This window comes from Lutjanus erythropterus, chromosome 3, assembly GCF_056507025.1.
Source record: "Lutjanus erythropterus isolate fLutEry1 chromosome 3, fLutEry1.hap2, whole genome shotgun sequence".
Lineage (NCBI taxonomy): Eukaryota > Metazoa > Chordata > Actinopteri > Lutjaniformes > Lutjanidae > Lutjanus > Lutjanus erythropterus.
In genome coordinates this window covers 46,024,383-46,312,740 of record NC_139319.1, presented here as the reverse complement: position 1 = coordinate 46,312,740, position 288,358 = coordinate 46,024,383, and the positions used below count along the sequence as shown (strand labels likewise).

At 39.0% G+C, this 288,358-nt stretch overlaps 10 protein-coding genes, 1 long non-coding RNA gene and 1 pseudogene across 13 annotated transcripts; 6 read left to right on the top strand and 6 right to left on the bottom strand.

Moving 5' to 3' along the window:
- Positions 1-10,522: 10,522 nt before the first annotated feature.
- LOC146330923 (uncharacterized) lies at positions 10,523-14,457 on the top strand. The gene is made up of 3 exons (XR_014769780.1): positions 10,523-10,993; positions 11,090-13,116; positions 13,213-14,457. It is a non-coding gene; the product is annotated as an uncharacterized LOC146330923 (long non-coding RNA).
- A 7,632-nt stretch (positions 14,458-22,089) lies between these two features.
- Positions 22,090-23,008, bottom strand: LOC146330922 (NAD(P)(+)--arginine ADP-ribosyltransferase 2-like). Of its 2 annotated transcripts, none has more exons than XM_084714383.1 (2): positions 22,922-23,008; positions 22,090-22,800 (listed from the first exon to the last, which is right to left on the bottom strand). In XM_084714383.1, the coding sequence occupies exons 1-2, from the start codon at positions 22,985-22,987 to the stop codon at positions 22,090-22,092; spliced, it is 777 nt and encodes a 258-aa protein (XP_084570509.1). In that variant the 5' UTR covers positions 22,988-23,008. The 2 variants fall into 2 exon arrangements, with proteins under 2 accessions (XP_084570509.1, XP_084570508.1); XM_084714382.1 differs by having other exon boundaries at positions 22,090-22,796; positions 22,915-22,987.
- Positions 23,009-26,839: 3,831 nt separating this feature from the next.
- On the bottom strand, positions 26,840-27,819 carry LOC146330921 (NAD(P)(+)--arginine ADP-ribosyltransferase 1-like). The gene is made up of 2 exons (XM_084714381.1): positions 27,727-27,819; positions 26,840-27,604 (listed from the first exon to the last, which is right to left on the bottom strand). The coding sequence occupies exons 1-2, from the start codon at positions 27,790-27,792 to the stop codon at positions 26,840-26,842; spliced, it is 831 nt and encodes a 276-aa protein (XP_084570507.1). The 5' UTR covers positions 27,793-27,819.
- A 7,516-nt stretch (positions 27,820-35,335) lies between these two features.
- On the bottom strand, positions 35,336-37,128 carry LOC146330920 (NAD(P)(+)--arginine ADP-ribosyltransferase 1-like). Its single transcript, XM_084714379.1, has one exon. The coding sequence runs from the start codon at positions 36,802-36,804 to the stop codon at positions 36,058-36,060; it is 747 nt and encodes a 248-aa protein (XP_084570505.1). The 5' UTR covers positions 36,805-37,128; the 3' UTR covers positions 35,336-36,057.
- Positions 37,129-41,150: 4,022 nt separating this feature from the next.
- Positions 41,151-43,666, bottom strand: LOC146330919 (ecto-ADP-ribosyltransferase 4-like). 2 transcript variants are annotated; one of them, XM_084714377.1, is made up of 3 exons: positions 43,584-43,666; positions 42,024-42,099; positions 41,151-41,936 (listed from the first exon to the last, which is right to left on the bottom strand). In XM_084714377.1, the coding sequence occupies exons 2-3, from the start codon at positions 42,078-42,080 to the stop codon at positions 41,178-41,180; spliced, it is 816 nt and encodes a 271-aa protein (XP_084570503.1). In that variant the 5' UTR covers positions 42,081-42,099; positions 43,584-43,666; the 3' UTR covers positions 41,151-41,177. The 2 variants fall into 2 exon arrangements, with proteins under 2 accessions (XP_084570503.1, XP_084570504.1); XM_084714378.1 differs by lacking the exon at positions 43,584-43,666 and adding an exon at positions 43,387-43,529.
- Positions 43,667-46,975: 3,309 nt separating this feature from the next.
- On the bottom strand, positions 46,976-50,689 carry LOC146330918 (T-cell ecto-ADP-ribosyltransferase 2-like). Its single transcript, XM_084711014.1, has 3 exons — positions 50,429-50,689; positions 50,007-50,146; positions 46,976-48,144 (listed from the first exon to the last, which is right to left on the bottom strand). The coding sequence occupies exons 2-3, from the start codon at positions 50,142-50,144 to the stop codon at positions 47,239-47,241; spliced, it is 1,044 nt and encodes a 347-aa protein (XP_084567140.1). The 5' UTR covers positions 50,145-50,146; positions 50,429-50,689; the 3' UTR covers positions 46,976-47,238.
- Positions 50,690-53,017: 2,328 nt separating this feature from the next.
- On the top strand, positions 53,018-56,528 carry LOC146330917 (T-cell ecto-ADP-ribosyltransferase 2-like). The gene is made up of 2 exons (XM_084711025.1): positions 53,018-53,184; positions 53,390-56,528. Exons 1-2 carry the CDS (start codon positions 53,047-53,049, stop codon positions 54,236-54,238), a joined length of 987 nt encoding a protein of 328 aa, XP_084567151.1. The 5' UTR covers positions 53,018-53,046; the 3' UTR covers positions 54,239-56,528.
- A 1,009-nt stretch (positions 56,529-57,537) lies between these two features.
- Positions 57,538-79,905, top strand: LOC146330916 (von Willebrand factor A domain-containing protein 7-like). The gene is made up of 18 exons (XM_084710978.1): positions 57,538-58,760; positions 59,697-60,203; positions 61,273-61,480; positions 63,161-63,246; positions 63,363-63,456; positions 64,625-64,753; positions 65,617-65,803; positions 67,193-67,362; positions 67,563-67,675; positions 69,353-69,469; positions 69,626-69,829; positions 69,914-70,049; positions 70,221-70,373; positions 70,948-71,040; positions 72,235-72,344; positions 72,611-72,775; positions 78,303-78,626; positions 79,232-79,905. The coding sequence occupies exons 2-18, from the start codon at positions 59,997-59,999 to the stop codon at positions 79,661-79,663; spliced, it is 2,928 nt and encodes a 975-aa protein (XP_084567104.1). The 5' UTR covers positions 57,538-58,760; positions 59,697-59,996; the 3' UTR covers positions 79,664-79,905.
- Positions 79,906-87,140: 7,235 nt separating this feature from the next.
- Positions 87,141-107,365, top strand: LOC146330915 (von Willebrand factor A domain-containing protein 7-like). The gene is made up of 18 exons (XM_084710992.1): positions 87,141-87,297; positions 90,816-91,030; positions 92,134-92,341; positions 92,892-92,977; positions 93,107-93,200; positions 93,650-93,778; positions 94,422-94,608; positions 95,660-95,835; positions 95,957-96,069; positions 96,284-96,400; positions 97,321-97,506; positions 97,666-97,801; positions 98,585-98,737; positions 98,837-98,929; positions 99,145-99,254; positions 101,443-101,598; positions 103,144-103,443; positions 105,568-107,365. The coding sequence occupies exons 2-18, from the start codon at positions 90,830-90,832 to the stop codon at positions 105,994-105,996; spliced, it is 2,874 nt and encodes a 957-aa protein (XP_084567118.1). The 5' UTR covers positions 87,141-87,297; positions 90,816-90,829; the 3' UTR covers positions 105,997-107,365.
- A 4,989-nt stretch (positions 107,366-112,354) lies between these two features.
- On the bottom strand, positions 112,355-251,432 carry LOC146330913 (cytoplasmic phosphatidylinositol transfer protein 1-like). Its single transcript, XM_084711003.1, has 9 exons — positions 251,122-251,432; positions 146,887-147,035; positions 134,571-134,659; positions 131,561-131,568; positions 128,850-128,921; positions 119,897-119,992; positions 117,744-117,899; positions 116,234-116,297; positions 112,355-113,051 (listed from the first exon to the last, which is right to left on the bottom strand). The coding sequence occupies exons 1-9, from the start codon at positions 251,167-251,169 to the stop codon at positions 112,696-112,698; spliced, it is 1,038 nt and encodes a 345-aa protein (XP_084567129.1). The 5' UTR covers positions 251,170-251,432; the 3' UTR covers positions 112,355-112,695.
- Positions 140,331-141,224, top strand: LOC146330914 (general transcription factor II-I repeat domain-containing protein 2B-like; annotated as a pseudogene).
- A 23,026-nt stretch (positions 251,433-274,458) lies between the features above and the next one.
- On the top strand, positions 274,459-286,122 carry psmd12 (proteasome 26S subunit, non-ATPase 12). Its single transcript, XM_084710965.1, has 11 exons — positions 274,459-274,666; positions 275,045-275,104; positions 276,685-276,813; positions 277,279-277,386; positions 277,650-277,754; positions 277,900-278,049; positions 278,208-278,342; positions 280,327-280,439; positions 280,892-281,066; positions 283,240-283,317; positions 285,525-286,122. The coding sequence occupies exons 1-11, from the start codon at positions 274,559-274,561 to the stop codon at positions 285,732-285,734; spliced, it is 1,371 nt and encodes a 456-aa protein (XP_084567091.1). The 5' UTR covers positions 274,459-274,558; the 3' UTR covers positions 285,735-286,122.
- The last annotated feature ends 2,236 nt before the right edge of the window (positions 286,123-288,358 follow it).

The following is a 288,358-nucleotide window of genomic DNA, read 5'->3' as shown; positions in this document are numbered from 1 at the left end:
TTCCCGAATTACAAATAAACAATAAAGCAGTGAATTACTGGCCGGAGAAGAGGTAGACGTAAGTTATTAGCTTGAGATAACTCGACATAGATTTTACAAGTTAAACAGACGTTCACAATATGTTGATGACCAGCTAACGTTACGTAACTTATTGGTAGTTTAAGTTAATTTGGCCCAGTGCCAACTCAGTGTCGCTAACGTGAGTAAACTAATTGATAGTATTAGGCTAACGTTAATATCTACACGCCATTATGTAACAACTGACTGCATTTTTCAGATGAGTTTATTGAAATATCTCTCTAAGAAGAGAAACGGAACGCCTGCCCCCGCTGCTGAAAAAAATCCTAGAGGAAACACTGTGTGTGTTTCTGTACAATGTGCAGGAACACATCACATGGTTTGACAGGAGATTGAAAGATGGAGGAAAAAAATTAATAAAACTTAGGTTTAAAAAAAAACCTGGCAAGTATGGAAGACTGGTTCGCCTATGACGGGCATGATTCCCCTGCAAAAACCTGGGACAACCTAAGGCACAGCCACGATTACTTGGCCAGTTTGTCACTGTGAGCAGGCACAGTGTGCAACACTGTCTCATGTTCTTGCTCAAGAGCATGAGACTTCAGAAGTAAGAGATAAAATTTAACAGAGAAGAATGGTACAGTTTTAAGGAGAACTGATCACCTCTCACTGATCTCTAACACACTTTCCTCAGGGTCTGATGCCGCCATGAAAATAGAATGATTATCAGCAAAAAACACTGCCAATGAGTAGACCTGAGACTGAGCAGCAAGACGCAGTAGATGAAAAACTATACAAAAAGGCTAAGTTAAGTTAAGTAAGAGGTTAGGGAAAGGTCTTAATTAAGGTTAGGTTATGGTTATGGTTAAAAGAAAGCAGATCTGACTGAATAAATAAAAATATCCAAGAATATATACTATACTATAGTTAAGGTTAGGATTAAAATAAGACAATGCTGGCTTGAGATGAATAGCAACTGCAATCACTCTGGCGTCAAAGTCAGACGCTTAGTTTGCGCAACCACCGTCCACAACTCCCCCCTGAAGAGGCTTTGTGTTGCTATGTCAACAGCATACTACAGGTTGCTTGTCAGGAAAACATACAAATAGGTTGTTTTAGACAGTTGGATGAATTGCTGTAGTGACTCAGGTGAGGACAGTCTGTGCTAACCACACTGTGCCTCCATGCTGACTATATTCTGACTGCACAGAAAATTCATGCTTTTAAAACTACACAACTGTTGTGGCAGAATGTACAGGCTGACAAAGCAAAAGCAGCCTCTTCATCGTTTGGCTATGCTAGGGGGTTTTAAGTGGCATTGCTAGGTGGTTGCTACATACACAGAATGAATATACCTCATGTTAACCTGGGAAATGTTTCTTGCGCGGGTTTGCTTAAGTATTTGGAGTGGTTTCTAAGGCCTGTGGTTGCTACTGTAAGGCACTCAAGATGCCTAGACACTGTGGCCTCAGGACAAAGTCTGAACTAAGTCCTCCAGTACTCCCTCCTCCACAGAGGGTAAAATATCACCTCAACCCTCAAGAAGTCCCTCCTGTACAGAGGGCAAAGCCTCCAATTTAGTCCTCCAATCTTTCTGCTTTGACCAAAACTGGACTGTGGTCATAATGTGCCTTAAAAATGGCCAATTTAACCTCTCTGAACCTCCATGAGACCTCTGTCAGCATCCAAAACCAAAGATATCACCTATGCTACTGCAGAAGCTGCCTCAACAGAGGCCAAACTCTCCTCTCAGCTCTCCATCACTCCCTCCTCCATGGTGGACAAAGCCTCCTCTGACTGAATCCTTTCTGACCTCCAAGACACCTCCTTCGGCATCAGAAAGTAAGTCCCATCTTCAAAATATGATGATGATTTAAGATTTCTCATGAATTGACAGGACAATGCAGTATATTTATTCTGGTGAACAGGATGAAACCTGGAAATGTCTTTGCTTTTCTTCAGGTGGGCAAAACCTCTCTCAAATCCTCCAACAGTCCCTCCTCCACAGAGGGCGAATCCTCCTCTAAGTCCTCCTGACCATGGCCTCACTGCACCTTAAAAATGTCCTCCATGAGACCTCCTTCATCATCAGAAAGTAAGTCCCACTTTTAAAATACTATGATGACACAAGACGTTTAATGAATTGGCCTGACAACACAGTAAGTTTTTCTGGTGAACAGATGATTAAACTATGTCTTCTTTTTTCTTTACATGAGCTCAGTCCTCAAAAAGTCCCTCCTCCACAGAGGGCAAAGCCTCTCCTCAGTCCTCCAACAGCCTCCTACCTGACAACTCCTGCCTTCCTAGTAATCTGGGATCAGTAAAGAAAGTAAGTCTCATCTTTAAAATAGTATGATGAACAAAGATTTTTCATTCATTGCCCTGACAATACAGTAAGTTTTTCTTGTGAACAGAGATTGAAACCTGGAAATGTATTTGCTTTTCTTCAGGTGGACAAAACCTCTTTCAAGTCCTCCGTCAGTCCCTCCTCTGCCACAGAGGGCGAATCCTCCTCTCAGCCCTCCATCAGTCCCTCCGCCACAGAGGGCGAATCCTCCTCTCAGCCCTCGTCTCAGCCCTCCGTCAGTCCCTCCGCCAAAGAGGGTGAATCCTCCTCTCAGCCCTCCTCTCAGCCCTCCTCTCAGCCCTCCGTCAGTCCCTCCGCCACAGAGGGCGAATCCTCGTCTCAGCCCTCCGTCAGTCACTCCTCCGCCACAGAGGGCGAATCCTCCTCTCAGCCCTCCATCAGTCCCTCCTCCACAGAGGGCGAATCCTCCTCTCAGCCCTCCGTCAGTCCCTCCGCCACAGAGGGTGAATCCTCGTCTCAGCCCTCCGTCAGTCACTCCTCCACAGAGGGCGAATCCTCCTCTCAGCCCTCCGTCAGTCCCTCCTCCACAGAGGGCGAATCCTCGTCTCAGCCCTCCGTCAGTCACTCCTCCACCACAGAGGGTGAATCCTCCTCTCAACCCTTCGTCAGTCCCTCCTCTGCCACAGAGGGTGAATCCTCCTCTCAGCCCTCCTGACTGTGGTCTTACTGCACATTAAAACTGGCCTCCATGAGACCTCCTTCAGCATCACAAAGTAAGTCCCACTTTAAAAATACTATGATAATTTAATTTTTTTCATTCATTGGCAGGACAACACAGGAAGTTCACTCAGACCTGCAGCTGCTATATTTGATTTATATCACTTGATGAAAATAAATAACAACAAAACCAACATTAGTTTCATTTCATTTATTCACATTTATGAATGTAGATTTTATTGATATTTTATCATGTAAGAAATTAGTGATGTTGAAAACTGCTTTATATGGTCGCATACAGCCAGGTGAGAGATGAAACTAAAAAACACTAAAGTAGATGCACGAGGGGACCCTATGGTTTGATGAATATGAAAAAGATATGAATCATATGTTAAGTCACAAGAACTAAACCCAACCAAACAGCCATGTGAGCTTTTGGTATTTGACAGCATCTCCACCACCAGAACACTAAAGAAGAGAGTGTATTTTGGGTGTTTGTCACTGTTGACAGGTTTGTACAAATTTCTAACAAGCAGCACTGAAGCTGCTCTGGAGGCTCGTAGTGGCCAAACACCAAACAATGACACTTTTCCTTTGAATTTGTCACCCATCTTTATTTCTCAGATATGATATGAGAAACACTTCTCTGATCTGCAAGAAAAACATGAACAATAACAACAGGCATCAGTGTCCAGGGCAGATCATTTATATTTTGACCTGGATCTACATTAAGAACCAGGATGGAAGATTATTGAAATGTTTTGGTTTTTTTTGAAGTTGCTACATCACAAGGTAGAAACTCTGCTTTACAAGTAACAGTCAAAATTCAGTCTCTAAAATGAAAGTACTTGTTATCCATAATGTCCTCTTTTAGAGAGTTAAAATGTTTAACATTTAAATATTGAATTATCGTGTAGGCAGCATTCTGATATTGTAGCTGGTGACGGTGGAGCTCATCTGACCTACTTCATACACTGATGAGTAGTTTAACCTATAACAATGCATCATATTTTATAATGTTATAATGTGTTCTGTATGAAAAATCTTAATCTTAGTCACACGGTCCAATGTAAGCACCTTCCTTGTCTGTGTTGGAACACTTTTCATTCCATTTAACTGCAAAGTTACTTCTAATTCAAGTCAGTTTAAATTTAAATTTTAGTGAGTTGATTTTGCAGCAGGTTGCTACACATTTCAGGTATGAGAGACTTAGCAGCTTGGTGCTAATCTAAATTAGACAGCAGGCAGAGGAGAGAGGAAGCGTCCATAACAACAGAGCCGATAACGCAAACCCAGCAGCATGAAGTCACACAAAAACTGACATGAAAAACAGTCACCAGCATCCAACTTACTATTCTGTTTAGTTAACTGGCTTCATATGAGGCTTAACGTTCAGATTATCTTGACTTTTCCTCAATATTATACTCCAGCGTGTCAGCACACAGTAGATGCTACACATATTAGCCGCGATGCTAACGGCAGGATGAGCGGCTAAATACACAGTAAAGCAGCATAAAGATGATAAAACTTACCGCTGCCATGTCTACAGTTATGTCACAGTCGGTACTGATCCATCCTGGAGCTTCAGTTTTGAAGTAAATCCTGTTTTGTACTGACCGTGGATGAAGAAGCAGTCTGAAGTAAAATGGTTAGCACACACACACACAACACACTTTACCGGCGTTGTGAGGACATTTTACTTAAAATTAATAATAAAAATTAATCCACTGGGTCTTCTGTGGGTCAGATGATGGGAGTAAATGCAGACATTTGTGCAGAGCACTTGTTGTGGTTTCCTTGTGCCTTCGACATCTCTCTTTGCCTGTGTAGCGTTCCCGGAGAAAATAATGGTGACCAGGAGGCGGAGTCGTAGGTTTTCAGTTGGCGGCACAGACACGCAGCACAGGGAGCGTCTCCGGCTCAGATCTAAACGGGGCGTTTTGGCCGACATTCACTGAAAGGTGGAGCAAGCAAGAGAGGGAGAGAGCGGACTGTTCTCATATCAGGGGAGTCTGAAGGCAGGCCAGGGACACAAATTTTCACTGGAAAACCTTGAAAAAGTGCATTTTGCATAATATGTCCCTTTTAAATTTGGTTCTTCTCAACCCCAGTGCTGATAAATACCAGTACTAGAGCAAAAAACAAAGGTTCTGGTTCTCAAATAGGGGAACTTCTATGTGTCTGTTCACAATTTTAAATCAGAAGAATTCCGAGTCCCACAAGGATCAATCCTTGGCCCACTACTTTTTAAACAATACAAGCATTCATACACAGATGACACACAGCTTTGTATCTTTCTGTCTACCAATGACCTTAGCCTTAGACATCCTGATAATTTGCATTACGGACATAGATTACTTGATGGCAAAAAAAAATGTTTCACAGCTAAAAATGAATAATAATTAAATTCTTTTTGGCGACTCCAAAAAAAAAACAAAAAACATCTCAACCCCCCAAAAAAGGTCAGGGACCTGGGTGTCAAACCCTACTCCCTGCTGACCCTAATTTCAAAAATTGCATATCACATATTACAGGATATTCATTCTAGCATCTGAGAAATATATATAATGTAAAAGGTTCACGTCACAAAATGATTGTTAGAAACTGGTTCATTCTTTCAGTTTCAGCAGACTGGATCACTGCGATACTGTCTTCACTGGATTGTCAAAACATTCAGCAGGAAGACTTCAACTCATACAGAATTCAGCTGCCAAAGTTCTGGTCCACGAAAACATCATCACATTATATTAATGCTTAAATCAGTTCACTGACTTCCCATTCAACAGATTATTCATTTTAAACTCCTATTGGTTTTTTAGGAACAACATAGTTCAGGCACCTAGTGTATTTCTGACCTGTTTACTGACTGTATCCCCATCAGGCAGCTTCAGTGGCTTTTTGGTTGTACCAAGAACAAGATAAGGAGCTGGTAAAGGTGCTTTTGATTCCTGTGAATGTGATCTCTTGCTCTTATGAGCTGCCATCTATGCAAACCGCGTCTCCAACCTTCCTGTTTTCTCAGGCCTATGAACAGCGCTAGGGTACGTGTGTTTCTTTTTAAATTATTTTCATAATGATGTCACTGCATTGCTTAATGTTCGTCTGTCTTTTATTAATGTAAAACACTTTGGTTTTCTCTGTATTTAACTGTGCTCTACAAATAAAGCTACCTTGTCATGCCTAAACAGAGTAGGATAAAAAGAAAACACAAGAGTTTAAATATTTAGCTCACAAGTTAAGCATGGGGTCGTGATAACAAGGCACAAATGAAGATCAAAAACTGTAATGATAACAAGTGTAGTGCCAAAAGAACAAATATAGAGCGAGCAGAGATAAACAGATGTGCTACTAATATACCATCCACAGGATAAGTAGTTAGCAGCAGTTTTTTGTAGTGTTCTATACAAAGTGGCTAATATGGAGAAAAAAAGTTCTTATGGTTGTTGTTTGGCTGTGTGGGATGAGTTACAAGTCCATACTTTCTGGAGACAGAGGGCAGAGAGGTCAGCATCCTGATGTACAAGTTAGTTATTCACAGATTTTTGTCAGGGTGCCATCCTTTAGTTCATCTTTTGTCTGTTTGCAAAGATTAGACAGGTACGCAGACATGAGGGAGTGGTGTAAACTGGAAGCATGTGGTCAGGCTGGTTTTTAAAAAAAAGATGACACAACAGAAAGAACCTGTTCTGCCACTGGTTAGAATGACTGGCTTCCTCTCTCGCACACACACACTCACACACAGACTGGATCCACTAATGATTATAGAGGCAGGGTTATTTATTGTCAGGGTTTTTCCTCATGTGTTTGCTTTGACATGACGTGTGTTTGAGAAGTCTGTGTAATGCAAACACCAACACCAGCAGCCCCAACCGTTTTCCTGTCCACACACAAAACTTTAAGTAAAAGTTTGACATTTTGACTGCTTACTTATGTCTCTTTCCTGTGGCCTATCTGTCTTCCTTCCCATCAGGCACCACTTTCACGCTCCTGCAGTTGTCTCTGAAGTTTGCCGGTCTGGCGTACATCAGAGGACCCTGAACTGGTTCCCAGGCTTCGTCTTCATGCTCTCCAGCATCCTTACAGTACTGGGAATGATACCCATCAGGTAGAGTGTGCCCGAATAATGTTGATAACAGCTGATCTATTCCAAGCTAGTATTTATTTTTCAACAAAACCATGCAAAAATCTATTTGGTGTTTTTGTTTTCTGTATATTTTAAAAATGTATGAAAATGAGATTCTAAAAAGGTGGGAATCAACATTCAGAGAAATCCACGATTCATTCAAGGTAACAATGCATTTCCTACTGGTGGCTAGTTGCTTCTATGGAAACATTGGATGCACTGGAGAGTGAGGAAGGAAGTCGGTGAATGTAACTCAACATAACTGAACATATGAACACATGAATTGTGTTAAAGTCACATTCACCAACTTCCTTCCTCAATCTCTGACATATCTGACATGCCCTGTATTTTCCTGGAAGCTATAGGAACCAGCGCCACCGTTAATCTGAATAAATTACATTTACAAAATAAATTTAATTTACAAAAATAAATTACATTACATTACATTTCTCTATATGTGAACATTGTTAGAAACGTTTGGGATGAGGCAAGTACACAGCTCAACAAAATATAAAACATATTTAGTTGTTTGACATTTTGATATGGAAATGTTGCATATTATAGCTTTAAATTATTTTTTGTTTTTACTTCTTAGAGAGACTCAGAGCAGCTCATTTGTCATTTTCTTTGACCACAAGTTGAGTTGTGACAGTGATCAGTGTCATCTTGGAACACAAGTTTTCAATGCATGTGTACATAAAGTCTGGGTGAAAATCACTTTAGACCAATACTTTTGAACAATCTGGGTATTTTTAAAAAAAACGTTATCTATACCCTGTTAAGATAAAATATATATAGGTTTTGGCCATTACAAGAGGAACAGCAGGTTTTATTTTACATACACATTTTACATTAAATACCACGTCTGGTATATTTTACTGAGGCCTATGCAGACTCATACATGCAGATAATTGCATGAAAATAAGACAGCCTGGTTTGACCAAGTTTAAAACTTGAACCATTGATATTAGTCAGTGAAATTTGTCCAAACTGTTTCAAAATAACTGAGGTAATGTCCTCAAGAACACACCCAATGTGATTTCAACATAATGTAGATGCGTCATTGAATGTGTAAGATATAAAAAACCCCTTGTAAGCACCAGTAAAGGAAAAAAGACTTTTTAAAAAAAGACTAGTTCCCTGCTGTCACCCAGCTCAGACTGGATCAAATTGGGGTTTCAGCCTTAACTATCGAAGACATTGGATACATCAAGAACAGATTTCTTGATGTTTATTGGGATTTTGTCTTTATATTTGAAGTGTTTTGCTTCCTCACACTTTGTTGCGGAATCTGTAGATTCATTTTCTGGCTAGTAGTGAGACCATACCTTACATACCAGCTGTTGTCTTATAAATAAGAATTGCTTATCATTTCTTAATACTAGAATCAAAATAGCAGTTTACAGTATTTTGGAGTGAAAATAGTCATGCTGACATTTGAACCTGCAGGTCAGGAAAGGCTGACTGAGTAAAGGAGAGTTTTATTTTTTACACTAGAGCTGCCAGGAGTCACTGTTTACCTAAAAAAGCCAGTGGGTAAAACTTACCCACTACTAGAATACATTTATTTTAAGGTTCATGCACTTGGTGATTTAGTTAGTGCAGGTTAATTTCCTCAGTCCTCACTCAGAATAAAGGTGTTGCCAATAGCAACATAGAAAATTGATCAAAATGTGCAAAATTAATAATGCTTAAATAATTGTGTTTTCTGTAGGAGAAACTTTTACCCACCGGCACTTAACGGTATAAATGCCCATTTTGGATTTATCGTGACAATTTTTACCAACAGACTGGTAACACAGCAGACACTTTTACTTATCAGAACAGGAAAAAGCACTGGTGCACTTAACAGTAACTAGAAAAATTGCATTTCCTGGCGAAAATGCAGTGGGAATGTTTAATGCTGAAAAGAATTTGAAAAAAGCTGCTGAAAACACTAATACTGTAGCACAAAGTATGCAGAAGCAGTACAAGTTCAAAGTTGAGTAGGTTTGAAGATTATAGAATTCTGTTGTCAGAATTGTTGAAAAAAAGTTGAAGAGTGTAAAAAGAATAAAAGTTACAAAAGTTGAAGACTAATGGGCTAAAAGTGCTGAAAGAGCTGAGCAGAGTGATGGTTGAATGGTTTCTGTAGCACAACGTATGCAGACGTAGTGCAAGTTCAAAGTTGAGTAGGTAGTATTTCAGTTTAAGTAGTAGTTTTTTAGTAGCGGTAGTAATAATAGTTTTACAGTGTAATAGTAGTAGAAGTAGTAGAAGTGGTAGAAGTAGTAGAAGTAGTGTTACAAATGGTAGTAGTAGTAGAAGTTGTAGTTGTAAAAGTAGTAGTAGTGGTAGTAGTAGACGTAGTACTAGAAGTGATAGAAGTAGTAGAAGCAGTAGTAGTAGTAGTAGAAGTAATAGTAGTAGTACTAGTAGAAGTAGTAGTACTAGTACTAGTAGAAGTAGTAGAAGTATAATAATAATAATAAAGAATAGAAAAACAATAGTGGGAATGCCTTTAAGCATTCCCACTGAATAATATAATGAGATTTAGGTCACTTTTTAAATGTATATGGTGTTATTATGGTATTATTTTATACTCTCAGCTGTATGTGCTACAGTGTAACATCTTATACATAATAAAAATTAAATGTGATACTATTGTATTATTAGGGTAAAACTGTGGAGTTTCCTCGTAAACAAAAACTACATCAAGCAACAGTCATAGAATAACGAGGAACTAAGAATATCCATGTTTTTAGAAGAATATCCTGATACAGATATGGATGGGAATTCTAGAAGACTATTTTAAATAATTAAAACCAAAACTAGCATTTAGACAAAAAGAAGAATTACAGGAAATATCTGAGTATCATTTTAATTGAATTCAGCGTAGATTTTAAAATGCTACTGTTACTGAAACTGAAAAAATACCAGACATCTCTCGGGATCAACAGTTGTAGATTATGTATTTATGTAATAGTTGACTAGCTGACTCTTCCCAAACTGGGTGTTCCCAGAGAACACGGCGAGACTAGGACTGAACGCCACCTCTGAGGTTGATGGAGGTGAGACGAAAGGGAATGTGGCACAAAAATGGTTCGCTTGCAGAGTTTGGCTCCTGCCACCCCTGCTAACTGAGCTAACAGCAGATAGCGGTTAGCTACTTTAGCAACAAGTAAAACTATCAGGATTCTTCAGAAAGCATCAGGATACTCTGTTAATCACCTTTGTACTGTATTCTGAGCCGAGTTCAATTGGCAGCTAAGTTAGCAGAAACTCTGAAAGCTGAGTGACCTGAGGACAATGGAGGGAAAACCAGGAAGCATTTTCTACATGAAACATAAACCGGTACAGCCATCAAGTTGTGTTTATTTATTAAATATCAATGTTTCAGTGAACCAGACCTTCATCAGGTATGCATACGTCATGCATGAGACCCAGTGTTCCACTTGGGGGTTCAGTGACCGTACTGAACTACTACTGCAAGTAGCTGAAAACATAAATACTCAAGTGCAAGTACCTTAAAACTGTATTTAAGTGCAGTACTTGAGTAAATGTCCTTAGTTACTTGTCATTACTGAGAAAAACATGATTTTGTGTAAGTGAAGTGAACCGACCTTTGCATGCTGGAGGTAAGAGTCGGGGATAGTCCTATTTTGAGATCTATTTGGTTTTGAATAAAATTTACATTTTGGAGCCTCTTCACTGATTGTTGTTCTAGTAGTCTATTTGATTATGTCAACACTAAAAACCAATTAATAACAACCTGCAAGACTATTTGTGTATCATTTCAGATCTTCACTTCACTGCTGCCTGACCAGAACTCTTCAACTCTTTACCAGGTTTGTTGAATTATGGACAGTATGTGACTGCTGTAACCTGCCTCTTAAGTTATTGTAAAAAGTTTGTTGTTTACTTCTTCTTCTTCTTCTTTACAGTCACAGAATGAACACCACCGTTGATGACGATGATTTGCCTCTGGAGCTTTTAGCCGTAGCTGCAGCTTCAGTCAACCCCATCCTGGGTATTCCTTTGAACTGTTATGTCATGTGGCTGATAGTAGCCAGAGATACTTTGGCCTCAGACTTCTTTTCTCTCAACCTGGCTATGTCTGAGATCCTCTTCTCTTTGTCCGGCATTTGGTTCTTTATTTATGTACCGCTGAGATCGTCCCTCTGTCTTGAAGCCTTCATGTTCTCACGTAGCCTGTTTTTTACAGCCCGTCCTCTCTTCCAGTGTTGCATCTGTATCGAGTACTACGTCGGGGTTGTCCACCCGGTGTTATTCCTTCACTTTAAACCCCTGAGGTACAGGGTGGCCTGTTGCTGTGTTGCCTGGCTGATTGTCTTGGCATCCTGTCTCTACTCTATCTTCACCTTTACAGACCCTCTGTATCTTTATGGGATTTTCATCCAGAATGTGCTCTTCATCACCATAATGCTTTTCTGCTGCCTCTCAGTTCTCTGGGCTCTGAAACGCCCCGGGCCAGGAGAAAACGCCACAGAGAAGCAGAAGAGCAATAAGATGAAGAGAAGGGCCTTTAAAATCATTTTACTTATCATGATTTCCATAACCATTGCTTTCTTTTTGTATATAGCTGTTATTCCACTTCAATGTTGCATAGATGACTTTTACAAAGTCCTCACCATTTGCCTGAGCTTTGCTTTAGCAATAGGGTTCACACAGCCTCTCCTCTACCTCCACAGGAGTGGAAAACTTCCATTCTTCAAGGAGCTCTAATTTTCACTGTTAATATACCAATGTATATCACTCATTATCTCATTCTTGAGAACTGGGACAAGTATAACTGTTAGAATGGTTCCTGGTGATTTTTGATTTATATTTACATTTACATTACAAAGCACTGATTTGCAACAATATATGATTGCACTCTTGCCTTTTTAAATGCAAATAATCAAAAATACTGTGTGGAAAAACTGCTTAATCAATAATGTAAACAAAAGTCTGACTGCATTGTACTCTACTTGATTGTCATTGTAGCACATTTGTTCATTGTTTGCATAAGAGAACCTGTGACACATTCAGGTGTGCAGAGATTTTTTTTCAACCTTTTTAGGAATGGCAAGAGATGTGGAGATGGCACCTTGATGTGCAGATGTGTGCAGTGGATTTATCTGGTCTGCTGAGCGGCTGTGTGTAAATCGAACGGACTGTGGTGTTACTTGGAGAATGCACGGCACTTTCGTGGTGTCCACAGTTGTCGATGTGCAGGTCTGTTTGGGAGAAACCCAGCCTGAATATCGGTTAAAGAGTGTGTCAGATTGATCAGCAAACTCTGTCTGAAGGGCCAGCAAGCTAACAGCTTTGAGTACTTGCAGAAGAGATGGATCAGATTTTAAAGAATCTGTCTCAGCATCCTAATCGTTTTTAAGTGTAATCATTTAAATATTTAAATGAATAAATTGTTATCATGACAAAAATTACTTCCTCTTCATCATTGTTAATATGTCACAGCATTGATTAAGACCACAAAAGTTCTTAAATTGTGTGCATGAAAGATTTATGCATGAGACTCAGTGTTCCACTTGTGGGTTCAGTGAGCCTCCTGAACCAGTGCAAACTGTGCCAAGTATAAAGTTGCAGAAAATGTAAATACTCAAGTGCAAGTACCTCGAAACTGTATTTAAGGGCAGTACTTGAGTAAATGTGCATGTTACATTCCATTACTGCTCATGATACGTGAAGAAAATATGATTTCATGTAAGTGAAGTGAACCGACCTTTGCATGCTGGAGGTAAGAGTCGGGGATAGTCCTATTTTGAGATCTATTTGGTTTTGAATAAAATTTACATTTTGGAGCCTCTTCACTGATTGTTGTTCTAGTAGTCTATTTGATTATGTCAACACTAAAAACCAATTAATAACAACCTGCAAGACTATTTGTGTATCATTTCAGATCTTCACTTCACTGCTGCCTGACCAGAACTCTTCAACTCTTTACCAGGTTTGTTGAATTATGGACAGTATGTGACTGCTGTAACCTGCCTCTTAAGTTATTGTAAAAAGTTTGTTGTTTACTTCTTCTTCTTCTTCTTTACAGTCACAGAATGAACACCACCGTTGATGACGATGATTTGCCTCTGGATCTTTTAGCCGTAGCTGCAGCTTCAGTCAACCCCATCCTGGGTATTCCTTTGAACAGTTATGTCATGTGGCTGATAGTAGCCAGAGATACTTTGGCCTCAGACTTCTTTTCTCTCAACCTGGCTATGTCTGAGATCCTCTTCTCTTTGTCCGGCATTTGGTTCTTTATTTATGTACCGCTGAGATCGTCCCTCTGTCTTGAAGCCTTTATGTTCTCACGTAGCCTGTTTTTTACAGCCCGTCCTCTCTTCCAGTGTTGCATCTGTATCGAGTACTACGTCGGGGTTGTCCACCCGGTGTTATTCCTTCACTTTAAACCCCTGAGGTACAGGGTGGCCTGTTGCTGTGTTGCCTGGCTGATTGTCTTGGCATCCTGTCTCTACTCTATCTTCACCTTTACAGACCCTCTGTATCTTTATGGGATTTTCATCCAGAATGTGCTCTTCATCACCATAATGCTTTTCTGCTGCCTCTCAGTTCTCTGGGCTCTGAAACGCCCCGGGCCAGGAGAAAACGCCACAGAGAAGCAGAAGAGCAATAAGATGAAGAGAAGGGCCTTTAAAATCATTTTACTTATCATGATTTCCATAACCATTGCTTTCTTTTTGTATATAGCTGTTATTCCACTTCAATGTTGCATAGATGACTTTTCCAAAGTCCTCACCATTTGCCTGAGCTTTGCTTTAGCAATAGGGTTCACACAGCCTCTCCTCTACCTCCACAGGAGTGGAAAACTTCCATTCTTCAAGGAGCTCTAATTTTCACTGTTAATATACCAATGTATATCACTCATTATCTCATTCTTGAGAACTGGGACAAAACTGTATTTTGAAGGGATTTTGCAGACCATATTACATATATTTCAATCCTTTAAGAAAGGATTTTCAACAAAAAATGGAATTTAAGTGTTGATATTAATATTTTCTCATGTTGGTATAAATAATTAAAGTTTTTTTTTGATGGGAACTCATTTCTCACAATTGTCAAGAATGGGTGACATGTATGTGAATGTATATGTACTGTATGTTGTGGTATGATACAACTATAAGTAGTAGAATGGTTGCTGGTGATTTTTGATTTATATTTACATACTTGTCTTTTTTAAATGCAAATAATTAAAAACACTGTGTAGAAAACCTGCTTGATCAATAATGCAGAAGAACAGAAGTCTGATTGTATTGTACTCTACTTGATTGTCACTGTAGCACATCTGTTCATTGTTTGTGACAGAGAAACAGTACAATAAATCTTGTACATTTATTTAATAACAGTGTTTCGTTTATTTTCATGTTTGGTGAATACTGTGATGATGATGAAAAAGACAGGTGGTCTAAGGTGGTCTTCCAGTGGAGAAAACACAGACGCAAGAAAAAGAATTGCCCTTTAAATGGTTACTTAATAGTTTTATAATAGTTCCCTGTGATTTTATTACGTGTATGTAGTACTTACTGTACCGTACATCACATAATAAAACAATTTTAATCTAAACCAGGGACTGGACCTGTTTCGCCACAAATGCATCAGCACTTTTGACACGCTGATTAGGTTTAGGCACCAAAACTGCTTGGTCAGGTTCAGGAAAAGATCATGTTTGACTTTTGGTTTCACGTGGGTCATTAACCATGGCCCTCTAGATGTTATCTGTGCGAGGTGTAAGACAGGAGGAGATCATGTAATCGCTTCCATGAGTATATGTCTGTGCATTGATGCCTGGAACTACAGCATGTCCACAGCTAATCTTGAATACAGCCTCTCTTTTTCAAAACTTTTATGATTGTATGCTGAAGGACATCGATGATTCAGAATTCTTCAAAATACCTTTTTTTTCTTACATTTATGCCTTTATGTATTTATGGCCAGAGACTTTATGTTTTCAGGTCATACCATTCTTGTGAACAAGATATCTCAAGAATGCCTTGAGGGAAAAACTGTTCACATGGACTCAAAGATGGTCAAGGTAACAGTGACCTCACTACATACACTTTTGGCTATATCTCAAATTTCATGCGTACAACTTCACTTCAACTTCTGTGACATCATAATGTTCAGCTCTCCATCAGTCCTCTGTCCTCCTCTGTAAAAAGAGTCTCTACGTGAAGACAGCATGTTTCTCACTGGAAATCATTCATTGGAATCACATGTGTAGAGCAACAACTTACATTTTGCCAAATAATACACTTAATAACTTTTATTAAATTGCCTCAAAGTTACAGGTCAATATAGTGGTAACTTTCATGTTTAAATCCTTCAAAGTCTTCACTACAGGTGCTTGAGATCTTGTTTCAACTCAGAGAGTGTATATTCAAAGTTCATGTTAATGTTGGTGGAAATTTGCAAATCTCTGCTGGTTGAATCTGGCAGTTGTGGTTACATTGTAGTAGGTGCTTCACCATCTCTTGCCTGGTTGGGATCTGCACTCTACTGAATGACCTCTTCTGGTTTGACCCACCTCCTCCATAGGCAGACTTTCTCACTCTTCGTGCTACATCACCTGATGTGGAGGTTTTCATTGAAGTTACTAGAAAGGATGGTCCGTCGCATACAGATGCAGAGAGATGTGACAAATTTAATGACCTGGGAAAGAGAACAGGCTGGCCTGCATGTATTCGAGCATCATTTGCATGTTTAGAGCTGAGGTTGAGCAAGTGATGCATTACAGACTTTGAATCTGGTGTGATCATTTGTACACTACTAACCCTATCCCTAACAATGGCATCACCCAGACAGGATAAAAAAAAACTGTGGTTTCTGATCATTTCTGTTTATGATCATAATTTTATATATTACATTATTAACAGTATTGACTAAGTTTATGGTTATATTCAGCTAAACTGTATCATGTCTTTTTTTTCTTTTTCCTCTTTCAGTCTGTTTCTGATTGGAAGACTTGACTCCACGCCAGAGTAGGTCCATCTTCAGCACAGCTCAGCATAATAACAGTGGTAATGGAAAGCCAACACGGCGTGGACAAAAAGTGGAAAAGCCCCATGTGTGTTTGTGTGTCAGTCTTGTCTAACATTCACCACAGAAGTCAATTCTTTCCTTTACATCTCTCCTCTCTTTACTGTCATGAAGTGACTTTCAAAAACATTTCTCACCCCCAGCAGCAGTAAACAGCAGAGTTGGCAGATGTGATTTCTTCGTGGATTGCTGCTGCAGAGGGGTTGATGAGTGAAAATAATCCCTCCACTCCTGCCAGTAAAAGAGTCGGCATCAGAGTGACTCCAGTGTTTCTTCCTCCAGAACCTCCAGTCTCATACGGAACCTCTCATTCAGAGCTCCCGTGCTCTGAGCAGCTGTCTGTTGGCTTTGTGTGTGATAGACTGGCATGAATGTAACTGAAGGTGAAGTCAAAAGTAACTCAGTGAGCTGACAAACTCCTGGACTGAGCACGTTGCTTATTAGCTGGACTCTTTTTAAGATTTTCTTTCTGACAATTCAGTTTTATAGCAACTTTTCCTGCAGGAGTTTCCACCGTTGATTCAGGGTCTCACCGATTGAGCATGCACATGCAGCTGCGCTAGTAGAACAGCCAGGAGGAACGCCTGGTTTCTAGATGACCTGTGATTGGTTTAAGTCTACCGTCATGGGCCAGATTTCCTAAAGCCTGAAAACAGAGCCAAGAGGAGGTGCAGAAGTCTAGTTCTGTGATCTCTTGATTTACAGTATGCTGATAGGTTATTATGAAATTATCTCTCAGTGATGCCAAAACAATGTTGCCTACCCCAGCTTTAATATAAACTAATGCAAAACGCTGTTGAATTAACTCACTGAGACTTTTGCTTTTACACTGGAGGACTCCAGCTCATAACAACAGCTGTTGTGGCTTGCAGATCTTTCTTTTTTGTTCTGTGTCTGACTGTTTCTCTGACTGGCTGTCCTTTCACTTTCCTCTCTTTTTCCTTCTGTCTGTTGATTGTTAAAATGGAATTAAGGCAGAAAGTTTGCCTTTCAACCACAAAAGGTAAATAGGAAACCACCCGAGCATTGTGTTTACTAGTGCGGGCAGATGATCAATAATTTCATTGTAATGAGTAAATAAACAATACTGACATATTTTTACTACTATTATTTATTCAGGAGTCTGATGTTTTTGAGTCCTAAATGTCTCAGAATGTCTGGCTTTGAGGGGGGCCGATGTTCTTTTCGGAGGAGCTGATCTCCCCTTAGCTCCCCCATAGTCCAAATTCACGCTTGTATATCTGTTTGAGACACCAAGGTGCATGACAAAATATCACTATTTGACAACCTGGGGTTTGGAACAGGCTGGGATGCATCATGTATTTGGGCATCATTTGCATGTTTATTCATCACAGAACTGAGGTTGAGCAGGTGACGCATTACACATGCAGTACACTGTATATCAGCATCGCCGAGACAGGACAGAAAACTGTAATTTCTTTTTTCTATCTTTTTCTCCTCTCAGTCTCAAATTCTGATTGGAAGACTTGACCGTGAAAGGCTGGGAAAATGAACTCATGTAATCAGTCTACATTCTCTGACATCAAGACAATAACAGTCGCCTCTGTTGCAGTCAATCTTATCTTGAGTCTGCCGACCAACAGCTATGTCGCGTGTCTGATAGCGACCGGAGCAGGAGACGTCATGGTGAGGGAGTTCTTCCCACTTAACTTGGCTGTTTTTGAGATCCTCTACTGCTTGCTTTCTGTTAGCAACTTTGTTGGGAGCCTCACCAGTGCAGTGAAACATCTAGGAAGACTTTCAAATAGTTTTCTATGGAGTGGACGTCCCATACTGCAGTGTTGTATCTGTATTGAGCAGTTCCTGGCTGTGGCTCACCCTGTGCTGTTCCTCAAGTATAAACCACTGAGGTACAAAGCAGCCTTCTCTGGGGTGGCCTGGACAGTTATCATTGGACTTTATGTATTTTACATCACACTGTCTACCAAGACAAGGAATCTTGTTTTTGTGACTGAATGCATGGTGCTGATATCAGTAATGCTATTCTGCTACTTTTCAGTCCTTGTCGCTCTAAAAAGACCTCGGCCAGGGGAGGGGAAAACAGAAAGAGACAACAACATGAAGAGAAGAGCTATTCTTATTATCCTGGTGGTTGTTGTGTCGTTTGTGGGAACATACTTATTGTGGTGTGTTGCTATACTTTCCCAACTAAGCTCTTGGTCTTCATATGGCAGGCGAATATTCACAAAAATGTGCACTTTTATTACTTTTGCCAGCGGGTTTGTACAACCACTCCTTTACCTGCTAAAGAATGGAATACTTTCTTGCAAAAAAGCTGTGTGAGGGTGACCTTTACCAGGAAAACATGATAGTCTATGAATGGATGGATGGATACTGACCATTGGGAAGAATAAATAATGGTAAAGTGAGTGTGTCACGATAGAATTTATTAATTGTTTGGCCTATAAATCTTAATGTGAATAATATTCCTGACTTATATTTTGCATCTTTTTTACTTACACTGTATAGTCATTTTTTGCATCACAGTCATGTGAGAATATATATCCAAAGTATACATGTTGATTTGTATAAATAGCTGTTATTTTACAATAAAATAATATCCTTTTTTCTTCAGTTGTATTTGTTGTTGTTGTTTTTTTACCCTGTTATGGACAACTGATGATAGCTCTTTTATTTTCTTTGTTTCCTAGATGAGAAGGGTCAGATTCAGTGGTGGAAAGAGTACTGAAAATCTGTACTCAAGTTCAAGTACTGTTACAGTCTAAAATATTACTCAGGTTCAAGTAAAATGTGCTAGAAAACTAAGTAAAAGAACACAGTATTCTTCTCAAAAATTAGTCAGTGTGTTAGTTTTCTTTATAATTGACATTTAATGAATTATCAGTAGCAGGTATGCAACCAAAAAGGTTTCTGTTCCTCCAACTCTTCAGTCTAAATTGCTTCCAGCTCCTGGGCTGTTCTGGGCCCTGTTTCCCAGAGGGGGGGTGCACAGATAAACAGTCCACAAACACAAACAAAGGTATCCAAAGGCAGTAGGCTTAAGTAAGGTCAAAACTGCAAAACTCTGGTCAAATCCAAAGAGAACAAGAGGGAAACACACAGTCAAACAACTGTGAACGAACTGGCAACAGACAAAGTGCATCACAAGGACTACATACACAAGGGAGGAGGGGTGATGCGGGACAGGTGAAACCTATCAGGGTGGGGCAGATAATCACACAGGAGGGAAACACACGGGCAGGAAGTAAAGCACCTGAAATGAGAGACAAAGGTGAGTATCAAAATAAAACAGGAAATACTGACAAAAATTGAAAACAAAAAACCTTAATGGGAACCTCAAGGTGTAACACTCTAATATAATTTTTAAAGTAATTATGTTAATAATGTAATTCATAATAAAGTACAGCCTGAGTATAAGTACAGACTTGAAAATCTACCCATGATGCATATACTAGATTTTAATTGGCTAGTTTTAGTTTTAATCAAAGAGACCATCTGACTTTTGAAACACATGTATAAATCTGAAGTTAGTTGACATTAAGTATCGTGAAAGGTGCCATTAAATAAAAATGATGATGATGATCATTTTCATTTCTTCTAATCAGAAAAAGGAATGATTTCTGGAGGTGAATGCAGTGCATGCTGGGAAGTATATGTAAATCAGCTAACAATGTTTCAAAATAATTCAATTTAATGAGTTAAGTAAATGATCAGTGTGACATTTAGTCAACTGGACTGATAATGAAGTGATAATTAAACAATTTTAAAATTCAGAGTGACAAACCTAATTAAACTGAGATAATAATATAATATAATTTTTGTAATGAATAACAGATGAAGTAAACAAGACTCAGTCACTTTTATTGAAGTGAGAGGAGAACTTGGTTTCTTGGCAGTTTCAGTTGCTGATGATTTAGTTTTGACAAAACTGATGGTGTAAATCAATAAATTCATAAAATGTTGATTAAACGTGCAATTTTATTTAAAAATGTAAATAAATATTTTTCTTAGTCTTACCATTCCACTACACCACAGCTATCTTGAACTATATATTTCAGTTGTAATAATAAAAAAAAAACAAATTTAACAACATTTAATGTTGTTACCATCATAGGTAACACCAATGACAAAAAAAGACGCATAAATAATTTAATTAACGTATAAAAGTAATGAAAATACATAAAGCTCTACTTTTTGTGGATTCATCAAGTTTAGGAGTTCATTATTAGTAGAAATTGCTGTAATAGGTTTTAGGTCTATAAGAAGAAATAAATTTAATTAAATCTGTGTCACCCAGATTCCTGTAGAATGACCCGAACTTGACACACCATACAGTTTAGTTCACAGAACCAGCTGCAAAACACATCCCGACATAACATAAGATTTTTTTGTGAATTGACGTGACGTATTTTGGAGATCTGTGTGATGTTGGTGGGTCAACTGTCTCTGACTGTCCGAGACACAGTTTGCTGTTCAGCTTCATTACATGTTATTTCCCACTAGATGGCACTGTCTCCCTCTTCATTTGAACAGAAGGTCTCACTAAAGTGTGCATCTCAGTATGACAGAGAGAGAAACATGATCAACGTTTTAGTCCAAACGTATTGTTGGTACTACTGAGTGAAAATGACCATCAACACTCATCACACATATAGTATAAATCCTAAGAAAAGCCTATGAACAAGTAAATACCTACGTACTTGTTTCAATACTGCTGTCTTTATATCCCATATATATACTTTTATTCAAATAGTTTTGCTAATTGATGTCGCTGTGTATTTTCATGACCTTTTCAATTTGCTAATCTTGTTGATGGAATGTTTTTGAGAATAGAATTTGATTGACTGATAGTTGAATCAAACTGTAACTGTAGAAACATTTGACAAACATACACAACTGATGAAACAGGTGGTTGTTTAATGATTTGTTTGGACAGAGTTTTGATGCAATGACATTATAATATATACATATAAGAGCTTATACATCCAATTTAAACATAGATAACACTGACAATAAAATTTCTATTCAATGTATTACTGTGATTGTGTGCAGTCACCAATTTAAAAATTTTTGATATTCATTTAAACATTTTGTGCAAGTAGAAGAGCAAGCAACAAGTTTTGCAGATACTTCATTAAGTTCTTAAAGGCCCTGGCCTGCACTGCTGTTTATCCACCTGAAATGTTCAAAGTGAGTTGCAGAGTTTTGGAGATATCAGCAGTGGAGAGGTCTGCCTTCTCTCCAATATAATGGGACTAAATGACACTTGGCTTGTGGTGCTCAGTGCACCTAAATCATCAAAGCCAGTGTCTCCTTCAAAGAAATCATGACTTAGTTACTCAAGATAATCCACAGACCTTAATATGAGCAGTGTAATGTCAGAACTACTTTCTTTGTATTCTAAAGAGAGTAGTTCTGGTAGATTTTCCTGCAGAAAGACAGCACTTCCTACATGAAACTGCTCACCGAGCTCCATTATATTTGAGAGGAGGCAGACATCTCTATGGCAAATATGTTCAAGAACTCACACCAAAACAGTATAGATGGATAAACAGCAGTATAGGCCAGAGGAAAAAAAATTATTTTTGGTATTTAAAACTATTTACTTTTACAAATTATGTTATTTGCAGCAACCCACAGCTGATCATCTTCAATTATAACATGTTTATCTTATGCAATATCCCAAAGAATGCAGATAGATTTTGATTCACTTTTTGAGTCCTTTACAACTTCAACATCTCTGGCTTTGAAACTTTTAAATTTAATTTGATAAAGTTATTCAGTTGCTTCTGTCAGTGTTTCCTGAGTGTATAACAAAGAAATTCAAATTCAAATCATTGTTGATTAAAGATAGATTAGATACACAAGATGGTAAAACACATGAGACTACTCATTTTGGAAAAAGAGCACAATTCAATTTAGAAAAAGTGCCTGCGCTCCTCAGTTTGTAGACCATCTCACATGGAAGATTGTTCTGCACAGATTTCTTGATTATTTCTGTGACTTTAAAGACCTCATAAGGAGGAATCAGCACTTCTGCTTCTTTCTTAAATTTTGAGTATGATGAGATGTCTGCTCCAAAGCATGTGTGTACCTGAAAGCAAGACTTGCGTCCAAATTGTGTTGCAACTTTGTACCCAGCCGTTGTGCTTGAGGTAAAAGAGCCAAAGCGAATGTCTTTGTTGAAAACATCTTGGCTAAAATATTTATCGACTCCACGGTATCCAGTGACACATCCTTTACTATTGTGAGCTTTGAGGGTTTTAAGGGCCTCAGTCAGGAGAAAGTGAAGTGAGTGATACTTGAATTTTTTCTGGTACGAGAATTTCTGGCTTCGAACTGCATTATTGAAATCTTGATATATATTTGGTTGAGCGAGGGAATAAACATAAATAGCCATAGCTAGTTCTTTTCTGAGTTTAGTGGGATGGTGGGATTTCTGAGCTTCATGCCATGCCAGTTTGAAGTTCTGGTCTGTGTTTCTCTCAATCGACAGGTATTTCTGCACCTGGGACTTCATTTTGTCTTCGCAGCCTTGGTACATGTCATCGACTGAGTTTGGAGCCATGTCCAGTGGAAGGACAGCATTTAGTTCAGGTCCCTTTAAAGAAAAAATAATCATTCAGTACAGGACAAAAAATCTTTTATGGTCATCTTACTTACATAGTTGTCAGTGCACAGCAGTTACAATTAAGCAAACTATCATCCAGCATATATATTACCTTTGCAGTTCCTATAGAGACTCCATAGATTATTAGAACTGCTGCCCAAACTGCCGTCACTGCCATCCTGCACCGAAGTCGAAACCTGGAGACTCAGTTGAATAATGAAAAAAATAATCTCTGACAACTTGTAGAGCCGAGCAGAAACTCACTTGAGACAGCGTAGTCTTTGTTGTCTTCACTGACTGAGGGAGTACGATACACTAATAGAGTAAGCAGTAAGGTAGTTAAAAAGTGGGAGTCAAATATAATAAAATACTGATGCATATGAAAGGCAAGAGAAAGCAAACAAAACATAAAAAGATAAACCATAAAAGGAATGTTTTTATTATCTCAATTCTGCCCAGTTACAGTATCTGTATTTCTAAGCAAATCTGCCAAAGTGAGGTTGAGGGTTGGAGAGCCAAAAAGTCTCCTCCTCTTGAGAACAGCTTGACCGAAGTATCTGTGCAGTTTGATGTGTGCAAGCAACATAATTCATACTGTACTTAGGTTTATCTGTCTTCTGTCTTGCACTAATAAAAAACTATTTTGTTGTTCAAAGCAAAGTGTGTGATGACTGAATTTGATCTTGTCAAATTCTGGGTTCAAAAAAAAAAAAAAAAAATAACCATAAAGTTACAAGTTACTTAATGCTGACTTCAGACACAAAATGATAATTGCTCTACTTCTTTGTGTCTCTTGATATTTACTCTATATGAAGTTGCTCATAATTATTCAAATTTTTGAATATCCACGATTGAAAGGGGTCATCAAGGGCTTAAATAATTGGCCAATTTAAGATGGTCCTGTCACAGCTCGCTTTTGGTCACCAATACCAGTGGTTCCCAAACTGGAGGGTGGGTCCATGATGTTTTACTTCACTAAAATTTAACTTGAATCCTTTTTTATAAGTTGCTTCTTCAGTTATAGTTAATGGATTGAATGAATGCTTCTGAGGAATGCTTTACCTTGTCAGCCATTAAGTGTTAAGGAAAACCTACAAGGTGCCTAGTAGGACACACTAGAGGAGCATAGAGTGACATATTATCTTTCATACTACATTTGAATTTTTACTGTAGGTCTTTTCCATGTGATTGGTACGATCACTTTAACTTATCTGGAACTTTCACAGTGACTCGTAGGAGCAACAACAGCTACTCTTCTCTTTGCTCACATGATCTGAAAGAGACGTGGTCCAAATTTACAACACTGCTTTGCATGTTTGTCACGTAACAGACTCGAAGCACAGCCAGGGCCCTGTATGCAAACTTCGAGCTGTTGGAGGCAGTCATTCAGCAAACTACTACACAGATGTTGGCAGCTGCTGCATTGTTCCCATTGAGTGCAACAACAGTGTTAGTGGATATGACAGTGTGTAAATATACAATGAAATCAAGAGCACATTTGACATATTTTCAGATTGTCCCTGTCCTGTAAAAATTACTTATATCCAAAGTTGGTGATTTTGAATCTTTTGCAAAACCTAAAGGAGTGAATGCTAATTTTTAAGTTGAGACACTTCTCATATTTCTCAATCCAAACAAACTGGATCATCTGAGAAATGTTTTGCCACAAATTGGCATTTTGGACACATGTTTTTCATTGTTGATGGCCCCTAGGCTTCTGACCTGTTTTCTGTTTGGTTGCCTGGGATCTGGGGAGTGGCTCAGTGGGAGGGACAGCTGACACCTCAGTTGGAGTGAATGCTCATTTATGTCTATGGGTGCCTGAGCAGTCAGTCTCTCACTTCTCTCTGAGCTGCTTGGGTTGTTTGATCTTGGGTTATTTTGTTTGTGTTTGTTGTCTTACAACACATTGACTCACCCACACAGTATAAATATTACTTTAGTTTATCTGAATACTTTTCACTGAGGATAGTGTGCTCTCCATATTGTGGCCCCACTTTTGAGCCAGATCATGACAAAATGGAGGGTTGTCAGCCTCAGATTTTGGTAGTATTTTGCTACTTTTGGGTGGAGTATCACACATGACTCTAAAGTTAGTTTGGGGAGCAATCTAATCCATCTTTGGGCTCATTGTTTTGAGATAAACAGTTATTGATCAAATGTTTGGTGTGGCATTTGGAAAGAACAATTCCAGAGAAAGCAGCAGTTTGAAATGTTGCAACCCAAGTCTTTGAAATCATTACTGATGAAACATGAACTGTGGACTCTCCATGTAGCAGCTTTATTAGACATGCCCAGACAGGTCGGTTGGCACTGTCATCTGCATCTCTGGATAACAGGAAGAGATTATAACAAGAAAACTCAAACTCACTCATTTTCTGTAACCGCTTATTAAGGGTTGCAGGGGGCTGGAGTCTACCCCAGTTGACATTGGGTGAGAGGCGGGGTTCACCCTGGACAAGTCGCCAGTTCATCACAGGACTGACACATAGAGACAGACAACCACTCACACTCACATTCACACCTACGGGCAATTTAGAGTCACCAGTTAACCTAGCATGCATGTCTTTGGACTGTAGGAGGAAGCCAGAGAACCTGGAGAGAACCCACGCAGACATGGGGAGAAAAACTCCACACAGAAAGGTCCTGCCCCAACCAGCTGGGGGATCAAACTCAGGACCTTCTTGCTGTGAGGCAGCAGTGTTAACCACTGCACCACCGTGCCGCCCATACCAAGAAACTTTTCCATGTGTTCTTCATACAACAAAGTATAGAAATGCTATTTCTTTTCAAAATACAGAGGTGAAGGAGGAAACTGTCTGCAGTCTCCCTCAGAGGCAGCATACATTCCAAACAGTTTCCATCAAAAGCATATTGCAGTATGTGTTGTAATGGGAATTCATATTTACTCACAATAATACATTTAAACTTATTGTTCTATGCTTACATGAGTTGGATGAGACCTCATGTGTCTCTTATGTGTCACAGTCCTTATATGCAGGTGTAAGATCTAGTCTAAGGTCCCCATAAACCTTAATTCCATGTTTATTGTGTTCTTGTCTACTCGTGTTAGAGGAAACCTGCTGTGAAGTGCTGATGAGACTGAGGGATAGTTGAATTAAACTGAAAACTGTAAAAACATTTGACAAACATGTACAACTAGTGAAACAGGGCTGTTTAATGATTTCATGATTTGTTTAGACAGTTTTGATCCAATGACATTATAATAGATCTTATACATCCCATTTAAACTTCATTCAATGTATTACTGTAACTGTGTGCAGTGACCAACTTAAATATTCTCAATGTTCATTTAAACATTTTGTACAAGTAGAAAAGAGCAAGTGGCAAGTTTTGTAGATGCTTCATCGGGTTCTTAAAGGGACAGTTCACACAAAAAAAATACATATTTTTCTCCTGGCCTTTGGTGCTGTTTGTCCACCTTAATTTTTTTGGTGTGAGTTCTGTAGATATCAGCTGCAGAGATGTCAGAACTCTCTCCACTATAATGGCACTAAATGACACTTGTCTTGTGGAGCTTAAAGCAGCAGAAAATAACTTTGGAAAAGTCCAAATCCACTAGACAGTAGTGCTACCATGAATCTGGTTACAACAAGGTGGAGTTATTTCAAGCAACAGTGTATTTTTGATTTGGGGATGAATTGTCCCTTTAAAAGTCATTTTAAGTGTTTACAGTGTTTTTGAAAAGCACCCACAGCTAATAATCTTCAATTAACATGTTTAGCTTATTTGAAAATACAGGGTCTCTATGTTGAGCTGAAAAGTGGTGTAATGTCCTGAACAAAACAGATACATTATGACAATTCACACAGTTTTTCATTTTCATTAATTTAGTGAGAACTTTACAACTTCTACACCTCTTGTAAGTACATTTTTAAATCTAATTTGATTTTGTCAAGTTATACTAATGTTTATGTCAGTGTGTGTATATAACAAAGAAATCCATATTCAAATGATTGTTGATTAAAGATAGATTAGATACATAATGTTGTAAAACACGTGAGGTTGATCATTTTGGAAAAAGAGCACAATTCATATCGGTAAGAGTACGTGTGCTCTTCACTGTGTAGACCACCTCACACGGAAGATTCTTGTCTTTAGATTTCTTCATTATGTGTGTGACTTTAAAGACCTCATAAGGAGGAATCAGCACTTCTGCTTCGCCCTCTCCAAATCTAGAGTGCATTGAGATGTCTGCTCCGTAGCACGTTTCGATCTCAAAACATGACTTGTCTCCAAATTTTAGAGCAACTTCATACCCACGCATTGTGGTTGAGGTAAAAGAGCCAAAGCGGATCTCCTTGTTGAGAACATCTTGACTAAAAGGTATGTCAACTGCACGGTAGGTGGTGACACATCTTTCTACCTCAGGTTTGCGAGTGTTGAGGGTTTGAATGGCGTCAGTCAGGTAAAAGTGAAGTGTGTGATATCCAAATGTGGTTCCATACATGGATCTCTGGGTTCGAACTGCATTATTGATAACACTATATATATGCCCTGGACCAAAGCTATAAATATAAATAGCCATAACCTGCTCTCTTCCTAGTGACCTAGATCCTAGTTTCTTATTTTTAAGTGCCTTTGTCTTTCTAAATTTCTCGTCATACTTTTTCCCTGCCCAGTCCCAGGCTTGTTTGAATTGTCCGTTGGTGTTTTTCTCATTCGGCAGGAATTCAGATTCCACCTTGGACTTCATTTTGTCTTTGCAGCCATCATACATGTCATCAACAGATTTTGGAGCCATGTCCAGTTGAACGACAGCACTAGCAGAGTCCTTTAAAGAAAACATAGACATAACAACAAATGATCAGATTTTTCAGTCATTTTATTTACTTACTTAGTTGTCAGTTCACAGCAGTTATAATTAATAAAGCTATCATCCAGAATATACATTACCATTGCAGTTCCTGCAAAGACTCCATAAATTATTAGCGCTGATGCCCAAACTGTCATCACTGCCATCCTGCACCAAAGGTGAAACCTGGAGACACAGCTCAATAATCAATAAAATAATCTCTGACAAGTTATCGAGTTAAAGAGAAACTCCTGTCAGTGAGACAGCACAGTCTGCCTCTGCTGTCTTCACGGACTGTCTTATATAGTAAGCAGTACAGTAGCTCAACAGTGAGTGTAAGGTATAATAAAGCACTGATGCATTCAATAAGGAAAAGACAGCTTTGCAAAGTAAATATGATAAAAACCCATAAAATGTATGCATTTATCCTCACAACTCTCCCCAGTGACAGTATCTGCATTTCTAAGCAAATCTCCTGAGGTAAGGTTGAGGGTAAGAGAGCCAAAAAGTCACCTCTTCTTGAGAACACCTTGAGCTATAAACATAAATAGCCATAACCAGTTCTCTTTCTAGTCTCTTAGTTCCTTTATTCCTAATTTAATATTGTCGCATTTTGTTAAATTTCAGGAATTCAGATTCCACCATGTGCTTCATTTTGTCTGCCATAGTACATGTCATCAACAGAGTTTGGAGCCATGTCCAGTTGAACGACAGCACTAGCAGAGTCCTTTAAAGAAAATATAGACATAACAACAAATGATCAGATTTTTCAGTCATCTTGTTTACTGACTGGAGATGCAGCTGAATGATCAATAAAATAATCTCTGACAACTTGTAGAGTCAAGCAGAAACTCCCTTCAATGAGACAACATAGTCTGTCTCTGCTGTCTTCACTGACTAAAAGGACACAATAAACTTAAATAGTAAGCAATGAGGTTGTTAAACAGTGGTTGTCAGACATGATGACATATGCATACAATAAGGAAGGGATAGCAAACTAAACGAAAAAAAAAATAAAAGGTATGTGTTCATCTTCAAAACTCTGCAGTATCTGTACTTCTAAGCAAATCTGCCAAGGAAAGGTTGAGGGTAAGAGAGGGGGGGCATTCCAGAAAAAGTTTGGGAAACACTGTTCTATCCGAACACAGATACATACACAAATAATAACGTGTCTGTGCACCTCTACTGGTGCGTCATCAAACACTTCTGTGAGCCCATACTTTCTCTCCACGTTTTAATGTTTTTATTTTTTTCATGAATCAGTTCTGTTAGTCAGCCTTTATTTCTGTCTGTGGGTTTTGCAAACATTTAACCACTGAAAATTTTACAAAGAGCAGGGTTTTTTTTTTTTTAGATATTTCCTGAAAAGTAACAGTTTTGGACATACAAGGCTTTCACCCAGCAGCAATAATATACATCTAGAACAGACCCTCTAAATAAAGATTTGCACAGTTGCTCAACCAGCGGCACCAACTATTTAAAAAGAAATTTAACAGAAATCACTTCCTCATATTTACTTTTAACTCATTCATCATATCAGGAAAACCCAAACTCAGACTGGTTTGTTCAAACTGAATGTGTGTGCTGGGAGCTCTGGGAGCTCCGGGAGTTCTGGGAGTTCTTGGAGCTATTCCTTCCACATTTTACCTTGTCAGCCATTAAGTGTTAGGGAAAACCTAGACCGCTTCTAGTAGGACACACTAGAGGAGCATAGAGTGACATATTATCTTTCATACTACATTTGAATGTTTACTGTAGGTCATTTCCATGTGATTGGTACGATCACTTTAACTTATCTGTAACTTTCACAGTGACTCGTAGGAGCAACAACAGCTACTCTTCTCTTTGCTCACATGATCTGAAAGAGACGTGGTCCAAATTTACAACACTGCTTTGCATGTTTGTCACGTAACAGACTCGAAGCACAGCCAGGGCCCTGTATGCAAACTTCGAGCTGTTGGAGGCAGTCATTCAGCAAACTACTACACAGATGTTGGCAGCTGCTGCATTGTTCACATTGAGTGCAACAACAGTGTTAGTGGATATGACAGTGTGTAAATATACAATGAAATCAAGAGCACATTTGACATATTTTCAGATTGTCCCTGTTTCTTAAAAACTACTTATATCCAAATCTGGTGATTTTGAATCTTTTGCAAAACCTAAAGGAGTGAATGCTAATTTTTAAGTTGAGACACTGTTTCTATTTCTTAAGCCAAACAAACCATTTAGCCACTGGATCATCTGAAAAATGCACTGCCACAAAGCTGAAAACATGGCACCTGAAAATTTCACATTTTGGAGGTAAGTGTTCTTCGTTTGTGACGACCCCTTTGCCCCTTTTTGGGTGAAAACAAATACCTAAATTTGACAGGCGATCAATACAAATTCCGAGGTTTTTGACAGTTTAGACGTATAAAACAAGAAAAGACCAGTCAGTGAACAATCATGTTATGTCTTTGCTGATCAACAATCCACCTCAGTACATAGAAAAAATTACAGAAATAGGAGTTGATGAGCATCTGCCTCTATTACAGTGGAAGACTCCACCTAGTGGCCGGACGTGATACATCCTGACATATGCAAGTACATTATTGAATCCCCAGGTAATGTATGTCCACTTAGCTGTCTCAGTGTCAAACACCACTATGACCTGAAACATGGACGCTCTGTCCAGCAGCTTTATTGGTCATGTCCAGACCTGACTGAGCCGCCAGAGCCAGAGGACTGTGACAGGATTTGTTTGTTTTTTGTTTTTTGTTTTTTTCATGTTGTTGGAACTGAAGTGAACTGAAGTAAACTGCTGGGCTAATTGTGACTGAGAGAATCGCTGATGGTACGTCTGTACCTGGAGAGTGTGAGGCAGTGTCTTTCGTTTGTTGGCCTGTGGGGCTTACAGTGTTGGGTGACCATGGCTCCAGCACGTTCCCGAGTCATGTTTCAGGTCCACCCAAATAAATCCTGAAGACAGAAATCATGAACAACAGTTTAACAGTCAAACTACACAATACAGTAAGACTTAGTTCTCAGTCTTTTCATGTTTTCAGAAACTATTTTGTAGCATGTATAATGTCTTTAAAAGATAAATTTCACCTTTTCCTTTGCAAGGACTTTAATCAATTACTTAAAGCACTGGGTGTGTCCATACACATAACAGCAACAAAACACACAATGCTTCATCATTTAAATTAAATATTAAGAATAATATTGTATGCTGTGACTTTATTTATAGTCCTTTCAAATGGAAATGACATGTATTTGTCTATGGCAATTTTACAACCCCATCTTTAATTTTGGGGGCACATAAAACCCTGCTGTAGATGCCACCTGTGGAGAAGTATGATTTAGACCTGCTATAGCACCAAAAGAGGGTATCCTATGATTAAAAATGTGCTATATGTAAATATGGTGTTTAATGACACTTCTAATAGTTAAATATAGCACCTTTAAGTGCTTTAAGTGCTGTATAGCACCAACAGTGATTCCCCTTATGATTACAAGGCAAAGAACCACGTTTAGTGCTATTAAGTACCATTTTTAGTGTATATGAAGTGTTCAAAATGACATACCAAAGAGATAAGGTGGGGAAAAAGTGTGATGTAGGCGGGTCAACATTCTTTGACTGGAAACCCATTCACTGTCTGAGACACAGTTCAGCTTCATTACATGTTATTCCCCACTAGATGGCAGTGTTTCCTGTCTATGCTGGTTTGTTAGTTGATTAAACAGGAAGTCTCACTGACATCTGCTTCTCTGTGTAACACCAACAAAAACATTTTAACAAGAAAACGTGTTTGATCAAATGTGTTGTCAGTTTTGTGTGTGCTGAATACAAATTACTGTCAGCTCTGATTACGCATATAATATGTTTTACAGTTCAGGTCTCTGAAACTTCAAACAAAGGAATTAAACTCACCTAACAATACTTCCAAGCTGCAAGAAAAATGAGAGAAAATAACAAAATAAAACTACTACAAATAAACCTATATATAATATACCTAAATATATAAAACAAAACAGAAGAATTATAATATAAATTAAATTAACTTTAAGAGGACTGAACAACTCAGAAAGTCATGAGGCACTACTCTTTTCCTTTTCTTCAGTTTGTGAATGTAGCCTACACAACACAAGACATATTTTCATTGAGATTTAGTTCCCCACTTACGGCAATGTGCTTTTCATGCCTGTAATAAGGCTAAATTTGGTCTGAAACAGATGTCCAAATTGGGCTAAATTTGAACAGAATCAGACAAAATAAACATAGCCCAAATTCAAGACACACCAAACATGGCCTAAATTTCAGCATCTATTTTTGGGCTGAAAGTGGACCAGATCAGATGGACTAAACACAGCCCTAATTCAAACATCTGGTTTTGGGGCTAGTTTTAGAAAAAAAAAAAAAAACAACCTTCATTTCATTACTACAAACTGTTTATTTGTTTAAATAATTGTCATGAAATTAAATAAATGTTAAGTGTGTTCAAGAGAGCCTCACATGGAGTCTCAGGGTTAAAATGATGACTGTCACATAGTATATAGTAAATATAACATACTATATTTACTTTCACGGATGCTATTTCAATTCATTTTAGACTCACTTAAAATCCATTCTTATTCCCCACTTCACTAAGGATGATCAGGTCAGTCCTTTTTAACCTTTATGCTGCAAAATGCTAAACTTTGAAATTATATAAATGAAGTGAGTGAGAGGGCACTTAGTTTTACTGTGAGCAGTTGTTACAATTAAAGGAAGTCACACATGAGGTGTTAGATTAGTCAGAATAGCAGACTCAGACAACAAGGAAGACATTTTAACATGATCATAAAAGGAAAAGAGGACACAACACTGTCTGAACTGTCAGACACATACAGTACAATGCAAGTTACACTTTCCTAATTGAGGGGTGTTAGTGATTTCATCTCTTTGGCCATCTCAAAATCAGAAGGTAAGCTGTTTTTTTCCAGAATTAATACAATGTGACGATACATTTTTTCTAAAAGCTGTAAAACCATGAAACATGCTGACACATCAAACACCAGTGTGTAAAACCTAAAATCAAGACATTACTTTTGTGAATAAGTGTTTTCTTCTATGAAATGCCCATGTGCTTAAAAAATTAAGTAACTTAAGCTTTTAGTTTAGTGTTCAAAAATTTTGCTTTTAATTCAAAGGGTTAAGAGTAACTATTTTTATCATTTATTTTACAGATGAACCCCCACTGAGGTGACCATCCAACCGCATCTGATCAAAGATGCCGTCTTGGACAAAGCCAGAAATGAATACACATTACATAAAAGAGGGTTATGCACCAAAACCTGCTCAATTTTGATGTGCTGCTTTCTTGAGAATATTTGTAAGGTATAAATAACTACATTGTGAAGTCAAATTAATCATCTATTTTAAGAGACCATAATGCATCATAAAATATTGAAAATTATTATCAAAGAATATACGTAATTTAAATTCTGTATTTATCATATAATACAACTGTGTAATTGAAGAGAACGCAATAACCCATTATTTTGCATTACCATGTCTGCACAAAAGATCAAATCCCACATAAGGAAACATTGGTGAATGTTTGTGAGCAGCAGCTTCCTCTAATCAGATTCCTCTGATGCATCCTTGCAAATGATTTTAGGTAAGCATATTTGGAAGTAGAAAGGAGATCAGAAAGGCTCCTTGATCTTGATTCATTTTATTCTCTCATTTAAATTGTCAAGTCAAAAAAGCTGTATTTGACCAGGTTTGGATACTGATCAAATAAATAAAGACTTTGAATTACTTTTCACAATTTACATAATACACACAGCAGTAATACTTTGATAACCTCTGTGATTTCTCAGCAAATAAAGCTAATTTCTGCAGGCAAAGCTTCTCAAGCTTCAAAGTTACAAAATGTAATTTCTCCCCAAAATAAGGAGGAGGTGAGGGGACTTTATTATCTGCAGTCTTCCTCACAGGCAGCATACAGCCACAGCAGCTTCCACCAAAATGCATATTGCAGTGTAAATGTCACAAATCCCTTGTTATCACTCTGAAACTTTATTGCTGTGAGCACGTGTTGATAACTGAAGGTGATTCAGATAACTCAGTTAATTTTATGATCAACTCAGAATTTTACTCCTTTGGATTCTGGCTGTCTGACAGTGAGAAGACACTAAGGCATATTAGTAAATGAAGCAGTAGCACTTTATATTGTAATTGTTTCTTTAAGTGTTAAATATGGCAGAATAAACATGTTTCTTAGACTATAAAACATCTATAAGCAGTCTTATAATAAACTTGTTAATAGTCTGTAGAGTTCTTAAGAACATTTATAAAAGCCTAAAGAGTTTCCTATTGTCTCTAACAGCATTATAAACACTTTTATTGAGTTTAGCCTATTATGGCATTGTTATGCTTTTGCAATATGGATTTTTGGGGTCCCGAATCTAAACTGTGAACAATGCTTATTATTAAGGTTAATTAGTCCTTTACCATATACTTATTAACTGTTAAAGGAGAAGTGTGTGATTTCCAGTGGCATCTAGCGTTCAAACCTTAGATTGCAACTAAGAGGATTTACCCAAACACCGCCCCTCTCTCACCAAGAGTACGGTGGCCGTCAGCGGACAAAATGGCGAGCGAAAGCTATCTCACAACAATCTACAATTATGTGTGTAGGATGAATTACCTGTCCAGCAGAAAACAGGCAACCTCAGCGTCACTGTGAAAACGTTTGTCCTCCATCAGCGATTTCCATCGTGTAAACGCTATGCCGATGTTAATTCGTGTTGTCATGCTTGCATTTACTTTCTTTGCGTCTCTGCTTCTTGGATGACGGGGATTCACTGTCCGCTGCTTTTTGTTCTGGTACAGTGTATGTATGATCCTCCATTTGTCCAAACTGTGCCAGTCAAGGTTCACAAGGCTAAATGGTCTGCCAGCAATCACCCGCGTCTACCCTCCCCGTCTACTTCTGTGTTTACGCTGCGGCGTCTATGTAAGGTCGCCATGGGCTTCCCAAGACTCACTGTTAGTGCAGTTTGTCCGCTCTGCGCTGCCGTAGACGGCGCAGGATGATGATCTCTGTAAGTTGACCTGACAGTATGTAACTATAAATGGCTATTTCTAAAGTAACGGGAACATATAGATTATGAGTTTACGTTGATTGATAATAATAACATACTTATATATAATATATCTCATTTATGTACATAAATTCCTGTAATTATTACACACTGGTCCTTTAAGTATGGATTTTGAAAGTACCAGATCTAAAGTGTGAGTAATGCTAATGAAGGTTAATTAATACTTTATTATGCATTAATTAACAGTTACACATTTTGGATGTACAAGAGCTCAAGTGTAAACTGTGCTTATTAAGGTTTGTTAATTATTATTATGCACTTATTAACAGTTTCCATTAACAGTTACAGGCTTTTTCCCTCTGCAAGGAACTGCCAATAAATGCATAATGAAGTATGTATAAATCTTAATAAAGTAACAATATATAGCTTAGTAAAGCTTTAACAAGGACTTAATAGGTAAGTTAGTTAAATGCAATAAATATATTTATTATAAAAAATATATAATAATCTCATAAGGCTTTTTTACCATTCATATGCAGTCTATAAAGGATAAACATGTTTCTTATAAGTGCTTATCAATGTGTTATAATAATAAATATGTTTATTATGCTATTATTACTTCTATAGATTCTTAACACACATTACTGTAATAAGCAGGGCTTTATTACCTATTAATGAATGCTTATTACAAGAAATTTAAGTGTTACCAATGAATCAAACTGAAACTGTAAAAACATTTGACAAACATGAGGGCTGTTTAATGATTTGCTTGGATACAGTTTTGATACAATAACAATGTAGGAGAGATTTAAACAGATACAATACAATACAGCTTAATACAATGCATGACTATAATTGTATACAGTGAGCAACTTAAAATCATTTTATACTCTTTATATTTAAACATTAAATGTAAGTCAAGGAGTAAGCAACATGTTTTGCAGATGAATCATCAGGTTCTTTAAACCATTACAACTTCTGACATTTTTAAGTCAACTGTGATATTTTTGTGTATATTAATGAAATCCATACTCCTGGTGCATCAGACCCCCTGAAAATCTCAACAGCAAAACTTTGGGGATGTTTGGAAAAAAAAAAAAAAAAAAGCAAAACATTTTTAAAAGAATTATATTTCATCTACAGCTGACATTTTGTTTACATTTTCCATTCATTTAGTGAGTCCTTTGATACTTCTACACCTCTGGTTACTACACTTTTGAATTTAATTTGATATGGTCAAGTTCTCCTGATGTTTCTGTTGGTGTTTCCTGTGTGTATAGCAAAGAAACCATATTCAAATGATTGTTGATTAAAGATAGATTAGATACATAATGTTGTAAAACACGTGAGGTTGATCATTTTGGAAAAAGAGCACAATTCAAATTGGAAAGAGTGCGTGTGCTATTCACTGTGTAGACCACCTCACACGGAAGATTCTTGTCTTCAGACTTCTTCCTTATCTTTGTGACTTTAAAGACCTCATAAGGTGGAATCAGCACTTCTAATTCAAGCTCATGTTTAGAGTACAGTGAGATGTCTGCTCCGTAGCATGTTTCGATCTCAAAACATGACTTGTCTCCAAATTTTTTTGCAACCTTGTTCTTGGCCAATGTGCTTGAGGTAAACGAGCCAAAACGAATCTCCTTGTTGAGAACATCTTGGCTAAAATACTCAGAGACTCCACGGATTGAAGTGTAACATTCTTTTTTGCGAGCGTTGAGGGCTTGAATGGCGCCAGTCAGGTAAAAGTGAAGTGCGTGATACCCAAAGCTGGTGTTGTACTCAAATCTCTGGTTCCGAACTGCATTGTTCAAATCATGATATATATGCTTTTCAAAGGTATAAACATGAAGAGCCACAATCTGTTCTCTTTCTAGTGTCTTTTTCTTAGATTTCTTAATTCTGTTCTCTGCCGCCTCCCAGGCTTCTTTGAACTGTTTGTTTGCGTTTTTCTCATTCAGCAGGTAATAAGTTTTCACCCTGCACTTCATTTTGTCTTTGCAGACATTGTACATGTCATCAACAGAGTTTGGAGCCATGTTCAGTTGAATGACGTCATTTAACCCAGGATTAGCAGAGTGCTGTAACGAAATGATAGACATTATAAGAATTAATTATCTTTTTTTTTTTGGTCATCTTATGGCCACACTTTATGTTATAGTGTACAAATAAGACATAACAAGCTGTACCTTGCATCAAATTAGACACAACCTAGAAATAATATGCTCTTTATTATTGGACAGCATTAGACCCTTTATTAGCCCCTTAAGCTTTCCCCTCCACATAAATAAAATCATTTTTAAATCACTAAAATAATTTTTAATTCATATTTTGTGTCTTTTTTTTTTTTTTTTGTAAGTAGTTAGTGTGTAGTGTAGTGTTGTAGTGTGTAATTTGTGGAATAATGTGCAGTAAGCAGATCATTATTGCAAAATAAACCCTCCCATCACCATGTCGGGGTTTATTTTGTAATAATGAACTGCTCACTGTACATTATCCCATATTAGCAGTGTCGTGCAAGTTCACACTTAAAAAGAGCCGGTTCAAAGTTCAGTTCTACATAGAGTCTACATAATGATGCATACTAAGTGCTACTTAATATTTATGTTTGTATTTGTTTTATTTATAAATGTAAAATTACTTTTAAGTCAATTCAAATAATTGAAATCTTAAAATAGCTGCCTTGTCAGATTTTTGCTTTGAATGCAGATGATGTCTGATATGTAACAGAATTTGAACCACATACAAAAAAACATTAATTACCTTTAACAGATACTACAGCAGTAATGTGCTTAGTTTGAATTATTCTTTTATTTGAAAAATAAAAAAATAAAAAAATGAAAAATAAAACTGTCCCCAACCACTGTAACAGTTGCTCCCTCCCAAGGGGAAATTGTAGCACTCTGGCTTCTTGCATGAATTTTAATATCACAGTCTTGTTCTTATTAGTGAAAGTATTTCAATTGTATTATTAATTAGTGCACATATAAATATGTTTGTCGCATCAAAAGATGACTAATATATTTCAAATAGTCTGTTAGGTATGAAGGAAATTAAATTTTGCAAAAAGTTACAATTGTCCCCAGTCTTCCCTCTCTTAAAATACTGAGTTATTATCTGAAACTATGGAAACACTTTGTGAAAATAATTACTTAGTATCTGAAAAGAATGATTTAATAATAATGATTGGTAAAAATGACTGAATATCTTAAAATAATGACTTAGCATCAGTACTGTAACGCCGTTATTTTTTGCAGTAACTAGTAATCTAATGCATTATTTTTTAAATTCAGTAACTCAGTTAAAGTTACTACATGATGCGTTACTTTGTTATTTTACGGGGTTTTTTGTGTAGTCTCGGCTAGAGACTGAGCTGCAGCCAAAGCCATGTAGTCCTGTCTGTTTACAAGACTGGTATCATCATGGCGTTGGCGGCGGGGCCCAAGTCAAGTTTCTTTACATGGAGATATTCTCACTACTTGACCTTTGTCGAGAACAAAGACAAGAACGTTTTAGTTAAATGTAAGTTGTGTCTTGGATCAAAGATCTTATCTACGGCCCAAAATAGCAATTCAAACCTGTTGAAACACCTACAGAAACAACATGCTGCGACGAAGCTAGTAGCTAAGAGTACAGACACAGACTCTGATGCCACTTCACCTCCACCACCTCAGCAACAGCGGCTGGATTTGAACCGAGGGACTGACTGCTCCTGCTAACCAGGAAAAAGATGATAAAGCCACTGCAGGGTATGTTGTACAAGACATGCAGCCAATTTCTATTGTGGAGTCGCCCGCTTTCAGGAAGCTAGTTAGCATCATACCGGGCGTCACACGGCAAATGGGATGAAACACTTTTTCTAAGTACCTGGAGAGCGAATACGCAAAAATGGAAACCGAGCTAAAGAAAACTTAACTCAAAACTTAATGGGAGACCTTTTTTTTCATACTAACTAAAAGTTACTTTTCACAGTACTGCGTTACCTTTTGGTGTAAGTAATCAGTAAAGTAACTGAGTTACTTTTGAAATAAAGTAACTAGTAACAGTAACTAGTTACTGGTTTTCAGTGACTAGCACAACACTGCTTAGTATTTGATCACTGTGAGAAAGTTTCTCATTATTTTGAGATTCCAAGACATTATTTTATTAGTTTCTCATTATGACTTACAGGACTTATTTTTCCATCAGATTTACAGAAGAAGGCTTCCAGTGGAGATGAGTGTATCTATCTGTGTGTTTCGCTGACAAACCCCAGAATTATAAAGAAACACAAGGCTTTGTGATCAAAGAAAGTTTTTATGTCACGTGGACACCTCTGTCCATATTCACACATTCTCTCTCTCTACGCTGCAATCACATATTTTTTCTAATCAGCTGAGGATGTGAGCGCCGTTCTCTCTCTCTCTCAGGAGTGAACGATGCTCATTAATTGTAAACTGATTCATGCACGTTCAATGAATGCTGCTCTTTCAGCACATTTAATGTGTCTACCACTGAGTGTGTCTAATTAAAATATAATGCTGTCTAATGAAGAACATATTATTTCTACTTTTTTGTATAATTTGACACAAAGTGCAGCTTGTTATGTCTTATTAGTGTACTGTAAAATAAAGTACAACCCATTTTGCTTACAGATATCAGTGCACAGTAGTTATAATTCGATAAGCTATCATGCAGTGTTTACATTACCATTGCAGTTCCTGTAGAGACTCCATAAGTTATCAGCACTGCTGCCCAAAGCGCTGTCACTGCCATCCTGCACTGAAGTGGAAACCTGGAGACGCAGTTGTTCAATAAAATAATCTCTGACAGCTTGTTCTGAAGATTCAGAGATTCAAAGAAAAACAACCGGGGCAGGGGTAGCTACACATTAAGCTGGAGGTAAAAGGCCCAAAAAGTCACTTTCAGTTGGAAACAGTGAAGTATTTGTGCACTTAAACATCTTTCTGTTTTATGTTGAATTTTATGCTGTACACATTGCACCAAACTTTGTATAATAAAAGTCTGCTTTTTGTCTTGTTTTATCTAGGACAAAAGAAAAAATGCGAAGCATGTAATAACTGGTCCTGTGGAATTCTAGGTTTCACAAAAGTCTGACAATCATATAGAAATAGAACAAAAAAACAACAAAAAAAAGATAAATTAACTGATGCTGACTTTGCTTTCAGACATTTGGGAATTATATAGAAAGAGTTACAGTATAGTTAAAGTCTGGTTAAATAGGGCTACGGATTTATTCCACAAAGCCTCCCCTTCAGCAAACAAAATTCTTCTTATCTTCTGTGTCACTTTGATTTTAAGCAAACATGTCTGACTCTGTTCACTTCCTCTAACACTGCTTGATAATGCAAATATAAGGGAGGGATGAGATCACTGGTTTCTTTTAGACTTGTTAATGTTCTTTTGCTTCCTTTGACATCTTCTGTTATGTTTCTCACTGAATCAGAAAGCAGGTTTACGACCTCTCACACTTTGACTTTATCAAACGAACACAGAGTGTTCAGTGAAGAAACAGACATGGTGTATGTATTTCACAGTTTACATTTCACACAGTACAAATGGTTGCATATTTGCATGAACTCCAACCATGGGGGTTGTCTCATGTCTAGTCTGTCATCAGTTTCAGGTCTGTCCAATCACAGGTGGGAGCTCTACACATTTAAAAAGACAGCTCACCCCAATATCAAAAATACATATTTTCACCCTGGTCTGTCGGGCTATTTATCCATCTAGATCCTAGATTCTCAAACTGTAAGCTTGTGTGCCACTGGTGGTACATGTCCTCCCTCTAGTGGCACATGGAGGGATGTGAAATATATTCTAAAAATCAAATAAATCAACTAAAACCATATAATATCATGTAAGTTTAATCTTTCCTCTGTTTTTGTTCCAATATCAGTCTGTTCTGTACAATTACTCAAATCAAATAGACATCCTACAAAAAAAAAAAAGAAATACTCATGTCTTCTGACTCATGAAATAAGTAGGCTTATATATCTTATCAAATTAAATCTCATGCGACTCTGTCCCAACTCAGTCTTTGGGAATGACTGATCCAGAGGAATAAATAGTGCTGCAGATAAGAAAAATATGCATTTTTGATTTTAGGGTGAACTGTCCCTCTAAGTCATTCTACTTTATCATTAATAAATGATACAAGTTTGCATGCCTGTGAACTATGCACACAGATCAACTGTAAAATCTTACAACAAACTTGCACAATTTGTGTTTAAGGGTATTTTATTACTTTTTTTTTAAGGAGGATTTTAGGACAGTTTTTATTTATTGCCCAATTAACTGTCACAACTGACAGATAACACAACAACACAGCTGCATTATAATTGCAGATGTTTAAGTTTTCTTAACTTCCTCATTTATGATCTGGATTTTACAGAATTTGTCATTCAGATATTAAAATGCTGGCAAAACATCCACAGCAGAATGAAAATAATGTTTTCAGGCAGTTTTATTTTTTTCAGAAAAGAGCACAATTCACAGTGGACAGAGTTGTTCCTGTGCTTTTCACTTTGTAGACCACCTCACACGGCAGATTCTTCTGCTCAGACCTCCTTTCTATCTTCCTGACTTTGAAGACCTCGTAAGGAGGAATCAGGGCTTCTCTCTCTGCGTCCCCTTGCTTAGAGTACAGCGAGATGTCCGCTCCTGAGCACGTGATGATCTCAAAGCACGACTTGTCTCCAAACCTCTCGGCGCTGGGGTACCACCCCATCGAGCTTGAGGTAAAAGAGCCGAAGCGGACGGCCTTGTTGAGAACGTCTTGGCTGAAGTATGCGTTGACTCTGCGGTAGCCGGTGAGGCATCTTTCGGCTTCAGGTTTGCGAGCGTTGAGGGTCTGAAGCGCGTCGGTGAGGAAAAAGTGAAGCGAGTGGAAACTGAATGTAGTCTTGTACTTTGATTTCTGTGTCTGAACTGCATTATTGAAATCAAGGTAGATTTTTGGTTTGTCGAGGGTGTAAACATAAATAGCCATGATCTGTTCTTTTCCCAGGGAGGTGGCGGGTCGCTTTCCCTTACGTCTCCATTTTTTGTTGTAGTATTTCTCCGCCTCACCCCAGGCCAGAGTGAAATTTTTGTCTTTGTTTTTCTCATTAGCCAGGTAGTCCTCCTTCACTCTGTACTCCATCTTATCTTTGCAGCCAGTGTACATGTCATCAACAGCATTTGGAGCCAAATCCAGAGGAATTTGACCTTTCAGCCCCGGTTCTGCAGAATTCTGAGGAGTAATAGAAACAATGAGAAAAGATAAAAATCTTACTTTATGATAATTGTCAGTATACAGCAAGTAATTAGTCAGCACTACCTTTGCAGTTACTATAAAGGCTCCATATGTCATTAGCACGGCTGCCCACACTGCCATCCTCCACCAGCATAGAAACCTGCACACAAACACATCTTAAAGTAAGATTTTTGGTATTTTTTTGCAAATCACTCACAGCATGACTTTTCAGTTATGTTATGTGAATCTGCTGGCTCACATGTCAAACTCAAAGGTTCCCTGCAAGGAACCTTTATCATTATTTTGACATTATTACTCATACTGTTCTATAAGGCTGCAACTTTTCAATGTCATTTAATCTGTCAATTATTTTCTTGCTTAATACATTAATTGATTTGTTCTTAAAAAGTGAAATATTTTGATTTGTGTTTCCCAAAGCCTAAGACGATGTCCTCAAATGTCTTATTTTGTCCACAAGCCAAACATATTCAGTTTACTGTTACAGAAGAGTAAAGAAAACAGAAAATATTCAAATTTAACAAGCTGAAATCAGAATAGATTACTGTAATAGCTGACACCTATTGGATTAATTTGTGCAGCTCTACTACTTTGTATATTTTTTAATGAAATTGTTTAACACTGCTTGCCAGCATATTTCTTAGACTTTGTTAACAGAGCTAGTTAATTTCTAAAAGAAAAACAGGCAATTATGTAATATGATAACAAGTAGAAACATTTATATAATATTACACTTTTGACCAACCCTTTGAGGAAATAAAAGGTTGACAACCCAGTGTTAGCATCCTCTAACCTTGCTGAGTAATGTCAGTTTCTTAAATTAAAACTTGTTTGGACAGATTGAAGAGGACTTGTTTTGAATATATTCATACTACAGTGTTTGTGCTCAAATGTGACAGAAATCTTTTTCATGACACTGAACAGCACAGGTCACATGGAATCGGATCTTTTCCACTCTAATGTGGGCCACTTTGAAAAATTATGTCAACAGCCAAACAAAAAAAAAGTCAGTGTAGCCAGAGTCCCGGGTCCTGTACTGTGAAGGAGGCTCAACATTGCCGGCCTTTTTTAGCAAGAGCTGACTCGACAAAATCTTAATCCCTCCTCAGAATTAACGGAAATCACAACGGTGGTTATTAACTTTATTTGTTAACCCAGGCTCTTCTTCAGGCTCTGTGGGCGGCGTTCGCGAAGTGAAGAAATTGTGAGCCACACATTTCAGTCAAGATGAGCCATCGTTATAATGGAGAACTATAAATATTTAAAATATATTAGGGTGGAAGGCAACTATGTAGCTGCAGATGACACTAAAGAGATGCTGCTCTGAATGCTGCTGTTTATTTCTAATGTAACAATTGCACATTAACACTTGATAAAGCAGATTTAAGTATATATTGAGCAAAGTTTAATTTACACATAATTTCTGCACCTTAATCAAATGCCCAGCGTAGCCACATCATTCCTCTCTTGCACATGCAGGTAAGTTCAGGACCAGTTAACAGCAAAATTTGCCACTGGCCACATTTAAAGAATAACGCCAAACGGATAAAAATCAGATCTGAGCAATAAATCAGAATTTATGAACATAGCTTTACAGGTGCAATATAAAGAGTTTCATTCTCTTACCACGGTTCAGGTCTCACATGCTGCAGCACTACTTTAGTGTCTTGCAGGTTTAACTGAGCTCCTGCTTGTCTTTCACCAGCTGCAGGTCATTTTCAATCAGGGGCATGGACCTCATGAGGACGACACGCTCAAGTCATTTAGAATCCAAACCAGAAATACTTGATTGAGCCCAGAGTGAAAGTGGTCAGGTTACAGATACTCCCATTCAAGAACAGAAAAAAATATAAGGATAGAAAAATTATATGAACTAGAAACAGAAGTAAAAATATGTATAGTCTATTTAACAAAAAATAACTTAACAAAATATAACTCATAACAAAATATATGCACATAATAAGTATGTAAAAATATGTGCTTTGTTCCTTAGTGTGTAGCAGCAATATACATATAAAATACCAAAGTGTATCAGGGTACAATATATAAGAGTGTAAATAATAAGGCTTCCTCTTTGATAATATTGAATTAAATTGGTATGTGTATCAGAGAAACATGCAGTTCTATATTCAGTTTGCATTTAAAGAACAAATGTTTTTAGACTTATTCACATTCAATTTAGTCTCTTATAAATAATCAGAATACACACAGTCATTTCTTTAGATACACAGCAACCTTAGACAAATCAGTGTCCTTTATCTTTTTAGCTGTTGAAAATGTTTTTAACACAAATTTTGGTATTGAGACAAGCCTACATATGTTTTTTTTTATGACCTCACATGCTGTACATTACAGAGGTAGTGACACAGGATCAACAAAAAAGTCTACTTTTCAGTTACATGCAGAAAGAATCAATGCACTCTATCACTCTCTCATCAAAACTGCTCTTATGGTCCTTAATTTAAAAGAAAAGTCTACAGTGGGGTAGTTTGTGTAAACGTGTTGTAAAAGTGGGATACTTTTTAAATCATAAAATCCATGTGCCTGAGTGGTGCATTCAGTTCTCTTATCTAGCCAGGCTCTGGCTATGAGCAGAATGATCGTATGTGGTCTGGCTCCACACTTTATCATTCTGCTATAGTGGAGAAAAAAAACACCCTGGCTTGTTTGTATTTTTTTTTAAACCAATCACAGTAATCTAAGGCAGTGCTAAACCCAGGATGCAGCATCGATGCAGATTGCAGATGTCATGATGCCGCCTGAAACAAGCATCCGATAGAAGCCTTATACCTGCAGAGTACATCCTGTGAGTCAGAAACTATGTGGAAGAATTCAATTAAATTACCTTTTTTATAAAAAAAAAATACATCTTCTAGGTTTTATTCTACTTTGACCTCTTTTTAGGTACTTTACATTATTAAAGAGGTAGCATGTTGGAAGTAGCTCTCTAGTCCTGATAGTAAATGTACCAATAATACTTATAGTTCTGGGGTTTGAAATTTTTGTTTGATTTTAAACAATTAAGCAAAAATTCCTTTAAAAAATCTCTTGGTTAGCATTTTATGCACTACAACCATAAAGTAACCACTAAATATTAATTGCTGTCATAGAATTTAGATGTCAATAATCAACAAAATATAATAATATGTGAGGGTTTTTTGTGCACAGTATGGCCTCTGAAAACTGAGCAAACCCCAATTCCAGAAAAGCTGCGACATTGTGAAAAATGTTAATACAAATAGAATACAATGATTTGCACAGTGTTTTGACTTTATCAGACTGATGAACTTTATTGTTTTTGTTTGTTTGTTTGTTTGTTTTGGAAATATACACTCATTCTGAATTAGGTGCGTGTAACATGTTTCAAAAGAAGTTGGGACAGGGGCAACAGAAAATAGGGAAAGTTGTGGAATGCTCAAAAAACACCATTTTATAACATTCTACAAGTATATTAGAATAAATGCTATGAGATGACAGTGTCATGAATGGATATTAAAGGGGCACCCTTGACAAAAACTCAGTCATTGACAGTGTTGGGCGTAACACGTTACAAAGTAACTTGTTACAAAGTAACGCGTTACTGTAATAACATTACTTTTTTCAGTAACTAGTAGTGTAAGGCATTACTCATCTGAAAATGGTAAAATTAGTACTTTTGTTTTTTTCCCGAGCTAGTTACTTGTGTTACATTTGCCAGTAGCACCTTCATCACACATAACGCACACAACACAGAGAACAGAAGGGAAGGGGAGGGGGGCGTGAATGGAACAGTGATTGGTCTGGGTTTGGCACGAGGTATCATTTACCATCACAGATTGGTCGACACCCGGCAGCCGGCAGCAGAGCGACACCCGCAAAGACAGATGAGAAAAAATGGAAGCGTCAACAACGGCAAGCTCTTTTTCAGAGGAAGGTTCCCAGCAGCAGAAAGCTAGTTTCGACGGGTGGAGATTCAGTCATTATTTTGAATATGTTCAACGGAAGGAAAATAACTTGATGGTGAAGTGCACACTCTGCCCGGGGAGAAAGCTGCTCTCCTCCGCTTGTAACTCTACCTCCAACTTGTAGAAGCACCTGGAGTGACAGCACAGACACATGAAGCTCGTTGCGAAGCGACGGAGTGACATGAACGAGCAGCTCCGCAAGCAGCAAAAATTTTCATTTGAACATAAAGTACTACCAACATCAAAATCCGAGATAAATAAACTTGTTGCCTCGTACGTAGTAGAAGAAATGTTACCTCTTTCTACCGTGGAATCGCTGTCTTTTCGAAAGATAACTCCTTTGTCTGTTCTCCCTCCATCTGATGCATCTCAGGCAATTATAGAGTAATTAAGGAAAAAAAATGTAGCTAGTAATATAACTAGTTACTTTCTCCAGGGAGTAATAAAGTAAAGTAAGGCATTACTATTTTTGAGAGTAATATGTAATATGTAATATATTACTTTTTTGAGTAACTAGCCCCAACACTGGTCATTGACAATCAAGGGTTGGTGTGAGGTTCCCCACATTGTAAAAAACTGTGTGGGCAAACATCGTTTCTCAACACACAACTGCAGGAATTTAGGGATTTCACCATCTACAAGAGAAGGGAAATCTCTGCACATGAGGGACGAGGCCAAAAACCAACATTGAGTGTCTGAGACCTTTGACCCCTCAGGGAGCATTGCATTAAAAACTGAATGAAAAACCCACATAACTGCATACTGCACTGGTACACTACTGTTGTCAGTAAACACGGTTTGTCACTGTATCTATAAATGCAAATTAAGACTCACATGCAAAGCAACAATTTCCTGAAAGGTGGCAGACTTCTCTGGGCCCGAGCTCATCTGAGATGGACTGACACAAAGTGGAAAAGAGTGCTGTGGTCTGACGAGTCCACATTTCAGTTTTGTGAAATGTGTTTCATGGCTTCGTAGTAAAAGAGTTCAGGTACTAGACTGACCTGCCTGCAGTCCAGACCTGTCTACCATTGAAAATGTATGGTGCATAAAATATACACAACAGAGACCCTGAACTGTTGGGCATTTAATGGCATATACCAAGCAAAAATGAGGAAGAATTTTGCTTTTAAGACTTCAATAATTCATTTCCTTAGTTCCAAAAAGCTTACTGAGCTCTGTTAAAAGAAAAAGTGATGTACCACCAAACCAAACCTTTTTAGATCAATCGAATATTCTAGAAACTTAACTTTTTTAGAATTGGTGTTATATTTCCTCATAACTTTAATCATGATTTCTGAATTATCTCAACAACAGACACCCAATAACATACTCACTCACATCTCTAACTGGTTAACTCCCCAAATCACCAGTATAATCATCAGCACCAGCAGAGCCCCCAGCACTGCAGCCACAAAACATTTTTGCCTGCGCTTTACAAGAATCAAAGAAATTGTAATCAACAGAATTATGCACGCTGACATCCTCCCTACACTGCTTGCTTGCCACTGTGTTGAAACAGGTCTAAAATATGACTGTATTTGCTTTTGATCCAATCTACAATTTACATCCGTCCTTGGTGTTTTGGTGCTCTGCAGCTTGTAGACCACGCTGCACCAAGGGTCATCCGTCAGGACATCAGTGATCTTGAAGACCTCGTAGGGAGGAATCAGCACCTGTCCCTGTTGCTGTGCAGCAGAGTAATATGTTATGTCAGCACCAAAGCACGAGTGGATCTCAAAACAGGACACATTGCCACTGAAATCGAAGGACTGCTTGCTTGAAGCTGCCCAGGTGAAAGCGCCAAAACGCATGTTTGTGTTGATGACACTGCGGTCAAAGTGCGTCCATGTCCTGTGATAGGCGGTTCTGCACAATGTCTGATTGTGACGCAGAGCCTGAATGGCATCAGTCAGGTAGAAGTAGAAATAGTGGAACTTAAATTCCGATGTCCTGTACTTGTGTTTCCCCGTTTTCACTGCCTTGTTGAAATCCTGTGCGATATTTGCCAGTTTTGTGTACATGTACAGAGCTATAGAATGGTCGTCTTTCAGGTGCTGGTGCACAGGTGTCTTTGCGTTCTTTTCGACTGTAGCCCAGGCAAAACTGAAGTTTTGATTGAAGTGCCACTCGAACACACCAAACAGGTCGATCATAGAGGCGGTGTCAGATCGGCAGCCGTCATACATGTCGTCGATGGAATCCGTCGCCATATCCAGAGGTAAACCGCCAGTCTTTGGTTTCTGCAGTGACAGATAAGAAATAGCTACAGTGAGCGAAAGCAACAATTGCAGATGGCTCGGAATATGAAGTGTCCACTGGTGGAAAAACAGCTCTAATTGTGATGACTGATTAAATTACTTTTCTGCTCTTCCCTATACTCATTACAGACAAACTGTGAATGCTTTTAGTGTACGTTGTTGAAATAGTAAAAGTGGTTTTGTGTACAACCCGTCTTTACAAAAGAAACAAGTGTAAAAGCAGCGTATTATGACTCTTTTTGTGTTGGACAGGAGATAAATAAAGAAAGAGAAATGGTGGAGGTGGGGTGGATGGATGGATCAAATAAACATACTTTCCCCCAGGAGACGGAGGTTCATGTCCTATGTGAAACCATCCATCCATTCATCTTCAACCCCTTATCTGAAGTTGGGACGCTGAGGGAGCAGTCTCAGCAGGGGACCCCCAGACTTGCTGTTCCATGACCAGCTCTGAAGGGGAGGATCCTGAGGAGTTCGCAGACCAGGTGGAGATGTGATCCCTCCACCTGCTCCTTTGGTCTGCCCCAGCTAGATGTGCCTGGAACACCTCCCTAGGGAGGCAACCAGGTGGCATCTTTTCGAGATGCCCGAACAACCTCAACTGGCTCCTTTCTACAGGTGCTTTTCATTTGGGAAATTGGTCTTCTCATCCCTCCCCTTGCTTCCTTTCCTTGTGTCTTAGCTACACCCAGCGGGGAAATGACAGAGGGATGCAAGGAAAAGACGCAAGGATGGAGGAGATGAAACTCTGAAATGAAAAATCCTCATTCCACAGCATCCGTCCGAAGTGACGTCTATTACTAGTGACGTGTTGCACAGCTGTATTTGCTGTCAAAGGGACTGCAGGCGGATGCCCATAGAAGCCTTTATGAACCGTTTCTAAAAACTCAGAGTAGTCTTTAATTTTGTAATTTGTTTTAAATATGTGGATCATTTAAACTTTCTTTTAAATCATCTAATATATGCATGGGTTTGTGTTGTTTGACGATCAGTCGAAAAAAGTCACCTTTATATCCTAAAGTGTCAGACACATCACGCATCAGACTGATGGTGCATGAGATTGCATTTCATCATGTAACTGTGAGAATAAACTTCATAATTAAAATGATTTCATTGTGTTCAGGATAACATGGAGTGCGTCATTTATACGGCACGCCCCTTAATGGATAAAAGACTTCCACGTAGGATACACTAGTGTATCCTCGCTTGGAGCTACTCCAGAAGCCTCCTCGTCTCCTCCAGTTGCATTTACGCAACTGGAAAATCCTTCATCATGGCGGAGGGGAAACGACTTCCGGGTCGACAAAGGAGAGAGGAGATGAGGAGACAAAATTCAAAGTTATGAAAAGCACCTTATGCAAAGGAGTCCCTCACAGATGATCTTCTCTTTTGTGAAACCAAAACATTATTAAAAATTGTGAGGTAAATAATGTTGCATACATTACGTGACTTTTGTCTTGTGAGTCACTTTAGTGCCACATAACTTTTGTCAGGAGACTTTTCTAGTCATGGTAACCTCAAACATAGTTTTATCACAAACCTAACCAAACTGTGACCCTTTCACAGCATTAATCACATGTTAAAAGGCTGCTTCACTGCAGTGTTTCCCCTGCATGTTTTAGAATCTAAAAGGACCAGAACTGCACTGCATTAATAATGTGTTAAATAGGGCTTTCTGGCTGCATCAGATACACTTGTAGAGTATTCCACAGTTTGAAGATGACCTGACCTGTAATGAGTGACCCCATGTCTGTGATCAGGCATGTAGTCTGCAAAGCACAACTTCAAGATGCATGATTACAAGGCTGAGAGTTGTATGTGTGTGAAGAGAGAAATCATCCCACCTCAGCAGGTTCCTGAGGCCACCAGAGCAGTAGAAATGGGTCATGATACAACAGGAGAGCCACAGCAGACAGCACACACAGGGCTGCCCAGTTTCTCACTGACTTCAGCTCACGCACTGCTCCTTTGCCAAACTTCATATCTGAATAAAGAAAAGAAATATACCTATTTTAAATAAAAATGGCTTTTAAACTCAGTGTACAACATGAATATGCATTTTGTATTATTTCTTTATTTCATGCACTTTGAATCTTCTTTTGTATCTATTTCTGCAAGTAAAAGTATGAGCCCAGTGGTTGGAATGTAAGAGATGAACGATAAACCACAGGCAGGATCCAAACAATATTTCCTTGCAGTCTGATTCATCAGCTAACATCTTCATATTCGCCACCAACAACAAATCAAATCTGATGGTTTTGCTTACCTTCCCCCTGGTAAGTGCTTCCCACAGCAGCATGATATTCCTTTGAGGGGAAGAGTGCAGATGCAGTGTTGTTTGCCAGCAAGGAACTTCCAACTCACAGGATTTTCAGGTACAACCACAAGCATTCCACTACACCTGCCTAAAGGCACCACAGCTTATCTTGCATTGCTTAAAAAGAGAAATACTTAAGAGAAACATTTTTTACATCTTAATTTTACTGTATTTTCTTTCCTAGTTTGCAGCAGATTCCCGTGCCGTGTGTGTGTATGAATGTATAAATCAAGTGTAAATGAAAATGAAACCTTTGTTCCACACTGGCTCTGTTGTCTCTCTGTTTACATTGGAGGGAGGCTCCACATGCGATAAAACTGGCAAATCCTGTTTGGTGGCTTGCTCAGGCAGAGACAAACAGAGGTAAGTCATTGAGTTGCAAAGCGCACAAAGCACAGACTAAAACAGACGACATTTTCACTCTGGGAAAGGTTGTATAATGACGAAACACAAAACTTCACCATAGTGCTGCTCACAACATGGTAAGTTATACAAACATTTTCAACACTGCTTGTTTGTTCAAATGTATTCTTACCACTGCACATCGGCTCACATCTTTAAATTCTGAACTTATTGCAGTGAAGAGACGATATCTAAGCACCACATAAACTAACATGCAGAGCCACATCTTATTTGTGTTTAGATCAGCTGGATTCTTAGTAGAGCTTGATATGTTATTAGTGTGGTCATGATACTGGAAGTTCTAATTTCAATACGATCCTTGAAAAATATTGCTAATCAATGTTATATGTGATAACATGGGAGAAAACTGATTCAACACTTAAGGCATAAGAAGTTTAGAATTTTATTAAAAGATAAATATATGAGATGAGTGATGAGAAGCAGACACCACTGTGAGACAGTGAGAGGAGGAGGGACAATGTGGACACTGCAGCGCTGTCAACACGCTGTCTGAGAGACAAGATACAGTGACACAGTGCAGCTGGTACCAGAGTATCAATACTGTGAAAAGAAGAGTATTTTCAAATATTCGTTACTGATATTCATCCATAAATTGATATATCTCTGTGCTATTTTACAGTGTCAGCCATGATCTATTTAAAGCAGGGGTGGATCTAGAGGGGCGGCATCGGGCGGCAGCCATCACCCAGAAAAGATGCCTCACAACCGTAGGCGCCACCCCAGTTTTGCATAGTTGTGGTTCAAAATATTTTTATGAAAAGTTGTTGCTCATATCATTTAATGATCTGTTCTGGCCATATTTTAGGCAAAGTGATGTTCCGTAATAAAGAGGCATGTATCTTGAAATATGTAATATAATATATTGACAATTTAATAAAATAGTTTGTTGTTTGTTGTTTCCTCCTGTAGATATTTCTATATATATTATATATATAGTATATATATATATACATATGTTAGACATATACTATATATATATATATATATGTTAGACATAAACTCAGACATATACTTAGTAAAAGTACAAAGTATTCATCTAAAAAAGTATTAGTTACTCTTAAACATTGATGTCACAGTCACCTCTCCAAACATGCAAATTTTGTGTCTTTTCCTGAACCAGTAGTTGAAAATGCTAACACTTCAATCAATCATTAATAATTCATAAGATACAAAAATAATTCTGCAAAATCATTATGGAGGACCTTCCTGAAATACAAATGAAATACATCAAATGGTAATATTTATCTTTAATATTGTACATATTGTGTGTGTGTGTGTGTGTGTGTGTGTGTGTGTGTGTGTGTGTGTGTGTGTGTGTGTGTGTGTGTGTGTGTGTCTGCATTAGAGGTGCACAGAGATGTTATTTGTTTTCATCAACCAACGAAATGATCTGTGTCTGTATCTGTATTCAAGTAGAAGACTAAAAGTGGGCATGCTATATTATATAGTTATATTAAATTGGGCAAATGTTTTTTTTTTCTAACCTAATATTCATTGCAATATAACTGCTATGCCTACAAAGCATCACAATGACTTAATATTGGAATACAATTAATCCTGAAACATTTCAACATCCACATCATACTGTACTTTTCATCTATCTCTCGCTCTCTCTTTATTTTAACTAAAATTTATGAACCATCTGAAGCTCATCCCATCCCCTTTAAGTGGGGTATTTTGAGAAATCAGATATATAAGTATATATGTATCGTATCCCTCATTTGAAGGGTATAATCTTCATACATTAAATCAGTAGATGTGACCTTTTTTAAGTCTGCCAAGTTGCTTCAGATAGAAGAAATATCTGTTTCCACTGCATTATTTAGATATCTGTTTTTGTATATGTCATTTGTGAGCCTGTTAATGATGAAATGTGGAGCACAATGTAAAACTTTAAATGAATAATGATGGTATACAAACTTACATCACTGTCATTTACATTTTAAGTTTAACTTTAAGTCAGTTTACAGTGCAGGTATCCTTGCTGTCACACATCCAACCTTGTCAGACTCACATTATGGTTGTATTATCACCCTCATCCAGGCACTAGAGGGATTTCCCCTTTGATTTCAGGAAAGATAATATGAAAAGCACTTCATGTGGAAGGAAATTAAATTACAAATATCTTCTGTTTCAGATGTACCATGCCTTCCTGTGAGAAGCAAGCATGTCAGAGAAGAATTTTATCTTCTTGTGCCATTACTTCTCTTGTTCTTTTTGTGGGACTGCTGATGTGTGTTGTCATTTATCTGCCACTCAGCTGGCAGGATATAGTTGGAGAGGTATTTAACACTCATTGTTTAATTTTTTTTTTAAGTATGCACTTTTTTAGCCCGCAACCCTTATGGAATAAGCGGTTACAGAAAATGGATGGATGGATGGATGCACTTTTTACGTAATTCTAAAAGCCACAGTCTGTATTAGTACCTGCTTAGTACTGCTTCCATCTACTGGACAAATACTGAACAACATCTCTCCTTATTTCAGCACTCTATCCAGGATCTGAGCTTCGACCTGAATGACGACACGTACGACGACTGCAGAACCAAAGCTGTGGTCGTGTCTGATGAACCTATAATGCAGAGATGGGACACAAACTTCAGTGAAGCCTGGAGCAACGCAGAGCAGAAATCTACAGAACCTGCACATGACTACATGGAGAATCATCACTCGATCGCCATTTACATGTACACAAACTTTATGCTGCAACCTGTCAGACCAGACCTCGACACTGCAGAGAGAACTGGAAAACAACTAAGGCAGACATCTGAGTCCCGCTCCCTTTATTCTTCCCTGAGTGAAGCCGTTCAGATTCTGAGGCACAGTCAGGTGACATGTCTTAGCACAAATTTTAGAACAGAGACACATTTAAATCTGAGCATCTCTAACAGACTGATTCGCTTCAGCTCCTTCATATTAGGTTCTAAAGAGTGGAACCTCACAAGGAACGCCTCATGTTTTGAAGTCTATACATGCTTTGGTGCTGATGTAACACATTATTCGGCCTTGAAATTGCACAGCCAGGTGCTGATTCCTCCATATGAGCTGTTCAAAGTCACTGAGGTGGAGACAAACACTCAGAGGTGTGAAGTTGTCTACAGACTGAAGAGCAACCTGAACTGTGTTTATGATAGAGAGAGCAATATGTTGCATCCGATATCTGCACCACCAATGAATGGATTCTGGCTCATTTTTATCATCACTTGTATGATGATTATGTCTCTTTTACTACCATTTGTCATCATGAAGGTGTTAGAAAAACATAAGAAAAATGCTGTTTACAGTTCATCATCTTTACATAACAGCACATACTCTCCTGCTAGAGTTGACATTTAAAGGGCAAGGTTTAATTTGAAATAAAGATGATAAGTCCCACCCCTTTTGGAGCCTTGGTCAACTTTCTCCTTTTCTGTTTCCTGTACTTATGCTATGTGCAAAGCTTGTCCATGTTGAAAAGAAACCCACATTTTGAGGATGGTGAAAAGATGTTTTCATTCATTTATTTAGTCTTTATTTTATTTAGGACCCCCATTGCACATTCCCATTGTTCTTCCAGGGTTCTTACCAAAGACAAGACATTCAAACATCACTTTAGAGGCAGTCCACTAAATGTAATAAAAATAAGAGAAAATAGTAGTTCTCTCATATTCATAGTGTAACCTCAACAATAAATGGTTACGTTCACATTTACATGCACACTGTCTGTACTGGGTGTGTGTGGTGTGACAGTGTGTGCGCACAAGTGAACTACATGTCAGGGCTTTAGGAGAGTTGGATCACACCACACGAGCAGCAAGGAGGTATTTTGTGTTTATTTTTTTCCAATTGTTTTTTTCCATTTGAAAACTGGTCACAGTTCACCTACATCATTTAGGAGATTCTGCAGTGCCGTTTTCCTGCCGTGAGTGGGTACAGACTAAATTTTCATTTTTGGGTGAACTATTCCATCAACTTTAAATTTAAAAATTTGTGTGGAAACCTATTCTAATATATACTGCATGGCCAAAAAAAGAAGTCACATACTCTTAATATTTAGTTGATTACGGCACACATTCGCCATGGCATCATTTTGATAAGCTTATGCAATGTCACAACATTTATTTCTGTCCAAAGCCGCATTCATTTTGTAATGTCTTCTCCAGCACAGGGTAAATCTGGACTCATCAGACCACATGACCTATTTCCATTGCTCCAGAGTCAAATTTTTATGCTTCCTCGCAAATTGAAGCCTTTTTTCCCCAATTATCCTCACTTATAAGTGATTTTCTTGAGGCTACACAGCTGTTTAGTCTATGCGTGTAGAAATGCTCTTACTTTCACTATTTAACAGTCCTACTGTTGATTTTTTACAATTTGATTTCACTAAACGTTTAAGTGATCTCTGAGCGTGATCATTCAAGACTTTTTTCCGACCACATTTCTTCCAGGTTTTAATAATATGTTGGACAGTTCTTAACTCAATTTAGTAGTTTCATCAATCTCTTTAGTTGTTTTCTTTGTTTGATGCAGGACAATAGTTTGACTCTTCTGAAACAGAGTAACATCTTTTCCTCGACCACAGGATATGTCTTCTGACATGGTTGTTTAAGAAGTGAGAAGCTGCTCACTGCATCAGTTAGAGTTCAATAAATTGTTACCAGCTGAAACATATTAATCACTGCAGTCATTACCCAATGGGAGGCTCTGAACTATTTGCTTAGTTAAATCCAGGTGGTGACTTTTTTTAGGCCAGGCAGTGTATCTAGCAACTACTTTTAAGGCTGGTTGAGGTAGATAAACAGTGATGATTGCTGAACTATGGAGCAGCCCATGAATTAAACAAGCCAATAGGGCTAGCCACTGAAGGTTAGCCCAAGCAAATTAGATATAAGATGTGAATTGAGAGTAGGATTTAAAAGCAGCCTAAAGGTGCATTAGGTCAGGGCTACAGAATGATGTCACCTGTTAGAGGGCTCTGTAGATTTATGATGACACAGCCTGATACTCACTGCAAAGCCTCATGATGAGTCAAAACATCGTAACATACTGTCCTTCCATAGGAACCTCCACCCAAGTTTTAGCACATTTTACTGTGCATTGATAAGGGAGGAATGTTTTACAAGTATATCTTTGTCACAATCATACACACACATTCTTCTCTGAAGTTTCACAATCACTTGTTGACGTAGTAGGACACGGCTGAAAAATTCAGCTCCTTTACAATGTCAACGACTGCACTGAGGGAGTGAAGAGGTGAAAGTATGTCGGCTACTTCAGCGCCCCAGCTTTAAATGGAGTGAAGTTTATCTTCTTGACTGTGTTGTTTTAGGTGGTGCACAATGACTCACACACACTGAATGCATCAAACAAAGACACAAAACATGCTGTTGAGCAGGATTTCAGAGGGTGACAATGTGGCATAATGCAGATGACATGCTTACCAATCTCGCAGAGGTGCTACTGTGCATATGTACAGGTAAAAGCTGGGGCTCCTTATGATGTGTAGGATTTTTATTGGGGTTTCATCTCTGATTTAAAATATACCAATCCAATGAACATTTGGACATTTCAGTACCATCATGAGACAGAATGAAAGAGAAAAAAATGATATTGTACATCCTAAAATCAAATGCTTTATCTCATAGCAAAGGGTTAATTACCATGATTATAAAGCAAAGTTTTGAAGTTGACAACCTTTTAGAAAAGTAGGTTGCTCCAGATTTTGTTCAATATCTTTTTATATTTTCGTTCATGAAATTTGCCACGATACAAAATCGAGTTGATGTTGGTTTAACTTGGTCTGATGGAGGCAGCGTGGTTGCTCATTGATGAGCACTGTCACAGTCACAGCAGGACAGAGGTCCTGGATTTGGCTGTTGGGCCTTTCTGTGTGGAATTTGCACAATTTTTCCTGACTGGTTGGGTTACCTCCAGGTTCTCTGGTTTTCTCCACATCAAATCCATGGAGTACATAACTCAACATTATAGGAAATACGCTTTTTTGTTTGTTTGTTTTCTGTATAAGAGAGAGATGACAAGATTTATATCTCTTCATGTATATCCAAAATGAAGAAGTGGTTAGCCTAGTCAGTACACTCTCATCACAGGTCAACAAATACCGACACTGCTTTGTCACGCCCCTCTGTCTCATACAGATGCATAAGTTACTCTTTAGCTTCTGTAAGATACAAAACCCGATGTCTACGAAGGGCCACAACCATCATCAAAGACTCATCTCACAGGCATTCACGGGCAGTTTCTGCCAGGAAGAATTTCTGGTTAACATTGTGAATCAGTAGCAGTTTGGTTAAGATTAGGCAACTAACTACTTGGTTAGGATTTGGAAAAAAGATCATGATTTGGGTTGAAATAAGATACATTATGAAGTCACGTAAATGGAGTGAGTCACATGACGTAATGTTATGTAACTTATATTTAAAAAAATAAAATGCTTTTAGAAATGGGAGGTTTGACTCCTTTTTCTGACTCAAGTTTAAATGACTTACTAAAGAGAGTCACATTTCTGAGTAATCTGAATCACAGAGTTACCCAGAACTTGGTGACTCGCCCACTGGCCCCAGCACCCACAGAGCGTACACACCCAGCAAGTTCTGTTTTTTTTTTTTTTTGTTTGTTTGTTTGTTTGTTTGTTTTTAGGTTTTTTTTCCATTTCTTTCATCAGTTTGGTTTTAATTAGTTATTTGGTGATATAAAAAGGGGGTTTCATGCCAAGACTGACCACTGAGATCTGATTGAGCCAGCCAGTTGTATGGATGGGAACTCAAAACGGCGGCTCCGACCCCGGTGACTACTGCCAGACTCTGGCTCCAAATGACATCACCAGCTCAAGATGGCAGCGCTCATATCTGGAAGATTTTGGCTTCAGTTTTGTAGAGTGGGGGCAAGTTGATTCGCAGCATCCGTCTTTATTTATGTAAATTTTTGGGAGTAAAGGACTGTTTTTGTGGTAGAAAGCCAAGCTATCTGTGTCCCCCTGCTTCCAGTTTTTTATGCTAAGCTAGGCTAAACATGCCCTGACTCAAGCTCCTTACCTGACACAGACATATCAAATTTATCGTTTAACTGGATGACATTACGTATAGATCTGATGTGACGATAACAATTAATTGATGATCCATTAATCTGCCATTAAGAGTTTGGTTTATCAAGTCAAATTTAATTGATCTTCTACAAAAAACCTGAAATATAACAGATTATTTTTTATTATTTTTATGAGGATTCAAGTATATGTGCTTAATATCTACTACTGTACATCTTTATGTTGTATCTTTATGTTTAATAGGTTATGTAATGCTGTCAGAGAATATGCAATATGTTGTTGTTGCTTTGATCATATTGTTTGGCATAGGCAAATATCTTTTTTAATAAAGATTAATCAATTAATTGATTCATAACGTTACCATTGATCAATTAAGGAAAGTGCTTCCAGTATATTTAAGCCATGGGATAGAGAGATCCATCCACCTGACTGGAAAAGCTGGATGAATGTTTTTAAATGACACTGATATTAAAAATCCCCTTTGTGAGGATGTACATTACAAACAATGAAAAGCACACTCAGGCTCATGTCCTCACTCAAACATGTACAAGCAAAGAAAAAAAAAAGAGGGTGGGGGAGTACTTTGGAATTCTATTCATCAGTTCAATGAGTGGTAACTATATAAGAAGGAGGGGGAACGAGGGCCCTCACTGTCTCTCAGCACACACACTCACACACACTCCTAAGGTTTCCAGATAACGCAGGAAAACACACAATATAATCTACCTGAGTATAAACATCGAATGCTGCAAAAGTTATCCTGAAGCGGTGCCAACATCTGAATAGAGGCTGGACTGCTAAAGAGCAGAGTGCACACAGGTAAGAGTGTATCAAATGTTTTTACACCTTCTGTATATTTCTAAATGTAGTACTGGCAAACTTATACATATCATAATTAGCAAAAGTTTTAATTCCTTTAAAAATCATTATTGCCATAATACATTTTTAGAGGTAATACAGGGTTTTAGTATTTTTCATTTTCTTTGAAATATTTAAATAATTTATCTTGTTTTGTTAGGGATTATGTTTAAACCTTTTAAATAGAGATTAATTGACTAAACAATATTTAGCCTATACCAACCTTGAAACTTCTCAATTCAAAAGACTTCAATTTTAAAGAGACAGTTCACCCCAAAATCAAAAGTAGATATTTTTCCCCTGCCGCAGAGATGTCTGACTTCTCTCCAGTATAATGGGACTAAACGGCACCAAAGACATACATTTGAAAAATTGAGAACCAATTCACAGACCTTGTTGTAAGCGGTTTCATGTAGGAACTTTCTGTCTATCTATCATCATTTCTTTCTATGATCTTTCTATCAGAAAGAAAGTAGTTCTGGTAGGTTTTGCTGCAGAAAGAAAGGCATTTTGGTAGATTCTACTGTAAAAAGAACATAGTTCCTACATGAAACTGCTCACAACAAGTTCTGTGGATTATTTTGAGTAATCAGGTCACGATTTCTGGAAACAGACATTGCTGCTGAGTTTTTCAAACGTATTTTTTGGCACTTTGAGCCTCAAGCTATTCAGTCTTATAATATTGTAGAGAAGGCAGACATCTCTGTGAATATCTCCAAAACTCTGCAACTCACACACCAACAGTATAGATGGATAAATAGCACTACTGACCAGAAGAAAAATATGTAGTTGAACTGAACTGTCCCTTTAATGTTATTAATGTATTATGTTTTTAATCTTTCTAAACAGTTTCCCTCCTTGCTTTCTGTTCTGATTCTCTCTGTCTTCCTTCCTCAGGTGTTTTCACTTGCCACTTGTTGCCTCGTTACACTGGTTGCTTGATCACTGTCTGTGGCAACCCACTGTGGATTTACTGCACAGTGCGCACAGTGGGGCAGATACTACAGGTTGCCCAAATTCCCTTGCTTCTGTTTAGTTAATAGGTAATTTATTTAGTTAGTATTTAAGTTTTGGTGTGGACAGTAGCAACACAAAGTGTGCAACACAAAGTGAGCAAACTGAGTGGCAATCAGGAGACAGCAGAGAAACGTTTATCCATCCAAACTTCTTCTTCTACCACCTTCATTGCCCTGCATCATGACCACCAGTCGGACGGTTATGATGCTGATCATGGCGGCAGTGGTCCTCTCACTGCCAGGCCTCATTCACAGCTTCCAGCCGCTCTTCTCATTGAATCAGAACTCCACCACTCACCGTGACATCACCATTAGGGCAGTCCTCAGAAAGACAGCTGAGGTGTGCCGGGACATTGCTGCCTCTGAGGGACACGACTTCAGCCTGACAGTGAGTTGGAAAGCCACGCTGCAACTGTGACACATTCAAATATCTAGAGAAGCCTATTGTTTTCATTTTTTATTATAGTCAATTTGGATCAACTCTGTGGACATGATTAGGGCAAATTATAAATAAATAACCCAAACCCATTTTTGAGAACTGGAACAAACTATGTCAAACTAAAAATGGAAATAAAATTTAAATATTATTATACCAAAACTCTAATTCCAATTTTCTGGTGCAAATTTATTCTTTAAGGATTTACACATATGAAATATATGTAATTTCTGAAATATTTTGGTTTGCTTTTATTTGAGAAAAAAAAAAATCTTGCCCCAGGCAAGAATTCACAACTTCAAACAATTTAAAGAAAAATAAAATAATAAATAAACAAATAAATAAATAAATAGCATTCTTGTCAGACATCATTCCTGTTTAAAAAAATCAATCATTATGAAATTTGATCTTTTAAAATATACATTTTTTTAAATCAAACCCCCAACACATGGTTTTGTGTCAGTTCTCAAGAATCAGTGATAAATATATTATAACTGAAGTCTGAAAACAAACAATTGACAAATAAACTGACATTATCTCAAATAATTTGCACTTGCAGTAGTTTTATGATAGGAGGTATTCCCTATGACCTCTGTTCCCAGATCTACCCCAAAAACAGGTAGATGGAGATATGAGTCTCTAGGAGTAATGGAGCTCTTAAAGGGACAGTTCACCCCAAATCCATCCATCCAACTCAATCATTATGGTGTCAGTGCTGGAGCTCTGGCTGTACAGACAAGATGGCTTGTGGTGCTGAAAGAAAAATATATTTGAAAACCTCAGCATGACTGTTCCTTTCCAGAGATCATGACCAGGTTACTTAAAATGATCTTTTTATGGTAGACAGAAAGTAGGTCCTACATGAAACTTTGAATTTGAATTCTGGGGCGAACTGTCCCTTTAACATCTATTTGGTCCAACAAAATCAAGCAAAACTGCATGAGGCAGGAACATAAGGGCAGTGTTTGTGTTTTAAACAGATTTTTATGCAGTCAGTTATTTGTCATGTGTGTGTTTCCAGATTGATGACAGCCTGTCACCTGGCCAGGTGCAAAGGGCCTGCTCCTTCACAGGGACCTCCACGTCTCTGCTCTCCACCGTCATGTTTCAAACTTCCATTTCCAACATGTACTTCAGCAACGCAAAAGTGGACGTGGTTTTTGCACTGAGCGAGGAGCACCATTTTGATGATGAGACCTTCGAGGGAGGGCGGGACGTCATCACAGCGGGTACACATCCAACTTTGCTTTCCTGCACAAGAAATCCATGAAAAACACATTATATTTCTGTTTTCATAGTTTTTTTTTTTGTTTTTTTTTACATTTGATGTCATTCTATTCCTTCATTTGCTCTGAGGAAATCATATATTTTAGGAATGGAAAATCCAGCTCAGAGGTGAATTACAAAATCTACACTAAATAAAACTGCATGACACCATTTAGCCAGTTGGTGGTGCCAAATAACAAAATGATGTATTGTGATGTTTTTCCACATAGATAGATAGAATGGTGGAGGTTTTCAAAGTGGGAGGCGGGCCCCCTAGGAGGCCTCCAAACAGTATCAGGGGAAAGTCATTGAATTAATTATCAAAAGGAGATCACATAGAGTAATATAAATGTGTGTAATTTGGTTGAAGAGATTCAGTGACAGTTTCCCATACAAACACAATTAAGCAATGTAAGCACCCTGTTTTGCTGGGTTGTCATACTTTTCTCTTAGAAAATGAAAATATTTCACTAAATCTTAATGTAAACTTACTTTTAACTCATTTCAAATAATAACTAAATACTTGTCCTTATTGGTATAATAAAATACACCAATTGTCTTATTAACACATATTGAACATATATATGTTTCTAACATCAAAAGATAACTAGAGAATTTCAAGTAGTTTGTGATTTATGAAGGATTATTAAGCAAAGTAAGCACCCAGCTTGTGTTGTAATACCTTTCAGTTAGAAAATGAAAATGCTTCATTAAATTTAATGTAGACTTACTTTCAACTCAAATCAAATAATTAAAATCTAGTTACCACTAGACTACACACACACACACATACAAAAACCACCACCAACCACTGTTACATCTGTCCCCACCAAGGGGCAATGATAACACTCTGACTGCTTGGATTAAATTTAATATTATACTCCTGTCCTTATTAGTACACTAAAATATATCCAATAAATAATTAATTAGTGAGCATATATGTTTCTGATGGGTGGTTCAGTGGTTAGCACTGCCACCTCACAGCAAGAAGGTCCTGAGTTCGATCCCCCAGCTTACTGGGTCAGGGCCTTTCTGTGTGGAGTTTGCATGTTCTCCCCATGTCTGTGTGGGTTCTCTCCAGGTTCTTCGGCTTCCTCCCACAGTCCAAAGACATGCATGCTAGGTTAATTGGTGACTCTAAATTGCCCATAGGTGTGAGTGGTTATCTGTCTCTATGTGTCAGTCCTGTGATGAACTGGCGACTTGTCCAGGGTGAACCCCGCCTCTCACCCAATGTCAGATGGGATAGGCTCCAGCAGCCCGCGACCTTTACGGAATAAGCAGTTACACAAAATGAATGAATGAATGAATTTGTTTCTGATATCAAAAGATGGCTAGTGTAATTCAAGTTGTCTGTAAGTTATGATAAATAAACAGTTGAATCTGTTGAAAAATGTATGTAGGAGATGCTCATTGCTGTTCAGGAGACAGTTTGTATTCATCTCTTCCACTGATAAAAGATTAGATTTAAAACATCAGACTCCACAATAAATTTAGTCAATGAAGGACATTTACTGCTTCTCAATAAGACATAATGTGACAGTTTTTCACGTCAGCTGCATGTTGTGCTGGATGATTTTCACATCTTGGAAACTGCAGCTTCAGTTTGTACCTAACTCTCTGTTCTTTATCCTGTTGTTAAGGTGTGTCTGCTGTGAAGGCCAGTGTGAAGCTGGAGAACTTTGTTGCAGGGAGGTGGACTCTTGGACGAATCTGTCATACTCTACAGGTGATATGAGTCATGATTATTCTTACTGATTGTTGTGGAGACGGTGAAGACGGGCATGATCAAAACAATAAGAAAGGGTGGTGTGGAAAATATTGTTTCTCTTTCTGCATATTCAGGACTTCTACAGCCACAGTAACTGGGTGGAGCTGGGGAACAAAGCTCCTTACAGCACTCTGATCAGACCTGACCAACCTCTTGAGAACCTGGCAGGTAAGATTGTCCTGATCTCCTGTCCACAAAACTGCTGCTTGGTCACACTGACTGCATACGCTTGAGCGAGAAATCACACAGGGCACATTGTCAGCTTATCTGTCACCTGTCAGTTAACAAATTCCCTCCCCGCCACGGCATGTTAAGCTTTACAGAACATGCATATACACAAAGCAACACATGAAAATGGGTACATTGTTACTCAATATTTTTGCATACACTCAACACACATGCCTACAGCTTAGTACTCATACAGTGCAACTTAACTGTGTCAAACTACACATAACTCATTATTTAAATGCACAAAAAGTTCACCATTGTTCTGCCCATTTTAAAACATTTTAAACATAGTCTATCACTGATGAAATCAGCAGTGGCCACAATTTATCCAGTTATAGAAACGTTCAAATGATTATTTTTACTCATTCTTGAGAATTAGGACAACACTGTATGTGGAGAAGGTTTTGATTTTTACTCTTCAATTGTGCAGGAAAATATATTTGAAAATATCAAACTCTTGACTAAAAAAAACACCCTTGTAACAGGGCAACATCCTTGTGGTTAATTTTTTTAATCAATGTAGACAATGTAGAGCTCCATCAGATGAAGAATCTGACAGAGCTGATGACTTACAGAGTTGACAGGGTATAGCTAACACTTTTTACGCCTGATTAACTCATGTTTTTGTAAAAATCTGACGGAGTTGATGGAGATTTGAGACATAACTTTCAAGGGCCAACATTTAAAAAAAAATTATTTTAGAACAAAGATGATTAAAACAAATTTTTACACCTATGTTATCAGTATGCATTGTTAGCTTTAGACTTTGAAGGCTTTTAACACATTTTTAAATTGTTTGAAGTTATGAATTATTGTCTGGAACAAGGCTGTTTACTGGTACAGAACAAGTTTAGAAATTAAAGCAAATTATTTTTTAATGTTTCCTTTAGTGACATGATTTGTCTCAGTTCTCAAGAATTATTCATACCAGTTTAGAGACTCTTGTTCAAATACAATTATTAATATATACAGAGATATTTCTCTGTGGTTTGAAGTAAACTAATGTGTAAGAGTGTTTGTAAAACTGGCTTATTTAAAATATGTTATCCCATATTTTCAGATAAATTAACTATGCCAAGTGTGATTTCTGTTGTTGAAATTGCTGCAGGCCCGACTGTTCCAACCTGTAGAAACTGCACAGACGGGAACTGTGACAACAACCTCCTTCCTGACCTGCTGCAGCAGGGGCTCCTCACTTCAGGATACTTCAACATCTTCTCCTCTGCAAAACCTGCAGGTAACTGTCAGGAATCATCTACCAGAGGGGGGAACAAGTCATTATTTAGAAATCAAAATTACATCTCAAGACAGGCCAAGACAGGCAAGTCCAGAGTCAAGAACCAAGTCCTGAAATTTGAATTTCAAGTCCTAAACAAGTTTTAATACAACAATTTAATGTACAATGTAGCTTTTAAGCTAGCATTAAGGGCTAAGCTTTAGCTGGCTATGATGATATTAGTTTCAACTTGCCATTCTTTGTGGAACTTGAATTGGTGAATGAAGTTGGAAGTTGTTGCGCCTCCATCTGTAATTTTGTGCGGGTGCATTTTGCATACTGCAATGGGCTTTTTGTTCACTTAATAGCTTTTCTACCCCCAAAAGATTAGCCTATCTTTGGTATTATTCTTTCCAACTGGAGCTCAGTAACTTAACATTGGTTCTTCATGGTTCTCTCCTGCAATTTGATTTGGATGCTGTTGGGTCACTTCAACCTGGATCTGGGGAATTAAGTGTCGACATGCTGCGAATAAATAGCATTAATGTTAGCTGATTCAAGAAATGAAAGGAAATGAATTGACTTGTGGATTCACGCTTTTAAAATAACATACATTTCAATCTTTGGGCTTGGGCGAAGGTGTCAAATATTTTCAAGTCAAAAGGTTCAAGTCCACGTGAAGTCACAAGTCATTGGTGTTAAGTCAAGTCTTTTTTTTTATTTTGTCAAATCGGGTCATCAAATTTATGATTTGAGTTTGACTTTAATCCATGTCATGTGACTCAAGTCCACAGCTCTGTCATCTATATATTTGTTGAGTACCACCTCTGGTATTTTTGTAACTGATGTAGGAAATATAATAAACATTTTCTCTCTGCTACAAGGTAAATGCAGCCATGGTGGGTCATTTGACCAGACAAGCAAACAGGACCCAGTGGGGGGCATCAGTAAAGATGACATTGGGTCCAGTCATGGCTCACTTCACCACAAAGCAGCTGACTTGGCTGTGAATGCCACTATGGAGCTACTGGAGGACATCAGACTAGCTGTCGGAGACAGGAACTTCTTGCGGTATGGGCCACCTTCACCTGAGCCATTTTGTGTCCCGACACAAGAGAAATAAAAACATAACCATCATAAGATGTAGGTTGGACCAAATTATAACAAAGATGGAGACCATGGCAATCCATGCCTTATGGTTCACTTTGAAATAAAGTCAATGAGATTATGTTAAAACAGCAAATATGCAGGGTTCAACACTAACCTGATTGTCCATGGCCATAAAGAGTTACTCTAATGTCAGCCTTGGCCAAGAAAATGTTACAGTTGAACAAACATCTGGTTCTTTCATGCCTTTAAGTTCGGCATTCTACAAAAATGGTGCACAGTACTTATAGAAGTACAGATACTAAAAAAAAAGACTAAAAAAGTAGAAGTACTGAATCAACTTCTTTACTCACAGAAAAAATGAAAATGTACAGGCTCTGAAATGTACTCAAAGTATAAAAGTAAAAAGCCGTCCTCTGAAGAACATTTCTACTGACTGTTTCTGTGGTCAAGTCTCCCTCTCCTGTCTGTTTTGTCTTGTTATGTCTTGTTACATTGTGTACCTCTTGTTACGTCTTTTTCATCTTGTTAAATCTTGTATTGTCTTATGTCCTTTTCATCCTGTTATGTTGTTCATGGCTTTTTTATCTCGTTATGTTGTTGTTTTGTTGTTGTGTCTTTAACATAATTTTCATCTTATTGCGTCTCGCATGATATGCACTGATGAATAAACAAGGAATTGTCTTTTCTGTGTTCAGTCTTGATGTTGGGAAGGCTGTACACAATGACGCAAGATAAAAAATAATGAATAATTCCCACTTAAATGCCTTAAAATTATAGTGACAAGACTGTTTTTAAAATGTAGTAACAAAGTAACAGTAACAAAGTTTGTTCTTCTCAAATGGCAGAATATGAAAAAATGAAACTGAAAACAGGGGGAATTAAAGTTTGCAGAATAGCCAGACATATTAAAGGACGATGTACTGAGGCGTGTGCCATCAGTTGAGCTTGTTTTTAATTTGGTTCACAACAAGTGTCACAGTTAAGAAAGGCTGTGTTAAGTTGCATTAAATTTCCCTTTTTGTACAAAAATGTAGTTTGGCGGCGCATGGGGCCAGTGCTTAACAATTTAGTGTCTATCTTTGTTATGTATGTGAAACATTTAAAAAGCTTGGACTGTTTACTTAGACATCCAGACCTTGTTTCTGTGCTAAGCAATAATCTGATCCTATTAAACATTGTCTGTTGCCTGAACATGCAGTTAAGAGATGCACGTTTGCTGCAAGACCCATATTTTAATGACTTAATCAGGTTTGCACAGTGTTGAATGTTAATCACTGACAGATAAGTTCTGATTCATGATCAGATTCAGCAGTACAAGGTAATTGTGTTTTGTCTCTCATGTTCCTGCAGATTGATGGGCCTCTCCCAGTCCTCAGTGCTGTGTTTTGTCATTGACACCACAGGCAGTATGAGCGATGACATCGCAGAGGCTAAGAGAGTTTCGTTTGACATCATTGACAGTAAGAGGGGAACCCAGCAGGAACCCTCTGCCTACATATTGGTACCTTTCAATGACCCAGGTACAGACATATTTGTAGCTCTTGACTTATTGTTTGAATATATTTTACTGGTATCTACTATATTCTGCTCCCAACATTAAGAAAAATTAAGGTTGTCTACCTTTGTAAAGAATATTAGTACTTTAGCCCCAGTGGTCAATATAAAATTTGTAATCAACTGAGTGACAGGAAGTGGTGACAGTTATCTATTTGATATGCAGGTTTTGGGCCTTTGCTTCTGACGACTGATGCGGACATCTTCAAAGACAGCATCAACAAGTTGTCTGCAAGTGGAGGAGGAGACATCCCAGAGTTGTGCTTGTCTGGACTGCAGGTGTTTCCACTTTTATTTTCTTAGAATCATTAATGTAGACAAAAAAGTTTTACAAAGCAACAAAATGATATTGTCTTATGAGACAGTTTCACTCCAAGTCAGCCATTGCGATAGGAGGATATGCAGGGCAACAGGGACAGGACCAAGACGCAGGAAAAGGAGGCAACAGGATGACTTCAGTGAGGGATAATGCCCAGGAATTAATGGATACCATGGAGACCAGAACATGCCTCTGCAGCAATACTGTTACGCAATATATTTTCCCAGGAACGCAAGCCATGCCCTAATGCGCCTTTGATTGGCTTGAACGTGAAATGTCATTCATCTACACACTGAACAAACACCACACAAGTAGGGTCTAAAATTCACTTTAGCTGCTGTTTTTCTGACATTGCAGCAGCCAGTGTCTTCTAAACACCATGCTTCCACTTGAGATGAAGTCACTACTGGTTTTAGAAGGGGATACACCTTTTTATTAGACTTGCACCGATTAATCGGCAATGCTCGGAATCGGGACGGTTTTCACATGATCGGTCATGACCTGTGACCGGCCGGTCAACGTCATGTATTCAATTCTGTGCCCGTCACTGTCACACACGTGTTCTGCATGATGGTCACGTCATGTGCGCAGCAGACAAACTGACCATGACATCACCACAGCGCTGATAACAGCTACACACTCAGACACATGCTTGCTTGAAGATGGTGTCAGAGACAGATTCAAAGAACAGGATAAAAAGAAGACAGACAGTCTACAACAAGACAGAGCAGCTGACAATGTCGCAGAACAGCCATAAACTATGTAGCTCTTCAGGCTAATGTTAGCCAGCAGCAGACTGCTGTTCACAGAGGGACAGTTAAAATCTCACCTCCTGTTCTGGCTGAAGAATAAACAACCTGTGTTGATGTGTCTCCTTAAACATTTTCTCATCCAGACTCCTTTAACTTCTGCGTCTGTTTTTCTCACGGCAAAGTTTTACTGCAGCAAACTGTTGCACCACGTTAGTCTCCGGTTTGTTTAAATCTGTTTGTTGAAATCCCACAAGATCTCCATGTTCACCCCATTCATAATTTTAATATAAAACTATAATAAAGCCTTGCTGTAACCTGGAGGACTTTGGAGAAAATTTAAATAGTATTTTATGAATATTCTTATTACAAACATCCAATTTAATTTTTGCAAGAAAATGTTTGTCAATGCTGTCAATTATATTTCTTAGAAAGACTGAAAATCAGAATCAGCCTAAATTGGAATCGAGAGGTCAGACCCTTCAAAAAATCAGACATCAGAATTGGCCAAGAAAATTGAAGTCAGTGCATCTCTACTTTTAATATTATTCAGAAAAAATCCTAAATCCTAACTGGACATTACACAAAGAGCTGTCTGACTACTACTAGTCTCACACAATAAACAAATTGCAGTTTTGGTATGAATGCATCATGATTATAAATTAACGACTAAAAGCCTCGCTGAGTTTGAATTTTAGGGTGTTTTCACACCTGTAATTCAGTCCATTTTGTTAAGCAAATTGCTGCATACTATAAATAATGACTAACAGACAGGATGAAAACGAGGCATCTGGATCATGGATTAGTATGTATGGAATGTCCACACAGAAAGGTTTTTTGTAGTCTAGCCCCTGGAATACTTATTCCTGTCTCATAAACATTTGACAGCTTGCCCTGACTGCTGCTCCACCCTCTTCTGAGATTTTTGTCTTCACTGACGCTCCAGCTAAAGATGCACATCTGAAAAGCACCATCACTGCCCTTATAGAGAGCACCAAGTCTGTGGTGAGTGTCCATCTTTTACCCTCCTTGCTCTTCTATTGTCAGCATATTCCATACATTAATGATTAAATAATGTATCCTGTTCTAGTGTAATATAATAAGAATAATAATTATAATGTCTAATATAACCGTTGCACTGTTTTTCTACTCTTACTTTAGGTAACATTCATGTTGACAGATGTCCTGGCCAGTCGACGACGACGCAGAAACTCTCGGGGTGTGTCTCCACGCTCGATGAGCCAATCAGATGCCCAGCTGTACCGTGACCTAGCCAGAGCCTCTGGAGGTCAGGCAATCGAGGTCACCAAGTCAGACCTCTCTGTGGCTACAAGTGTAATAGAGGATTCATCAGCCAGCGCTGTGGTAAGATATCGAACGATACAATCTAAACCTGACTGGAGATGGCACTGTGCATAAATATGCAGTTTCTGCTCTTTCTTCTCTCAGGTGACAGTTTTTCAGGTAGTGAGGAATCCTGGACACCCTGATAACTTCACATTTACTGTTGATGGTTCTCTGAAGAATATGACTGCTTACATCACAGGAGCCTCGTCTCTCACCTTCAATCTAACCAGCTCAACAGGTGCTATTGTCCCTCAACTTAAGACCAGTTTTGATTGTTCCATCTGCCTCATACTTCCTCCACCTTCTGCCATTCAAAAGACAGCGTTAGTTCAACATGTTTCTCTCTCTCTCTCTCTCTCTCTCTCTCTCTCTCTCTCTCTCTCTCTCTCTGTCTCTCTCTCTCTCTCAGGTGTATCTCAGAGTTCCAGTCAGTCCAGTGGACTTCTGGCATCCTTCACCACAGCAGGAAACCTGCGTCGTTTAAGCCTCAACACTGACAATCAAACAGGATCATGGCAAATCAGCATTGACTCTAACATCCCCTACTCTGTTAAGGTCACAGGTCGGTAATATGATGAAGTTCACCTATAGCAAATCCATAGGGATTGGATCTCATTACAATTTAGGGTGGAAAAAGAGTGAAATTCAGTTAAACCAAACTCCAGTCTAAAAGCAGGTATTTTATAGTAGGGCCATATTTTTCAAGCCAAAACTTTTAGTTTCATCATCACTAAGAGTCTTTCCTGACTCATTTTGATCTACAGACACAATCTGCAAACATTTCATTTACTCAGTAACATTATTAACTAACCTGTGATGAAGTTTTTGTCACAGACGTGAGTGGCCCAGCACTACAGCGCTTGTTTTCACCAGATGAAAGTGGCCAATATGGTTCATATGACTTGGACAAATTGACTTCTATTAAATAGAGTGGAATCAACTTCTATTATTATATTATTTGTTTAGAAATAATTTATTGAGCAGGGGGCAATTTCATCTGTTTTCAGGTTGGGGTGGGCTCATTCCCTTCATAAAATGAAAATTATATATATTTATAGTATATATATATATATATATATATATATATATATATATATGGTGGCCATATTGATCAGTTTTGTGTGTGTGTACATCAGGTCAAAGTTCAGTGAACTTCATCTATAACCTTGTGGAAGCCCATGAAGGAGCTCACGGGGACTTCAGTCTGAAGGAGGGACGTCCTCTTTCAGGTCAGACCACTTTTATAATTATTGTCATCTTAATTTTTACATTTAGTAAAGGGCTCATTATCTTTTGGTTTCATCTTTTATTTTGCTCATTGTCCTCAACAATGTCTTTAAAGCACACATGTCAAATTCAATGCCAAATCCAACCTGGAATCTTACTTTATGTGGCCCGCAAGAGCCACATAAGCCTTATTTTTATGTAACTATGCAATTTGGATGGGTGACCTTGCCTGTAGGGTAAACAAACTGACACAACCCTTATATTTAATTTTTAAATAATCAATTGTATACTCGAATGGCTTCCATTATTTTTCTGAGACTTACTTAATTATTTAAAGAGACAGTTCACCCCAAAATCAAAATTTCATATTTTTCCCCTGGCCTGTTTAACCATCTAGATAGTTTTGGTGTGAGTGTCAGAGTTTTGGAGATATCAGCCATAGAGATGTCTGCCTTCTCTCCAGTATAATGACACTAAATGGTGTTTGGCTTGTGGTGCTCAAAGAAACAAAAAAAAAATTCAAAAATTCAAAACCAAGAATTATGACCACATTACTCAAGATAATTCTTAGACCTTTTGCGACTAATTTCATGTAGGAACTACTTTCTTTGTATTAGAAAGAAAGTAGTTCTGGTAGATTCTACTGCAGACAGAAAGTAGCTCCAACATGGAACTGCTTACAACAAGGTCTGTGGATTATCTTGAGTAACCAGCTCATGATTTCTGGTAAGAGACTTTGCTGTTGAGTTTCATATAGTTTGGCACTTTGAGCACCACAGGACTGGTGCCATCTAATTCTATTATATTGGAGAGAAGACAGAAATCCCTACCACCAATATCTCCAAAACTCCATCTATAACTCACACCAAAACATTATACATGGATAAACGGCAGAACGGACCAGGGAAAAAAGTATATATTTTAGATTTTAGGGTGATCTGTTCCTGATGATGCTGATGTGGCCTGGGATTAAATTGAGCTTGACACGCCTCTAAAACAAATCATTATCTGCCTTGAAAATCTTTTGTACAGTACAGTACCCCAAAATGACAATGGTCCAGCCCATCAACAGAAACTATTCTGTCTCTTCACAAGTTTCTCAGTCTTCTCTCCTTATGTGTATAATGTTCACATGTAAGGACCTGTCACGATGATACTCATCAAGTTTCCCTTTCCTCTCTTGTCATAACATTCAGGTGGCAATGCCAGCCTCTTGGTCTCTGTGACAGGAAGTGACACAGTAAAGGTCACAGAGGTCACTCTGTTTGACAGCTCAGGGCCAACATTGGTCAATGGATCACTGCAGGTATGTGACACACTGTATTACACAGCCGAAGTACATACTTTACTTTTCTGCATCCCATTATCCAAACAAAAACATCATTAAGAAAATTAACATTTTCTATCCTGAAGAAAGCCATTGGTTGTAGTTGATGTCACTGTACATTCTGACAAGTGACACACATCTTGAATACTACAGTCTACTTGTAGTCAAACTTCTTATTCGGACCATCTCATGTTAATGTCTACCTTGTTATGACATTTGTTTTTTTCTCTTTCTGTTTTGCACAGTCGGTGGGAAGTGGCAACTTCCTGGTGACCTTCAGTGGAGTCCCTGCAGGTGACTTTGTGGTTCGTCTGACAGGAGAGGACAGCGGCTCCACCTCCAGGTCAACACAGACCAGTTTCCAGAGACAGGCGTCCACACAGATAAAGACCTCCAGCATCTCTGTAACTGTGAGCTCAATCACCTTTAGTTTTCTGCCTCAGTAAAGCAGTTCTTCTCTTTGCTTTAGCATTTACAAACTAAACAATTTTGACGATTTTTTTTTAATCACATAGAGCACTGTTATTCCTTCTGTGTGTGCCATGAGCATTCTGTAACCTTAAGAGGTTAATTCTAATAGTCTATGATGGTGTTTCTCTATCCTGGACCAAAGGGACCCCTGCCATCATTGTTTTAGATGTTTCACTGCTCCAACACCCCGGATTCAAATTCAGTCAGGCTGTTATCAGTCTTCTGCAGATGCTTAATAACAAGCTGAAACATTCAAGGCCAGAGTGCCCTGACAATCAAGATTGGGAAACACCAGTGTATGGCGCAATATGCCTCTCTGGAACACCAAAACAATTCAATACGTGGGTGTGAAGTTCTCGGAAATGACCAGAGGGGAAACATCTGGATTAAATCAAACAAACATGTACACGCACATGCGTACATGCACATACACAAGCACATACACACACATACACAGAAGGAGGTTGTGCATTATCACTTTGGCTGTCCTGTCTCTGTCTCATCTCTGCGTCGACTCTCATTTGCCACCATATAATTGCTGTCACGAAAAAGGAGTTTGGTTGGAAAACCAGACGTCAGCTCGCTGCACCAGGACACAGCCATACTGTCACATCAGCCAAAACAAAATAGGGAGAGATCTTTATCCCTCTAATTTGATACATGTGCAGTTCGCCTAGTCCTCAGTGCAGGAAGTAATGTCTAAGAGACTGGGTTAAATCATTATGATACTATTAATGTTATAGCTGTAACACCTAAACTGTCTAAAGAGAGAGGAGAAGCAAAATAGGCTGGTTGACCAATGATCAGTGCAGTCAAATAAGCCTGAAGTCAACAAATAGGCACAGTAAAGGAGCAATCGATAAGTGTAACCACAATACAAAATGTTAGAGGAGTAGGATGTAGTATCAAAAAGTAAAATAATGTGAACAAAACTTTTAGCTGTCAAAAGCAGTATATGGACTAGGTTGAAAACATGATTACAAACACTCAATAAAGTCACATTAACAAAAGTAAAAGTAAGCAAACTAAAGTAAAAGTACTCTCAGAATTATAACTAGGCTAAAATACGGAACACAGTTGAAGTGACAAATTGATTTTAAATACTAATGAAAACGGTTAGAAGTCGACGTAAAAAGCGTTGATTCTGATGCCTCCGCCTGCAACAGTTTCATACAACTGTGACTTTTTGTGTTCCCTACACCTGACTGAAACCACTGATTCATTATAAATCCTATTTGCAAGTGTCCCAGGAGTTTGAGAATTATGGCTCTATTGATACAGTATACAGTTAATGAAAAAAGATTGCAAGGAAAGAGCTATTATCTTTATTACCTAATAGTATCCAACATAGTTATTCAAAAATATATCAAAGTCAAATATAAAAAAGCTTTAAAATTGAATTGAAGTGTGTTTTTAGAGACAGGTCTGTCAGGCGGCCATTTTGTGGCCATCTCGAAGGCGTTGGTCTCCAAAATTTAATCAGTTCATGAGTCTTAGCACACAAGATTTGGTGCAAATCCGTCCACCCGTTCAAAAGTTATTGCGCAAATAAAAATCTGGACGCACGGACTCACGTACGGCCGGACAACTGGAGAACAGTATGCCTCTGGCGCAGCACCTTCGGCGGGAAGAGGCATAATGAAGTAGTGGCAATGATCAGACAATAACAAGAGTGAAAGTAAAAGTGTGAATGATGCCGTCTGAGTGACTGTTGTGTGAAGTATTGTATATTGCTGTACAATGATGTATATTGCCGAAAGTGCTGTAAGATTACTCATAGTAAAACTGCAAATTAATTAGAATAAAATGTTGGCGGGATGCCTAAGTCTCGCTGAGTGTGAGAGCCGAGGAGAAAGAAGAAAGGCATCTTCCAAATTCCACAAGCTCTACAAAGTCCACGTTTCTGAATAACATCTGAACACATACAATATCTCACAAAAGTGAGTACACCCCTCACATTTCTGCAAATATTTAATTATATCTTTTCATAGGACAACACTGAAGAAATGAAACTTTGTTACAATGTAAAGTAGTCAGTATACAGCTTGTATAACAGTGTAAATTTACTGTCCCCTCAAAATAACAAAATAACTCAACACACAGCCATTAATCTGTAAACTGCTGGCGTGAGTGAGTACACCCCTGGGTGAAAATGTCCAAATTGGGCCCCATTAGCCATTTTCCCTCCCCGGTGTCATGTGACTCGTTAGTTGTTACAAGGTCTCAGGTGTGAATGGGGAGCAGGTGTGTTAAATTTGGTGTTATCGCTCTCACACTCTCTCATACTGGTCACTGGAAGTTCAACATGGCACCACATGGCAAAGAACTCTCTGAGGATCTGAAAAAAAGAATTGTTGCTCTACATAAAGATGGCCTAGGCTATAAGAAGATTGCCAACACTCTGAAACTGAGCTGCAGCACGGTGGACAAGACCATACAGTGGTTTAACAGGACAGGTTCCTCTCAGAACAGGCTTCACCATGGTCGACCAAAGAAGTTGAGTGCACATGCTCAGCATCATATCCAGAGGTTGTCTTTGGAAAATAGACATATGAGTGCTGCCAGCATTGCTGCAGAGGTTGAAGGGGTGGGGGGTCAGCCTGTCAGTGCTCAGACCATACACCACACACTGCATCATATTGGTCTGCGTGGCTGTCGTCCCAGAAGGAAGCCTCTTCCAGAGATGATGCACATGAAAGCCCGCAAACAGTTTGCTAAAGACAAGCAGACTAAGGACATGGATTACTGGAACCATGTCCTGTGGTCTGATGAGACCAAGATAAACTTATCTGGTTCAGATGGTGTCAAGCATGTGTGGCGGCAACCAGGTGAGGAGTCCAAAGACAAGTGTGTCTTGCCTACAGTCAAGCATGGTGGTGGCAGTGTCATGGTCTGGGGCTGCATGAGTGCTGCCGGCACTGGGGAGCTACAGTTCATTGAGGGAACCATGAATGCCAACATGTACTGTGACATACTGAAGCAGAACATGATCCCCTCCCTTTGGAAACTGCGCCGCAGGGCAGTATTCCAACACGATAACAACCCCAAGCACACCTCCAAGATGACAACTGCCTTGCTAAAGAAGATGAGGGTAAAGGTGATGGACTGGCCAAGCATGTCTCCAGACCTAAACTCTCACTTTTGTTGCCAGCAGTTTAGACATTAATGGCTGTGTGTTGAGTTATTTTGAGAGAACAGTAAATTTACACTGTTATACAAGCTGTATACTGACTATTTTACATTGTATCAAAGTGTTATTTCTTCAGTGTTGTCCCATGAAAAGATATAATTAAATATTTGCAGAAATGTGAGGGGTGTACTCACTTTTGTGAGATACTGTAAGTTAAAACAAATCAAGTAGCCTAAAGAACAACTTCTAACCAAAAGAGTAATTTAGGCCTCAGCAGATATGGAAGCACCACCGCTAATCATTTTGGGAATTAAATATCCAGACCAAATTAAAGACATAAAAAGTTATCTGAGAAATGGGGAAAATGTACTAGAGCTTTAGATTCTTACTGGCCAAAAAAAGACACATTTGATGAAAGTGCATGTGAGGATATTGAATGTCGAATAAAGGACTACAAGCCAAAAGACAAAAGCAGAAAGTGTGGAGGGAAAGTAAGCTGTACGGACAGAAGACAATAAACCACAAGTGGGAACACACAATAACAAAATTCAGTAAATGAAGTACAGAGAGCTAGCAGTGGACAGGAACAGGAAGTAGAACAGAGAGAGATAGCAGGAAGATGTCTTATATTTACTCCAAACAAGAAGGAAGCTAAGAAAGTTTAAAGTGATAAAAGAGAATATGACCTTAGATTACAACCAGGTATAGTCCACAATATTACACTGATACAGGACAATTACCCTCACTTAATAAAGGGGACAGGGGTACAGTACATATGAACACTTGACCTTGATGGTCTGGTTACTTTGGCTTCCCAACAGGGGGCAAGGAACTGGATTAAAGCATTTGAGGAAGTGACAATGGGAAAGATATTGGCCCTGGGGGACATTAAAGCACTTTGGGCCAAAGTAATGGGGATTCTGGCCATGGAAAATATTCTGCGACTGAGTGACAATGCATGGATGATAAACCCAAACCGAATTTAACCCATATCAAGCTAAAATATGGGGGGCCTTGTGGAAAGAAGATCCGGTCAAAATAGACACGAAAGTCCTAAAAGGCAAGCTCCAATTCAACATCTGAAACAAATCAATGAGCTCATTTCAGCAATGATGCAACTAACTAAACTTGCCACAATCCAGTGTCAAGGACACTGGAAAGGAAATGACAGCGAGACTACTATCTCTCAAAGGGGGTAATATATGTTTGTGTCATTACATGTCTCATAAATATATTGTATTATGCTTTCATATTCTATCACAAACAACAGTTTCATTCCTTTTGTGTATGCAACAAATGTTCTGTGACCTTCAGAGGCTGTTGACTCTAACAGCCTATGACACAATGCCATTTGCCACCATTGGCCAATATGGCCATTGGCCATATTACTCCTTTAAGCAAGACCAAGAGTCAGACAGCCATGCTTGTGTGTTTGTGAGGCTGCATCATAGTGCTTTAAGCTAATGTCACAATGCTAACATGCTATTGTTAGTATAAAATGCACGTATACTACATTCTATATCTATCTTAGTTCAGTGTGTTGCTGCTAACATTAGGTAGCTAGCACTAAACAAAAACAAATGCTGATGGTGAGCTGAATGACATTAGTTTGGTTAGAAATTGAAGGAGTTGGGCCAAATTTGACCTTGATCAAAGTGCCATCATCAGGGTGATGCCAGAGGATTACCAAATACATTAATACATCCTTATATCAACAAACATTTGTACCAAATTTCATGTAGACAATGGTTATCAAGACATTAAACTCAAAATCACACATCACCACAGGAAAAAATAGGGTATCATGAGTCAGTAGGCCACAGCAACAGCATGTTCATATCCAATACCTTTAATATGACTTTTAATTCTCACAAGAGAATACAGAATAAATCATCCTTGTCCATCTGTTAGAACTTTACTTAAGAAACGGAAATCCTTCATAGGAAGTCTGGTTTAGTGTAGCTGTATTGTTCTCTGAGTGGAAACAGCAGACTTTTCAAGTTGCGGTGGTGAAATGACTGGCTACATTGCCATCACAAATCGCATGTAAACATGGGACATTTTTATATTTTTGATGATTGGAAATATAAAAAAAAAAAAACCTTGATTGAACCCATGATGCATTAGCCTCATGATTCAAGCTTGTTTTGGTTTGCCATTGTTGCCATACATATATGGTAAATGATAAATAATATTCATGATTCTATATATCCTTTCATCTATGTTTTTTTCCACTCAAGACAGCTATGATGTAGACGCACACCCATTAACATTTAATCGCGTACAAAACAAAAACATATAACCATATTTTGCCATACTTTACCTCACTTTATTAGGCCCAAGCCAACAACACCAATGTAGAACCAGGCTCCACTATCTCCATCCCTTTTACCGTCGCCACAACCACCAACGGAGTTGTTAACGACTCAGCGACCGGGACATTCACGGTGCGAGCCAACAACGACCGCAGCTACGCTTCAACTGCACCCAGCACCGTCACCATAGTGACAGGCAGTGGAGGCAGCGCCAATGGCACTGTGACTTTAACCATACCGGCCAGCGCTGCATCTGGAACAGACGTGACCCTTACCATCGAGGCGGAGAATACAGCTGCCACAGACATCAACTACGCTGTTCTCAGGTTTTCTGTGGCTGCCAAGGTAATTCAATTTCAGTTCACTCAGTTCAATTTAATATCAATAATAACTTTTATAACCATTTGAAACAACTTAATTTATTTGTGTTGCAAATTGAAGTAATTTTTTTAAGTTGGTCCAACAATTCTCTTTTTTCAGTGCAATGTGTCAAAGTTTGTCGTTACAATTAATGATGTGAGAATGCCTTTCGCAGTTGTTGTCTTTGTTCTTTTGCCTTTTTCTTAATGATTAGCAGTGCTCATTCAGGATGTGCCTATTTCAAATGCATGCCCATTTGAAATGGACCAATTGACCCTTCAATAAGCCCCACCCTCCTTAGTAACTGTCGCTAAGCCTGCCAAGGGCCTGCCACACAGCATTTGTGCAATTTAGAGTGACAATGGCGGCAGATATAACATCGAAATTGGACCCCTAACAGCAGAATATACATAATGTGCATTAACAACGCACTCCTCTGTGTCTTCAGCAATGCACCACCTTGAAGTCAGTTGGATAAATGGTTGTCAAGAAAATCGGAGGGCAAACATACAGACAGACAGACAGACAGAGATTCCTTCCTTTATGGTCTTTTTTCTTCATCTCTCCCACTTCTGTTTCTGTGTCTCCAGGTGACAGATGTTAGCCGCCCAGTGTGCCAGGAAGTCAGTTCATCAACCAGCTGTCCATCCTTTTCTTCACTCTGCGCTTCATCCCAGTGGGAGTTCATCGCTAATCTCACTGACGGCATCAACGGAACCGGCATTGCAAGTGTCACCATCCGCCAAGGTAACGGTACCCTCAACACCAGCACCGTGGCCGGAGGAGGAGGCGAGAACATCACAGTAGTGACCTACAGCGCCTCCTGCTGCTCGCAGAGTGTAGAGCTGGCAGCTGTGGACGGAGTAGGAAATGTGGGGACATGCATGGGACAGGCTAGAGAATCTACCACAGCTGCTCCTGTGACTACAGCTACAGTTAACACAACATCCACTGGAGGGCACACTTTGAGCATGTCACACTGTCTGTGGTTCAGTGTCGCGGTTTCTCTCCTATGGAAGTGAGACAAATGAAAGTAAAAGATTGTAGCAAAATTGTAGACAAATTGTAGCACACAAATGAGGTGTCTTCTCATAAAAACTTAAATATTTTTTATTTATTTCAATAGATGTGTTTAAATTTAATCTGTCATTAATTTAGATTTCCTGAAGTCTTTTTATTTAATAAATTGATGTTATTTAATTGAAGAGTTTCTTTGAATGATTTATTTATATCCCTGGTGGTGTGTAGATTTGTTGTAGCCTTCATAGCAGTGGTGGAAGTAATTAAGAAGTGCCTGAAGCTGCCACTGCTGTTTCAGAAGTCCAGATGCCAGACGTAAAGGGACAAAAAATACCTATTTTTCCCCTGGCCTGTAGTGCTGTTTATCCATCTAGATTGTTTTGTTATGAGTTTCAGAGTTATGAAGGTATCAGCTGTAGAGATGTCTGCCTTCACTCCAATGCAATGGGCTGAAATGGCAATTGGATTGTGGTGCTTAAAGTGCTTAAAGTGCTTAAATAAATTAATTAATTAAAAATTAAAATTCCAAACCAGCGTCTCTTTCTAAAAATTGTGACGCAGTTACTCTAGATAATCCACATACCTTGTTGTGAGCAGTTCAATGTATTTTCTTTCTAGTAGAAAAGAAAGTAGTTCCGGTAGGTTCTCCTGCAGAAAGAAAATAGTTCCTACATGAAACTGCTCACAACAAGGTCTATGAATTATATTATATTAGAGAGAAGGCAGACCTCTCTATGGCTAATATCTAGCTGGATAAATAGCACTACAGGCCAGAGGAAAAAATATGTATTTTCAATTTTAGGGTGAACTGTCCCTTTAAGTCAGTGGAAAAATCAAAGTTCTCCAATCTCTTACTTTAAAATAATAATGAAAGTAATTTTAGGGTTTCAGTCAATAGTTATATTTCTTCTGCTGTATATCTCTGTGGCAACTTTGTTAAACACTGCTGTATTGAGCTGTATTCAACACAAAGAGAAGCATGTGTTTCGATGGTGGTGAGCAATAAATCGAACTCTGATTATTGATTGCTGATGATATTTGTTGATATATTTGATGATATATTTATATGTACAGGGTATCGGAGGAAATGTTTTGTCATGAAAAAGTGAAAATTCCTGTTTCTGGTGCATACGTCTGTCAGTCAGCCCTGTCTTCCTCTAATAAAATCTGGGTAAAGGAAAATTTATTACTGGAGTCTCTGTTAATGATGACACTGTGGGTGTTTTGACATACAGTCTGATGTTTGCTGTGTGCTGTGGGAAAACATTTTCAAATTGTTGTTTTGGATATGTTTTCAAAAAAACATGAATCATTAATCATGCACCCTTTATTGTGACGTCCTTTTATAGACTGACCATCTCTCAGCATCCCAAACTAACTGACTGACTGACTGACTGACTGACTGACTGACAGCCTCCAGACAGAAACTTTAATCTTAATGAGGAGGTGTGGCTGACTCCGTTGCTGGGTATGACTTATGCTTTTAAAGAATGTTATTGGTTGATTCCCCCAAAAAAGACAGAAAAGAAAATACACTCTTAGTTTTAAGTATTTTCGCCTTCCATTTTTGTGCCTTTTATCACTGAGTCCTTATTAAGACATGGTGTAACTGTGTTTCTGTTATATGTAATGAACATCTCTGTTCAATAATTTGTAAGCCAGACTTTAGAAGTAGCCAACAAAATGTTTGAAAACACAGGCCTCCCTGCAGTAGTTTATCCACATAATGTCCATGAATGTTCTTTTGTGAGCCTGCTCAGACCCGGGGTACGTCCCAAGTTCTTTTGATCCGCCATGTTTCCGGCCCCTCCCAAGTCTTTTTTCTTTTTTTTTTTTTCTTTTTTTTTTACGGCTCGGAAGAGCAAGGATAAGGGGCAGATCTCCGAGGAGCGAGGATACACCAGAGCAGCCTTCACGGAAGTCTTTTGACTGACTGACACACCCCCTTATTTCCTGAACTCTGCAGCTGATCGCACTGATTTGATAGACCAGAACATGACTGAGGTTTCAGTTGACCTGCGGATCAGGCGGGCTGGATAATACAAATTCAGATCGCGAGTGAAAGCGTCTCTCCCCCAAGACACAAGCGGTGCACAATTGCGCACTTAGCATAAGAGGTGCGCGCAAGTAGATCTCTGCAACAGCCTCTGTAATCATTGAAGTTAATCATTAAAGAAAACAGTCAGACGTAGATACAATTTACAATAAAGAAATCACCTTCGGATTCCGTTCTGAAATCTGAGAAAATACGTGTTTCAGGTGGTTCCGGGTGGGTGACTTATGTGCTCAGGAGGATTCGGAGGAACTCAGAGCCGATCTGGTTATCACTAAAAAAAAAACACACACAAAGTTATCCTCATTTATGAGCATCATTATTCTTTTCATCTCCCCCGTTATTTTTTTTTTTTATTCTGATTACAACTAAAGTCAGAGAGAGAAGAGTCTATCTGTCAGTGAGAAACTTTCTACGTCCGTTATAGTCATTTCATTTAGTCACAGGTGAGGCTGATCTTTCCTAAGCGTTGGCTTACATCGTTTAATTTTACCTGAAATATTTAACTTAATAAATAATTTATAATGCTCAAAATACACGATCATATTCTGAGTAATTCAATAATAATTTACGATCAGAATATCATCGTCTCTCCACGAATCCTCTGTGGGAGGGACTAAGACGCAAGGAAAGGACGCAAGTGAGGGATGCATGGATGAAATTTAAGAGACTTGGGACTTGCCCCAGGGCCACACCCCCTGGACGCACCCCCGGTCAGCCCTGTACGCACGCTGAACTCCCCGCGACGTACTTAAGGGTCCCGCCTCTCTTCGTGTCAGTGTTTACAATTTTGATGAGGGCAGAACTAAAGACAAAATAACATCCCGAGAGTGAACATAGAGAACAGCGATCAGGTAAATTTGTGTTTCCTCCTCTCCGAGTCTGATATCATTCATTCACAGTAAAGTTAAGCTGATGTGATGAGCATGAGATGCATCTCCCTGTCTGTCTGTCGTTAGCTGGGCATCTGTCTGTCTGTGTCCTGCTTACAGAAACATCCAGGGCTGTTCTGTGACTTTGTGTCTGACAGATGTTAGAATGAAATACATCTATGTATCATGTTTGATGAACGAAAGCATGCAGCAGCATTATAATCTGTTGCTCAGAAAAGGTAACTGCGCTGCACGTTCCCAGGAGTGTAAAAAGCATTCAGATCTTTTTCTGAAACAAACTACAAGTTAAACAAGTAAAACTCCTGCATTCACAAAAACTTACTGAAGGAAAAGTTTGGAAATATTATCAGATTAATACTTAAAGTAAAAGTATTCATGTTGCAGTAAAATGTTTCCTGTCAGTGTTATTATGCCTGATGTTTTTGGATTAATGTTATTGCTTTACTGTTATTACTCTGTATATGTATATGTATCATTATAATGAGGGGGTCTTTTAGCAGAATTTTGGTTAGGGCTGCACAGAGGTCAGGAGCGTCTTTTGTACATAATAACTCACTCTGCTGAGGGGTGTAACAGACCCAAGTCATCACTGTGTTACGGTCACTTTCTGCTGTGAGTGCATTGGGCTGGAGATTTATGCATGCAAACAAAATTTACTGTAAATATTATAATATTCTCATCCCTAAAGATATCCACCATTATCCCTGCACAAGCTGATCTGCATCATTTCATTAAGACGTTGACTAATGACTTTATTGAGTTTGTTTGGAAAAACCTCACTTTTTTTCTGTGGAAACACAAAAATTGCTGGAAAGTGTTACACATTTTTTTATTTCACACACTTATCATGCCTTAATCTGTAAACAAAGACACATTGGACATGCTAAACATCAGAGGTACACTGGAAGTACATATTGAAATTAAAATTGTCTTGAATGAGGGCTTTCTTACACTTCCTTTTTCAAAAGACTGTGTTTGGGTTCTGGTTTGGATATGACACTAAGTTAATTTGATTGCAATTGCGATTAATTGTGCAGCCCTATTTCCAATTTAGTGGTGTCAAACATTTGATATAACTCCTTAAAGTTTTTGAGAAAAATCTACTTTATTTAGTCAGCAGTCACACAGGAATACTCATTTTATCATTTTCTCGTAAAAAAAACAACAACAACAAAAAAAACCCTAGTGTAAATACATATTCCTGTGATCCCTTGTGACTAACATTTACAAGAAAAGGATCTTTAGGAAAACTTCAGCTGTACCTGCATACTTTGACCGATTTGAAACTTTTTGATGGATTTATGCTGAGCTCAGTTAGTTCTTTAAGTGCTGTGAAGGAAGTTACAAAATCCCTCTGTGGACACTACTGGATTAACAAACTGTCAGTCAACATTTGGAGAACATTTCTTCACAACTTTGTCCTTCTGACATTTTTTCAAACTCCTAAAAGTTCTTCCTCCTAATAGTGTTTCATGAGGTCCATTGTATAACAGGAAATATTTTGTGATGAAGTGAAATTTCCTGTTTCTGGTGAATGCATTTCTCAGTGTCTCAATAGGCCCTGCCAGTTAACATCTTTGTAAAGGAAAATTTATTACTGGAGTCCGTATTAACGGTGACAAACTGTGGTTGCTTTGATGTAGTGTGTTGATGTTCAAGTCTCCTGTCTGCTGTGGGAAAACATTTTCAAATTGTTTTAGGCATGTTTTCATGTCATTGAAATTAATAATTGGTTGTTTTATAGACTGACCATCTCTCAACCTCCCCGACCAACTGACTGACTGACTGACTGAGTGACAGCCTCCTGTAAGACCACACTCACAAACATCGTGGGAAAACTCTCAGAGAACTCTTAACTTTGCTTAAAAAGTTCTGGCAAGGCATCCTAGCATAGGAGTTATTTAGGAAAATTCTCAGAACAGCTCTTAACAGGGAAGGGACAGAAACTTTATTCTTAATGAGGAGGTGTGGCTCGATCCTCACTCCAACTCAGGGGCCTGTAACCACATGTGGCTCTTCAGCTCCTCTCCAGTGGCTCCCTGTGACTTTGGCAAAAAAAAATGATACGGAAATAAATAACATTATATTTTTTTTAAATATTTTTCATGTTTCATTGTTGTAGGTCTATGAAAAAGTTGAGACAGCTCAAAATTTCAAGCCAACATACTACAAACATAGTACATCGCTTTTGAGCTCAAGTCAGATTCTTCAGTTTTGAAAAACTTTTACCAACCACTGATCTTTTGTTGAGATAATTTAATTTTCTTCTTTAGATGAATTTAAATATTTGAATTTCAGAATCCCAAAATGTTGTATTTAAAAAAAATCATAGTGTAAACCATTTAATTTTAAGGCAACAAAATAGTAACAAATCAGGTTCACAGTTAACTATGACCAAATTTTGAAAAACATTTTTTTTGAGTTTCTCTAACTTTAACTCTAACTATAAATTTATCTAAGGAACAATAGTAAATTATCACAACTAAAGGTCAGCAGAAAGTTTGTAAAAGTTTGAGTTGGGCACAAAACTCAAAAATCTATTGCAGTATGTTGTACACCAAATAAAAAAAAAGTGATAATATTTCATCAACTAAAATATCAAAGACTGTGTCTATGGCTCGGTGTCTTTTCCTCTAAATTGTGATGGTAACTCTTCTTCTTCAGTCTCCATAAGTTATGGCTGCCAAAAATAGTCTTCAGGGAAAAGAGAACATTTAATAGTTGTGGCTCCAGACAGATTTTTTTCCCCCTTTTTGGCCAAAAATGTCTCTTTTGATCGTAAAGGCTGCAGACCCCTGGTCTAACTGAAACTTCTTTTGATCCGCCATATTTCTGGTACGTCCCAAGTCTCTTTCTTCCACTTGGATGAGCGAGGATCAAGGAGGCATCTTTGAAGAGCAATGAACAAGGATACACCAGAGCAGCCTTCACAGACGTCTTCTGACTGGCCGACACACCCCCTTGTTTACTGACTGAGCACTGTATCTGATCAGACAGATCAGAACATGACTGGAGTTTCATAGCAGAGTGAAGACAAATAACAGATGAAAGTGTTTCACGCCCTAGTTTCATATTTACTTTATTTCCTGATTCACTGTCCACTTAAAATCTCACTTAATTGCTGGTCTGTGATGTTCATTTTTCAGTTGATCTGTGGATCAGGCGGGCCAGTTCACAAAAATTAACTTTATGATTAAAAGTGGATGGATCATGGGAGGGTGGAGGGAAATGTCTGTGGCAGCTTCTCTAATCATTAAAGTAAATCATTAAAGAAAACAGTCAGACGTAAATACAGTTTACAATAAGGAAATCACCTTGAGATTCTGTTCTGAAATCTGGGAAAATAAATGGTTCAGGTGGATGACTTATGCACTGCTCATGAATCGGGGGGGGGGGGGCGGTTACTGACAGATGGAGCAAACTGTTGTAAAGGAGGGAGGATTGTAGTGGGGGCACTTAGGTGTCTGGTGTGACTGTGTGGCAAATGGTTTACATGGCTCTCCGATCTGTTATGAGGGCCCCTTAGCAGAATTTTGCTTAGGGCCCCATGGAGGTCAGGAGCAGCTCTGAGCCTGCTGTGTGTGGACATTTAGTGTACATGAAATAACTTTGTCACAGTAAGTGCTGTGATTGTTTGTGTGATCACTCTGCTGAAGGCTGTAACAGACCCTCGTCATCACTGTGTTATGATCACTTTCATTTCTGCTGTGATTGCATTAGGCCGGAGAGTTTTATTTATACTTGTAAAACACTTTGTAACAGATTTTTGAATAAAATTTATTATAATTATTATAATATTATCATCCCTAATGAGATCAGCCATAAACATTATCCCTGCACAATCTAATCTGAATCATTTCATTAACCCATTAATAACTAATGGCTTTATTTAGTTTGTTAGGAAAAGCCTTACATTTTGTTGCCTCTTTGTCTGTCTGACATCTTCGCCTCTACTTAAGAAACTGTTAAAAGTCCTTCTTGTTACTCCTAATAGTTTCTCACCTTAAGAGCTCTAAGATGTTTTGTGAATAACAGGATCAACTTAAAGCCTAACACTAACTTTAAGGAAAAATTAAGTTATAATTCTAATAATTTTCTTAAAACTTCACCACACAGGACTCATTGTACTAGGAATCTTTATGAGTACAGCCTCTGGCCTGAGGAGGTTTGATTTAACGTGACCTAGTTTATTTATAGGGACTTAGCTCAGAATTCAATATTGTGGTGTACGAATATGAACTACTTAATTTTAATCTTTAATGAGCTGAATTTTGAGTTAGCTCTTGTGAAGTGTGAATGTGCACAACACTGTTTCTGGGTTGATGATGACACATTTCTTTATCATAGACACAATTTTATGATAAGATTTTATTACAAGGTATCTTATCAGCATAACTGTCTTGTAATTGTACTGCCAACTAAAAAAAACAACAGGTTATATTGTTATACTGTGGGGTAATTCAACAGCCCAACTAACCTTAGGAGTGTCCACATCTCTTACTTTAAGGAAGCACTAACAAAAGCAATGAGGATGTACGCTCACTCTATAAAAGTCCACCACAGACAAACACACAACTGAAGGATTCACAGTTACGCAGGACACACACACACATCTTCAGTGTTCTACCTGGATGTGAACATCACATATTGACACAAAGAAAGAAAGCAAGGAAAAAAGAAACACTTAAAGGTAAGAGTTTTTTTTACATTTTATATTACATTGGTAGTAATCTTATTCATATTGTCATCTCATTCACACTGTTAGCTACAAATAATATTATAGGTAATATATGGTCAGTTTCAGGATTTGGAAATTTGAAAACAGGTAAAATGAAGGGGAATTTATGAAATTTATTCTTACACTTCCAAAACTGCTTTACTGCATTCCGGTGATATATTTCAGATATATATTATGGCAGCTTTAACAACGCTAACCCAGACAAGATAAACACCAGGTCCCAAATTCATACTTTCTACGCAGGTTTTAGTGTATCCACACTGGAAAACTGACACAAAAGTAGCAGACAGTATGTGTCCTAAGTCTGCTCTGTTTTAGATGTGCTAAAAAGTTGAAAATGAGGGTTCTTTTTTTTGCAGTAGTCAACAGTTTTCACCCATTACCTCTGAAATTTCCTGAGTGCATGGTACAAAAAAGACTCCTCATATTCATCTCGCCCAGAGGTCTGTGACTTTTCCTGTCTCAAAAATAAAGATGTAAGACAAGAAAGAAAAATCTGTCTGGAGCTGCAACTATTAAACACTCAGAGACATTTCAGGCAGCCACCGGCAAAATTTAGATGACAAAATATTGAAACATTTTTTGTATACACTGTGAGAAGAAAACCACTGAGAAATCAAGGAACTTCATTCTATAGATTTTTTATTGTTTTGAGCCCAACTCAAACTCTTTTGTTTTGAAAAAGTTTTACCAACTGATATTGTTTTGTTGAGATCATTTACTTTTCTTCTCTAGATTAACTTGAATTTTTGAGTTTGGGATCACACATAAATTTGATTTAAAAACTGTTGAGTAACCCCATTGAAGTAAAAGTAAAAGTTAAAGAATGACACATTTCAAATTTATCTAAATAAAGGCTAAGAAACATTTTTAAAAAGTAAACTTAAGAGCTTGATTAAAAGCTCAAAAATCTAGTGGAAGTAGTTTCACAATAGTTTTTGTTTTGTTTTTTTTCACAGTGTGGGCTACACATTTTTACAATTGAAGAATCTGTGAATCACTTAGAGCCCTACATACCTAATCATGAATGAAAATTAAAATGTTTAAAAAAAACATTATTAATTTGCACGTAGTTTTTTTTGTCAAAGCCACATGGGTACACAAGTGGGGCAATAGAGCTACAGGTTGCAGACCCCTGTTTTATAACAAGTAGCTATCTGACATTGCTTAAAAATAGTCTATAACAGTAATAAAGTTAAATCATACAGAAAAATTCAACTCAAATTTAATTTTAACAAAAGGCAAATCATAAGCAAGAATCTAAAAAAAGCTCTATTACATTACAAGAGGCAGAACTATTTACTGACCTAATTAAAGAATGTTCCCCATTTTATCACATACTTCTCCATCTTCCCAGAAAAACAACACACTTTCACGTGTCCACTGTAAGAATAATTCCTTGCCTGTAAACAGTCTGTAAACAGTCTGTAAACAGTCACATAAAAAACTCACATTCACTTTTTAAACAATCTCAGCTGGCAGAGTTCATGCAGTAACGGCATTTCAGTTTTGTTGTTATGTGATTATCGTCTATGACGCCTGTGTGATGTTAGATTTAGACTTTAATCCTTCCTGCTATTATGCTCTTTGTGTGTTCAGTTGGTTCTTGCTGTCATGTTATGGCCCCACTCGGTGCACTGCCAACAACCTCCTGCCAGCAGTGCTCAGCTGCTGTTTATCTGTTTCCAGCAACCAACTGTGGAATTTAGGTCATTCAGATTAAACCAACCAGGAACTTCTAATGATTTATTTAGTATGAACCTTAACACACATGATAGAGCATGACACTTTAAACTTTGTATTTAGACCCAGTTATATTAAATTAAAACATTTACAACCAATACTAATAATGAATATATTATTTCTATGTTTTGTCTAATTTGAGAGAAATTACAACTTGTTATGTCTTATTAGTGAACTATGAAATAAAGTGGGACCTGAAGGGACAAGAATCTTTTTCTATGGAAGGTTTTCACATCTTCTGAAGTTGGAGGGGGAGATTAAATTTGCCATTGAGTTAAAATTATATCATTTTGCTAAAATTTTACTTATGCTTTATGATATAGCTAGAATCATAATAGAAGGGCAGTGGGTTCATGTTTCAGGTCTTAAACCTCCTTTCATATATATTTTCAAAGGGCAAAAACACATTCTCTCAAGTATAAAGAGTGTAAGAGTATTTTGAGTGAGGTGATCAAATCCAAAAAAGCATCTGTATGGAACAAGTTACTTTCTTTCACCACTGATCACAGGTTTATTTCCACATTGCAAAACTCATTAAATTTGGTCTGATAAAGAAAATTGGCTATAAAAGATTTCGGGTGTGAAACCTATTTTTTAATCCATCTATTTGTACACCTGAAGATATTTTAAAGCTATTTGTAAAGTAAAGGATTTTTTTTATTGATTTGGTTGGTTTGGTTTGGTTCTCTTTTTTTGCAAGTGCAAACAAATAACAAAAATGCAAAAAAAAAAAAAAAAAAAAAAAAAAAAAAGAAAAAAAAGAACAAATGAAGGAAGTGGTTGAAATTGAAAACAAGAAGAAGAAGTGGAAACTCACCCCACCCACCCAAACCTAAATTAAACTAAATAAAACATGACTGAACATCCATCTTCACTTAGTCATTAAAACAGAGTTGAAAAAAACACAAATCTCTTGGCTAAATGTTACGTGCATGGTTCAAATTCAAACAGTTTCAGGGTTACTGCATAAAACATTCTACTATTACTGCTGCAGACAGTTAATACTGTCAATAACAGTTCATAGAGGCTAAATAACAAGAATATAAGGCCACTGCTTCAAAATCAAAGAATCAGAACAAAAACAAGAAAAAAAAATCATAAAATCTGCGGGGGGACAGGCAATGTTTGTCTGCTTCACATTTGTCTTTAAATGGGAAGTATCATAGGCTCTTAGAAACAGCTGTTTTGCCTCTTACATATCTCTCCCACACACATTTTGTCCTCACTGACTGTCCCTTCTTCCCTTCTGTATGAGGATTGTTACAGTCTGGGAGAAAGTGGTTTACACCCAAACGTTTTATTTACAACCACAAAAAGCAAGCAGGAACCAAAGTAAGTGATATGTCTGCCTGTTTATCAGTCTGCTCTGCTCCGTGTCAGAACCACAGACCGTGCGACTGTCCCAGCACAGTATTGTGATGATTAGTGAAGATAAATGTTTGGAAATTATCATGTTATGAGCACATAAACACAAAGCATACAAACCCACAGCATATTTTTACAATAAATTACTTGAGGAACATCATGTTTTAGAGCTCCCCTCAAATGTCACAAAGTAGACTTTTAATGCGCGTACTCGTTACATGTTTTGTTAGGGTTGTGGTTCTCTGGTGAAGGAAGTGGTTGAAAACAAGCAGAAGTGGATTCTTGAGAAAGCTTTTGAGACACAAAACCCCTTCAGATTTCTTCTTCTTTTGACTTCACTCCTCTTCCTCATTCCCTTACAGCCTCATCGTCCATCATGGCCACCAGAGGGACAGTCGTGCTCCTGGTGACCGTCGTCCTCTCCCTGCCAGGCCTCATTCACTGCTTCCAACCATTCTTCCCAAATGATCAGACTTCCTTTACACACCGTGTCATTACCCAGAGTGCGGTTCTCAGAAAGACGGCCGAGGTCTGCCGAGACATTGCTGAATCTGCGGGACAGGACTTCAGCCTGAATGTAAGATCTTAGTTAAGTATATTAGTGTTGCTTTTTGGACAGGGAAACAATTATATTGATTTACTGGTCTGCAGGCTGAATCTGGCTCATCTTATGTGGCCTGCGAGAGCTTGCAAAGAATATAATTTGCACAATTCTATGCTGCTGTGCTATGCTGTGTATACTTGTCCCGGAATTCATCCTGATTTTGCTATCAATGCACTTAATTTTTCCTCTACATGTCAGTATACACTAGACAGTATCTAATACAGCTGTTTCCAGCAGTTACACTCTAGCAAGCTTGTAACAGTAGTAGTAGAAACCTAACAAAATTCTGTCGTTTAATTTTTCTGAAAATATATTTTGGATTTATCCCCTGACAGTTACAGTTTCAAATTCTTCTTATCAAAGATAGTCTATATGGTATCAATTGGCTCTTGGCAACCTTGGTACCCAAAGGAACCTTTTCTGTTTCCAGTATTTAGATATTCTATGTTGATGTACATTAGCTAGCTAGTTAGCTAGCATTTTGCTAAAATTAGCTAACTTTGTGGGATTACCCCTTAACTTATCTAAAAACCATCTTCAAAATTTTTGTATTCTTTTCAAAATAGAGAAGCCTAGCATATAGCATATCTACATAAGTATTTTACATAAGTACAGAGAGGGATACTGACCCGCTAAACCCTATCCAGTCACATTACCCATGCATAAACTTACCCAAAGCAATGAGGGCACTACCCACTCAGAGTCATAGTAGGGCAGGTCCCAAAACTATGTACCAGAAACTGTACAAAAGCAAAAATGTGTACAGGAAACAAGAAAGGGGAAAGTTTACCTAAATTTCAAAAGGGGCGGGACTTTATTGTGATATAACAGGTGGTAAGCTACGCTGTGTTGTCTTTAAAGTGTTGTTTTTTGGGGAGAGAAAAAAAAAATACCAAGAGAATCTTTGATTCTGGCCTGGGTTTTCATTATTGAAACTGAATTTAATATTGAAATTGTAACACCCCTAATTGGTGGAGTTGCATCAGCTGTTATGTCTAATGTTTGTTAAACAATGTCATATACCACAACAGAATGAGAGGATGTCATATTGCAGTCAACCACTTCTTTGTCTTCAGATTGATGATACCTTGACAGTTACCCGGGTATACAAGGCCTGTTACCCTTCATCCACCTCCAAGTCTCCAATCTCCACCGATACGTTCCAAAGTGCCATTAATGATATCTGCAACAGCAACGGGGACGTGGATTTCTCATTGCTATTCAGCCCGGAGTACCATTTTGACAATGAGCGTTTCATCACAGGACGGAGTATCATCACAACAGGTACAACTTTGCGTTCCTACACCCATGATATTTTTCATAGTAAATGTAATGAGCTTGTTGGAGACTGTCCTCCCAGGAGGAATGACAGCACATCATCCAGGCAAGTGCCCCATAATCAGATAGATTTACATTGAGGGGACAAAGCCCTTAATGGGCAACAGGTGGAATCAGGGGGCATTTGAAAAAAATGTCCTCTTGAATGCCCCCATGGTACATAAAACATGATAGTCCTTCCAGATTTTCACTATCCATTGTCTTTTCATTTACGGCACAATCGGGAAACAGTGATTTGTCAGATTGTCTGCGTTCATAAGATTACAGCCTGGAACACAGCGGTATTAGAGTTTCCTATCCTGAGTGTGAGGTCGAAGAAATACGGCTGTAGTGTGAATACGGTCAATGGCTCTCCAGAATCTTACAGCTGATGTCACAGACACTCTGTCCACTATATATTATGCAGTGTTTGGTTAAACTTTGACCTGATGATGGAAAATGAAGCAGAGGTGTTTGTTGTATTGTTGTTGACTCTTATTGTTGTTTTTCTGTTGAGGTGTGTCCACTGTGAAGGCTAATGTGAAGCGGGAGAATTTTGAAGCAGGGAGGCAGAAACTTGGACTAGTTTTGCACGTCCTACAGGTGAGTTGACAATTATTTTGTTGCTGGATCTTTTTTCAGTTTCTTTTCCCTCCTTTTTATTTGGATGGTGGCACCACTTTGGAGGGAGGAGACCAAATAATAACATATATACATATTCTGTACATTAAGGACTTCTACAGCCACAGTAACTGGGTTGAACTGGGGGAAACTGCTCCTTACAGCACTCTGATCAGACCTGACCGACCTATGTACAACTTGGCAGGTAGGGTTTTGTTTTCTGAGTGAAGTGTACGGTTTAAACAACAGTTTGGTCCATTGAGTAAAAAGGCATATTGTCACTAATGTAACATTACCTGTCTACCTTGACTGAACATGGTGAGAAGTAACAAGGTACAAATACTATATTACTATACTTAAGTAGAATTTTCTTGAGTATTATATTTCCATCAACTTTTTGCCTTACTCTGACTTACTCTGCCTTGGCGTTCTTCAGTATGCACACACAAATCTACACATGGCAATAGATACATTGTTACTCAATACACAAAACCACAGTTAAGTGCCAACTAGCTGGATTATAAACAGAGCATTAAGTAAACAGCTGTTCTGAGGTCCAAGCTTTCCAATATGTTTATTTCCAGATGTATTACCACATTACAGATATCTGTCAAATGCTGCTGGCATGTTAACTTGTTTCTCAATATGCTCAAGGCCCAAATACTCCAACGTGTAGGAGCTGTACAGGAAAGATGTGTACTGACAACATTCTGCCTGAAGTGCTGCAACAGGGACTTCTCACGTCAGGCTACTACAACATGGAGTCTTCAGCAAAACCCACGGGTAAATTTATCTTCTACATTAGTGTTTATGATGCAAAGGAACTCATACCATGGTTTGTTTTTACGTACAAGTTTAGCTAGCGAACTAGCTGCCATAATGTTAGGAGTCCACAATATTGGCAAAGTTTATTTCAGGTAACAAAACCGCTCGGTTAGGTTTGGGAGACAGAACTTCTCTTTTAAGATTAGGTTGGGGTTAGGCAACATAACTACTTGGTAAAGTTAAGGTAACACATACACTTGGTCAGGTTTAGGCAACAAAACTACTTGATTTTAGGAGACAAAATTACATTGTTACATTGTTAAGACTTGGTTACGTTTTGGAAACAAAACCGCTTGGTTAGGTCTAGGCAACAAAATTACTTGGTTAGTTGAAGGAGACGAAATTACTTGGTTAAGTTATGGCAACACAAATACTTGATTAGACATAGGCAACAAAACTACTTGCTTAGGTTTAGGGAAAACTCATGGTTTGTCTCTGCCATGCAGATGTAAATAGCCACTGTGGGTGCAAATAGAATTGTTGGCCACTGACACCTGGGTGCTAATAGCATCTGCCTTTAGATAACATGACTAATAATTACTTCTCTGTTACGACCATTGAGTGGTACACAGTCTGAGCTTCTTTATATTGTGGCTCTTAGGTAAATGCAGCCACGGTGGTGCCACTGACAAAACAAGCACAAAGGACCCAGCAGGGGGCATCAACAAGGACACTCTGAGGTCCAGTCATGGTTCACTGCACTACAAAGCGGCTGACTTGGCGGTGGAGGCCTCAATGGATCTACTGGAGGACATCAGAGTAGCTGTCGGAGACATCACCTTTCTGCGGTATGGGCCAGCTTCACCTTTATGCCATTTTGTGTGCCAGTATGGATGCACAGGGACGCTATAACACCAAATTAAAGTTTAGATTAAGATCATGCTACCATTAGTGATTTGAACATGCAACAGTACCTGCTGAGCCTTAGCTCATTACCATCCAGACCTCTGCCAGCCTGGATTAACATGTTGATTAATCACTCATTTCAGTTGCACCAAGGATCTATTCCTAACAGATGTAAAGTAATAACAAGTAGGAAAACAATATGCCAAAAGTTTGAGATTTTCCACATCTGATGTGATCAGGTTGTGCTACAACAATCTGTTTCTAAACACTCATGACCCATTACCGTATGTAATCACCCATTCATGAGAACTGGGACAAAGCATGTCTTACCCACAAAAAACTAAAAATTAATTCCAACACTCTTCTTTTATTTTTTGATGATTTTTTTCTTTATGGCTTAATATATACAAGATATGTATTTATGAAATGTTTTGTTTTAATTACACCCTTGTCCAAGATAAGAATTCACAACTTCAAACAATTTAAAAATGTGTTAAAAGCCTTCAAATGTAGAATGCAGAAAAATGTGCTATTATATTCATCTCTGAAAATGCTGAACCTTTTAAGTAAGGACTAAGGACCCCTGACTCACTTCCTGGTTTAAGTAAGGCCGGAGTACTGCTCAAGCACTGTTAACACTTCTATTTTTCAAGAAATTCATTCAATAATTAATTTACTATCAGATGTGTGTCGACCATAACATGCCATCTCTGTAGCCCTTTTAAATCAAAGCTAAATAAGAATTATGGTTCAGAAATGTATATTTTGATTAGCATTAAGAAAACTCTGAGCAACTTTAAAAGAAAATAAAATGGCTGCTCACTATGACTGCTGTGAACATGAAAAAAATGACAGACTTGATGTCTACATTTAATTAAAAAAAAAACATTAGGAGGTAACAAGGCTTAATAGTCAAGAGTTTGATCTTTTAAAATAGATTTTCCAGTAAAAATGAAAACCTGATAATATTTTGTCTTTCTCTTGTTTTTGTAGATTGATGGGCCTCTCTCAGACCCAGGCCTCAGCGCTGTGTTTTATCATTGACACCACAGGCAGTATGAGCGATGACATAGCAGCAGCGAAGCAAGTTTCTTTTGACATCATCGACAGTAAGAGAGGAACACCACAGGAGCCCTCCATCTACATATTGGTACCTTTCAATGACCCAGGTAAGTAATCTACAGTCTTACAGATGTTACTGCCAAATAAATTATGGTTTGCTCTATAGTGAAAGCAAAAAGAAAAAAATACAAAAGAAATAATTTATCTCCAACTTCATCTCCTGTCTAGACTTTGGACCTGTGATTAGGACAACCAAGGCAGATTCCTTTAAAGAACAAATCAACATGCTCACTGCTGATGGAGGAGGCGACAACCCAGAGATGAGTTTGTCTGGTCTGAGGGTGTGTGTAACTGTGTGTGCATAAATAGATGAACAGTTCATTTTAGTATTTAAGTTGTTTCCTTGGAATCATGACTTTGGACAACAGAGTTCTGTAAAGCAATAACGCTGATATGATCACCTCGACAATAACTCAGTTATCGACCTCCAGGATTTTAATGTAATAGATGAATGAATAACGTTTTTTTTTTTCCTGTCCTATATGTGACTGAAAGCTTGCACTGACTTCAGCTCCATCATCCTCTGAGATGTTTGTCTTCACCGACGCTGCAGCCAAAGATGCTGAGCTGAGGAACACCGTGATTGCCCTTATAGAGACCACCAAGTCTAAGGTAAGTGTGTAAGAGTCGAGTTTTACTGTTCTTGCACTTAAGTCATATCATAGAAGGTCAACATATGTAGGCTGCAGAGGGGGTGTGGAAGACTAAAAGTGAAACAAAGTAGAAAAAATATGATTTATACTTGGGAAATAAACAATACAGTATGCTGATTCTATACCTTTATTTCACTAAAATTCAAGTTTTGAATTCTTTTTTATTAGTTCTATCCCCAATTATTCTGGGGCGGGGGTGTGCAAACTTTTTTTGGCTTCTGAAAGGGGTGCATGGCAAAAAAAGTATGGGAACCACTGGCTTAGGCAAACAAACTGGCAAAAGTTGAAACACGATCATCAGGAAGAAGCGGCGGACTGTGGTAAAAATGATGATAAAGCTCAGGCTTGGGTGTGTATTGTGATTATACAACAGTTACTAGCAAAATAAAAGATATAATCAAAATATATTTATATTGTGGGGCAATTTGCTCTCAAATAAAAAAAAAACAAACGTTTTGCTAGTTTTATTTTCCATGGAAGCATAGAGGGTCTGCTTTGGTTTCTATGTGAACACACCATTAGGGCTAAACAATTTTGAAAATATATCTGATTGCAATTATTTTGACTAATAATGCAATTGTGATATGATTTGCGATATTAAAGGGTATGATGAATTTTACATCTTATTCTCGAAAACAACTTTTAATTAGTTCGTGTTGGTAGAAAAAAATTGTACATATACGGTTTTATGATAATTAAACTTAAATCAATTCATAGTAAATTGTGCGTGTACACAAAAGTTTAACAAATGTTGCTCTTCCTGTAATTTGAAAATTGCACTTGACCATGTTGCAGTTTTGCTAAAATTTTGCCCTGCATAGCATTATAGTGTACAGGATGTGCTGCACATAGTGTAAATATATGTTTTCTCTCCTTTAGGTTAATTTCATGTTGACAGACGTCCTGGCCAGACGACGGCGCCGCACAGCACGCTCTCTGAGCCATTCAGAAATCATGCTGTACCGTGACCTAGCTCGAACCTCTGGAGGTCAGGCCATTGAGGTCACCAAGTCAGACCTCTCTCAAGCCACTACTATTATAGAAGATTCAACAGCAACCGCTGTGGTAAGACATTACATCATACCTGACCGAAGATGGTATAACACATTTGGAAATTGTGTACTTCTGTATTTAGTGCAAAGTTGCGCCCTAACATTTCACACAGCTCTCATCCTTCCATACAGATTCCTCTCTCACAGCTGTTTGTGTTCCTCCCTCTTCCAGGTGACGGCTTTCCAGGCATCACTGAATCCTGGGAGGCCTGAGAAATTTCAATTTATTGTTGATGCATCACTAAGCAACATGATCATCTACATCACAGGAGTCTCATCTCTCATCTTCACACTGACCAGCTCCACAGGTTCAGACACATTTTAGGACATGTGTTTCACAAAGACTTGTGTCCCCTCCCTGTCTCAGCATTGTTTGAGAGATTCATATTTTTACACAGCTGCAAACTACTTAGATGGGTTATGTGTTACGTGTTTTTTTCACACTTCTGGGGAAATTTCTCACTACCAAGCGCAAAGGATTTTCATCTGCAGACAGATGCTGGATGGAATAAAAAGACTAATGGAAAAATAGATTTGTAAAATTATGTTTTAACTGACAAATGTGGCACAGGTCAAATTGATTAAAAAGTAATTTGTCTCTCACTGTAGGCTACAATTCATATTTTTTCTAAAGATAGTTCCTATGGGGCACAACAGAAGGGGTGTGACTTAGGCATACACAAATTCTTCATTGAAAGAAGAGCAATTAGTTGAAATTAGCCCATGTTGGACGTGATAGACAGATGGTTCATCCAATCACCTCAAGTCTGATCTAAATTGCTTTTATCTCCTTTGTTTATTTAATTTATTTTATTATCTAAAGACTTGAACAAGTAAGCTTTAATGGCAGTACACTTCCATATGTGGCCAAAATGAGTACTGAAAAATAACAAATCAAATTGTGTACATTTTTCAACAGGGGAAAAAGAATCTCACATATTTCTAATTTATAAACACAGGAAAGAAAATAATTTAGATGACTCAGACTCAGAAAATGGATCACCACAACTTCCCCCTCAGGGCTTCCGTACCCGACCTTTTAGCTTGCTAGATATTAAAGCATGAAATATGTTTCCCTTTTTTCTGTCCAGGTGCATCTCAGAGTTCAGGTCAGTCCACTGGTCCTCTGGCAACTGTAACCACAGTGGGAAACCTACGTCGTTTAAGCCTCAAAACTACCAATCAAATAGGATCATGGGAAATCAGTGTCAACTCCAATGATCCCTACTCAGTTAAGGTCATAGGTCAGTAGAACTATGAACTCCGAGCGAACAGATGAGATGTTTTATAAATCTTTGATTGATTTAAGTTCTACTGATCCGTTTTCTGTGTGTGTCCATCAGGTCGAAGCTCACTTAACTTTGTCTATAACCTTATGGAAGATCAAGAGGGGACAAGCGGTGGAATCAATCTGAAGGAAGGACGTCCTGCTACAGGTCGGGCTCTTTCCATCATTTTGTTATATCTTATAAGCATTTACCTTGCTGTCCCCAACATCATCTTCTGTCATGTCCCATTAAATAAAGTCCAAATCATTAAACCTAAACTACCCTGTCTTATTCCAGATCGTCTTAATCTTCTTTATTTGTGTACATCATGTTCATATTGCACTTAAACTCATTTACTTTTTTTCTCTTGCCATACCTTTCAGGCGGTAACCTCACCCTCTTGGTCACTGTGACAGGAAGTGACACGGTAACAGTCACAGACGTCACCCTGTTTGACAGCTCAGGTCCAAGGGAGATCAGTGGATCACTGCAGGCATGTCACATGTTACACTTGATAAACTTAAAAGACTCCACCTCTGGTTTTATCTGTTTGAGCCAATTAACTATAAAGCGAATGTATACTTATAATAAATAGGGTTTTTTACGATTGCTTGATTGTTTAAAATAACAAAGTGAAACCTGACACTCAAGGAGTGAACCCTGAGCACAGATCTGCACAACTATAAGCACATTTTCAGCCTCACAATTTTTGCAAGACACCACACACAGAGCTTTTCAAATCACTAGACACTTCTCTACATTAGACACTCAGGTTTACAGGCAAACATGAAGATAAATCCTCTTTTTAATCCCAAACGTTTGAAATATACACTCTGAGTTTATCTCCTGCCAGTAAAGTAGCCGGCATCACCGCGACTCCAGTGTTTTTTCCTCCAGAAGCACCAGTCTGCTGCAGACCCTCCTCGGCAGAGCTCCCCGGCTCTGAGCAGCTGTCTGTCGGCTCTGTGTCTCAGCTCCACCCGGTCCTCTTGGCACTCAGCAAAGCTCCATGATACACATGAATGAATATAACTGAAGGTGAACTCAGAAGTAACTGAGTGAGCTGACAAACCCCTGGCTTGAGTGTATCGCTGATTGGGCTCTTTTTTATTTTTTATACTTTTTCCTGCAGTAGTTTCTGTCATTGATTCAGAGTCTCACCGAAGAAACGTGCACGCGCAGCTGCACTAGTAGGAGGAGTCCCCCAGGTCCTAAAAGACCTGTGATTGGATTAAGTCTACCGTCACGGGCCAGATTCAGAGCCATAGAGGAGATGCAGCAGTCTAGTTCTCTCTCGGAACACCTGACTAACAATAAGCTGGAAGGATTTTGTGAAATAGTTTCTCAATTATACCAAAACAATGCCTACTGGAGCTTTAAGCACTTGTGAAAAACTGTAATAAACTTTATTTATATAGCACTTTTCAAACCAAAAGTTTGAAAACAAATTAAACATGGGAGACAGACAGTGATGAAAATGATTTAAAGCCAGCAGTATTACAGAATTAACCCTTTATGGTATGGTGTTGCTTCTAGGTCAGGCTGTAGACCAAATCAAAAGTATAATGCCACAGAACAGCATACAAGGCATTGCTTCAAATATGGAATGTGTGTACCAAACATAGTGCAAAGTAGGCCACACTGTACAGATTTTAGAGAGAAGTTCTCACCTGTGCTTTTGTCAAAATGTCAGACCTTTTTTCATGTTTTACGTCTGATTGGTGAGTTTACGGTTAAACACCCGAGCATCGGTACAGCTGACAGCCGCGTTTGATCAGTTGCATAGAGGTGTGGTGAAAGGCGAAGCTTTGAAGGATTGACACTGTGTTAGATATCTCTGTCTAATGTAGAGAAGTGTGTTTAGTGATTTGCCAAACACCCTATGTAGTGCAGTATTTTGTGAAAATGTGAGGCTGAGCATGTGCTTGAAGTAATGCAGATCTGGACTGATGTTTTGGTCAATGAGTGTCATTTATTAATTTTAGTGTGTGAGTATTTGTAAAAAACAAAACTGTAAAGCATTGGTTACCAGTTACTTTGCAGATTTAGACTATTAATACAAAATATCAATCATCATCATATATTATAGATTGAGCCTCACCTTTACTAGCTGCAACATTAAAGTGATCTACACATTACAAATCAATAATTATGATCTAATAATATAATGTATATTCAAAAAGGTGATATTCTGCTTTACTTTTAGTACTTTAAGTACATTTTGATGCTCATAAGTAGGATTTTGGATGTAGGACTTTTACTTGAGGGTGGCAGGGTGTACCCTGCCCAGTGTCAGCTGGGATAGGTGCTAGACCCCCCTATGACCCATCAGAATAATGGATGGACTTTTACTTACAACTGTATTTTTATAATGTAGTATTACTACTTTTACATACGTATAAGATCTACATATTTCTACCACCACTGCCTGTACATGTATACAGCTAGAAAGTAGGTCACATCATATCACATCTGCATTACCACCACAAAATGAAACTTTGCCAAAGAAAGAAAAGTTCTGCAGAGATTATTACCTCCTGCGAAGTTAAAGAATGATTAAATATTAATAACATTAGTCATACTCTAGCTACTCTGACCGGCTCATATTATTTGGTTTATTGCTACCTTGTGACTGATATGCAGGATGAGTAATAAGTTTTTTCTCTGTCTGTCCTCCGCAGCCATTAAAAGGAGGTGACTTCCTGGTAAGGTTCATCAAAGTCCCGGCAGGCAACTATGTGGTTCAGCTCCGAGGTCAGGACACCTCCGGGTCAACACAGAGCAGCTTCCAGAGACAGGCCTCCACACAGATCAAGACCTCCAGAGTCTCTGTCGCTGTGAGCTCAATCACACTCTGTTCTCTGTCTCAGCGCTGCAGCTCTTCACCTTCACTTCAACTTTAGCTGACCAGTTAAATGACCGCTTGTATGCAAACAGTTCCTCAGTGGCACATATCCAACACTAAATGCGTCTTCTGCTGCGTTCTTCACCTTTCCAACTCCACCAATCAGAAGTTACCAGTTGTTTTAAGCTAATTAGCTTAAAAATCTTATAAAATGTAACATGAGTCTGCTATTTTGTTCTAATATAATTTTGTTTGCTTAGCTTTTAGTACTAGTACTGGTACTTTTTTGTATTTTCAAACAGTTCATTTACACTTTTACAAGAGAAAAAGCTTTTAGAATGAAGACTAATCAAAGTTTTTGGCAAACTCTAACACTATTTCAGTTATTTAAGTTGCCATTTCTACCTAACCAGAGTTGTTTGACTCCATACTTTGAAATGTAGTCAGTTACTGAATACAAAATAGGTGGTAGATTTTGTAATGAGTAGCTTAGTCTATTGGATTACAAGAGCATTTCAATTTTGTGAAATCAGATTACCAATTTGTGAAATGCCATTTCCTCTGTGCAAGTTTTTGTTGCTGGTATTTTTCCATCTAAGGTCACATGGAGGTCTTGTAACGCAAAAGGAGAACTTACTCAACGTGTTCATACACCATTTTCAGTGTAAATACAAAGGAATAAAAACTCTATTAACCATAAATGGCCATTTACATGATAATATAGCATTAGTTGCCATGAAAAAGTTTTTACAATTCTGAAACCACCATATTTAAAGATGTTATATTATATAATTAAATCAAGTAATCCTTGTCAGTTGAACTGTAATCTAATTACACCTTTTTTCAAATGTAAATCTGGGTTGATTGTAGTTACTTATTTTTTGCAATCTGATTACATGTAATCCATTACCCCTGTATTGCTTTTTAGCTTAAGATGTTTTGGTCACACTTTGTTTTACAGTACACTAATGAGTACTTTGATACAGATCTGTCATAATGTGTCTTAAATGACCCTCTAAGAAAGTCTAATAAGGGTCTAATAAAGGGTCTAATAGTGTCTACTAAGGAACATATATCTTTTTTTCCTAATTTGGTACAAAGTACAGCTTGTTACGTCTTGTTACTATAAAATAAAGTGCAACAGTTTTGTTAATGTAATCCACAATTAAATGAAGTAAGTTACTGATGTCACTGACTTGAGTTTGGTTACAGGTTAGCTAATTTGCTAGAAATGCTAACAGTTGCAGCTTATTTGACACTGTTTAATCCACTCTATACAGCTTTGCTTATGTGTTTTTGGTATAAGGAACACTAAAAGCAGCCTAGAGCAGGTAAAAAAAATTTTTGCACTACAGTTTTCATGTTGACTCTCCAAACAAACATGTTTTCTGTCATTTTTTTTTTTTTTTAGACAGGTCATCGATGCAGCACTATGGTACATCATTATAATGCTGATTTCTGACCAGGAAAGCTAGGAAGTTTGACAGGCCCGGAAAAGAATCGTAATCTCTCTCTTCCTCTCACTCTACTTTTCCAGACTCAAGCCAACAACATTAACATAGAACCAGGTTCCACCATCTCCGTCCCTTTCATAGTATCCTCAGACACGCCCGGGACGTTCACAGTGCGAGCCAGCAACGACCGCAGCTTTACATTCACTTCACCCAGCTCCGTCACCGTAGCAGCAGACAGCGGAGGCAAAGCCAGCGGCACCGTGACCTTAACAGCACCAGCCGACACTGAATCAGGAACAGACGTGACCCTTACCATCGAGGCGGAGAATTCAGCTGCCAACGACATCAACTACGCTGTCCTCAGGATTTCTGTGGCCGCCAAGGTAAGAGAAGAAACAATGATCTGGGTGTGGAATGAAGGGGAGTGAAGAGGTGGTTTGCTAAAAGATAATCTAATCAGATAATCTAAATAGCAACGTTTCAGGTGGAAAAACTATAAAAAACACTATCAGGAAGGTGCAAAGTAACAATGGTGCAAATCATGTTTAAATCAAGGATGGTGCAAGATGTCTACAGCAGTGGCAGGGCTCTTTATATACAGGATTCTACACCTTTTCCAAAGTAAAATTTAAGGATTTTCAAGCTTTTCCAGCACCACCAGCTTTTACAGCTGTGGTAAATTACATATACTCACGATGATTATTGCACATCTTCATCACGTTAAATCAGATGTTATTTTGCTATTGAAAAAAAGAAAACCTATGTTTTGTGGTGGCATGCTACAGAAGAATGACAAATGCAAGGAAACCCCAACCAAGTTTCAAAATGTGTGATCTGTCTGTAAGTAGACTTGACGTCCAATATAACCTGACTGGTTATATATATTATATAAGTAATGCAGTTGCGATTTCAAGCAGTTTCAAGAGTTTTATCCAAAATCCAAGCACTTTTCAAACCACGAAAACAGTACATTAAAATTCAAGTTTCAAGGATTTCCAGCAACCGCACAAACCCCAGTATATACTGTATGTTCTGGCCATCAGTGACGGTGCTGCTGCTGAGCAGAGCTCCAGTGAAGTGGACATCTATAGCCATCTTTGATTTTATATGGTTTGTATTTAAACCATTCTTGAGAATACCAACACTCTAATACCAGTTTTTTTGTGAAAATTTAGTCTTCAAGGATTTATATTTATACGATATATATGTAATTCATCAAATGTTTTGGCATACTTATTTTTTTAGTTTCTAAACTTGCTCTGTGCCAGAAAACACCCTGTCCCAGACAAGAATTCACAACTTCAAACAATTTAAAAAATAGATAGATATATTTATAATATTATTTTTATGAAAATGTTGGCCCTTTAAAGTTGTGTCCCAGATTTCCATCAACTCCGTTAGATTAAAAAAAACAACATGATTTAATCAGGCATAAAAAGGGTTAGTTATACCCCAGAGACCCCTGTCTCACTTCCTGGTTTAAAAAAAAGACAGAGAATATTGCTCAAGCACCAGTAAGATTTCTATTTTTTGACAAATTCATTCAGTAATATTGCGGTCAGCCATAGAACAAGGCAACAGTAGCGTAGGACAAAACAGCTGAATGTTTGACCAAATTGTTGGCAGTCAAGTTGTATTGTGGGTAATGTAGGCACCAGATTTTGACAGATAAAAAGAATGAATGGAAGACCTGGCTCTGCTCCACTGATTTTGCTACATTTTTAAAAATCTGTGCATTGTGAGTCTTACAATGCTACAGCGTTATGCTAAGTTGGTGGAACACCCTTTAAATAAGAACATAACTTAGCATATTTTTTGACATTGTTCTTATAACTGATTTTGTGAGTGAGGATGGATCGGTGAGTCAGAATTTTTTTTTTTTTAATAAAATAACATCCCAACCCAACAGTTTATATTGTACCAGTACAGCTGAAGTGATCAACTGACAGCTTCACAATTGTGAATTATTTTACTGTCTTTGTAATCATTGAACCAGGAAGTGAAACAGGGGTCCTTAGGGTATAGCTAACTAATTTTATGCCTGATTAAATCATTAGTTTTTAGCCTGACAATCTGACGGCGTTGACAAAAATCTGGAACACAACTTTAAAAGGCCAACATTTTCATAAAAATACAGTTGTATTTTACACCTATGATATCATTGGTTATTTTTAGTTTTAGATTTTAAAGGCTTTTTCACATTTTTAAATTGTTTGTTTTGTATCGTTGGACTAGGACATAATTTGTCCTAATTCTCAAGAATGGGTGACTTTTATGTAGCATTTTCAGTGCAGCATTTTTACTTGTATTTTTATTTTTTTACAGTGTGATATTAGTACTTTTATAAGTAAAAGATCTGAAGACTTCCTCTGACACTGTGTGCACTACAAATGTTGAAGTAATACTCACATCTGCTTGAAGTAACAATCTGGACTCCTGTGTTTTTCCATTTTTTCCAACCACGCTCATCTCTTCTTGTGTAATCTCCTCTCTTTTTCTGTCACCAGGTGACAGACTTTGCCGGTCCAGAGTGCCAAGTACTCAATATCACAGGTATCTGCCCCGCCTCTTCTTTGCTCTGTGCTTCCACCCAGTGGCAGTTCATTGCTTATTTCACCGACGGCGTCAATGGGACTGGCATCGAGAGAGTCATCAAGCGTGAAGGGAACGGTACCCTCAGCACAAACACCATGGCCGGACCAGGAGGCCAGAGCATCATGATGGTTACCTACAACGCCTCCTGCTGCTCACAGAGTGTAGAGCTGGCTTCTGTGGACAAAGTAGGAAATGTGGGGACATGCATGGGACAGGCTATGGCGCTTACCACACCTGCCCCTACCACTACCATTGTTGCTACAACATCCACTGGAGGGCGCACTTTGACCCTGTCACACTGTCTGTGGATCACTGTTGTGGTTTCTCTCTTTTGGATCTAAAAGAGATGAATGAACAAAGCAAATATGAGATGGTAAAACATGAATCAAATCCTTGCTGAATTTCTTTTAGACCTTTTTATCTTTTCCATCTGTACTGCTTTGTAAACATTTTAACCATGTGATTACAAAACCAGAAGTAGAGAAAATGAAAAAAAAGAACATTACTTTAATATTGTGATACTTGGCCACTGTTTTCTGCCCCAAGAGCATGCCCCAACCTGGCACTGCATGGAAAGCTCACTCTGTGATGCCCTCCTGCCCCTACATTTCATCAGAAAATATCAAGGGAACTTAGAGGTGAAGGTGTGGGGAAACACCGTTTCACTTCTCCACAATTTTGATCAGCCATACATGAAAATATTAAATTGATTCCATTCTGCCCGAGCCTGTTTGTTCTGGGTGACCCTCTCCCTCTTAAAGCTAGGCCTGCAGGTCAGGCAGACAGGGTCCAGAGAGCTCATCCAGAGCGTGGTTCTCTCAGCTGAGTACTGTGGCAGCATACGAGGGCCTTTCCTTTAGGCTCACTAACCAGGCGGACAAATATCATGCTAAGTGGGCAAAATACATCTCTTTTATTAATGGACCCAGCCAACATACGTTAACATTTTGGGTCACATCCAAGAGAATTATTGACAGACTTATATGCCCTATGTACCACCTTAGTCATTTACTTTATGTTTGGTTTTGTCTGCTCCTTAGTCATATAGTTGTATAGCTTTGTTTTCATTCCATGTGTCCTGTCTCACAGCTTTGTTATTTGACGCAGTGATGTGTTTTTTCTGCCTTTAGCAATAATAGTAGTAATTGTATTGGAGTACATGTTTTAAAGTAACCCTGCTAACCCTGTATGTAAGGTATTTGTACAAATCACTTGTATTTAGATTAATTGTCTTTTTACTGACCACATACACTCACCAGACACTTTATTAGGTATACCTAACTGCATGTTACTGCAAATATCTAATCAGCCAATCACATGACAGCAACTCAGTGCATTTAGGCATGTAGACATGGTCAAGACAACCTGCTGAAGTTTAAACTGAGCATCAGAATGGGGAAAAAAGGTGATTTAAGTGACTTTGAACGTGGCATGGTTGTTCATGTTAGACAGGCTGGTCTGAGTATTTCAGAAACTGCTGATCTACTGGGATTTTCACACACAACCATCTCTAGGGTTTACAGAGAATGGTCTGAAAAAGAGAGAACATCCAGTGAGCGGCAGTTCTCTGGGGGAAAATGTCTTGTTGATGCCAGAGGTCAGAGGAGAACGGCCATACTGGTTCGAGATGATAGAAAGACAACAGTAACTCAAATAACCACTCGTTACAACCAAGAAGACCATCTCTGAACGCACAACATGTCGAACCTTGAAGCTACAGCAACAGAAGATCACACCTGCCACTCCTGTCAGCTAAGAACAGGAAACTGAGGCTACAATTTACACACAGACTCACCAAAATTGGACAATAGAAGATTTGAAAAACATTGCCTGGTCTGATGAGTCTCGATTTGTGCTGCAACATTCAGATATAACAACATGAAAGCATGGATCCATCCTGCCTTGTATCAATGGTTCAGTCTGCTGCTGGTGGTGTAATGGTGTGGGGGACATTTCCTTGTCACACTTTGGGTCCCTTAGTACCAATTAAGCATCGTTTAAAAGTCAGTCTACCTGAGTATTGTTGTTGACCATGTCCATCCCTTTATGACCACAGTGTACCATCTTCTGATGGACACTTCCAGCAGGATAACACACCATGTCACAAAGCTCAGATCATCTCAAACTGGTTTCTTGAACATTACAATGAGTTCACTGTTCTCCAGTGGCCTCCACAGTCACCAGACCTCAATCCAGTAGAGCACCTTTGGGATGTGGTGGAATGGGAGATTTGCATTATGGATGTGCAGCCCACAAATCTGCAGCAACTGTGTGACTAAAATCTCTGAGGAATGTTTCCAGCACCTTGTTGAATTTATGCCACTAAGAATTATGGCAGTTCTGAAGGCAAAACGGGGTCCAACCCGGTACTAGCAAGGTGTACCTAATAAAGTGGCCGGTGAATGTATGTATTTTGCTTTGATGAGCCTGTATTTTTCATTTGTAACAAGATACTATTTCGAATACTTTGTGTACTTTTTATGTATTTGTGTCCATCTTTGCATTTTGCACAGTACAGTTTTCATGGAACACATCATAATTAACATTCATGGTGAACAAAATGAATAAACACACAGTTGCAATAGCTAGTAAAGTTTATTTGTCTATTTCAGAAAAAAGTAAAACAATAATTACAACAAAGAACCAAATGAACCTCAAAGAGCAGTAAAAATATAACAAATACAATAATAGTTAAAGTGGAAGAACTAAGAGCGACTTCCAGCAGCCGAACACCAATGGCACTTCTGGGGCCTGTTTCACACAGCAGGATTAATGCAGAAGGCTGGATAAGCCAGAACCACACCTGATCTCCACCACAGAGTGGATGGAGTACACGAGGGTGTTCCTGGCTGCACTCAGTGCTGTTCGACAGCTAACTCAGTGATCCCGGTTGGTGAGACAGGTCCCAGTTAAATCAGGAGACAGCACGACAGCCTGACCAAATGCAAACTGCATCATTAGAAGGGGGGAGGAGGAGTGAAAAGCTTGGTCCTTTTATTCAACGAAAAATTATCATAAACTGATTTAGATTTTTCCTTCAAACATTACAGCAACCACAAAATCAAAGTACAGCAGGTTTACTACAAAATAAAGAAACAAGATAAAAGCCAATCACCTCTCAATTAACATGGCGAGTAAACGTCAAAGCAGCCACCCCACTAAAAAAAAAAACAGAAAAGCTTTGTTTTGTTTTACAAATCGTTTTGCCCTGCAGGGTCACCAAAAAGCAACTGGAGAGTCAAAAGTGCACCACTACAATGAGGAATCTTCATACTCAACTGAGAAGAGTAAACTTAAGTGAATTCAGTAACTTCAATAGATGACAATGACTTCATAGATACAGACAAATATTACTCCTAGGTTAAAACAGCGGAGTGTCTATATGTACCCAGGCATGAACAGGCACATGCAGCCATTTGGCTATTCATACCTGACCCCTTCATTGTAGCTAGAAAAAGTAGCAAAGTCACTATTTATGAAAAGCTGTGGTGGATGAATGGGTTTCCCATCCTGCCACATGAGACTAAGATTTGAAAGTTTTGTTGTATGAAATAACACATCAGTAGTACCTGTTATTTATAGTTTTTTGTTACTACTTTCAGATTTTAGTTGCAGTTTGGTTAGGTTTAGGTTTGTCCATGCAAATAGCATTGTTGGCAACAGACACCTTAGTTCTTGTCTCTGCCATGCTAGGCTCCATACACCTGGATGTAAATAGCCAATGGGAACTGATCTTTTAGGGAAAGATTATGATTTGTCCATACGGGTGTAAATAGCCACACTGGTTAACCCAGGTGCAGATAGCATTGTTGGCTACATGCACCTGGGCGCTTGTCTCTACCATGCAAGGCCATATACACCTGAGAGTAAATAGCTACATTGGCTATTTACACTCCAGGTGCAAATAGCATTGTTGGCAACACACCTGGGTGCTTGTCTCTGCAATGCAGGTCTATTCCAATGGAATTAGCCAATGTGGCATGCATGTTTTAGAGAAATATGATGGTTTTACCATGCAGATGTAAATAGCCACATTGGCAACCCAGGTGGCAAATAGCATTGTTGGCTACAGACACCTGGGTGCTTGTCTCTGCCATTCTAGGCTATTCCAATAGGAATAGCAAAGGTGGAATGGATGTTTAAGGGAAAGGTCATGATTTCTCCATGCAGGTGTAAATAACCACATTGGCCATCCAGGTGGCAAATAGCATAGTTGGTGACAGACACCTAAGTGCTTGTCTCTGCCATGCTAGGCTATATAAACCCAGGTGTTAATAGCCACATTGGCTATTCCACCCTGGGTGAAAATAGCCACATTGTTTATTCCAGCCTGGGTGCAAATAGCATCTGCTTTAAAACAAACCTATAATTCATGTCTGTGAAGACACTAAAGAATATCCTTCTGTCATTTGAAATCTTTGAGCACATTCATGTCACATTGGCAATGCAACTTGGAACAGATTCAACATAAGAAACCTACTATATCAGTCATTAACAACAGTATTTACAATACCTAATATGTTACTCTTTTAAACAGAGCAGAGCTTAATGTTACACAATTGGATAATTTGCATTACTTTTAATAGCCCGTGGTAGATCAAACATATCCCTGGATCTCTGTGTTCCTGACAAGAGAGATGGTCAATACCAGAGTTGCAAGTATGTATAATCTATACATAATAGATCAATACAGAGGGCCAATAACCGGTATATAACATATGTATCCTCAAAAGGCAAAGACAAAAGCTACAGTTACAGATAAATAGCTACAGTTGTTTTGTTTTTGTTTTTTTAACAAAAGCAAGTGAGAAACTGTACATAATATTAACAGTATTTTATGGCAAGACCACCGAGGACTCTCTCCTCGACCTGCGCTCTTCGAAGTCACTATGCTGTATTATAGGACTTTGGTCCAACAAACCCAACAAGACTGTGTAAGATGGAACACATTTCTTCACTGTCAAATAAGGTGTCAAAGACTGGAAAAGTGCAAAATGCATTTGCGCTGTAAAACTAGAAGTAATTGCTATGAAGAGGGGAACAAAAATGTACTAATTCTCTAAAATATAATAAGTTAGCCCTGTTGCTTGAGAGACTGATGGTGTAGTTTGATATGATTGGTTTGATCTGATTATGTCGCAGTTCAGCTACTGTATCATGGGGCTGTGGCCCATTTTTATTCTTGGTTAAATGCAACGTTTGAGATAGAAAACAGGAAATGAAATTTTGTATTTAGAGAGTTTGGTTTACACACATGTAGGCAATGATACAATAGTTGCATGCAGAGGCACTGAGTTGAAAGAGTTTGTAGGCCTATATTCTCTGGGCATGCTTACGTTTCACTCGAAATCTGCTTTTTCTAGTATACAAAATTAGCACAGAGCTTCCAAAGTTGGCATTCACTTTTTTCATACAGTTGCATCACCAAATATACTGTACCAATCCATTCATTTACAGTATATACATATATACTTCACATAATATGTATATATGTTGTGAATATTCCATGCAGCATATAAAACCCTCTTTGAATAATATTGTATGGAAAAAGGGGGTTCAATACTAACTTGTTGTCTTCGCATATTTGTTTTCTCCTTTAAAGTTTTAGATGGTAACTTACAGTACAAGCCCAGCAGAAATAATGTCACTGCAGAGGATGTTCCCATTTCAAAATCATTTTCAGCACCTGACAAAGCGAAGTTGTCAGCACTTCGGTAAATGCTATGCAGCTAACAAAGCACATACTCAAGTCAGCTTGATGCACGTGCCCTTCTCCTTGAATCCGTTACCTCTGCTGTGCACAAAGACCAGTCGGTGCTTAAAAAAACTCCCCAAAATGGCCTTGATCCTACATGTGACATGAAAGTGATTTGCTGATTTGATAAAATTGGATCACGTTTATGTCACATGAGATGTCCAGCATTAATTTCAGGCAACATTTTATTTTTTGTTGTTGTTGTACTGACCTCTCAGTCAACTTGAGTAAGATATATGCAGTAATAAACTTCAACAAATTCAACTTCAGAGTAATTAAACTGTCATGCTAAAACCGCAAGTGCAGATATAACAACAGCTTAACGTACAACTTTATCACCAATATGCAAATCCTTCAAGGTTTCTGATGTGTAAACATTCCAAGGGTTAAGTAGACCAGTATAGAACATACAATAGTTGCTGTATTGTAATATCTGTGGAGGTATAAAATGTGGCTGTTTTGGCAATAAGCAGGGAGAGAAAGGTACAATAATATCCCTGCCTTTGGAGTATGAGCCAGGTAGAGTCGGGGAGACCTGAGGTGTAAACGCTCTATGATTGTACTGATCTTGCATCTCTTATATAATTGGATTTGATTGGATGGGAAGGATGGGTGCAATCTGATCCACAGGCCAGTTTGGACAGCTCAGGAAACAGTTGCTCAACGGTTCTATTAGAAGGGTACTTGGCTGACTTTCTGGTGTATGTTACTCTAACATATTAGGTCTGGTGTGCTACTCTAGCTTGTGTCATTGATTTAATCTCTAATTTAATGCATATGGCCATTTTACAGGCTGAGAAATGACAATATTCATCAGTCATTCATTTGCGCACTTTGTCAGAACTAATAAACACCACTGGCTCTGTGGTGCTAAGGCAACTACTTCATAGTTCAATAGCTTGAAAGCAATCAGCTTCTCTGATTGAAGAAAACATGACTAAGGAAACGCTAACAATAATTTATTCATATAACTGCTGTTCAACAAAAGTAGTTATGGATGCTCTTTGTTTTGATTGGACATCACAGGTGACTCAGAGGAAGAGGAAGTCAGCCATGTCCAGGTGGCTGAGCCTACAGCTGCCTGGATGGTTTTAGTGACACTCATGAAGACTTCTAGAATGACTGTTGTGTGTCCAGTTATGGCAAATCAGGGGATATGGCTAGAGAACTTGAACGTCTGGGCACTGGTGTTTGGAGTTAGGCTAGTCTCGTTGGGCTACTAAGACAATGGGGTTGGGGAAATAAGTAAAGCAAGGCGTGGGGGGGAAGACATCCCGAGGTCCCTCTACTGCTCATCCATCTCAGCGAGATCAGAGTTGGAGGAGGGCGGTGAAGATTGGAGGTGGTTTGAAACGGGCTGTGGGCTCAGGTTAGAGCCCTGGGGGACGCCAGTTGGGACAGGGTCTGGAAGGGTCAGGGTTTCCGGAGCGGACTTTTTGCGGGGTCGGTCCTTGGGGACAGAGAGGGACTCGGGCGCGTCAGTGCACATGGGGGTAGAGGGAGCGCTGGCAGGGCCGGTGAGGGCACAAGAGGACAGGGGCGTCTCGCTGATGGAGATTGACGGGGGAAATATCCCGATCTTCTGGTTGGTGGCCTCCTGGATGGTGCGCTCAAACTCTCTCACCTCATCCATTGTCATGTCTGCAATGGAAAAAGACCAAGTGAGACCAATGGGAGGAAAGATTGAGAAAGAAGATTTTTTTAAAACTTTTTTCTTCAATTTCAAAGAAAAAATTGACTGTAATTGTAATTTTTAAGTACAACCCTTAAAACACACATCACAGTCAAAGATTTGAAAGACAAAAATGAATAATTTTTTTTCTAGCCCATATTGTGTTATAGAGTGTTTGCACAACATCATGTTTTTTTCAGTAACCCTGATGCACAACTGTTTTTTAGATATTAGGATAAAAACAACGGAATGGATTATAAGTTGAACATTCAATTCAAGCTGACCAAAGGGTATCTAAACAATGGAAAAGTTCAGGAAAATGTTTAAGCTGCTAAAACCTACAGAGGAGGACTTTCTCATCACAAAAGAATGTGATTATTTGACAACTTAAGGATAATCGGTGGTGAAGATCAGTATAAGCTGGCTTCCTCCTCTTGGAATGAAAACCCAACAATTTTGCCTTCGATTTCCTCTCATGACATAGTGGACTACTTTTTTTTTTTGACAGAGCAAGACCTTCAACATTACAAAGGTCCAAGAGTCTACAAACAGATGGTGTGTGGATGGTGAGAGAGGGTCAGCTCATCATATTGTGACAGCCAAGGTAAGTGATCGACTGATCTTTACAGTTTGGACAGTGATGAGAATGTTATTCTTACAAGCTTATCTTTTACAAGAATTTACAATTGCTGTGTTTAAGTGAAACTCGTGGGAAGTCGTGTACACAACTCATGAACTCGGCACTTTCTGACAATTTTCACTAACGATTTTCCGGATACCACAACCCATCCAGGTTATCTTAATGAACCTTAAGAACAATCGCACCAAGTGGCCAGATGTGGTATATCCTCACATATACAACTACCTTACTGAATCTCCAGGTAATGTTTATCTTGAGATCTGTCAGCTGTTTTAGTACTCTGTCTACTGTAACATCATGGTAAACTAATTAAATTGACAACATTAACATCTATGCAGATGACACTAGTTTTTCAATTTAGCACTGGCACTTTAGCAGTGCTTGTTTTCACCCAAAAGGGGGCGTGGTCGTCCTTATGGCAGGGAAGTGACGTATGGCTGTGAAAACACTCTATTTGGATAACCAACATGTTTCTTGTATTCATTGTTGCCTTATGTTTCTTTAATACCGTCTCAAACCTTTTGGTTTTGGCAGACCATTACTGTATTCTTAATGTGTTCAACAGTTCATGTGTCCAATGTTTGACTCGGTGAAGGACAGAATGAGTGGATGTATGTGGACAGTTCTATATAACTTCATTCACACACACCAATGGTTCAAATATGAGACAGAGGAGGGGCAATGGAGTAAAGAAACAATGAAAAAGACACATACGCTTGCTTTGTCATGGATCTCTATGTCATCCAGTGAAGATGGGTTTGTTGTGGAATGCTCTTGCTGCTCATGGCAATTTACGACTTTAATGTTGGTTTTCTCATGCATTTGTCTCTCGTAATCCCGCACATCATCCAAAGTCATATCTGGAAGAAGGGGGGGAGGGGTGGAACCAGGGTTGAAATGTTGGTAACTCCTCTGTAATGGCACTCCAGTTGACGGACAGGTGGGGAAGGAGAGGGTTAGGTGGCAAAGGTGCATTCCATGGGGTGAGTGAAGCTTTTTTTAAACGGATGATTACAGCTTTTAAAAGTTAAAAGCTTTAGAGGTCGAAGTGCTAGCTTCCCATGAGAGAGAGAAAGTTGACAGGAGACAGCTAGACAAATCCGAACCACACCAGGAAGGAGGGAGGAAAGGAAGCATGAGGTCAAGGACGTTTCAAGATAAAGGAAAAACATGAATAATCCACACCAATAGAGGAGATTGGAGCACAATAAAGCAACACCTGGGAGGGTTTGCTTATTCTCCAGGCAAAAATCATCCACAAGGGAATAGATTTAGGGAGTGATTTGAGCATCCAGGTTGTAGGGAGTTGTGGTATAAAGGTTAGTGTTTAGGAGAGGAGCTGGGAGGAATCGTGGCAAAGATAATAGGCTTGTTATCTTAATGCCCTGCGGCTATGGAAAAAGCTCTACAGCCGAGAGTGAATAAATGTGTCGCACACACTTATGGCTGCAAACAGGGCTATCACTTGTGCAGCCGGACTCTCAGAGAAGCAGACAGAGGCAGCTTTCATGTTTCAGTAAGGGCATTATTCTTCACTGCTGTAAAATTTCCAAGCATGTAATTGCAGCCAATTTGTTGGCAATGTTTACACCCATACACACAGGTTTGGGAAGCACAAATAGGCATTTTTTTTCTTATATTTGGATTTAGTGAGAAAAATAGTGCCAAACAGAGTTAAGTCAGTATTATAACACTATTTGTCTACTGCTGACTCACAGTAAACTGACGTATCACCCATTCTTGAGAATTGGGACAAATCATGTCCTATCAAAAAAATGGATTAATCCCAACAATCGAATTCAAATTTTTGGAATTCTTTAAATATTTATGTCTATGAAATAGATGTAATTTATGAAATGTTTTGGTTTGCTTTTTTTTTAAGTTATTAATTTATTTAATTAAATTGAATTTAATGCCAGAAAACACCCTCGTCCCAAACAAATTTAAGAATTATTCTCAAAAAAGAGTGATACATGAATAAATTGTTCTAACATGAAACATGAAAGAGTGGTTTAAGAGTCATCGCTATCGTGCAGGTTTCATTCAGAACAAACACTGAGTGTGTCAGGACATGACCCTGTCGTGTCCAGACAGTGTTTGTCATTAGTGAGTTAGTGGTGATACCAAGAGCAGGTACCATGTTGTAGGAGAATGAGCAGGACTGGCAGTGACAGGGTTAGATGAGGGTGGAGTGATTTTTCATGCACACTGACCGGTAAACAAAATTACACAGTAATATGCACAATCAATTAAGTATTAACATATCAATGAATTATCTGTTATAGTAACATAACATTTCAAGAAGGGTTGTAAAATGTGAATACATACAAATACATGAAAAATTTAAAGGTCTTATGAACTATCTATATATTCCTTACAGGTTCACACAGTTCACACGTATACTTATTTACAGGCATGAGTAAATAGTTAATGACTAAAAGACTGAAAGTGCCCGTGGCTGTAGATTAGCTGAAGACAGCAGGGTTGTAGGAAAGGGTCTGATGGACCTACCGATCCACTCATCCACCCAGGCAAATGCCTGTCTGTGTCCCAGCAGCAGCACATCCCGAACCACCTGGAACACAACACAGGGGCAGTTAGAAAAGAGCCACTCAGAGGAGAACTTTTTATCATTCTGTACAGGGTTCGACTTTAACCATGACCCAGTGGTCACCTGTGGCCACCTAATACTCCATGTAGGTGGCCATCAAGTTTTATCTCCATACTGTGGGCCTTCACCAACAACACAAACATCCTGGTTCCTAGCTACAGACATGTCAGTGCTACTGACGTCTGAGTTCACTAGGCCTTGTCAAACTGCTAACGCAATCCTTACAGAAGAGCCGGAAACACAAAAGGCAGACTATGAAAAAACAAAATGGCAACAAAAATGTGGGAGCGAATGGAAGCAGGAGTTTAAATGGCTAGAATATGCACACATCCAAATATGTACTGAGGTGTGTGCCAAGAGTTTCTTCAACTAGGTGAAGAGTCAGTAGACAACAAAAGCATCACATTTGCAGAAGGTTGTGTTAATTTGCATTAAACTGTCTTTTATATATGTTTTTGTCATGTAAGTTTATGTTTGGGCCACCAAAAATGTAGCCTGTGGGGCCAAGGCTACAAATATTAGCCCTACTACATAATAATGTTTCAAGCAAAATAATCAAGATTCAGCCTGTATGAGTACAATCATGCGGACCATCAAGGCACCTCTAGTCTCACAGAGATACACATTTCAAAACTACTTTTCATTAACTATGACAAGATGTGAAATAACCACTCATTTTGATGTTTCAGTAATCTATTCAACTGCTCACCAAAAGATAAACCAAATATCTTGAACTAGTTCCGGATTGGGTCACATTATAAATGCCTTTGTGTTTTATTATTATCATCTATTGACTTTTCTCTTTTTTCAATAGAGAGGATGAAAAAAATGATATTTCCTGAGACATTCAGAGCAGCACCAACGATATAGAACTTAATCAGCCAAGAAACAGATTTTCTAAATTTTGCATCCAAGTTTTGCATTTTTAATAGGGTTGTTCTGATATCAATAACAGTGTTAGAAAATGCCTCCCATGCTGCATAAAATGTTGGTATAAGTGAGTTAGTCTATGCATCAATCCGACACAAAACTATTTATTAACCCCAAACCCTCCCGACCAAGGATGGGAAAGTCATGTTCTATGGCATTCATTCTCACTTTTTGTTCATTTGTTTTACAAACAAAGATAGCAATCATATCACATCCATACAGTGTGTGTAATATAAAGCTGTTAAATGCACTGGTATCACTTCAGTATTCTGTATAGGCTAAAATGTAAAGTTCAGCTAGGAAGATTCTTTCAGGAAGGAAAAAAAGTTGTTTAATTTTTTTTTTTTTAACAAAAATGATCAAATAGTTTGGGAAACTGGACCAAAAGAAATCATTTTATTTCTGAGTTTTATCACTGCAACTTAAAACCAAGATTCAACTGTGACTAAAGTGAAAGCTGTAACAGGGATGGCCTCTCACCTTGTGTACGAACTGCTCCACACGGGTCTGCAGACCCCACACCTCGAACTTGACGGTGACCAGTTTGTACGAGCACATGATGGGATCCTGGGTGTCCCTCCAGCCCTCCTGAAGAACACCCCGCGACGTCTTCTCAGACTTGAAATATCTCAAGTCCTGCAATGGGGGGGGGGGAATGAACACACGCACACACACGTTTAATATTACAATAATTAACCCAAACCTTCAGGCATCGTTGTTTCTGCACCCCAGTGGAGAGACGGAAGGGAGAGCTTGAAATTATATGCATGACTGAATGTCAGTATTAAATACCACTCGCATTAACCCCTCTCTGGTCCTTGGAGAATTTCTATCCAGGCTCATTAGAGCTGAGCCAATCTGTTATCAAACTGCTCTGAGGACAATTTCCAGCTCTCACATTTCACAGACTCACAAGTGAGGCTGCGGGACTGACGTCTCAATTCCCCAAAGTTTGTATTAGAGCAAGTATTTGGGCTTCAATTACTAATTCACCTAATAATAATAATAACATTAATATAAAATGCATCATTATCATCCCTGTCAAGAACCTGATAGGGATAGAAGAAAATATTGAACATAAAACAATTTAAGATGCAGAGAAAACAGGAAAAGCAAGATAGATCACAACATGACAGAAACTGAAATCAGACAGCTTCATCTAAATCAGGGGTCTTCCACCTTTTTCAGGCCAGGAACCTCCTACTACACACACTGCATTAAATATTTGTGCTTATTCACAGCTGCTGAGTCAGCAGAAGATGTAGCGTGGCTAATGTTAGCTACATTCGCATCACCATGTGTACTTTTGCCTGTGGTGTCTGATATGTAGGGTCTGTCAGAGTCTTTTGCTCATGAAGTTAGAAAATGATCCACTGTAGCTCATAAAAGTGACTGCACACTTTGGATAATAACAAAGCTAATTGGCCAATTTCTTTTGGTAATACATAACTAACTAGTTTGCCATTAGAGAATAGATGTGTTCCCCACATTGACTTAGTTGGCTGACTAGCTCACATGAATGTATTAGGACTCATGTTTTTTTGTAAATGTGTTTTGTTTTGTTTTTTCAATTTTTCGATTTTGAATTTAAACTGTGACCCCTCTTCCTAAAAAGATCTTGGATTCATGTTAATGTGTGTTTCAGACATTTTTAATTTTTACATTTATTTAAAAAAATTATAACAAACAATAATTTGGTGCCCCCTGCAGTAACTTTGAGGACCCCCTACTGGTTATGGACCTCTTGTTGAAGACCTGTGATCTAAATCCAGCCATTCTCATCCAGTGAGCTGCAACTGAAATACACTTTTAAATGTAAATGTGGTCAAGAATTAACAGAAATAAAAAAACATTAATTTAAAATGTATAATGTCTATGACCAGTTACGTTTCACGCCGCTTGAGAGCGAAAAAACAAGCAAGACCCCATTGTTTGTTTGACTACATCCCTGTATGAAAACACTTGAGCTCACAGTGAGAGAAGGCCATGACATCACTTAGTTGACTTCTGGGTGTGAAGTGTTTCTAACTACATATATATATATATACTTTTTTAGTTTTACAATAAATGGCGACTTTATTGATTTAACTTAAAATTTTCTTTTAAATTGACAAACATAAGTGTAATTCATGGCACAATCCTGAACGCTGCAATTGTTTAAAACAGTCTGAAACAGTTTAACGGTCTAACTCCATAATTCAGTAATACATAGTTCTCAGTTTTCAGCAACTATGTTCTAACATGTATAATGTGTTTTTCTCTACAGAGACTTTAAGTTTGGATTCATAACGGCAGGCAGTGATGCTGAAATGAAAGAACAGTGTGTTGAAATCATGTCACTGCCCAGTTTTGGGGGGTTTTGTTTGTTTGTTTGTTTGTTTTGCCACATTATCTTTTTTTTTCTTCATTTCCTCTTGAATATATATACCCAGAAGTGGGTCTTCAGTTACAAACCCCTGATCTAAATCACATCATGTTACTACTGTATAAACAGATTCATCACTACACTTACACCCCTTCAGTGGTGTTATCTCCCAGCAGCCATAATCATCCAGACACAGACACACACACACACACACACACACACACACACACACACACACACACACACACACACACACACACAAGCTCACCTCTGACTCCTTATAGTAGCGCTCAGGGATCTCGTCGTAGGCGATGTCGATGAAACACACCTCCCTCTCCTGCTCCTTCAGCTCGGTGTCAAAGATCTGAGAACAGAACAGACCGTTTACTGCAGCCTCTGCAGATGAAACTACACATCAGAAACATGTTTGTAACAGGTTACATCATGCCTTACTGCTCGGCTCACAGGTTGGAAATTATTCATGCTGTTATGAAAGCTTGGCTGTGCACCTTGGCACTCTGTCCTCTCATCACTCAGTCAAACATGTTGTACTTGCTCACACAGCCATTAGGTGGCGCTCAATGCACACGTCTTCTACTTGTTACGTGCCAAAATGACACACTGCAATTACTGTGTCATATGTTCAGACAGTCAGCTGATTGTAGAAAAAGTGAAAGCAACCCTTCTCAGCTTTTATTACTCTTATTATCATTCTTCATTAGTTCTACTGCTGTTGATCTTATAGTGCAATAAATCAAATATGATTTTATGTACCTTTACATTAATGCATTTAGGCCTGTCTAGGCTATTTATCAATTAATCCTTCCATCCATGGTCATGCAGTCTATTTTTATACTTGTATAGACACACTCAATCCCAATCCCATATGAGCATCCTTGAACAGAGCTCTCACTACATTGCCTGCCACATAGCCGCAAGGGAAAGCATGTGTCTGTGTGCACCCGCATGTAAGTGTGTGTGCATTGGTTTGACTGGTTTGTGAGGACAATTCACCTGTTAATGCACCAATAACGTGAGGACTCAACTGACTTATGAGGACCAATGCCATGTCCTCATGAGTCCAATAGTGTTGAAGCACTTAACTCTTAACAAACATACCTCAAATAAGTCCCCTCTTGCTTTTTCCCTCTAAGTCTAAGTCTATTACAACTGATGTTTGTGTGTGTGTGTGTATTTAAAGTGAGGTTAGAGGCCACAGGCTTGATTTAAGGGATCTTTAATTTAACTAAAGGAAGGCGGCTGGAATATTGTAACCATTGTAAACATGTGACTGAGCCCAACTCCACCCACCGTTTAATTAAAGAAAAAAAAGAGCTAAAAAGTGGACTACCACTTTACAGGGCATGGCCTCATGGCTATGTAACAGGTACTGAGACACTGGACTAGCGAGACAGACTGGACAACGCTCGGCGTAGCAGTAACAGCATCTAATCAGAGCTAAACAGCCATGGGTAGCTGCTGTCGGACTCTATGTGTCTGCAGAGAAACACTGACAACTCAGAAAGTCCGCTTGAGCTTTGACAGTCACTAGAAGCACTCTTGTGGCCCCTTTTGAAAAAGTTTGTGTTGCAGCTAACCGAGCTGGGGCTAGCGACTCAGAGAGGCTGAGACGCTCTCCGGTGTCTGTGTGTTTGCAGGGATGTGTCAGTACACTGTAGCTCTGCTGCTGAAGCACCAAAATAGTATAAAAATACTAAGCAGAGGGTTTGCAAAAATTAGAGTTAACTATTTGAAAATGTGTTTTATCCAGCAACGCCTGGTCCTTTTAACGGCCATGAAGTATAAGAATGAGCTCCATGAGTTCCATGGCTAACGTTAGCTTTTGGAGGGAGAAAGTCATGATGTCACTTACACGATCATTAGGTGTGTAGTTTTACTAATTCTTCACAGTCGCATACTTCAACAGTTTTACGACAAACTGCAACTTTCTTGGATTGCAAATGTATTGTATTGGCAATCTGCCAAATTGTTATTTATTATATTTGTATCAGTATCAGCTCAAACTTTTACAATCAGTTCATCTGTAGTTTTCATTATTTAGTGCATTATCAGGCGTGCATTTGTATCTTTTTGAATGACAGCTTCCTCTCTCTGCTGATACAAACATCTTCTGAGTACATCCTCCCTGTTTCTCATTCCTTTCCTCACTGTTGTTCCTTTCTTCTCTCCTCCTTCCTTCCGAGGGCGCATTCTGTCATTTACAGTGTGGATGAGCACTGCTGGCACAATAAGGCTGACATGTCAGCATGCATGAGCGCAGCCAAGCAACAGGAACGGATGGAGACTGGGATGGAGAGAAAAGGAGATACGCAGGGGAGGAAGAGAGGAGAAAAACAATGAAAAAGAGACAGGGTGGTGGAAGGGAAGGCAGGAGCAAGACAGTGTGTAATAAGAGGAGAGGGATGGAGTCACAGGCAGGGGGAGCAAAATAGAGTAGAAGAACAGGGGGGGGGCAGTAGACATGTATGCAAGACTGGCAAGGAGAAGGAAGGGGGGAGGAGGGGGTAAAAGAGGGGATGATAGGGAGGAAAAGCAAAAAAATGAGTATGTATGTATGTATAAGTATGTAAAATTAGGTCTCAAAATCATGAAAAAAATGAGCGTCTCACCATTTTGAAACACTGCACTGTCTCATTGTCAATCACCACCATGGACACTTTGTCTAGCAGCTTTGTTGGACATGTCCAGACATGTTTGAGCCACCAGAGCCAGAGGATGGTGACAGGATGGGATTTTTATTTCTTCTGTGTTGGGTTGTTGGAACTTAAATGAGCTGAGGTGAACTGCTGGGCTGATTTGGACTGAGAGTGTCACTGAAGGTACGTTCATAACTGACCGTCAGAAGAGGTGAGAAGCAACTTAGAGGCAACAGATAACTGGAATCATGCATGAATGAAATATTGATAAATAAATGACTAGTATTTCTAGTGTTGACTAGCGTGGGTGGGGACGTTTAATCGTATAGTTGAATAATCACGCGCATCCCTAATTCCTACATTTACCGTCTCACTAACAACAGCTCTGCTCCTACTTCTCCCAACATGAAAAACTTTAATAGGATCATTGCTAAAGTCAGTTCCATTTCACATTGAAAAATCTAGAGTGTGGAAAACTGTTTTTGAAGACCACATTTGAAATCTACCTTTCTTGTCCCATTTCAAATCCTTTGCCAACCAGGATTTATATTTAAGTAAATAGGGTTGGGCGATTGGACGATATATTGCCTATCGACAATGGGCTGAATCCATCGCTGGCTGTTTTTTGGGTTTTGTTTTTTTTTTTTTTGGGGTTGCGTTTTCGTGATTGTTGGAAGAGTGGACAGACTAACAAAGACAGTTCTGGTGAGTTTTACACGCGTTTCTGTCGAGTTTGAATGAAGTTGTGTGGTGGGTGTGAAAATATTTAATTTCTTAACACTGTGGGTTTATTTTGTTTACTGGGCATAGTAAACATACTCATCTCCCAGCTGAGATTCAAGAAGATTCTCTTAACATATTAAATAAATGGTATATTAAATTTAATTTTCACAGTTTATGCAGCCTTCTTTATTCACTCTGTCTATGAATGTCGAGGACAGCCATTAAAGGCTTCCATCTGCAGATAAGATGGATATAGATAACTTCATCACTGCATAACTCATAAACAAGACTTTCTGTGATCACATGGAGTATAAATAGGTATTAATATTTAAAATCACAACTATTCCTGACTCATAAGAGCCTTTATCATCAAGAATCAGCAGAGCCGACATTTTCCTCATTCAACACCGGCCTGGTACTTTATCAGCTTTGCTTGCATTGGCTGCCCACTCCAAACACCAAGAAAAACACCCTGCTTTTGTGGTCAGTTTACTTTTAGAAATTTTGACTTGTATGTTTTAGAAAACAGAATAATAAGGGAAATAGTCTGGATGCAAATATTTTTCCATACTCATCCAAACCAGGAAATTACTCAAATCAAATTCAATATCTTCTCATACTGCGTAAAAACCCTGTAAAATATCAGTGTGGGTAATCCCTACATCTTTGTGTTATATTATTTAGTTATATGTCAATACTATTCACTAATTTACTATGTATGCCAGCATTTTTGTGAATTCAAACTCAAAACTTAAACTGACACAGTGTGTGGTAATTTCAGCACAAAGCAGAGCATTTGTCCTTAACTGCTCTGCAGTAAGAGCCTCTGAAGGCTGATTATATTCACTTACTAAATAAAAAAAATGAATTGGACTGCTCTTCAACACCCTGGAAAGAGAAAATACACATAAAACTGTTCAACTTCATTCATGTCAGGCAGAGGAGGCATCATTAACTGAATAAAACGAGGCTGCGAGTTTAGTTAAATTTCAAGTCATTCAATTTAAAGTTATTTAAAGGGAACCTTCAGCACTCTTCATGCTGATGTTCAGTCAGTGTTGACTGTTAAATGTAGTCAGTTGAAGCAATAAATTCCTCAGACCTGTTTTTCCATGTAAGGAAAACTACAGGCTATTTCAGCGTGGATTTCAAGTCTCTGCCTCTGGGTATCCAGGGATGTGTTTGATGAGTATCTTTGACACCTAACATTATGTTTTGGCCAACAAAGTTGCTATAGGCTGCGGTAGTGATAACATGGCAACATGGGCACTGGAATCACAAGCTCCCCCACAATGCATTGTGGTATATATGGGCTCTGCTGCATGGCTCAGGGAGGAAACAAAAGCCCACTTCTCTGAAAATACAACTGGAGTTTGAGTTCAGTTTCTGCCTCCCTGCCTGCCAGACTCCATTAACATATTGCTCAATTTAACTGTTATCGTCATCTCCTCCTTCTTAACAATTAAATAATGATTCCTTCTGACTCATAAACTAACACTAACTCTTTCAGCTGACATTCAGCATTAATTTGAACTCTAATTAAGATGAAATGGGAAAACAAAAAGTAATTCTAGTTCAGAATAGAAACGCAGCAGTAGTGTTGTTGTCATAGAAGCAAGTAATTCAACTTATATGTTAATCTCTGATGACATATCATGGTCATTTTATGATTTATTACAGTAAATATATTACTCCTTTAAACAACAAAAAAAAAACTAAAATAAGGGGGAACAATCCTTTCCATTTATGTTGTATTTGTATATTTTTGCAAACATAAAAATATTCTTGAAAAACGCCAGGAAGTTGAAGATATATATATATGTAGACTGCAGTAACGCAACGCTTTAACGCAATGTTTTTCATCAAAAACTGACCAGCCATGTGTTATCACGTGACTAGTTTAAAAAAACATGAATAACTGAAAAAGTCAATGGTACCAAAAGGATGAATAAGCAGAATATAGCAACAGAAAGAGAGAAATTATACAACAGATGCGTTTCCTCAGCCTGCCTGCTGTGTAGTGCAGGGGTCCTTGGAGAGATTACAAGAGCAACATGAGCCTCAGGACACATGTTAAAGCTTAATGTGTGAGAGTGTGTGTGTGAGCGTGCATGCACATGTGTGTCTGACATTGGATAGTTACTGTGGCATTCTGCATGTCATGTAATGTTACTGCAGGGTCCATTCAAATGGCGTGTGATGTCCACTCACACACCCACTCATTTCCTGTCCACACGTCCATGACTTTCCTCCCTCACTTGAGCCATTCTTTCTTTCCTTCCTTCCTTTCTCCATCTCTGAATCCTTTCCACTCACTCACTCCTTCTTTTTCCAGTTGGTCTGTTCCACTTACACACAGTGTGAAGGCACCCTGAGTGGACTGATGTTTGTTATACCATCAGAATCCACACATGGGAAAACATGACACTTGATCAGAAAGAATGTTGTTTTATAAAATATATTAAAAAAAAAAAATAAAAAGAAAGCACACCATATCTTTTACAGCACATAACCTCATGAATCGGTTATACAATGTCATAAAACATGCAGAGCTTCTTGTTTGTTTGCCCTGAAGATGTTATACAAAGTAGTGCAGCTGTATCATTGAATCATTGACTTGAATGTGCGAGAAGACGATGATGTGCCCCTCTCATATCTCTGCTCATAGGCACAGGCATCTTAAACTGTCTGGTGTTGAAACACAAACACATATTTATGCAATGGAACAGTGATTTGCTGCTGTTTTTACCCATGAAGTGCGCTGTCTACAGGCGATTTCTGCTAGATTCAATAAATGAAGCCTCTGATCTGTCAGCTTGTCTTGTCAAACCGGACAAGCATCAATCTAAAGTATCACAATGTGTTTAATGCTCACTGACAGGCTGTCCATTTCTGTCTCCGCCTCCGCTTCATGAGTACATGAATAAACTTCTCTAAGACTGGAGATGGGATCAATCTGATCCTCTATCAGTATCAGGAGCCAATATTACCGTCATTCAGTGGGTATTAGACTTGCGTCACTGATTCACATTCCAGTTTAAGTTCCACAATGCCTCACGTTATCTATTTGTAAATACTATATTAAGCAGCGCAAATTGAAGAACTTAAATTTAGAACTTTTTACCACTAACTGAAGCTCAGCTTCAGTCTCATTTAATCTTACTACTACTACTACTAATACCACTAATAATAATGATTAAAAGACCTCTGGTATTGGTATAGTATTTTGGCAGATATCCAAATTTAGATATTGGATCAGAATAGGGCAGGGTGCTATGGCTTACAAATAATATCTCCATATTTTTAGGCTGTTTTGCAATACAACATATATCTCAATGCACACATTTTCTCTAAATGAATTTATCATATACTCTCAAACAGTGCAAACATATGGTGATCCTATGGTATATTTTAAATACCTCAATATCGATGTAAAGACAATATTGTAGGATGACAATTGGTGCTTTCACAAAAGATTAACACTGAGATTTTTGGTAAATAATCAGTAATGTGGATATAATGACTTCTTGGGTAAAGGCAAATAATAGAACAGCTAGAAAAGAAAATTTCTTAACTCTAAGGCAGCCATTAAAACCAAGAAAGACAACACAATATCTAAAATCTAAGGCAATATCTAGTTTCATATCATGATATCGATACAACATTGATATTTCCAGCCTTAGACTGGGACTGAAAAAAGTGGATCAGTGTATCTCTATCTGAGATGCATCAAAAGGACACTTCAGCAAAGTTGGGAGCCATTCCTCTCTTATGCAATCACCAAATCACTGGCAATTTGAAGCAAAATACAAAGACAATAAAATCAAAATTCTGGCCACCCACCATGATATATTTCAAGAGATTTGTCTGTTGCACACCACCTGACTGTTCTTCTTCCTCAGTGTCCAGGCAGTGGCAGCATTTCATTTGATGACTAATGCCCCTATAAACTGGAGAGTGGAGTAAAATATAGAGAGAAAGAAAGCGAGTAGGCCAACAGCCCAAATGAAATTAGCTGTCCAACAAGTGGATCAGGTTTTGGCAGACTCTCAAAGCGTATTGTATAGTTGGCATTATTATACATCAGGATTGCACAGCAGGGTCTTTGAGTTGCCAAATCTGCCCGGATGGTTGTACTCATGTAGCCGTTGCAGAGGTCTTGTTCTCAACCATATGTCTGCTATGAGATATTTAGTGTTTTAAATTGGCTTATGTTGCTGTACAGATTTCTGTATAGCAATGATAGAAGACAGGCAGAGTTATATTAAGCTGAGAGACATCTGTGGACTGGACCTACGGGCTGATATACAGTGAGCTCATTGCAGAAATATCAGTATGACTGTGTATGTCATCTGATAAGTAAACCATGGTAAAGAAACAATATAGATATGTTGGAGGTGCTTTAAACACAATGGAAAATGCAGCAATTTCAACTGTAAAATGTCCCGCTCAGCACATATCTTGGTCACAGTTCGTTAAAAGAAAATAATTTTAGAAATGAAAGTCATTGCATGTTACAACTTTGTTTTTTTCCCAGTCAGGTTAGTGGGTCAGAAATCTATTTGCATCGAGTCATTTTTTACTTGCCCCCATAAAGAATGGTTTTATTTATTACAGTTATGAGATTAAAATTAACAGCCATGTTTGTAGTCTAGGGCTGCAGCATCCATAAAATGTCAGAAAATAATGAAAGAAGTCCATCCCAATTTTGCAGAGTCTAGGTCTTCAAATGTTTTGTTTGTCAGTCCAAAACCCAAAGATGTTCAGTTTGATATGATAACAAAGTAAAGTGCGAAATCTCCATATCTGAGTGGCTGAAAACACCATTTTATGCCAATTTTACATGATAAAAAGTACTTTAATCATTAATAAATTATCAAAAAAGATTTTTTAAACTATTAGTGTCGAACCAATCCACCCTTCCTTCTTGACTCTAGCTCAGGGGTGTCCGAACTTGATGGTGGGCCATGGTCAGCATCAACATCTATTGTACTGTACTGTTTTTTTAAGATGCAAAATGGTACTAGGATCTCAAGTTCCCTTGCCAACTTTACAGGCGCCACTTACAATGTGGTACAAATACCACCACTGGTGGTACTTGAGCTCCGTCTACTGATATAAGTAGAAACCTCCTAAGATTTTAAAAATTAAATTAGTTTAAAAACATATAATCAAAAAATATTAAAATGCATAAAGTACAAGATCCCTGAAATGAAACTTAAAATACTGTTTTTCTTTCCTGTAATATATTTGTTTTAATATCAGCCTGATTTGTAGTCACATCCATGCATGTAGCACATGTACAAGTCATCCATGATTGGTTATGAGACTGTGATGGCAAGATAGTGTGTGTGTGTGTGTGTGTGTGTGTGTGTGTGTGTGTGTGTGTGTGTGTGTGTGTGTGTGTGTGTGTGTGTGTGTGAGGAGCTGCCCCTTGCAGTGTATGAGACTTTCAGTGCCACTTCTAGTGCAACCCACTTGCTGACAATAATAAAGAATCCTATTAGGAATAAATCTGCCTCCTGCATCAAGTGTTCATTGCTGAATAGAGTCGGCCCACGCTACTGTATTTTAACATTGGTCATAATAGTGGTACTTGGAGGGCCTCACATTCTCTGAGGAGGCACACAGTGTAAATGACTGTTCTAGATGAACAAACGTAATACATGTTGAACGTACAGAGCGCTCACATCACACTTCTTTGTCAAGAGCACACAGAGCTGTGGAGATAGCTTTGGCTATGACAGACTGCAGAGAAACAGACTTACTCAGTATCTCCCAAACCATTATTCAAAGAGCCTATCACATGCACACACACATACACACTTGCAGTGTACTCACATTGTCATTGCATCCTTTGTTGTCCTCGTATTTTGTCTCTATGTGGATGGAGAACTTGGGCAGGAATGAGCACTACGGATAAAGAAACAAAAAGAGGTAAAAAATAAATAAAACAAAAAGCAACTTAAGTGTCAAACCCTGCATATCAATATGGTATTTGTTGTTTTACTGCCTTTAAAAGAATAAACATAGTAGAACTACAAAGATTCACCAACCAATATTATCAGCCCAATATTGGCCTATTGCAGGGACGTCGATCTACACTGCCTGGCCAAAAAAAAAGTCACCACGGGTATTTAACTGAGCAAACAGGTAAGAGCCTTGGTCATGGAAAAGATGTTTCTCTGTTTCAGAAGGATCAAATTATTGACCTGCATCAAGCAAAGAAAACAACTAAGAAGACTGATGAAACTACTAAAACTGGGTTAAGAACTGTCACTGGTGAACCATTATCTTCCAGGAAGAAATGTGGTCGGAAAAAAATCTTGAATGATCATGATCGGAGGTCACTTTAATGTTTGGTGAAATCAAATCTCTAAAAATTTCTAAAAAATCAACAGTAGAACTCAAGGCTGTGTTTAATAGTGAAAGTAAGAGCTTTTCCACACACACAATGTGAAGAGTGGGAGCAGTGTTATGATCTGGGGTTGCTTCAGTCGCTCAGGTCGAGGTTCAACAACATTATGTGGCCAAAAAAATGAGGTCAGCTCACGACCTGAATATACTGAATGAACAGGTTTTTACATCAATGGATTTTTTTCTTCTCTGATGACACGGGTATATTCCAAGATGACAATGTCAGGATACATTGGGCTCAAATAGTCACAGAGTGGTTCAGGGAGCCTGAGACATTATTTTCACACATGTATTGTCCACCACAGAGTCCAGACCTGAACCCCACTGAGAATCTCTGGGATGTGCTGGAGAAGACTTTACACAGCGGTCCGACTCTTCCATCATCAGTACAAGATCTTGGTGAAAAATTAATGCACCTTTGGACAGAAATAAATGATGTGACATTGCAAGAGCTTATCAAAACGCTCCCATGGCGAATGTGTGCTGTAATATTAGCGTGTGACCCTTTTTTTTTTTGGCCAGCCAGTGTATATTGTGTATATTTTATTACATATAAAGAATATTGGCAGAAACATGGATATCTGAATTTTTCACTCCCTTATATTTCTATCCGCTCCAAGAATCCAGTATTGGTTGAGCTCTACTTCTGCTGATGATGCAGTCGGGGTTCCTTGGTTTGGATTTACGTCCAAACTCTAGTTAATGGCATACAGCTGTCAAAAAGAGCATCTGTGAGAGTAGACTTTTACTGCCACTGACTGTCAAAGCTGCTGTTGGAACCTTTGCTCTCTCTTCCTCCTCACTCTATAGAGTAAAATTTCAATTTCCTTGTCAAAATGGATAAAAGCCAGGGCAATCCTTAAGGCTTTTGTGAGCCTTTTGTGAGCCTTTTTTAAAAGCTATTTTTAGCACAAGTGTATTTATACTGAGTCATACATGAACACAGAACTCCTCCACATGTAAACAGAGACAATGTTAAGCGTTCTTCCACCAGAACATTGTGGTCTTTCTCCTCTCATCCCTGCACTCTAAAGCTTAAGCGGCGTGACTCACGCTTTTGACATTTCTCACTCTGCAAGACACAAGCCCTATAGCTGATCCTAATCTTACGCATATGGGTCTTTACAATGTGTCAGCTTATTATGGCAGGGCTTCATGTGTTTTCGAGGGTTAATCATGGGTCACATAGGAAGTTCTGCTTATTAGCTAAGACATGCCACTGCTATATACAGTATGTGTGTGTGTGTGTGTGTGTGTGCTGGAGGGGTAAACCAAGTTGTTTGATCGCTGCAGACACTGAGGATGCAGGTGTTGTAGCTACCAAACCTAATTCCTTTGTGAAAAGATTCTGTAACATCAAGATTCTGTGGCTTCCCTTCAAACAGCAGCAGACTGCATGACTCACTTCTGTAAACAGACATTATAGCTTCTTAAGATGCTTTAATATGTAAATATTTTCATCATTTGATAAGCTGTCAGATGCTTCAAACTAAAGCCAAGTGCACTGAGATTTCTAATCCCTACAGTTAAAACACCTGTTTATGAGTTGTGCAACGTTTCATCCTGCACCCTAAAGTGTTCTTGCAGCCAGCCTGAGCTTCCCCTGGTCTCAGAAGGAGGGGGTGGGGTGAAACAACTACTCATTCCTTTTCTTTTTTTTTAACTCCAACGTCACTATAAGCCTGTGCTGTCAGCAACCTGGCAGAGAAGCTCCATGGTGTGCTGGGATTTTAAACCTTAACTATGCAAAAGATGCACACCTTTTCTTTTTCTGTTTGCATGGAAATGTGATGTTTTCATGTCACAGATGACAAAGAAAGGGATTAATGACACAGAAAGTACAAGTGTGCATCCCAGCGCACCATAGAGCATCTCCTGTCTCTACTCTGTCCACTACTGAAACAACACAGATTGTATATTAAACAGGATTTCAACCTATTTAATATACTGTCAGTAGCTCCATCTGGTTATTTGAACTGCTGTTCTCATTTTTGCACTCACAACTGTCACATATTGCTCCTTTAAGTTTCTCTTCTTCTTCTGTTGTGATGTTGTGATTCTGTTATGTGAATGAATTTAAAAAAAAAACATAAATGCAAATAGGAACAAGCTAAATATGCACATAAAACACTTACCGTGTATTCTATAGACCATGGCGTGGAGTGATACAGACATCAGGTCAGAGCAGAGACAAAACATAAGAGAAACACAGTTAGTTATGAAGCATCTTCATTTTTTCCCCACAGCATTAAAGGAAATGGGGAGACCACAATGCAAAAACAAAATGTGTGACACAGGAACTGCATAGCGACTATCACATATCTGAGACCTCACACCATCATCCCCTCCTCTGTAACTTTCTCCTCTACTTTCTCTAATTTGCTCTCATCAAAAAGAAATTCCCTTTTATCTGTATTCCTCATCGTGTAACACTTCTTCCTCAGATCAGGATCATTAAAACAGTCCAGAAATATGTTCTGGGCACGGCCGCTCTGATCGCTGCACTTCTGAGTGCTGGTTGCTTGTAATGTTGGTGATTTACAAAGTGAAGCTTATTCTGCTGCTGCACTCATTGTAAGTCAGTGTGGATGAAAAGCATTTGCTTGATGCCAAAACTGTGAACATGTACAGTAAATACATTAACATGTTTACATGTCAATAACATGTTCATGCTTGTTCACACCATGTCTTCCTGGCAAACCGACACAGTCACAAACAGAAAGCAATGGTGTGACTGTGTCATCACAGTGTCATCATCTCATTGGAACAGAGTTATCTGTAGCAGTATATTAAGGCACAAGTCTTATCATTAGGTATCAAGACCCTTATAAGATGCTTATCAACATTAATATGTGTTAATAAAACATTTAAGTGTTAATAATAGAATAATTAATGTGTTTATTGTTAATTTATTGTAATTGATATTGTTTATTGTTAGATTAAGACATTTATAAACACCTAAAAGAAACCTGTTAACAATAGATCTGTAATTAAAGCTTAATCAACCTTAAAACTGTTCACACTTTACACCTGGTACTCCCAAAATGCATTAGTTTACTGTTAATAAATGCATAATAAAGGTTAATTAACCTTAATAAGTACTGCGCACACTTTACATCTGGTACTTCCAAAATGCATTAGTTTACTGTTAATAAATGCATAATAAAGGTTCATTAACCTTAATAAGCACTGCTCACACTTTACATCTGGTACTTCCAAAATGCATTAGTTTACTGTTAATAAACACATAATAAAAGGCTTAATTAACCTTAATAAGCATTTTGCATTTGCATTAGTTGACTGTTAAAATGTGCATAATATAGGACAAATTAATCTTAATCAGAATTGTTAACAAGTTTCTTATATATGCTTATAAAGGTCTTCCTCCAATCTAACAACAAACATGTTAATTATGCTATTACTAACACTTATATAGTTTGATCAACATATTAGTATTAATAAGCATCTTATAAGGGCCTTATTCCCTGTTAACTAACACTTATTTTAGGCACCTCAATATTAAGTGTGCAACTCCAAGTTTTCTTTGAATGTTCCATGTCTACATTAAGACTGTGAATCGTCAGTGTCTGTTGTGTTTTTGACCAGAGCTGCTGTCTATAAGGTTGTACTTTATTGATCCACGTTGCAGAACGCTTCCTCTATTGTCCTCAGAGGTCACTGCTTTTTCACAATTCACTCATATTTTGCCTAGAATGTTACTAAAAAACCCTCATATCCAATGGTTCACATGTCCTTCAGAGATCACATATGGAGTAGCTGAAAACTGAGCATGAGAGCTTCCTGAATAATACAACACGTCTGAAGTTGCTCAGCTCTTTCCTGGAGGCGTTTTTTTTTTTTTTTTATGTTTTAAAAAATGCAGTGGAGATTAGCAATCTTGGACCATGTGCTAGAAATGCTTCTTGTCTGTGCGTCATGAAAACTCATACTATCTTTTCACACACTACTCCAACTCCCTAAAAACATCCAGCAAAGTGTTTGTACCAAGTGCACAGAGTGCTGAATAAACTGTGTTTTGACTGAAAAACCACTTTGAGCCCACTGAAAGCCAGTCGAGAAGCTGACCTTTAAAAAACAAGCATTGTGTGCCAAGTGACTGCAGTGCTACACTATTACAGTCACAGCTACCGTGGGCTCTCTTTCTACACTGGTATCAGACTGGTTTGCACCAACAAAGTTCAATTTAATATAAGATTAACCCTGATCAAAGTTTAGCAAAACTAGGGTTAAAGTAAGTCAGTAAATGAGTAAATCCAGTTTAATCAATATGGTTACCTGCTTCTCAAAAATAAGTAAAATTAAAAAAAATAATTTTGAGTACCGTTGGGACCATGTCAATATAAATGAGGGAAGAAATCATTAATTTTCAACTGTTCTGTATTCTTTAAAACGTTGCCTTGTTTGCTGGCTGTCTAAAAAGTGAAAAACAGACAAACAACTTTACATTGTTTGCTAGCAGGCTAAACCATTAGCAAAATGTTTCTGTGTTTCCTAGCTGACTAAAAAGTAAAAATAAAGAAAAAAATATATACTGTTGGCTAGCTAGCTAGCTAAAAAGTTAACAAAACATTACACTCTTTGCTCACAAGCTAAAAAGTTAAGAAAATGTTATACTGTTTGCTAGCTTGTACGGTTTGCTTGCTTCTTAAAAACTTAACTAAATGATATACTGTTTGCTAGCTAACTAAAAAGTTAAACATTCTACTGTTTGCTAGCTAAAACATTAGCTAGACTATTCATAATGGCTTGGTAGAGAAGCTCTAGTTTCTAATTTAAAAAACTTGACAGCCAAATTATTAACTGGAATAAAAGAAGAGACCTGTCACAAAACTGAACTGGGAACTTTTTAATTTAAAACTGGTTTAAACTGGTTGGTTGGTTTAGTGCAACACAATTAAGTTAAACCATGATTTAGTCTGGTTCTTGGTTGTGGACTAAAAAACTAAACCTTCAATCAGCATGACGGTGAGTAGATAATGACTGAAATTTCATTTTTGGGTGAACTGAAGTGGGGCTCTTTTTGTTAGGGATTTAGATGTGATATTTTGTGTGGTATTGGCCATTAAAAAACAAAGTCTCTGTCAGACTGATTAACCAGACAGTCCAGCAAACACATTTACTCACCTGTTATGGTGTAAGGGTAGTAGTTCCATGCTTTCTCTGTCACGTAGAAGATTTTAGGAACCACTGCTCGAGCCCAGCTAGGTAATTTACTGCAGAGAGACGTTGAGACAGACAGAGACATAGGAAAAAGAGAAAGACTGTGAGCGTGTAGCAGTGAAGCAGGGACGGGGGTGGAATTGCTTCTGTTATCGCGGCAATCATCAAAAACATGTTCCATTTGTGAAGGGAAAATCTGGTCACAGTATAGAACATTGAAACTGAGGGATGGTGTGAAAAGAACACTGCCAAAAGCTTTCATTCAGGAGATATCAAACACAAACACTATTTTCTCCATGGTATCGCAAGACTTTCAAGTTGTTTTTTTAGCCTACTTGGAATTTGATAGCAAAAGGACACAAACCTCATGTATAGCTTTGAATTTAATGTAATTTTAGCTAAAAGCAATGCACTTTTCTCTGGAACACCCTGTCCACATTCACACTTACACACGTTCACACCTGGAAATTGCTCAATACAATCACAGTCTGATCTCCAAGCTGTTCATAAACGCACCAGAGAGATAATTGATTGCTGAGTCTCATTCCCAGGATGTCAAAGAACAATGTTCTGGGGTTGGGCATCCCAAGTACAACTAAATAATTAGAGAATAAGGACATGGAGGCAGATAGCAGGGTCTCTTCTAGTGGGTCAAAAGTGATGGTTGAAAGGGATTCTGTTTATATGGGTCTTTTTAAATTCTTTTTTTAGGAAAATGTTGCATATTATCCCTTTAAATATACACAATGTATTTGCTAAAATGCAAAAAGAGTCCTTATTGTGGCAAATATGAGGGTGTGCTGCTTTTCTTTGTCATTTATGGTAGCAGATTTGGTCTTGGACTGTTGGTCTGACAAGACAAGCAATTTGAAGACATCACCTTGGGTTCTGAGATATTGTGATGTGCATTTTTCACTGGTTTTTGACCACTGTAAATAAATAAATTATTCAACAAACTGTCAGACTAATCAGTGAATATTTTGGGAAGTATAATTATTCACTATCTTGCCAAGAGTTATATGAGAAGACTGACACCATTCTCATGTCTCTACAGTAAATATGAAGCTACAGCCAGCAGACAGTTAGCCTAGCTTAGCATGAAGACTGAAAACATTCTGACTCTGTTGTGTCAGTTTGTCTTAACGTATTAATGGCTACTACTGTTGGGCAGCAGGTTAAAAACAGCAACGCATTTTGCAAATGTGTATATTTGCATATAGAGCGGGGAGGTGAAAACACCACTGTGAATTCTTAATCATTGCTGCCTTCTTGTGAATTTGGCATTAAATGCCATACAGGAAGTACATTAAGGCGCAATGGTGACCTAAATGTTGGAGACACTAGCTTGTGACCAGACGGTTGCCAGTTCAATCCCGTGGACCTGCAGGATAAATTTAGACAGGGAAAGTAAAAGGCATTCTCATTCATTACCACCACTGAGGTGCCCCTGAGCTCCAGTGGAGCTGCTCAATCAGACTGATCAGACTGTGGTTGTTCTGGGCAGCTTCCAGGTATGAATGTGATCAGGGCATTTCAGCACAAGAGAGGCTTCCTCTCAGTGCCTCCCAGCGCACCATGGAGCATCTCTTCTGTCTGCTGAGAGATGCAGACAGAAGAGATGCTCCACGGTGCGCTGGGACACACATTTGTACTTTCTCTCTGTCATGAATGCCTTTCTTCGTCATCTGTCCTGTGAAAACACCACATTGCCACACAGTCAGAAAAAATATGAGTGTAAGTATTGTGCATAGTTCAAGTATAAAAACCCAGCGCACCATGAAGCATCTCTGCTGTGTTGCTTATATCAGAGTTTAGCGTGGTGTCAAACATAAAAAAAAAAGAACAAATAAGCCTAATCTTTTTATTGAATGACCAAATAGACAGAAATCAACTGGCAAAGCAACCTTTTTCTTTATTTGCATACTACCAGGTGTGAACACATAGTTGGAGTTTTTCAATTGTGATCGGATCACCCAAGATGTTATTATAGATAGATGTTGCATGTTATTACCAGGTCTGACCAGGCTCTCTGCTTCGTCCAACAAGCGCTCACTGGTCATAGGGGTATGATACCGCCAATATGTACACTCGGGGACTTTTTGTGTGAGTGTGCATGCTTGGCATGCTCCAGTCTTGAACTCTGCTAAAACTATAATCGAGGCTGCATTGAGAACTTATTTATGAGACTTGTCAAACACAGATGTGTGCAGGCTTTCATGTAGCCTGCCTTCATCTCCACTTCCTTTGATTGACATGGAAAACAATTTCTTAAAGAGCACGAAAATGGCGCCCACTGCATCGTGACGGCTATGAATAAAGACGACGGTCACATTGTGTGAATGCTGGCAGGCTGCTTCACTCTCTCTCCCTCCCTCCCAACAAAAGAGACTGACACTCCTCCTACACCCCCATCTGTTGATTTCTCCCATTCCCTCCTTGTTCTTTTAAGGATCTTTGCCAATAGCTGCTGCGACGGGGCCCGCGTTGCCAAGCGTGCAAGCGTGGTGGGTGGCTGCTCTGAGTTTTCACGCCAAAGCCTGTGTTTGAATTTAGAAAAGTTAAAAAAAAAAACACCCCAGTTGAGTTGAACACATCCAAAGAAAGGCAACACTTTATCCAATCATAAAATCAAGCATCCCCTCTCTGCTCTAAATGAAGGTTATTGATAGAACAAGCATGGAATCGATGTCCAGGTCGGATGGGATAAGGCCAAATAGTGAAGTACAGCACAAGGCAGATTGTGAGGGCTAATGGGGTGGTTGAAGCGTGACAGAATGAGATCAGATTGACTTTCCTGCTGGTGAATCAGAGCTAAATGTTTGGTTGTTGCAGAGCCAGATGGATGGCCAGTTGAACACGGCAGAACAGTGGTTAGTTATAGTAAAATCCTAATATTTTCAAGCTTAATTTAAAGGACAAATCTGTAATATATTTACTGTAATATATCATAAAATGACCACAATATGCCAACAGAGATTAAGGAAACATACTCTAATACTGGTCCATAACTTGTATTATTGTTGGCTTGTTTCATGTTAATTAGAGTTGATATTAACTCTGAACATCGGCTGAATGAGTAAGTGTCTATTTATGAGTCATAAGAAATCACTGATAATCTTTTAGAGGGAGTAGATGTTTATAATGCTTAAATTGAGCAATAATGGAGTGTGGCAGGCAGTCACTGTATTCCAACTCCAGAGTGTGGATTTTCAGGGGTGTGGAGTTTTGTTTTCAGGATAACGGGCTTAGCTTTACATTGACAGACAATTGACAGTTCTAATCAGCTTTCACTGTTGCGCTTGTCTTGCACTCCTGCAGTGCTCCTGCAGCCTGCCTGAGCTTCCTCAAGTCTTGGGAGGGGTGTGCAGGGCAAACAACCCGCTTTAAGCAACTGTCTATTAACTAGACCTATTTAATATACCGCCCATGGCTCCAACTCGCTATTTAGACTGCAGAACTTATTTTTGGATGCGTAATTTTTACATATTGCTCTTGTAGATATGTCATATAAAGCCATTGTGCATGCAAAAATGAGTACAGCAGTCTAAATAGCAAGTTGGCATCAATAGGCTGTAATCCTGTTTAATATACAATCTATGGTCGGAGTGAGTTGGTTCACCCTGTCCCCTCCTCCCCAGACACAGCGGAGACAGGCAGGCTGCAGAAGCTTCGCAGCAGCACAAGATGCATGCATCCTCGTAAACTGGCAATAACAAGCAACAAGTCCTCTGTTGTAAGTTTATCAGCTGTTTAGAACTGTCATTTGCCTGTCAATGTAAAGTTTAGCCTGTTATCCTGAAAACAAAAGCCCACTGCTCTGAAATAATACACTCTGGATGATGAGTTAAAGGATGGTTCACCCCAAAATGAAAATTCAGTCATTATCTGTAAACCCTCATGCCGATTGAGGGTTGGATTTATTTTTGTTAGTCCACAAAACTTTTCAGGAGTTTCACAGGAAACCAGCATCGCGGAATCTCCCAAACAACTGAAGTGAATGGTGACAAGGTTTTCAAAAAAAACATAAAATGCCTCCATACTGCTTGTCTGGCATAATCCAAGCCTCCGAAAGGCCCGACATGCCGTTTGCACACCGTCACACCACACACACCCAGTTCAGACAGTGTGCATGTGCACGTTAACATGGCTACAAGCTAAGAATTTACAGTTAAGATTTAGCCCAGGCATGTCAAAACCATTCCACAAAGGGCAGAGTGGCTGCAAGTTTTTGCTCCAACAGCAATCCTAACTCGACTAATCAGCTGTTTGAAGACTGAAATGTTTTCCTGTGCAACTTATCTCCAGCTTAACATTTGTGGACTACAAAACTAAACCTGACCTTCAATTGGTATGAGGGTAAGTTGATAATGACTGAATTTTAGTTTTTGGGTGAACTATCCCTTTTAGTGGCTGCCTGTCTCACTGCTGTCAAACTCCATTAATATTTTGACAGTTATAAGCCTCTACACCTTTTAAAAGATTTTTAATGATTTCTCATGACTCATAAACAGACATTCATTAGGCGAAAATTCAGCATTAATTTGAACCCTGATTAATGTAAAATGGACACACGAAACACTTATTCAGTTCGGGTATAGAAATTTCAAAGGAGAGCACCATGGCACAGTGTTCATGTCAAGTGAAGCCAGTATTTCAACTTAACATGTTTCCTTGATCTCTAATCTCTGACCATTTTAGTCATTTTATGTTTTATTAGACTAAACAAACTACAGATTACTTTTTTAATATTACTTGATGTAAAGTCACATATATAGTTTAATTTACTGCAGGCATGTCCAAAGTCCAGCCCGGGGGCCAATCACGGCCTGCTGTAAGATTTCATATGGCCCGCAGCTTCGGTCTTCTAATGTATTATTTATGGCCCGCAAGCACTGTCTAACAGAATAAATAAATCATAAAACTTTAAAATGTAATTCCTCCTTTCACTGCATGGTGGCAGCACCACTTTAATGCTATCTGGCTCTACGTCCTTGCTGCAAACCATTCTCCGCTCATTGCTGCCATGGCGACTGCAACGTAAAAGAGGAAAGTTGACAGTGAGGGCCGCCGCTTTCAGGAGAGATGGGAATTACAGTACTTCTTCACTGAAAATCGAGGCAATTGTGTTTGTCTCATTTGTCAAGAGACAGTTGCCTTGTTTAAGGATTGACTGCACTGAAAAAGTGAAGCAACTCCAAGCTGCTCTGGCATCACAACAGCGATTCTTCCCGTGGGCTTGTGAGTCAAAGGAAAATATCACCAAAGCAAGCTACAAAGTGGCCATGTTAATAGCTAAACATGGCAAACCTTTTACTGAAGGTACATTTATCAAAGACTGTGTCATGAAAATCGAGAAGAACATTGTGACAACGAGAAGAAGCAAGAATTTATGAATGTTTGCCTGGCATGTAACACTGTGGCACGGAGAGTTGAGGACATATCATCAGATATTCAGAGACAACTGGGGGACAGGGGAGTGGCTTTTGATTATTTCTCATTAGCCTGCGATGAAAGCACGGACGCATCTGACACTGCACAGCTCTTGATTTTTTTTTAAGACGAGTTGATGACAACATGAACGTAACAGAGGAGCTGCTTGACCTCCAAAGCCTTAAAGGTCAAAGCAGAGGAACGGATTTATTCGTTTCTGTTTGTGAAGCTGTTGATGATCTGAAACTGCCATGGAGTAAAGTTTCTGGGATCATTACCGATGGTGAGCCTGCCATGGCTGGTGAGCGAAGTGGATTGTCCACACTGATCTGCAATAAAGTCAGCGAAGAAGGAGGTAACACTATTAAACTTCACTGTATAATTCACCAGCAGACTCTCTGCGCCAAATATCTCATATTTGAACATACTGATGTTATGAAACAGTGGTAAAGGCAATCAATTCTATTGGCTCTAAAGCTCTACACCACCAACAGTTTCAGAAGTTCTTGCTCGACATCCAGGCTGAATAGGGAGACGTAATATATCACAACGATGTGAGGTGGCTAAGTTGGGGGTCCGCAATGCAGCAATTTTTCTCTCTCAGAGAAGAAATTGGACATTTTTTAGTTGAAAAGGGGCAGCTGATGGAAGAACTGTCCGATCCTGTAAGGCTGGCAGAATTGGCTTTTTTGGTTGACATAATGAAGCATCTGAATGCACTGAATGTTAATCTGCAAGGACAAGATGCAGTGGTGAGCCAGCTGTAGGCTCACATCAAAGCCTTTGGAACCAAGCTGCAACTTTTCCAAAGACACTTGTCCCAAACAGAGCCCTGCACCGCGCATTTCCCAGCTTTGAAAGAGGTCATTGACAGTTTCCCACAGGACAACATCAGTGCACAAATGATGAGTTATGCAACAGCTATCGCATCTCTTTCTGTGGAATTTAACGCTTTCGGGATTTTGCAGTTATTGAAAAGGACCTTTCCCTTCTCCCTTCTCCGTGGACCCTGATGATGCTCCTCCACAGCTGCAGCTGGAGCTCATTGAGCTGCAGCGTGATGATGAGCGGCGCGGCAAACACCAGCAGCTTTCTCTTGTTGACTTTTACGGGCAGCTGGATAAAGGCAGGTTTCCAGAAATGCGAACATTTGCTAAGAAAATGCTGAGCAGACATTCTCTGTCATGAACTTAAACAAGAACCGACTGAGGTCAAGACTAAGTGACTCCCACTTACGTGACATTTTACGCATCTCAAACCAGACCTGGCCTCTTTACTGAAATCCAGATCTCAGTCTCACCCTTCTCATTAGTGTCAGCAAGTTATTGGTTTCTTGATCAGTCTGAAATTGAGTGTTTTGAACGGTAACATCTGTCACTATTAACAGTGAAAAGCCAAAAGCATACTTATGCACTTGGACTTATGGCACTTATTTTATTAAACATCTTGAATACGATTTGGTTATAACTGTTGATGTTATGTACCTGTAGATGTAACACAAACTATTACTTTCTGAAAGATCTTGTAAAAGACAAGAGCAAAATTCACTTGTTTTAAACTTTAATAACAGACAACTTTACATTACATATAACTTCTGTTTAAAATGATCATGAGGAAAAGATATTTATCAAACTCATGGAAATTTAAGGTATTCCATACAGTTCGATGTTCAATGTTATCTGACTCTCCAGATATGAATGAAAGGCAGAATTGTGTTTTTAGAGTTGTTCACGTCTGCCTGAGTGGCTTATATTTGGTTACATTGCCATTAGAAAAATAAAGATAATTGTGACAGTGAAAATTGTTTTATAACAGTGGATATTTGCATGCAACTTTTGTGGTTAAAAAAACATCAGAAGGAACTACTGGCCCCCGGGCATCTTCACTTTATCAAATCTGGCCCTCTTTGCAAAAAGTTTGGACACCCCTGATTTACTGAGTTTCTTGGACCCAGAAATGATTCATGGTTTGGTAATTTTCTCATCTTACACTGTAAATGCTGTCTTTTTTCTGCTCTTTTCTGGTTTCCCTCCTTTTATTTTATTCAGGAGTGAGTACTTGTGATTAACATCACAGTTGGATTTACACACACTGTACAGGGCTGTCCCTTTGAAGTAGGTGTTCATCAGTGTGTTTTGCATTCTGTCCGGGGAGAAAACTACTCCACAACAAACCACCCTTGTGTCAGGACTGAAACGTTATGTGGGAAACTGCAGCTCTCTCTTACACACACATTCAAAGCGAGTGGTATTTATTCATCATCTCGTGTTCATCCTGAGAAATGAACATTTTATCTTAACAAAATGTCAGCTACTCTGGAAAGGTCAGTGTTTTGTCTTTTTTCCGTTAGAGCTGCAGATGTAAATGGACACACGAGCTGAGAGTTTGGATTCTTTCTTTCATTTGTCTGCTCTGTCTTGCTTTCCTCCTTTCTCACTTTCTCTCCATTACAATTCCCTCTACAGGTAGAGAGGGTGGTGAAATCTCTGGTCTTAAAGGGATACTTAAGATTATTTGAAGTGAGATTGTATGAGGGTTTTAGCCCTCATACAATAGGGTTATTTTATTATTTTATATTAATAAATATATTTTATATTATTATGCTATTTTAACCACTTAAAACTTAACTTAAAGGGGACCTATTATGCTTTTCCTCTTTTCTGACCTATAAATGTTGTCACAATGTCGGATACTCGTGTTAAACGATTACAAAGCGTCAAATAATGAGGTTCATGCATTTGGAAGCGAGCCCTGCAAGTTGTTTTGGAGGCTCTGCATGCTGTGTTTTACTGTCTGCTCTGCTTCGGAAGTTATATCGCTGCTCTGAGGGGTGAACTATGAAGTGAGATTAATGTGTTAGCGAGCTATGTTGAGTCTAAAGCCAGGATTTTCAGTGTCACGAAGGTGGCTCTCTTTTAACCTGGTAACCATGGGAACTTATACTAAATTCATAACCTGGTCGCAAGCAGGTTATGAATTTAGTCCTTATTGTCCTTAGCTTTTAAACTGAGGGAAGACATTAAAAATGAAAAGCTGCTGAGCTGTATGTTCATAATATCACCGAACAAATCCATATAATGTAAAAATGTAACAGCGGCACAAACTGTCTGCATCGTGCTGTCATGATGGTAACCTCCGTTTGGTGATGCAGAGTCATTTTTCCCGTTTGCTCCAGATCATATTAACACTTTAAATTTACATGGTATATAATCCACACAGTAAAATAATGATGAAGCAACTACAGACACTTTGAATACTTTTTACTGTTTTCTGTTTTGTCTTGGTGATTTTGCAGCTCAGATCACTGATTAGAAAATTCATCATCATTTATCACAGACAGTCTTTGTTTAGCTTTCCTAAAGAGGCGAGCACCAGGCAGAAGTGGATAGAGTTGCTTTTTTTTTTTCTACGGCACTTCACAGGGGACTGTTTTGTCAACACGGGCCAGTAAGATGCAGCGAGAGGCACAGCATCCTGAAGATGTACAAAGCTTTCTGTGCGGGCGATAGTGTGTAGCTGCTCTATAGGAGTCCAAAATCAAATACAAAGGCCCGGAAATGAGTATAATAGGTCCCCTTTAAAAAAAAGGCTCCGTCTTAAAATAAAATAAAAAAACCTGGTGGTAGACCAGCAACTCCAGTGTTCTGCAACGTAAAATTTATGATTTTGCCTATGGAATATGGTTGGTTGCACCGATTGCAATATTCTTGACCGATTATGATTTCTGATTTTTTGTCATGCTGATTACAATTTTCTTTCTTTCTAATGGCTAAATTTCACCAGGCGCGGCTGCGTTGCATTAGGGTTGTGCCACGTCAGCCGGAGCTGATTGCAGCCATTCTACACAGTGCTTGTGATTCCACCAGCAGTATCTTAGTGCGTCCTGAAAGTGGCTTCAAATGTGTGCCCAGTCTATTTTTGATGGATGCTGTGTAATTAGCACAGAGCAGATGAAATGGGCAGGAAGTTAGATACAGAAAAGGCCAGGAGAATCCAATTAATTTTCAAAATAAAAGACCCCATACACACTCACAATCTTAAAGACAGACAGAAAAGAAACAATTTAACCATGTAGCTTGCTTATCCATGGTAGAAGCATTAAGAACAAGGAAAGATGACCTGATCTACAAAATCTGAGCAAGTAAACGTAATCAGTAGCGCAAAATTCTCTGCTGCTGAGATGCTTTTGAAACACTTCTGGTCGGGCTTGCAGCTGTGCCGAGGATGGATCAGAACCGTGGCGCATGGCCGGTCAAGCCAAAAAAACAGCCACTTCCACTCTCTAGCTGATCGATTGGTGCATCCCTAATATTTGGCTTATATAACAGTGGTCTCCAGTCCAAAAAGGCATGGCAAAGTAAAGTAGTTAAAATAGTTGCGTCACTGCTTAGCTTCCATGCTTGCGCCCCCCTCTGCTTCTCCTAACTGGGGGGGTGTCGACCATCATCTACTGTAGCTAATACACTGACTATCAACAACTCATACAACCTGACTTTAAATAATCTGAACTATCCCTTTAAGCAAGTTTTTAAGTGTTTACACACAATAGAGATCTGAAGACAGACAGAAGAAGCATATCTAGGAGGTGATTGACAGCATTTTTTAAGTTGATAACTAAAGCTGCTTTTAAATTGTGTGCAAAAAGAATAATCCATAGATAAACCTCCATTTCTTTGCTACTCAAACCGCGATTTCTTTACTGTCTAAACAAAGCCTTGAGCAACTGCAACACTGTTTGTTGTGAAATTGTGGAACGGACAGAGCAAATTGCATGAAACTACCTCAATGGAAGCCCGACTTATCTCCGTTTGCTCCCACTGCCTTCCTCCTCTCCCCTCCTCCGAAGAGCGGAGCAGTGCTGACTCAACATAATTAGTTCCCCGGCATTGCGAACGCTGACACAGGTATTTGTGCTCAAACAAATGGCCTACAGCATCTCTGTCAGCCCCCTCTCTATTCTCCCTCTCCTGCCCTTTTTTTGTTCTTTCCCTCCCACTGTCATATTCTTTTCTTCTTGGCATATTCTCCGACCTGTTCTCTGTCATCTCTCTTTGATTCATGTGGGTCCAGCAAAACTGTGTGTGTGGTAGGGTCAGATTTGCATCTGCATGCACAAACACACAGCAGTCCACAAAGGCTCATGGGATGCAGTGAGATGCATCAGTATGAGGTGATATATAACCGTGATGGATAAGCAACTCAGGGAAACCTGTGTAATGACTTGCAGTGGTGAGCACGTGTATGTGTGTGTGCACAAACCTTTAAAGCCTTATCACGTGGCTCAATATAATCACAGCCAGCTGACATGCAGATATATACTATCATTTTCACTCCAGGGTTGTCCAACTTTTCCAATGACAAAATTTCATTTGAGCCGAGTTCTTTTTAGATTAAGAAGAGACCTTGTCCTGTCCTTGTCCCATGTGTCCTGGATGATCCGATCACAAGTGGTTCTCAGTATGCGAGTTCACCCTTGGCACTGCAATGCATCTCCAAGTGACCACTCATTTCCCCACTCTATATGCAAATAAACACCACGGCTTCAGATTTTGTTTGCACTGTCAAGAGACCCGCAGGACTGAATTTGTAAGGTGCACCGAGACTTTATAAGCACAATTCATACTTTTACTTTACTGGCTGTGTGGAAATATGATGTCTCCTCATCGCAAATTACGAAGAAGGGCATTAATGACAGAATCAAAGATAGTGACAGTGTGTGTCCTGGCACACCACAGAGTCTGTCCTGACTGCTCTTCTCGGAAAAACAATGGGCCTCATGCAAGAACCACTCATACAAACTGATGTGTTCTCAAGTGGTGTGTATGAGTGATTTAGGACAACTTGTCACATTGACCAAATTTCTCGGATTTTGAATTTTCTTTCAGATACAAACACAATTTCCAAGTGGTCCAGACCTGTGGTAGAGTCAGTTTGAAGACATTTTGAGTCTGAAAAATAAATTACACTTCATAATTATCCAGTCTGACTACATTTCAAATGATAATATAATTGTAAAATTACATATAAAGTCTATCATCATTCACTCAGTGATTTATTATTACCTGCTGGCAGGTGTATTGGCTGCATATCTGCACATGCAAGTTTATCACGTTTCCGTCCAGGTGAACATCCTCATTTATTCTGTCCTCTGTCTCCGTGATTAAAACTTTCCCTTAACCCTCTCCTCTCACTGCAGTCATTGATTGCCCCTTACTGTGGCGAGTGGGTTTTAAGTCATATGGATACGTGACGCTGACCAGCCTGTCACCGGCTCATGGCCAGTTTGTCATAAATGGCATTTCTGAAAATAACACAATTTTGTGATGGATTTACAGGATGTCAGTTGAGCTGGTGGCTCTTCAGTGTGCACCAGGACACACGTGCTTTCACGCTGTTGAAAGAATGTGGTCACGTGCAGCCAGACCACATCCTGGGTGTGTTCACACCTGTACTTAGAGCTGTCCACTCGTGATCGGATCACCCAGATCGACCCAGGACCTTTAAGACCATGGGCCAAACAAACTGCTGTAGTGTTTTATTTTTGCACTACCCAGAGATACAGAGGTTTTGTGATACATTTTATCTTGGATTTACTTTCTTTCTAAAGGATGTGCTTTTTTCTGTTCAATCATGGTGACTTATGTTCTTTTCACCTCCTCAGTACTGTGTTTTTCCCCAACAAACACAAAATATGTCCTGTGTACCAGGAGATTCTGCCCGAGAAAGACATCAAATACAGAAAATTTCATGAAATGGCTACAGGCCTAACCAAAAACGTGCTAAACGACATATCCACATATAAATCAATATTGTGTTTAACGATAAACTGGAAAAGACGTGTTCCACTGACCTGTTGAGGTAGACTCGTTTCTCTGTGAATTGTCCTTGGCCGTGCGCCGGGTCTTCATATGGTTCATTCTGGACCACCTCCACTCCTTCCCCTCGATCGCTCTGCTCGTGGCTGTGTTTACTGATCATGTACAGCTGCCCAATCCGGTACTGCAAGATAAAAGACACACAAGTTCAAATACTAGTGTCTGACAACCGCCACTACAATAGCTTTTGAAACATTAGCACATGGCGTAAGAGGCTCGGGACATATTACAGTCGAAGATTTACGCATATGTTGACAGCAGAGATGCTTGTAGATCAAGTCGCATGTCAAGATGAGACAACAAACTCACCACGAGGTCAATTTGAAGCAACACAAAGTTTTTCTGGAGCTGTCGATCATATCACATGTTCAAATTTCCATTTTAATTAGGGGCCTTTAATGGAATTCCTGTCTCTGTCTGCTGAGGAAGATCATGTGATGTGACTGAAAGCTGCACAAAAACTATTAAACGGTGATGGTGAGATTATTTTCTTAATGAGATTTTCACCTCAGTGTCTGAGTTACGACAGTAAAAAAAAAACAACAACAAAAAGAAAATCTCAGAATCTGTCACAGTCAAAAAAGCTGTATTTTGCACCAAACCAGTAAGTCTGCTGTTTTTAGTTTAACAATAAATAAATGTACATATTATATTTGCCTAAGCTGTGCATTTGTGGCATTATATACATGGAAATCATATGCAATTCATAACAGAAAAATTACAACACAACAATCACACACAGACTGGTTTAAATGCAATGTAACAACACTATTCTTCCACAGATATTCATGGTTAATCTGTCTGGAGTAAATCTGTGTGCTGAAAAAAAAATAATAATAATAATAACACCCTGTATAATTATCATAAAACATATCCCACCTGCATCCTCTCAGTTTTCATCACACCAACACTTGCTACTTTGCTATCAAACAATACAGTGACAGGAAGAACAATAGAGACACTGATGATAAAAGACTCAAAATCAAAGAATATATAAGTGTCACTATTCTGTAAAACAGTCAAACAGCTGCTCACCATGGAATTAAATCCGAAGCTAATGCATTAACACAAGATGTGATATTAATCACACCATTTATGCCATTTTTAGCAGGTCCTGTTTCCTCTGGAACAGCAGAATATAAGTATATTTCTAATTAGGGCTGGGCAATGTATTGATATTACACTGATACTGTGATATAAGACGAGATATCATATTCTATTTTGGATGTTATTATATCATGATATGACCTAAGTGTTGTCTTTTCCTGGTTTTATAGGCTGTATTCCAGTAAAATGATGGAATTTTCTCAACTTACCGGACTGGTCTATCATTTGCCTTCACTCATTTCATCATTATATCCACATTACAGATGATAATTTATCAAAAAGCTCTTTGTCTGTCGCATGACAAGTACAAGTACAAGCCTGTGTACATTATTACATGTACTCTTAACATTATTTTAAGAGTATAAAAACTACTCATCCCATAAAAAAATTAGAAATGATACACTTCTTGATTTTAACTTTTGTCATTATTATAGTGTTAATATTGTTACTAACAGAGTTGTAATATGTTGTAGTTTGTATTGTGTGTGTCCAACTTATGTTAGCTAATGTTAGCTACCTAGCTACCAAACATAGTTGCACAACTCCCCCTTCGCAGATGTGGTAATCATTTCCATGGTAACAGCGAGCTCTACCAATCAGAGATGTCACTGCTACAGTTTAGGATTGTGGATAATGTAGTACTTCTCCATCACTTCACAAAAAATGTGTTTCTCTTAAAATAAGGTTGATACCACACAGACTGATGGCTTCTACAAGAACATATACCATCGTTTCACAGTCTTATACCTCGTGGTGAGTCTGCCTTGGATAATTATAACATTATGGCTAACAATCTAAGTAATATATTCAGACCATAAATGGGCTTTTCACTTCCCAAACTCACTGTTGAGCTCTGTGCATCTCATTTTACAAGATCATCGTGTTTGCACTATTTGAGATTTTATGGCTGTTATTTTAGAGAAAATATGTATACCAAACTATATATTGTATATAAAATACTGAGATATTATTTACAAGCTATATTTCCCAACCCTATTTCTAATTCAGAACTGATACTGATAAATACTAAGAGATCTGAAGCAGTGGCTCAGGTTTAGTAATAATGCATGAGACAGACAGACATTTGAGAATATAAATAGCCTAGTCACAATTTCTTTAATCATAAATAAAACTTCAGAACCCTAAAGTACTTAAACTACTCCTCCACATGGTAAAAAGCCAATGATTGGGTGACTTTTGCATGAATCGCCTGTTTGCTCGGCCCTGAGTCAACGCTCATTCTTTATTTAGTGCCTTATTTTCCAGGCTTAGTTGAGAAAAAGGTCAGAAAACAAAGTGAAGTCATGTCAAGCTTCCGCAGCAATAAATGCCTCCTCAATAAAAAGCCAGTTGGTACCTAGCTAAGCTACTTCTGTTTCAATGAACATGACTCTGTGGCATTTGTACACACTGGACTGTGTTCAGTTAATTAAATACTCCGGCCGTGCAATAACAGCTTTTAGTTTCAGATGCCCTGCAGCTTGTTCACTTTATTCAAGCAATAAACTGACCAAAGGCAGCACTTGTTCCTGCTTTTGATGTTTAATCTTTGTATTCTAAATCCAAAGCCTCTGTTGGTGACAAAAGCCCCAGCAAGGAGTAGGGAAGATATGGAAATAAATGATTTCAAAGAGAGAGGAAAGGAGCTGACTGAGACTGAGACACTAAAGAGCATCAAACGAGGGCAACTTGAGGAGTTTTAATGAGAAGGAGGGGCTGGAATTAAATCAAAGACAGAGAAAAGGGACACGACTGAAAATTTTTGACAACAGATTGTAAGGATGAGAGTAAAAGATGAGGGCAAGTGAGGCGCAAATGACAAGAAAAAGATGGTTTGATGATGGCCAGTGGTGCTTATAATCCTTTTATGTTACAGGCTGTGAACAAGTGAAGCTGTTCCCTGCTCAGTCACCATCATCCTCTCCTCTCTGTGCTCCTCTCCTCCACACATGTGCTTCGGTTCAAAAACAGATCTCAGGAGCGAGAGTAGGACAGCGCTAATGAAGGAGAGCTAAATCAGCCGTATTCCCCTGGATTCCACGCCTCCTCTTTCCCTGACCTTTACCTGCCACGGCCGCTGGCTGAGCTGGGAAATGCTGTCAGGGAAAAAATGTAAGGTGCTCACCCAAAATAGCTCCGAGGGGGGATTCAAAACAGTGTCAGTGCAGAGCTGCCTATGCAAAACTGTGATGGATACCCATATTTAACAGGTATGTGCTGAAATAAATGAAACATTTATGTGAAGCCCTGCAGGTCATTAGACTAAGCTTAGAGGAAAGGTGCAAAACAGAGAGTATCACTGGGGGGTTTTGCACAGTGGGGGCATCTGCAGCCTCCAAAAAGGCAGTTTTAACATGTGCATGACAATGGCTACATTTGCATGCACACTAATTTTCCACTATTATTATAAACGATTATCAAGTCTGGAGGGGATTATGCACATGCTGCCATGTGTGTGTGTGTGAGTGCATGTGTGTGTGTGCATGAATAACAAACCTGCAGGTTGTCCGCAGTTAATCTCAAATACAACTGGACCAATCAGCCTAAATTGTTTTGTGCAAATTCGTTACTGTATGCTGAAGGACCTCTGTGGTTCAGAATTCTTGAAAAACTTTTTTTAATGTCTCCATGCTGAAAATAGCAATGGCCACAGGCTTTTTGGCTTTAGGTTGTTTTTTTCCATTCTTGGGAATACGAGATCTCAGAATGTCTTGAGAGGGAATTTCTTCAGATTTCGTACAAATGCTCACTTGGACTCAAGGATGAACTGATTATATTTTGGTAGTTGAAAGTCAAAGGTCACTGTGGCCTTACATCTATCCCACTCGTGTGAATGTGAAATCTCAGAAATGCTTAGAGGGAATTTCTTCAAATTTGATACAAACATCCACTTGGACTCAAGGATGAGCTGATGGGATTTTGGTGGTAAAAGCGCAAACGTCACTGTGACCTCACAAAACACGTTTTTGGCCTTAATTCAAGAACTGATACCCTAATTATGACAAAATTACACACAAATGTGTAATTTACTAACAGTGCTTGAAAGTTACTATTTTCATGTAACTAAAAATCAAATTACAAGACACATTTAATTATGATCTGTGAGTTTGAGATTTTTCACAATTTTCTAACAATTTATGGACCAATCACTGTGTCCCAAAGCTCAAGATGAAGACCTTAAAAGTCTTGCTTTGCTCAGAACTCAAAGACATTGTATTCACTGTCATAGAGGAGTAAAGAAACCAGAAAATATTCACATTTAAGAAGATGAAGTCAGATTATTTAGATTTTTTTTCTTTAAAAAATGCTCAACCTATTAATCTAGTTAGCGATTCAACAATTCATTGTTGCGGCTCTACAAAGAGGATTACATCTAAATATTCTTTTTAGGGTTGCCTGGTGGAGATCTGCGCTCCACTGAGTGCATTCTTCTACCTTCCAATAGAATTTGGCTTAATAACAAAAAAGGGCACAATGTCCAGCTAAAATGCTGTGAAATCCACACCACTATCCCATAATTATCTCAGAGTAGATGCACGAGGGTCAAGTGTGCTGACACTACTATATGTTAATCCCTCCCGTGCAATTTAATATCCTTAGTTATTTTGGCAAATGTGATATATCAAACATACTAGGCCTATGTTGTAATAGGCTATTTACCACTATATTTACCATACATGTGTTTTCCCTGGATCGAGTAAGCCTTGGTGTTGTGTTGAGGTGTGGAGATGGTCATTTTTATTCTCCACAGAGCTTTCAGAAGCCAATTCTGCCCCAGAGACAAGAGTGTAATCATCCGAAAAATAGACACTCCCACCAGAGTAAAGAGGCTTTAACGTGCTGAAGGACAAGGGTGATGATTTAGAATAGCTTTTGATTAATTCTGATTGATTCAAGTGTGGTGCAGGGAATGAAAATCCTCCTTCCTGCTTTTCATTCACTCCTTTCCCTGTCTCACCATTGAATAAAAAGAAAAAGCCCAAAGCTTTTGTAGGAATCTACAAACGGCAGTGAATCATGGACACACGCATTCAAACCAGGGTCAGATACCACAGCCAACCCCAGTCAACTGATACATCCATGTATTCAAAATACCTCTGCCAAACCTAAAATAAATATGCACTTCCTACACAAACATTCCTCAGCTATACATCACCAAACTTCCTCCTCATTACGTACACAATCTATGCGTTAAAGGTCACAAACTCTGCTGCAGTGTCCTCTGTGGACTGCAGACTAGTTTCACGGTGAAACTGAGAAAGGGCAGCGTCACAGTGACTCACTTCCACTGAATCTATTCCTTCCAAGGCCCCCCAGTCTCTAGACAATGGTATACGTGTGAGACTTGCAGTGTCAGAAAAGGACACACACTTTGAGGGAAAAAAAAAACAAAAAACAAACACACACAGAGAGAGAATGCCAAGGCTTAGGAGGGCTGAAAATTTGCCGACTAGAAAGCCAGACACAGCAGCAGGTTAAGATCAGAGACAGTTATTAAGACATGAAGTATTTGGCTGACCTCTGCCACAGCGAAGGATGAGTTACACAAAAATGTTTTCCTTTTTGGCATTTCTTCTGTCTAGCGGTGTATGTTGATTACACAGTGACCGCAATGAAGACCCGTGGTACATGGGAGATAAATTCAGACATTTCTATATTAGTAGTTGGATGCCAGTAGTAGGTTGGATGCCAGATTTCATACTGCATTTTGTGGAAAGTTATATGACAACGTGAATTGCGTTGGTACTGAGTTTTGTTTATGTATGGAATAAATGTCACCTTCTCGTGGGGCCCATATGGGGACTCTTGTCGTGTGATGCTGCTGTATGTAAATATACTTGATAGACATGCCCTTAAGATGATGACATAGCTACTGTATAAAACAGAAATGGTCAAAATGCAGGAATTCATTTGCTTGGTAATAATGTGAAACTCTGATTAGCACCTGTTTAGGTGAGCAGGTGGAGTCACTAACTACAGATATTGTCCAGTTTTTGTGCTTTTTTTCCCACCACCGACCAATTGATTGGCTAGAGTGGGTACAATTTCAATTGACCAGAATTTTGTTTTTTTGACTTCAACCCAACTGTTTCCCCTTGCCTCTTGTCTTTATGCTAAACTAATCGCCCACCATTGTTATCAATCGTCTCATCTTTGAAAAGAAAGTGAATGAGTGTATTTCCTCTAACGTTTATCAGTTCCTTCAAGAACCTTTAACCTTCAACAACAGATTGGTTGGCCACTGGGGGGCAGCAGGAACAAGCAGTGAACACAACACTGACATTATTTATTACTTTATAACGTTGTTATTACAAACTTGTTCGCAAACAGTTTTCTATTCACACATTCTGCTGATATGTAGCATAATTAGCATTTATTTGGAGTCAGTACCAGAATTATTATAGTTTTTACTTTGTTTTGTTTCAGTTAGTTTCCAAAGTGGCTATGCTCATTTCAGTTTAGTTTTACCGTTTCATTCTGATTTAATTAAATCTTATTGTTTATTTTTTTTGTTTGTAGTTTAGTTTAGTTTTATTAGTATCAGCATTAGTTTTAGTTGTCTTTTAATAGTATGGGGAACATTTATTAGGGGGCAAGACTTGGAACAAGTATTACAGTATAAGAACAAAACTTTGTGGAGGTATTTGACTTAGAATCATACAAAAAAGAATCATTCTTCTTGTAAGTCTAGTTTTTATTTTTATTTCTTCTAACTAAAATGTTTTTTTTCCACACCTGGTTTTAGTTTAGTTTTAGTTATCTACAATAACCTTGGTCTCAACCTAATCCTGAGGGGAAGTGTCTCAGTCTTAAGCTGCTGAGTGCTCCATTATGGAGCTAATTGCTAACTGTGTCTGTTTGTCATATGGTGTCTGGCAAAAGCGTACAGAGGGCTTTTGCAGCTTTTGGAGAGAAAACCAAAACAATGAGCTGAAAGACACTGGAAAGCTTCGTAGGGGAGTTGTGGAGTCAGATGATAATTCTCTGTGGGTTCATTCATCACTACAAGCGACCCCTCTTCCATCCAAGTGCTCATGTCATCCATTGTTAATCTAAAATGATTAATTATAGACGCTTGAACAGCCACTTGAGCCTAGAATTTCTCAAACCAACTTGAGCGGCAGTGGAGCAGAACCAACGAGCCACTAAAAAGTTCAGGAGAAGTTGGTAAGTGCAGCGCTGTCATGTTGCAAGATTATGAAATGCATCAAGCAAAAGGACATTATCGGCACTCGCAGCAGAGCTAAAGGACGTTTTGAATGTCGGCAGGATCGGGCCTGAAATGACCCGAACACAGTGTGAGGCTGTACAGCACAGCCAGTACTGCTGTTCTGAAATTAAAGACCAGTCTTCATGTGTTATCTAACACTGACACAGGGGGAGGCCCATTTAACTATACACTATACCGAGACAACGTAATGTAATGTTCTGAATGAGACTCATTCAGCTTTCTGCTTTAGTGATGACAGTGGATTATAGCAACTTGAAATTACACCCTGTTCTCTTACCCTGCAATTCTTACTTCAGTAAATGCACATCACTTTCTGCTGGTGATTTGGAAAGAGGTCTAATGCAAGAAAAAAAATAGATTTTGAGATCAATTAATGTATTATGTTAGATATATGGCCCACCTGAATTGGTTAAATTGTATTATTTAAGTTTTCGTAAACTCTTAACCAAACTAGCTATCGTTAAGTCAAGCTAAAGCTAGCTTAAGTTAGGCTAACGTTAACAATTATTATATTTAACAAACTAAAGTGACTCACTAAGATTCAGAGGTGGGAAGAAACTAAGTACAAATACTTTGTGAAAGTACTTAAGTAAATTTTTCAGGGATCTGTACTTCATTTGAGTATTAATTTCTCCAATGACTTTTTACTTTTACTCCCTGCATTTTAACGCAAATATCTGCACTTTCTACTCCTTATATTTTCATAACAGGCTCTTTACTTTAGTTTGAATTTATTTGAGGGGAATTATTTATGTATCCTTTAGAGCAAATCACGTACAACAGACATAGTGAGGCAAAAAAGATGTAGAAGAATTGACAAAAACAACGTAAAAGACAGAGCACTGTGAAAAAGACATAACTGGACAAAAAAGATGGAAAACTATGTAAAAGATGTAACAAGTTGAAAAGATGTCAGACATAACAAAACAAAAAAGCTGTAACAAGACAAACAAAGTAACAAGACAACAAAGTGACGTAAAAGATGTAACAAAATGAAAATGATGTAACAAGATGAAACTGACATTAAAGACATAACTAGATGAAAAGGACCTCAAAAACATAAAAAAAACAAAAGTGGCGAAACAAGCCAAAAACAGCGTAAAAGACATTACAAGACAAAAATGACGTAAAAGACATAATGAAATGAAAATGATGTACCAAGATGAAAATGACGTTAAAGACTTAACAAGATGAAAAGGACCTCAAAGACAAAAATGATGTCAATGATATTCATAGCAAAGCTTTCTGCTTTAGTGAATGATATAAACAAAACAGAGAGAGAGACTCGACCGTGGAGAATTGTATTCATCTAACTTGTTAACTTGATTTGAAATAACTTACTACATAAGTAAACGGCTGTTTATGTTTATGTTCTGTTTATGTTTGTGTCAGACTTGGATAACTCAGTTGTTTAATCCAGTCTGCCAGTGATGTGTTGAGACAGTTCAGTGCTGTCAGTCCTAATAAATTAATTATAGGGAATGACAAGAGGATCGGCGCTGAAAACGTACACTCTTTCAGTGTGTACGGATCCAAACATGGACGAGCTTACGTTAGGAAAGATTATGTAATTCACAGAAGGCCTGCTGCCCATTTGTGTGTTAATTTATTAATGCAGCATACTTGAGCTGAAGTTATTACATTACCTCTCTCATCTCTTACAGACTATACAGAGCGGACAGAACAAATTGCGTAACGCGTTCTCCGTGCGTCACCGTCCGTCGATTCAGTCTCTTCTCTCCTGAACCGCAGCCACATCAGCTCCATTAATAAAAGTTCACCTTTTCATTGAAGTCTCGAAAGCAAAGGCAGCGTTTCTAAAAACAGCTCCGGTCTGTGGCGAGCGCGAGCCTGCCAGGTTAAGAGCTACTGTAAATAATGCAGACGCTCTCCATCCCTCTTCTTCACACTGCGTACGGAATGAGGGAGGCGAGCGGTGAGGACTGAAAGACACTGAGGACAGGCTGAGGGGGGAATTAAAAGCAGGATAAGGAGGGTTTTTTTTTTATTTTTTGCAAGTCCTTTGCTCATGAGTGAGGACAAAGTTGCAGGAGCAGACGGACAGAAATAAAAGACGCAGGGTTACAGAGGCAGTAAAGGGTGACATCAGCCTAATTTAATGTCCGTTTAGACAAGACATGTCCTTTTTCTTTCATTTCGTCATCGCTGAGCTGTAGCGGTCATCAGCTTCTAAAAATATCAAGTCCGTGCATATATTATCTGCTCTGATGAGGGCCGGCGCGATGATTTAAAATGTTTGAGGACGCCGTGATGAATGTCCTCGACCATGACCGGGCCGAAACAGACGGCTCCATATTAGGGAAGGTTTGCACAACAACAAATAAAAGCTTGTACTGAGTGGCTGAATAGCCCCGTTATTTCCACCCCCCCCCCCCCCCCCCCGGTTGAAGCAAAACAGGCAATCACTTGAGAAAACGTTGCAGCGCTGAAGTGCTCCTCACTCTGTCTCTTGTCTAGAATCTTCACCGCGTGATCGATCACTTAGCTACATGACGCAGCAGCACGAAGAGGCCAGTGCTTCCATCATCTTTATTCGATTTGTGATGACAAGGTACTCTGGTTCGTTGTTGCTCATTAATCAGTGACAATAAACTGGAGTGCGTTGTCATCATCACCCCTTATTACAGGGTTCTGGTCGAGGTCCTTGAAACCCAAATACGCACATTCCTACAGGTGGGACGTCAGTCTGCAGCCCCTGAACTACTTACTACATTTACCAAAAGCAAATATCACCCATTCTTGACAATTGTGACAAATTATGCCCCCCTCAAAAAACTATTAATATCAACACCTTAATTCCAATTTGTTAGTGGGAATTTATTCTTTCAGGATTTATATATATGTAATTTATAAATTGCTTTGGCTGCCTTTTTTTTTTTTTTTTAAATTGTAAACTGGCTCTGTGCCAGAAAACACCCTTGTCCCAGACAAAAGTTGATCAAGCCAAACCATTTAAAAATGTGCTACAAGTTTTCAAAATCTAAAACTAACAATACTGTTATGACCCCCATGTTTGGGCTGGGGGATGAGGGGTGTAACAATACTTGAAAGTAACCGGGGGAAAAGGAGGTGTGCAAACAAAGATTCTTTTTATTCACAAATCAAGTACAAATTGAGTTAAAGTGTAATTAAGTAAAGCAAACATAATGAAAGGTTAACTAAACCTACTAAATGAAACAACATAACACACCGAAGACAACAAGTGTCTTTGCTAACCAGCTGCAGCTGCTTTGATTAACATTAAGAGAACTCTGAACAACTTTAAAAAATAAAATGGCTGCTCACTACAACTATGCTGTGAAATGAAAGTCTTTTATCAACTCAACCAATTTTATCAACTCAACTCTGTAAGACATCAACTCTGTCAGATTTTCCATCTGATGGAGCTGATGTCTACATTTAATAAAGAGTTTAATAGGTTTAATAGCCAAGAGTTTGATCTTTAACATTATATTTTCCAATGTAACTGGAGGGTAAATATCAAAATCCCTAAAAATACAGTTTGGTCCCAAATCTCAAGAATAAGAGATACACTATACATACTAGTGTGTGAATCATTGACTTTAAGATCTTAATGTGATCACAAACACATTTTATTCATGTTCTTTGAATGGAACCGTTGTGTAGAAGATTGTTTGCTGTGTCTTTGACCTCAGTGTATTTACATTGCACAAATACAGGTGAGGCACACAGACTCACGAGCCGCTGCTAGTTTTGACAGCTTGTTATTGTGCCAGCTTGGTTATTTTTAACTGCAGATAGAGTCAAAGCAAGCTGGCTTTCAGTTTCTTTTAAGGTCTGATATGTAAGGTTTACAGGGCTTTATTGGCAGAATGTGGCAGAAATGGGATATAATATTCATAAGTATGTTTTCAACAGTGTATAATCACCTGAAAATAAGAACTATTGCTCAAGCTCAAGTAAAGTTTATTATCCTAGATAGAGAAAGGGTGCAAAAGAACGTAAAACGACTATTAAAAAAGGAGATAAAAACACACACTATACAGTCCCTCTTCTACCCCCTAACAAACACACATCAACATGCAATAGGCTGATCCTTACTACTACTACACAATTATTGCATGAGGATTTTCATTGCACACCGCCCTGACCAACATAACTAGGGACAAAAGCTAAACGTGGCTGTTCTTACTTTCCTGTGCAGAAACTTTCCCTTGCTCTGATGGCTTTAGTTGGAGCCCGTGGTGTAGAGTGTGAGCAGGGTAACTGAGGATGTCCTCGACCAGGGATTAATATTTTTCTCAAAAATGAGACTTTTCCTATCCTGGGAAAAGAAGCCAATTTTTCAGGGAATCCCGGAAAATAAACTTTTTCTTTTAAAAAGCACAACTTCAGCTAAGCCCTGGTCATTTCAAGCAACACTTAATGCAATGAGAAGAATTACACATATATGTGTTCCTAACCTCTCCTTTTTGTGTATTATTTTGATCATTCTAAAGGCAAAAGAACACAATTCATGTCCACCATCATTAGAGTTAATATAAGCTTCACCTCCAGCTTGAACTTCGTTACATCTGCTGCTCGACTGCCAGAATTATGAAATGTCAAGATTATTGTCTGTGATTTGTCTTCTGAGAATAACAACCTCATGAAAGTGATATTTTACAAATCTTCATTATATAACAACATTTGTTAAAGCAAGTCATTTGGTGTTTTCTAAGCCATTCTATTACACAAAGTATTCTACTGCTGCTCTGCTAGTGCGAGCCGAGGCTGTGAGTGCGAGCTACCTGCAACAGATGAAGTTTGATGAAGACGATGTTTTACCAACACGCACACATGTATCTGCTGCATGTTTTAAGACAGTGAACTGTTGGCCTACATTTTTCTGAATATATTTTAATATGTTCTGTGTTTTAAAAAAGATAAATAAATAAAACATTTTTTCCAGTTTCCTGTCATTGTGTTTGCTCGGGAAATGGGAAATAGTCTTGATTAGATTTCTCGGGAATCCACTTTCTCAGAATTAAACCCTACTGAACACTGATTGCACCCAATTGCCCTACTCACCATCTTAATCATGCACTCCAACCTATCTTGTACTTGGTGGTGTTTTTGTTACCTTACAATGAGCCATTTATGTCTACAGAGGGCACGGGTCTTCTTCCATGACGTCCACCATGTTTCTACAGTAACACAGAGTGGCTCTTCACGTTTTGCATGAGTTTAACGTTGACCACACGACTCCTACACACTTGGAAGGGGATATGGGTGCAATCTGCAAGATTACTGTTAAAGTAAATCCAACAAACTGGTCCTTCACAGGTATAATCTGCAACATTTTTCTTGAAAAAAAAATGTATAGACTAATATTACAAAGAATCATATTACATAAAATCCTGACGCGTTTACAAACAGCTCGGACAAATCCTACTGACACTCCTGTTGAGAAGTTTACACACTAGTTAATAGAATTCCTGAATTGATGTTTTATTTTTTTTTAATCAATTTCATATATATGTAAATAACTGGCATGGCTTACACCATAAGCATGATGCTAACAGATAATGGGTTACATTTTATTTAACGCTTTTATGTCCATGCAAGTCTAAAGTTTTAAAAGACAGTTTTTAAGTTCAGTTTCACAAGTGAATGAGTTCATTTAAAGACACACATTTCTGCTGTGTCAGTTTTCAGGGGCTCTACTCATTTTGGTGTGATGGAAATATTATCCATAATATACAGTCGTGTTTCTAGAAGTGTATGATTCAAATTTTTCACATGGTCTCGTGGTAAAAAAGCAAAGAAAAACCGCACTAAGTCATGACATTAAATTGCCGTAATTGCAGAATGGCACTACATATTGAATCAGCACCCAAGTATCGTGATAATAATTCAACAGTCTGCTGTCTGTTAGGTGTTTGCATTTGTCCTTTTACAAAACTGTTCTGCAGACAGTAGTTGGACTATTTTCTTCTTCCACATTAACATCATACCTGACAACTTGGACCTGAGCTCAGACGATATTGTTTATTGTGACTCACCCTTAGAAAAAACAACAACAACAACAGAACAGTCAGCTGCATCTGACATCATTTAAATTGTTCACACTTCAACTGTTTTTCAATTTTTCAACCCAGTTCATTTTCATCTCATTTACTTCTGCCCACCTGAAGTGTTTTCTATGTAGCAGCACAGTCCCTGGCCCACTGGCGGGGAAGTGATTAATTCACTGCAATCTCAACAAAACCTTAAACACAAGTAGTTCCATTCATTAACAAAAAAGAAAAGGAGAAAAACCTGTCGGGGCTCTACTGCTCACATTTCTACAGGCTTAAAAGGGTCTAGACTGGTTGTCAGATGGCCAGACGTACTGCCAGACTGGAGAAACACAATATGAATAAACAACATCACGGCGTTAAGCTGTATAAATCAATATGTGGTCTATCTGGACTCCTCCAGCATTTCTGCACAGTCGATAATGCTACAGCACCGTCATAATGAAAGTGGAGCAGGAGGGGTGAAGGAGAGCAAGAAAGAGAGGAGCTGGCATTATTGTATGATCAGTAAAGCTGCTGGTGAGGGGAAAAAAAGAGTAAAAATGAGCGGATAAAACAGTGAAATAATGTGAAGAGATGGAGAGTCAGCAGAAAAAGAGGAGAGGAAAGGAGGAAAAGAAAGAAAGAGTAAGAAAGCAGAGGAGGAGTTATGATTAGCAGGCCTCACATGGCTGTATATCACTACACTTCCAGGCCTCGGTGCACAGAGGGAACTCAAATGAATGAGAGCAATAAACCAAGACAGGCCAGAATAGATGGAGGAAAGAGAGGAGAATAATTTTCTGTCCATCGAGAGATGATCTTCGTCGTTATTCTGCACGACAACATCACCCGTCAGACATACGGAGGCCTGGAGGACTCCGGCTTCGTTGGCACGCTCGAGCAGGCACAGTGATGGAAACGTTTCAATTTGGCTTTGGATTGGATGTGGAAGTGGGGCCTTGGGTGGGTGGCTGGGTAACACTGAACCGAGCTCCATTTGAAAGCACTGAATCAGTTTAGCAAGAAAGCGTCTGAGTTCAGCCTATTGTTGTTGATGATGAGTTGGGAAATTAGCACCACACACCAGCCAAATGTATCTGCTAGATTTCAGACACAAAATAATGAGTTTCTATTGAGCGGCTGGTGAATTTCAGCATTTATCTGTCAGTGGCTGGTGGATGTTAAATATTGACTATCGACCGCTGTCTTTTAAGCAACCTTAAACATGTGTTTGGCCTCTGTTACATTATTTTTTTTTGGGAGTTCATTTAATTTAAAGCTACTTCAAGGAGTTTCAGGTGGGTATGAAACTTCTCTGTACAACCTACACAAGTTAAAGACATCAGCCACATAGATTATCAGAGAGATTTGGAAGATATTCTGATTGCATGTGTCCATAGGATCCATTATTTCCCCATTACTTGCCATTCATAGTCAATGTAAGCAGCCATGTAATGCACTCTGGTAGCGTCACCTTGCATTTCAAGAAACCGGGCGTCACATTGGCAGCTCCTCATTTGCATAAAGTCGAGGTCTAGGCCACTTTATGCAAATCAGGGGCATCAAGCACTACTCATCACCTCTGGAAACTTTCGATAAACTTTTAAACGGACTGTTGTCGATCTCAGATGAAGACAGATTCGGCAACTGCATGGTTTATTTCTCGCCTAAAATGTTTTCAGAAACTCAAAAAGAGCTACCATGTTGGTCTGATTTGAGATCCAGGAGAAGAAAGCCCACCAGTGAAAGTGTTCATCCAATCAGGTGCAGCTAGGAAGTGTTTGAGCAGTTGTGTATGGCTTTCCAAAGACATTGTTAGACTATTTGTTTTGTGACATGTCAGTAAGCTACACTGTTTTGTCTCTCTTGTGTTGTTTTTTTTTCTTCAGCCCCACGCTGGATGTGGAAGTAGGTGGGGTAGAGAGAAAAACAAAACAAAACGAATAGCTGATTCTAATTTTTGATTCAATTCCTGACGCCCCAGGGCCTTGCCTCAATGCCGGCACCAGCCTGTCACTGACTAATGCCAGGCCCTGGTCAATAAAAAAAAAGAGCCTAACAAATGTTTCTTGATATGCAGGGTTTCCCCCATCAGTTTCTATAAGGCAACAAATGAGGCTGAAGGCTGACTTATATGTGACAGTTTTTGATTCAGCCTTCAACTTTTCAGAATAACAGCTCCTTTAATTGTCCACACAGCAAACATAACTAACCACTGCACCTGATTACAACCCTGTTTTTATTAGTTGTACTTGTTCATATAGGATTTTCATTAAGTGATTTGGGCTGATCAGTCTATCCTGCTTCTGCACCTAACCCTTGACTGGATGTTAGCGACCAACAAATAAGATATTTAACGTAAGCTGAAACACTGCACATTTTACTGTGGAAAGCTATTACCGTGAAATTACCATTATTACATTCTGCCAGATGTTTTACGAGCTGAGAAGACACACTGCTTTCACAAACACGGGTAATCACTTCATGTGAGTGTGACACATGTTTTACAAGTGGGAATAAAATTTGCATTCACACATGAGATACACTGCGATCCATCATGTGCTGAATAAGACGTGTATTAAGACCAGCTAGTGCAAAATGGAGGCTTCCTAGCAGAAAGCAGTAACACCTCAAGGAGCTATCTTGCCAAGTAAATAAATAAATAAAAGAAGGTGTTTTTTTTAACAGAAGGTCATTAATCTCTATTCAGCTTCTGTTCCCTCTAAAATTTAGCCTTGGCAGATGCAGCAGAATAAATGAGCTGCTGTGTACAGACATCCTCAGCATCATCTAAGGAGTCTTATTGTATGAACAACTGAAGTGAGGACATAATTAACCTGCAGTCACCCGGCACTGTTCCTCAGCAGCCAGGTCAGCACACCTCTTTATTTGAATGTCAATGTGAAGCAACAGTTACACTAATAGCTTTGCTAATCACTGTGTTCCACTTGTAGAAGGCCACATTAATGCCCTCCGAGCAGCGCCGTGGCAGCCGGGCAGAGAGAGGGGTTTTGTGTTCAGCAGGTTACCGAAATGCAGAGTTATGAGAGCAAAAACAAAAAATAAGCCCCGGAGATCAGGTGATTTTAATTACCCAGTTTCTGCCTGAAAGAGCGAAAGAGCGATGGCGAAAAAAGCATGAAAATAATCCTGGGCCCACAGCTTGAATAAATGAGCTCAGTGTGCTCTCCTCTGCTACCTGGTGAATGAGACGGTGTGGGAGGCATGTATGTACATAGCACTGTAATGATCACACGCTGAGGACCTGTGGTAACTCAGGCACAATGCTATTCTTTTATTAATAGATATTTTTCAAACATCACCTGAGGAGACAGCACACCTACCGACATGCAGTCCACATGAGTGCATGAAGAGTGCTGGACCCTCAATAAAAAACTGTTTTCACTCTTATGAAACAAGGCTCAAACTTGTGTCTTTAAAAAAATTGAAAAATGCAAATAAATAGTTACAGTCTTTAGCCGAGTAAAAGTTACTTATCTATTACTGCAAATTAGAGCTGCGACTAACGATTATTGTCACGGTCAATTATTTTTTTGATCAATCGATTCATTAATTAATCCTGTCACAATCTTGTCAGTTGAGACGTTTTTCAAGTCTTTCCTGTGATGATTATTTTTCATTATCAATTCATCTGTCAATCATCTGTTTTGTCCATAAAAAAATCAGGAAAAAAAAAGTTGATCAGTGTTTCCTAAAGCCCAACATGACATCCTCAGAAAGAAACCAGAAACTATTCACATTTAAAAAGCTACAGAATTTTGATTTTTTTTCTGAAAAAATTGCTCAAACTGATTAACTGATTATAACAATAATTGTCGATTAATTTAATAATTGATTAAAATGCAATTATTTGGCTAATTGTTGCAGTTCTACTGCAATTGCAATAGAGTGTTTTCACACCGCTTCATCCATCTGGAGGTCGGCCATGTTGGCGGTACTGACTATAGACAACACATCTGAACTCACTGATTGTTCGCTGCCTTCAAATGGGGTCACATTTGTTCACAAGCAAACTTCATACCATCGCCTGCCTCTTGTGGTATCCATGACCTGTCCTGCAATTGTCGCTCAAAATGGTCAGTTTTGGTCAATCATATTATATAACTCTTTTCTCATGACTTGACCTTGTTAATAAAGTTGTCAAAGTTGTTCCATTAGACTATCAGACTCAAAAACCTAAAGGTTTTATGCCCCATTTACACCTGGTATTATATTGTGATCTGTATCCACACCTGTTATTCTGATTCTTGTACAGATTGCGTTTACACCGACTTAAGATCTGAACACAATGCAAGCCAGACTACCTTCAGATCTGGTGTGATCTGATCACATTCCAATCACGTACTGTAGTGTTCACACCATTTATTAACATGCCCTTTTCCTTATCTGGATAACTGATGCAGATAGAGATCACATTTTAACACCAGCTGATGATTCAGGTTACTGGCCAAACCCCGACATCGGTGCAAACGCTATAGTAGCTGGCAGGGTTGGACGACGTTTACCAAACTGACACATGATGATGTCCAAAGTGAAATATCGTGATGGGCGATGATATCATCACTGGGTCTAAAACAGTCTTTGTCTCAACACCACATGTACGTAACCTGGCATAAGAGCAACAACTTCTTTTTATTTTCTCTCCAACATGTTTAAATCACAATGAAATCACAATGTTACAGTGGTAGAGGGCTCAGTGGTTGATGACTGTCAGCCATCGCAGTGGACAATGAAATAGCCCATCCGCAAAACCCCAGTAGCTATAATCTGTATACCTCTTACAGCAATTAACTAAACTACAATGTCAGCATAAGTATAAAACTGAAATGTACACTTTATCTCCCATAGGTGCCATGTTGCCATGGTTGATGCTTGGGCAGATTGTGGTTCCCCTGCACAAACACAGTTGTGATATTCAATTTACCAAGAATTTAATTTACTCATCTAAGAAAAACCTGGTGCTTTATTGCATCTCTGTAATCAGCTCTCCCCCCCTCACCCCCACAAACACCCAGCCCTTCATACTGATGGATGGCTGCATTAGCAGGGCGATAGTGGCTTGAGTAATGGAGGGAGGTGACTGCGGACAGAGGTCCAATATTAGACCGGACTGAGCTGACCGATATCAGGAAACAAGGGGGAACGTGAGGAGAATGAAGCCTCTTTTATTGCTGAAAATACACCAACATTTCTTGATGATCGTTCTTTGGCATCCAAACATAGCTTTATAGTTAGTAAAAATTCTGATTCCACATGAGCAGATTGCTTTGGATTGAGGAGCTTTTTCATCACTTTCCAGAGGAAAAAAAGGCATGCTTTATTCACTGGCTGGTGTGTCCCCTGTGACTTTCTGTGCTGCTAACAGGCCATCCCTTCGTAAATGCACTGACCAGCTGACCTTGCCAGCTACGTGAAATGGTAATTTGTTCAAACATCCCAACCATTTGTTGCTTTAACCAGGGACGTTGCTGATTTCTATTTCACAAGAAGTGTTGCTGAAAACTGTGTTAAATCTGCAGTGCGCTGCCAGAATATCTTGCCTAAAAAATGTCCTGTGGTCCAACACATGCTTTATATGGTGAAATTCACAACACACCCACATTCAACACAGTCAGTCTTTCTCTCTTCTTCTTTCTTACATCAGAAAAACAAGCTGCTGCATCTTTTCTTAATCTGAAATGTGCATTATCACAAAGCTGAAAGCAGATCTGTTTTAATTATCAGAAGGGATTTCAAATGGTTTATTTAGCTTAAGAAGTAGAAGAATTATTTCAACCCATGAAGGCACACTTAAAGGAGCAATATGTAATAATTTCACGTCCAAAAATGAGCCCAAATAATGTGTTGGAGCCATAGATGTATGAGAATCATATTTGATATGCAATCTATGGTTAAAGCAAGTTGTTTCCTCCTGCTCCCTCCTCCCCAGACGCGAGGAAGCTCAGGCAGGCTGCAGGAGCACTGCAGGAGTGCAAGACGAGCGTAACACTGTATTTGACAATAACAAGCAAGTCCTCCACTGTAAGTTGATCAGGTGTTTAAAACTGTCAGTCGTCCATCAATGTAAAGTTAAGCCTGTTATCCTGAAAACAAAAGCCCACTGATCTGAAAATACTGGTCTCACTGCCTGCCAAACTCCATTAAATGCTCAATTTAACTGTTGCAAACATCTAGTGCTTCTGTGAGTTTATTAATGATTTCTTACGCCTCGTAAACAGAGACTTACTCATTCAGCGAACATTCAGCATCAATTTAAACTCTAAGCAATGTAAAACGGACAGACAAACACACAAGTTACAGACCAAAATAAAAATTTCAAAGGAGACTTTGATACATCATGATGATTTTATGATAAATTACAGTAAATATATTACAGATTTCTCCTTTAAACTTTGATACAATAAAAATATGTATTAAAAAAAGATATTTGAAACCTCTTTCGACACCATGACAAAAAGAAAAAGTCATAGGCTCACAGTATGAGATTTTTTCTTTTCTTTTAAAAAAAAAAAGAACAACCTGCATGCAGTGCTGGCGCAGACAAAGTCAGCATTGTCTGGTTTGCTGCTGCAAGCCAAATTTCTGCAGAGGACAAATAAGCAACTGAACTTAACTGAGGTCTTGAATGAGCACTTAGATCTTTGGTCATGGTCATTTTCTGATTTATCACAGCAAAGAAGTAGAAGAATTCTCTTAAGGCAGATTTAATCCTTCAGTTTCTCTGACAAATCCAATATCACTAATTTTGGATGTAAATGATTTTCATTGGACAGACCACATAGACCCTGAAAATGAATATTTGAAAAATAATCATTAACCTTACCTCTGCTCTGTGAAGTATGTAGTGTAGTGAGGATTACACTGATTCTCAGCCTCTCCAACATCCATCTATCTACACATACATACACAATCCATACTGCTGGCACAGCTATGGGCCCAACACTTTGCAGCTTCATTACCTATGATGGCAAAGACACATACACACACACACACACACACACACACACACACACACACACACACACACACACACAATCTTCTTCCCCTGTTCTGTGCACATTTAATCAACTGGGCGGCAGTGAGCAGTGCACCGGGCTGCTCTCTCCAGATAAGATTATCCTTCAGCTGTAGGCCTGACAGTCAATAGGTAGACCAGGAGTGTAATTAGTGCTTGTGTGTATGAAAGCAGGACAGAGTGGAGAGAAAGGGCAAATGAACAAGACAGCAAAAAGATGGTGACGATAACGATCAAGAGAGTGAGACAGAAAAAGGCCGATCATCGGCGTTGCTCAGCCTGTGCAATCTGAGCACCATTAACACCAGAAAGCAACCTGCGGGACAGAGATATGTGCAGTACATCTCTGTCCTGTCCTCCACAGGAAGCTTCACTTTCCTCCAAACCACCCCCCACCCCTGCTGTGGATACACAGAAAAGGGGGTGAGAAAGAGAAACTACTGCTTGCGTTTGTCCGTGAAAGAAGTCTGTGTTTGTGCCTGCTTATAACAAGGAGGACACAAGAGGTTTAACTGAGACAGTGATAAAGTCTGCTGGAGGCTGCCAGACAGAAATGATGAAATAAAAGTTTCCCTCATGTTCTTATCATCCCTTTCTCACATATCAAAGCAAGTTTTCTGTGCAAGACTGGATCTTTTCACTGTTTTGACAAGGACAACCTGTTATTTTGGATGATCAACAAATGTTTTTTGTATGCTGTTTGCAAAAGAGAAAACTTTGGTGCTTTTATTATGATGACTCATCTCATACACAGGAAGCCAACTGAGTAATTTCACACTAAAACATTCAGCATCTGTTTGACATGGATAGGACACATTCTTTTAGTTTGGACTGGTACCTAACAGGGTACTACAACATATAATAAACTAATTATATTGATATATATATCAGTGCTTATCAGTATCAGTTTATATGTTGTCTGATATATGCCGATATATGAACAATTTTTTGGACAGAAATTCAAGTATGTATTGGAATTTTTCAAAGAAGAAATATGTAATATATGACCATGATATGTCATTTGATGTTGACCACAGGTTCAGACATTCAGTGAATTTGCTTGGCTGATTAGCCAATGGTGCGAAACTACAATGTGCAGGATTATGACTGAACAACTCTCAGTCAGAATCCGGCCTAGACGGAATGACACTACAGCACCGTGGAACTTTGGTTGGCCCCAGATAGCCGGCTCCGGTCCGAGGAGCCCCTCTCCTGTCTCACACTGCATGTTTGTGAAGGAACCTGGTGCTGAATCCCTTGCAGACAACCTGATTCTGGGTCATGGTTTTGTACATAGCGTACATGTGTACTGAAATACTCACTATTCTGACGCTACATCCGCAGTGTCCCCCTTTGCAATTTCTATTCTGGCTCATATCTTGTGTTTTTGTTTGCCCATTTCACGTAAATTAGAGTTCAAATTAATGCCAAGTTTCTGTTTATTATTGACAATAAATCATTAATAATTTTGTAGAAAGAGTAGATGTTTATAACGGTTGAATTGAGCAATGACAGTTATAAAGAGCTGGTCAGTTTACAGTGGAGGACTTGCTGTTACATGTTATTGTCAAGTTACAATGTTAAAGTCATCTTGTGCTCCTGCAGCCTGTCTGAACTTCCTGGACTCTTAAGGACTCAACTTATTTAATATGCTGTCTATGTCTCCAACTTTTTTTTTAATGCAAAATTGATTCTGACCATCATACATTTGTGTACAGCTGAGGTTGATGGGAATTTTTAGGGGGGTAGTTTATCATAAACCACAGTACCGAACCTAATGATGGTGCCAAATGAAAAGTTGAGGGATAAGCAAAGATATAATTTATTCTGAAATTGACATGAATGTGTGTAACTAATTTCATAGTAATCCATCCAATAGTTTGTTGAGACTTTACACTCAGAACCACAAATGTTGACCTCATGCTGGAGCTGAAATCAGCCAGCCAAATTTCATCCTCCAGAAACCACGAAACACTGTAATCCATCCAATAGCTGTGAATTCTGACATGTTACCTTCAAATGGAGCTTGTGATTTTGTGGTTATGATGTGGGAAGTCATGTAGGGTTAGAGAAGAACACTGCTTCTAGGCAACAGCAACATGCATGCCAAAACTGTCAGGGTCAACAGCTTAAAAAGGCTAACAATTTAGCAAGCTAGCAAGTGTGTACCATAACACAGGAAACACAAAAGCATATTGAAAACATGAGGCTGTTGGGAATATCAACATTTTCCTCAGACATATAATAAAATTACCAAGAAAAAATTGTATACAATCAAAATTTCAATATATCAGCTGAAAAATGAATTTCTGTGCCCTCCACTGCTTCTGAAAATGTCAGCAAACGCGTCACAACTCGTGAACTCAGCATTCAGAAGATTTCAACTTCAGAGGTTGTGACCCACAAGAGGCGGCCGTTCATATGGACTCTTCTCATGAACATGGTAAACACAACCCTATGTATAGGCAGAGTTACTCCTTTCTCTTTGTATTGGATCCAGGATAAATATAGGTCTGGTCTTCAAAAATATAAATACTGAACACAGTTTAGTCCCACAGATTACTGATTATGTGTCACTGTCAATACAAACACACCCAACAAGATTTTAAGGTCAAACAACCACCAAAATATCACATTTAAATGGGAAATATATTTCAGAAGCTGACTACAACTGTTGTATATTGATTCTGATGGCAGCTGCCTTGACCTTTAAGTGAAACAAACTGTGCCGAGGTGCCCACCTGTGACTCAACCTGATACCTGTCAGCTTCAAGTTCCTGCTAATGTGGGATAAAGTGCTGGCCAGCTGAGGCGTACGCCGGGGACGCACGTCTCCCCTTGGACAGAACTATTAATCAAGCGATCTATTATTATTCATCATATCATCACACATGCAGACGGGCCTGTGCTCACACAGATGATGCACAGCACACATTTATACAAACTAATCTGATGCCAGAGACAGAGTGAGGGATGTTTTCCTGTGGCTAAGATGTTGATCATGACAACATGAGGAAAAGAAAATGTTGGAAAGAGAAATGCTGGATCCCTGAATTAAGATTAAGTGTGTATTTTATCAAGGATTTTACCAAATTGAAGTCTCAAAAAATCCTAATCCTTGAAAATAAAGCAAACAATCTTCACATTTATCATTATTGAACTGTGTTTAAAAAAAAAAGACTTAAAAGATTCTGATTATTGAATCATTACACCACAGGCATGCTTGATTCTGATTGGCCAGGAGTGTTTGTCTGACATCAGACTGAAGTGTTATTCATTACATTCATACAGGTGACATGCACGGTGACCTGGAGGGCAAAAACAATGCACCATCATGGCGGCTCACACCGGACTCTCCAAACAAGCCGCTAAAATTTCCCTCTGTTTCAAGCCACGAATATTTGGATCACGTCTCAACTAAAGAAAAACAAAGAGATGAAAATAAACTACAAGTTTTGGACCCCTGTGATTCACATACAGCACCCACCAGAGTCACTTCAGTCTCTGCCAGAGCTCCACTTCAGTTAGTACACTGGCAGGCAGGGGAAGTCAGCATTGTTTTGCTCTTCAAGGGGGTGTTCCCATACGGACATGACATCACATGAAAACTATGAATAGAAGCCAACGTCAAGTCGACACTGGTGCGTTGTCATGCTAATGTACTTTTTGCCCCCACAGTTTTGAGAGAGTGAGTGTGTGAGGGGTGGTTGCATTACTTAAGGCATTGCCACGAAGCGTGTAGATAAGATGTGCTTTGCGTCTTTGCTTTTGGTACGAAAACGCTGTTACGCTAGTTAGCCTAAAACCAAAGGTGTCCGCTTTGTAGTACACCCTTACAGTAACACACATGATCAGATGATTGACTGCGTTTCTTCTTGGTCTCTGGCAGACATGAAGTTAGCTCATAGATGCTTATTGACTAACTCTGCTACTGTAAAAGAAGATCTTTTTTGTTTTTTTTTTCTGTGGCAGCAAACACAACACAGTCTTTCTGTAACTAATATGCTACAACCTGAGCTGAGCTGATCTACACACTTCTCTTCTCTAGTTGATTTAAAACGTTGTTGTTGTTGTTGTCCAGCATACAGTTTGGCATTACCATAACAACAGTGTTAATCCCTCCCCAGAGCACTGATTGGCTGGTCATCATTCCCCGTGCAGCTCTCAGTGGTTGTTTATTCTTTACTCAAGAAACTGCGGTTACATGTCACGATGCCAGACAGGAGAATCAACTTGATGGAGTGGGTGGATTTGAAGGTCTAGACCGAGTCAACAGAAGTGTGGACCATTTCCAGATAACTGCACTGCTCTGACGTAGCTTCAACATCATCCCTCTGAATCGGCATGCACAGGCATGTGGATGCAGGTTGGCAGATCTACCCAAAGCACACAAGGTAATCTATTACTGGAAACCTGCTGTCCCAGGAGCAGCAGATGAAGCATTATAGACATGCCAGTCTGCTTGGCTGATATTTCCACATTAAAATTCAAACGTTGGCTCGTCAGGACGATGTTACACCTGTCTCGCCTGAGAAATTCTCGTAACGGCAGAGGAAGACCAGTCAGAATCCCCGGCCTGTATAGAGCTGGACCTGGAACACAGTTCGCTGTTGGCATTGAGGTGAAGGTCACGGTGGCTGTGCTATGAATTGCAGATCGGCGCCCACAGCTGCTGCAGCCTGTGTGTGTGTGTGTGTGCGTGTATGTGTGTGTGTGTGTGCATGTCACAAGAGAGCGGTGTGAAGAGCACTCAGCAACATGCCACCGTGTTGTGTATGTGGTGTTTGGAGCTGGATGAAGGGGGGCAGAACATATGCTCAGTGCTCTGTGTCATTGACTTTGTGAGCAGATGTACTATACATGCATCGACCGCGTGTTTGTGCGGATAAACGTGGGCGCATTTCTTTATGAGTGATATCCTCTATTCCACTGTATGCCCTCACACTCAAAACACATTTTTCCTCACCCACCTCCCTGCACCATCAGCACTAAAACAATCACTCTTCCCCCACTGCTGCTTCCTCTACACCAGCTTGTTGGTTTTTATCTCCACACTGACACAGCATTTGGCACATTTTCTGTCATTTTCACAGTGTGAGTGATTATTTAATTGACTGTATTCATTAACTAATCACTGAGTCTGCATTCAGAACAATTAATTTGTGCCAACCCACATTTGCTCAAAAAAAAAAAAAAAAAAAGATAGATGTGGAGGCCTTTGGGAGAGACATGAATGAGGTAAACGGCAGGTCAAAGCTGCCTAATTAATAGCCTGCTGCTATCAAATTGCATGTGGGTTTTGCAGAAAAGAAAATGAATATCATAGAGCAGTCAAAAGGTAAATTACATATGTCGTAACAGTTTTGATGTTTCAAATTCAGAAAATTGGGCTGATGATGAAAAGTGACACCCTGCTGACACTGTTTGCTTCTGCGTGACCTCTGGATGGATCTTTACTTTGCTTTTTAAAACAGTGAGCAGCAGTTAAACAGATGTTCCTGAAGGTAAAATGTGCTCAAACACAGATTGTTGCCAACAATCTCTGAAAGAGATGAACGTGAATGGCGGGAAGGTCAGAATGGATCAGACATCTGTAGCAATCCATCAGCTGAAATGTCAATAATTTTGGTAATAAATGGAATTTGACAGCAATGGGAAGTGATGTCAGAGGTCAATGAATGATTTCTATTATGAACATCTACACTAATCATGACTAAAAACAAGGGATGTGCGTGATTAGTTGCCAACATGATTAAACGTCGCCACCCTCACTAGTCAGCACAAGAAATAGTAGTTAATATTTTATTTGTGCACAATGCAGGTCAACTGTTGCCTCTAGAATGTTATGCTGCCGCCCGCCACTAGTCTGGGCCATGGCCCCCGTAAGACAGCAGCCCCTCTTGCCATACGCTGTAAGCACGAATGCCCCATTGGCTCAGGCATCCCTTGGATGTGCAAAGTCGGACAGATGGCAGCTCATAAAACCAGCGCAGTTTGGCAGTGCTTTAATCTAGAAAATGGAAATAACATTGGATATAGACTGTAACAACTTGAGTGGAGCAACATGTGACCACATTCAGCACAGACACAGACATTAACCTGCAAGGAGAGCAGCTGCTGCTAACTAACGTTAGCAGGCTGTGTTAACTGCGTAACTGTGTAGCAGGCTGGCAGCTAACGTCAGCTCTGGGTCATTTACCGGCAGACACTGTGATCCTGATTCAAGAGTGACTCAGACCACAAGGCACAAAAGTCAGCTCATGTTTTGTGCTGTTAAATATGAATACTGACTTGATTAAGCTGGATAAAATATAGAATAATAATGTTATACAACGATTTGTTTTATCATTTAAAATCTTTACACGCAAGGATGACTGGGTTATCAAGACATTCTTCAAAACGTGTTTTCGAGCTTTCAACTTAGATCAGAGACGAAATCCTCTCACTGCTGCCTGTTTGCTGACCTTCCAGAGAGAGTCTGGTGTCCACTGTTTGGCTGTTTGGCTGACAGTCATCGACCACTGAGCCCTCTGACACTGTAACATCATGATTTAAAGGCCGTCTTTGTTTGAGGTGGTGTGTCCCCTCAGAGTGGCTGTAAGTCAGGAGTTGTTGGTGAAATTCCACTGTTGACATGTGACTGGGAAATTAAAAGGAAGCTGTAGCTGCATGAGGTCCCACTCTATCTAATCTAGTTATTAATCTTAAATCGATTTTCTTTATTTTCTTTTTTTTTTAATTATGGCTTGAAGGATGAGGTAGCCATGTTTACTGTAAAATGTGAAATATAATATATTTCTAAATAAAGGTTATATATATTACAGTGCATTAATCTACTCATACAGTCATACAATGTAGAGTTTTAGAGTTTTAGGCAAAGACAATACTAGACAACACTATTTTCTAATAATGCAATCTTCTCTACCGGAGCTAAGAGCAGCTGTGGGACGGCACAAACTCAGAGCTTTGTTACCGGAAATCATCTCGTGATGACAGCTCTCATCCTCATTTCATCCAAACAGTTTAATTGAACTCTTATTGAAGGGGCGACGATGATAATGCCTGACTATGATTTAGGCTCTGTTGCGGTTGAATTATGATTCAAGAGGAGTGTGAAAACTTTTAAGCAGGGCTTTGCTATAACCAATTTGTGACAGGGCTTGATTTTTAATATGAAAACATGAAGCAAAAAACGAAGAAGAAGAGAAGCAGAGCCCCGAGCACATTAAAAAGAAAAATGGAGCGGGAGACAGGAGGTAAAATGAAGAGGAAGGCAGGACCCCGTCAAAACAGAAAGAAGAGGAGGAGAAGAGGCAGATAATGGAAGCAGAGGTGGTGAAAGTACACAGTCTGTACTCAAGTAGAGGAACAGATATCTGTGTAAAAAAAAAAAGACTGGTAAAAGTAGTGAAGTACTGATTCAGCTTCTTTACTGCAGTAAAAGTGAAAGACTACAGCTCTGAGATGTATTTAAAGTAAAAAGTCAAGTAAAAAGTTGTCCTCTGAAGGACAATTCTACCAGCTGTTTCTGTGCAAAGTTAACTGAACCCCACCTTTTCTCCACGGTGGAGTCTTCCTCTCTGCTGTTTTGTCTTGTAAACTCTTTTACGATGTTTTCATCTTGTTCTGTATTTACCTTTTTGTTGCTGCATTGTTTGTCGATATGTCTTTTACCTCATTTTCATCATGTTCGGTCGGTGTTACTTTTGTTTTTTGTCTCGTTACGCTGTTTTTTTTTATCTTATGTCTTTTCCGTTGATTTCATTTTGTTAAGTCTTTCACATCATCTTTGTCTTCTACATTATTTTCGTCATGTTACGTTTTACATCATATTGGTCTTGTGTCTTTTACGTTGTTTTTGTCATTACACTTTTTACATCATTTTTTCTTGTTATGTCTTTTAGGTAACTTTGCCTTGTTAGGTCGTTTTTGTGTTATTATGTCTTTTACATCATTTAGTGTTGTTATGTCTTCTACACTGTTTTTGTTGTTACCTCATTTCCATATTGTTACGTCTAACGCCATTTTTGCTTTGTTATGTTTTGTTGTTACCTCTTTAACATCATTTTTGTCTTGTTACATCTTTTATGTCTTTTTCGTCTCATTAGGTCGTTTTTGTTTTGTTACTTCTTTCATGTCATTTTCATGGTGGAAGGTCTTTTTTGTCGTTACTTCTTTTACATGGTTTTTGTCTTGTTGCATCTTCTACACCATTTTTGGCTGTTACGGTTTTCATGTAGCTTTGTCTTGTTATGTCTTTTTCATCTTGTCACATCCTCTGCGTCGTTTTCGTCTCATTACATCTTTTACACGATTTTGTCATTTCACCTTTCACATCCTTTTGAACTTGTAAAGTCTTTTACATTGTTTTTATCTTGTGTCTTTTACATCATCATTGTCTTGTTATGTCTGTCGTGCATGATGTGCAGTGATGGCTTCACCAAAGAATCGTTTTTCATGTGTTATTGTTTGATCTATTTAGGCTGGATGTTGTGGAGGCGGCATGCAGTGATGCAAAATAAAAATAATCAATAATTCCCCTCAAATGCCTTAAAACTAAAGAAACAAGTCTGTTATGAAAATGGTACGAGTTAAAAAAGTACACATATTTGTGATAAAACATAGGGAGTAAAAGTCCTAAGTAAACTAAGTATTTGTACCTCAAACCTCTAAGAAGAATGAGAGAAAAGGTCAAGAACAAGACGACAACAAAAAGAAGCAAATGACAGTGAGGACAGACGATGAGAGAGAATGAATCAAGCGGGATGTAACAAGAGAGATCTGAACCAAGAAGGAGGAAGGAGAACGCAGAGGAAGAGGACGGTTCCTACAGAGCCTCCCTCCTTGTCCTCACCGGCCAACACAGGGACTGTAAATCCCCCACGAAACTTGAGAGGATGTAAACAAACCATTAGCCCTGTTCTAGCAGAGGGAAAACCATCCTCCACACACACACACACACACACACACACACACACACACACACACACACACACATACACACACACAGAGAGAGAGAGAGGAGCATAATGCACTGACACACATACAAACAGGTGTGAACGTGCAGACATGCTCACCTTGGTGGTGCACACATGTAAACCAGTGTGCATGCCTGCAATAGAGAGTACATACGGTACATATATACACACACACCAAGGACACTCTGAATACATTCACATCCACAGATCTACCCTTCGCTGCCACTCTGCCCTTTTTGGAAATGTAGCAGAGGCCATTAGAAAACGCTCTCATGCCCGGAAAATTCTGGAGTAAATGACTCACAATTTGTCCTGGAACACAGTGGGCCACCAGCTCAGAAGACAGAATATACCTGTCAATCAACAACACACACACACACACACACACACACAGCCGATCCTTCCCTGGTCCACTCTCCTAAAATGTTTCCAATTGATCCCCTTTGAGTCATTTTCTACTTTCGTGTTCAACCTTAAAGGGATAGTTTGCCCAAAAATGACGCTTTCATCATGATCTGCGCACCCTAATGCTGATTGAAGGTAGGTTTAGTTGCTGGATTTTCACAGGAGAACAGCTTTGCAGAATATCCCAAACAATTTAAGCGAACAGTGACGAGTTTTCAAACTGATCGATGTATCATTACACCCCTCACGTACTTTGATATAGTGGTACTCAGATATACATATATGATATATGATACATGATATATGGGATATGTCCCTCTCACCCCCAAAAATAACAGACCATCTTTATGAAGAATGGAAAACAGTCTAATGATTGCATTGAACAGCAAAATCCAACTTGACTGACAAAATTCTGAGATGGTACAGCCCTGGTATATGCAAACCTAACCCACAATTTTCCACCAGGCACTGCTGTGTCGTGCTACGACTGCGCCGCGGCAGCCAGAGCGATCCATGGCCATTCTAGACAACGCTTGTGACTCCACCAGCAGCGCCACAGCAAATCCCAGAAGCAGCTCCCCGCTCCGCTTCAATTGTGAGCCGAGTCCATTTTCAAACAGATGCCGCGTCAATTAGCATAGAGCAGATCAAACGGGCAGGAAGTCAGACACAGAGAAGGCAGGGAAAATCCGGTTAATTTTCAACATAAAAGACATATAGACAGACAGAAAAGAAACTATTTAACCACATATCCTGCTTGTCCATGGTAAATGCACGAGCAAGAAAAGAGGACCTAATGAACAAAATCTGAGCAAGTAAACATAATCAGGCGGGAAAAACACTGCACTGCTGAAACACTGCTGGTGGGGCTTGCAGCCATGCTTGATGGAATCAACTGGTGACAGATATTTAAGTGTTTACCATGCTACCATTAACACAGCTTGTCCTTAAATCTCCGTTGTAATGTGTCTCTTGTTCATGTACGTAGACGTAGAAGAGAAATGCCGCTCAGCCCACTGAACCAACAGAATTCCGAAAGCTGTGATTTACAGAGAGACAGTGACAGTGCCCATTAAAGAGCCATAAAACCTGGTGAAGAGGACGAAGAGGCGACTGATCGCAGTCCCATCTGTGTCATCAGAGTAATCAGGCTTTTACACGCCAAACACCACTCACTACACTCCGGTCAGTTCTATCTGTCTACGTCTCACAAGACCCATTCCCTATCCTAGCTATAATCATGTCATCTGTCACTTCATTCGCTCTTCTCTATTATGTTCTTTGACTTTCACTCTCTCATCAAATAATTTTCCTTTCACCTCCGCCATTGTCTGGATCCCTTGGACTTTCAATCTATCTTTCAGTCTCACTTTTTTTCTTTTTTTTTTTTTTACATCAGAGATTGAAATGCTCTGCTCCCACTGTCACTGCGACCGCAGATGGTCCGATCTCTTGGAGTTGTGCTCATGAGACGAATGGGGAGAAATGTGTCAAAGTAATTTTAGCATGTTATATTTTTATCTTTCAGAATTTAGTCTGAACTAAAATAGATTTTTTTTTTCTGGAGGTGGCAGTTCAGAACTCAAGCCGAAGTGTGTTGCGTGAACGCATACGTGTGGTCACTTAGAGCGCTTCCTTTTCTCAGTCTTACTGCTCAGAGATGCTCACACACATCTACAAAACACACACACAGGTAGTGTTGGTGCAGAGTGACTACAGCAGCCAGGAAACAGACTATACCACACAGTGACAGCTCGAGGAGTGGGAGCGGAGACTGCGCACCACAATTGCATGTTGGCTGGCAAGTTTACCTGCATTAGGGTCCCTACTGAGCTCTTCAACTTTCTATAATGTCAAAAAGATCTATTTTTGAGCACAGGGAGAGTATCACACCTTCTGTTTCTTGTATACGCTCTCAAGTGATGAAAATCTGATGGTTTGTATTTAGTGTGAAAAGCAAAAAGTTGTGGTGTGATGGTTTTTTTTTCCCACAGATCTGATCTGGACCACCTGGCTATGTGTTATAAAAGAGGAGCCTGTGACATGCAACCTATATTTATTTATTTCACCTTTATTTAACCAAGTAAACCCAGTTGAGATAAAATGTCATTGGTGACCTAGCCAAGAGGGATGCAAAGCTAGCATAGCAGATTTTTTTTCTCCGCATATTATAGGTGTGCAGGAGGTTCTGAGGAGAACGTTTCATGAGCCTGGACGGTGGCGTCTTTTTTGTAGTCTCTCAAAAATGTGAAACACAAGAACACGTGTGGTGAAAGGAATGGTTAGCATGTCTGGCTAACTAAGACTAGCTTACTAGCTGCAGTAATTTTACGTCCAGACAAACTTGTTGGATACCAGTGCATCTGCATTTGTTCTGTGGGGGTTTGAGGAGGAGGATGTGGGTTGGTGAAAAATCAAAGTGGGTCATTGACGATGCATCTCTCTCTGGCTCACTGTCTAAGGGCTAAGCTGGGTTAGCTTAGCTCCAATCAAGGCTCTCTTCCACGATCGCGGTCCAGCTGGTCTGGGTGGGTGACCCGCCTCAAGGTCCACTGCACTAATCCAGTGCCTGTGCTTACTTTTCCCACATTAATGAGTGTATTTCTGTCATCTATCATGTAGATATACCTGCTGTCTTTCACCATCCGACCAATGTTTGCTGACATATAAGCTAGCTTTAGCCTCAGTTAGCGTTAACATGATATATTGCACGTGTGTTGTGGAAATTCATGAGAAAGATGTTCAACCAAACAGCTCCAATGTGCAATACAGCGTAAATCACAGAATACTGATATATAGACAAGTGTGTGGGATCTGTACTGAATGTGAGAAAGTGTGTGTGTGTGTGTGTGTGTGTGTGTGTGTGTGTGTGTTTATCTGTTAGGAGGTGTTTATGAAGTGTAGGAGTGCAGGTGAATGGTTTATGCCGCAGGGAGGTTGTGAATGGCTGAGGGAGAGAGTGAGCAAACATAACTTAAATGAAAAGGTCAGGATGGGTGAAGGCAGCTTTGATGGGAATCCCCACTGGGGATCGGGATGTGTGTGTTAGTGAGTGTGTGTGTGTGTGTGTGTGTGTGTGTGTGTGTGTGTGTGTGTGTGTGTGTGTGTGTCAGCAGCACGGCCACTACTGTGCTATTTTTAGCCGTGCTGGTTGAAGTTTGACTTCATCATCAGGGACAAAGGACAGTCAATTTCCCTGCCTCCCCTCCTCCTCCTCCTTCTTCTCTCTTCATCTTCCTCCACTCCCCGTGTCTACACGTCCTTGCTGTCTTTGACAGTCTCTGTCCTTCTCTTACTCATGCATCGGTCTTACTTTAGGGTTCAAACCGGGGACTTCAGTTCACTTTTTCAAAAAATTCTCTGCAAATAGATTTTACAGTTTGTCTTACGTCACACAAAATCACGCATCATCAGGACACGAGGCAGGAGGGCGCCGCATTACATAAGCAACAATGTCAATGTCATGAAAGCTGTTACGACTTTTTTAAGGCTCAAGATGTCTGTGTAACGTACAGGCTGGCACTTCCAAGACAAAACATTCTAATCTGAAGGGCACTGAGGCGTCCCAGGTCAACACATGTCAGGTATAATTGTATATCAGGCACTTATTAAAAGTTGTTTTTACTCATTAATTCTCCGACGGGAATTCTACTCCGTTACCTTTCAATGTAGTCATTACCAGCTGAACCTGATGAGATTAGTCTGCTTCATTGATGTGTATGAATGAAATAAAGTCATCATTCTATTTGAAGGTTTTTAAATCCATTAATTATCAGAACAGACATACTGTGTCGTAGCAGGAAAGTCAAAGATTTAACTGATAACATGATGATGGATTTGTTCCATGCACAGTGCCTTGGATAAGCATTCAAAACTTTCTGGAATTTTCCACATTTTGTCATGTTACAACTGGAAACCAAAACAGATTTTATTGGGGGTGTATGTAATGGACCAACACAAAATAGTCCATTTTAAAGGTGGAGGGGACTAGTTTTTGAAAATTATCAGCAAATACAAATCTGAAGAATGTTGAGAGAATATATGTTGATCCCCTTTGCACCGAAACCTTTAGCTAAGATCAGGCAGAACCATCTACATCACCTGTGCAACTCCATCTCAATATATTGTAAACACATCTGTTCAGCGAAGGCCTGCAAGTTTGTTTGAGAGCATTACTACACAAAATGCACCATGAAAATGAGTTGCTTGATTCCACTGGTTACAGCAGCGTTGCTTTGCTGCCATGCCATGCTGAGAATCCGGTCAATTTTCAAAGTAAAAGACCCCATGAAGACTCACAATCATAAAAACAGATAAGAAAGAAACTATTAAACTAAGTAGCTTACCTATGCATGGTAGAAGTGCAAAAAGTAAGGAAAGAGGACAAAATTTAAAAAAAATCAGTCAAACATAAAGTCAACATAATCAGGCAAAGGTTGAGGAGGGATCAAAGCTGTGACACAGACATGCTGTGCCAAACAGATCAGGGATGAAGTTATGGATAGCTACAAAGCACGGTTAGGTTTAAAAAAAATATCCCAAACTTTATATATCTCACAGAGAGCATCATTAGAAAATGGTAAGAATATGGCACAGCAGCAAATCTACTGGGGCAGTTGGACCGGGCAAGGACTGTGTTAATCTGACAAGCAACTAAGAGGTCAATGGTAACTCTGGAGGAGCTGGAAAGATCACCACCTTTAGTGGGAGAATCTGTCCACATAAAGAAGCTATTAGTCGTATACTCCACAAATCTAGCCTTTATGGAAGAGTGCCAAGAAAAAGTCAGCACTGAAAGAAAGTCAAGAGGAACCCTGTTTGGAGTTTGCCAAACATGAAAGAAAGTACTCCTGTTCAGTTTTGAGACCAAAACTGAACTTTTTGGCCTGTGTGCCACAGGCTATGAATGGAAGAAACCCCAACACTGCACATCACCCTGAGCACACCACCCCCACAGCAAAATACAGTGGTGGCAACATCATGCTGTGCTTTTCTGGGAATCTGGTCAGGATTGAGGACAAGATGGACGGAGCCAAACACAGGACAACTGCTGAACCTGTTTTAGTCTGCAAGAGACTTGAGACTGGGGCGGCCTCTGGCTGGACAGTGGTGTTAACATCTTAAAATGGCCCAGCCAAAGCCCAGACCTCAATCCAACTGAGAATCTGTGCCAAAAATTGAAAAAAAATTACTGTTTACAGGGGTACCCAGTCCAATCTGTTTGAGCTTTAGCAATTTTGCCAAGAAGAATGAGCAAAAAGTGGAGCCTCTAAATGCTGCAAAGCTGATAGAGACATACCCCAACATACTTGCTGCTGTAATTGGAACAACAGGTGGTTCTAGAAAGTATTGACTCGAGGTAGGCTGAATACTTATGCATCCATGGATTTTTTGTCTTGATTATTATTTTTGTCACAACAAAGACTGTTTTGCACCTTCAAAGTAATATGCATGTTGTTACTCAAATGGTAAACAGCCCAATAAAATCAATTTGAATTCAAGGCTGTTGCACTACAAAGTGTGGAAAAGTCCAAGGGGACAGAATACATATGCACTGTAGGTATCTCAGGAAGCCATGCCTGAGAGGCAGCATACATAATACTCAAAACCTGAAATAGGGTTGTGACAATAACATCATGACAGTATGACCACATTACCATGGTCATGTTACACCTTCTGCTGGGTAGAGCTCATTACTGTCATCACTGCACATTTTATTTTGTAGGGTCGCTCTCTGCTATGTTTGAGATCACAGCCGTCACACACGCCATGTCAGGAGCTCAGCCTCTGATTGGTCAAAAGACTCAACCCAAGGTATAGTGGGATTGCCACTGTACAGCTAACAGCAGCTATTTTCAATGGGGAAAATTGATAAACAATCACAGAAGACATTCAGTTTTGGGTTTATCATTATAGATTCATTTTACAGTCTCCAAAGAAGACTCTGCAGTTCAAGGCTGGATTATAAAGCTTCTGAAGGGGGGACGATCACACCGGAGCAGATGCTATAGTCACAAACATACTGCTATTGTTAGCCTTTCTTGTTTGGCTTGTTTGGCGCATTATTTAGAGTTAAACTATTGTTATCACCAAAGCCAACATCTGGACAGCTAACAACAAAAGCTTTCTGGGTCTTCACAGTTCACTGGATGAACAGTTCAATTTTGGAGCACAAGGAACAAAGTAATAAGTAGTAATGTATTGAGTAACGTAACTAAGTAAGAAGCAATGTCATTACTTTCCAAAGGAATAACAAGTAACTTAGTAACTTGCCCAACACTGACCACCAACCTGTGGGAATGATGCTTTTTCACAGAATTATGAAAAAAAAAATACAGTCACAGCCTTACCATGAAACTGGTAAACTTAAATGGGATGCAGCCATCATTAATGTTGTTAATCATATCTGTGCTGTTACCTTTTGTTTTCAGACATGACCTCTACACATGCTTTCCCACATGAGTCTTAAATTAAACAGCAGAGTGAACACGGGTGATATCAGCGTATTAATGATGGGCATGTTTGCTTTGGGTGTGTCAGTTAGCAGGCACGAATAACAACATTAACCATTGTACTGATTATCTTACCCATAATTCATGTTATTGGCTGCCGCTACCGTGCTCCACGCCTTGACAAATCTGTTCACCTCTGTTCGTCCATTAATTTTTCATGAGATTTTCATGAGATGTCACACCAGGTCTAATTGGCGCCCCAATGTTCATTAGGCAAAATCCAAATCAGAGTGTAGAGATTAACTGCCTACCACACCAACGAAGGATCAGCTTGAGACACACCCTGTGCACTGCCTAATTGGACCAGCTGTGCAAACACCTGCAGGACAGAGTTATTTTAGGACTGAGCTGGAGATTGCTGCAGTGGCTGTCCGCTTTCAGCCTCAGTGAGGTGAAAAAGACAAAAACCCCTTTAGAAACAAACTATTGCATTTACATCCTGTTGGATAGAAGCAGAGCTAAAAGTAGAAGTACAGATACTTGTGTAAAAAAAAAGTAGTGTAAGAGGAAAAGTGCAAAAGTTCAGGCTCTGAAATGTACCGTTTCGTCTGTGTATGTCTTTTACATTGTTTTCCTCTTGTTTTGTTTACTACTCCATTTTTACGTTTTTTCATCTTGTTACATTTCTTACGTAGCTTTTTTGACTTTTTACGTCTTTTATGTTGTTTTCGTCTTGTTTCGTCCAATGTGTCTTCTTTTGTCTGGTTACGTCCTTTACGCATTATTTATTCTTCTTTCGTCTTCTTACACATTTTTCATATTGTTATGTCTTTTGTAGTGTTTTTGTTTTGTTACATCCTGTTATGGTTTGAACAACACTTTTCTGGTTACATCTATTGTTTGTGAAATGAATACACCAAGAGATTATGTTTTTCTGTGTTACTGTTGCATCCATTTAAATCAAAATCAGCCTTGATGTTGGGAAAGCAGCACACAATCACTGATGCACTATAAAAATAATTAATAATTCCCCTCAAATGTTTTAAAATTAAAGTAATAACCGTAATAACCCTGTTTTGAAAATGCAAGGAGTAGAAAGTATGGATCTTTCTGGAAAAAAAATAATGGGAATAAAAGTAAGTAAGATGCCAGAAACATATATACCCAAGTAAAATACAGTAAGTAAGTTAGTTACTTCGCACCTCTGGATATAAGGCAGTCCACTGGTGGAATTGGTGCAACTTCCAGAGGATATGAACACAACACTAGGTATGTAAAGTCACAGGAAAAACAGCTTTCCCTCCATGTCTCCTGACCCTCATGTGACCTCTCCTCTGACCTTATTCACCTTATTCCATACATACCATATATACACTTCTCTCTTTTCCTTCACGTCTTGCCATTTTTTTTGCTTGCCCTCTCCTGTCTCTGCGTCTCTTACTTTTATCATCCACTGACGTCTGTGTCACCCTCTCATGACCTGTGCATTACTGATGCAATGTACTTGTGAGTGGTACGCTGGGCTATTGCATAATGACAGGTCAGATAGTGTTACTGTCCACGCTGGTGTAATTCTACACGCACTAATGATTCTCCATGCAATGCGGCAGCGCCGGCCAGTCAGCTGAGGACGATTCCTCACCAGCCGTGCTCGCAGTCATTCCTCTGGCATCGAGCACGTTATATTAGTTTTAACATCAGTTATTAGTGGAAGAAAGAAATGACCCACAAAGTAGCTTGAACCTCTTGATTGAAGGTGTTATTGATGAAGCTCTTAAGGACAACTAGAAACCTTGTAAAACCCTGGATTCAAACACTTTGTCTGGATGGATGAATACAGAGCAGCACTGAAATGATCCTGTATTGATATCCAATAAAACGTAATTGATTTGGTTTGAGGCTGTGAACTTTATGAACCCTATTGTGAAACAGGCCTGTTTACAACAAAAGCTTTGTCAAATTGACAAGCTGAGAGAAATCAATAGTCTATTATTGGGACAGCAGTGCCCTAATAGATTGTGAGCTTGGGCAAAAAATATATAATACTATACTATAACTATATACTTTACTATAATAGTGCTGCAACTAATGATTATTTCCATTGTCAATTAACCTGTTGATTATTTTTTCTATTAATCAATTAGCTGTTTGGTCCATAAAATGCCAGAAAATGGTGAAAAATGTCAGTCAGTGTTTCCCAAAGCCCAAAATGATGTCCACAAATGTCTTGTTTTGTCCTCAACACAAAAATATTCAGTTTACTGTCATAGAGGAACAAAGAAACCAGAAAAAAACACATCAGATGTAAGCAGCTAGAATCATAGATTTTTTTCTTTCTTAAAAAATTACTCAAAGATTAATTTAATAATTATTTCATAACTGATTGAGTTTTGGACATATGAACCATAGAGATATCTGCTCCATTCCAGTATAATGAGTCTAATGGCTCTCTGCTTCTGGTGCTCAAATTAAAAAAAAAAAAAAAAAAGTCATCAGTCTCTTTCCAGAAATCATAACTTGGTTACTCAAGATAATCCACACACCTTTTTGTGAGAGGTTTCGTGTAGGAACTACTTTCAGAAATTGTTTTTTTACCTCTTTCTTTGCGTTTTGAATGTCACAGTCCGAGTTCCATTTATTTGCAAGAAGGCAGACATCTCTACGGTCGATATCTCCAAAACTCTGCAACTCACACCAAAACAAACTAAATGGATAAATAGCAATACAGGCCAGAGGAACCATTTGTGTTTTTTTTTTATTTTGAGTTTAACTGTCCTTTTAAAGAAATAAAAGGCACAGAAATTAATGTTAAAATATAAACTTAAAGGGCTTGTCAGCCAAGAGCCTGTCTGGGAATACTGATTTCTACCACCCAAAAGCAAATCGTAAAGGAAAAAACACTAAGGAGTCACAGCAACTAACCTCTGATGACATCACATCACTGTGTGGACACAGTTACTGAAGTGCCTCTCAGTCAGTCCATAAGTAGTTTAGGGCTCAAGAGCGGCTGCTGAGTGATGAATAAGACTAGCGGCTCTATTTTTACAGCAGACTAGCACAGGAAGAAGCGGATGTGTCAGTATTCTTTCCTGACTTTGAAATGCACCAAAAAAAAGGTGGTGATAGCAGGTGAAAACTGAGATTTTGACATTACTCCAAGGACAGATGGCAGAGGTCCATGTAGGTGTAAGACAGTAATAAAACAATTATAACTGTGGAAGTTTTGGTTAAATCTCAAGGTGGCGAGACAAGAACAATTAATCTGTGCAATCATGGAAACTGCTTAAACAAACTATTAGTTCACCCAGAACGTAGTCAGCAGTTGCATTATTGTAGCAGATTAATACAACAAAATGCAATTTAATGTCACCTTAACACCTACCACTGAAAAAACACAAACTTAAACTTAAACGTCACCGCTTCAGCTGACACAGATTTTTAAAAGGTATGACACTAATAATGTTACTGGCTCCACTCACCACGCCCTCACAATTTATATTGCACTTTACCTGACCCTTGAAGCGTAGTCTACAGTGCAGCATAAATTCAATGAAAATAGGTGGTATGCTTGAAAATGCTTGCAGAGACCTTACACACCTGACCTGAGGATCTTAGCCTAGGGTTCTGCAAGCATGTGTGAACCAAGAGATCTAAAGAGACCTTTAAAGGAATGTTTTTTCTCCATTTCACGTTTCGCTATACATCATGTATGCATCAGTATCTCTATGACAAACATTTTGTAGGTATTCTCCAGTATTAATAGTTTCGCTTTCCCTGGAAAAAAACTCATCATGTACTTGGGGTTGTATACTAAATTTGCATCCACACTTTCTCACTTATGATGCAGTAAAGCATGGGCACAGTGTTATTGGCCGCTGTAAACATCAATCAAGTCCTTCCTAAGCTGCCTGTTTTACAGGAAACACGTAATCAGTGAGCACTCCACTAGGCATTTCACAGGAACTCGCAAGAATCTCACCCTACCCTTTGAAGTGTTTAGCAAAAACTACAGAGACTGTGAAACTCACAAGGTCCCATCTATAGCCAGTATTTGGTTTGTCAGTTCTGGGCTACTGTACAAACATGGTTGCCTAATATGACGGCCTCAGTGGAAGAAGACCTGTGCTGCCCAACAGTTCTAAGGTAACAGAAACACGCCAATTCTTATTTTAAAGTGAGCATGCACTATGTAAGCATACTTAGGAACTTTATATTCTATATTCTGCCTATAGATCCCCCTAAATCTTACACAGAGGACCTAAAAATCTTCTTTGCCTTGAGCTGCCTCAAACCTCAAACATCTGGCTAACTGTGTTTACCGAGGGCTTGGCCCTGCAATTCATTTTGGTTCACCCTCATCTGGACCACAATGGAATTTCACTTTATTTATGCACTTTTCATTTTACAGTCACAGTGCCCAGTCAATGTAAACCAGTGTTTTATAAATAACATCCCGTAAGCTCACAAGCAGCTAATATATAACACAGAAATTTGGCAACCTGTCACCCTGCCAGGTTGTAGAGATCTTGGCCAGTCGCTCCGAGTTAAACTCAGCACAATGGCGTGTCTTGTCTGCACTTTGTCGTTTTTATCATCTTGGTGTTTATACCTGGTAGGAAGGAAACAGCCGAGCATCAGCCCAACTTGGTTTTATTGTGCTGAGGAACTGCTGGCTGCTGCTCACACTTCAACAATTGTCTCGTTAAAGCCATAAAAACCTGTGTTGAAGAATTTCAGTGTCTTTCCCTCATGGCACACTTACCATCCAGACTCTGGGCGTCTGGAGACACACATATCTTGGGCCTTGGATAAAGTCTTAACAGCTTTTGTTTTATTTACTGAGAAGTGGCAGTGACATCGTTTCTTATTTAATGTAGCATACTCCTGTCTAGTCTCCTGATGATAAGAGACTGTGTATGACGTGAGACATATTGTTTAAAACTGAGTGTGTCCATTGTATCTTTAAAGTTTTGGTATGGAGCTGTACCCATGTGTACACGCTGTACCAAGATGTTCTCTGTGCACAGATATGAACAGGAACAACCAGAGGTGGCAAAAGTTCACACATTCTGTACAGTAGAAGTACAGATACTTGTGTAAAAAAACAAAAAAACACTGGTAAAAGTAGAAGTACTGATTTAACTAAATAAAAGAGAAAAAGTACAGGCTCTAAAATGTTGTCCTCTGAGGGACATGTCTGTCAACTGTTTCTGTGAGAAAATTAACTGAACCTCAATTTTTCTTCATGGTCAAGTCTCATTCTCTGTCCGTTTCATTTTGTTAAATCTTTTACACGGTTTTTAGTGTTGTCACGTCTTTTTCATCTTGTTATTTTTTTGTCTTGTTGCATCTTTTTTGTTTTGTGCCATCTTTTCTGTCTATTGGCTTTTTTGTCTTGATGCGTCCTTTATGGCTTGTTATGTCATATTTGTCTTGTGTCGTTTTTGTCTTAATACATCATTTTTCTTCATGTTTCACTTTTGTCTTGATATGTCCTTTTTGTCATGTCTTTTTTGTCTTGCTACGTCTATTTTGTCTTGTTATCTATTTTTTGCCTCATTACGTTTTTTTTATGATTTGTTATGTACTTTTTGTTTTGCTACATCATTTTTGTCTTGATTTGTGTTTTTTGGCTTGTTATGTCTGTCATGCACTGATCTTTTCTATGTGTTATTGTTCCATTCATTTAGTTTAAAATCAGTGTTGGGAAGGCAGCGCACAGTAACACAAAATAAAAATAATCATTAATTCCAATTGTTTTGAGAGTGAAAGGAGTAGAAAGTGCAGACATCATGTTAAAATGTAGGGAATAAAAGTGAAACCTGACTCAAGTAAAGTACAGATACCTGAAAAATCTATTTGTACTTAATTATTTTCCACCTCTGAGAACTACTGAGTTTATTCTTTTGTTCATCATAGTGAAGACTGAACAGAAGTACAAGTTAACCTGCATTTAGGTTTTCTTCTAAATGAATGCACTGCAGTTCTATTGGATGAGGACTGTGAGTTACATCTTGATGTTGCCATGAAAACACCACATGAGTTTAAAAGACACCTGCTGTTCCCGCTGAACTGAAGCAACTTCTCCAGAGTTCAAATAAACTGCGACAGAGATTACTGCTGCGAGCACACTGTCAGTTTTACTACTGCTGATTTAGCTCTTGGAACTACTGCTGGAGGAAAAAAAATCTCTCTTTGGATCTATTCAATCTAATTTTGTGCTTCTGTTGCTGTTGAAACGAACAACGTGTGCTGATTAAAGAGCGCGGCATCTGTGCGTTTTATGTTCGTGTGACTGTGTCCAAATGTGTCCTTGATGCCACATGTATGCAGCTATGTAGTTGACCGATACGGAAAAATGCCACTGCACACTTGTTAAGGCAAATTCACTCACACACACACACACACACACACACACACACACACACACACACACACACACAAACACAAACACAAACACAAACACACACACACACACACAGTCACACAGACTTTGTGGTGCTACCAAGGCAACCAAAACACAAGAGCTAATTATAGTTATAGCTCCAGACTCTGGGACACAAACTCATACTCAGGCACACTCACATGGACAAACACACTGAGCAGCCAGGCAATTTATCTTCACTGAGCTGTCAATGAATCCACATCCTGACGGGATTTGTCTCAATGGACATCAGGCTTAGGTAAAAATGACCACCTGCTCGATCTGATGATATGCAGAATGTAGTATTCTTCACCATATGTCTTTGTATTTGTTAGTAATAATCCTGATTTACACACGCATCTGCTTCCATCGTGTCATGGGTGCAACAGGGACAAGTGTGGATAATTAGATATTATTTGAAACTAATATCACTCAGGCTTCAGACATCAATATACTTGTTTTTCTCTGTTCTAATGAGAGCATGTTACAAAAATACAATATGAGGCTTTGCAATGAAATTGTGTGGGAATGAAGTGAGGCTTCAAGTAACAACCACCTGTGGCGATGTCATACTTGCCAACTTTGCCGATTTTCATTGCCCTCTCCTCGTTTCCTCCCGGGATCACAATTTTCCCGTAGTTCTCCCGATTTCTGACAAATTTTCACACCATTTTCACAACCTGTTTCTGACATTTTGCAGTTTGTCTAAGCTGTATACGACTCTAAAGGCCTGGTGTTTCCACTTGCACAAGAATACGGACCAGACCAGACCAGACATAAAATGCCTCCATACTGCTCATCTGGTGTAATCCAAGTCTCCTAAAGCCCCAACATGCCAAGTTGACTAAAAAATATTATTTACACCATATTTCTAGCCTGAATCTTCACTGTAGATCCTCAGCTTAGAGCCATGTTCACGTGTACATGCACACTGTCTGAACTGGGTGTGTGTGTGGTGTGACAGTGTGCAAATGGCATGTCAGAGCTTTAGGAGACTTGGATTATGCCAAACAAGCAGTATAGAGGCATTTTTGTTTGTTTGTCTTCATTCACTTCCATTCTGTTTTCCTGTGAAACTCCAGCAGTGTTTTGCTGAATTTTCATTTTTGGGTGAACTGTCCTTTGAATTAATCTGTATTCTTTCTTGAGAATTTTTAATTAAAATTAAAATTATTCAACATAAAAATGCTGTCACTGTGTACTCCTTATTTTACTTGTTATTTTTATTCTTTAGAAGTCACCGGAATGCAGGAAACAAAGCCTCTGAAACTCAAATGTTTTGGCATCGAAATCCTCCCCATTTTTGTGGTCTCAAGGTCATGAGTATGGGTGACATCAGACATCAAAAAGCAGACTATGGCCAAATTTTATGTGGTGATGATTTGTTTGAAGACACATCTTTGTAAAGAATACAATACAATACATACCATCATTGCGATACACTTAATGTATCTTTCAGTTCAGAGTGGCTCATCTCGTCTTGTTTTTTCTCGTCTCTGTTGAGAATTGCACGTGTGCAGTACCCATCAGGCACTTGCAAGAAAATGGTGGCAGGTAAAGAAAGTTTATGAGAGTAAGGGCAAGCGAGCATTTCAATTATCTGGAAAGAGGAGTTTAGTTGCGTTGTGTTAGAGGATGTGGGCTAAAGTCAAACTATGAATCACACAGTTTGAGGCAAGTTTGAGAGGTAAATTTCCAAGGCACGTCAAGTTTCCCAAAAACGATGCTGGTGTGCCATAACAAGAGCCATAACTAACTTGCACTGCAGCTAGGAGAGAGACCAGCAACTGCTCCTCTGGGTGCTCGTACAAAAACTGAACACTGAGGCAAGTCAGATAATCACAAAACTGATTACAACAGTGTATCATGTTTCAAACAATATGCAGTACCATACCCACATGAGTATAACACCCAACCAAATGTATAACAGTGTATAGAAAAAAAAAAAAACACAGCTGGAATCCTGAATCTTCAAATGTGAAATCTTACGTACTGGACCTTTAATGCTCAATAAATCAGTCCCTGTTAAAACAAGAGGAGATTAATCTGAAGTTAGGACGCATTCAGGTGTATCGAATCAAATGTTGTTAAAAGTCCCAAGATCCAGGCTTAAAAAAAAGACATGATGCTTTTTCTGTTTTAGCTCCATCAGTGTGGAACAAACTCGCCCTCAACATCAGAGCAGCTGAATCAGTATTCCAGTCTAAAAAGTTGCTAAAGTCTCACTTGCACAGACTGGCATTTGAATAACATTTTCATGCATATTAAAAGATTCTAATGTTTATTTATATCTTCTTTTTCTGTCTCCATTTATTGCATTTTCTGTCTGTGATCTGCTCTTAAATTGTACTTTTATTTCTCTGTATCTTTATTTTGTGAAGCATCTTTGAAAGGCACTGTATAAATAAAGGATATTAGAATCATTATTATTTTAAATGGCAGTGTCACTGGCTGTGGTGGTCAATCAAATACGTGCAAACACACATTCTTAGTAGCTCATTTTGTAACGTGAATGCTGCATTTCTACCGTTTATCAGGATCACCTCGAGAAAAGGTCAAATAACTGCCACTGTCACCACTTTCCACTTTCTCCTCATAATATTGTAACTTTTGTGTCTTATAAGTTGTCATGAAAGTGTTACTCAAACTTCCTGGTTTGTGTGTCATCACTACAGTACCTGACTCAGCCCTTTTCGGTTTTGTAACGCTGAGCTGTTTTGGGCCTGAGCGGCTGCTTGGAGAACACTTAGGGCCTATTACACAACTTACATGTGGGTTGCCAAACGAAAACATTTCGTCAGTAAACCCGCTGGAAAACACTAAGTCTTGCCTGCTGTTTCAACCAGCTACAACCTGAGAGCAAGAGGGAGAGAGAAGTTTCTCGCTCCAGCGGTAGATTTTAATAATTCAAGGTCCCATGATATGTCTATGTCAGTGCTTCACAGCCTGGGTCTGGGCCCTCCTTAGGGTGGCACCAGAAATCACAGGGGGTCCAAAAGAATTCATCTGGGTATAAGTCTGGATATCAAACTATTTAAAAAGATACATTTCTTCGTCTTCTTTTTAAAACAGTAGGCTACTTAGTGAGCCACAACTCACTAAGTAGAATCATTATCGTTCTTTCGGTGAGGATAAGTGTGTATAAGCTAATTCTGTCAGGTTGTTGCAAGAAAAATAGTTGAGCTACTACTAGAAAACATTTGCCAAAGGCAAAGGTTCTAAGAATGGAACCACTGGGCTATGTGACGTCTTCTGCATCCTTGCTCTTTGTGTTTTGTAGTGTAATAGCGAACACACAGCTTTTTTCCATACTCCAACACCCAATTATTGAGAAATATTTATTAGATTCATCCATGGGGACAATGCCAACGTTGTTGTACTACAGGAGATAATCAAACAATCTTACAATTAAAACAAACAAGTGTCACACTGTTACAGAATCAGAGCGTGTAACACACTTTTTTTTACCAGTGCTATTTCTATTAAAAGCATGAATAATGTAAACGTACAACTGCAGATTTCCGTGTGTGAGGAAGCTGATGTCAAAATGTGCTGGAGGATGCACAACGCACATTAAATAAGCAGCGTTCTCAGTGTCTCACAACAGGCCAGAAGATATTTCAAGAATCAGGCTTCTGCTGCCGAATTCATAGAAGTGTTCCCCTGGGTGCTGCACCACCAATCATGCTGCTCTGTTGTTAGAGGTGTGTGGTCTGAAGCTCGCCACATGGTTGCGAAAAAGAAAAACAACCCTGGAATCTTTTATCGGCCGCAAATTCCCGGGACCCGCCTCAGCACAATTACGTGGCCTTTTACGAGGTGAATATTTGCTCAGGTGTATGTAGAAAATACATTTCTGCAATCTCATCTCATCTCTCTAAAATCTAAATCCACACATTAACCTTTCCTAGGTGCCTTCCTCAGTCCATCTTCATCCATTCATCTCCAGGAATTCTTTCCTTTTTTTCCACTCTTTAAACCCTGCAGCAACACACACTGTAAAACAACCCCATCACATCTAACATTAAAGACTTTCTTTCCTTGGTATCTGCTTTATTTTACAGTTTGCGTTCAGATGTACATGACTCCTGATTTCCAGGTTTTGCTGCTTCATGATAAAATCTATAAATAAAAAAATAACAAGGGAGTTTTAGTATGAAGAACTTATAGGAAATAAAGTATTTGTTCACCAACTTCCAGCCACTTGACTCAAGCTAAGGCAACATACGCTGTGGAAAAAAAACACACTACACTTCACATTAAAGGCACAATCAGCTTCTTTTTTTTTTTGCTTCAGTTGGTCTGCTATAGAGCTGCAATGATTAATCGATTATAAATCAGTTATTAAATAAATCACCAACTATTTTCACAATCTATGAATCAGTTTGAGTAATTATTTAAGAGCAAAAAGTCTAAATTCTCTGATTCCAGCTTCCTACATGTGAATATTTTCTGGTTTCTGAAGTTCTCTCTGACAGTAAACTGAGTGTCTTTGGGTCGTGGATAAAGCAGGACTTCTGACTAAGGCAAACTGGGCTTCGGGAAACACTGACCAACATTTTTCAACATTTTATACACCAAATAACTAACTGACTAATTGAGAAAATAATCACCGGATCAACTGTAGATTGTTAGTTGCAGCAGTAGTGTTGGTATGCACCCCAGCACTTCTCACTCATCTTAATCATTCGTCTACGTTGAAAGAGTTTACAGGTCGGGGTAGCTGACTCTATAAATCAACCTCGGGCAAAGAAGAGGCAGAAGGGGAACACTGCCAAGCTGTGATTCCCATCGCCAACAACACTAAAAACAACCATGTGCACTTACATCACTGGCAGGCATAGATTAATAGTCTGCAGTGTATTTTCTTTATAATTAAATTAGAATATTGTAGTCTGACCTATGGGTGAACAAGTTTTCCTTTAAGATCTTTTCATGGACATGAATAACGTAGAATTACACTTTAGGTTTCCTTTAAGCAGCTGTTTGAGGAATTACTTACACTGGCCGTTTTAGCGTGATCACATTTTCACACTGGTGCATGCTGGTAGATATTGCTGGGTAAAAATACTGTAGGCATAAACAAGCCTGTATACATACAAACATGTGCAGCCACAAGAAAACGTATCGGTGGTTACAGCAATGAGCAGCTGCATCATGTGCCCTGCAGATGCTTTTCACTAAAGAGAGGATAAGGGGCAGGGCAAGGAATGTGCAAGCCTCTTTCACATGCCCCCCCCCCCCTCACACACACACACACACACACACTATTAACCTCTGGCTGCAGTAAGAAAAAAAAAAACAGCCAGAGGAGGAAAAAAAAGGAATGACGTACTTCACATGACATAGTTGGTTAGCTGGAGGCTCACTGAAACCTAGATGTCAGCATTTCCTACAATGGATGAAGTGTGTGTGTGTGTGTGTGTGTGTGTGTGTGTGTGTGTGTGTGTGTGTGTGTGTGTGTGTGTGTGTGTGTCGATGTGAATGAACAGGGCCAGCCACTTGGGCTGTAAACACACTTCAGTACCTTGGACAGCTACAGTTTCCTCACAGAGGGAAAGTGGGTGCAGTCATTGATAACCTGTGTGACACCACATTAAACCTACCTGGTTATGGAGCACTATTCTCACACTGTAGCACTCTACAAAGTAGAACTGCAACGATAAGTAGATTAACCCATTAGTCAATCAAAAGAAAGTTAGTTGTCAACTATTTTGACAAATGACTGATTGATAATTTCAGCCATTTTTCAAGCAAAAATGTTAAACACTTGCTGGTTCAACTTCTTAAGTATACATTTTCTTTGTTGTTTATGATGGCAAATGAAAAATGTTTAGGCTCTGAGAAACTGCGATGGCAATTTTTCACCATTTTTGACAATTTATAGACTAAACCTGTGGTTTTCAAACTTTTTGTGTGCAATGCAAACCAAAGACCAAGCCAAAATCTTAAAAAAAAAAAAAAAAAACTTTAACCAATCTAATTAACGGATGAAAAGAGGACCTTGCTAGCCAATCAGAGGTCGGGTGGAGGAAAAAACAATTAGGCATCAATCAATCAGAGTCTTTGATGTGCAACACTGCAACCATTGTGCAACACCACCAAAACTGGAGTTTGCAAGTTAAGACTCTACCATGCAAATGGAAAGCCATTTATCAAAAACAAACTAAAAAACAAAAAGCATCCAGCGCTAACTTCAAAAGCTGGCAGCTGTGATGGTATGGGGGTGTGTTAGCGCCCATGGCATCATGGGTAACTGTCACATGTGTGAGGGCCCCATTAATGCTGAAAGGTACATTCAGGTTTTGGAGCAACATATGCTGCCATCCAGACGACGTCTTTTTCAGAGACGTCCCTGCTTATTTCAGCGAGAGTATGCCAAGACACATTCTGCACAAGTTCCAACAGTGTGTCTTCATAATAAAAGAGTTCAGGTACTAGACTGACCTGCCTGCAGTCCAGACCTGTCTACCATTGAAAATGTGTGGTGCATTATGAAGAACAAAATACTCTGTTGAGTACCTGATGTCGTATATCAAGCAAGAATGAGAAAGAATTTCACTTCAACAAATGAATGTCCTCAGTTCCTCAGTTTTTTTTAAAAAAATCATTGCATTTTGTTTATATATACATCTTACACAGCATCCCAACTTCTTTGGAACTGGGGTTGCACATCACATTACTAAGAATCATTCAGTAGAGGTAAATCTACAGCATTCCAGTGCACTTAAATCTAAAAAAAAAGACAGTCTGCACTTTGATGCATTCACACAAAGGCTGCCCACCATGAATACAACACATTTCTGCACCACAGAGATTTCAGTTTGGGTGCACTGCTATTATAAGATGACCTCCGAGTTCACTGAAAACCAGCAGGTAATTTGCTCCAGATTTGACGTGGCAGATGCACAGTGGATTACAATTGTGGATGGATTGATAATAATTAGAATTACAGAGCCGGCCACTGTGACTTTAATCCTGTTTAAATTGGACTCGAGCCTCAACGGCCTCCTGATAGGCGCAGAGTGCAGCCAAACAGCTGCTGGCAAAAAGAAAAAAAAAAAGAGTCCTCTGGCCGCAGGACGAGTGCACATGTGCTGGGTGAAGTGCAGTTATGCAGTTTGAATAACGGATTAAATGACTAAATGGATTGTAAACTGGAATATGGGCATGCATAAGTGGATGTCTTATATTCCCCATTAAATGTATCGATTTCCAGTATCCTCAGGAGATCACAATGCAATGTAGCCTAACAGCCTAACAGGACTAATGGTTGTTCTCACTTTACTTGTAAAGAGCCCTTCCTCTTATTGTGAGCTACTGTGTGTTCTCCTTCCATCTACATACATTACCCACTGCTAAACGCAACAAGTTCACACATGCTCACACATACACAAGATTAGTGCTGAAACACTTAGTCGATTAATTTAGTTGGCAAGCAAGTGAATTTTTGGACTGCTGGTTGCACAAAACAAGCAATTTGAAGATTCATAATTTGTTGGCATTTACAATCTAAGTGATTATTTTATTGATCAAAAAAAAAAAAAAAAAAAGCGACACAATATTCATCAATGCAAATAATCATTGCAGTCCTCTTCAGCCAGCCAGGCATGGGAATCTTTCAGGTAATTTTCCATTTTTCAAGAAGCATTATCAACAGGGGCAGACCACATTAGGGCTGGGTATTGTTCGGGTTTTCACGATTCTCATTCTGCTTATCAATTCTGTTACTTAGCGAGGGTCAAAACAGGTCACATGTTTCGTAACGCCCAAACAATATAGCAGTGTGCCCTCTAGTTCCACTTTTGACATGGAAAGGAACATTTGATTTAGGAGAGAGATTCTTTTTACCCCCTTTCTTCTCTTTCCTTTTCATATCACTGCGCCTTATACCTATCTTCAGGGGGTTGGGTAGGGGGTAGAGATGTGTTTTTTTGTTTTTTTTTATACTGTCATCAATGTCATTGCCAATATTTTTACAGAGTATTACATTGATGTACATTTGATAATAATGTGAAATATATCCTCCCAACCCTGGAAAATCTGTTGAAAATGTCAATTAAAAAAGATTTTGAAGAGAAAACAGGTCACATGTTTCACTTTAATTTCAAACTATTTTGATGATTGTCATTTTTCATGCAAAAATATTTCATGGTTCCAGCTTCACAAGATTTATTTCTCTTTTAATTACTTCTATAATTTTAATTTACGTCTTAATTTGGATATCTGCTGATACCAAAGCTTGATGTCGTTGCTGAGTTTAACTTTGCTATCTAATGTTCCAAAATGCAATTGTTACTTTCCGTTAGCGCAAATGTATTTGTTCAAGACATGGTCATTTATGTTGGAAGTTTTGCGCTGATTTTGAAACTTTGTAGTCGCTCATACACAGAGCATTTCTCGATGCACTATTCTGGATACAACTGGATACTACAATCAATCAGAGCAAATAAACACATAATGAAACACTGAGCAACAACATGCTTAATCCATTCTGAAGCAGGAAGAAATAGTGACCTCGTCACAAACTTCCTCGAATTACAGCTAAACTGTACACTAAAATGTGTCTGAAAACATGTGAGGTGAGCAACAGGCAACACAGAAACTGAATCTTGGATCAACACTTCAACACAGTTTGACTATTTTATCTGAGTTTTGTGAGCCTGGTGTCTTGCACTCAAAGTGTGTGACATGTGACTTTTCAAATCTGAACGGGTGCACCGTGATCTCAAGATCTCACGAATCCAGCTGCTTCGCAAGGTAACATCATTGTCAGTCATTTGATCAACCCTGCCCCATACTAAATAAACACTTGTGATTGGTCCAAAGAGATCCAGAATGGGTGGAAATCACAAACTGACTCCCACAACACACTGAACAGCACAGACTGACGTTATCTAAATGTGCAAGAGCATCTGTGAGTTTCTCTGCGTGACAGTTGTAAAAACAAGCTTCCATCCTGTGCATCTTTATGAATGTGGGCACAGAATCCACTTTGTGCGTAAAGAGCACGAGGCTGTTTTAAAAATAGGTCTGTATGTATGATAACACAGGCCATCTTTCTTCAGCGACACACCACTACACTCAGATGTTCACCGTGGAATCACAGAGGAAATGTCAGCAGTCATCGCCATTCGGACAGGGAAAAAAAAGGTCTTTGAAAAATGTGGGACAGGTGGGTTCTCTTGGAGACACGGGGTCAGATGAAGATAAAAGTTCACAAAGACATTAACACAGAGAACAACACACAGTGTAGGCGCACACAGTGATGGCACAATCGCACTCACGCATACATTTGAAGGAACTTTAATCAAAACTGTTTCTTCCCTAATCCTCGCTTACCTGTGAAGAGTTTTTGATGGATTACAGGAGCAATAACAACCCAGCAGTCCTACAGTATTATCCCAGCACTGCATTATTAAAATGCTTAAAGCAAGGTTATTATATTTACCAGGGGATATGGTTCATTAATTAAAACTAAATCCCAAAATAAAACGGGAGCCTTTTCAGCTCAAAGTAAACCTGCAAGTCCAACCCCCAACACCATTAAACTAAGTCCTGCATTTGCCGTTTAACAAACCAGACTTGTCCATACATTCATAAATATTCAACCATGAGTTAGACATGAACAAATAAATGAACTGCATCATTACCGAGTATAGGCATACTTATAAAATATCATCAGCATCCATTCACGACTGAAACAGGACCACCCTGGATGGGACTGACTGAGTGGACCGTCAATCAAGGGCAGAAAATCATTTGTCTCATCAGGCAATCCTGCAGGATTACTTTATGAGAATATTCTTTTTTAGTATGGTTTTTACATCTGTGTGATTGAAGCTGCAATGACAAGTCAATTATGAACCAATATTATGACAATCGATTAATTGGTTTGAGTATTTCTTTAAGAAAACAGTCAAAATAAAAAGCAACACTGAAATAGACAAGTTTAGACTTTACAAAACAAAATATATTTATTATATTACAGAGCGAGTCAAGTCTGAAAAAAGGTACTGAATTCCAGGTACTGGTATCTGTAGGTCTCAGAGCCTTGATGTAATATTTTTTTTAACATACTGTAAATAACAAATTTTAGTAATAGAAGTTTTTTACTCCCCAATATCGGTATCAGCCCACAAAACCCAGTATCTGTCAGGCTCTGTTAGTGATGTATATTATGTAACCCCTTATGGAAGAGTGAGGCGCTTATCCTTGTTGTTGCTATGGTAACGACATAGCCATTAGTAATGACACACACTGGTGATACAGCTTTCCAAAGTGAAAGCTTTTCCAAGGCATCATTGTGCCGTCTAGTCGCGGTGCAAAACTCCTCTGTCGCACCAGATAGTGCTGATAGTGATGGTGCTCAGTGTCCTCCGTACTGTTCTGCTACTAGCTGCTCTGATGCATGTCTGCAGCTCCGAATTTGCCATTGCAGTTGTGCGTTGTATCGTAGGTAGCGCTTTGAGTGGCCAGCACATCTGGACTGAGATGCATCTGCAGGGCTGCTGCAGTGATGGAATTATACCTGTGGTTATTTAAGTTGGCTCAAAAGCAGGGTATGCAGCATCATAACCATTCTTTCGTTTGTTTTAGCAAATTTATGATAAAATAAATATTTTGGTGCAGTGGAACTAAGTATAACATTATCTGTGGATCTTACCTCACTGCCAAGCAGGTAACTTGATGCAAGGTAGCTGCTGGGAGCTAGTCATAGTTACACGCTACACTGCAAATATTCCTTGATTTTGTAGCTATATCATACCTCCAGGGCCCTTACTGACTAATCTCATTATTTGGTTGCTTCAAATAGCCTGTGGTAGTAACCACACTAGCTGTTCAACAGGTTATCCTACAAAATAAACATGGCAAAACTTACAACTTACAAGTTTAAAGCTGGGTCACAGACAGTCTGTATTTATCCATGCTTGTAATTGAACTGTTACTGGCCCTCCTAAAGCTTATTGAATTTTCTGAAGCATCAATTTAGTCATTGAACATGCACTGAAGTCATGAAAGAAAGAATAGCCCTACACATCTGGTGAGGAAATCTGTTTGGAATCACATTTCAAACCATGTCAAACTGTGGCTCACAAAGAATTGCATTTCATGTGCATGTTTGCTGTCGAGGGTACAATCTGGATTTGCCAAAGAGTGGAATTGAGCTCGCATTTTGAAGGCCACAGTGAAACAAGCAGAAGGGGGCAGAGAAAAAAGGAGCAGAGAGAGATCAAGCTCATGTGTTCTTGTTGGACCAGTTGAAAATAATACCTACCCTCCACAGACAATCAACTGGACCTATTGGAAACTTTTGAGCCGCACGCCCTTTGACCCACTGCCTGGGTAACCAAGCAAAAAAGCGCATGAGACAGGACAAACAAATCAGCCAAAGAGTGAAGAGTAAAAGGGCCTGAAAACTCAGGAACAGAGGAAGAATAGAAATGAGCTCAGTTGGCACTGTATCAATATGAGAATCAAAGCTTTTCTAAATCGCCCCGCTTTCTTTTCTTTTGGAGCACCACAGGGTTTTCCGGGAAGCAAAGAAAGGACTTGATTTTCCAGGAACCAGCTAATTGGCAGTTGATGGCGATTGCCATGGTGATGGGTAAAGGTCAGAGGTGAGGAGAGGTACCACAAAGCCTGCCTGTGCATCAAAGTGAGGACACAGAGAAATGTGATAACAGAAGGGAGATTTTTAAAACTTTTTTGTATCAGAAATAAAACACTAGTGAGAGTCAGAAGTATGCACACCACCACAGACACACAAAGACCTTTCAGCAGCCAAATTGATGACAGTCAGCAGGGTTACAGTATGTCAGGAATGTTGAGCAACAAGATCATTTTGTCACGTTAACACACCCCTTCTTCTCCCTTCCCCATCCTCCAGATTTCTCAGTTCTGACTAGCTTCATTGTTAGTGGCATTATAGACCACTTACAGGTGTTTGTTTGTATGTTTTGGGTTAAACTACATGAATCCCATGATCCCTAACACATCCAAATCCTCTAGTCTAAGAGTTTTAATCTGGGATTTCAATGTTCATTTCCATTAAATGCCACAGACATGCAATACCGTGAGAAAACAATACAGCCGTGTTCATTTGGTTCAAGATTGTAAGTTGATATTTTTTAACAGTCATTATAAAGTCAGCTGAAAACAGCACTGACAGGAAATACAAAATGAAGGATCCTGCTGGCGTCTTTCTCATCATCCATTAGCACCAGATTAAAGTCCACATGAAACCAAATCAGCATGCTGTTAGCTTCTGCATATTGATGTGTTTCCTGTAAAAACAGACCGCTGGGAAGGGACCTATCGCCGTAGCCAATAACACTGAACGAGCAGACTGGGAGCTCCAAGCGAACATGGCAAGACTGGGACTGAACACTGCCCCGGCTGCTGACTGATGTTTGACGACGGGGACTACAGTACAAAAGCAGGGCTGCACAATTGATCAAAATTTTGTCTGAATCGCAATAATTATCAAATCGCAGAAGGTGCAATATTTGTTGAAGACAAAATGTTTCAAATGAATGAAGGTGGTGAGGAGATGTCCTGTCCCATACATCAGATTCTATAAACTTAAAAAACATCTTCATTTGGTATAGATTCCTGCAAAAAACATTTCACCATGTTTTTCAATCACAATAAGAATAATTATTTAACAGTTATCATTACCTCTAACAATGCAAATCATATCGCAATTGCAATATCAGTCAAAATAATCACAATCAGATATATTTTTTGAAATTATTCAGCCCCAGTACAAAGGTGCTTTTTTTGACAGGTTCAGCGCCTAGCATCCCGGGGCTGAGTCAGCTAACTTAGCTGTATGGCTAATCAAGCTAAAGGAAATTAGCGGTTAGTTACTTTCGCAAAAACTGAAGCTATCAAAATGTACTGTATTCCCAGCCCGGCTGTGTTCACTGAGAGGCCGCTGAGCCCGGCTGTGTCGCCTGCTAACAGCAGCTAAGTTAGCTGAAAGTCTGACCCAGAGTTGAAGCTGAGCATCCGGAGCAAAACCAGAAAGCATCTTCTCCATAAAACACGACCCAGTTTTACTCAAATCAGCGAATATATTCATTTAGTTGCGTTTTTGCGCAGAAATGTTAGGTCCGGCACCCAGTCCATCGTGTGCTCCATGTAGTCAACATTATTCAATGAAGCAGTCCACTGTAAAATGCCTCGCGTGTAATCTGCCATCACAGATACCATTTTATCCTAACTGAATTCTAATTCTAGCCAGCTGGCCCATAACTATGGTATCTGGGACATTTTGTACATACTGACATAGCACTACCATACTGTTACAGGTTGATGTCATGATGTGATCAGTTGAAATTGGTTGGTTCTAGCTTACATAAGTGCTCCTCATATCTTGTTTTAGATAAAGAAAAAGCTGATACAAAGAATGATTTTCCTATATTTTTTGGCATATATTGTTTAAGAAGTGTGCAATACGATCTGAGATGTGATCTTAAAAGGTTTAAAAAAAAAAAGGGCGTTTTTCATCCCTCATCTCCTTTCATCTCGAGTGTTTTATCAGTGCATTCACAGAAGTAAACTACAAATCACACAAAGTGTATCTCCACCAAACAACTGACATTTGAAATGTCGTAGAAAAATCAAAGTCTTTATGAACGTCAAAAACAACATTAAGAAGAAAAAGCTTCAGTATCTGACACAGTGATATTGATCCCGTTGGAGTCATTTTAATGTTTCATGCCTTGACAGAAACACAAAGGCTAGGCAGTGTTTCACAGTATTTTGACATGATGCAGAAAAATGTCAGAAATATTCTGTGGGAGGCTCTCACCACCTCTGGGTGTGACCTAACAACTATAAACCCCGCTATAACTGGTTTGAAGCTGTAACATGTCGATCTACAGCCACCGCGTCATGACAAGAGTGTGCGTTGTGCACCACTCAGGCCGTGTGACGGGGCGGGCAGCAGGCTGACACAGAGGAGAGTGTCTTATTAAAGCAGTAATGGGCTCTCCTTTACCTCACCACCCGCAGGTAGATCAATAAAGCTCTCCTTATTGAGTGTCCATTGCAGTGGCCTCCTGAGGGGAGCAGACAGTCTGTGAACCTCTGTGAGTGAGAATGAGACACAGAGACTTTGTGTGTGTGTGTGTGTGTGTGTGTGTGTGTGTGGTTTTGTACACATCTCTCTCAGCTGTCCTGGAGTGAAAACTGATGCAGCAAGAATCTCAGATATTTCCGTCGAGGCACAGTGAGACATTGCTGTGTCCAGAGTCCCTCTGATGAACTGCTGAGTATTAAAAAAATGTAAAAAAAAAAAAAAAAAATCAACAGTCAGCTTCTATTCTCTGTTGACCAGTGTTTCCTCCAGTGTGGAGAAGCCAGTGGAACTGCATTAGGACCATGTGACTGTGACATTCCAGACACAGGGGAGTCATGTGGCGATCATGAAAGAAATCTGGCTATTCATGATCCACAGCAACATACCTCTAAATTAGGCATGCTCAATAAATATATCGATATAGTGATAAATTATTGGCATATATTTTGTCTGATATGCTATTTGAGTTTTTTATATTTATAGTTATTTATAAATGATTAAAAATACCAGTAAAAGTTTACTGATTCAGTGTCCTGATGTCAAATTGGACAAAAAGCTTATTTAAAAGTATAAAATATCCTGTTTGATATATATATATATACATATATTAAATCATCTATCTTTGCTCACTACATCTGAGCCTTTATCTGTTCATTCTCTGTGCATGAGCAGGTTATAACAACTTCTTTTTAAAATGCAAACATGAAATTATTGGTGTCGCTCATGAGAAGCATATATTTATCAGTATCAGCTGAAAAATATCCTTACTGGGCATCCTTAGTCTAAATAATTGACCGACTGATGCATGCTACAACAAAAAGAAGGGTGTACAATATAGATTTTTTCAGCCAATACAGATAACCAATAATCACCTGCTTCTGTTGGTCAATACAGATAAAAGAATTTCACATTTTTGTATTTAGAGTGTAAAAGGGTCTCAACAGTCAAACTCCTTAATGCGATAGTTCACCAAAAAATGAAAATTCGCTCAATATCTACTCACCCCTGTGCTGATGTGAGGATGGGTGAAGATCTCCATCCTTGTGCACACACCTCAAGCAGGTACACAGACTCTCACCCAAGCGGCACAGCTGCATCAAAGAAATGGTGTTCCTCTTCTATGTCGAAGTCCACGGACATTTTCTTCTTTGCAAAGTCAGCTGTGCGTGTAACAAGTCACTATTTCTGAGCAGATCTCTCTCTAATGCTACCAGGTAGCATGTAAACACAGATGTGAAGGTATCGCAAGATCTTGTGTCACACTGCTTGGGCCAGAGCTTGTGTACCACTTCAGGCATAAATGGGTCCACGTCGTTTTGGGTCCAATTTTAATGTTGCAGCTTATGGACAGTTGGATTACACCACACGAGCAGTATGGAGACATTTTGTGGGGTTTTTGTGTTCTTTTTTTACATTTTAAATCCAATCCACCATTGTATTGGATTTGGCTGCAACGCTGTCTTCCGCTCAAGTTCTGGGAGTGTTTTGTGAACTGGAGAACTTCACCCATCCTCACATCAGCAAAGGGGTCAGTAGATGTTGTGTAAAATTTCATTTTTGGGTGAACTATCGCTTTAAACCTACATTAATCTGTATTTTTGAGATTAATATTAAATCAAACAACTCTGTTTGATGTGACAAACGTTCCTCAAAGTGCCTGTGTGATCTATCACGCAACCTTTTATCTTGACAGAATTTTTTTCTTTTTTTTTGTTTGTTGTTTGTTAGTTAATTATTCATTGTATCTTTCAGTTGCAATGCTTCATCAATCCCTCCACCCAGCAATAAAAGCCTTGGTAAACCAACTGTATGCCACACCTCCCAGAACTTAACAGCAAACAGTCAAAGTTAAGCTCAAGACAAACAAAGAAAAAGTTTAAGTTAAGCTATGGACAAACAGAGAAAAAGCTAAGCTAACACAAACAATGCCATTAGGAGGAGTTGAAAGTAAAGTGTGTACTGAATTTACATCTATTGATGACCTGAAACCCAACTCCAAATAAAGGCTAATGTTGTTCTGTATCTACTGGATGTACAAACAGACGACTGCTTTCTATTAGCATTAGCCATGACAGTTTTATAACTATGGCTGGGTCAAAACTCTTATCTCCCAATTTGATACGATCACAATACTTGGGTGCCACTTTGATACGTATTGCAATTCTCCAAGTATTGCGATTCAATATTGGGATTTATTCCAAATTTTTAATCACATCAATGGAAATTCCCATTATTTGTTAGCATCGAGCTGACAAAAAAGGTGCTAGCTATTTATACAAACGAATAATCGATTCAGGAATCCAAAAAATGATTTGTGAATCATGAATAAAAGACTCACAATACTTTAGAGAATCAATTTTTTCTCACACCCCATGATACTAGTGCATCTGAGAACTTGTTTTGATGTTTTGCTGCCCCCTGTTGGCCAAAAATCAATTAATGCTGACAGCACTGCTCTCTGACATCTGCTGGAGTGTAACCCGTCATAATTCATCCACTGAAGATATGAAGAACCAACAGTCCTGCTGTGATATGGCCCACATGAAGGCTGAGAGACAGAGAGAGGAAGAAAAGGGACGCTGACACAGAAATGGACCAACACGGCTGAACAGAACTGCACTACGAGTTTGCAGAAATCGTTTTGTTCTGGAGGACTCTAAGTGGGTGAACCATTTGTCTGTGCGTGTGTGACAGAAAGGAAGAGAGGAAAAGCAGCACAGAGAGATGGAGGCATGAGGTGGCGTGGCCAGAGAGGCAGCCAAGACAAGACATTTCAGTCCTTGTAAATCACTTGAGAGACATTTATTACTTAATGGCCAGCTCTCTGTCCAAAGCCAGCGGCAGCCTGGGAGCACTTCTACAAAAGGAAACGTTGGCTTTGCTAATCCCAGGTGGGGAAAAGGGCACTGAAATGTTTGAAAAACTATTTCCTTGGAGATGTGAGGCACTATTTATGACTAGTTCAAATAACAGTGGAGATGTTTTGATACCATATTTTCATTCCTGATACCTGACCTTTGCGCATCTGCTGATATGAGGACTGCTCTTATACCAGTGCTTTAACAATATATATCTATATACTGTTATTTAAACAGCTGCAAACCAGACTTCACCATCCTGGGGGGAAAATGGCGAATGAGTCCTGCTGGGAAGTAGCAGGGTCTCGTTTCGGGGTTAATTAAGAATGCAGAGTTGGATCGTGCATAGACTCAAATCTTCGCTGATACCAGCTTATTAAGCAGCATATGAGGCATCTTCCAGGAGCAGAACAACACTGAGTAACTATATTCTTGAGAACAAGGACAAAACTGAACAGGCACAAAACTTTTGAGGGGGTTTTGACATTTACTCCTCACTCAGAAAGTCATAGTATCATAACATGAACCATCTAGGAAATGTTTAATGGTATTGTTGCATTAAATACAACCTTATTTACTTAGCTGTATTATCATAATGTCAGTGTTGTCCATCCATCCACAATAATTTTGCTCTCTTACAATTTCTGTTGACAGTGTCATTTACACCAACAAACTCTGGGTGTGTTATGATTTTTTTTGTACCATACATTTAATGAATATAACAGAGAAATCTTCTTTATGACTAGTATATGTCTAATATGGAGTTGACAGCCAACTGATGGAGTTGATGTCATATACAGGAGTATGGCAAAACTTTTTTTATTGATTGATTTTTATTTAATTGGAAAAAGTATTATTTTTAGCATGTTTTTCAATTCTTAAAGATGACTGATAGTTATGTCACCTCCATGTCAACTGAGGTCTTACAAAGTTGACAAAATGTTACATTTTTTGCTTTCACAGCACAGTCGTTGAGCAGTGAGCAGCTGTTTTATTTTTTAAAGCTGTGCAGAGTTTTCTTAATGCTAATCAAAATACACTTTTAAAAATATAGTTCTTGTTTCCACTTTTTTTAAACCAGGAAGTAAGACAGGTATAGCTAAACCTTTTGTGCCTGATTAAATCATGTTTTCACATTTTCATATCTATGTTATCTGTTGGTATTGTTAATTTTAGACTTTGAAGGCTTTAAAACATTCAAACACAAAGTTAAAAGTTGTGAATTCTTGTCTGGGCAACTTTAGAAATTTAAAAAATTAAAGCAAACCAAAATTTTTAATGAATTACATATATTTCACGTATATAAATCCTTAAATAATAGATTGTCACACACAAAAAAATTAACTAGAGTGTTGGTATTAATAATGATTTGTTCCAACATTCAAGAATGGTACAAGCCCAGAAGAAAACTCGGAGGCTTACAGTGCCTCTTTACCTGCACAGCTCAAACACTGGTGACCAAATGTTGCACTGACAAATTTTTTTTTTTCCTCAAGAGCACGGACAATGGATCAAAAAGGAACATGTTTCCAATTACTTGTAGAACTCCTGGATCAAAGCCGCATCAGCCAGCATCTTGGGATTTGGTCAACAAGCATAAAGAAGCTGACTCATCAAGCCAGCTTGACTCTTCAGCAGCCAAAATGTCAAACATCAGCTGTTATAGTATGACGATTGACTAAAAATCCCTCTGCCTGAACGCCCTTGACCTTTTGTCTGTCTCTGTTTCTGCGGCTAAAGGAAGAATAACCCTGTTTCCATAACAGTGTTGCTAACTGGGACCATTGATCCAAGGACAAACACACACTGCAGAAAAGAGGGAGAACACACTGGAAGAAACAGACATGTGAGTAGCCAAAACAATATTAAAAAGAAATGGAACAGACTCAACATGTGGAATATGGACACTCAGGTAAATATGCTTTTTATTTGCAAAGCAAATACCTGCTGAAGATTTTAAATAGAACACAGTGAGCTCAGTTTCAAACCAAATGTATGAACTGCGATCTACGCAGGTCGCTCACACACAATCCACTGTAAACATACAAAGACCCTGCAAAATATGGGCATGCCACGCCGTCTCCGTTTGGGCGTAAACAAAAAAGGCGATGATGTGAAAGGAAAGACTTTTTACCACAAACACAGAGAGCAATTTCCCTCATTCCACCTCAACTTTTCTGTCCGGTACACAACGTTACAGACATCAGGACTCTAGTGTGTATACACAACTGTTTGACAGTTAGATTTTTTTTTGCAGGTTGGGGAAAAGGTTTATATTTAGCAATGCAAACTGCAATATTAGGTCGTCACAAGGCCTACAATCAGAGACCATTTTGCTAAATCTGGAGAGGTAAGTTCATCTGTTCAGCTGTAAAAAATAATAATTTTGATATTGAGTAATATATATATATATATATATATATATATATATATATATATATATATATTAATATTGAATATATTAAATCTATAAAAATGTTTCCATAAATGTTCAAACACATAGAAAAACAGCTGTTGCTAGCTAGTTACAAGTTGCTATACCTTCGAGGAAAAAAAAAAAAAAATCTCTCTGGGGGAAGATCTGGTTCCACACATTGATATTCTCCTACAATAGAAAAAAAAAACAGCCTGTCTTTTTTGTATTTCTCCAAACCAATCACAAATGACTTGGGCAGAGCTAAGCCCAGGATGCCGTGACTGGCTTCCCTGCAAAATAGCGCCAGAGGGGAACTTTCGCAAATTTCATAGAATGTTTGCAAATGTCGAGGCGAGCCCTGCTATTCAAATTTATAATTCCCCATGAAAGAAAAGATAACAGCTGTTAGCTTGTTTACATTTAAATCATTAGCAATCCAGATGCTAAATTGTCATTTCCAGCGTGGTTGCTATCTCAGAGGTTGTTGTTGTTTTTGGGGGGGCTTTGAAAATGTAGATAGTGGATGCCATGAGTAAGACTACTTCCAGAATAACACAGATTTAGTTTGGTATGTTATGACTTAACATAACATGAATAAAACTTTAATAGTGCCTCACCATGACCAAGATTTCTGCTGATTTCAAGACATCAAACTATGTCTTTTGGGACTGTTTTAATCTGAGAGACCCCGAATGACAGAACTTACATACTGTACCATTAAACAAGATGAGGGCGTTAATTGAAAGCCTGTCATTTAGGTCACATTAAGAGTTTGATGATGTTATAAAGTGGGATGGCATCATGGGAGATGTTGTCTTCACTGTGTAACAACCACCATAACTGATCTGACCCAGGAGGAAGTCAGGTTAATGCCTGAGGTAATATATGTAATGTAATAAACTTTTATTCACATCATGTTTAGTCATATACGCCAACTTCCCTCCTCACTATCTAACATATCTTGCATTCTCCCAGAAGTCATAGCAGCTAGCAAAAAACTAACAACAACTAGCAAGAAATGGACCATCACCTTGGATAAATTAAATAATAAATAACATATATCTCACATTTTTAGACAGTTTAATGCACAAATGCTACATATTATAGCTTTAATGACATATAAATGTTTGGCGTGCACAAATAAAAATAAAATGGTGCTCCTTTATGCCACTAAAGGCAGCTACTTTTTCCATGACGCTGAGCCAAACTGTGGCTTCATGAATCTAAAATTTAAACAGAGCATCAAAGCCTCAGCGCCACTGTTTTAGCTCTACACTGCACCACTGCAGTCTGATCACCACAAACACGCCGCACATAAACAATTACAGCTGAAAGTGTGCGTCTTACTTCTCCTGTCTTCATTTGTTTTCTGTGTAATGGACAGGAGCTACTGATGTGGTGAGTAAAATCTCTCGAGTCTTTCAGCAGACCGAAAGCCAAACCTTATTATAGCTGCTGCTTAATATTATTGTTCTGGGCTTCCCAGAATCACTTCCCCTTTCTCAAAACCCACCAGCCGCAAACACAAGATTGTCTCAAGTGTGGGGCTGCATTGCAAATGTTATGTTAAAAAAACCCACACATTAGGAGGAGAATCTGCCTGCAAATACCCACACAGACGTTTCACATTTGAAATCTTAATAAGCAGAGGAGTTGAGAAAAACAATACAACTATATAGTGGATTATATATCCCGCCTTCAGTACATGCCAATAAAATGTACTCCACATGTACTGTGTTATATGCAGGCCAACTTTCATTTTGGCACCACCTCTGCTTTCAACAAATGACTTCCTCCCAGCTGTCAGCAATGTCAGAACGGCTGTAACTCATTTCTTTCGCCCCCCTCCCTCCTTCCGCGATCTTTCTTCCTCATTCTGAATTCCTCTCTTCGTCCTCTCTCCACTCTTTCTTTCCCCATCCACATGTCTTCACTGGGAGCAGCCGGCGAAGCCACCCAGTGAAGGAAGGGGGAAGGTAAACAAACAGAGCAGGGAACTTGACGTTCAGCCTCAGCATACGGTTCAGCCCTCTGGACCGCTTCCCACTCCGCTGACCGGCTGCTTGCGTCATCCATCTGCAAACATGCTGCAAATGTGCTTTTCACATACACACACACCCATGACTAGGGTCAATCCCAGAAACAGATATACAAATGAATGCACAATGACAGCCTCAAGGGTAATACAAATCCATCTAGCTGGCTACATAAGGTCAGAAAACTTCACTGAGAGCAGCATACACACATAATAATAAACAATTATTAACATTATACTGGAGCTTAACACCATAACATTCTTATAAATAAGTGGCTTGATTTACTTGCTCTGCTCTGGGCAAGTGTGCAATCCTTATTGTTGACCCCTGGTGTGCAATGCATTTGAGATCAGAGCTACACACAACGAGTCTTCCAGTCTCTGACTGGTTGACAAGTTCACAGATTCTGACTGGTCGCCACTCAACACAAGGCATGTGGATGATTAACAACATGCTAGCAACAACTGTTTCCTCCAAAAAAAGAAAAAAAAAACACACTGTAGTTCAAAGCTGGATTACAAAGCTTCTGAAAGGGAGACGATCACACCGGAGCCGACGTTGTAAAGGTACAAGGCTAGCATTCGCATTAGCTTAATGTTAGCCTTAGCTGCTCTGCTTACTTTGTGGTTAACCCCTTTCGCCTTTCCAGCAACTGGGAAACCACAGACGAGACTTCTCTTCATCTTGAGAAGATGCAGCATTTATTAACTGACACACCTGAACTGTACATTTACTGCCACACAGACCGACTCACTTGAACACAGGAACACAACGCTTTTTCACCACAATCACAACGCAGGATCAACTGATATAACAGTAAATAATACAAGTTCATTTTTTTATGTTCTCAACAGATTAAAAAAATAAACAGGTTACTACTGCAGTTTTATTACACTATAATAAAACTATCACAAATACTTCACTAAATACTTCATGTTTGTACAGTTAGTGTTCAGTTACCTGATGTTTTTATACTTTGGGCTCACTACATAATGCACTGATAACAATATTTGTCAAGCACAAAGCCCCAGATGGAGTGACAACTGTGATCAACTTCACAGTAACATCAAAACGAGGGATTGCAAAAGGCCCTCTTGAGTGAAGCTTTCAGAAATATGCACCTCGGTCTAGTTTTCCCTCCCACTGACGTCAAAGCCCTATTAAGGCCAAATCAGCCCGGCAGCGATGCCTCTCTTCCCCCTTTAGTTCGAGGAAATCACTCAGCTTTTTTTTTTTTCCAAAATATCTGCACGGTTGATTCTTGGCCAGCATGTGAGCGTGTAGTTTGGGATGTGTGTGTGTGTGTGTGTGTGTGTGTGTGTGTGTGTGTGTGTGTGTGTGTGTGTGTGTGTGTGACTGGCTGTGTGAAGCTGCGTGCAGTGACATCACTGGGGGTGCAGAGGGGAAGGAAGTTGGAAGGAGAAAATGTTTGGAGTTAGACGGAGACAAGACAGAACCATATCTTATTAATTACCCGGCAAAACATTCCTGCCTCGGAGAAAGGTTACATGCTGGCTTGGCTCAGTTTTACTACCTTTATTTCCATTTCTCTGTCAAACTGATAGACGTGCTGCTGTACATGCATTATCTTAACCTCAACATAACCACATTAACTTCAGAACATCAGTATTGTTACCACAGACACGTTGATGATTAGCATCTTATAAAGTATGGTGTGTGCAGCAGCCCAGTAGGTCAGATTAAGCAGGAAATCAACTGCATTCCTATCAGCACAGTACAAGGTAAAGTGATTTACGGAAAAAAAACAGGAAAAGGCAGATGTTTCTGTAGCACAAGCACCACTAAAATAGGTTTTGACACAATTACAGATGACAGAGCAGGGGAAAAGCCTTGGGAAATGACTTCCAACTTCAGGATGACTACAGACACCAGGGAGTCCGAGGTCTCAACCTCCACTGCAACAATAAGAAGCCAGGTTACACTAATGACAGCTAGATTTCACAATAAAGGTAATGCATCTTTATGAAGCTGTCATGATTGGTGGACGCACTCATGGTAGTGAAGTACAGTTCAACCTTTGTGAACAGAATTCAGGCTCTCAACACGAATAAACAGGGGTGAACACGCAATAGTTGCGACCAGCTATTGTGCACGCAGGTGTTATACTTTGGCCACTTGACCTAAATCAAACCAGTGCAAAAAGGAGCTCTTGGTTCATGAGTTATGACAGGACAGCCAAACAGTCACTAATGGAAATTAGCTCTGTTTAATCCAGTAATGACTCCTGCAAGTTCCCAAAAAAACAAATAATGAGTTGTAAAAGGGACGTGGCTAAAGTATAAGGGGCAAGGCTAACTTAAACCATTGAAACAGGAACTCTGCTGAGACCAGTGATGCCACCCACAAGAGAACAGTCCGTGAGTTACGAACGGGGCGGGGCTAAGGTGTAGAGGGTGGGGCATAAGTCACTAATGAAATACAAACTTGTGTAATGATGTCTCCCACAAAAGTTTATGGGAAACGGTTTATTAATTTGGCCATGTTACGCTAATCCTTTTAAAAGTTTGCACCTTTCTGTTATAGGCCACTCCCACTGCCACACCCCCTTTTAGTCACAGCTTTAAAAAGTGTGGAGAATTTTTGTGGACTGACCGCCTGAGCGACATAAAGCTCTTTTGGTTCATCTTTTTTGCCCTATAACATGACAGAATGGCTGGTCATATACATACCAGACGCTATCCTTTGAGCTCACCAAGATTATTCTGTAGTAGAATAAAAATGACAAATACAAATCACAGTTTTAAGGAAGCTTTTCATCCTGTGAGCAAGCTAGCTCATACTTACTGGATGATGATTAATGCTAAAACAAGTAGAAAACAGTCATAAAGTCAACAAACTGAATCATGTGTAATACCAATTACACAGCAATTAGCTAACATTAGCGACCATTAGCTACTGGTCGTAGAAGATCAAGTAAGGCCGTAGCAGGAAAACCCCTGAATGTAATGAGTTGAGTAGTTTTAATGCTCATGAATCCAACTTCTTGTTTGTAAAGGGAGAGTGTGTATTTCAATAAGTACACAGACTTTAACAACATTAACATGTGCAGGAATCATGCTTTGCCAATTTAAGCTGTGACCAAACCTCAGCGACAGGTTTATTAGATAGATTTTCTATTTTGAGACATGGTACTTTTTCGTTTTGAGCAACTATTCAGAAGTGAATTATATGATATAGGCCTATTAATATTTTAATTGTTTTTGAGTGACCTTCAGTGCTGACAGAGGAAACATGACATCAATCTAAACTGCATCAAAATCTCTACCTGTTCTCCTTTGTATTCATCTAATCATGCCGCCTCTCGATCTGTCTGTCAGTTATCCCACATGAAGTTTGCGGCGTCTTGCTTGTTAATGAGGCTTTTTGAATTCAAAAAAGACAGTCAGAACCTTCAGTGTGACCATGCTGCAGAAAATGAAAAATGGTGTAACCAACATGAACTTGCTGGTCAGGGTGATCTCTGATCCAGGCGGACCTGAGAAAATGGCAAAAAAAAACAGCTTTACCAGAAACATACCAGTGTATGTTCCTCAATAAAGAGTGGATTAAGAGAGCGAATGGCAATAGCCAGTGAATCAGATGATTAAATTGTTATTTTCTGATTATTTCACAGCCCTTACTTACAGATTCTGTGTGAATACAGTCCCAGGTCAGTCTGCTCTACCTGTATGAGTCTATGTGTGTGTATCCCTTTCTGCAGCTCTCACAGATGGAGAGCTAAGGTTGTTGTTTGGAATGGAACGATTCTTGATACAGATTTTTTGACTGTCCTGCATTCTTCACAGCAGAGATGTGTGAAACGCTAATTACCATGGATACATGCTACCAGCAGAAATACTGTGCTAAGCTAAGGTTAGCTAGATAGCCTTAGCAGGTAGTCTCTTTTCTGGTTAACTGAACATTTTAGGGTTTACTTAGGCTTCTTTAGTTTAACAACAGAGGAGTATCCACTCATTGTACATCATTTGCTAAATGGAGGTGATATATACTCGGAACAAAATTGTGCTATTCATCTGATAGTCAAGCTACCTAGCAATGGCCAAGTTAGTTAACTGAGAATAATGCTAGATACACAATTTAAGAAGACAAATGCATTAGAAAACTGGAAAACAAACAATGGTTGTCCAGTGTTTTAGCTGTGAGTGCTAAAAAAAATAAAAAAAAACTTCAAATCGAAAAGTCGAATTGAATTGTGACCATAAAGTCTAATCATGACACCCCTAACAGGTGTAGTCAAGTCGATATACAGTTGGTGTTTGTGGTGTACGGAATCACTGTGCAGAATCGATTTTTTTTTTAATGAAAATGTTGTAATTGATTCTTATTTGAAATCGGTTCTCGATGCCCAACCCTAAAGAGAACAGAGGAAAGATGCAGGGAATGCGATGTAATCATTCTGTGGTGGCTGTGGGCTACACACCACTGCCAAGTAAGGTCAAACCCAGAAAGCAAAATAGGAGAAAATTAGAAAATACGGTGTCTGTACAGACGAAGACACCAACCCACACTTCTAGTGGGTCATAAATGACGATTGAGAGGGATTATGTTTATATGAATCAATGCATTTTTTGTTTGTTTATTTTTTTGGAAAATGCAGTATAGTATGCCTTTAACAGATGAGTCCTTCTTTCTTAAATGGAAAGCATGTGCACACATTTGCCCACACAAACACACACAGAGGGAGGACTGTGTAGCTCAGAGGTCAAGATGAGGAAAAGCTTATTACTGGGAATGTGTCTCTGTAAATGGAAACTGTACACATTTACAGATTCCATTTACAGAGACATAAATACACAAAAAAAGTGTACACATGTCAAGGGTTATGTCTACCTGTATCTCTGCACGTGTATTACAGTGTTGTACAGCTTCTATGCAACACTTTTCATAAAAGTACTATGCACACCAGAAAAGGATTCAACAGCCCTTCCCTCCCTCCTTCCAGTGAATTCTGGGATTGTGGCGCAGGCCTTTGAAAAGGGCTGTCCTCAGGAGAGAGGGATGTGGGATGAAAGTGAATCACATGAGCACAAAAACACGCAAGCATGCACACCAAGAAAAGAAATATGTGTGGGAAGTGATCAGCAGTATGTCAGCACCAAACAAACAGTACATTTTGGCTTAGAAAGCAACGAGCGGGAGAGTAAAAAATAAGCACAGAGTGATCAATATGGGATGAATCACGGCGGTGACTCTGCGCGGCCTGCAGGAGCTGCAGAAAAAAGGCTGAGAGTTAAAACCACCGAGAACAGGGGCCGGCTGTGCAAAAGTGGTGCTATGGCTTCTGCCATGTGATGTGAAACGTGAAACCTTTAATTATGCTTCAGTGCCAGTTTTGTCAGATTCCTGAGCTCCCTCCTGTTTTTTACGCTGCATGTTCAGTGAATGTTAAAGGGATAGTTCACCCCAAAATCAGAAATACATGTTTTTCTCCTTGCCTGTAGGGCCATTTATCCATCTAGATTTTTGGGGGGCGTAAGTTGCAGAATTCTGGAGATATCAGCCGCAAAGATTTCTGCCTTCTCTCCCATGTGATGTGACTAAAAGGCAATTGGCTTCTTTCTTTCGAAAAATCATGAACTTGTTACTCAAGATAATCCACAAACCTTGTTGTGAGCAAGAACTACTTTCTCTCTAGTAGAAAAAAAAATAGTTCTGGTAGTTTCTAAAGTAGTTCCGGTCGATTCTACTGCAAAAAGAATGTAGTTCCAACATGAAACTGCTTAGAACAAGGTCTGTGGATTATTATGGCTTTGAATTTTTCAAATGTATTTTTTCTGTACTTTGATCACCACAAGCGGAGAGAAGACAGACATCTCTACGGCTCTATGGATACATAGCAGCACAGGCCAGAGGAAGAATATCTACTTTTGATTTTAGGTGAACTGTCTCTTTAAAGGAGCAATGTATAGCCATTGCATGCACAAAAATGAGTACTGTAGTCCAAATAGCAACTTGGAGCCATAGACTTAAGGTTAAACAGGTTGTAATCCTGTTTAATATACGATCTATGGTTGAAGTGAGTTGTGCACACTGCCTGCCAAACCCCACTAATATTTTGCGCAATTTAACAGTTCTTAACAACAACACCTTCTACAAGATTATGAATGATTTCTCACGACACATAAACCGACACTTACTCATTTGGCGAAAATTCTGCATTAATTTGAACTCTGTTTTTACGCCTGTTTCACATTAATCAGTTATTCTAGTCTGGAAAAGAAATTTCAAAGGTGATTTCTCCTTTAAAAGCATATAGTTTGCATGTGGCTGTTTGGCCTGTGCGATAGTTCTTTGTGTATCTACGCAAAATATGTTCCAGATCTTGCACCAGTGTCCTCTTGTAAAAAAAATGTTTCCTCCAGTAAAAATGTTTCCTTTGTTATGGCAGCAGGAGACGAATAACAGGTACAACAGAAATAAAGGAAAATAAACTTGGAATAAATCTCAGTAATTGTATGTATTTTGTGGAATTTTTGAGGGGCTGCATGGGGCAGCCGGACTTAAACTAAAGCTGAGCAGGCTGCTTGTTAAGACCTCTTTAGGTCTATTTAAAGAGCCGGTACATCTGCCCCCTGTTTGCCTTTCCAAGGCTGTAAAACCTGGAAAGTGAAAGGAAGGTGAAGCGTGATGGAAGAGAGGGGAGATAGTCTTTATGAGATGCACACTTAGATTGTTTGCACCACAGACTTCAAATGAACAGAATGGGACTTGTACATACAAATCAGCCTTCAAGTGTTTTTCTTTCCCTTCCACTCGCTGGTACACTTAAGATGGCTGTCAAGAAACATTACACTGTTGTTATGGAAACTCTATGAAACTAAAGTACACACAGTAAGCACCTTAAAGCCGTATTATGCAATTTTCGCATGTCGGTGGCCCCAAATAGCATCTGTTTGAAATTTGAGGACTTTGATACTAAGAAATCTTCTATAACACAACACGAGTCGACTGCACACAGCACACTCATGTTTACCAACCAAGCTGAGGCTTCATATCGAAGGATCCCAAAAAGAAAAATAAGGAAAAATTTCCACAAACAATGGAACTATGGAACTGTCACATTTTCAATTAACTTGATTCCTACATGTTTCTCTTTAATAGGCAGATATTTTTATCTCCACGCTTTTCATGCCAGTGCTTTTCCTGCACACAATATTTACTGTAGACTGAAAATAAATCTGTATTATTTATTGAAGATACACAGGTACAAAAAGACAGAAAAGTCCAAGTCCAAACCATAGGTTTTTAGTTGAGTTTTATTGACTTTGTTTCCTGCATTAGTGCACTAGGGCTGCAGCTAGCAATTATTTTTATAGTCTATTGGTGAAAAATATTGATCAGTGTTTCCCTAAGCTCAAGATGACATCCTCAAGTGTCTTGTTTTGTCCACAACCCAAAAATATTCAGTTTAATGTCAGAGACGAGCAAAGACACCAAAATAAATTCACATTTAAGAAGCTGAAATCAAAGTAAAAATTTACTCACCCTGTTTAATCGAAAATAAAAATAGTTGGTGATTAATTTAACAATGTATTAATAACTATTAATCATCGCAGCTCTAAAGTGCACATCTTCTTTAAAGCAGATGCCTGCAGATGACCTAACCGACCCAATTTCAAATTTAATTACAATAATTTACAAATGTTTTTCTAAGGGCAGGCTTTGTTAGTAGTGCTGCTTTAATAAAAATAATGTGTCCCTTTGCTGTCAAACTTTCCAACTTTTCTAGAGTGCTTCTTTTTCTTAATATTCTCTATCACTAAAGGCGCGAGTACAGATGCGTTAACAACTGGATGCAAGCAGCTCTCTTCCAGGTCGAGTACGTGCCAGGAAACCACATTTGGTGTAGCTGTATTCTTATCTGGGTGGAAACAGTAGACTGTTAGAGTTGCTTGGCTTATACACACTGTACAGTGCCAGTTTATAGTAACAAAAAGGTGAGAAAATTTGTCAGAAATTGGGAGAAATGTGAGAGAATTGTGACCCAGGGAGGAAACTGTCGTCTATACGGTGGAAACTGCTAAAGTGATATCACCTCAACATGTTTTATTGCTTCTTACTGTATCTGTTCTGCTTCTCTTCAAATCCTAGTCCCAGTTCCTGATATTATTAGAATAAGAACAAAATATTTTCTGTTTCTGGTCTGTGGGTCGTGATTTTTTTAATGGGGGACAAGCAGGAAGTAAAAACTGTCTGTCATCAACATACTGCTCCACTTAGCGTAGCAACAATTCAAATTCTTGTTGCCTCGTATCACATATCACACTGTCTGCTGAAGTATTTAGTAACTTCTTCTACTTTGGCATCAACTCACAGTCATGGCTTCGATAATCACAACTCAACCACTTCTCCAGCAGACAGGTCTCTACCCTCCAGAGGTCAACGAGTGCCCACAAGTCAAGAGTTAAAATCTCTCACCAGCGTGTTGTGAAGCTCAGTCGGGCTGGAATGACAGTCAGAGAGGGACCACAGAGGCTGCTCTCATGAGACAGACTGACAGTCAGGAAGATTCACTCAAGGCTAAACTACAGACAGAACTGAAAGAATAAATGAAGACTACCAGACCAGGGACCTGAGATTTAAAGTTATAAAGATGTGATGTTAAACAGAACTCTGAAAATAACTGCTGCACTTGAGCTAAGCGGCCTCAACTTTGACAATGAAATGACAAAGAGACTAACAGACTGGTTGAGAGATATTTGACTTTCCTTTAAAGAATAATACTGTAACCATGAATATAATCAAAAATGTAATACAGGATTATCAGAGTTATGTCTTTAAAGTGCCAGTGGGTTGGATTTAGTGTGGAGGAGAAGCCACGGTGACCACGATGCTCACGAAAAACATAAACGGTTCATTCTAAGGTAATGAAAACAGGATTCTTATTTTCGGGTGATTTTGCACAAGACTAGATTCTTGCTGGTGTTGTATCAGCTCTCAGGTGTAGATCACTTTCTGCAAAAGCATCTGCTAAATGAAATTGTGAAGTGTAAATTGTAAAGATGACTGATGCTGGATGTTTGGGTTGGTGCTGGAATTAGGGAGTAAAAGAGAAAATGATGTTAGTGGATAGTCTAATCATTCTACTAACTGCAGCTAAGCATTTAACCAATTAAATATGTATTCATCAATAATTAATCAATAGTCTTGGAATGGCCGTAATTGTGCCTTGAAAAAATAAATATAAACTTTAAATGAGGGGAAAAAAGAGAAAAAACAAGGATCAGCTGGTTATGTCATGTGCAGTCCTTGTTAAACAGTCAGGTGATTTTACCATTACAACATGTCACACATCTGTCCTTAAGCTGCCATAACTTCTTTTATAGGCTGCTTCTCCTGTGTGAAACAAAAGCCTATTGTAGGACTGCTGTCTGTGATTTGTAATCTAACACACACACACACACACACACAATTCTAATTTAACTGAGAGGGGAAATTTTGATGGTTGTTCAGCACATTATCACTGTCGTCATCATACAAATAATTTAGTCACACTGTGGAAAAAGTGGAACACAAACTGTTCAATTCATTCAGAATGACAGAAACAAGAAACTAATCGCTGGTAAGACTTGAATTTCTTTCAGCAATTAAAGGCATCAAAGCTCATGCCTCAGAATAATTGATTAATTAGGGAGAGACAGCAAAAAGGAAAACAAAAGGCATTATTATTCTAAGAAACAATTTCAGAGGCAATGTGATTATTTGAGTCTGACTGATATATCGGTTTGGACAATATTATCAGTCCGATATTTGCTGATCATGGCTATTAATCTTTTTTTCTTTTACATAATGTAATACAAATTAATTTTATTTGTTAGCTTTATAGGTCCTTTTTTATGGTCCTATTTCAAATATAGACATATTTTGCTTTATTTGTGTTTTTTTATTTATAGTTATTTATTTATAATTATTCAAACCGTTTCAATAACTATTGCTAAACTATAAAACATCATGCCTCCATTACATATCTTTCATTGCAAATAATGCGTTTGTATGTTTATATTCTATATTCTGGATATTTTATTTTGTATAAAGAATATTGGCTGACAAACCAGTAAAAGAAATTACTCCCTAATATAGGAGTAATAAAGTCGGGCCCTAGTGCTTATTGCCTGATTAAAAAAACATGGATTTTTGTTTAATACTTTCACATAAACTGACCACCTGGAAATGTGATTAACACTCCTCTTATCTAAATGAATAGATAAGCACATCTCTCTTCTTGTTCTTCCAAACATTACGCGCGCGCACATACATACACAAACACACACACACACACACACACACACACACACACACACACACACACACACACACACACACACACACACACACACACTTCCACCAGTCAATACGTCTTAGCGGGCATTTTCGGTCTCTAATGCTCTAAATCACACCATAAATCAGCCATGGTCAGGGCTGACTCAGTTGAAGAGGACACTAAAATGGGGGAATGTATACACACACATGCTACACAGACACACACACACGCATCCAAGGTAACACACATGCACCAATGATGAAAAAAAAAAATCAATCCTCACTCTTATTTTTCAGAGAAGGGTTGAGAACGTGACCTACCTTTACTTTACAACCATGTCAGAGACAATAATTCTGTCCTGACATCCTCCCACTTTCTCCCTCATGCACATGCACACGCACGCACGCACGCACGCACACACACACACACACACACACACACACACACACAAGCACACTCTCTCGTCCTATCGCTCTCCTGCCAGCGGCCAAGACTGACTGAACATCAACCTCCACTGTGAAGCCATTAAGATAAGACGGGGAGTTTATTAGCTTCATTTCAGCGGGCATTCAGTGGGCTGATGATGATCTCGGTGTTCCTTCATCACAATCCCCTCGTGTGGAAGTGACAGAGGAAATATTGACCTTACATCTCTCCCCAGCTCGAAGAACACAGCTGTCCCTTGAAAACCCCTGCACCTTGCACGAAGCACTCGACCTACTGGGAACTGAGACAAACTGGCTCATTTTCCAGCTGACACCGGCACAGTTTTGAATCTGTACAATTGCCCTAGAATTGCCGTCGTGGGAGTTCTTCGGTATTTGGATGGTGGATAGTTTTACCTGAAAAACAACTAACCACTCTCGAGCTGCTACTTTTAGCAAACAGAGGATGCACGGGTGATGAAGATGCACCACTGTGAGTAAGAAAGAAAAGTTAAGAAAACTCAAATTTAAAGGACCCATCTTCACTCATTTTTTTAGTTTTGAATCAAAAAACAAACTCTTAAGGGAGCAATATGTAACAACTGCACGTCCAAAAATAAGTATAGCAGTCCAAATATCACTGTCAGCTGTCAGTTTTCTGTCCATGTAAAGTTACGCCTGTTATCCTGAAAACAAAAGCTCACTGCTCTGAAAATACACACTCGGAGTTGGAGTTAAAGGGACAGTTCACTCAAAAATGAAAATTCAGTTATCTACTCACCATCATGCCGATGGAAGGTCGGGTTTAGTTTTTCAGTCCAAACAACACTGCTGGAGTTTCACAGGAAAACAGTATTGCAGAATTATTGCATATTATTGCATAACCCTAACCCTAAAAGATTTTTGCGTGGGAGAAAAACATAAAGCACAACCTCACGCTACTTTTAATGGACACACGCTATAGACGTCAATAGTTCTTCATTAGAGGTTTATTTTTTTCCAAATGTCTCAAATATGAATGAGTCATTAAAGACTTACTGACTTAGAACTATTGAACACACTTTTCCTTTTGCACTACCATGAGGTTAACATCTGTGGTTTTGAATGAAGTGCCTCAACAACTATGGGATGGAGAGCCAAGAAAAATTGGTATTGACATTCATGTTCCTCCCAGGATGATTTGGTAAGCCTAATTAGGGATGTACAATTAGCTTAAATATTATGGAAATCACAATACGGCCAAGGTAAATATCCAAATCACAGAGGCTGTCATTTTCTTTTAAAAAATGTCACATCATCATGACTCTTTTTTGTAAGATGCTATTTGCACCCAAGGTGGAATAGTATATGTGGCTATTTGCACCCAGAATAGAAAAGCCTGTGGGGCTATTTACACCCTGTATATGGTCTAGTAAAGCAGAGACAAACACCAAGGTGTCTATAGTCAGCACTGCTATTTCCACTCAGGGTGTACATAGGAAATGTCGCTATTTACACCCCCATGGCAACCATGATCTTTTTACCTAAACCTAATGAAAGCTGAAAACTGCACTAAAAACTATAAATAATAAGTCAACTTAGTCTTAAAATGAAGTTTACACTGTCTTCTAATTTCTCAGTAGACTCAACACTTAAACCCCACTCTCCCACAGGAGACCACTGTTCCCATTCATCCAGCACAATCTCTTATTTATGAAGAATTAGTCACTCTTCATAGCTAAACTAAAGTGCCGGTTGTGATTGCCGAATAGCCGTCATGTGCCTATTCTCACCTGGGTGTAAATAGACACTCTGTTTGTTTTACCGTGCCATGCAGCCCTACAGCTTATGTTATTCCCATTTGCCTCAGCTGTACCTTAAGGTTTAGTACTAGTTAGAAAATGGTGGCATGCTAGCACGCCAAAGATGTTGAGCAGGGTCAAGATTAGCATTGTAACTGTGGCCATATTTGCATGTTGACATTAACATTGAGCTCACGGCACTGCCTCACAGAGCCTGAGTTCTGTTAAACAAAACAAAATCCTTATACAGCTGAAAACACAATGGGAACACTAACCAAACAAAACTTCCAATTTACTGCGTTTATACCGAGCTCTTAACAAGAATAAACAGCCATCCAAAATCAAACTACTGTTTCGAGCAACAGATTAGTAATTATGTTTACCTGGAATATCAGCACAGCCTGTTTACTCTCACATTATTGTGCCTGAGCTGAAACACATTGCAAGGAAGTGCTTGGTGCTAAATCCCAGGCTTGAGGGAAGGTAAGACTCCATCATCTGCCTCATTATTTGACAGTTATCCTAGGGATGGTCTTACACTATAATCACTATAATCCACTCTGCTATGGGGGTAATGGTAGGGATGGATGGCACTGGTTACCATAGAAACGAGAGATGATAATGAAGTGTGTCAGCATATAGCTATCTATAGCCGTCTAATTTGTGTGTGTGTGTGTGTGTGTGTGTGTGTGTGTGTGTGTGTGTGTGTGTGTGTGTGTGTGTGTGTGTGTGTGTGTGTGTGTGTGGGCTGAGCTGATCGTTCTTCCAAAGATGCGTTGCACCTGTGCGTGGGCTGGAGGCATAGCAGAACAGCATGATGACCAGTGTGCGCAAAGTGTATTCTTATCCTGAGTGTAAAAGTATCCTCCTCGACACAGAGTGGAAAGCCAACTTTCAAAACTTTCCAGCAGAAAGTACAAAACAGAGATGCAGCAATACCACTGTTTCTCTGACCAAGTGCGAATACAAGTACTTACATTTGGGTAGCTGCCAATACCGAGTACCTGTACAAGAACTTAATAATACCATTACAGTCCTTACAATGACTTTAAAAACATGTTTTGCTTTCATCAGATGTTTCTAAATGTAACAAATTGTTGAAGCTTTTTCCTGCTGCTACTGTACCAACGGTTACTGTACACAGGGTAAGATTTTTGGGTTATTTGTATGAAGTTATTGTGCTGATTTTGTGCTCTTTATTAAGCTGTGCAGTTTACTGTGTACAGTATATATTTGAATAGGAATAATTCCACAATTAGGGACTTGCAGAATTAAGTTTACAATAATGATTTCATTATCATTTACAGCATTTTATTATTTTAATTGCACATTTACATATCTAGTATTTATGCTGCTTCTTTGTGTCACTCTTGCCAAAGAACTGATTAATTCCTACCAGCCATTATTTAGGAAGGACAGATATGAATGTAACATTAAGAGTTTTTGCAATGAATTAATTGCAGGCAGGCAGCAGGTTAGACCAATAATATTTAACATAACATATACAATACACTAGGGTTTTTTGCCCTGCAGAATTAAGAAATGAAAATTATTTTACATAAAGATCTGCAAATATAGTAATACTGAACTTAATCAGCTGGCAAGAATTTTATTGTGAAAGTCTTCCCCACATCCTGTAGGGCTAGCTGATAGCTAAAACGAATGCCATAAAGGCAAAAATAGCCAGTGAAGGACACCAACTTGTGGACAATACATTGTCGAAGGCCAGGTTGAACATTTGGGAGAATTTTTATTCTATGTTCAAAGACTGCTGTTGCTGCTTGCAAAAAGTTTTGAAAAGTATTAGCATTTGATAGTTCCAAACTAGTTTTATTGTCACTATGGAAACATGGACAACTGCAACAGCACAGGTGCTGCGGCAGTTGAGAACTCAAGAGAGCGACCATGCTTGTGTGTTTAATGGTGGGTGCGGGCCGAGTCAAGTCGCAGGAATTATATTAACAGTTCCGGGCGGGTGCAGATTTGACTGAGATTATTGCAGGTAACGGGTCTGTTCTGGTTCTCAGCTCTGTGGGTACAAGCCGGTATGCAAAACTGGACATGTGCAAGACTCTGCGCTGCATCCCTATGTACAAAATAGATGAACAATTCAATTTTGTGCACGTGAGCACTGACAGTGAAGAACATTAGCCTGCCTCAATTTAAAGACCCTAAGCAATTAAAAAATCCTTGAAAAACAAACCGAAACCAACACATATACATTTACTGTATTATCATGAGATCTTTCAAAGCAGTAGAAATCACAGTGGCAACCGGTAACATCAGTTTAATGCGTCTGTAAACAAGCCACAATGCCCTTGACACAGTATTAAAGAGCTGCTCAGAAACCACAGGCTGCATTAAGCCATAGATGACTTCCTTCTCAACTCCTCAACCCATCTTCATATTTCATGCGACTACTCAAGCTTCTCTCCACCTCGGTCTCCCTTTTTTCTTTCTCTTTCTCTCCCGCTTTCCATTTGCATGTATTTTACAGCAGGTAAGTCGAATGAAAGCATCTGCCGACCCTTCCTCTTCCCATCTCCATCTGTCTGCCCTGATCTCGTCTCGGTAAATCTCTGGTAAATCTCATCTCTCTACAGCGTAAAGAAGCGGGAAAAGAAGGGAGGAAAAAGCAGCTCATTTTCCTTTTCTTTGCTCTGCCTCCTCTTTCTGCTGCATGTGTACCATCTCAGCTCTCAGTGAAGTTAAAGCAGGGACTGGCAGCTACTGTGCAAGTACAGGTTGTAAAAAAAACATCAGGTCTGTGCCTGCGAACACGTACACATGCACAAAAACACACGCGCCACGGAAGTGAAACTACAGCCAGCGAGGGAAGGACCACCGGAACATTAAATTCAATTTGATCAGATGACAACTCACACTTCATAGCCTCCGGTGGTAAAGGCTAGTTAGAAATAAAAGCAAACAGTTAACAATACAACCAAAGCCCTAATCAGTGTTAGAGCACACAGTGCACAGCTGACCGCTGATAGTGTAGCCAAATAAACACAAGGCCACTTTAAAGACATTTTCACGCTCAAGTGATAGCATTATCGATGCAACATTTGCTGAAGTAATGGAGATATTATAAGCCTAAATCATGCTTTTGAGCACCACGATGTGTTCATGTGGACCTTGTGATAATGCGTCTCCTCAGCGTCTTCAAGAGAAGGTCACAGTCTGGGCTGGACAGAGGATTACAGTCAAATAGGATGTGTTTGATGAAAAAGAAATAAGGCGTACTTTGTGGTGTCTTGTGCATTATCTTCATTAATGTCTGCTGTATTTGGTCACTTTTGGGACAATGAAACAACAGAAATGAAAACACATTTAACTATAAAGAGCATCCAACTATTTTGTGTAAATGAAGCCACAGTAAAATTACGAAGACTATATTAGAGCTGGTGAAGTGTGTTTTATATTCAGATGACCTTGGACAAATTAAAAGCCGAATTTAGAGGCCATGAGTCCTGCTTAACCTTCCCAGTTAGAAAGGCAGCCCATAGCTTAAGGCAAACAGAATAAAAGTGTACTATTTCAAGCAATGAACACTGTAGCCCCTTTTACACTGGACACAGAACATCCACTAACATCTGTATTTTGTCTTCAGTAGGAAAGGGTACAATTAATTCTCCTTTAGTTATGAACCTTTTGGAACATCAGTCAGTTTTCTATGTGCTACGATTGTATTAAAAAAGCAAATTTTGACAATAGTTTATAGATGTTGCTGGGGGGACCAATGTGAGTACTGTAGCGGTGTGTATCAGCTCACTGTCAGAGAGAATAAACAGTGAGAAAGTGCAGCTAGTGCTGGAGTATCAATGCTGTGAAAATGAGTATTGACAGCATTTTAAATATTTAATATTAATATTTAGTAGGGATGTGCGCGATTAGTTGACTTTACAAATAAATGTTGCCCCCCTCGCTAGTCAGCACCAGAAATACTAGTCATTTAAACTATTTATCAATATTTTATTAATGCACAGTGCCAGTTATGTTGTTGTTGATGTTATGCAGCCGCCCGCCACTAATTGAGCCCCATCAGACAGCAGCCCCTCTCACCATAAGCACGTATGCCCCGATGGCCCACGCAACCCCCGATGTTTAGCAAAGCAAAGTCAGACAGATAACAGCTTGTAAAACCAGCATGGTTTGGCAGTGTTTTAATCTAGAAAATGTTAATAATGTTGAATGTAGACTGTGACTGAATAAACTGTTATATAACCTAGGCCTGTGAGGTATACTGGTTCATACCGAAAACCAGTCTTAATTTTCATTATGATATTAATTTTTCATATACCGCCATACCGGTGAATAGCCCAAACAACGTCCGGAACATGTGTGGTGGGAAAGTGTTTCAGCGGGGACCCATTTCACTGCTGCACACCAACACCACAGGCGTGCTTGCTAGAGCGTGTGTACTAGGGATGTTCCTGGCGACTACCTTCATTGTCAATTAAACGCAAACTTTAATTTAGACTAGTAGACTAGTCTAAAACTAAGAAAACACTCAGAAAGCAGTTAAAATTTAGCAAAATGTATTAATTTATAATCACTATCCGAAAAAAATACTGTGTGTATTAAGAGCCATTTGAAGACATTAATCACAGTCTACAATCACCAAATTGTACTTTAAATGCTGCTGAAATGTGCGCTACTCTGTGCTGTGCAATAAAAACCTTACACATTAATGTACTAAACAAGAGGTAGACGTAAGTTATTAGCTTGAGATAACTCGACATAGATTTTACAAGTTAAACAGACGTTCACAATATGTTGATGACCAGCTAACGTTACGTAACTTATCGGTAGTTTAAGTTAATTTGGCCTGGTGCCAACTCAGTGTCACTAACGTGAGTAAACTAATTGATAGAATTAGGTTAACGTTAATATCTACACGCCATTATGTAACAACTGACTGCATTTTTCAGATGAGTTTATTGAAATATTTCTCTAAGAAGAGAAACGGAACGCCTGCCCCTGCTGCTGCAAAAAATCCTAGAGGAAACACTGGAAATATTGATAAATATTTTTTTTTTTTAATATTTTAAACTACTAGTATTTCTGGTGCCGACTAGTGTGGGTGGGGACGTTTAATCATATAGTTGTCCCCGCCATGTGATGGTAACCATACTTTGAAGGGGTCATGCTTTTACCTGTCTGGACATGAAAAAAAAAATGATACAATCCTTATGACAGTAAAATGGGCTGTTTAAAGACAATCAACTGCAGTAATTCTGTTCTCAGTAGAAGAAAATGTGGGTAAGAACACTGTTGCATGAAAAAAAAAAATACTGTCAAATACCGTGAAACTGATATGATTTTTAAAAGAAAACGTGATATGAAAAATTTGTCATACCACCGAGCCCTAATATAACCACTCAACTGGATCAACATGTGACCACATTCAGCACAGACAGGGACATTAACCTGCAAGCAGAGCAGCAGCTGCTGCTAGCATTGCTAACGTTAGCCACACTGTGTAGCAGGCTGCCAGCTAACGTGAGCTAGATGTTGTTTACCCACTGACACTGTGATCCTCTTCAGTCTGCAAAGTTGAAGCACTTAATGAGCTGTTGCCATGTTTTGTCTGTTAATGTGTAATGTTTGCACAGCGCAGATTGGCACACATTTCAGCAGCATTTAAAATACAATTTGGCGACTGCTGACTGTGATTAATGCTTCAAATGGCTCTTAATATGCACAGGGTATTTTTTCAGACAGTGTTTAACATTAACCATTAATAAATTATGCACAATGTTAACTGCTTTCTTAGTGTTAGACTAGTTGCCTAGTCTAAATTAAATTTTGCATTTAATCTAATCAACTTCAATCATTAGCTTGTTAGTGTTTTGCTGCAGAGCAAAACCAGCTAGCTAATCTACATTGTTAGCTAGCTAGTTACATCTCATGACTAAACTAAACTAGCAAGCCAATCTACATCAATCTTTACCTAGCTAGTTAGCTAGAGTTTTGCTAACATAAGCTCAGTTAAGATGTGACTATGGCTTAGTTCACACGGCAGGTCTTAATGCTCAATTCCAATTTACACAGATACAATTTTTTTGTTTGGTGGTTCACATTACTTTTTAAATGTGAGCTATATTTGACCTACATTGATTGAACAGTCCACGGCCCAGAACAGACCCACACGCGCAGAAGAACAATAACAAAGATGTCAGGACGTCACACGTTGCGCAGTGTTTACAGTGTTGTGCCAAAATGCACCCCAATACGTCACTCTGTTCAAAATCTACTATCGCAGCCAAACGAATTGGGAAAGCTCTTAGCATTTTAGCGTAATTATTTCTGAAGGGAATGGAAAAGAAGAACATCAGCTACTTACACTATTTAAAATACTGTAAATATCAATTTGTAACGATTGTCACTCAGTCGCTCTAGAGTGACGTAAAAGTCGCATTGAACATGACATGACTGTTCAGACAGCGGGCGCGTTGCAAAATGTCAGACACGTATCCGATATAGTACAACCTCTGAAAGTGACCCAGGTCGGATGTTAAAAAATCAGATTTCATGTGACTTGAGCTGTTCACACGATCATGAAAAAATCAGACCCGGGTCGCATGTAAGCAAAAAGATCGGACAGCGACATCTTTTAACTAGAGCTGCAATTTTCACAGTCAATTAATCAGGTGATTATTTTTATGATTAATCGATTAATAGTTTCTTATTTAAAATGTCAGAAAATGGTGAAATATGTCAATCAGTGTTTCCCAAAGCCCAAGATGACATCCTCAAATGTCTACTCAAATGTTTCCTCACAACCCAAAGATATTTAGTTTACTGTAATAGTGGGCTAACTAAGCAAGAAAATATTCACATTTAAGAAGCTGAAATCAGATAATTTTGACTTCTTTTTCCAGTCAATCTGCATTTTTTGGGGAGTCCATTGATCACGGGACAGGGATGGGACAGGAAGAACAGTCAATGGGAGTGGGCAAGAGCAGGAAATCATAATTACAATAGGTCAGGTTTTTACAGGCACTTGGGACAGGAGCAATTCTTGCGGGATTCTTCCTTGGACAGGAGAATTTTTGATGGAGTGGTATAGGACAGGAGTGAAAATTCACTCCTGTGTTATGCTCTAATGGGTATTTACTGGCTCCTGCTCTGATCAGCACTCTTGGATACATGACATCCGAGTTGACACAATAATTGTCCCCCCTTTTTTAGCAGCGGCAATGAAGGGTTGTCCCTTCCGTCTGTATCTACTGAAACTCATCAGCTCTTTTTCTATATACATGCTGGTTGGACTCACTGACTTTGACTTGGTGCATCAGCCCAGTACACCAGAGTCTGCACTCGTGCATTTATGACATGCTTGTCTTTAGTAAAGTATCTGTAAAACAGACTTCCTATTTCCTATAAATTCTTCACAATAAAAGTTCCCTGTAATTTTGTTATCTAAATGCTTTTATTATGAAGCAGCAAAATCAGAACAACAAAAAAAAATAACTTTCCTCAGGATTAATAAAGTTACATCTTATCTTGTAAAAAAGGAAAATAAAACACATACCTATAAAGTACAAACATGTACTCAGGAGAGACACTTCACTTCAAACCAGAGATAATCAGTTAGTACTGAGAGCCAAACAGAGACTTTTAAAAACACACGTCTCTCTGCTTTCCCTCATAGACATGAGTTGAGTCTTGGCTTTGCAGCGCAAATCAGAAAAAAAAAAGAAAAAAAGCAGAAGTTGCCAGAAAGTTGCATTGACATCAATCAGACAACATTAGTCATAAAGTAGGAGACACTTCTGTTCGCTAGATCAGCAATCCGATGTTGATAAAGGACTTTATGGTGCCACGACAACAGTGTTTAGTGCCACGCAGCGCTAAAAGTACATCCAGGGACTACCTGCAGAGGAAAACAAACCACCTTACAAATTAAAATAGTGCTCATAATCCCTCTTTCTAAACAATTTCCCTGCTTCACAGCCAGAATCCAAATCCACTCACTGCTCTGTGTGTTGTATTGTCATCTCCAACACTTTACTCTGAGAGCAAAGTGATGTGTTTACTCTGTTTATCGTGCTGTTAAACCCCCCTCCGCTTTTGGCAGGAATCTGTTCAATAATTCATAACACACAAAGGGGTTGTGGAAATTTGGTTGCAGCACGACAAATAATAATGGGATTGCCTGCAGAGTGTGTATGAGCCAGTTAAAGCTATTGCTGGGAAATGTAGGACTTGTTATGGAGGGCAGAACCCCACAGATTTAGAAATAACTAATTTGTGAGCAACGTGACTCAAACAGCGTAAAACTACTATTAATCAATTTTATACATTCATTCATTTATTTAACTTAAAGTCGAACTATGAGCAACACAGTTGATGGCTCACTTCTCTCAGAATATCCATGTTGTCAAAGGCTCCAATTCAAGCAGCGTTGAGGTTAATGGGTGTAGCATATTAGATGCCACACACACACACACACACAGACACAGACACACACACACACACACACACACACACACACACACACACACACACAGACACAGACACACACACACACAGAGCTTTCAGAGGTGTAATTTGGAAGTCTGGGTTTGGGTTAAGCATGTGTCACCATCTTGGTGCCAGAAAAAGCCAATTGGAGCAAATGGCACAATTGGGCTGAGGTGGCCGACTGTGAGGATATGACACTAAACAAAATAAAGTCATAATATTTCCATGTAACAATTATTCTCAAAATGCTCAACAATGCAAAAAGGAAACAAAGAGCCCTAACTTCTTGTGCAAACAAAAGTAAAAGTCCCTGAAGTCTATGTGACCACACTAGCAGCTCTTTGAGGTTAATGGTCGTGTCACATGACAACATTATACAGTAGAAAACAAAATTGTTGACTGGATGAAAAATGAATAAAACATAACATTTATGGAGAGGGTGGCACAAAAGCCGTACAATACTTGGATCATGTAGCCTACTTAGGCTCAGCTTTGCACTTCTGCTGAATGCTAACAGTAGCATGTCGACATAACAATGAACCCATTAACATGATGACATTTACTAAGTAAATTTCATTAGCTTGTTTAAACATTTCCTGTTTACATGTTAAAAGGTTGATCACATTTTGCAAGTTAGCACAGTTTGAAACAATATTGTTCCAGCTCTGCTGTATAATGCTAAATTACTTCTTATGACTTATAATCATTGTTGCACATAAATATGTTAAGTGGACTTATAATGTTTGGTTAGATATAACATGTGTCAGTGATTTAAGGCATACAATAAACCATAAACATGTTATTAGCTTTTTAACTTGCAAACAGGAAATGTTTAAACATGCTAAAGTTAGCGTGACAACATTAAATGGCATCATGTTAACAACAGGTTAATTTTTGACTTATGTTGACATGCTAACATCAACATTCAGCTAAAGTGAGCCTAAGGCTGCAAGTGAGGCTGAAGACAGAATCAATTAGGCCTAGTCTGTCATTTGACAGAAAAATAATTGGCTACTATTTTGATAACAGTTGCAATTATAAATACTATAGACACAATTGCAAAGTTGAGCTAGAGAACGTTTAGTATTTTTGGATATTTCTTTCTATTTTATAATAAAGGTGAAAATTTGGGGGGTTTGGACTGATGTTGAGACTAGGGATGTGCACGATTAGTTGACTATATGATTAAACATCACCACCCTCACTAGTCAGCACCAGAAATACTAGTTGTTTAAAGTATTTATCAGTATTTTATTCATGCACAATGCCAGTTAACTGTTGCCTCTAAGATTTTATGCAGCCACCTGCCACGACTTGGAGCTGCGGCCTATTCAGACTGCAGTCCCTCTCACTGCACGCCATAAGCGCATGTGGCGCATATGGTGATGGCCCAGGCAACCCCAGATGTGTTTATCAACAAAGCTGGACAGATGAGCTCGTAAAAACCAGCACAGTTTGGCAGTGTTTGAATCTAGAACATGGAAATAGACTGTGACAGAGTAAACTGGTATATAATCACTCGACTGGAGCAACATGTGACCACATTCAGCACAGACACAGACATTAACCTGTGAGGAGAGCAGCAGCTGCTAGCACTGCTAACGTTAGCCACACTGTGTAGCAGGCTGACAACTAACATCAGCTCCGGGCCGTTTAACTGCAGACACTGTCATCCTGTTCAGCCTGAAAAGTTGAAGCATTTAGTGAGTTGTTGTCATGTTTTGTAGGTTAATGTGTAATGTTTTTATTGCACAGCGCAAAGTGGCACACATTTCAGTGGCATTTAAAATATGATTTGGCGATTGTAGACTGTGATTAACGGCGTCAAACATCATAAATTAATCAATTCTGCTCAATTTTAACTGCTTTCTGAGTGTTTTCTTATTGTTAGACTAGACAACTTTAAATTAAATTTTGCATTTAATCATCAGGGAAATTAGTCACCAGGAACATCCGTAGTTGAGAGAAAACAAGACAATGTAAGATGTTGCTTTGAACATAAGACAATGTAATGGGCATTTTTTTATTTTCAGACATTAATGCAGAGAATAATTAGCATTAATCCATACTGAAATAATCCTTAGTTGGGGCCCTAAAAGCTCTGCAGAAGAAATTTTTTTTAATACCAACTATCCACATTCTTGACTCTCAACAAACTGCTGTAGAGCTATTATTGGCCAAAGAGAGATAGTATACTCATACTATTCAGCTCCTATGTGTGAATCGACTGTGTGTATGCACAGCTGGGTATTGCTCAAACACACAGTAAGTCTCCCCTGGGGGAAAACCTCACTATGATCAATGTACATAATATCCCATGACTAGATCTAGTTTTTCCCCGCACTGTCCACGCTGTATTATTAGTATGAAATATGAGTCATATCACTACAACATCATCAACTTAACTTTCATCATTTCTGGCACTGTGTTATTTCCCTGGGAAAACAAGTACAGGCTTGCAGCCAATGGCACTGACTTATCAATTCACACGTCATCAAAAAAAACTTACCCAGGAGAAGAATAAACTATTCTGTGTAATTCCTGTCCTCTTTTCCTGTCAGAGTTGCTCAACCACAGTCTGCAGAATCTCCTCTGATAAACAACAAAGAAATGTGCACAAATCCACTTGTCGGTGCCTTGGCTGAGTGCAGCAAATGAATGTCTGTAATGTCAAGTGCTGTAAAGAGGCTGTGAAGCTTCATCTCGCACAATTCCATTAACTCACCCTCATCTTCTCTCCGGCCTCTCAGCCTTTTACCATATTTGTACATATTTGAGTGACACTGCTTGTACACAAAAAGCCCTTTCAAAATTATACTAAAAAGAACAAATACAAGGCCGAACTTTAAAATTCCTTGTTCATGTTGATGTAACAAGACATCAAACTGCAGAGTTAATCTCACTCCAACGGAGTTCTAATCTCAGTGTGCCATTTCAGCCATTCCTGAGACGCAGTGTGAACACAGCAGCAACAATCAGCAGTTTCAGTGAAGACGTCCACATTGAACACAGCAAGAAGAGCGGCTTTGGTCTAAAGAATCAGCTGCTTTGTCTCTATTTTCAGCCACACGTTACAGATTTAGCAGCCACCCTCAGACTGTGGCTGCTGCAGGAAAACGGCTCTTATCCCTCCTGTGATTTGCTGGCGCAGCGGAGAGATGGTGGAAGAAATCTTCTTTTTCTCCATGGTGACACAAGACAATAGTCTCATACAAGAACTTGAGCAAACAAAGGCTGCAAATAAAAATTAGAACAATAATTACAATAATTAACTTATGGTGCCATTATTTGGAATGCATAGGTATTCCACAAGTAGGCCAATGCCCTGAACAGTTAATGTGGCAAATAAGGTCATAACTGCTGTAGTTGTCACAATTAATGTTCTATTTTTAAAGTGCCAGGCCAAATTTGATAAGACAAACAATGTTTTATTCAGGAGGAAATACACACAGAGCAAGTAGGTCAGAAATCTACTGGCCCCAAGTCAATTTTAACTTGCCCCTGTACAAACTGTTTCATTGGTGGTATAGACACAGCATGCAGGAGGAGGGAGGAGGATTCTGTGTGTTTATAGGGATGATGCTTCCTACTCAAACGCAGTCAAAGCTGATGCCCAGTGTTTCCCAGATGTTGAAGTTCTTATGCGAATATGTCGTCCATATTATCATCACCATCTTGTTGCTGCTAAATTCAACCTGACGCAAATTCAGTAAAATAAATGCAAAACAGAATTATTCGCTGGGTGCATACATGAATAATATGTTATTTTCCATTTTCACCCTACTCCAGTCTGAATTGAATTAATTATTAAGCGTGTAACAATAAATCAATCTCGATCAATATATCAATTCAATCTTCAGTGATCTAATAACAAAATAATAAATATGCAAAGTAAAAACAATCAATTTATACTGTCATCTTGAAGATGCACATTTATTTTGAAAATCACGCAGCATGGCAAATACCTGAAAGGTTTCAGTCATAAAATTGCTGAATCATAATTTAGTTCATTTATGTGAGCTGACATGAATGTAAGTGAATGTGTCAAAGACACGTATGATATCGTCTGATCAATCACAGAATGGCTGCAAATATCGTATTTTTATCCAAAGAATGAACATAATATCATATAGTGATGAAACTTGAGAAGTACATTATTAATATTAATATTACCCTCTTAATCATCCTGTATTTTGTGTGTATTATGGAGGAACAACAACTCTAGCTTCATTGTACAACTCTGTGTTGTATAATGATAATACATGTCCTTCAATCCTTGAATGAAGCAACAACAAAAACTGAATTGTCATGTTTAATCTAGTGAAAAATGTCCACCCCATCCCAAATTATTCAGTTCCGGTTGCCACGATGATGTCTTTAAATGTCTAGTTTTGTCAGTCTAAAGCAAAACCAGTTTAACGTGATAATAAACACAGAAAAACTACCATTTTTCATGAAAACTTACTTTGACAATTAATTGATTATCAAAGTAGTTTAATAATTTAATTTTTTTACTACTTGCCCATCAAGTGAATTGCCAGACTTACTTGCCCAAAATGGCATTTTACTTGCCCTGGGCAAGCCTTATTGTTGAGCCCAGCATTATTAAAATGATGAGATTCACAACATCAATAAAATGTCAAAAAGTAGTGAAATATGTGTGTTACTTGCCACAGTGTCTGTGTGGTGCTGTGATCTCCTGTGCCCAGGTTCTGCCCCTCCCCCCTTGCAGATTGCAGTGATTGGCATCAGGTGCAGCTGCTCTGCAATCAGGACCTGGTGCTTAAAAGCCTGGAGAGTGCAGCCAGTCAGGGCCAGTGGGCCATTCGGTAGACTACAGTCTGCTAGTCTGTAGCCTAATCCTGCAGCAGCGGGTTAGACTACTCGTGGCGGTCAGCAAGTGCTTTGCTAACGCTTTCAGCTAGTGAAGTCACTTGTCTTTGTGTTTCATGTGCCTTGTTACCTCCATGGTTGGCAAGGGCACTCGTTTGGGCGCCCCTGTGTGTTTTGCTAGTCCCGCCAGCTAGCAAAGGCACTTGTTGTTGTTCTGTGCTTGTGTTCTTGTTAGCCTCCAGCTAGCATGGACGCTTGTTGTCTTTTGTGTGTGCATTTGTTGTTTAATTTAGTAGGTTAAGTTAACCTGTTTTTATTTAATTTGTTGACTTAATTTGACACACATTTGTTAATAAAAGAACTTTTGTTTACATTTTTGTCTGTTTTCCTTCCTTCCTTTTTCTCCTGGGTAAATTTATTTAATGTTGCACCCCTCATCCCCTAGCCCAACTTGGGGTTGTAACTGTGCCAGTTTTTTAAAGTGCAAGGTGATGTCTTTAAATGTCTTGTTTTGTTAGTCTACAACATATTCATTTAAATATGATGATAAAAGAAGCAAAGAGGGAAATCTCCATATTTCAGTTGCTGAAAATAGCACTTTCTGCCATTTTGCATGAAAAATTGACTTTAACGACTAATAAATTATCATTAACAGTTTCCAGATTCACTAGCCCAACATGGCATTTTATTTTTCCACAGGCGAGCAGGCAATCCTTATTGTGCAGCCCTGCCCAATGTAAGCTGAATGGTTCTCATTTCATTATTTTCCCAAAAAGCCATCATCAGGCTTTTACTCTCTTTCTCCATGCTGGAAACAATGTAATACTTCAGCAGCACACTGAGCTCATCATTGGCCTCATCTCAGCGTCTCCAGCCCAGAGTGGTGGATGCTGCTACAGAGTGCAGGTCGCTGAACAGCTTTCGAGACAGAGACAATGATGATGTGCCCCTGTGATGCATGCACGCATGTTAAATAATAGAAACGAGCACATTCACGCTCAAAGTGTGGGCGTGTACGAGAGACGGGGACAAACAGAATTTGTTTCACAGATAAGTGACACAGCCGCTCTCCGGAGTGTTACTGTCAGAGAGGCGCGACGATCTCATGTCGCTTTCGTGTTATGAAACAAGCCTTTCTGGTGATACAATGAACATACACAATGACACATAAACACACACGCATACACAGAGCCATCTAGGAAATGAGAATGGGCCTCATCTGTGGATAATGGTCCATCACAACCCATGATGGTTTCCTCTGGAAGAGTAAATGGCAGTAAATGGGATGTTGATTGAATCACAGCATTGTCATGTATACCAGATGGCAAGAAGGCCTTGCACCTTACCATGACACCAAAGAAACAAACAGGCCCCATTCTCTAAATAAACCCTGGAGTGGGTGGGAGGGGTCTAAACATAAAGAGAGAAAATAATACTCTGAATGAATTAGGGCAGCAAATGATGACCATTTTCAGAGCCCAAGTTGACGTCCTCAAATGTCTTGTTTTGTCCACAACCTAAACATATTCACCTTACTGTCATAAAGGAGCAAAGAAACCAGAAAACAGTCACGTTTAAGAAGCTGGAATGAGAGAATTTTATCTGACATTACTCAAAAAGATTTAATGATTATCAAAAAAGTTGGCGATTAATTTAAAGGAGAAATGCGAAATAAAATTCACATCAGACATGAAGGAAACATGCCAAGTTGAAAGCTGAACAACGCTACAGTTCTCCTTTGAAATCCCAAGTCAGAGCCAGAACGTCGAATGTTTTTGTTTGCCCATTTCACATTTATTAGGGTTAAAAGTAATGCAGAACGTTGACCGAATAAGTTATTGTTTGTTTATGAGTTGTAAGAAATCATTAATAACCTTTTAGAAGGAGTGGGTGCTTACAGCTCAACTGAGCAAAATGTTAATGGAGTTTGGTAGGCAGTGAGAAAGGAAGTAACTGAACTCTAGCTCCAGCGTGTTTTTTCAGAGCAGTGGGCTTTTGTTTTCAGGATAACAGGCTTAACTTTACATTGACAGACAACTGGCAGTAATACACAACTCACTTCAACCATAGTTTGTATATTAAATAGTAGAAAAACAATTAATTCTCTAAAGTATTCTGATTCTTTTTTTCCACAATACTCAAATTGATTGTTGGATTCCTCGCTTAGTACATTAGCTCAGTGCTAACACATAATGGGAATTTCTGTTGATGCGGTAATGGAAATTAGCATTGCCATCGCAGACATATTAACATAACATCCTGTAAAATGGATCAGTTTAATTTAAAGGTTCAAATTTGTGCTGTGTGCACTTTTCAAGGTTTCTATTCATTTTGGCCTACCATCTTATTTTATTCTTTATTGCTTTATTTAGCTTGATGAGCAGCAGGAACAGCTAAATGTAGCATTACACTTTAAAAAGTTTTTTTTTTCTTTTTACCACTTTGTTTTGGAAATATCAGCCATGATACACAGTCTCCATAAGTGAATGACTTAAATTTTTTCACATGGTCTAATATGAAAAAAGCAAACAAAAATCATAATAAATCATTATGTCAAATTAAAATACTTGGTGAATCGCAATACATATTGAACCGGCACCAACATACAGTGGTAGAGTTGAATCGGAAGATGAGTGTTTTGTCCCAGCCATATCCAATAGGGATTCAACCTATTTAATGTAAAGTCTGTAGCTCCAACTTGCTATTTGGACTGCAGTACTCATTTTTTACACTTACGTCAGCCCTATTAAGGCTTGGTGGATGTACTGCAGAGGGCAGCGCAATGGTGTAATAGTTGGGAGTTCAACCCCAAAATCCAAGGGTGAAGCCAGAGTGTTGGCAAACATCCACCTAATTGACCGCAACCCCTGACCTCCCCCTGTGAACGAGGACAGGAGGGGAGAATTTCCCTACAGGGATCAATGACGTCTCAACTTTACACTTTTAGATTGCATTTCATTACATCACCCATTCTGAATGCAGGAACATCCAGCCCTCCAAGGACACTGTCATCTTTAATTACCTTGCCTTAAAAAAACAAAAAAAAAAAAGTTTGATTTCTCTAGAAAGAAGTCTGGCCACCCTCGCTGAGCTAAAGCACGTTTGTTCTCACTGCTTTTCAGCCCTCCCTGCCCGTGGATACATGAAATTAACTTGCTGGCGTCATGGAAACATGCTCCAGGATTGAACAATGGCAACCAATCTTGTTAAAGAGGCCTTATTAAAAGAGGGTTTTAACAAACCAGCAATGACTGAGAAGATGTGTTTTCCTTTCTCCAGCATTAATGAAGTAAAGAGACACAATGAGGAAGCCTTCTAATGCCTTTTGTGAAATTTTAACTCCAGTAAAAAATGATGCCTCCAGCCAGGGAAGGTAGTGTTGTGTGAAATAGTTCCAATTGTCGTGCTTAATGGCTGTCTGCGCAACATGAAAACTTCTATGTGCATTTATGACAGGTAATCCCTAGTGGGCAAAAGCACAATATGACACAGCAGTTCTAATCCTCTTACAGCACTTCATGGGTCCACTCCATACAAGACCACCACATCAGATGTTTACTAGGCTTGACCAGGTAGTGGGTGTTACAGCTGTTCAGACACACACAGATTACATCACGTGCCTTATTAAATTAATCACCATCTATTTTGATGATCAATTAATCTGTTTGAGTCATATTTTTAGAAAAAAAGCTCTCAAAGTTACAAACTTCTAAAATGTGAATATGTTTTAGTTTTTTTTTTACTCATTTATGACGGTAAACTGAATATCTGTGGGTTGTGGTGAAAACAAGACATTTGAGGACATCATCTTGGGCTCTGGGCACATTCAACATTTTCCGGTATTTTATAGACCATATAAATAATCGATTAATCAAGGATATAATCAACAGATTAATAAAAAATATTATTATTAAATTAATTATAAAGTGAAAGCGTTGGAACCGTACAACAGTAGAGTTGCAGCACAGAGAAACAGAAGTCAGAGTTCAAACGTAACAGGCTAATCACAGCCAGAGGTAGCTTGACAACTGAATGTGGTTGAACAGACTGAAGTCCGCTGAAAGAGCAATTATACAGAGCCCCAGCATCACCAAACAATCATGAGGTGGAGTCAGGTACAAAAGCGAGTGATTCTGGTGTTCGATACATTACCATGAATAAGTATAATAATTAACTTGGCTAAACCAAGCTATCATTGACAAGGAGCTAACATTACAACCAGAGTGTACCTAACATTGCCATTACTTTACAACTCATTTGTAGACAGTTTTTGCAGTCAGTGTTGGGGATGATTGATTGACCTGGCAAGTCGAAACTTCCATTCTGCTAGAAAGAAGGTAGTTCCTACTTGAAACTGCTCACAACAAGATGTGTGGATTATCTTAGGTAACTGGAAAGAGACACTGGTTTTGAATTTTTCAAATATCTTTCTTTGGTGCTTTGAGCACCACAAGCCAAGTGCCATTTATTTATTTTTATTTATTACATATTATTATTATTATTATTTATTTATTCCTTTTAATGCATTTTCATTTGATCTGGCTGGATTACTCTTTAAATTGATTGTAAGGAGAGGGAGAGAGAGAGAGAAACAAAGCCATCAGAATGATGGGTGAGCTACAATGACTTTTAACAGGAGAGAGAGCCCAGTAATCTGAAGACAATGAAGTCAGGCAGCAATAGTCAGCTCTACTTCCTGTATTGTCTACATTTTATAGATGTTGTAGTTTTGATGAAAATACATTTGCAGGTATAAATTAAGACAATGATAAGCTCTCCTCAGTACACCGGTCATCATGTCTGCTGAACAACCGCTATAGTGTGACATGTGCAAGCATAACATATCTGGTGCAACAAATTATGGCCCACTGTGATTGGTCCAGACCTCACATGTGATATAGCTGAATAAATGCTGTCTTTATGTCAAATGGAAACTTTTTTGTCTTAAGGGTGTATTAACATCCTGATTTTAATAATTAAAAATAAAAGTTAAGAAAATATATGTTCTCCCAGTCATTTCAGGTGGGCCAGTTGTAGAAGAGGGTGGGCCCAGGCCCGTTAGGCCCACCCATAACGCCGTGCCTGATGGATGGATGGATAGATGCATAAATAAATAAATGAATGAATAATTAAATAAAAACAGTGTTCCACTGCTAAAATTACAAATGTGAACACAAATCAGTGTTAACTGTTTATTCAGGTCCAAATGCTCTGTAATCATGGTAATGGGGTCCTTTGGCGAGAGGGTCCTGCAAGGACCCCAACAACGGACCACGCTCATTCCAGCCCAGGCACCACCCTCCCAAAACAAAAAAGCTACTGTGGTGTGTGAGTGTTTTCATATCTCAAGCTGTGCAGATGCAGGTGTGCAAGTTGTACAACACAGTATGAGCCCAGAAGAGGCTTCAGGAAGGTGAATAAACTGTGTGGTTTTGGCAAGTGTGGGGCGCCCTACATTACAAGATACTCATTCGCTTTGACGAGTTCTGGCGAGACCGTTACTTACAGAGATGCATACGCCGAGGAAAAGACTGCGTGAGCCAGCAACCCAGGTGTCCTTCCAGCCAGCCAGCCATCCGGCAATTCATTCAAGCAGCCAGCCATACATCCTCCCATTTCTACAGTCATCAATCCCTAAGTCAAACCATCTGAGCCTGCCAACAGCATCTAAACAAGCAACTTCCCTTTGGAAAAAGTCATGACAGATTCACAAAGGCAATTTAAAGAGACAGTTCACTACAAAAATAAAAAAAAAAAGATTTTTCCTGTGGCCTGTAGTGCTGTTTTAACCTGACATGCCAGATGGTTTCTTACACAGAGCCATCTGAAAAGTCAACCTTGGAAAATGTTTGGAAAAGGGCAAGCACTTTCAAGAAACACCTGGCATGTGATTGGATGAGCCATCTGTCTATCATGTCTAACATGAGCTAATTTCAAGCAATCACATCAGTGCTTCCATGGACACTTCTTGCCATTATCACACCTAAAACCACAACCACAGCTGCCAGTGGTCCCTCCTAGGACGCTGAATGGCTGACCCCCTTTTGGTGCGGACACAAACATAACTTGAAGCCTGGCAAGACGGATTCTTGGGTGATCTTGCGAATCCTGCTGCCTCGCAAGGAAGATTGTGTGTGTGATTGTGTTTTGGAGATATTGGCTGTAAAGATGTCTGCTTTCTCTCCAGGCAACTTGGCTTGTGGAGCTCAAACCACCAAAAAATACATTTGAACAATTCAAAACCAGTGTCTCTTTCTAGAAATCATGACCCATTTACCTTGTTTCATGTAGAACATATTTTCTTTCTAGTAGAGAAGAAAGTAGCACTACAGGACAGGTAAAAAATATGTATTTTTGATTTTGGTGGCCACATGCTACCTGATTTGCATTCATTCAAAAACTACACACATTAATATACAGAGTGGCAATCGAGGTGTGGGGTTGAACCAGCTGTTATAAGGTTAGCTCAAAATGGCAAGCATTTCACTGATTTAAATATGATGCATGAAAACATGGTGAGCACCTTTCGTTTTACTGTGCATATGAAAAAGATGTTCCCCCAGCACGAGTAGAGTACAGTCTTATACAATCAGATGGTGCCATAATCCCGCAATTATTGCCAGAGCTAACACCCCATTAAACAGCCATTCAGCCAACGTGTATGACCAACTCCTGACTTCATTAAATAGACTCCAAACGCATGGATGTTCAGTTAATTCAGCTCTGAATGGGTGTCTTTTTCACTGGCCTCAATGTCACTATGCTCTGAGTCACAACAGTTAATGGAAAAAAAGTCGGCCTTCCGCGATGAAGACCTGCTTTAGTTGGTTTGCCTCTGCATGTATCCATGCTCCTGTGAAAACCGTATTCAGCAAATATGTTCTGGGTCTTTCAAAGTGGCCTCCGGTGTTCTTTTCACAGCACAGGCCAAGCTGAGTCTGAAGTTATGATGAAAACTTCATATACATGAGCCAAGGCTGCATGAAGGAGGCAAATACAGGAGAGACACAGCAAGTCAGGTCAGCAAAAGGTCGGACGATGTCAGCTTTTCTCTCGTGAGATGGGAAAAAAAGGGCATATCAGCCAGAGAGGTGCAAGCGAGAGGCACTGCAGCAGAGAAAGACATAATGGCAGACAGGAGAAGGAACACATCTATCCATGTCTCCTGTGATGCATCACCTCTCTATCCTTTCCAGGAAAAAAAAAAAAAGGGGCGCGGTGGCTGATGAATGGCCCCACTTGCAGGAGAAGAACAGAGCAGAGTTAGCCCCAAGGGGCCGAGAGGAGAAAATGATTATTTCTTGGCTAAGTGGTTCTGGTTAGAGTTACATCTAAATCATGTCGGAGATGGAACTTTAAACTCATACTTAAACACAGAAGCTACACTGTGATTGAACTCCTTCAAAGTTACTTCATTGACTTTATCTAGACCTGAATTTCTTGATTTGGTAAGTCTGAGTCATCCTGGCCGTCTCACTACACATGGACACTAATCTTAATAGCAGAAAATGTTATCATGTGTGACGTGTCCACTAGGGTGATTATTTTTCTGCCATTCAGGTGCTCCCAGCGGACAATATTCTTTTAACAGAATGTTATCATGTGCAATGAAATTAAGAATGATGAATGGAAGTCTGCAGTCTACCTCACCAGAAGCAATGAGAGTCTGTGTCTTGCAAATCAGTGATAATTTCCAACCCTGCATCCTTTGAATGGATGGATTTAAAGGTCCAGTGTGGAAGTATGTTTTCTTCCATGGAAGCCGGCATGTCGCACTGCTTCTACAGTAGCTCAGAACCACTGACGTATATACCAATGGACAACATGAGATCTCCCCAAAAGTGAAGCCAAAACATCTCAATCTCCCCCTGGTGGCTGGCTGCAGTACAGGTCATAAACCCAACCCCATACATATTAATAGACAGGACATGAGCCAAAATAAAAGTCAAAGTACACAACAAATAAATGTTTCCGTCATTTTAGGTAGTTTTTACATCATGATTGACAATTTAACTCTGCTTGCGGTTGTGTTAATCAGCTGTATGGGAGGGAGGGGACCCCAAAGTGTGGCTTCAGCCTTGATCACTACTGCACAGACTATGCCTTCAAATGACATCACCAGCGCAACATGGCAGCACACTTATCCAAGATATTTTAACTTCAGTTTTGTACAGTAGGAGGAGGAAGTGAAGACACAGCATCCATCTTTTTATGTTAAGAGACAAACTAAACACTGATACTGATAAAATCTTTCGTGTTTTTCACGGCCACGCTTGGAAGGGGAGGGCGTTCGCAATGTGCAAGCTCACCGCTAAATGCCACTTAATCTTACATGTGGGTCTTTTAAAGGGTCAGTTCATCAAAAGATCTATTCTTCCATTTACCACTAAAGTGATGCTGTCCACAGGCTCGCTATTAGCAGTTTTCAATGGGGTTATTTCTTTGTTAGACATTACCCATTATGACAATCAAGAGCTAAATCAATTAATTGATTAATCAGTTAGTTGACCAGGAGGAAACTGATCTGCAACAACTGTGATTATTGATTATTCAAGTTTTTTTTTTAAGCCAAACATGCCAAGCATTTGATGGTTCCTACCGTTCAAATGAGAATATTTAAAACTGGAAACTAAACATTTCTCAGTTTTGGACAGTTGTTCAGAGAGTTTTCTGACATTTCATAGACTAAAGAGACTCTCAGCAAACGAAACTGAAACTAGCTACACCACATACCAAGATGCCAACAGTGGTGAGTGAAAAATAAAAGTAGCAAGTTATTTCAAGTTCCAAACCACTGCTCAGTTGTCACATGCTGTTATTTCTATCTAAGACCTCTCCTAAAATTTGGGTTTTCACAAAAGTTTTAGTTAGTTTAACAATTCAGAAAATGTGCTCATTTGCTTTCTTGCTGAGAGTCAGATGAGAAGATTGATACCACTCTGTGTGTGTGATTAGGGTTTTTTTAGCATAAAGACTGAAAATGGGGGGAGCAGCAAGTCTGTTAATATCCAGGACTATTTCCTGGCCAGGAGTAGTGACTTCCCAGTATCTTCGCTGCTTGCCTCGCAACGTCATGGTAACAATAAACCCCTCCTAGAACCACAACTTGCTGCTTTTACACTTTGTCTTGAAGAATGTGCTGGTGAGTTGTCTAGGTGCTGATAGGTGGATTCTTTTTCTCAGAGTCGTCCTGCTTCCAGCCCTCAAGCTAGGCTGAAACAAAGTTGAACCATTCCTTTAACATACAGATCCCCAGAAGGCTCCAGAGCTAGAAAGAAAATTCTTGGTTGGAAGTATAAATGACGGGAATGAAGAAAACAGAGGGAAAAAGAGCAGAGTAACATGCCAGATACACACCCAGGCCGGCAGGAGATGATTAAGAAGACAGAGAATAAAGGCTCACAGAACAGCTCATACGCTCTGGTATTGCTAAATGATTTCTTCAGCGTGCATGGTGTTTGTTAAACTTGTATAAACACTGAACGGATAGCCGGTCCAACATCTGTGGTAGTAAGGCAGTGATGACGCAACACAGCCAAGCAGCAGACAGTAATCTCTTTCCAGAGACAATACAGAGAGACGTGACCTTGCATGTCCCCATGACTCCAAATCTAAGCGCGCACAGAGTGTATTAGTGCATGACCCTGGGGAATTTTAAAGAAAAAAATCTCCCAGAATTTCCCCCATCACCCCCCCACTCCTCCCGTCTTCTCTTTCCATCCTCCCTGCCACCCTTTTCCTCCCTCTGCCTGTCCCCTAAACCCGTCAGCAGCCGGCGCAAAGTAGTTTAGCCTTAACTCGCCATCCGTCCATTCCACCCTTCCTCTCCCTTCAGACGGACAGGAAACTTTGACTCAACTTTTAGGAGACAAGGGATGACCCTCGGCTCAATGTGCGCAGCCATGATAAGAACAAATCGCCACCTCCTTCCCCGGAACAGCGAGGAGACTTCTCTCCAAGTTGGGACTGTCAACAAACAATGACGTGCAGCTTCCTGGGATTCATCCAAAAAGGGCTTTATCTTAGCAATGAGAAAAAAGGAGGGGAAGCAAAGTGCAGTGCCTATCTGAGCAGTAATGGATAACCGTTTTGTTTGCTAAAATGTGTTGACTAATGCATCCATCTCCTTTTCAAATGTTACAATCTGAGTACAGTTTAAAAGCTTGTGGCTGGTTTTCAAATCGTGCTTCACCACTTCACCCACTAGTTTGTGGACTACTGTTTTGAAGCCTTGAGTGTGGCATTATGGTGGCTGTTTTCTTGGTCTTGGTAAGCACAGTACCATCAAGAGTGTGGAGCTGGTGGGTGACAACTTGGGCGGTGCTTGGTTTCGGCTTGTCCGTTCAGCAGGAAATAATGGTGCCCCACCTGGTTGCAACCTTTCTTGTATTACAGCTATACAGTACACCAAAATGTTTCTGAAAACAGCAAGAAACAGTAAATGTATTAACAGAATACTGATCATACAATATTTGATAATATTTGATCCTAAAGCTGAGTTTTAGGAGGCTCCATTGGAAACCAGAAAGCTAAACCATACACTAAAATATGTGTCTGAAATCATTTCAAGCAAAAAATGGGCAATTGAGTAACATAATCTTGATGCATGTTTGATGCCATAAAGTTTCGTTGTTATGCAGATGATATCCAATTACATCTATCAAGCAAGCAAGACAAAACTTGTTAGCTAGTTAAACTTGTGTGTGTCTTAGCGACATAAAAACCTGGCTCAACTGCAATTTTCTGCTCACAATGATGTGTCAATCTCACAGTAGCTCTGCCCTAAAGCATGTCCTGCCTTATTGTCCGTTTTACCCTAAATGGGACCATAAATCCCAAAATGAACATCATGCTGTATAGAAGAAGACTTGAAACTAGCTATTGAGACCATAAACTCATTATGAAACCATTAACTGAGGTCACAATTAAAGTAAGAAGTAGGCTAATTGTTCCATAAAGTTACATACAATCTGACTTCTTTTTGCAACCAGTGGAGTCACCCCCTGCTGGACTTTTGTCAGAATGCAGGTTTAAAGCACTTCCACAATGGCTTCACTTTTAAGACCTGGAAGCTTCACGCACTATTTAATATACATCTATGACTGAATCTTTTTTTTCCAAATCGCACAGATGTAGCCTACAGTATGCACATCACATCTAATTTTGTAGTATTCCAAAGGAGAAGTTGAAAGTAGTGTCCTGTTTTGCTTCATTACAGCCTTAGTATTCTTATGAACTTTCATCATGGCTTTACAGCTCGACAATGACTAGTAATAAACATCTACACCACCAGATGATGAACAGAATTATAAAACGCACGTCATTGTTTCATATGACCAGCATTGTGGAGGAAGTGTGGCAATTTATAGCAACAGGAAGCTGTGCAGCAGGTGGTGAAATAGTGAGCCTTAATGTTGGTATGATTCATTATGGTTTGGCCATATAAATAGAAGTGTATTTACAAGTATAACTGACCAGATTGACTGACAAGTTATCTAAAAACAAACCTTTAGCATCATCACAAAATATAACACCTTTAATGAATTCAGTTGTTATGTTGTGTTAATTCATACATCAACAGGCCTGTCACTTTTGGAATAACGATGGAATTCAATCCTGCATTGTGAGTTTTTCAGTGGTGTGACAACACTTTGTTCAAATTTGATCACAGACTGAGCCTTTAATTACACTGTTCTTCCTTCTCATAACAACCATCTGTTCACGAGTTCAACAGACGTGACGAAAAAGCACTCACTACTCCTCTGAGCTTGAAACACGCATGGCGAGGGCCCAAGATTGATTAAGCGAAAGGTAACACATAGTATGACTGCAAACACCCACGCAACACATACACACACATCACACAGGCACTGTAAAGGCATTTAGAAACATGTGCAGGAAGACCCGCGCACACATTCTCTCTCTTAACAGCCTTGTATTAGAAGATGACGTTTCTTTTTTGACCACAGGTTTCTGCATGAGTCAGTGGTGTAACGCCTTTTTCACTGCTTGTGATGATAATATATCACTTAACAGGCTGGTGGTGGCCGGAGGGAAAAACAAACTTCTCTAAACCTGCACTTGGAAAGAGTTTGAAATAAATGTGCAGCCATTCAGTCAGCCTGTAACACAAAGCAGGGATTCATCTCATTCCACAACAATCCATAGCGATCTCCTACAAATACTAGAATGCCAGAATAACAGTTCTTAAAATAAAGGCATTAAGTCGATGCAGTTATCTGCAAGTTACACATGTTGGCAAGTCAGAGATTAAAGGGAAAGGAAATATGAAGCGATCTGAGAGAGATTTAAAAGGATGGAGTCTTTTATCTGCCTTCATCTGTCCTTTTCTTTGCTAAATATAACTTTGTTTAAATAAAAAAAAAAATACAACTATTTGGCCAAGGCGCTGCTTGTGTAAGCTTTCTGATGTTTCTTTAGAGAAGACAAGACCTCATCTGGGTTTGCAGCTCAACATTTGAACTGACAAAATGTGAGTGGAGATGCTGCTGCTGCAGCCAGACCATTATTCCACCTGAATACAAGCCCTTAGCTGTGGAAAATCCAACAACAACACGAGTGCCCCACTGATACTGAGTGTTCAGGGCCGAGGCCGATACTGATATCAGCGGATATGCTTTACACAGAATATTCAGAATATAAAGAGGCCAACTGATTTATCTGTCAACTGATATTGGCCCAATATTGACTAATCACAGCTATAATTGGTCTCTATTGGTATCAGCATGTATGTTATCCAAATTGTGCCTATATGTTTCTTTAACATAACATCTTGCAGATTGTTTTTTTTTTTTTTTTTTTTTTTTTTTTTTTGTGTTATAGGCAATATTCTGGTATATATAAACACTATCCTCCAACATGAACATCATTGTTGTATATGTTGTTATATACATTTAACACATTTCTTAGTTCTATTTTTTCTATATATTGTTGTATATTAATAGCGCATAATTTTACATATGTTTACATACTTGTTACATTTATATTCCTGAATGGGAGCAATTGTGATGCAAACAATTTCTCTGTGGGGATCAGTTAAGTATTTCTGATTCTGATTTTTTTTTTTTCTTACTCCCTAATATCAGTATGAGCCCCAAAATTCCAGCATCAGTCAGGTTCTAATAGTATATATACATTACTACACATTTCTTGCAATGCTCACACAAAAAATGGATGACACTTGCAATAAAGATATGTAATGAAGCAAGATATTTTACAGTTTAAGATATGTATATATGAAATTAAAGTTTAGGGGAAAAAAGAAATTCAGACTCAGCAAGTTCTGCCTATAAAAATGTACCAAATAAAACAGTCAGCATTATGTTCTGTAAAAAAAAAAAAAAAAAAAAAAAAAAAAAAAAATCATATAGGCGCATATTGGACAACATATATGCCAGCACCAATGCAGTTCAATATAGCTGTGATACTGGCCGATAATATTGGTCAACCGACATATCGGTCGGGCTTTAAACAACACCCACGCATCAGAACAGCACAAGCGAAGGAGACCAGCATAAGAAAACAATGGCATGGGTGATAATTGAAAAAGGTGCTGTCATGTTGTACAGCGCGCATGCCAGGACAAGAGAGTAATCATCTTCAGATTCTAATTTTAGACCGAGCCAAGAGATCAAACAGACAATCTGACTTGAATACAGACAATAGCTAAATCAATTAGTGCAGCAGCACAAGTGCAACTGTTGGTAGTATACAGCAACAGACACACACTGCTCTGCATTGTATTAATGCCATCATGTGCAACCAGTAGGACAGTATGGATTTAAGGCAATGCAATTTATGTGTGTGTGTGTAACGGAGAGTGTGTAGAAAGAGGAACAGTGCCGAAACCACAAGATTGCACGGTGTGACTTTTAGGGGTGCTGATAACAATAATACAATAATGATACATTTTAATAATGAGCCTGTTTAACCAATTTATTGAACAAACTATTAAATCTGTAGCAGATTTGTATTTGATTTGAACAGTTTCGTGGTGTCAAAATGTGCTGTTTGTTTTATTTTTCTGAAAAAAGACTGTATTTAGAGGTACTGAAGTTGTGTTTAGCCTAAAGCAGTGTATGATAGTAGAAAAACTTCATGTCCCTTAAGTCTCCAGGACGGTTTAAAAGGCTCCACAGAGAAGTGTTAGACTTTGTAGTGACAGAAAAAGAAAAAGAAAGAAATGAGAGGGAATAGTGTGGCGTTCAAGTTCATCTGAATTGTGTTGCCACATGTCTGGAGCATCCAAACCCGCCGCTTTAGCCCTGTAGAGTCTTTAAAAGAACAATGAACCTCAGTGAAAATGGCACAAGTGTAAAAGAAAAGGAGCAGTGAACTCACCTCCTCCACGGTGAGGGGCATGCATATCCTGTACTCCTTCAGCAACATCTTCCCCCTCTGCGCGTGTCTCTTGTGTGTATTCACAATGTGTCAAAAATCAGCCGAGTAAACGCTCCCTCCGCCGACCGACGGGATGTGTGTAATACCTGGAGAGCCGTGTCAGCGCATGTGTAGAGGATGGTCAGCCCGGGTTATGAAGTGCACCCCGAGTTACGACTGAGTTCTCTCATCGGAACCAGCAGACACTTCTCTCCGGCGAGGAACGTGAAGGCAGAAATGAGCTCGGTTCAGGATTGTCCCCTCCTATCACACCGAGGAGGAGTCAAGCTAGAAACAAGCAGCGAGCGACAGGACCGGAAAATCTAGCATCTGGAACTTCAAAATAAGAGTGTGAACTTTGTCACGTCCGAAAAATAATGAACGGACTGGATTCCCTACACATGTAACATTGTCAGACTTCAAGTAGATATCTAAATATATCCGTTAGTTTTAGTCTTAAGTATGAGTATGGCGCAATGAATTCTGGGTAAATTAAAGACCTTTTCAGAATGTAATGAATGGCCAATTGTCACTGCCTGTCAACAGTTTTACAGTCTTTATAATAGTGACCTATGGGGGGAAATGTTTTTTAGGCCAGTTGGGAAAATTTGCTGCAATACTATGAGCAGCCACCGGGAAAAGAATTGCAGTAGTGCTGAGCAGCAAAGCTCTTGCTCATTCTGTAATAAATCTACACATTTACCCCAGCAGAAAATATGTGTCTTAACAGTTACAAGGACATTTTACTTTGAGAGGTGTGCAAAGAGTGTAACAATACAAAAAACACTGATATGGAAAAAAATTGCAGTGACATTAAACAGTGTTAATACCACTGTTGAGAGAAGCATCAAAGATTAAAGAGATTGCTCTCTCTATAACAATGTTAGCAAACTACAAATTATGAGCCAGGTTTTCATCTTTTTTGTTGTTGGGTGCTACTGATCAGCTGGTGGCACTGAATGTTAATGTGGTAACCTGGTTCTTTGGTTTACAATTGGTCAGTTTATTTTTGTGAAATGGTCTAACTTGCAACAGATTAATCCATTAGCAAGATTAAGACTAGTCTAACAGTACAGACTTGTCTAAAATGTCTTTATGAAATTATACCCTCTAACCAAAGGTCACTGTGACCTCATTAAAAATAACTCGGCTATAACTCAAGAATTCTTAGACTAATTGTGACAACATTACACACACATAGGTTTAAATGATGGGGTGATGACATTTTATATCCAAAAGGTCAAAGGTCAAACTCAACTCACATCATAATGTTCTCTCTCTAACAGTCCTCTGCCCTTGTCTGTAAAAAATAGTCTGTAAGTGAAGACAGCATGTTTCTCACTGGAAATTATTCCTGGCATAATCTGCCAAAAATGCACTTAATAACTTTCATTAAATTCCTTCAAAGTTACAGGTCAATAGTGGTAAGTTCCATATTAAATTCCTTCAAAGTCTTCACTACAGACATTATATGAGTCTAGACAGACATGGATGTAAACTGTAACTTGACTGGTTGGTGGAGACAAACAACTGTGAGGCAGTAATTGTATTTTTTGACTGCTCTGTTTTATACGACCACTGACAGCTGACTTCTCACTCTTCTTAACCTGCACTAGGGGCCGCAAGTGATCAACAACTGCTTCAGTTTGAAATCTTGCTTCAGCTCAAGACAACATATGTGGAGGTCATATTAATGTTACCAAAACTTTGCAAATCTCTGCTGGTTGCATCTGTGGTGGTACTGCAGTAGGTGCTTCACCATCTGTTGCCTGACAGAGATTTGCACTATACTGAGTGACCACTTCTGATTTTGAAATAACGCACTAACCCTTTAAAGTTCTTCATGGTCATTGGTCAAAGAGGTCAGTGGAGAAAGGTAAATGGACAAAGGCATACGATAAATAAGATTTCTTACTTTTTTGTTTTAATTTCATGATTTATGTCAGAATTTGAACATAAAAACTGATTACACTGAATAGCTGAAATTACACCAGTAATACAGTGACATCCATGTACAAATATCATTGGTGTTATCTTCTTCATTAATATTACTACATGTTTTTTAAGTGATGTGATATTATAAATGTTTTTTCTTTTACTTTTTAGCAATATATTGTTTGCTGATTGGTGATATAATCATTAGTTGATATTTAAGACTTAGTATCAAGCACTTTGTTTTTCAGTTATCAATGGTTTTATAGACAATTGATGGTGCAACTGATAAACAAATTCATACAATGCTGTTTAAACATGCACAATTTTATTAAAAATGTGAATAATATAAATAAATAAATAAAACAAAACATTCAGGTTGTAATAAGAAATATATATATATATTTGAAACATTTAATGTTGTTGCCGTAAGAGGTAACACAAATGACAAAGAAATGGCATGTCAAATGTTAAAAATAATAAAAACACATGAAGCTCTACTTGTTGTGAATTCATCAAGTTTCAAAGTTTTTGAAGTTGTAACTATTAAATAGGTTTTAAGTGAGTAAAAGGTAATTAAAGTACAATCCAGCATATTTGTATCACCAATTAACCAAAACTAACATTTTGCATTTTGCTGTTTGGCATGTCTGTGGGCCACATGGGACATTATATTGACTGAGTGGCCTGCCCATAGTAGGAAATCATAAGTATAAAAATTAAATAAAATAATATGCAGGTAAAGGTGAACATGAAATAAAAAAATATATAAAAACATAAAGTTTTTGGAACTTTTCAAACAACTGTTAAGTGAAGTCAGTCACATTTCCAATATGACAATTCTGGCATACTGACTGACTTTTTAAGTCATTCTTTAAAAGGACCAATATTTTGAAAAACGTCTGACCGGATGTGACATTGCTTTACGCCAGCTGCCACACTCGAGTCTCCTCCACAGACCGTACCGTTAGAAGTAAATATCCAAATTGCTGATAAAGACAATGTGCTTTTCAAAGCGGTGTTCCGTGAAACTGCCCTCCCCAAGACACTCAACTTCTGAAGTTATTGTCGTCAGAGTTATTACGACAAACTGAGCCACTGAGCCGTGGAAAATTAAGTCTCTGCTTTCTCGGCTTTTTCTTCTTCTACTTCTACAGCAGCCTTGAAGAGGCATCGGAAAATTTAAGCGGTTAACAGCAGCCCCAGCCCCCCTTTCCCCCCGCTGCTCGGCCCGCTGAAATACGACGCTGTACTTAGTGGAAACATCGTCTGAGTCGACCACAGCTCAGGAAACATCAGTTCTCAGCTTCACACTGCTGCTACATCTGTGTAACCCCTCTGCATTACAGTCTCACGGAGGCTACGTGGTTCACGTGAGGGCCAATGCTGTGACAGTAAAGAGCTGCGCTTTCTTGACAGGCGGTTTGACAGCAGCAGTCACATTACAGGCAGCACAGCAGCATCTTCAGAAACAGAAATACTTATTTGATCCCCAGGGAGAAATGTTGAAAATATACTCATACTTAGTTACTTCTAAAATCATAATTGAATACTGAGTACAATTTGAATTAATACCCAAACCTTTCATCATTTTGTAGCCAATAAACATTAAAAAAAGTAACCAATACTCTGAGTAGTTTTTGACATACTTTGTATTTTTCTAACACCAGTACTTTTACTTGAGTAATTGAGTAATATTTTAGTAATCAGTACAGTACAGATCAGTCAGTAGTCACTTGACTTCCATCCAATTAAGCCTTTGACATTGAAAATATCAGACAGGAGGCAGAAAGGCATAGGAAAAAAAAGCAGGAAGTAGGGGAGACCAGGAACAATTGTAACTTTTTTTACATTTACCTTCATAACCCAGTAGTTGGGGCAGTTGTAACAGTCGTTGAGGGCAAATGTGACACTGAAAAAATAGATGTGTCTCAAATAAAATCTCACCTCTAAGTAATTGCTGCTGTGGTATCTAATAATGTTACCTTAGATTTTTTTATGGCATATAGTTTTGTATGCATTCAAAGCAAACGTCTATTTCTATTTTTACAGACGACTAGGCTACTATTCTATTGGTAACTAGATTTTAAAGTCTGTGTAAATCAACAATAAATATGTGTTGTGATGTTGCACCATAGAAACATGTTATTAATCACCCAGACAAATTTGAATGATCAGAAAAGCTCAAGGTATATAAAATTAGGTCTCAAAATCATGAAAAAAATAAGCAGTTTCCTCTGCTCTGAATCACTGGGGGTGTGTCTGCTCCACTGTCTTAGTGTCCAACACCACTACGACCTGAAACATGGACACTCAGTTCAGCAGCTTTATTGGACATGTCCAGACATGTTTGAGTCACCAGAGCCAGAGGATGGTGACAGGATGGTATTTATTTTTACTTCTGTGTCGGGTTGTTGGAACTGAAGTGAGCTGAAGTGAACTGCTGGGCTGATTTGGACTGGGAGAGTCACTGAAGGTACGTTTGTAATCCACCCAAATTAAAGCTCACCTCAAAGTCATCACATTCACACATGCACACATCACTAGATCAGTCTCCCATGCACTTATCCCAGTACCGTCTTATAAAAATAGCTATGGACAGAGATTCATTTTTCACACATACACCAAACTCTGGAGTGAGATCACATCGTATATTAGAACATAATTATAACCTTTGCTATATATTTTAAACGTGTATAAATGCTATCTGATGGAAGGACACACTTGCAATCACTGATTTAACCCATAATCTGTGCACACTTAATTTACGCCTCTCTATATGTCCATGTTGCAGTTTGTCTTCTTGTTTTTTGTTGAGTGTCTCTGTTTTGTGGTGTGATTTTGTCAGGAACAGGAACCTGCTGTAAACCAGTTTTAACTGAGTCATGCCTGTTTGAACTGCAACTGATTTTTATTATATTATTCCTTAAGATTTTTTTTTGTATATGGTGTCAGGTATCATATCTATTAATTAAAGTTAATTTTACATTTAAATTGATTCACTATTTAAATACTTAAATTGATCATTTTCAGAAGACAGAGACAAGTATGTCAACACAGACTAAGAAGGTGCTTACATTGGGTCATATGGCTCATGAATAGTTGCATCATAGTGTTACAATTTCCTTCAATCTTGCAATCATGACAGCCATATTTGCAAACTAGCAACACCTATTTTAGCATAGTTTGTTCATGTTTGTTGTTAACAACTAACTTAAAGATAAAACTGATGTAAGTTTAAATATCACTTGTCATCTAAACTTAAGACATCCAAAGAAATAAACTGTGCATCATAAAGTAACTCTTCTTGTTGTAAACTTCTGCAGAGGTGAAATGATCCTGCTCCTGCTCTACAGCGTGTCATCACTGTAGCTTGTTTCTGATTGGAGGAATGAAGTGTGTGAAAATTGCCCGTAGTCTCTCCTAAATATAATCCAGTACAGACTGGCAGAGCAACACTAAGGATGATAATTGTGTTTGTTGATGTGTATTGTACAGCCTGCAGCTCATCATTGGATGCAGTGGATCTGCATGCAATTATTAGATGACTTTTGGCTCATACTTTTTTTTAAAAAATCATGCTTTTTTCATATATTATTTGATGCGATCAGGCTTCAGATGCATTTTAATGTCTGCAGTAAGTGAATATTAACATAATTTACTTGCAGCAAATGGTGACGTCTGCTGAAACTTTTCTCACCCGCTGTTCTCAGTCCTGGTTTAAAGTAATTCACTTTTCAACAGTTTGGCGTTTTCTGTAGTTTGGGATTTCTACTGACAAACAAGGATTTAAGTCAGTGACACTGATTTTATTGCCCAAGCATACATAAATACTTCCCTGCCAGGCCAAAAAAAAAAGTTCTTCAAAGTACAGCTGAGTGACACGAGAGATAAGCCTGTATCTGTGATGACAGCACGCTTATGAATAAAATTAGTCACACTTTTGCGTACTGTCCGTCTTGACAAAAATAGAGACAGCAACACATTAATAACCGGTCACTTTTAATTAAAGCAGGAGTTGCATAGCTGCCTTCATTGACACCTGTGATTTATTGTATTTGGGTCGACTCAGCAAAATTCACGCTCATAATTCTGTTTTGAAGATGCTGACTGAACAGTATTGGGCGCTGTCAGTGAGCATTCAGCGTTTCCCCCCCAGAAATATATTCATGCAGGGTGGCAAAGGCTCTGAAACAGCAAGTGGATTGAAACTCTCCTCCTGTATGAGCAGCTCCTTAAAGGGATAGTTCACCCAAAAATGAAATGTTGCAGAATCTCCCAAACAGTGTAAGTGAACGATGAATGATTTTCAAACGTAAAAAAAAACAACTGGGAAAAAAACATAAAATTCCTCGATACTGCTTGTCCAAGTCTCCTAAAGCCCCAACATACCGACCTTCAGTTGGAATGAAGGTGTGTAGATACTGACTGAACTATCCCTTTAAAGCAAGGACATCATTTACTGAGACTCTGGGACACATTACTGCCTCTACATGTAGAAACAGTTTGCATAGAAATTAAATGAATAGAATATGCAATAAAATATCTTACACATGTAGCTTATACTGGAAGAGACATTAAAGTTAATCAGTTATCAGATTTGAGATTAAAGGCATTTGTCATTGGTTAACTTTTACTTCATGTATTTCTGCAGGCTAACTGTTTTAAAGCTCTGATCGATTAGTTTCATTAACAGCACAAATCTTATATGAAAGTTTTCCCATTTGTGTCGTGTAACAGCAAATTAAATGGACATTATGGATTAAATGAGTCATATTCACAATGATATCATTTACATAATGGCATTACAGAAAACTCTCCCCATTGCCACGGTGATATAGCCACATGAGACTATGAGAAATAATGTAACTGAAGTGTAAAGTTTATCAGAGCTCACTGAAATAAACACTACAGTTTAAATGTATTCACTCATGTGGCTTCAAAGCAATTGAGGCAATGTGGAAACTGTAAAAATATACTTTTTGTGATCAGTTTTTTATTGAATTTTCATATAAACGTCACATCTTGCAGACAAAAAGCAAGAAAAAAAATCAATAATCAAATATCATATAAATTAAATTAATATTCCTACAATTTTAAGCACCGTAATCTAATTCACAATCTAGAGTTTAATTAGCAGTTCCATAAAGAATTCATCTAAATATTACGTACATGCTATGTACATATAGTCTCCTCACTTTACCATACATTTCTCTGTCTTGTCCTTAGAGCTGAAGGATGTTTGTTCATACAAAGACACTTTTGCTAACTCTGAGAACCATTCCTGAAAAGACAGCGCACATGAGTTCCTCCAGTTTCACATTATAATTTGCTTTCCCACCATTATGCTGGTCTGAATAAAATGGAGTAAATCCTTATCTCCAAGGTGAGATGTCATTTGTGGGCCGCAGAGAACGTAAAGCCTCGGTTCAAATTTGTTTTAACTCAAGAAGATGTCAAGTCTGCCTTCAAAATTTTAAGTTGACTGAATTCAAAAAGACAAGTGGAGGTAATTTTGTAAAGCTTCAAAATAAAGAAACTTTTCTTGCCGAATAAACTTCATATTAATTCAGCTGTACTTGGCGAAACATGTTCAATAAGCTCAAGATATCAAGTTGAACCAACAAACATTTGATTCTCTTGTGCATTTTCCTTAGTCACTTCTTCATTACATCTGCACTTGCTTCTGTTGGAACTACTTTGTTTCAGCATTGATGCAAAGAAAATGTGTGAAACTGCCCCTAATTCATTTTCAAAATCAAATTTGAAGTGTAAACTTTATCTTAGATTACAATGTTTTTTTATTGTAGAAACAAACAACACAATGTCTTAAAATGCTGTAATTTATAATGATCCTAGTTTTTGTCATTTATTGACTATAGAGATTTTATTATTTTAAATGTAAAAATTTAAAAAATATACTTTAAAAAGTTGGGGGTCTGTGGTCAAATGTGCATTACTGTGGAGGTCTTTGATATTAAAAAGTTTGGAAGCCCCTGATCCAGGCTATTAAACTGAGACACACAGCAATTTGTTTTCTTCAAACTATAAAAAAGTCTCAAACAATGCATGCTGGGAAGTCTGCTAATATACTGATTTTCATTTTTTTTTTTTTTAATTTAATGAGTTGAGTCAACTGTGCACAGTACATTCATTCAACTCATCATTTCAAGTCAAAAGATTTGAAGGTAGAAGAACTCATTTTTAAAAGTTCTGAAGTTCTGAAAATAAGAACTAGGAATTTTAAGAATTAACTTGACTAAATAAAATGTGCATATTTAAGTCAAGTTAAGCTAAGGAGAAAAGATTAGTTAATTCCACTAAATTCCTGCATGATTTTTGGTAACGCTTCAATTTTCAGGTCCAATAACTTTGTGGTAAATAGGTTGAAATTACTAAGTAATATATGTGGAATTTCTTAGAAATCATAGTAAGTTTGTGATAATGAACATGTACTATTTTCTTGTAGTTGCTAAAGCATATTAGAAACTCTTCAGAATATAACTGCAAATCACTCTGAGATTGTATCATTGCATGCAAGTAGGTGGCTTTGAAACCAACTACATGAAGATGATACTGGCTAATTATTACATACTTAACTGTGAAATTTTAGGGGTAATTTTGTAAGAAATTTCAAACATGTTGCTCAGTAAATTACCACCCACTACATGAAAACGGTTTTTGCTAATTAATACATAATTAACTATGAAATTAGGGGGTAATTTGGAGGTACTTTTCTGAGAAACTTCATGTACTACTTGATGCTATTACTTAGTAATTACCTCCTGTTTACCATGAAATTATGGGACATTTAATTTGAAGTGTTACTGTTTTTTTTGATAGTATGGACTAGTAGGTGTGATATGAATGTATTATTGAGTTATCTCATCATACTAGTTAGATACAGTACTATGTGCACATGTTGTACTGTTCTTGTACAGTTTGTGTAGATTACTGTGCACATTGTACATTTCATTGACATTGCATTTTTTTCTTTTAGACTGATAATGAAATCAGTGCTCAATGCTGATGTGTTTTCATCATAAAAGGATGAACAACACTGCAGAGTTTTAAAATAGCAAGTAAACGGTTTTGACAAAGGGACGAAAAGGGGAAAACTTAAGCAGCGGTGAGGTCCTCTTCTTCTATCAGGGTTACAAAAACATCCTATGTCCCGTCTTACAACTGCCTATAAGTTTTGCAGACACGTCTTAGATAAACACGACGTCCCACAAGATGCCTCCAGACATCTTGATAAAAGATGTGTGTAATCAAACAAAGTTTTCATTCATGTTCCTCTGACGCATAGCACTTTGTTTTTGATTAAGCCATGCCTGTATTTCACATCTGACTGTCTGTTTTTATCTTAACCTAAAACCCTCAGGCTTAAATGCCACGGGACAGTGACAAGGCTTTCATGTGAGTTGAACCTCAGAATCAGCAGGCTGTGACCTGATGATGACCTAGCTGTTTCAATAAGGTCTGTGTTGATTAGAAAGATTAGAGATTAGAGTCTGATGTCATCTGAACTGCCTCGCTGCATCAATAATACCAAACAAATCTGTAAGCTGTAAGCAAAGTAGCCAAATAGGCCTGCCTCTGTCCCACTTTTTACCCTCAGCCGGGAGGAGGGTATTGAAACTGTGTTGAGAGTGATGAAAATTTAAGGAATAGTTCACCCCGTAATAAAAATACATTTTTTTTTAACCCTGGCCTGTAGAGTTATTTATGTAGATTTTTTTTCTTTGTTTGAGTTGCAGAGTTTTGGAGATATCAGCTGTAGAGATGTCTGCCTTCTCTTCAGTATAATGGGACTAAGTGGCACTCAGCTTGTGGTGCTCAAAGTGGTAAAAAAAAAAAAAAAAAAAAAGCAAAAAAAAACCAAACACACTTTTTAAAAATTTAAAACCAGTGTCTCTTTCCAGAAATCATGACCCGGTTACTTACTAATCCACAGACCTTGTCATGTAGGAACTACTTTCTTTCAGCAGTAGAATATACCCTGACTATTTTAGTTTTTTATCTACCGAAGCTACTTTCTTTTTTACTAGAAGGAAAGTACATAGTCCCTACACTCTGTAAAACAAACAAAAAAAAAAGTTGAGTAAACGCAAAATTTCAAGGCAGTGTAGTGAGACAGATTTTTTTGAGTTTTGATCTCAACTCAAATTCTTAAGTTTTGAGAAAGTTTATCTTTTGTTGTGACAATATACTTTTTTCCTTCGGAAACGCTTAAGCTTTTGGAAACTCAAAACATTCAATTCAATTCATTGAAGTGAATGTAAATGTTAGATAATAGGTCAGCAAAACTTTTAAAACTATTTCAATACTTGAGAGTTTGAGATGGGCTCAAAACTCGGAAATCTATTGCAGTGTACGTTCCTTTGAAATTTTAAATCGTCTCAACTTTTTTTTTTTTTTTTTTTTAAGTGAATGAAACTGTACCTCACCTGGAAAGTAGACAAGATCAGACGGCCAGCAAAAAGCTGCAGTCAAGTCGGACAGTTTCTAGCAACCCTCTGACAATATACAGGAAGTGACAAAATATCAACATCCTGTTAGAACAACCTGTAGGCTACCTGTAGTTTACAGACATTTGGATTACTGACGATGGCCGAAGAAATAGTGTATGTGTTTCTGATCGCCGATGAAGTGGAGGCAGAGGAGATCCCTCTTCTTTTACATGAAGATGGACTTGAACAGAAAAGGTTGTTTCATGTAAATAATTTAAATGTACCAGAGTATGTGGTCCCTATGACAGTCCATTTAGTCCATCCATCCATCCATCCAACGTCTTCCGCTTATCCGGGGCCGGGTCGCGGGGGCAGCAGTCTGAGCAGGGACACCCAGACTTCCCTCTCCCTGGACACTTCCTCCAGGTCTTCCAGAGGGACCCCAAGGCGTTCCCAGGCCAGCCGAGTGACATAGTCACTCCAGCGTGTCCTGGGTCTTCCCCGGGGCCTCCTCCCAGTGGGGCATGCCCGGAACACCTCCCCAGGGAGGCGCCCAGGAGGCGATGTAGATGCCCGAGCCACCTCAGCTGACTCCTCTCGACATGGAGGAGCAGCGGCTCTACTTTGAGCTCCTCCCGGGTGACAGAGCTCCTCACCCTATCTCTAAGGGAGCAACCCGCCACCCTGCAGAGGAAACTCATTTCAGCCGCTTGTATCCAAGATCTTCTTCTTACAGTCATGACCCAAGTTCATGACCATAGATGAGGGTAGGAATGTAGATTGACCGGAAAATCGAGAGCTTCGCCTTTCGGCTCAGCTCCTTCTTTCCCACGACAGATTGGTGCAACGACCGCATTACTGCTGCCACCGCACCAATCCATCTGTCACTCCCACGCTCCATCCTCCCCTCACTCGTAAACAAGACCCCAAGATACTTGAACTCCTCCACTTCAGACAGGAACTCTCCTCCAAACTGGAGGGAGCAAGCCACCTTTTTCCGGTTGAGAACCATGGCCTCGGATTTGGAGGTGCTGATTCTCATCCCAGCCACTTTGCACTCGGCTGCAAACCGCCCCAGTACAAGCTGAAGGTCCTGGTTCAAAGGAGCCAACAGGACAACATCATCCGCAAAAAGCAGAGATGAAATCCTGTGGTGCCCGAACCGGACTCCCTCTGGCCCCTGGCTGCACTTAGAAATTCTGTCCATAAAAATAATGAACAGAACTGGTGACAAAGGGCAGCCCTGCCTGAGTCCAACATGCACCGGGAACAGGTCTGACTTACTGCCGGCAATACGAACCAAGCTCCTGCTCCAGTCATACAGTGACCCGAACTCCATACTCCCAAAGCACCTCCCACAGAATGCCACGAGGGACACAGTCGAATGCCTTCTTCAAGTCCACAAAACACATGTGGACTGGTGGACTTCTGCAACCACCCGGGCCACAGCGCGCTTGGCCTGCCGGTACCCGTCGGCTGCCTCAGGAGTCCCACGAGCTAACCAAGCTCGATAAGACTTCTTCAGCCTGACGGCATCCCTTACCTCCGGTGTCCACCACCGGGTTTGGGGATTGCCGCCGCGACAGGCACCAGAGACCTTATGGCCACAGCTCCGAATGGCTGCGTCAACAACAACAATCCAACTCACCACCAGGTGGTGATCAGTTGACAGCTGAACCCCTCTCTTTACCCGAGTGTCCAAGACACACGGCCAGAGGTCAGTTGACACGACCACAAAGTCCCTCCGACCTAGGGCGTCCCTGTGCCACATGCACTGATGGACACCCTTATGCTTGAACATGGTGTTCGTTATGGACAAACTGTGACTAGCACAGAAGTCCAATAACAGAACACCACTTGGGTTCAGATTGGGGGGGCCATTCCTCCCAATCACGCCCCTCCAGGTAACACTGTCACCACCCATGTGAGCGTTGAAGTCCCCTAGCAGAATGACAGAGTCCCCAGTCGGAGCACTTTCCAGCACCCGTCCCAAGGTCTCCGAGAAAGCCAGGTACTCTGCACTGCAATTCGGCCCATAGGCCGAGACAACAGTGAGGCACCTATCCCCGACCCGAAGGTGCAGGGCGACGACCCTCTCGTTCACCAGGGAAAACAACACATGGCGGCTGAGCTGGGGGGCTATAAGCAAGCCCACACCAGCCCTCTCACCGTGGGCAACTCCAAAGTAGAAGAGTCCAGCCTCTCTCAAGGAGTTGGGTTCCGACTGTGGGTGAAGGTGAGCCTGACTATCTCTTGCCGGTACTGCTCAACCTCCCGCACTAGCTCAGGCTCCTTTCCCCCCAGCAAGGTGACATTCCATGTCCCCACTGTGAGATTCCATGTCCTGGGATTGGGTCGTCGGGGCCCCCGCCCACAACTGCCACTCAAACCACATTGCATCGGCCCCTTCTGAATCCTCCCACGGGTGATGGGCCTACGGGAAGGCGGGCCCATGTCACTCCTTCGGGCTGGGCCCGGCCGGGTCCCGTAGGCAAAGACCCAGCCACCAGGCGCTCGCCTGCGAGCCCCGACCCTAGCCCTGGCTCCAGGGTGGGGCCCCAGTAACACCAATCCGGGTGATGCAAACATCCCTGATGTTGAACTATTCATTGGGGGCGTTGGAACTGCTCTTAGTCTGACCTATCACCTAGGACCTGTTTGCCTTGGGAGATCCTACCAGGGGCAACAAGCCCCCGACAACATAGCTCCTAAGATCATTCAGGTTCTCAAACCCCTCCACCACAATAAGGTGATGGTTCAAGGAGGGGAGTCCATTTAGTCTAGTGCCTTATATAATATTTTTTTCATTATCGCGTCCAATGAAAACTACATATCTCTATATTTTAATGACAATCAAGTTATCAATGGATTTAAAAATTCTCATACATTCATTCATCCATTCATTTTCTGTAACCGCTTATTCTGTAAGGGTCGCGGGCTGCTGGAGCCTGTCCCAGCTGACATTGGGCGAGAGGTGGGGAACACCCTGGACAAGTCGCCAGTTCATCACAGGACTGACACATAGACAGACAACCACTCACACTCACATTCACACCTACAGGCAATTTAGAGTCACCAATTAACCTAGACTGTGGACTGTGGGAGGAAGCCGGAGAACCTGGAGAGAACCCACGCAGACACGGGGAGAACATGTAAACTCCCCACAGAAAGGCCCTGCCCCAGCCGGGGAGCTGGGGGATCAAACTCAGGACCTTCTTGCTGTGAGGCGACAGTGCTAACCACTGCACCACCGTGCCGCCCAAATTCTCATACAGCTTAGTCAAATTAAAATGCTCTGAAAAGAACTGAATGATCTGAGAGTTTTATTGTCACTAAGGTTAAAACAAGGTTGTATTTCATATTTCACATAAAGGTGACATTATGGAGATACATGGTTTGCATTGGTCAACAATAATATCAATTGAGTAGCTGCTCTTGAAGACCAATGAGTTCATTAGAATGCCATATAGGATCTGTTTCATTATTCTTTCCAAAAATACCTCTTTTTGTTGAGGAAGTTATTCCTCTGTATAGTGTGACTGACTTCAAAAGTCATTTCAAGGCCAAAGTTTTATCAGTGATATATGCATGATAGTCTGATTATTTTCTCTTTTTCACATGCTAGGACATTATTACCACATTGGGACCAATTCTACTGGAACAGACAGGAAACAAACTTACCACTGTCTAACAGTGTTCTTGCCTGTCTGTGGACACTGTCTAACCAGGAATCATATAGAGGTGTGGCAGATAGATTTAATATCTCAAAATCCACCATATCTGTTCATCTCCATCACTTTTGCTCTTTGGTCAATACCCATATGTCCCATAACATTACATGGCCCACAGGAGAGGCACTTCACACATCCCAGTTGAAATTTCACACCGCTGGATTCCCAAATACAGTCTGCGCTGTTGACAGATGCCACATTCCCATCATAAAACCACAAAGCAATAACCCCATAGCCTACTATAACTGCAAGCAGTTCTATTCTGTTATTCTCACGGGCTTCTGCGACATTGGACGGCGCTTTTGCCATGTCAGCGTGGGTCACCCAGGCAGTTGGCATGATTCAAGAGCATTTCGGAACATAGATGACAGCTCCTGGAAGAAGATCCCCAGGTCCTGATCCCAGAAGGAATGTACATCATTGGTGATTCTGCTTATCCTCTGATGCTTCAACTGATGCAGCCCTACAGAGATAATGGGCACCTAACCGCCAGACAGAGGCGCTTCAATAGAAAGCTCAACGCAGCTTGTGTAGTTATTGAGCATGCTTTTGGCATCCTAAAATCGAAGTTCAGGAGAGTCAAGTGTCTTCACGTGACGGAGGTGGCACATGTCAGTGCAGCAGTTACAACATGTTTCACCAGCTTGATGAAGATGAGGGTCTTCTTCAACTTGGACAGGACATTGACGATCCACATCCACCACAGCCCAACAACCAAGATGCATCCCATTACCGAGATATGATTTGTGCCCACATTTAAGGATACACTATCACTCATTCCATTTTCATTTTAGTGGTTTCGTTTCTTTACAGTTTTTCTGAGCTGGTGTGTAGTATGCTACAGGATGATGTGAGACACTCAGGTCAATTCTCAAGATTATAATGGAAATCAAAGTACCTTGTAATATTGTCTAAGGCATTAAGTTAATTACCTTTTGACTGAAGTGTCTCTACATCATCAAGACTTCTGCTGTGCCTCCACGTGGCAGCTCATGGCAACTGGGTGTTAAGAACCCAGGCAAGATCAGCAGGGGATCTCGGAGTATCAGTGGTCCCCAGAGGCCAGTTCAGCTGTGAACCAGCAACCACTGCTCTCTTTGCAGAGTTTAAGCTCCTTGATGAGATATTTAAAAAAAGATGTCAGAACTTCAATAGTAAATCAATTAAAAAGGGTTTACAATTTCAGTAATTGAAATCAAAGGCAGAAGCTGTGATTCTCACAGTATTTTTCTCTTCACCCCTGCCTACTTCTGGCATCCAGCACACATCAGAAGAAAATGCCACTTCAGGGACAACACAGCATAGCAAAGAATTGTAAAATGTAGCTGACAGTTCTTTGGGCATAAAAAGTTTAAATCAAAGTGTGAACTTAAAAGTGAATCAAGACACCCCTAATTTAAAAAAGACAGACGTAAATATCATGTAACATTTTTATTTTTGGTTGCTGTCTTTCAAGAGTTCAGTAATTTGGTCCTGTTTCTTCATGCATATTGCATATTTTATTCTAATCCTTATATTACAGACAAGCAGTCACTGTACCTATCTGGGATTCAGGGACCTCTGGATGTGATGGTGGAGATGGGACTGAAGAGGTTGACTGCTGTGGACATGTTTTTGCTGGGTGAGTATAACTGGTGGCTGACTCTGCACTTGAGTGTAGGAGGTGGTAGTATATGGTTGCTGCGCAGCTATTTGTGGATTTACTTCAGAGAAATAAATACAGAAAATTGAAAGGAATTATACTAAAGTTTTTAAGTTAATTCATTTTTGCCATAATAAAGAGAATTTACCTTCACTGTGTCCTGCAGCTCTTACTTGCTCTGCTATTTCAGTTGCATACTGATTATCTGGAACAGTGTTTCCCAACCCTGGTCCTCAAGGCACACTGTCCTGCATGTTTTAGATGATTCCCTGCTCCAACACACCTCATTCAAATGATCAGGTTGTTATCAGGCTTCTGCAGAGGCTTGATGATGAGCTGATCATTTGAATCAGGTGTGTTGGAGCACGGAAACATCTAAAACATGCAGGACAGTGTACCTTGAGGACCGAGGTTGGGAAACACTTATCTGGAAGACAGATCTCATTTAATTATTGCCATCCAAATTTTAAATGTTACTAAAATATCATAGATTTACTTTTTACTCACCAGTTGCAAGTCTTTCTGCAGTTTCTCTGCTCATATGCAATCGAATTATGCCTTTATTGTCCCTCGAGGTAACTATGAATTTATCCATTGTTGCCATTTCTGTAGGTACCTTGTATACCCAATTGGATAACGAGAAATTACCACACAGCTGCTTCAAAGGTAGTGGATCTATTGTGTGGCAACCCAATGCAATTGACAGCAGATTGCAGCCATCGCAATGATTGCTGTTGTGTGTTTTGATGATTCAAAAATGTATGCTTTACTGCAATTGTCCAATAAATAACCAATAAATTTATCAAAACTGAACTTAGACTCAGTGTGAATCATTTCTCTTTAGAAGTTACTGGTGTGATATGTAATCAAATTTAACAAGTATCCATGAATTGATACTTTTTAGTTTTGTGGTAATACAGTATAACTAGGCTTTCTTAGTCCTTACTGATTTATATTAATTTGTATTTAAATATATAAGAAAAATGGTGAAATCTGGGTAATACATATTCTTACATACTTCAACTTTGTTACAAATTCAACAAAGGAGAGGACCCAAAAGCAGACAACACGAGGGAACTAGCTCAAGAAAGTTTTAATGAAATTAAACAAATGAAACAAGGGCTTACACAGATAAAGAGAAGTAAAAATCCAAGGTCCAATAAAACAGAACCCACAAAAAGGCAAACTCAAAAAAACAACCCAGGGAAAAAATAACATGGGAGAAACTTGGGAGGGAGACACAGGGGATGCAGGCTGACTGACATACAAACACAACAAACTGACACTGACACAGAGAAACACAGGGGCTAAATAGACAGAACTAATGAGAGACAGGTGGACAAACAGGTGACGCTAATGACAATCAAAAAGAGCGGGAAAACAGACAAAGACAGGAAGTAAAAACAAGACACACGAGGGAGAACCAAGACTACAAAATAAAACAGGAAGTGACCAACAAAATTTCCAAACCATAAGAAACTTATTTGATAGCAATAACTAACTTCTACACTTGATTAATCCACAACAAGTAGAGCTTAATTGCCTTTTCTTTCTCATTGGTGTTATATAAAATGTTACATCATTACATGTTTATAAAATATTTTGTCTCATTACAACTTGAATAAAATGAAGGCAGTGTAGTGCAAAAGAAGACAAATATTAGATTTACATTTACATAAACACACACACACACACACACGCACACACACACACACACACACACACACACACACACACACACACACACACACACACACACATAATTACAACATACATAATCATACATAATAACATAAATAATTTTGGGTGATTGATATTTATTCAGTATTATTACTGATGACTAGTTATTTTTCTACCATTTCTATTTAATGTATGTAATGTTAATGTAAATGTGAATGTGATTTAATTAATGTAAAAACATTTTAAAATGAAATCTAACCTGTATGTTCCATGTATGGACAAAGTGACAAGACAGTTCCTTAAATTTGGCATTATTATAATCGACCACACAAGATTTGTTTGTGAACATTTATTGCACAAAATGTAATATCTCTATTTGACAGGAAAATGGGTTTTTATACAAAATGTGGCATGTGTTGTCAAAACCAAGCACCAATCAGCTCGCTGCTCAGGACACAGTCAGGTGTTTCCCATCATGCCATGGGTCTTGCAGTCGGTGGAAAGCAACTGTGGCGCCTGGCTCCAGAAACTGCGGCCACCTCAATCTCGTGAGGTTATCGTTGCCCATGTGTGCATGACGTCAGAGCAAGTCAGGATCAAGTCGGACCCAAATCTAACCAGCATGCATTGTGCGCCAACCGCCACTGATCAATTCTGCGCATGCCTGGCTCATCCCAAACGTATCTATTGTCTGTGGCAGGCACAGCATTGTGAGTGGGCCTAACAGGCCTGGGCCCACCCACTTGTACAACACCTTAAATGACTGGGAGAAAATAGCTTTTCTTAACTTTTATTTTCAATTATTAAAATCTGCATTTTAATACACACTTAAGACAAAAAAGTTTCCATTTGAAGACAACATTTATTCAGCTATTATCGCATGTGAGGTCTGGACCGTCGTATACGCACGTCACACTATGGCGGTTGTCCAGCAGAAAATGATGCCTGATGTACTGAGGAAAACTTAGCACTGTCTTATTTTATACCTGCAAATGCATTTCTCATCGAAACTAGAAAATGTAGACAATACAGGAGGTAGAGCTAAATATTCCTGCCTGACTTGATTGTCTTCAGATCACTTTCACAGCAGAGACTGTTAAATTTCTGAATGAACAGAGGAGCGCACTGCTCTCTCGCCTGTTAAAAGTAATTGTAGCTCACTCATTATTCTGTTTCTCCCTCTCCTTGTGATCAATTTAGAGAATAATCCAGCCAGATTAAACAAAAATGCATAGAAAGGAATTCAGATCATAGTTTTATTAATGAATTGATGACTTGTTATTGTGATTATTGTTTTGAAATCACAAAACCAAGTACAGCATGAGCCGAGTGCTATCTAGTCTCAATATATTTAAGAGAAGGCAGACATCTCTACAGCTGCTATCTCCCGAGCTCTACAACTCAAACTAAAAAAACCTAGATGGATGAATAGCACTACAGCCCAGGGGGAAAATATACATTTTTGATTTTGGGGTGAACTGTCCCTTTAAGGCTTGGATCTTGGCTCTGTCACTGCACAGCCTGTTCTTGCCATTAATGGTACTGATGAAGATAATATTGGTGCTCACAGCACTGAGAGAATATTTTTATGCCTCTGCAATCAGAGGTCTTGTTCCATATTGTGTCTTCCTCTCAGTGGATCAGAGTCATTTCCAGTTTATCAGGCCTCCAAGGTCTGCGCGGAGCCTGCTCTGGGATCACGCTGATTTTAGCTCAGGGCTTAGGGGCTTTCTCCGCCACGAGCAGGAAAATCACTGACCCACATTGGCTTTATTTATGGGGGCATTGAAGCCTTTTAAAGCAGTGAACTGTGTGAAGACAGGAATGCACAATGCAGTCATTAAAGGGACACCTACTGGTGGCCTGTGGTCATTGCACTCTGTGTTCATTCACATGATCAGGTTCATTCACAAAGTGTTTCATTCACCCTGACCGTTCGATTGATAAGTGCAGGATATGTGTTACACTTTCAAAAATGTTTGTGTAGTTATTGTCTCGCCCTGTGTTTGCACTTTTAATTTACAGTACATTAATAAGACCTTACAAGCTGTCGTTTGTATCAAATCAGACAAGAACCAGAAAAAATGTATTCCTAATTAGACATCAAACAAACACAACTACATCCTACATGCCCTATACCTTTACCCTTATTAGACTTTATTAGAGGGTGGGGACAAAATTACAACCGAACTGTACTGTAAACTAAAGTGTATTGTTTCCCACTCTTTGGCAGCTATTAGATTATCTTTGAGGTTAAGTTTGGACACATTACAACAAAGCTGTACTGTAAACTAAACTGTTTTATTTCCCACTGTTAGGACCTTATTTGGCTTTGTGTGAATGTCATTAGGAACAGAACTGTACTTAAATGAAATCTCATATCTGTTACTTGACACACTTGACTGTAAACTAAATTGTATTATTTCCCTCTGTTAGACCCTAATTAGGCTTTAATAGACGGCAAATAGAGACACTTTACAACAAAACCGTACTGTAAACTGAAGTGTAATATTTCCTTCTGTTAGACTCTTTTTTAGACTGTTAGAGGGTAATTATAAACACCTTACAGAACTAAACAGAACTGCACTGTGAACTGAAGTGTATTGTCCCCCCACTGTTAGACCTTTATTACGGTAAATACATTACTATACTATAAACTAAAGTGTACTGTTTTCCACTGTTAGAGACTTATTTACATTTCATTAGAAGATCATTTGGGACACATTACAACTTACACCAATCAGGAATAACATTATGACCACCTGCCTAATATTGTGTTGGTCCCTCTTTTGCTGTCAAAACAGTCCTGACCCATTGAGGCGTGGACTCCACTAGACCTCTGAAGGTGTGCTGTGGTATCTGGCACCAAGATGTTAGTAGCAGGTCCTTTAAGTCCTGGAAGTTGTGAGGTGGAGCCTCCATGAATTGGACTTGTTTGTCCAGCACGTCCCACAGATGCTTGATTGGATTGAGATCTGGGGAACTTGGAGGCCAAGTCAACACCTCAAACTCATTGTTGTGCTCCTCAAACCATTCCTGAACCATTTTTGTTTTGTGGCACGGTGCATTATCCTGCTGAAAAAGGCCACAGCCATCAGGGAATGCCATTTCCATGAAAGGGTGTACATGGTCTGCAACAATGCTTACGTGTCAAAGTAACATCAACATGGATGGGAGGACCCAAGGTTTCCCAGCAGAACATTGTCCAAAGCGACACACTGCCTCTGCCGGCTTGTCTTCTTCCCATAGTGCATCCTGGTGCCATGTGTTCCCCAGGTAAATGACTCACACACACCCGGCCATCCATGTGATGTAAAAGAAAACATGATTCATCAGATCAGGCCACCTTCTTCTATTGCTCCATGGTCCAGTTCTGATGCTCACGTGCCCACTGTTGATGCTTTCGTCGGTGCACAGGGGTCAACATGGACACCCTGACTGGTCTGCAGCTATGCAGCCCCACACACAATAAACTGTGATGCACTGTGTATTCTGAGACCTTTCTATCAGAACCAGCATTAACTTCTTCAGCAATTTGAGCAACAGTAGCTCGTCTGTTGGATCAGACCACACAGGCCTGCCTTCACTCCCCGCATGCATCAATGAACCTTGGCCGCCCATGACCCTGTCGTCAGTTCACCACTGTTCCTTCCTTGGACCACTTTTGATAGATACTGACCACTGCAGACCAGGATCACCCCACAAGAGCTACAGTTTTGGAGATGCTCTGACCCAGTTGTCCAGCCATTACAATTTCACACTTGTCAAACTCACTCAAATCCTTACACTTGTCCATTTTTCCTGCTTCTAACACAACAACTTTGAGGACAAAATGTTCACTTGCTGCCTAATATATCCCACCCACTAACAGGTGCCATGATGAAGAGATAATCAGTGTGTTCAAATTCACTTCACCTGGTCATAATGTTATGCCTGATCAGTGCAACTGTCCTGTAAACTAAAGTGTATTGTTTTCCACTGTTTGACTGCACAGACTTATTGTAATACTGTAGGGCGATGATGGGATTTGATCAAAGAAGTGGGTATTAGTAATAGCTATTCTGCCAGTTGTATAAGACCAGTCAAAGAAGTTGTGTCTCAGGAGGCAGATATGTGATTTCACCTTAGTTTAAAGTACAGTTCTGTTGTAATATGTCCCAAATTACCATCTAATAAAGTCTATTAAGTGTCCAATAAAGGGTCTAATACTGTCTAATAAAAAACATTTCTAGTTTTCACTTAATTTGATACAAAAGTTATTATTAGCATCTCGTTAGGTGTATGGTGTCTAATTAGTTTGTAGCTGTGTGACTAGTAAAGAGCATATTGTTTATAATTTTTTATCTAATTTAATAATAGTGTACTGAAAAATTAAGTTTGATCCCCTGTTTTCATTCCCTCATCATCATCAGTATCCTCATAGCCAACATGACTCTAACATTTGGGTTTTGATTACTAAAATATGATCCTCCTCCTCATCATCATTTCCCCTCTAATGGCTGAGTTTGTTTCATTTCTTTGTTGTAAGTGTGGAGGCAAGAAATGTGATTCAGGACAGCCCCTCTAAATGAAGGTAAAGTCCTGTTCCTTCACTGGCACCTCAGCCCCCTGTGTCAGATTCTTCTTCTGTATTTTTCTCCTTCATTCATCCAGTCCTTTCACAGCTTTTGCCATTTTATATGCATGCAAATATAATAGCTATATCAAAGAGAATAGTGTGTCCCTCTTGAAGAATAAAAAATGTGCCTCTTGTAATTTTCAGCTAAATATAGATTCACTTGGCAGTAAATCTAAAAACTCTGATGTGCAGATAGCGGCACCAAATTAAAATGACTTCCTGAACAGATTAAATTAGCTCCTTAGAGAGAGGTGCCACTCAGTATTAAGCCCAGTCGTGACAACTCAGAGATAACATGAAACTGGTTGATCTAAAAATACACTTCTTCAGTCAAATTCTGTACAGTGATACTGGACAGTAATACTGTACAGTGTCTTCAACTAGTCATTATTAAAATGCGTTATCATTAAAGGACTTTCATAACAACATAAATAACCATGGTAAGGTCAGAAATATCACAAAATTTCTTTAACTTAAAGTCATAGACAATAAGGTGATTTTGATTCTGCTGAATAGGCCAGTCGTTCTCAATTCAGCATTAACGTTTTTTTTAGATTTACAAATTTTTGTTGTATATTATTTAAAATAATCAGAATACACAATTTACTTTTATGTATGCACTAAAAACACTCTCTCTCTTGACGTGTATGTGGTGCAAATATTTTTTAATACATGCCTAATATCTTTATAATACATTTATCTTGTGTTGTTCTTTCACATATCTAATTCATACATAAATCGGCATTGTCAAAATATTCTAAAGTACATACATGAGGGGGTCCCTGGTATATTTTCTGTTTTGTGAGGCAAATTTGTTGTATTTATTTATTTATTTGTTTGTTTGTTTGTTTGTTTATTTATTTACTGATTGATTGAGTCATTCATTCATTCATTCAGTTCAATTCAAATTTTATTTAATTTTATTTAATTTAATTTAAATGTTTGCTTAATTATTCATTTTTTAAATATATACTACATTTTTCAAGTAACAAAGTTGTGTTGTTTTACGTGGTTTTGCTTGCGTAAAAATAAAGAGAGAAATATGGATATGAAAAAAACGTATGAATAGACTGAACAGCGGAGTCGCTGTACAGAAACCTGCAATCATGGCAAAATAAATAAATACATAAATAAATAAATAATAGGCTTTTATCACGCCTGCCTGAAGTATTCTTGAGGGTCCTCACTGGGTCCTTCAGGCGCCTCGAGCAGCTATTGGTCTCTCTCCTCTGATTGGTCACCTTCCCGTCTCGTTCGTTTGACAGACAAAATAGTGCTAGGCTGAGTTTGGTCGCGAGAAAAGAAAAGCACCGTACATTATCTTCACCCGTACACCGCAAAGATGTCCGAGGAGCGATCTGAAAGGTCCGATGGGAAGATTGTGAAGATGGAGATCGACTACAGTTCGACTGTAGACCAGCGTCTCCCGGAGTGCGAAAAAATGGCTAAAGTAAGTGGAGGCCAGCGCCGGCTGAGTCATGGTGCATCAGAATGACTGTGTTAGCATCCAAGCTAACATCCACTAGCTTTAGCACCACCCGGAAACCTCCTATAAACATTATACTGAGCATAACTTACTCTTAAATGTTAATGTACTCTGTAACCTCCACACATTTATGTTACTCTTATGTTCTCACATTCACTTTGTGTTTGATTTTTTAACTCGCTAACATGGTAGCAGCCTTAGCAGTATAGTCATTGTCAACATCTTTAGCTAACGTGAACTTTGTAGTTAAGCATTTGTGCCTTTTATTATTGATTTCAAATACAGAAGTGTGTGATTTACCTTAATCGTACCTAACGCTATGTTTTTATTTTTCTGCTGCAGGAGGGTAAATTGCAGGAGGCCATTGAGAGCTTGTTGTCATTGGAGAAGCAAACCAGAACTGTAAGTGTCTCAGTACAGTATAAGTACAACTTGTTTGTTTCTTTTGATCTGGCTGTGGATGGTCATACAACTTGAGCCCCTGGTGTGAAAGTCAAAAATGTCCATGATATACTGTATATGTCCATTGAAATATTAAAAACACTGTCTGTTGTCTGTCTGCTATGACCACAGCATATGCAAAATAAATTATCTTTGGCATTGAATGTTTGAATTAAGTACAATTGCAAAACAAAAGCAATGTAATCAGTAGCAGTTGTTTATCAAATACAATAAAATTTTTGACCATATAATATCATAGTAGATATAATCACAGTCTGGTATGGTGTCAGGCTTTTTTCTTTATTTTTTGCAATACTAGATAGATAGATAGATAGATAGATAGATGGATAGAGTCTTTATTGATCTGATGTAACTAATTTTTTTTGCCACAGTCTGTACAGCTCCTCAGATCAAAACAGATACATATATATGTAACACAGCAAAACATAAAAACACAGTAGACATCGCTCCCTTCACATTTTTACACAGACCATTACATCCCAATCAAAAATAAATCAGCATTAAAATAATTTGGCATCATTTCTCAGCCCACTCGAAGACACAAAACAAGACTAAATCTGAGTCACTCTTATATATTTTGATCAGAATGTCCGGGGCGGATCTTAAACTGTGGTGTCTGGAACTGATTTAAGCAGAGTAAATGACTATATTGTGAAATAAGGGTACAATAGTTTGCTAGACAGGGTTCTCTCTTATCCTGGAAAACCTGGCATGGTGTAATTCTGCTTTCCTGTCACAAAAAAATTTACCAAATTAGCCAAAATATCCTGGAAAGCTATGTTAGGCAGTTTATTTTTGGTCATTGGGCAAAATTCCATTATAACCTGTCATAATGTACATATACATCTCTTCAGATGATGAAAAATGGATTCAGTAGTGTGAAATCCTGCACACAATCCTGCAGCTTTTGAGCTCATTGTGTTCAATGCCATGGCTTTCAAATTGACAAGTGGCAGAGAGGCATGATGACAAACAATGGAGAATGATGTTAGCTCTCATCCTACTGTTACAGCAGCCTCTGACAGGTAGTAGAGAGAAGGAAGGTTTAATTTTGTTGTATTTTATTTTTTAGTGTTTTAATTTTTCTGTGTGAAGCACTCTGGGTTGTATGTGTGTATGAGAGGTGCTATATAAAGAGGTGTGTTTGTTTAATGATTTGCTTTGTGTGTGTGTGTTCAGTTGTTGCCTATTGGAGCTTGAAGGTGGGTGGGTCCTCAGCATCAAAGATTTATGACTTTGGCAAATTTTACTGACCTGGACCCCGTTTCCCAGAGGCTTCATAGCACTACGTGCATCGTAAGTTGTATCTTAAGGTCTCCCTTAAGCTTATGGGGCTGATTCCCAGAGTTGGGAAACAGCCCAGGAGACGTTAAAACACAACTTACGATGCACATAGCGCTACAAAGGCTCTGAGAAATGGGCTCCAGTTGTTTTAATGAAACAAGTGATGGATTCACTGAAAAACGTCTTATGTTCATGTATTTCTTAGTTTTATTTATCTGCTTTCAATCACTGTACAGGCATCAGACATGGTGTCCACCTCCAGAATCCTTGTGGCTGTGGTCCAGATGTGTTACGAAGCCAAGGACTGGGATGCCCTGAATGAAAACATCATGTTGCTCACCAAAAGGAGGAGTCAGCTGAAACAGGTCAGATACTTCTTAGCCGGTGGATTTTTCCACCAGACGTGTCTAAACACATTTTCAGAACTCCAACTATCGGAAAAAAAATATGTCTTTTTGTTCTCCCCAAAATAATTTCACAAACTGTACTAGTACTGACTAAAAGCAACAGTGTTTGTTACTGAATAATTTGATAAGCAAAGATATAGTAAGCACTTTATAGATGCCATATATCTTGAGACCTTGGATGGATGAGAGCAGCCATATGTCACGTCCCATGACCATACTGCCCCACAAAAGGGTTGGGAGCACGATGTAGGAGCAAAGCACCAAGATGGGCTTCTCTCATTCATGATCTGCCCTGAATGGCAAATAAACTAGACAAACAGGACCATCATTTACTTAATGTCTTACAGCTATTCTTCATCAAGACCTTGAGATTTATTTATTTTTTTGTTTGTTTGTTTTTGTTTTGCTCTCTGTCTTTATCAGGCCGTTGCCAAGATGGTGCAAGAATGTTACAAGTATGTGGACGCTGTGACTGATCTGACCATCAAGCTGAGACTCATCGACACACTTCGTACTGTGACCGCTGGCAAGGTCTGAAATGTGTTTGTGTGTATTTTTAAAAAAAAGAGCCAAAAGGAAAGTTGTATCAAAGGTATCAAATTAAATACTTCATGGTGCTGGAGGAGCTTGAAAATCATAGCTTAACTGATGACACAGAGATCTGTGCATCAAAGGAAACAATGACATTTTGCTGTCTTTATGCACTTTGTGAGGGTATATGAAGGGTATTTTGTGGTGAAAAATAGAGCTGCCTCCTCCTCCTCGCTAACACATGAAGCATGTCCTCCTCACAGATCTACGTAGAGATCGAGCGAGCCAGGTTGACGAAGACTTTGGCCAATATCAAGGAGCAGAGCGGAGAGGTCAAAGAGGCAGCTTCCATTCTTCAGGAGCTGCAGGTAAGAGAGCATTCACCTTTGTTTTCTTCGTTTAGGGATGAAGGAAAGTCTGGGGGGGACAAATGGGGATGTGACCATGTTTTAGGAGGAGTGTGGAAAATTTCCTGCTATTTGGAAAGCACTGAGAATGTTTTTGCCTGCTCAGGTGGAGACATATGGCTCCATGGAGAAAAAGGAGAAGGTGGAGTTCATCTTGGAACAGATGAGGCTTTGCATTGCTGTCAAAGATTACATTCGCACACAGATCATCAGCAAGAAGATCAACACCAAATTCTTCCAGGAGGAGGGCACCGAGGTAAGAGACAGGCCGGGGATTGAGCATTAATAAATTACTGAAACATTTGCAGTGTTTGACAGGCCTGCCTGTGTGTTTGCTTTATGGCTTGGTTTTGGAAGTTGTTGTCTCACCTTTGTGGATCCCGAATGCTAATTTTTTCCTTTTGTTCAACTCAGGAGTCGAAGCTGAAGTACTACAACCTAATGATCCAAGTGGACCAGCACGAGGGCTCCTACCTGTCAATCTGCAAACACTACCGAGCCATCTATGACACCCCCTGCATCTTGGAGGACAGCAGCAAGTGGCAACAGGTACATGGGCTTTCTCTCAAAACCATAAATAGACTTGTAAATAGATTTGTGCTGCTGTTTGCAGTGATCTATTTATTGATTGAATGAGAAATAAACAGCTGATTGTTGCCAAACAATCAGTTTTCAGTTTTTTATTCAAATGTAAGAGCAGCAAACTAGGAAGAACTTCAATGGTGGACCAAAATTAGTCAATGAAGTGATGCAACTTATCGAAACAAAGTCATTCAACTATACACTCGCCCACTTTATTAGGTACACCTTGCTAGTACTGGGTTGGACCCCCTTTTGCCTTTAGATCTGTCTTAATTCTTCATGGCATAAATTCACTAAGGTGCTGGAAACATTCCTCAGAGATTTTGGTCTATATTGACATGATAGCATCATGCAGTTGCTGCAGATTTGTTGGCTGCACATCCATGATGTCAATTGAGGTCTGGTGTCTATAGAGACCACTGGAGAACAGTGAACTCATTGTAATGTTCAAGAAACCAGTTTGAGATGATCTGAGCTTTGTGACATGGTGTGTTATCCTGCTGGAAGTGTCCATCAGAAGATGGTACACTGTGGTCATAAAGGGATGGACATGGTCAACAACAATATTCAGGTAGACTGTGGCTTTTAAACGATGCTTAATTGGTACTAAGGGACCCAAAGTGTGACAAGGAAATGTCCCCCACACCATTACACCACCAGCAGCAGACTGAACCATTGATACAAGGCAGGATGGATCCATGCTTTCATGTTGTTATATCTGAATGTTGCAGCACAAATCGAGACTCATCAGACCAGGCAATGTTTTTCAAATCTTCTATTGTCCAATTTTGGTGAGTCTGTGTGTAAATTGTAGCCTCAGTTTCCTGTTCTTAGCTGACAGGAGTGGCAGGTGTGATCTTCTGTTGCTGTAGCTTCAAGGTTCGACATGTTGTGCGTTCAGAGATGGTCTTCTTGGTTGTAACGAGTGGTTATTTGAGTTACTGTTGTCTTTCTATCATCTCGAACCAGTCTGGCCGTTCTCCTCTGACCTCTGGCATCAACAAGACATTTTCCGCTCACTGGATGTTCTCTCTTTTTCAGACCATTCTCTGTAAACCCTAGAGATGGTTGTGTGTGAAAATCCCAGTAGATCAGCAGTTTCTGAAATACTCAGACCAGCCTGTCTAACATGAACAACCATGCCACGTTCAAAGTCACTTAAATCACCTTTCTTCCCCATTCTGATGCTCAGTTTGAACTTCAGCAGGTCATCTTGACCATGTCTACATGCCTAAATGCACTGAGTTGCTGTCATGTGATTGGCTGATTAGATATTTGTGTTAACCAGCAGTTGAACAGGTGTTCCCAATAAAATGGGCAGTGAGTGTATTTATTATGTTGAATGAAAAAAAGACCTTAAAATTGGGACAAGGGTTGTTAAGCCTGGGTAAGTTGAGAGTACAATTCTGGACAGTTGTTGGACAATGAAGAAAAAAGTTCATTTCAAGCCCTAACTGTAAGGTGGGTCTTTTTTTCACTTGTGTTTCCATTTCAATGCTGAAATTCCCCTTTCTGGTACATGGTCAGGGTAAAATACAATGAATTAAACAGTAGGAATTGTGCTGATATATACATATTTTTTTTTGCCTGAGGCACAGTACCATGGCTGCAAAAGAAATAATATGTTTGGAAATCCAGTAGGTCACTGTATTAGATTAAACTACCAACCTTCTTTGACTTATTAAGTAAACACTGTTTTTTAGTAGGAATTCACCTTTAGTGTTGGTACTGAATTCTATTTTTTTGCACAAACAATGCTAATGATGGGCTTTTTCCTTACAACACACCCCCACAATGCAGACAACCTCTTCATCAATGCTCTTTTTTAATAACGATGATCACCACATAGTTTGCAATAAAAACACAACACATTTTCCCCAAAACTTTACTTTGCTTATTGTCATTTGAATATTGCCATGCAATAAAAGCCATGAATGCATTTGTGTTTCAGGCCCTGAAGAGTGTGGTCCTGTATGTGATTCTTTCCCCCTACGACAACGAGCAGTCAGACCTTGTGCACAGAATCAGTGCAGACAAGAAGCTGGAGGAAATCCCTAAATACAAGTAAGACTTACTCAGTGCTTCTCTACCTGCTGGCTTCACTATAAATACACCAACAGTCCTCAGGCTAAACGTCTATGTCCAGTTTCTTACAATATACAATTACAGCGCTTCATTAAGCATTTTGCTGCTATGAACACAGGTGTGATACTAGATGAAAAACTTATTTTTAAAGAGTAAAAGCCTTTTTTTTTTCAACCATATATATACAGTATATGTAGCTATGTAACCCTTGCCTAAATTCTGTGTTCAGTCTGTTGTATATCAGCTATGTTGCAGAGAATTTAATATTTTTTTCCCCTGTGGGAATTCAAGTTGGCACAGGCTGTTTTGTGTTTGCAGCTCGGGGGGAATTATCATAGCAACTTTCATGTATGCTGACATCATCTGAATACACTGCGCTGCAAGGTGTGAACACGGGGGAATTTTCACCGTCTTCCTTCTCAATCTCCCAGGGACCTTCTCAAACAGTTCACCACTATGGAGCTGATGCGCTGGGCCTCCCTGGTGGAGGATTATGGGAAGGAGCTGCGAGAGGGCTCGCCTGACAGCCCTGCCACAGACGTCTTCTCTTATTCAGAGGAGGGAGAGAAAAGGTGGAAGGACCTGAAGAACAGAGTGGTGGAGCATGTAAGTCCCACAGTCGAGTGTGGATGGCTTTAATGAGGATTTGTTGACGCTTGGCAGAGCGAGACATCTAATCAAATACATTTTCTAATGGCTCCCAAGAGGGTGATACCTACTATTATTTCTTAATCAATATTTTTTTTCACTTAGTTGATTCATTGTTTATTGTAAAGAATTCATTTTCCCAAAATAACTACCTAAACCTCGTCACATTAAAGGAGGAGACACACAAAGCACATTAGAATAATGATAATAGCGGCATATTTTAAAATGAGTTATTTCTCTTCCCCACCTTCTTTAAAAGTTTGTCAGATGCCTGATCAGAAAAATACTGTTCTTCAAATTCACAAGGATTGTGGTGACAAATTATCACAGTGTCCACCCCTTCCCTGAACTAGAGAATCATTATTTTTACTGAAGTACTTGGCTTAAAACTTAAACTGGCCATCACATGGATTTATTAAAATCCTGGAGTAATACACAGATAAGACAGATACTGGCAGACATCTTTTTTTCATCAGTGTGGAGTGAGGAAAGCAAGTGAACAAGTGAACAGAAAGTTAGATGATGCATGCTGTAATGTTGCCCTGACAGCAGCAGTGCAGAAATTTCTTGGAATTTAGAAAACCATTTCGAAGTGACTTCTACTTACAGAAACATGTTCCACATGTTGATAATCCTAATACATGCTTGGGTGAGAACAAACACTAAATATGACGCTACTGTCCAGCAGTTGCTGCCGTCTTGACAGAGCGCTTTGGTGTGTTTGTGCAGCCGTAGCCTTCTGCTGAGATAACATTAAGCCATGCTCAATTTGAGTTCACAGAGCAACACATCGTTCGGTCTCTAAAAAAATGCTTCCACGCTTTAGATCAGGGGTTTTCCAAGTCTGAGACTGTGCATCTCCCTCAGATAAAGCTACATACTTTACTAGTTTAGTTTTGCTCAATTCCTGATGTCTGTGGGATCATAATTATTTATTTGATCCCACAGACACTCAACAATTGATCCAAGGTAGTTTAATATTGCTATTTGACATCATTTGATATAGAGCTGCAACAATTAATTGATTATTGAATTAATGGCCAACTATTTTCATAACTGATGAATCAGTTTGAGTCGATTTTTAAGAAAAAAAAGTTGAAAATTCTCTAATTCAAGCTTCAATGTGAATATTTTTTGGTTTCTTTAATCCTCTCTGACCGTAAACTGAATATCTTTGGATTGTTGATGTTACCTTGGGCTTTGGGAAACACATTTTCTGACATTTTATTGATGAAACAACTGATTGATTAACCAAGAAAATAGTCGACAGATTAATCGGCAATGCAAATAATCGTTTGTTGCAGCTCTAATCAAATGCAATTGGTCTGTCTAAAGGCATTTTTCAGTTTCTGTCTCTGGGAAAATTATGTAGCTGTACCGATGTACATCGCTGATTTGCCCCAGCCCTGCATCTCAACAGACTTTTAGCTCTCCTAAACAGGCTGGCACATTCAAACTAATAATCAGTAATAAAAGTGTATCTATTGGTGACAAATATAGGCCATGGAATTTGCTCTAGATGTGATGAAGTAGTCATTTTTGTATTGGGTTGGGCAAAAACGAGGGGACACTGTGATTATTGTGGTGAGCATTGATAGTGAGGCTGTAAACATCACATGAAAATCTTGAAACTACATTCACAGTGACAATCAGTAGAACTGTGTCAGTTTGATTATGAGGCTCTGTTTGAACATCTCTTGTGTAAAGGTAATAAAATTCAAAACATTAGTGCTGCATTTTTAATCCTTCCAGCATATCATTTATAGATGATGCAGAGACCATGAAGTGAATACAGGTTTTCAAGCTCAAAATGCTATTTTAAGACCCAAAACATTGATTCATATCATTGTAAGTGGATTTGAATCAAATCGGACGGAGCGGTGGAAATGAAACACAGGTGACATGGGAAAATGATGGAGGTGATATCGAATCTCTGTGCACATTCACTGACTGTTGTGCACAATATTAAAATACACTCTAATTGGATTGGTCGGATGTCTCTCATGAATATTTTTCCTCAGCTACGAGTGTTGATGTGACCTGAAAGCTCCCCTGTTCTAACCTTAAATAATTCATGCAGATATTCTGCTGCCGATATGTATATTCATGACGTTCTCCTTGTTCCCCGCAGAACATCAGGATAATGGCCAAATATTACACCAGAATCACAATGAAGAGGATGGCTGGACTGCTCGACCTCTCTGTTGACGTAAGCAACACTTTGACTAATTAGCTCATTCAAAAAAAACAAACACAGTTGCTGTCAGATCAAATGATTTGTCAGTTTGTGTTTTTTGTTTTCAGCAATGTTTTTAGCTTAAGATTTATGTAAAGAAAGTAATATTGATAAGGGATGGGAATTGATGCGATTTAATTGACATAAGTGCCATAATTGATTCTGCTTGTTGGTCCAATTCCATATCGATTCTGTTATTGATTCCTGATCATTTTTAGTCATGCTGGCTGTAGCCTGAGAGCTAGCTGTAGCAACAGTCTGACTGTCTTCATCTAAATGAAAATATTTTTTGCACAGCATTCATTTTCATTTAGGTTTTCTTATTTAAAGAGAAAGATCTGCTAAGCCTGTGTCTGAACTGGGCTCAACATGAAATTATCATTTTACTGACATTACAGCTAGCACTGTTGCATTTCTTTCTGAAATGATTTCACGACTGTTTCTTCCTCTCCGCTATGACTCATCATTTGACATTGTTTTGCAACGCGCAACTGTCAGGATAAACATGCCAGCATCGCTAAAAGGAAGTGATGAGCTCAGAAGCATACGAATCTGATGTGACAGACAATTTGGAACCAGTTCCCAGCGGTTCCAGTTCTCGATTTCCACCCCTAATATTCATTTGGATGATAATGAGCCATTGGCAAATTGCAAGTTGTATGGTTGGTCATGGCATGACTAAAATAGACTTTGAAAATATTCATCATAAATTTTGAATTGTCCATACATTGCAAATGTATGAAATCACAAATTTAGTTTTGTGGTAGTTGAAACAACAAGGTACAACTAAGAGTTGAATTCCAAAAATAAAAAGATATAATGAATAAGAAGTATGTGCTGGTGCCAATCCAATTCCCAGTGTCTGATACTAGCTAAAATCACTGGCAAGGATACTGGGAGAGAAAAAGTATAATCTGATCTGATCTATTAGCCTACACAATTACGTAAATGCTCGTGTTTGAGCGACATACCATAAAGAGAGATGAGTCACAGTAACACAGATGAACAGCATGTGTCACTTTGAACAGCAGCTACAACATGAGTGAGACGTGTCAGCAGCACTGTCGGCTGTGTTTTACACTCAAGGAAGAAAAAAGCAAAGTTTATTTAAATCTCATTATGAATGTTTTAATGGTACTGACCAACCAAAATGCTGCTAAAGGTACTGTGTTTGTGGCAGCAAGAAGTAGCAGCAGTATTGCATTACTTGGTCCCTCCAGGCTGTTTTTGGGATTGTTGCGGTCTAAAATGCCTGATTTCACGGCAGGTTTTCTAAAAAATTGCAATACACGTTGTAATGTTTTTGCTATGAAATTGTAGGAGCAAGTGAAAGTTGGGAAAGACAGTTGCATTTTTTTTCATTACAATCAAAAGCAACTTGTTCCAGGGAAACAAAACTGCATTTATTCTGAGTTTTCTACCTGAATTTTCAACCTTATCAAATACGCTCCTAAGTAAAAAACAATCAAACCAACCTGTTCTTTTAAGTACCTGTGACAAAATCAAAAGAAAGAAATGCAAAAAACTTGTGAATAATAAAACAAACTATTGACTGGGTTCATTGAGTCGTGCATGTATGTCAGATTTGTGGAAAAGTTGCAGATTTTGGACAAAATTCACAGGGATTCATTGAAGTTGGTGAAGGTGAATTATTTCGTTCACAACTTCCTGGAGGGACTGATTATCATGTTGTGGGCTGTGTATTTCTTCCTTCATGACAGTAGAATATTTGTTTCACCGTTTGAGCGTGGTGTTTTTTAGATGGCTGGGTTAAGTTAAGTGCATCCATAAAGGTATTATTAACAGCTAAGTTTCAGCTGAGAGATGCACGCAAGCGGTGAATTCACTGTATTATGTACACTGCGTACATTCACTACATTCACTGAAAAAAAATAAACTCACAAAGTGTCAGTAAATTAAATATTCTCACACCTATGTGTGTACTGTGCCTCTGATTGCTGTTACTCTGCAGACCTTTACATTAAATCAAAATAAAATGACAGATATTGCTCCAAAATATAATCCAAAACAACAAACAGGAATGGTATCAGCTCATCATCAGTGGGTGATACATTTGTCCAGTCGTCCAACCCTAAAAACTAATGATCAGAATTTGGTGAGACTAAAGAAAATTTCAAAAGACACTAACAAGTTGTCTGTCTGCTCGCATGTTTCATCAGGAGTCTGAGGAGTTCCTCTCCAGCCTCGTCGTGAACAAGACCATCTACGCCAAGGTGGACCGCCTGGCTGGCATCATCAACTTCCAGAGGCCCAAAGACCCCAACGACCTGCTCAACGACTGGTCGCACAAACTCAACTCTCTCATGTCTCTGGTCAACAAGACCACGCATCTAATCGCCAAGGAGGAGATGATCCACAACCTGCAGTGAAACAAAACAACAACGCAGTGCTTTATTTTGTCTTTTTGGTTCATATTTGTCTGTTTTTTTTCCTTCTGTGGGAATGTTTTTGAATATACAGAATACTGGCGGACTGTGAAGGCAGTGTTATTCCAGTGTCATAGGATTGGAGAAAAATCTGCAGCCCATACACAGCACCCTGACTTTGTTCATTTTTTTTACTATCTAGTAAAACATTGATGACAATGACGAGCACCTCCCTCTTTATATCCCTCTGTTATAAGGACTGGATCACAAAATCTGTTTCCCATTGCTGTTTAAGGGATTATATACGGTCATTTAACGTTTATTGCTGTATGAAAACATGGATAAATGTATACTTAGCAATGTAAACAATAAACTCCTCACATTTGGTTAACAGTTGTATGTAAATTGTATACTTTATTTATCCTGACTGGCTGACACACTGCTTTTAAATCACATGTAACAAAGACCTGGGTCTCATTTATAAAAATGCTCTTAGATTTGTACTTGAATTTAGTCGTAGATCAACTCCGATGATGTGATAAAGTTCAATTCATAGAAGTTGCAGAGCATAAAAACCTTGCATACATATGTTCTGAGAAGCGAATCTGTAGTAGAAGAATCTGTGATCTATGAACATCAACTTCACTTATTGATGCCGCCTGCTCTCCAATCAGCCTTTTCCCCTTCTTCATATAATGAAGTACAGATGAAGCCCTTACATGTGATCACATGTAGGAAACATGCTACCACATGAGAATATACATATCACACTTTGAAAATGGTGCAAAACCACATTTCCCATATGCAAAAAAAAAACATGTTAAACATTTGAAAACACATCAATTTCATGTGTGATTTAGCACATGTGAAATTCATGTTTCACATGGTGTCACATATTACACCGTGAAAATGTTAACATCTCCCATGTGTAAAGAACATGCTTAACGTGAAAAACACGTTTTACATATTACATGTGATTTTGCACATGTGAAATTCATATTTTTCTGTAAGAGGGTTTTTGTCAGGAATACTGTATTAACTAAATTTGTGACCTTCGTTTCAAACTCTTAAGTTGTAAAATAGAATTAACAAAAACGTTTTTCCAACCTTTAATCTTTTCTTGCCAGAATTTACTTTTCTTCTTTAGATAAACATGAATCTTTGACTTTTCCTCTAAGAGCTAAAACTCAAAGTGAAAGTGAAAAATGGTTAATAATTGAATATTTTCAATAAACTATTAAATCAATAAAATATTTTTAGGTCAGCAAAACTTTTTTAAGTTTCAGTTTGACTTAAAAATTTAGTGAAGACTGTCACCTTGAAATTGTAGTCTTTAGTCTTTTTTACAGTGAATATCCATGAACCAAAAGAGAGAAGTGAACAGTTTAGAGGACGAGATCACAGTGATGGATATTGAGGACAGACAACACAGATTATTTAGTGGACACTCATCTTGGAAGTGTGTCGCTATTAATTCCTCAGGCCTTTAATTGATCATTCATATCACTTTGTTTATAAAGCTGATGTAAAGGTCACAACAGGCTGCAGTACCACAACATAACCAGCAGGAAAATCACTTAAGATTTTGGCTTTGATCATTTCCTCAGCAAAGAAAAGTTTTATAAATAACCACCAATGCAAGGTTTTTAATTCAAGTTATATTTTGTTTTCTCTAGGGCTGAGTGCTGTGGACAGAGGTCTATGTGAGACTGGATCAAAGTTGATCAGAAGTCCCTTTTATAAATGAGGCTCCTCTTAAATGTAAGAGAAAACTGAAGGACACCTGACATGGTAAATCAAGTCCATTCAACATGTTTGCAAGTTGAAATCAACACAAATTTATCCAGATTTAGTCAGCAGAACTTACTTTATACAACAGTAATGATTGTGGAAAACAAATCTTTGAGATTTATTTATTTAGTTTAATGAAGTGTTTGACTTCTATCTTGTTGACAATAGTCGAGCACCAGCATTAGTGAAAAGTGGAGACATAATCCCAGCTAAAAAGAATTCACTTCAACCATATATTGTACATTAAGTAGAATTTCAACTTATATAATACACAGTAAAAGGGTACAACTCACTATTTTCACTAGTGTACTAATTTTTGCATGTACAGTTGCAACATATTCCTCCTTTATATTGAAATCGAAATGAGCAGAGAAAAATGTGCATGATGTTTCAGTCCGTGTTGGACTTTTCCTCAGTGCAGGCACTTCTGTACTTTTGCACCTTTGTTACAGTCTGTACAGCCCTGCAGTGAATTTAATACCAAATGTCTAAAAACAATCATCTCAAAATCAATTTATTCAATTATGTTATGTTGCTGTGATGGCACACCTTCAGGCAGACCACTTTCCATAGTAGTTCGATAGAGTTCTTCTGTTGTAATTATATAAACGCTGAGTGATAATAACTTTGTCTTTGTCTAATTTGAGACTGACAAAGCATCTTTGCATGCCACCTGTGACATCAGGGCCTTGGTCCTTCGATGGTACTGTGTATGTGCTATGTGTCTTGCAGGTCCTCAGTCAGGTGGAGCTTGCATACCATGGAGTAACTGGGAACACCTGGCCAGTGTTCCCAGGCTACTTAACCCTGCCTGCCCAGTCACCAGTGGTTCTTGC

Bases quoted from the DNA above. Each gene is read 5' to 3' on its own strand.
- LOC146330921 (XM_084714381.1), bottom strand. From the start codon at position 27,792: ATGGCAGTGATGACAGTTTGGGCATCAGCGCTAATAATTTATGGAGTC. The intron at 27,605-27,726 runs GTAATGTATATT...TTTTCTTTAAAG, and splicing joins TCTTTGCAGGAACTGCAATG to GACTCTGCTAGTGCTGTCGT.
- LOC146330913 (XM_084711003.1), bottom strand. From the start codon at position 251,169: ATGTTGCTGAAGGAGTACAGGATATGCATGCCCCTCACCGTGGAGGAG. The intron at 147,036-251,121 runs GTGAGTTCACTG...TTTATCTTGCAG, and splicing joins TGCCCCTCACCGTGGAGGAG to TACCGGATTGGGCAGCTGTA. The intron at 119,993-128,849 runs GTGAGTACACTG...TTCTGTTCTCAG, and splicing joins ACAAAGGATGCAATGACAAT to ATCTTTGACACCGAGCTGAA.
- LOC146330918 (XM_084711014.1), bottom strand. From the start codon at position 50,144: ATGAAGTTTGGCAAAGGAGCAGTGCGTGAGCTGAAGTCAGTGAGAAAC. The intron at 48,145-50,006 runs GTGGGATGATTT...CTGTCACTGCAG, and splicing joins GGCCTCAGGAACCTGCTGAG to AAACCAAAGACTGGCGGTTT.
- LOC146330915 (XM_084710992.1), top strand. From the start codon at position 90,830: ATGGCCACCAGAGGGACAGTCGTGCTCCTGGTGACCGTCGTCCTCTCC. The intron at 91,031-92,133 runs GTAAGATCTTAG...CTTTGTCTTCAG, and splicing joins GACAGGACTTCAGCCTGAAT to ATTGATGATACCTTGACAGT. The intron at 92,978-93,106 runs GTGAGTTGACAA...CTGTACATTAAG, and splicing joins TAGTTTTGCACGTCCTACAG to GACTTCTACAGCCACAGTAA.
- LOC146330922 (XM_084714382.1), bottom strand. From the start codon at position 22,987: ATGGCAGTGACGGCAGTTTGGGCAGCAGTTCTAATAATCTATGGAGTC. The intron at 22,797-22,914 runs ATATGCTGGATG...CTTTAAAGGGAC, and splicing joins AGGAACTGCAAAGGTAATAT to CTGAACTAAATGCTGTCCTT.
- LOC146330916 (XM_084710978.1), top strand. From the start codon at position 59,997: ATGACCACCAGTCGGACGGTTATGATGCTGATCATGGCGGCAGTGGTC. The intron at 64,754-65,616 runs GTAACTGTCAGG...CTCTGCTACAAG, and splicing joins CTCCTCTGCAAAACCTGCAG to GTAAATGCAGCCATGGTGGG. The intron at 72,776-78,302 runs GTGAGCTCAATC...TCACTTTATTAG, and splicing joins CCTCCAGCATCTCTGTAACT to GCCCAAGCCAACAACACCAA.
- LOC146330919 (XM_084714377.1), bottom strand. From the start codon at position 42,080: ATGGCAGTGTGGGCAGCCGTGCTAATGACATATGGAGCCTTTATAGTA. The intron at 41,937-42,023 runs GTAGTGCTGACT...ATTACTCCTCAG, and splicing joins CCTTTATAGTAACTGCAAAG to AATTCTGCAGAACCGGGGCT.
- psmd12 (XM_084710965.1), top strand. From the start codon at position 274,559: ATGTCCGAGGAGCGATCTGAAAGGTCCGATGGGAAGATTGTGAAGATG. The intron at 277,387-277,649 runs GTCTGAAATGTG...TCCTCCTCACAG, and splicing joins GTACTGTGACCGCTGGCAAG to ATCTACGTAGAGATCGAGCG. The intron at 278,343-280,326 runs GTACATGGGCTT...TTTGTGTTTCAG, and splicing joins ACAGCAGCAAGTGGCAACAG to GCCCTGAAGAGTGTGGTCCT.
- LOC146330917 (XM_084711025.1), top strand. From the start codon at position 53,047: ATGCCTTCCTGTGAGAAGCAAGCATGTCAGAGAAGAATTTTATCTTCT. The intron at 53,185-53,389 runs GTATTTAACACT...TCCTTATTTCAG, and splicing joins GGCAGGATATAGTTGGAGAG to CACTCTATCCAGGATCTGAG.
- LOC146330920 (XM_084714379.1), bottom strand. From the start codon at position 36,804: ATGTCTATCATTTCGTTACAGCACTCTGCTAATCCTGGGTTAAATGAC.